Source organism: Haliotis asinina, chromosome 7 (genome assembly GCF_037392515.1).
Source record: "Haliotis asinina isolate JCU_RB_2024 chromosome 7, JCU_Hal_asi_v2, whole genome shotgun sequence".
In the NCBI taxonomy this organism is placed as follows: domain Eukaryota; kingdom Metazoa; phylum Mollusca; class Gastropoda; order Lepetellida; family Haliotidae; genus Haliotis; species Haliotis asinina.
In genome coordinates this window covers 44624371-44912728 of record NC_090286.1, presented here as the reverse complement: position 1 = coordinate 44912728, position 288358 = coordinate 44624371, and the positions used below count along the sequence as shown (strand labels likewise).

Genomic DNA, 288358 nt, shown 5'->3' with positions numbered 1-288358 from the left:
AGTTAGTGATGCAGTTCAGGGGTGGTTCAGGGGTGAGAGTTAGTGATGTAGTTAAGGGACGAGAGTTATTAATGTAGTTAAGGGGTGAGAGTTAGTGATGTAGTTATGGGGTGAGAGTTAGTGATGCAGTTCAGGGGTGGTTCAGGGGTGAGAGTTAGTGATGTAGTTAAGGGGTGAGAGTTAGTGATGTAGTTAAGGGGTGAGAGTTAGTGATGTAGTTAAGGGGTGAGAGTTAGTGATGTAGTTAAGGGGTGAGAGTTAGTGATGTAGTTAAGGGGTGAGAGTTAGTGATGTAGTTAAGGGGTGAGAGTTAGTGATGCAGTTCAGGGGTGGTTCAGGGGTGAGAGTTAGTGATGTAGTTAAGGGGTGAGAGCTATTAATGTAGTTATGGGGTGAGAGTTAGTGATGTAGTTAAGGGGTGAGAGTTAGTGATGTAGTTATGGGGTGAGAGTTAGTGATGTAGTTAAGGGGTGAGAGTTAGTGATGCAGTTCAGGGGTGGTTCAGGGGTGAGAGTTAGTGATGTAGTTAAGGGGTGAGAGTTAGTGATGTAGTTAAGGGGTGGTTCAGGGGTGAGAGTTAGTGATGTAGTTAAGGGGTGAGAGTTAGTGATGTAGTTAAGGGGTGAGAGTTAGTGATGCAGTTCAGGGGTGGTTCAGGGGTGAGAGTTAGTGATGTAGTTAAGGGGTGAGAGTTAGTGATGTAGTTAAGGGGTGGTTCAGGGGTGAGAGTTAGTGATGTAGTTAAGGGGTGAGAGTTAGTGATGTAGTTAAGGGGTGAGAGTTAGTGATTTAGTTAAGGGGTGAGAGTTAGTGATGTAGTTAAGGGGTGAGAGTTAGTGATGTAGTTAAGGGGTGAGGGTTAGTGATGCAGTTCAGGGGTGGTTCAGGGGTGAGAGTTAGTGATGTAGTTAAGGGGTGAGAGTTAGTGATGTAGTTAAGGGGTGAAAGTTAGTGATGTAGTTAAGGGACGAGAGTTATTAATGTAGTTAAGGGGTGAGAGTTAGTGATGTAGTTAAGGGGTGAGAGTTAGTGATGTAGTCAAGGGGTGAGAGTTAGTGATGTAGTTAAGGGGTTAGAGTTATTAATATAGTTCAGGGGTGAGAGTTAGTGATGTAGTTAAGGGGTGAGAGTTAGTGATGTAGTTAAGGGGTGAGAGTTAGTGATTTAGTTAAGGGGTGAGAGTTAGTGATGTAGTTAAGGGGTGAGAGTTAGTGATGTAGTTAAGGGGTGAGGGTTAGTGATGCAGTTCAGGGGTGGTTCAGGGGTGAGAGTTAGTGATGTAGTTAAGGGGTGAGAGTTAGTGATGTCGTTAAGGGGTGAAAGTTAGTGATGTAGTTAAGGGACGAGAGTTATTAATGTAGTTAAGGGGTGAGAGTTAGTGATGTAGTTAAGGGGTGAGAGTTAGTGATGTAGTCAAGGGGTGAGAGTTAGTGATGTAGTTAAGGGGTTAGAGTTATTAATATAGTTCAGGGGTGAGAGTTAGTGATGTAGTTAAGGGGTGAGAGTTAGTGATGTAGTTATGGGGTGAGAGTTAGTGATGTAGTTAAGGGACGAGAGTTATTAATGTAGTTAAGGGGTGAGAGTTAGTGATGTAGTTATGGGGTGAGAGTTAGTGATGTAGTTAAGGGGTGAGAGTTAGTGATGTAGTTAAGGGGTTAGAGTTATTAATATAGTTCAGGGGTGAGAGTTAGTGATGTAGTTAAGGGGTGAGAGTTAGTGATGTAGTTAAGGGGTTAGAGTTATTAATGTAAATCAGGGGTGAGAGATAGTGATGTAGTTAAGGGGTGAGAGTTAGTGATGTAGTTAAGGGGTGAGAGTTAGTGATGTAGTTATGGGGTGAGAGTTAGTGATGTAGTTAAGGGATGAGAGTTAGTGATGTAGTTAAGGGGTGAGAGTTAGTGATGTAGTTAAGGGGTGAGAGTTAGTGATGTAGTTAAGGGGTGAGAGTTATTAATGTAGTTATGGGGTGAGAGTTAGTGATGTAGTTAAGGGGTGAGAGTTAGTGATGTAGTTAAGGGGTGAGAGTTAGTGATGTAGTTAAGGGGTGAGAGTTAGTGATGTAGTTAAGGGGTGAGAGTTATTAATATAGTTCAGGGGTGAGAGTTAGTGATGTAGTTATGGGGTGAGAGTTAGTGATGTAGTTATGGGGTGAGAGTTAGTGATGTAGTTAAGGGATGAGAGTTATTAATGTAGTTATGGGGTGAGAGTTAGTGATATAATTAAGGGGTGAGAGTTAGTGATGCAGTTCAGGGGTGGTTCAGGGGTGAGAGTTAGTGATGTAGTTAAGGGGTGAGAGTTAGTGATGTAGTTCAGGGGTGAGAGTTAGTGATGCAGTTCAGGGGTGGTTCAGGGGTGAGAGTTAGTGATGTAGTTAAGGGGTGAGAGTTCGTGATGTAGTTAAGGGGTGAGAGTTAGTGATGTAGTTAAGGGATGAGAGTTATTAATGTAGTTAAGGGGTGAGAGTTAGTGATGTAGTTATGGGGTGAGAGTTAGTGATGCAGTTCAGGGGTGGTTCAGGGGTGAGAGTTAGTGATGTAGTTAAGGGACGAGAGTTATTAATGTAGTTAAGGGGTGAGAGTTAGTGATGTAGTTATGGGGTGAGAGTTAGTGATGCAGTTCAGGGGTGGTTCAGGGGTGGTTCAGGGGTGAGAGTTAGTGATGTAGTTAAGGGGTGAGAGTTAGTGATGTAGTTAAGGGGTGAGAGTTATTAATATAGTTCAGGGGTGAGAGTTAGTGATGTAGTTATGGGGTGAGAGTTAGTGATGTAGTTATGGGGTGAGAGTTAGTGATGTAGTTAAGGGATGAGAGTTATTAATGTAGTTATGGGGTGAGAGTTAGTGATATAATTAAGGGGTGAGAGTTAGTGATGCAGTTCAGGGGTGGTTCAGGGGTGAGAGTTAGTGATGTAGTTAAGGGGTGAGAGTTAGTGATGTAGTTCAGGGGTGAGAGTTAGTGATGCAGTTCAGGGGTGGTTCAGGGGTGAGAGTTAGTGATGTAGTTAAGGGGTGAGAGTTAGTGATGTAGTTAAGGGGTGAGAGTTAGTGATGTAGTTAAGGGATGAGAGTTATTAATGTAGTTAAGGGGTGAGAGTTAGTGATGTAGTTATGGGGTGAGAGTTAGTGATGCAGTTCAGGGGTGGTTCAGGGGTGAGAGTTAGTGATGTAGTTAAGGGACGAGAGTTATTAATGTAGTTAAGGGGTGAGAGTTAGTGATGTAGTTATGGGGTGAGAGTTAGTGATGCAGTTCAGGGGTGGTTCAGGGGTGGTTCAGGGGTGAGAGTTAGTGATGTAGTTAAGGGGTGAGAGTTAGTGATGTAGTTAAGGGGTGAGTGTTAGTGATGTAGTTAAGGGGTGAGAGTTAGTGATGTAGTTAAGGGGTGAGAGTTAGTGATGTAGTTAAGGGGTGAGAGTTAGTGATGTAGTTAAGGGGTGAGAATTAGTGATGCAGTTAAGGGGTGAGAGTTAGTGATGCAGTTAAGGGGTGAGAGTTAGTGATGTAGTTAATGGATGAGAGTTATTAATGTAGTTATGGGGTGAGAGATAGTGATGTAGTTAAGGGGTGAGAGTTAGTGATGCAGTTAAGGGGTGAGAGTTAGTGGTGTAGTTAAGGGATGAGAGTTAGTGATGTAGTTAAGGGGTGAGAGATAGTGATGTAGTTAAGGGGTGAGAGTTAGTGATGCAGTTCAGGGGTGGTTCAGGGGTGAGAGTTAGTGATGTAGTTAAGGGGTGAGAGTTATTAATGTAGTTATGGGGTGAGAGTTAGTGATGTAGTTAAGGGGTGAGAGTTAGTGATGTAGTTAAGGGGTGAGAGTTAGTGATGTAGTTAAGGGGTGAGAGTTAGTGATGTAGTTAAGGGGTGAGAGTTATTAATATAGTTCAGGGGTGAGAGTTAGTGATGTAGTTAAGGGGTGAGAGTTAGTGATGTAGTTATGGGGTGAGAGTTAGTGATGTAGTTAAGGGGTGAGAGTTATTAATGTAGTTATGGGGTGAGAGTTAGTGATATAGTTAAGGGGTGAGAGTTAGTGATGCAGTTCAGGGGTGGTTCAGGGGTGAGAGTTAGTGATGTAGTTAAGGGGTGAGAGTTAGTGATGTAGTTCAGGGGTGAGAGTTAGTGATGCAGTTCAGGGGTGAGAGTTAGTGATGTAGTTAAGGGATGAGAGTTATTAATGTAGTTAAGGGGTGAGAGTTAGTGATGTAGTTAAGGGGTGAGAGTTAGTGATGCAGTTCAGGGGTGGTTCAGGGGTGAGAGTTAGTGATGTAGTTAAGGGACGAGAGTTATTAATGTAGTTAAGGGGTGAGAGTTAGTGATGTAGTTATGGGGTGAGAGTTAGTGATGCAGTTCAGGGGTGGTTCAGGGGTGAGAGTTAGTGATGTAGTTAAGGGGTGAGAGTTAGTGATGTAGTTAAGGGGTGAGAGTTAGTGATGTAGTTAAGGGGTGAGAGTTAGTGATGTAGTTAAGGGGTGACAGTTACTGATGTAGTTAAGGGGTTAGAGTTATTAATATAGTTCAGGGGTGAGAGTTAGTGATGTAGTTAAGGGGTGAGAGTTAGTGATGTAGTTAAGGGATGAGAGTTAGTGATGTAGTTAAGGGGTGAGAGTTAGTGATGTAGTTAAGGGATGAGAGTTAGTGATGTAGTTAAGGGGTGAGAGTTAGTGATGTAGTTAAGGGGTGAGAGTTAGTGATGTAGTTAAGGGGTGAGAGTTATTAATGTAGTTATGGGGTGAGAGTTAGTGATGTAGTTAAGGGGTGAGAGTTAGTGATGTAGTTAAGGGGTGAGAGTTAGTGATGTAGTTAAGGGGTGAGAGTTAGTGATGTAGTTAAGGGATGAGAGTTATTAATGTAGTTAAGGGGTGAGAGTTAGTGATGTAGTTAAGGGGTGAGAGTTAGTGATGTAGTTATGGGGTGAGAGTTAGTGATGTAGTTAAGGGATGAGAGTTATTAATGTAGTTAAGGGGTGAGAGTTAGTGATGTAGTTAAGGGGTGAGAGTTAGTGATGTAGTTAAGGGGTGAGAGTTAGTGATGTAGTTAAGGGGTGAGAGTTATTAATGTAGTTATGGGGTGAGAGTTAGTGATGTAGTTAAGGGGTGAGAGTTAGTGATGTAGTTAAGGGGTGAGAGTTAGTGATGTAGTTATGGGGTGAGAGTTAGTGATGTAGTTAAGGGGTGAGAGTTATTAATATAGTTCAGGGGTGAGAGTTAGTGATGTAGTTAAGGGGTGAGAGTTAGTGATGTAGTTATGGGGTGAGAGTTAGTGATGTAGTTAAGGGATGAGAGTTATTAATGTAGTTATGGGGTGAGAGTTAGTGATATAGTTAAGGGGTGAGAGTTAGTGATGCAGTTCAGGGGTGGTTCAGGGGTGAGAGTTATTTATGTTGTTAAGGGGTGAGAGTTAGTGATGTAGTTAAGGGGTGAGAGTTAGTGATGTAGTTAAGGGGTGAGAGTTAGTGATGTAGTTAAGGGGTGAGAGTTAGTGATGTAGTTAAGGGGTGAGAGTTAGTGATGTAGTTAAGGGGTGAGAGTTAGTGATGTAGTTAAGGGGTGAGAGTTAGTGATGTAGTTAAGGGGTAAGAGTTAGTGATGTAGTTCAGGGGTGAGAGTTAGTGATGTAGTTCAGGGGTGAGAGTTAGTGATGTAGTTAAGGGGTGAGGGTTAGTGATGTGTTTAGGGGTGAGAGTTAGTGATGTGTTAAGGGGTGAGAGTTAGTGATGTAGTTAAGGGGTGAGAGTTAGTGATATAGTGAAGGGATGAGAGCTATTGACATAGTTAGGGGGTGAGAATTATTGACATAATTAAAGGATCAGAGTTCAGTTAGTTGTATTAGTTAAGGGGTGAGAAATGAGTTGAGAATTGAGTAATTCTCTCAATACCATAGGCATGTTTACAGAAATTAACACTTAAATGGGGAAAATATTTTGTTAATGTTCATGCAACCAAGATTACTATTTGAACCTTAGAGATGATGATGAGGATAAATCACGTAGTCAGGTGATGAGAGTTGATGGATACAGTTACCCTCAGTAAACTGCTGAAAACTAGTCACCTCTGGCCTTTGGGATTCTCTGTGTTATACTTGTATGTATGTCTCATTTAAAATACCTTCTAAAATCAAATGTATGACCATGGATAACATAATTAGTAAACATACAATTAGCAAGACCATCTTTTCTTATACATATAGCAGGAATAGCACAAAGCAAAACTCATTTCTTTGGCATGGTCAATAAATTTGCTCTGAGATGAAGCTGTTTCAGTGTTTTATGATATATCATTTAATAAACATTAAAGGAGTTCGATAGAGATTCTAGTAATTTTATCTTGGACTAAAATGAAAACGTTCAAACGACGATACATAAACACAACTGTCACTGATTGTATTGTCGATTTCATATATATTGTTTTCGGCTCAATACCAAACCACCATGCAGGCGAAATAATATCGGTACTGCTTATTTTAGTACATTACTGCTGTAGCATGCCTTAATATCTTGATGAAGACGTATAAAGCAATCAGTCACATCAGCTGTGTATATTTCATCGTCAGTATCAACTCGGTCGAGACAGTAAATGTGAATCTGTCTCGCATGATTGAATTTTCTAAATGCTATTGATGACTACTTTGGTGTCTTATGCTAAGCCAATTACTCGTTAAGCTTGGTTTATGCTGAGGCCAGCTGTCTGGTTTACTTACAAAGCACCGGGACATTGATCTTGGACCCAGGGTAAAAATGCAGGCACACTTATGAGATAAATAGAGTTTTGGTGACAGGGGTCGTATAACAATATTTTGAGGCTTTTATTTGTATGGTTTTATCAATTCTGCCTGGACTGAATCTGGATGATTCAGAAATTGGAGTGAGTGAGTGAGTGAGTGAGTGAGTGAGTGAGTGAGTGAGTGAGTGAGTGAGTGAGAGTGAGTGAGTGAGTGAGTGAGTGAGTGAGTGAGTGAGTGAGTGAGTGAGTGAGTGAGTGAGTGAGTGAGTGAGTGAGAGTTCTTTTCACCACTCATAGATATATTCTGACAGGGCACAGTAGAAATGGGCTCCACACATTATACTCATTTACAGTATTAAACCCATGTCTTTGTTGCATATTACATATGACATTCATAAATTATGCTCTTGGAATATTTCTCATTATTCTTCATCAGTATGTTATATGTGTTACTTCATTATATCAAATTATGATCACCGCGCTACATACTTAATTACAAAAAAATAGTAATCCAAATAACATGTCCCAAATGAAATTGTGAGCCTATTTCGACTGTGATTTTTAAAGAAATTAATGAAACTGTAACAAGAATTAAAAGAGAACATGATCATATGAAATGAGAAATAAACATCAAAATGACATGTTTATGAGTCTTTCTCATGAAAGAATATGCATGTCAAAAAACAAGTAATAAGACTGTCTAATTATATCATGATAAATTCCAGTAAATCATGTATCACTGAGGACAAGTTATTACAATGCTTTCAAGGGACTGAAAAGCATTTGCTGGAATTCAAAATCTGTTCGTTGAGTTTTTGGTTGAAAATTCATTCTAGGTAATTTCATGTGAATATTTGGGTTGGTGTGGCTCACTCGCTCACTCACTCACTCTTGGTACTGAGTGAGAGCCTGAGAAGGGGGTGGGGGTTTGGGGGTTGTAAGGTGAGGCTGAGGTTGATGGGTAGAGATTATGGTGAGGTGAGGAATCAGGAAAGAGGATGAGATGGAGATTTGGGTAATGAGGGTGAGGGTGGGAGTGACAGAGTCGGTAGGTTTTTACTGAGTCTTACTTTCCATTCTTGCCATTGTTAGGGGGGGGGTCAGGGTTGGGGTCATGTGAGGAGTTAGTTTATGGTTTGAGATTCATGATGTGTTGGTGGACACTTAGTAGAGTTTTGGCTTTGGTGTGTGTAGTTGGGGTTGACAGTAGGGATGTGTGGTAGAGGTTTTCTGTGGAACTTGTGTACAGGTTGAGGTTGAAGAGAGGATATCGGAAGGCTCAGGTGATTGCTGGAGTTTTAGTAAGTCAAATGTAGTTAGGGTTGAGGTTGTGTATGTGTGTAAGTGTTTTAATGCATGAATGCATCTCTGTGTGTGCATGCGTGCGTGCGTGCGTGCGTGCGTGCGTGCGTGCGTGCGTGCGTGCGTGCGTGCGTGCGTGCGTGCGTGCGTGCGTGTCTGAGCACATGCATGTATTAGTCTGTCTCACAGTCCCTGACCCAGATTATTTTCCCTACTGGCAAGCCCTACAAACAGTGCTAAAGTCCTGAAAGGAAGAAGTCTAGATTTCCCCAGGTTGTGTCTCTCCCACCTCGTAGGCGCTCCTTTTCTATCTAAATGGGTTTATTTGTTAATATAAAAATTATATATATTTAGAGACTAAGCGTTGTATAATGCATGTATATGTGTCTGTTGGTAGTTGGTTGTTGGACAATGAGTAATGAGTTATGTGTGTGTATATGTATTGTGAGGATAGTCCTGGTGCTATGTATGGTGTGGTGTGACACAGATATGAGATTGATGGAGAGAAGGTTTAGACAGTGGTATAAAAAGTGATGGAGTAAGGAAAGAAAGTATAAAAATTGTTCTCAAAGCATAGAAGCCAAGTTACATGACAGCCCTTTAAATTCAAGATCAAAACATATATCAATATGGCAGTCTTAGCTTAGAAACTAGAATTAAAACAATAACCCAAAATCATTCACATTCAAATCTAAATATACTTGTAGTATACTATACTCATAGCTCAAAAACAACAATAAAAATTACTGCCCATTATCATTCAAATTTAAATTTGAAATCTATCCCTCATATTCTACTCTTAACTCAGAAACTACAATACTTTGATGGTCCATTATCATTCAAATTTAAATTTGAAATCTATCCCTCATATTCTACTCTTAACTCAGAAACTACAATACTTTGATGGTCCATTATCATTCAAATTTAAATTTGAAATCTATCCCTCATATTCTACTCTTAACTCAGAAACTACAATACTTTGATGGTCCATTATCATTCAAATTTAAATTTGAAATCTATCCCTCATATTCTACTCTTAACTCAGAAACTACAATACTTTGATGGTCCATTATCATTCAAATTTAAATTTGAAATCTATCCCTCATATTCTACTCTTAACTCAGAAACTACAATACTTTGATGGTCCATTATCATTCAAATTTAAATTTGAAATCTATCCCTCATATTCTACTCTTAACTCAGAAACTACAATACTTTGATGGTCCATTATCATTCAAATTTAAATTTGAAATCTATCCCTCATATTCTACTCTTAACTCAGAAACTACAATACTTTGATGGTCCATTATCATTCAAATTTAAATTTGAAATCTATCCCTCATATTCTACTCTTAACTCAGAAACTACAATACTTTGATGGTCCATTATCATTCAAATTTAAATTTGAAATCTATCCCTCATATTCTACTCTTAACTCAGAAACTACAATACTTTGATGGTCCATTATCATTCAAATTTAAATTTGAAATCTATCCCTCATATTCTACTCTTAACTCAGAAACTACAATACTTTGATGGTCCATTATCATTCAAATTTAAATTTGAAATCTATCCCTCATATTCTACTCTTAACTCAGAAACTACAATACTTTGATGGTCCATTATCATTCAAATTTAAATTTGAAATCTATCCCTCATATTCTACTCTTAACTCAGAAACTACAATACTTTGATGGTCCATTATCATTCAAATTTAAATTTGAAATCTATCCCTCATATTCTACTCTTAACTCAGAAACTACAATACTTTGATGGTCCATTATCATTCAAATTTAAATTTGAAATCTATCCCTCATATTCTACTCTCAACTCAGAAACTACAATACTTTGATGGTCCATTATCATTCAAATTTAAATTTGAAATCTATCCCTCATATTCTACTCTTAACTCAGAAACTACAATACTTTGATGGTCCATTATCATTCAAATTCAAGTTTTGAAAAACCTTAAGTGTTGAATTCTTACAAAAAATAAACAAACATTCAGCTTTTGAGATGGGCCTTTCATGAACAGGTGAGAGGTCGTGTGCCCAGCTGCAGCTTGTATTGTCACAGACAATGGGACTTCAGGCGTGTGCTACCCATTTCATTGACTACAACGCCACTGTTCATCCGCATCAAATAATCTAGCTCATTATAGATCCGGCCATCCAGAGCTACGAGGGATTTAAGACACATCAAAGTTTGGGTCTCGTGTCTAAATGTCAGTCATTAGATAGATGGCACAATTATTGGCTAGATGAAAAATGATGTGAAATTTATGCTGGTTTTGGTGAGGGAGATTTGTGTGTGAGCTGGGTATGTGGTTAAGGATGGGTTTAACTCAATGCTGGCTTGACCATTCCTGAGAGAGAATATAAGGTTTAAAAAATGACCAAAGATACTTTATTGGTCATTCTTTGCATGTTAATTTGAATCCATGAATAGCATATTTTTTTCACTTTATAGAAATTAGAGTTTTCTGTAAGAAAATAGCTATTCATAAAATTGAATATCATAAATATTTGTAAATTATATGTAATCTGTAAAAAATTAACATGACATTGTTTGTACTGAATCATAAAAATTGAAAATGAAGTTTTTTCATAACTTCATATGCATGCATGTATGCGTGTGTGTGTAAACTTTTCAAACACATTTTCACTTTTACAGTCATTATTTCTGAATAAACCTTTTCAGTAAGTTGTATTTGTTTTTCTGTTTATTTTGTACAGTGTACATATATCACTTGTCAGTATGTAATATATCTAACACACATTTCTCATCCAAATTTCATGACTTTGAGTTGCCTGGCAAAACGACTAATTAACATTCAAATTTGATGAGGTCATGGCTCTGACCTTCAGCATATCGTGGGTCATGTACCATATTGAATAACAGGTCACACAGAAGATAATATAAAATGTCAAACAGTAAAAACTGGTCTTACTTTATCGTGAAACTGAAGACAAAAGTAGATATGTGTAGTGTCATTAAGATAATATATATTTCATTGACATTTCACAAACGATAAGTTTTCTCATGAACGTGTCCTGATAAGTGTGTATAAGTATATTCATAAAATTACTATTCCTATTTTATTTTAAACTTGTTTTTCAAAAGTGTTCCATACCTATTCATACAGTGATTAACTAGTTGTAAATATTAAAATATTAAAATGATATGAACACTTGTAGTAGGATAAATTTTTTACGCTTTTTTTTCAAATTAAGTTAATTACACCTATTTTTACTACAACATACTGTTCTTTCATCAGCCTTAAAGGTTATAAAGATTTATATACTGAAAGCATGTCATGGCGTGACATGTTAAAGTTAAAGTTAATTGAGATTTCCGTTTATTTCCACATGAGTTTTCTGAGTAAATTAATTGTGTTCTTGTGAGTGATTTATGGATATGGCGGTATCTCAGCAGGTGGTGTGTGCATTGATTGACATAGAAATATGTTCCTTCCCATAAAATTTACAGTAATTTTAAGTAAAGAAGCATGCTGCAGAGATACATACTGCTTGCACAAGCTTTTGAAAAAAATTCTTTTTTATGAAATTCTTCATTGAATAACTAGGTACTACACATGACCTTTACTTGTAATGTTGTAATTGGCTTGTTACTCAAACCTGCCTGAAGGCATCTCATCCTATTATTTATACATGTTAATCAGCCAGAGTCATCCTGTGACTGTTTCACACTTACATCGTATCCACCAAATGTTGTCACAGGGCTGCAAGCTGTCTCTGTCGGGAACATCCATCATAGCTTGACATGGTGGGGAAGAAATCTGAGGCCAGGGGTCCCACTACAGTTATTTCGGAGCCCTGTCTGCCATTTAGTTGTCACAGAACTGAAATAAACAAGCCTGCACTGCGATCACCTGGTGTTGTGCAGAGTAACTGACATATCCATCATGTATCATCTGCTAGGGTGTACCCTGCTACTGGCTGCATCCTGGTGCTGTGAGATGCTGCAAGGTGCAGTGACAGGATTAACTAGAACCTGAGTGTATAGCACATCACAGATGGAGATTGAGGATGTGGATCTTAAAAAAAAATCAGAAAGTCTGTCAAGGATTGGTTGGTTGGTTGGTTTCTTGCTTGCTTTCTTGCTTTATTTTTTAATGCCACGCTCAGCAATATTCAAGCTTTATGGCGGTGGTTTGTAAATAATAGAGCCTGAACCAGACAATCCAGTGATCAACAGTATGAGCATCAATCTACACAACGGGGATACAATGACATGTATTAAGCCAGTCAGCAAGTCTGATGACTTGATCCTGATGGTTACCTCCTACAACAAGCATTCTGTCAAGGAGAATAAAGGGGTTTTGTCAATTTGTATTCTGCTTGATTGTAATTATTTGATACATTTCTGTAAACTTAAGTTGAGAACGTGAAGGCTACCACCACTGCAACACAATTTCAGCTCAGGATTTTAAACTTTAGCATCAGGAAGTGACTGTACGCACCACTGCAACACAATTTCAGCTCATGATTTTAAACTTTAGCATCAGGAAGTGAAGGTCCAGACCACTGCAGCATAATTTTAGCTCATGATTACATACTAACTTTCGCATGCCGACATCAGGCTCAGCTGCTTAAAGGCATTTTGTTTTTCCCTCAATCACTTGATGTCAATCTCAATAGCATGTTGTATTATCAAACTCAACGCCCTGGGGAATATACAATATATTTAAACTTTAAATGTTGAATGTGAAGGTGAAGGTAAGTGAAGGTATACAGCACTGCAGCATATTTTCAGCTCATGATTGTAGATTGTAACACCAAGAAAAAGCTATTATCACTCCAGCATTACTTTAGCATGTAATGGGTAACAATTGGGTTGAGCACAAAGTTATCCCTTTCATTAACACAATTCTGTATCAGAACTTTGAAGTATCCCCAGAAAACAATACCATCATGGATCTTCCACATATTACTGTTATATGTATGAATAAATCAAAGACCACTGCATCAATTCAGCATGCTGAAACAATTTAATACATGCAATAAATCAATAAAGCACAAGGGATTATTCATCTTTTCAAAGTAACACAAACAAAAGGCATTTCTAGATTGCCATTTCCGACCTAAGATCATGGTCAAATAGTCACACCTGCCTATCTGAACAACTGCCACTTCAGCTAATCAGGAGTATTTCCCTACAGTCCCCTAAAACCCACATGCCCTTCAACAATCAATAAGGATAAAACAGCCTTACAAAGGGTCAGAACAAAGCTAACCTTTCCATCCAAACAGTAAAAATGTTCATAAGAAATATTGGAAACATCAAAGTGTCTTAATGGGTATTGTAACATATGTATGACAATAGCTGCAAAAATATCTTTTTAATACATTCAGAAATATATTACAATGCCCTCATCACAAAACTAAGGGAAAGGGACTCATTTCATGCCTGTTGGTCTATGTATTAAGTGTATTATTTATCATCAAATACAATGCTGGAGGACACATCAACTTATCCTTTAAGCAAGTATCCTGCTTTTATTCTTGTATTGGTGGCCTCTGTACCAGGGCCAGAAGCAGCTGTCGCATGATAAGGTATAAAGTTGCCCTCAACCCAGCAGATGCTGACGTGGTCTACATGATAGGTAATACACCACGCTTGACAGCCCACCTTACACCAGGCAGGTGAGACGGGCACACTTCAAAGGAGATTATCTGGCAGATGTCAACTGGAACACACCTGTGCTACAGAGGAGTGGGTGGTGGTGCTGCTGCCGTCTACACCGCTGATTGTTGTCACAGATAATGATATATGTTGTGGTAGATATTTGGGGTTGTTAAGCCAGGAGGCAGCTTGTTAGGGAGAGCGTTGGTTGGTTCCTGTGTAGTTCATCAGAATAAATTGCTGTGTAAAATGGAAATGTTCTTGCTGTTTATTACTTGCAAGTCATTTAACACACGCTTTTATTTACTGAAACAGAATAAATAACTAATACATGAAGTTTGAAGTTGTACAAAACAAAAAGGTTAAAGATTATGAATATTCATTTTTTGTGAAAACTGATTCAAGATCTCCCAATTCTTTCAGTATTTTCAACCATATTGAAATAAAATCACTCACTGAAAATACAATCCAATTCCTGGACATATCATGTACAGTGGACATCTGTCAATCTGGACACTGCTATTCTGGACATACACTTTGAACGGCATTTTTATTTGTTAAATGTGTATGCAACAATATATATATAGAAGAAAGGATGAAATTTACTTTTGCTGTAACAATGATCAGGTAAGTCTGTGAAATATGTCTGCACCAATTTGTCACTAATCTGCATTTCCCTTTTTTGTTTATTGTTTAAAGCCACGTTCAGCTGTGTGTCAGCTATATAGTGACATCTGAAAATAATCAAGTCTAGAGCAAAGTGATCAAGTGATCAACAGCATGATCATTATGCTACACAATTGTGATATGACGACATGTGAACCAAGTTAGCAAGCCTAATGCATCTATGTCATTACTGAACATATATACATTTCAAATTACAAATGTTAAGTTTGAAGTCCACTAACAAGGAGCACTGTCTATACTGGATTAATTTTTTTATCCCCCAGATAAAAAAAAGAAATTAAAGCAAAATATGTCATATGGAGGTGATACAAACATTAGTAAGCACAAACGTATCCATTTTTTTATAGAAAGCTGAGTCTGATCTTTGCCCAGGTATGTATGCTATAATTTTGGTGGGGAAATTGTCTTCTTGACTCATGACTCACAGTTTTAAAAAACGTAAATAAGACTTACTTCCTTCACTTTTAAACAATGACTGAATGGTTTTCTGCAGCTGATTGTGATACTAGAGCTATGATAATCTCCTTTGATAACCTTAATCAGAATCTCACTGTTGATAAACCCAGATAAACAATAACACATAACACAATCCACACAAACAGCACTATGATAATTATTTCATTTTTCTACCGGCAGTTACTCGCCTTTATCTGTAATATACATAGAGCACTTTTCAGGACTGAAACAACACTACTGACAATTAGTACTACTTATCCAAGATGGGGCTATAGCTGTTTAGTGTAATGCAGGAGAACTGATGGAACAATGTTCTTGCTGATCTTATGGGATCAATATTGATCTCTTCACCTGTAATCAATTGCTTGTCCCCTGGACTATAGAAGGAGCATTGTTGACGGATGAGTGTGGAGTTGGTGTAGACATGGTGATAGATGTTAACAGATTGTATCTTGATAAAATAGATGCTTAAATTGATTGTTAATAGTTGTTACACAACACATTCATTAGTTAAATGGTGGTGGAAATTGATCGAGGTGGACACGGTTGGTGAGAAAGATAACATGGGAAAATATGAGTGAGATTAGTTTTACGCAGGACTCAGCAATATTCCTGTATGTCAGCGGTCTGTAAATAACTGACCATCAACCAGACAATCAAGTGATCAACACCATGAACATCAATCTTCACAACTGGGAACCAATGATTTGTCACCTAGCACGACCCTCAATCCAAGCTCTTATGACACATATGGGCTACTGAAGATCAATGCCAGCCCAGATCTTCACGGGGCAAATGAATTAAAAGGAGACTAGGTGAGATGGATGAAAATGGTCTGGATTTATGAGTGAGTCAGTGGAAATGTCAGTGAGTGAGCTTGATGATAACATTGGGATGTATAATGGAGGGAATGACACATGAAGTGAGACTGATTGGATAAATGTGAAGGGATGAGTGAGTGAGTGAGTGAGAGGAATGACTCGAGGTGAGACTGATGTATAAATGGAAAGGAATGAGTGAGTGGAAAGGACACAAGAGGTGAGACTGATGGATAAATGGAAAGGAAAGGATGAGACTGATGTATAAATGGGAAGGAATGGGTGAGTGAGCGAGAGGAATGACACAAGAGGTGAGACTGATGGATAAATGGATAGGAAAGGAAGAGACTGATGGATAAACGTTAAGGAATGGGTGAGTGCGTGAGAGGAATGACACAAGAGGTGAGACTGATGGATAAATGGGAAGGAATGGGTGAGTGAGAGGAATGACACAAGATGTGAGACTGATGGATAGATGGAAAGGAAAGGATGAGTGAGTGAGAAGAATGACACAAGAGGTGAGACTGACATATAAATGGGAAGGAAGGAGTGAGTGAGAGAGGAATGACACAAGAGGTGAGACTGACATATAAATGGGAAGGAAGGAGTGAGTGAGAGAGGAATGACACAAGAGGTGAGACTGATGTATAAATGGGAAGGAAGGAGTGGGTGAGAGAGGAATGACACAAGAGGTGAGACTGACATAGAAATGGGAAGGATGGAGTGAGTGAGAGAGGAATGACACAAGAGGTGAAACTTACATAGAAATGGGAAGGAAGGAGTGAGTGAGAGAGGAATGACACAAGAGGTGAGACTGATGTATAAATGGGAAGGAAGGAGTGAGTGAGAGAGGAATGACACAAGAGGTGAGACTGACATAGAAATGGGAAGGAAGGAGTGAGTGAGAGAGGAATGACACAAGAGGTGAAACTTACATAGAAATGGGAAGGATGGAGTGAGTGAGAGAGGAATGACACAAGAGGTGAAACTTACATATAAATGGGAAGGAAGGAGTGAGTGAGAGAGGAATGACACAAGAGGTGAGACTGACATAAATGGGAAGGAAGGAGTGAGTGAGAGAGGAATATCACAAGAGGTGAGACTGACATATAAATGGGAAGGAAGGAGTGAGTGAGAGAGGAATGACACAAGAGGTGAGACTGACATATAAATGGGAAGGAAGGAGTGAGTGAGAGAGGAATGACACAAGAGGTGAGACTGACATATAAATGGGAAGGAAGGAGTGAGTGAGAGAGGAATGACACAAGAGGTGAAACTTACATATAAATGGGAAGGAAGGAGTGAGTGAGAGAGGAATATCACAAGAGGTGAGACTGACATAGAAATGGGAAGGATGGAGTGAGTGAGAGAGGAATGACACAAGAGGTGAAACTTACATAGAAATGGGAAGGAAGGAGTGAGTGAGAGAGGAATGACACAAGAGGTGAGACTGATGTATAAATGGGAAGGAAGGAGTGAGTGAGAGAGGAATGACACAAGAGGTGAGACTGACATATAAATGGGAAGGAAGGAGTGAGTGAGAGAGGAATGACACAAGAGGTGAAACTTACATATAAATGGGAAGGAAGGAGTGAGTGAGAGAGGAATGACACAAGAGGTGAAACTTACATAGAAATGGGAAGGAAGGAGTGAGTGAGAGAGGAATGACACAAGAGGTGAGACTGACATAAATGGGAAGGAAGGAGTGAGTGAGAGAGGAATGACACAAGAGGTGAGACTGACATATAAATGGGAAGGAAGGAGTGAGTGAGAGAGGAATGACACAAGAGGTGAGACTGACATATAAATGGGAAGGAAGGAGTGGGTGAGAGAGGAATGACACAAGAGGTGAGACTGACATATAAATGGGAAGGAAGGAGTGAGTGAGAGAGGAATGACACAAGAGGTGAGACTGACATAAATGGGAAGGAAGGAGTGAGTGTAAGTGTTAGTGGGTAAGATGAACAAATAGACATATGAAATATGTTCCAGCATGAAAAAGTTGTCTAACAATAAGCATCCAGCTCTACATCTGATCACGTTGTCATAGCGATGTTTATCAAATGTCACTAAGGTATGTCGGTCACCAATCAATACCACATACCCATAAAATTGCCCCAGACAATAGTTTAGGTTTGTCCATCCTCAGTTAATGAACACTGTAATTATCCTGTGTGCCCACACAACTCCTGTGTCATCACTGTATATAACATGATGTAATCCTACACTAATGTTGAAAAAATATGATGACATGTCATGCAGGCTTCTTGTCTCAGGTACAGAATGAAGTTTCTGCATTCTATCAAACATTTCCTGATTTTATCGGTATGTTGCAGCAAACATTATTACAAAAGGGTATTAGGAAATGTTACTTTCTTGTTCTAAGTGATAACTGATGCATAGAGACTTGTATTATCACTTTAATTTTGTTAAGGGTGCCTAAAACAACTAAAGATAATATAAATTAAACTGACATTGAAATATTAATTTGTGCGTAATTTGTGAAAGGAAACATGAAACAATTCAAGTCGAAACTGAAATAGAAAATCCATAAAATGGCTACACTCAGATAGAGACAATTTGAGTTAAAGGTTAACTCAAGACTGAATGCTATAAACAAAGGTTGAGATAACGCTTCTTTTGAGATGATGTACTGAAAATATTTTTATTTTTCTTGTTAAGCAACCTGTTTGCAATATGATGAGGGAGGTGGGGCAGGGGGGATGAAATGACTATCTCATGTCAGGAGATGAGATGAGATTTCCTGTCGGAAAACATTTCTCATAAAGTAAATGACAAAGTTCATATTTTCACAAACATGTTGGTTTGATAGCTGTTTTTGTACAGTAATAACAGTTCTGTCCCAGCAAACCCAGAACTGATGCTGGTATTAGAAGATTATAATACCTTTGGGTGGCATTTGGGAAGCCACCCAGGAACAAGTTTTGTTGATAGGCAACTTCTTTAATGCAATGAATGTGACATTTCAGTGTGGATGCTAACACCATTATCAAGGAAGAGGTCACTGGATAATGTTAAGATTTTCACTGAACCTTGTATTGTCTATCCATAAAAATTGTTACTGTTTATAACCATTTTTCAGGTCAGAAAATGAAATAAACATCAGAAAATAAGACAAATATGCTTTTACCATGTTTTTCTTAATGAGATCCATTATCTTGATATCTTTTCTGTTTCCAGGTTGTCAGCACTATACATATGCTTGTAGACAGCAAATGTGGTAAAAAACATCTATCACCCCTATCAGTCTCCACGTCAAGCTAATAATTCTGCTCTTAGCAACATTAAACCGAACTCACTATTCTCAAATCAATATTGTGGCAAGGAAAGAAGGTAATTGAAATTACATGTTATAAAATATGGTATAAAGACATAGAAGACAATATCTAATCCCCATTGGGTACAATAAAGGCTATTTCTGGTGTTTCCCACCATAATATTGTAGGAATATTGCTAAAAGCACCGTAACACCATACTCACTCATTCACTCACTCATTCACTCACTCAAATAATTTTCACAGCTAGTTTATATTTCACCCCAAGTGGAACCTTTCCATGCAGCAGAGATTGAATATTCTGTTGTGATGATCTTATATATAGTTAGTTTCTGACAGTGAAGAGATTCACTTGGAAATTTGGAATTGATTTTGCTTCAGAACTAAAGACTAGTGTACATGTGATTATCATTTTTATCTATACAGATGTATTTATTGAATGTTATTGTTATTATTGTTGTATGTTACATTGTACTCATTTGATTGTTATGGTAATTAGATATCCCAGAATGTTTCTTTACAGGTGTACTGAGGTAGCCAAATGGTTAAAGTATCCACTTGTCATGCAGAAGACCTGGTTCAAATCCCCACATGGGTACAATGTGTGTGATGCCCATTTTGTGGTGTCCGACAAAGTGATATTTCTGGAATATTGCCAAAAATGGCATAAAGCCAGATTCACTATTTACAGTGCTTATCTCCAGATTGGAAAACATCTAGTTATGTCATGTTGCTAGTCTGTTCTTTAAAACATACTCAGCAGTATTCAGGTTATATGACAGCTGTCTGTAAAAACTCTTTTCCAAATAATCCAGTGATTGACATCACAAGCACTGATCAATACAGTTATGATAGATGAAGAGCATCAACTGAGTTTGCGAATCTGACAAACTGAGACTCTTAATTTCCTTCTTAGATAAGAACTGGATGCTGAGGACAAATTTGAACTAGTTTTTCATAATCTAATACAGCAAAGAATATATACTTTTTCAATTTAAAATTAATTTATTGCACTTTCATTAGGAGGAATGTGAATGTAAATCAGGCATAATCTATTGCCATTCCAGATGGTAGCACATTACATGCATAATTTGTCAGTTTCATATGTCAGTGAACAATACGTCACATGACTAACACCTAAACTGACATTCATAACTAATGTCATTTGTATTACATGATATACTTGGTGTACATCTATCTCACCATGACAAAAGATATATAAGTATAGGGTGATATGTGTCATCAAAGATAATGACCACCTTTAATTTTTTTCTTTAAAGTTGATAATGAAATCAGGTGTGTGACGATTTCATTTGAAGATGAAATTGAAAAAATATAATGATGGTGCAGCCCTTTTGATGTGTTAGAGTGCCCTGGGGCATGTAGCCCTGTAATCAAGTTTAGAAGTCTCTTACAAATTGATTTTTTGTTGTTTTTATGTGAAACTGATAATTGTATAACGCAAGGTGTAAACACATGAATGCCATCAGGTAATTGCAGTATCAGTACTAAGTACTATTATTTAATGATGGTGGTCTGAATCAGTGCATCATGAAGTTATACACTTTTATCCGTGGAAATCATCAACCATTGTCTTTAATAGTCACTTAAATATACTACACATCAAAGGTTTAGACTCTCTGGCGTAAATGTAGCCACTTACTTCAGCCAGCTGTTCTAAATTAGATTTTGTAAAATATTCCATAAGTACTGTTTACACATTAATTGATGTAATGCAGGGCAATTTCGTAACGTTGAAAAGGTTACTGTTATGAGTTCAATATGTGATGAAACTTGGTGAAATGTAGCAAAAATTGGCAAATTCTTAATAAAACTTTACACCAAAACAATGCTGTTTATATACATGATAATTACACATACACAAAATTTGATGAATGATCTTTGTGCCGTTCATCGCCATTTTAAAGGTTTGCAGTTGTTTTCCCAAGCTAGTGGAGAAATTCATCTTTTATGTAACCATATATGCATATACATGACATACAGTGAGTGCTTTTAGTGAGTCTAAACGTTTTGTGGGTAGTATACATACTAATTTCATAATAATATTTCATAATGATAAATGATCTTCCAAGATAAATATGTTCATATGAATTAATGATATATCTTGTCAGTTATGAAAATACAAAGACTTTAACAGTTTCTTCCTGTCTTTTAATCTTTGTTTCTAAAATATACTTTTGTCTTATTGCCTATAATCTTATTGTAAACATGTTATGATATATCATACACTGTAATCTGTAGACGTATGATGGGCTATTAGACCATTACATACGGAATAAACTGTCTGAAATACATGCTTATTATCTAATGATGAAAATAGGGAATGTTGATATACGTTTTGTTTATTTAAAATTTACATGATAGAATCATGTACATCAGTTTGTGTACGCATTATTGATAAGTGCCTGAGAAAATATTCACACATGATTAGAAACATATATTTTCTAAAAATTGAAATCGGCACCACAACAGGTGACATATACGCTTGTCATTTTCACACAATCACTGACAGGCATGCATAACAAAACCAAGAACCTGATAAGTACCTGTAGTATGTGACAGCGCAGGCTTGCAGTGGGATACCTTACATATTATGAATGGTTCACTTACGACAGGTTGGTTCAATGTAATACAAAACCTCATTTGCATACGAAACTGGAATTTTAATTGCTGTTACTCATAAATGGTTTAACACTTTTGCTGCAGTGTCACTTGACCCTTCGGCCATAATTCAGGAAGATTTTCAGGTTCAAAGAGTGCTTTTGCCATTAAAATTTTAAAAAGTATTTTGCAAGGATCATATGGCTAAACTTAAATAGGTACCACAAGTTTATCAGGAGATCTTTAAAGGACCTGGCATGAATTATAGACTGGTTGAAATGATCCATGAACTATACATTGGTGTAATAGATGGTTGAGTCAAATGTCAGCAGTGTTTTTTGAAGCTAATTAACAGGAAGCCAAAAATATTTTTAGTTTTCTTTAAGGTATGTTTGAATACATTGCATAAAAATAAATGTAAATTCACCAAACTGGAGATTGGAAAATTATACGTAAGCTTATCCAATTTTCAAGAAAAATATATGATTCTTTTTGAGAAATTAGCATGTTCATGCCTTTTATACATTTATACATACAATTTGTAATTTAAAGTAACAAAACACTTTCCAGTTCATGAGAAATCTCTGCTCAAGGCAACGTCAACTGCATTATTTCAACAACAGATGATTATATGTTTATGAAATATCATACAATTGTGATTATTCCTGCTTTAAAAAAAATATAAAAAATTCAGCAATCATAAAAGTTACATACAATGATGTTTTTGAAGTGTTTTTCAGTGACTCCTTTTGGTGATTATAGATAGATTTTGTTGGTCAATATGCCAGCAGACAGATTGAAAATTAATAGACTGGTAGTGAGGGAGGGGGTGGGGGAGAAGGTGTGGTGGGGGTTGGATGGAATGAAGCAGTGATGCAGAAAGCCAGAAGCCAAGAGGCAGAGAGCTGATTACATTAGCATTCATTAGACCTTAATGCACTCTAGAAACAAGTGCATACTTCACAATATGTTGACATGTTGGATTGCCAGTCTAAAGGACATTTGACAGGTAAATGCTATGCATTAACGGACTACAATATTGACCATTAAACTCTGGGGCAAAGTCTAATGCACTCTCAAGCTCACTTTAAATTTGAAACGTCCAGAATGACTTTTTTAATTAAACACACCATTTTTCAAACAATAATTAAGCAAGTGTGATCAATCAGCTGGTGCTACGCCTTCTCAACACATGAGGAGCTAATGTTTCAATAATGACCAAGATCAGCCATGTGAATTAGTAAAGACTTCTGTTATAAATGAACTTAGCCTTAGAGTGTAAGTGTCCAGTATTTCTTACCCCAGTAAATAGAAAATATTAACAATAACCTTTTGTGAAGGTGACTAACAGAATATTTTCATCATACTACCAAAGAAATATCAAATGCTAAATTTATTAAAATAATGCTAAATATTTTTTATTGACGATAGTTTTAAAAAGTATGTGGCGATTATTTAGTATGACTGTGGACTGAGGACTACATGTGAGTGCCATGTTTGAATCCCAGTCTTGGTATCTCAAGTGAGATATGCTGGGATATTTGTACAGCTCAGTTTTGATATTTGCACTCAAAACATTTCAACACATAAATATGTATTAGTAGTAAATACATCATAGCATAAAAGAGAGAGAATTCTGCAAAGTTTGGCACAATACATTCACTTGTCATCATGATGCTATTACATAAGGCATAAATGCCTCAAGATGAATGCTCATGCTGTTGACCACTGGATTGTCTGGTCCAGACTCGATTATTTGCTAATTGGTGACACATAGCTGGAAAATTGCTGAGTGCTGCATTAAACAAACTGAGTGGTCAGCAATGACCCTGTCCTCTACAATTACTGTTCAAAACAAGAGACATTCTGATGTCTTTTTAGCGTTTTTTAGAATTTGTTATATATGTGCAAGATCTTGTATGGAACTTTGTCATCTATAAGGATCTGAAATGACCCCCAAATGTTGTGTGTAATAGATTAAAGGAAGCATTATCCATAAAAGATCTTGGTGAAGAAACTTTCTGCCAAATGGGGTTCTTATATACATTGTATGCTTACCACATTAAAAGAGTTTTAAGCCCTCATCGTGGAGGCCTCAACATTGAAGTGTCAGTGTTTGACCCTTGACACATCTGGACATAAGACTGACCATGCCACTGACCATTACAACCAAGTACTAATGCACCAAATATGAATTAGCTAACATTTGACTTCTGATTATGCAAACATATATTGACAACGTACAACCCTGTTCATGGTTTTACCCAGTTTAAGTTTCAGTGAAAATAAAAAAAATTATCTCTCCTCTGATGCAGGAAGTAATTTGACATTAAATACATATAAAACATTTATCATCATAATGTTATGTGAGTATTGTTAAGGCTGGCTGATACAGTGGTGTACTTCACTTTTCATCAGATTCATAGGAATTTGTGTTTTTTGGGTGAATAATAAATCCTGTCTCAAATTTCTCGAGTTAATTTTCTAGATTTTTATAACCAGAACAAAATTGTTTACAAAACACTGTTTGCAAATGTACATCTTTCACACACATGCACACAATTACACGACCATGCACACACACACATATATATAGATAGAGATAGATAGGTAGATGTTCAAAATAAAGTTAAATATTAATTCAGAATGAAACTTTAATGCCAGGATAACTGATTTTTGTAGTTAAAAGCATCAGTAATAAAACTGGAAGGCTTGATGTGAGCTGAAACTCCTAAAACTAAATTCTCTAGAGTTATAACTGTAGAGAGGAGAGGAAAGTCATATTCTGCATTTTTATTTTAGGATAGTATTGAAGCAACAAAACCCTTTCCCTATCCATAAGAAATCTCTGCTAAATGTAGAGTTGAATTATACAACCATGACCTTATCATGAGTATGTATTTGCTTCGGCAAAATGCAGCTGTACAATGTTGCTTGCAAACAAATCAAGTCTGGACCAGACAATTGTGATGAATGACAATCATCATCATTACAATTAAAAAGAAATCAATTCCACATTAAAATGAATAAAATCTCTTTATCTAGAATGGTATATGATATTTAGCTAAATTTAATTGTTTATTTTCTTCAGAGATCGCTAAATCAGTCTTCTGGTCACTTAGTTGAATTATCAGTGTGATACAAGCCTGTGGGCCCTGAGAAGTAAAGTATGTTAAGAGCTAAAACAAGATGACTGTGCTCCAGTGTGTGTCCACTTCAGTGCTTCACCGCTTTACTGTCAAGGTTATTTGTGTCTCCCCAAATATCTACATGACTGGCAGTGAAATCAACTATTTAAGTCTGACACTATTTCCCTCAGAGCAAACCATACCTATGGTTGAACCCCAGGCTGAACAAACTCACATTGAGATGTACAAACACATAGTCCCCTTCACTCAAGTTCAAGGCCGTGTCAGCTTGACATTCCATCATGGTAATCAGTTAACGATGTCAGTTTTGTAATCAGCAGTCTTTCAAAAAACACGGCCACAAAGATGATACTCTCTTGTGACTTCTCTGTGTTTATCTTCTGAATTGTCTCCCTGTTGTTTTGAAATTGACATTGCCCCGTCATCGTTCATTTCCTCGTCACAACAAGTTGTGAAAAAAACGACTAATTAGCAAAAGCATGAGAGTACATCTCATGAAATGGGCTCTGTAAACCAACAGAAAATTAAAGATGCATTGTGTAACATGTCATCCTCAAGCTAGACTCATGTATATGTATGGATTAAGAACGTCAACTATTCAAGAATATATTTGAACAATTATTGTTTTAAACTGTATTAACAACATTTACATTGATCCATTTATCATTAAGGTGCACAGTTTAAACCCTGATGGATATACTCACCAGCAAATACTTAGTGTAATTGGGTAATATTGTTATGATTTAAGTCTTTTTTTTCTAATAATATTTTGTCACATTGCTTCTGTTAATATCAGAAACATGTTTTAGGGAACTGAATATACACATGCAACATATGTCATATTTGGGATTTCACTTTCTTAGTAAAGTACAAATTCTAGTACTTTTTTTTTTTTTTTCGTTTGAGTCCCATCCGGGATTCGAACCCGCACCCTCAGAGTCAGGCACCTAATCGCCAGCACACAAAGTCAGCCGCCTAGTCCGCTCAGCCACCGCGACTTCCACAAAATGAAAGTCGGACAACTGGTAGTCTAGACTGCGTACTTTGTGTACCCCTCTGATGAGTGTAAATTGGCACGGCTCCCACGGCCGAAAGCTATGATTACACGATGCCATTTAGAAAGTGGTCAAATGCAACATATGTCATATTTGGGATTTCACTTTCTTAGTAAAGTACAAATTCTAGTACTTTTTTTTTTTTTTTTTTCGTTTGAGTCCCATCCGGGATTCGAACCCGCACCCTCAGAGTCAGGCACCTGATTAGGTGCCTGACTCTGAGGGTGCGGGTTCGAATCCCGGATGGGACTCAAACGAAAAAAAAAAAAAAAAAAAAAAAAGTACTAGAATTTGTACTTTACTAAGAAAGTGAAATCCCAAATATGACATATGTTGCATTTGACCACTTTCTAAATGGCATCGTGTAATCATGAATATACACATTTTTAAACTGAAAAAGGAATTATGAATTCTCACTTGTGCTTTCTAAAATTTGAATTTGAAGGTAATGGTGTATTTTCTGTTTAAAGCTAAACTGTTTCATAACTGATGTGGATTGGTAACAGGAACAACCCAAGTAAGAATTATCCAGAAATTTAAATACTGAAAAAAAAAATATAGATTTCATTAAATGTTTGCAAATTATTTTTTTTATTATCTGTATTCATAAATATGTATATTCTCCAAAACACCCATCCCATCTGTCACTGTCACACTTATATAACTGAAGACAGCAATGTTATGTATTTTATTATTTTCACTAATTTTGGAATAGTAACACAATAAAATGTTTTAACAATTATGCCTGCAGTAATGATACATGTGAAACTGTGTACAAGCCACATGCTGTCTTTATCAACATGTTTTCCTGTCACAAGTTTAGGCTGTACTGAGTAACACTGAGAATTGATATTTTAACAGTATTTCTGTTCATGCCATTGAACATGGTCACTGAGCCATGGACACCACCACAAGGAACTGGTGAACACAACTTGCTGCATCGAGCAGAGTCATTGTTCAGTTCATGTATTTAAAAACACAGCAAATATATTCACTTTTTCAATTATGAAAGTGAATAAATTATTCATGAAAAAAATTGACACAATTTTTTTTGGATTTTATCAGATTATTTTTTTATCACATGCATCAATGTGTTTGATACAGTTTATAATTAACAGGTTTAAAAAATATCTCATTTAGCAGTACTTGTGAATACATTATTCCAGTGTGAAGTTATTAAATACGAATCACTTTGAAAATATTCTGCCATCTGCTAGAAGAATAAGTGTGTGCATGCATCTGATGAAATAAGGCATTAATTTGAATGAGTTTAGAAGTGTTGAATGTTTGTATAACGTAGAATTATCATATTCAGTATCATTTCTTTCTGTTTGAGTTAAAGGTTTTAAAAGAAGAATTTCATTCTGAAGGATGTGTTTGAAAGATTAGAACTTTAGTATGAATTGAAATGAGCAATAACATAAAATGTCTGTTTGATTATGTAACAGTGTGTTTGGGTACTCGTTAGTTGTGAGCTTAGAATAATACTTATGATAATTAGTCTTCTAGGAGCGATTGGAGAGAAGATTTTAATTACTGTATTTGTTTCAGTTATATATTCAATGTCAGCTCATAAACAAATCCAGCCTCTCTCTCAGACAAACTGATGGTTGACAGAATGAGCATCAGTCTACTCCATCAAGTTATAACATTCTTCTTAAGACTGGCACCAAATATATATGTATAAAAACAACCAATTCTCATGTCAAGCATACCCTGAAACAAACATATCCAAGAAAGCTCATGCAAGTCTAGATTTCCACAGCTTCTGAAAATGAAGAAAGCATTGGGGTTCCTTTTCATTATATTTTTTAAATTATGAACTGGTTTTTTTTTGTCTGTAAAATATGTTCATCTCAGAGATAGCTGTTAGTATATTAACAACCCAGTCCATAAAACTGCTATGTACAACACACATAGGCTACTTGCAATCTGTGCAAATAAAGACTCTCTCAGAATGACGTCTTCCTTACTTGCAGAATGAATCATTCTCTCATATACATGTATTACCTTTAAATGTTTCTCTGATGCTGGGTCTTTACCGATATTTTCATAACTCAAGGCTGAGTTTTGTAAAAGATCACTTTTCAAACTTACTTACTGAGTTTGAAATTTGAGTGAAAAATTTATTTTTTTTAAGAAATCAGGGCAATGTGTTTGTGAAATGATGAGCCTATCCTGCCCTACTGGTGGCACTTGTTTTGAAATTTACTGATGTTATTTAATATCTAAGGAAGTAGTAGTAGTGTACTGGTTTTCCAGGTGTCTGTGTAGAGTTACATCCCTTAGATGCTAGCATCCACTCAATGTGAGTTTGAATCCAAGATGCACCTTATTCCTTGGTGTGTATGTATCTGATTATGATTTCCTCCAATGATGTTTTCATCCACATAAAAACATATTGGTCAATTTTGACTTGAATCCCTAACACTGATTCATTGAATAACGTTTCTCCAAGTCATTAGGCCTTGCTGTTATGGTCACCAACAGTCTGAGCTGGCCAAAATGGTGACCCAATGAATTGGTTGTTGGGTTCATTGACTCCGATGACTGCTTGTCTTCTCCTATGACAAGGCTTGTTCAATGCAATATTAATCACTGGATTGTCTAATTAGGCCACAGCCATGTAGCTGGAATGTGTCTCAGTGCTGACCCACCATGACATCATGACCAACTAATACACACTTTGTTCATCATAGACGGTGTCTTTCCAAAGCTGGCATAACTTAAATAGACACACTTTCTATAAAAATATAGCATGTGTTGCTCTTGGGATTGCTCCAAGTTGCAAATGTCGAGACCTGCATCACTCCGTTTGTTGGCTTGTTGTTTGGCGCTACACTCAGCAATGTTTCAACTATATGGTTTGTAAATAATGATATCTGGACCAGAAAATCCAGTGATAAACAGTGTAAGCATCGATCTACACAATTGGGATCCAATGACATGTGTCAAGTCAGTAATCTTGATCACTCGATCCTGCAAGTTGCTTCTTATGACAAGAATGGTTGGCTGAAGGTCATTCTAACCCAAATCTATCCAGCTTGAGCTATTAAGCCTAGATAAGTGAAACCAGGAGGTGATAGCATCAGCACTTATTATCATAGGTTTGCCTACTGATTGTACATTATTCCATGCAGTACTCACTGTGCATAGGCCTCATGACATACAGCAGGTGATAATTGCCTGTCCTGTAAGTCTGTCAGTAAGACTGTATACCCTATTTGGTCATTGATATCACTTTGTAAACGAAGAACAAGTAAACTGAAGCAGAGTCATATTTGACATGATGAAGAGTATATACAGTCTTGCTACTAAGATATCTTACTCAAAAAGTCTCTCTTTCACCATCAACAACTTCTTAATGCCTAATCAATCAGTCACGCAGGCAAATGACTGTTCAGTTAGTATGCCAAAGAGCATACTTAGAGAACTGAATCAATCTAATATGTCAAAATTAACAAAATACCATCAATTCTATTCCTCCTGAAAAACATTTAAAAGTCTCATCTTTGATGACCAAAACTAAACTTAAAAGTATGTTTTTTTGTCTCACTGTTTCAAAGTTCTGTTTTGCAGGACCAATTTTACTTTGTGTTTAGTGAACATATTTGTAGTATGCTTACATTTCAATTATTTGTTTTTATGGAATTCACAGCAAATCAGCTGTGACTATATGGTACTTTCAACTTCATTTCAGCTCCCTTCCAAAGCAAGAACATCTGTAAAACTAACAAATATCTACAGCCTTAATGCAATAATTCCACATTTCAAAGAAATCCAATTTAATCATAGAATCTTGTTAAAGTTTGTCAAACTTATACTAGTAGTTGAGTCATGTTTGAATCTTGTTATCTGTATGAAATCAAACACTGTTCATTGCATTTGCATAACACGTGACAGATGGGCTGAAATCAATAACCTTTGTAATACATAATGCTTTTCATGTAATGCTATTACACCCAGCCAACCAAGAAATTCCAAATTTCATTAATATAGTATCATAAAAGCAGTAAAATGATCAAAATAGTAAATTAATGCAAAGAAAATATTGAACTTCATATCTATATTGCAATATTCATTAAAGAAAGTTAATGACTGAAAAGGTTTACTTTTTGAAAATGTAACATGTGGACATGATAATGTTTATTGATCGTGTCACAATAAACCTACTCTAGTGTTCACAGACATCCTTGAAATAACACACAGATATTGTTTGTGATGCTAACGTCTAAGTGACCAGATGCTGCCTTCCATTGCTGACATTATTGTAAGACATTTTTGTAGGTATTGTTTGTATGATGTTATGACCTAGATTGATTGTAACAAAGAATCTATACTGTTGATTATGATACACTGAACAGGTTGTGCCTGCAAATACACTGAAGACAGAATGTGATTCAGAATGACTGTTAATGAACACCTACGAACAAACTGAACACTGGTGAACACGAGTGAGTGAGTGAGTAAGTGGGTGGGTGGGTAAGAAAGTGAGTGAGTGAGCAGGCGGGTGGGCAGGCAGTTGGGCGAGTGAGTGAGTGAGTGAGTGAGTGGGTGGGTAAGAAAGTGAGTGAGTGAGCAGGTGGGTGGGCAGGCAGTTGAGTGAGTGAGTGAGTGAGTGAGTGGTTGGGTGGATGAGTGAGTGTGTGAGGCTTTATGGACACTTTTAGCAACGTTCCAACTATATCACAATTGGGAACACCAATAATGGGCTTCACACACTGTAACTATATGGGAAATCGAACCTGGGCCTTCAGCATGCTTTAACCACTAGGCTGCCTCACTGCCCCAGGTAAACATGCAAATAATTAAAGATCTTAGCTTGCAAATGGTACATTAATTATCACAAATTCTGAATGAACAAAATGACTGAACAGACACAAGGGTCATAGGGGAGAGAACAATCTGCTGATATATGATGGATGAACATGGTAGTGACCAAGGATTTATGTCCGCCATGAATTAATACCTTGTGACATGAATACACCTTCACACTGACAGACTGAATATGAAAGTAATTTAGAGCGAAAATAAGTATACAATAAACATATTTAACACTATGCTGTCAAAAAGTTGAATTAGAAAAGATAAACAGTGAAGAATTTACAAGGAAAAAGAGGGAATATTCAGTTAATAAAAAACAAAAAAGTACAGAAGGATTTACTATGAACAATAACAAATAGTCAGTGAACAAGAAAAGAATGAGCAATGAAGAATTTTCAGGGAACAAGAATGAATATTCTGTGAACAAGAAACAGTAAATAGTAAAGGAGAATTTACAGGGAACAAGAATGAATATTCTGTGAACAAGAAATAGTAAATAGTAAGGAAAAATGTACAGGGAACAAGAATTAATGTTCTATGAACAAGAATCAGTAAACAGTAAAGAAGAATTTAGAGGGAACAAGAATGAATATTTTGTGAACAAGAATTAATAAACAGTGAAGAATAGAACATGAGCAAGATAAACAGACAGTACAAAAGAATTTACAGTAAGAATAAATATTCAGCGAGTAAGAAGAATAAAATGTGAACAGTAATGACAGGCAGGAAGGAAAGTGTGTGTTGGAAAGATTGGTAAGCAACTGGCACCACATTTAATGCAGTTATCATGCAAAATACATGACCACAGATACAGACACATTGTCAGGGCTTTCAATGAGCTGAGTCTCTATGTCACAGTGACACTTGTTTGGATGCAGGCTCCCTGAAGGTACTTGTCAAAGGAGAATCAACAGAACAATTTGATAAGATGCAAGGAAAGAAAATACAAACAGATGTGACATGATCTTAGATTGCTTTTCTTCCATTTGTGTCACTGACAGTTGATGCAGTTCGATACAACTCAACTATGTGATGTAAAGTATTAACTTCAAAGCTGAAACCTTAAACTCCATATTTCAATGTCATTTAATTAACTATGAAAGAATATAGTTTAATTCATTTCTTGTATGTGAATTATGCTGAACAGTAAACTTTTGAAAAGTTTAAAAATTGTGTAAAAATCTCTAATGGCAAAATTTGACTTTCTTTTTGAATGGTTACGGTTTTTAAGCATGAAGAGAGATAATGTAAGTTTAATTATTGTGAGATAGAATAAATAGTTGTCTTGTTTTCCTTCTTACAGAGAAGGAAGACAATTAGAAATTGTAAATTATCTTAATGAATAACACATTATTCAAAAACACACCACTATTTACATATCTCATCTCATCCCACTATAAGAGAGACTCTGTTTATCTGGAACAACTCTGTCCTGATTGGGAAATCACAAACATAATTGATTTTACGTTAGTTCCAATGTCAAGGTCGTGTTAAAGCAACGTCTGGCCACGCACCGACACGGTACCTCCTCAGAAATGCATTTAGGCGAATTAATGGCCTTATTGATTTCTTTATAACTGACATTGGAAAAATTTTATACATCTTGTTTGCAGTGTACCATTGACATCAGGCCTCACCGTTGTGACATGATCAAACACTGGAACATTGTCTTGTGACATGTTTGTTGCAAATATCAACATTGACATTAAGGCTTGTACATTTCAGCATTGATCAGGCTTCAAAAGTGCACACTGTGTAGTATCAGACCATTAGCAACTGAAATATATGTTATTGTGTCGGAAGCTATGTTTAAGGGTGGTAATTATTTTGTTCTGTTCATATTCTGTTATGGTGGATATCTGAAATTTATAATATTTAGTTGTTAAGCCTGTAAGGATTATGATTTTGAGAAGAATTGTCACAGTTTAAAATTTTTTTAATCCCAAGTAATAAACTTAACATTAAATTAATATTTGGGTATTTCCAGTCAGAAAGCTTGAATACGTCTGTATTTTCCTATGTACTAAATGATGTGATACTCCAGACTCTCCATAGAGTCAAAAACTGTACAACACAAATGAAATAATGATAATTATACTAGCAGTTGTACACTTGGTGAGAGATGTTGTTCTAAACATGGAGATTAATTCTTGAGACCTGTTCTACCCACTGCTCTTAGCACCATAACTATATCTTAAAGCTCATATCCTAACACCCATTCATCATAGTCAGAGCACTAAGATTAGTGTACAGAGCAAGGTCCTGCTAAGTTAAAAACACAAACATTGAACATTGAACAGTTCTCAGCTTCCTAGGGGCATGAACCCAAGCTGATGTTAGGTTTTGAGAAGGTTTTGCATTAACATCACCAATCTAACAGGTGAACAGAGGCCATTATTTAGCAAATACTAAGGGAACAATCATCAAGACTTACCTACTGCTTCCATGTTTTTCAGTGAAAGTTTGAGAAAGTTTCAGGAGTGTGGCCAATGTGTTCAGATTTAATTTTTGGTCATCAACCATGCAAATTGAATAAAGAGGTCCATATTGTACACCCGGTCGGCAGTTATAGTCAGTCATAGTTAGTGACTGTTTTGTTAACAATATAAATTAAAAACAAATATAATATTATATAATATATATTTGTTATATTTGTTGGAATGGTACCAAGGTGACACTAATAATACTTTATTCTCTTCATTCAAATTTCTGTGAAAATAATTGTGAAAAAAATCCCATTAATATTATTAATATGCAAGCATTAAATTTATGTTTTTGTTGGATATCTTTCTTTCATGATCATTATAAAATGATATGTACCATGTAAGTGATAGCATGAAATGATTTTTCAGAGATTGAGTGTAATGCTTTCATCTCTGTAAGGCCACAAAATTAATCTCATTAAATCTGAATTTTACAGCCAAAGCCCTCAGGGCCCCCCTCGAAGAAAACACTTGTATGGGGCACACACATTAAAAGCAGTCGAATGCGGACACACTCCGATTAATAAACATCTCCCATCTGCAAGCTTCCTAATTGTCCAAGCACTCAAGCTGTGAGGGATGCTAGCTTGATAAGTATCTCAAATTTGGGATGAAATTCATAATTGGTGGCATTCTTCATCTGATTATTCAGTTGCCATGGTAACCATTGTTATTGTAGTATTTTCAATTTCCTTTCTAAAGACGGGCGCATGATTAAGTTTCCCATCGTTGGGCACCTAGGGATGATCATTACTAAGCTAATACAAGTTCAAACAATGAGTCAGTCATTTTCTAATAAAAAAACGCACAACTTGAGAAGTGAAGCCTTATTTGCTAGCCGTGCGTGACAGCACACTTAGTAATTTTGATCAATATTCAGTTGACAGGGTTTTGTATACACAATTATCCAAAGATTGCACTGCCATATGAAAAGTCAGAGTTTGTTGTTGAATGTTACTTTTCATTTAAAAACGGTTCTCTAGACTCAATAACCTTTCAGCTCAGTGAACATTTATTATAAATGCTGTTGAAAAATATTGAAAGTTTTAATTTTTTTGAGTAATTAAGGAAATGTGATTTGAATGATTCTTATGAACTATGACATCATGATGATATTGATTATGATGATGGTGATGACAATGATGATGATGAAGGTGGTATTGATGATGATGATGATGATGATGGTGATGGTGTTGTTGGTGGTGGTGGTGGAGGTGATGACAATGATGATCATGAAGGTGGTATTGATGATGATGATGATGATGATGATGATGATGATGATGTTGTTGTTGGTGGTGGTGGAGGTGATGACAGTGATGATGATGAAGGTGGTATTGATGATGATGATGATGATGATGATGATGATGATGATGGTGATGATGATGATGGTGATGATGATGGTGGTGGTGGTGGAGGTGATGACAGTGATGATGATGGTAGTGGTGGTGGTGATAAAGTGGATTAAAGTACATATATCTGATAATGTAAGTCATACTATTTCTATAACCATGTCTGTAGAAAAGAAAAAGCTGAATCTGTTTCCTCTTCACTGAATGAGATAATCATAGTTAAAAACTTGCTTTGTAAGTATCATATATATACAACAGCTTATTGAATAGTTTTCAGTAAAATTTCACATGATGCTGACTTTTAAGCATCAACATCCCTTCCAAACTGCATTCACATTTTATGTCATTTAAAAAACAAACAATACTTAAGAACCACCACATGCCAGTTTATAATGCGAGGAAATGCAGATGAACAGATGCACACAACATCCTTTTATTGACAAATAACACGCATTGAGAAAGTCTCAATACATTTTGGCTGTTCATCATGTTAGACATAGACATCACCTGTCAACGTGTCCTAATGATATATGTTTCACTTGTCAGATTTTGAAAGAGGTACATTTCACCTTATCAAGGTTGTCTGTTTTATGTTTCCTGAAGCTATGGGAACAGGTTGTTTCTATTATACTGTGTCTGGTTGTCTTGAATGGTTCATGTGAATAGCTGTATTTGTTGGTTGTATATCGTTGCATCACCACCTGTTAAAGATTTCCTGTCACTGTGTGGCGGAGAGAAAACTGTCAAAGGTAAAACGGTGAAATGTCAGTGAGCTGGAACTGGGTGGGTACAGTCTGGAGCAAACAAAGCTTTCTTGGATACTCAAGAAGTGCAGTTGGTGAGTTTTGGTGACATTGTCAACTTGGTCTTCATAGCAGTATTGGTCACATTGTCAACTTGTCACCTTATTCATATCGATCACATTGTCATTTGGTCACCTGAGCCATATTGGTCACACTGTCTTGTTACATCAGCCATACCAGTCACATGATCCATATTGGTCACATTGGATTGTCACATTGTCAACATGTCACAAATTAGCAATACTGGTCATCTTTTCATCTGGTCAAATTAGCCATACTGGTCATCTTTTCATCCTGTCACCTTCATCATATCAGTCACATTGACATATTGTCACCTTAGTGATATTGGTCACATTGTCAACTTAGCCGTATTGGTCACATTGTCATGTTATGACAGTATGCATATTGGTCACATTAGCCGTATTGGTCACATTTTCATTTTATCGCTGTATGCATATTGGTCACATTAGCCACTGACAGAGATACTTAAGAAGTGCAGTTAGTAGTTAACAGCTCTTTAGGTGTATATACAAAAAATGAATAGGAAGATGTGATGATGACAGACAACGTGGAACTTATGTGATAACTTGCCATCAGGGTGACATTGTCAACTAGGTGATAATTGTATCAGGGTGACATTGCCATCTTGGTGACACTGATCATCTTGGTCACATTGTCAAGTTGGTGATATTGTCATCAGGGTGGCGTTGTCATCTTGGTGAACTTGACTATCTTAGTCACATTGTCAACTTGGTGATATTTGCATCAGGGTGATGTCATCTTGATGACACTGGTCATCTTGGTCACATTGTCAACTTTGTGACATTGTCATCGGGGTAACATTGTCATCTTGGTGACACTGACCATTTTGGTCACTTTGTCAACTTGGTGATATTATCATCTTGTGACATTGTCATGTTGGTAACACTTGATAACACTTGTTACATTAGCTATATTGGTCACATTGTCATCTTGTTAACTTAGCCATATTAGCATCTTTCTCTCCTGGCTATATTGGCCTCTTCAGAAATTTCTGTCAAAATCAGCACTCGGCATATACTAGTAGTAGTATACACACATACGCAGCTGTGTCCTGTTTTTAAACTGTTAAGATATCAAAAAATTAATATTAAAATAATAGAAAACAGCTAATAGATATTGATGCATATCTATTATTGATATCATACTATTTTAGGACAGTATCTCAGTATCTTTAAACATGAATCCTTAGAGTACAAAAATAACTAAACAATGTTGGGACATCGTGTTTGGACTGGTCATTTGTATTGCAAAAATGTCAAATCTTTTCCTTGTCATAGGAAGCAGATATTCATCCATGCTTGACGTGTGACATTACATTAAAGAACTGATGCAATGTGTGTTCAGTTGTGTTGATGTTCTTAACAGAAAAAAACATTCCTTCATAATAACTATTGTTTTCAATAAGAACAGTTCTTAAACCCTCTCCAATTCTGATAAAATCCATACCCAAGAAACATTAGAGATTTCATGAAACCAGTGTGTCAAGAAATTTCTGATATATACTGATAATGATTATTTAATATCTTTGATTATATTATGCATGATTTTGTTCAAGTCATGTATTTGCAAATGATATCAGGTATGACCTTTAGAAACAGTCAATACCAATCATAAAAGAATCATGTAGTTATCAACACCCAAAAAATGCTATCATTACATTTTAATCAAGATAGCATTAATGAATTTTATGAAAATTTAAAGGTGCATATTACTAGTCATTATGGTACTTATTTTTGCCCTGTATGATACACTTCTGAATCAAAGGACAGTGCGAGAAACAGAAATTTGTTGAGTAAGCAATTCTTCGTGGAGGGGCTTAGTAAAGGGAGTGTTGGTGTTATGTATCTTTTCTGACAGAGAAAGGAGCAAAATTATGTTTAGAACCAGACAACCCATCCTTTTGATGCATCAACTATTCTTCAACTGCAGTTTCCCTCATGTGTTAAGATTCCTCTATCACCCTTCCTTTCGTTAACAATCTCCACAATAAATCTCCACACACAAAGCTGCTGATAACTTTGAATAATTATCATTGATAAAATCTATAAATTTATTGACTCAAAGAACAGTTTATGTTTTAATTTTATTTGTGAAGCAATTTAATTTTTTAAATATGAGGATTATGGAAAGATAAGGTTTTTAACTTTGGAATTATCTTGTGCTGAAAATTAAGAAATAATATCATTTAGGTTTAAAATGGGGTGCAGATTATTTATTCAAACTTCCCCAGACAAGTTTTGAAAAAGTGAATAGAATCATGTTCTCTTTAGAAAGTATCCGTTTCTTTTTGGTTACAAGAATATGACTGCTAAATATGATCAAAATAATACGAAAATGCAGAAATGTAACACTTCAGGCAAATATTCATGTATAAATAATAAACAGTAATAAACAGTACCAACATATGGAAATTAAAAGATATCATTAAACTCTTTTGCTGATGGACAAGAGATTGAGGAATTTAAAAGCATATTTTTTAAATACCAACCAAATGTTTGTGATTACATAACAGATTACTTCTCGGATAAATTGATTACTTAATTTCAGTCATAATTCTGAAAACAACGTCAATGTCATTAGCATGATGCAACCTTTTCCTCAATGACACTACATAATTACAGAGCACAGAAATAATCAGAGAAAATTCAAATCAATACTGACCCTCTGACAGGCATTGGCTAAATGTGTATTGTGATCTCTCATGCAGGAGAAAAGTACCACAAGCATCACAACTTCAGCAAAGAGAGGACTATTGTAGAGTTAATAGCAGGAACTATGCCATGGTAAATCTACAATCCATTAATGGCATACATGTCATGAACTCTGGATCTGATCAAAAGTTTCAGCACAATTTCTTCCTTTTTCATTTTCCAAAATGCAATATGTACAGACATCAAAATTGATTAATACTTCATTACTCAAATATTAATTTTAAAAACTTCAGTTTGGAAAGGTCAAATATGAAAGAAAACAATATCAGTGACATAATAATTTTAAATGCAAATTGTATTCAGTCGTCCTCCCAGCAAAGAAAATACTTAATAAAACTTATTTTGGAACTTTGGAACAGCATTTATTAAAAATACAGTTAAGAATATAAAAGTGATACAAATTTGTGGTTCGTAATTTCATTCAAGATGTGACAAAATTGACAAAGTGTGACATATTAGCTACAAAACCATTAATTTTTCTTAATAACAATAAAAGAAAAGAGGTTGAAAAACCCAAACCTTCGTAATGCCACCCGTCTCTTAAGGGTTATTGCATTGCAATGCCGCTTCAGAATGATTACAAAGTTAATAAAGCTTAAGCCAGAAACACAGGTGCATAAAAGCGTTTGAAATCTTCCCAACCAGGAAATAATTGCAAATCGGGGGAAATTTCTCGTCTCTATTTTCTCGAGCCGTCAGAAGATTAAAAAACATCATAACCCATAGTACCCAATAGCTAATAGGGCTTATAGGTCCTAATTAATTTAGCTCGATGGAGGACGCGCTATCCTTCGAATGTCCCCAGGGTATAAGAAATCTGAGGGCCTAATAACACTGCTGTCTGACATTGAAATGCGAGGATGGATTCTGTTGAAGATTAATGTAAATGGAGCATTATCGACTGGCCAAATCAATACCCACATTTAAATGCGGGTTTGGATGAGCGACAACTTCCTACCGAGAAGCTCTTAGCAAAACATTACAATTTCGCGCATTTTGGCTGCAAGATGAGTCATAACGTGATGTCATTTTTTCCTAAAGTGACGCGGACCACGACACTGAGGTCTCAGCAGGGAGGACACAAATCTATCGATCGTGATGTAATTAGACACCAGTTAAGATTTATCAAAAGCGTATGAAACATGACCAAACTACAGTGAAAGAAAGAGTCAAGCTATTTGTTTCTGCTAGTTTGTCTGATAAACCTGTCCAGACATTCCCAGTGTGTTGTCGATCATACAACATCCATATTTTATGGGCAAATTCTAGCCATGGTGTAAGATCAATAGCCCTTTTTCTGTGTGATAGTGTTAAGTGTGAGTAGAGGAAAGGATTATTTGATAATGTGATAGTTCATACATGCTTGGCTTTATACTGAAAACACTCGGTACCAACTCTGGGCAGATGAAATGGGAACCTTTCCCTTCCTGATGAAATGTCCCTTATTCTCACGATCGGAAGCTCAATTGTATGTGATACTGGTGTTTTGGAGCAAGCCCTTTCGGGGATCTTTCACTCGCCTGACACTGAGTTGATGGCTCTGCTTAGTGATTGTGATTAATCTAGTTCATAATATGCTCTCTCACAACTGTAATAACATTGAAAGCGATTGATTTGGTTTCCAACTTGCTAAAAACGTTCAAATGCATTTTTATATCAAAGGATTATTTTTATTGATAAAAGAATATTTACTTTTTTGGAACATATGTCAATATTTTAGTTTCATTTTCTTTGAAAAATATTTGAAAAGAAAATAATGTTTGAAACAATCTGAATTTCATACTGCAAATGAATGAATACATGCACTTTTCTTTTAAGTTTTAAAAAAGAGTGTGTGAATGACATAAATGTTTTGGCAAGAGAGTGAGAAGGATCATGTGGGTGGGTGGGTGGGTGGGTGAGTGAGTGAGTGAGTGAGTGAGTGAGTGAGTGAGTGAGTGAGTGAGTGAGTGAGTGAGTGAGTGAGTGAGTGAGTGAGCATGATGACTCTTTATGTTATGCTGCTAGCCTTCTAGAAAGACAACCAGGAAGAAAAAATATTGTGGACAGAGGTCGGCAAGAGTTCCATTGATAGAAGGTTTATTTTAAATCACTGTCATTTTAATTTGTCACACTGCTAATGCAAAAGATGTTTTTAACTTGTTAGAGCTACATGTTTTTATGCATAAATGACAAAGTGATATGTCCTTATGCAAAGTAGCAGGAGAGTGTGTTATTCCCGCACTGCCTATTAATCTCTGTTATCAAACCTTATCAATATTCAAGAGCTATGTTGACTGTCCCCGGAATGCTTGATATCTGCAGTTTCAAAAGTCCATTTACATTCTTGTATTTGATGGCTTGATAATAGGCCTCTACAGATGACCAAAACTTGATAAAACCATCAAAGGGATTTTGACCATGGATATTTAGCCATCTGCTAGTAAAGGGAGACAACTGAAAAAAAATCAAAATTTTAAGATATCCAAGATACCCCAGATGGTTAAGTGCATGGGTGTTGAATATATTAGGTGATGATTTCATTTAGTGCTTGTTAATTAGCAGTGGTTGCGTAAGAGGGTTGAACGATTATAATAATTAAGAAATTGGTGACAACTGTGGTTTTCAAGAATCGTGACCGGGGTTGCGGTTGGATTTGGGTTGAAGGTCAAGGTGACACTAGAGGTGTGTCACGTGTGCTTGTCAATGTCTGTCAAAGACGATATTGATTCTGGGAATGCAGGTGTAGTTATCAGGCATTCGAACCTGGGGACATAATCAGACATCAGACACCCCACCCTTACCATCAATTACATGGAAATCCTCCCACCTGAGGTTTAATTATTTTATTTGAAAGCCTCCTGCATAGAATCCTAGCTATAGCTCTTAAAGCCTGAATTAGGATAAGTCTTACCACCACTTATTTCACTTTTGTAATTAGTGATTCAATTAACATGAAATAGATCCAACTGTTAAGATATTTAATATTTTTGATGAGAGAGTTCACAGCAGGATCTCTGATTATCTTTCCATTTAGTCATTAATTTGGGAACTTTTTTTGATAATTATTAAGCAATTCCTTCCATCGAAGAAAACACAAAAATCACTAATACCATTAATTTTTGAAACAAATCCTTAAAAAGAGATTTTTAAGATAATGTTTGAAAATTAGATTTCACCCCAAAATTATAATCTGTAATGAAAATTGTTGCTGAAACATTGCCTGCAAACTTAAAGTCAAAGGCATAAGTAGCCATATCAATATGACACTTCTGGATAGACCCATGAAGGTCCGGGGTAGAATAGGCCTTCAGCAGTTCATGCTTGCCATGAAAGGTGACTCTGCTTGTCGTAAGAGGCAACTAATAGCTGGAATATTGCTGAGTGTGGCACAAATCTAAACTCACTCACTACCAGATAACCATTTTTTTTTCATTTTTAGCTACTATTTGATCCAGTTGTGTTCTATTTTCCACCTGGCAAAGAAGTATTTAGTTCTATGTCCTCCATGTACATTTGGCTGTAAGAAGTGTATTGTATTCATATTTTATAGTCTACAACCTTCAGCACTTATTTATTTTTACTTTTGTACACTGGCTGTTAAATGTTTGACCTTTTACAGGATTGCCCATTGGTTGAATGTGTAAGTTTATCATGTTACCACAGCTACCAGACTAGAAATACCAAATAAACAAAAGGGACACCAGACTCAAACACCTTACTACATGTTTGGTCGTATCTCACATGACTTACTATGTGTTTTGCCCTATGTCACATGACTTAAGCTTGCTATGTGTTTGGCCCTGTGTCACATGGCTTACTACATGTTTGGTATGTCACATGACATACTACAGGTTGGGTCCTATGTCATACTGCTTAGTACACATTGATATTAGTACACTGATATTTGGTCCTATGTCACATGGTTTACTACATGTTTGGTCCTATGTCACATGACTTCCTACATTTTAGGTCCTATGTCACATGGCTTACTACATGTTTAATACTAAGTCACATGACTTACTACATGTTTGGTCACTGCTTGCTGTATATCTGAATATTGCAAAAAGTGGTGTAAAACAACGCTCACTCACTCACTACTACATAAATGGTCTTATGGCAGAGTCCTTACTACAAGTCTTAGTTTTTGTCCTTTCCCTTGAACCTTGTAGCATGTGCATGCACATCTGTCTGTAGCATCTTGTGGTGAAATCTACCTTAATCAGTTCCATCAAACACTCCACATTCAACTGACACACCCAACCAATCAGGCTTTAATGTCATTTGGTTCACAAAGCAACAATGCTGTGAAAGAGAAAAAACTTATCTGACTGGTATTACCAATTCACACTTTCGTGTGGAAAGTTATTTCCAAACCACTTCAGCAACGCCCTGCAAATTGTGCCACAATGTGTCTAACTATTACACAATACCCAAGCTGTAGCTGCATGCGTAAGTATCTGATCACATTGATTTTTGCCAATAACACTATCATTTGAACATGTATATGTCAAATCTGCCACCCTTGATTGATATATTCCATGTGATATTGATAGCATTGCACAAGTTATTGAGTGCAGTGAACTCCATTGCTTCAAAGACATTGGTGGACAAAACTGATAAAAAGATCATTCAAATTTTGAAAATTAGATTAGTAATCACTGATAGCAACATTGAAAAGATATAAATTAGGAAACGATCACTAAAATCAACATTCAACTAGTTCACCAGTGGTGCTAGAGTTTCTGGTAATTGTACAAGAGTCTTAGAGTTTGATTCCCCAAATCCATACTTTGAGTCACCAGTCATGGTGTTTCTTACCATATTTCAGAAAAAACCCATTCAAGTTATTATATGCTAAATGCATGAACTGTTTTGCACTAGACATAAGCAACACACAAGCTCTGGGCTACGTATGAAAGTACCACCCATGATTAAGTGAAGTGGCAAGGGTGGGTGGGTGGGTGAGTTGAATGGAGTGAGTTTAGTTTTACTCCACTTTTAGAAATATTCCTGCAATATCCAGAAATGGGCTTCACACATTATACCCATGTATCGAATCATACCTGGGTCTTTGCCGTGACAATCAAGTGCAATAACCACGAGTAACAGTCTTCCAGTTACAAATGTTATGACAGTTAGACGCTGAAGGAAAGCCCAAAGTGATGCAGGTCCGAGAATTTTGATGAACCCTATGAGCATGACATGGTACCGACAACTCAAGAAACATGACCATCTGGGATATGAAATAACAATCATAGTTTTGTTTCATACCCAAGGGAATTAACTGTACACAGCAAAGTTGTCTGCCATTGACATCCTACATCTCCTAATTGTATAGGAGCTTGGTGGGATTGAGAAGAGAAGGGTGTTTATTGTACTGATTACAGTATTCCTAATATTCAATCAGTGCATTAATGTGTTTTTCTGCTGTACACACTCTTTCCCAAAGGGCATTTATGTTGCCTGTAATGTCTACAAGATAGCTTAGATGTACAAGCTTTGTAAAATCTGTTTTGTTGTTTACTGATGTACACAACCTAAATGTATAATGATAAAAACTCAAAATATGAAAATCAATTTGCAAAGTGATAAAACCACATAAATGCACTCATTGCCATTATACTGCATTACCATGGCTGAACTATCTACTGATTGACTGATCAATTCACTGATTGGAAACATGACTGGTTAAGTTACACACCCTGTGATCAATTTCACCACTGATTAGGCAGTTCAGTGATCAGAAAGTATAGTTTTCTGATTGATTAGATGGCCCAGTGATCAGAAACAGATCTCAATCTAATCTCAACTCAAAGACTGACTTTACTTTGTACATAGACAAGTAGATTTATTCCTACAAAAGGATGTTCGTTTCAAACATGGGGATCTATTTCCTTGTCAATTGCATGTCAGTACCTCTTTCATATAAAGACGTGTAGGTAAGTGTAACTGTGTTATCTATTGATAGATCAAAGTAGGAAATGTACAGCAAATCCATTTACTGAGATACAGCGATCACATTCTTTCATCTCACATTGGCTTTGGCTTTGCATCAGCAATCAGCTGGAAGTGAATCTTTGCCCAGGTAAATCAAACTGTCAGTGTTCAGTCAGAGGATGCTACACATGCAACATAGCTTAGATTGAAATTGACAAAGAGAATTGCATGGAAACATGATCTTGGCTGTGTCAGTTCAGATGGCCTCTACCGATACCAAGCCTCTTACCCTATTGAAGACTGTAAGTATTATTACCTATACATAGAATGACTGATTGATTGATTGAATGAGAGAGAAAGAGAGAGAGAGAAAAAGAGAGAGTGAGAGAGAGAGAGCAAATCATGTTTCTTATTATGATATATTGTAAGATTGATTGAGAGACAGTCAGGATAGAGAGACCAAGTCATGTATTTTATGATTTATTGAAAGTTGGATTGAGAAAAAGACAGAGAGAGAGAGAGAGCAAGTCATGTATCTTATTATGAGAAAGCCTGAGAATCAGAGAGTGGGGGTGAGTTTTAATCTTTGGATTTTCTGCCACCTTTCATCAATATTCAAAAAGCGTAATGCCAGCATGTTTTGTATTCACACAAATCTTAGATGTATACCATTTGGTGCAACCATGAGCACAGATGTGACCAGAGCTTTCTCTGTTTCAAGCAAACACTTAAACCATGAGGCCACCTCACTATCCCTCGTTTATATTGCCACACTCAGCAATATTCCAGCCATATGGATGTGGTTTGTAAATAATCAAGTCTGGACCAGACAATCTACTAATCAACAGCAGGAGCATCCATCTATCTGACTGTATGTCAAGACTGTGCTGTATCCTACTGGTTAAAGACTTTACTTGTCACACCAAAGGCGTGGGTTTGATTCCACACATGGGTACAACGTGTGAAGCCCATTTCTGGTGTCCCACTGTGACATTGCTGGAATATTGCTAACAGCAGCAGCAATCCATACTCACAAGCTGTATGCCAACACAGAGATGCCCATAAGGAACATAATGCCCTCTGATTTGACAAACAAATGGTTTAACCACAGGGTATTGTTGTCAGCAATTTTATCTAATCTGTGCAGAAGCCCTGCTAAAACCCATGTACCAGTGATACAAACCTATCACATGGCAGTGGAAAGGCTTTTATTGCCACATATAAAGACATTCATTTGTTTCAACATAAAATCCTTTGGTGCTAAGAAAGAAAAAAAACTGACATATCAGTGTAAAATTAGTCAACACGATGCCATAAAGTTCAGCCAAATTCTTCCAAATCAATTACATTGTCCTGTGTAGATAATCTGCCCTGTTGCTATATAATGCATGATTAAATTAGCATGTTGTTCCTCTGAGATTAGTGTAATTGTCAGGTGACCATACTGTGACAGGTGATTGACATGTGTAAATATTGATTGATGTGATCAATTGCGCTCCCATGCTGACCCTCTGCTGGCAGCAAACTTTGAAATGCTCTTAATGCTGTTCTCAGATGAAATGAACACAAGATAAGAAACTATGTTTATCTGCATGTGGGCAGCTTCGGCTTGGATGGCAGTGGCAAATGGAAAGGGCAATTTGTGATTATCTTGGTAAGGGAATTGTGATAACGGTATTTAGGACGTATGGAATTTGTTCAATGAAATATTTCATCCATGGTTTGTGAAGTATTTGCATAATGTTTCAGGACTGAAAACAAAATCATTTGGTTTGAAACTGGCATTCATCAGATGAATGAATGAATGAGTATTTTTTATACCACTTAAAATCTTCAAAGAAGACATCCACCAAAGATACCAAGAATAGGCTTTACATATTGAACCCATAAAGGGAATTGAAATCAAGTTTTGGGTAGTCAACTAAACACTTTAACCTGGAGACCACCTCACCATCCCTCACTTGTCCAATAAAAAAAACACATGTAGTTTGTAACATTGGCCAAGGATGCACAGCATGCCTTGTATGCTGAGTGTGCCAAGTATATGCTCAGTATGTCAAGAATGTTCAGTGTGCCAAGTATGCTCAGTGGACCTGGTATGCTCAACATGCCAAGTATGCTCAGTGTGCCAAGGATGCACAGCATGAAAAGTATGCTTAGGATGCCAATTATGCACAGTATGCCAAGTATGTTCAATATGTCAATTATGCACTGTATGCCAAGTATGTTCAATATGTCAATTATGCACTGTATGCCAAGTATGTTCAATATGTCAATTATACACAGTATGCCAAGTATGTTCAATATGTCAATTATGCACTGTATGCGAAGTATACACAGTATGCCAAGTATGCTCAGTGGGCCAGGTGTGCTTAGCATGTCAGGTATGCTATGCTCAGTACACCAAGTATGCTCAAACAGTCTGCTCAGTGTGCCAAGTCTGCTCAGTGTACCAAGTATGCTCAATATGGTTAGTGGGCCAAGTATGCTCAATATGCTCAGTGTGCCAAGTATGCTCAATATACTCAGTGTGCCAAGTATGCTCAGTGTGCCAAGTTTGCTCAATATACTCAGTGTGCCAAGTATGCTCAATATACTCAGTGTGCCAAGTATGCTCAATATACTCAGTGTGCCAAGTATGCTCAATATACTCAGTGTGCCAAGTATGCTCAATATACTCAGTGTGCCAAGTATGCTCAATATGCTCCGTGTGCCAAGTTTGCTCAATATACTCAGTGTGCCAAGTATGCTCAATATGCTCAGTGTGCCAAGTTTGCTCAATATACTCAGTGTGCCAAGTATGCTCAATATGCTCCGTGTGCCAAGTTTGCTCAATATACTCAGTGTGCCAAGTATGCTCAATATGCTCCGTGTGCCAAGTTTGCTCAATATACTCAGTGTGCCAAGTATGCTCAATATGCTCAGTGTGCCAAGTTTGCTCAGAGTGCTATGAATGATCTTTGTGCCAAGTATGCTGAGAGTACCAAACATGCTCAGTATGCGGATTATGCCATGTATTCTCTGTGTAACGCACTAACCAGTGGTTCTTAGCATGACCCGTCCCACCAGTGGCCACCCCACCCCACCCCACCCCACCCACACACACTGTCGCTAATTCCAGTGAGCCACATTTAAATCAGTTCTTCTGAAGAAACAAATTAACATTAATGCCTGAGCATCAGTCTCGATTAATGTAATTATCAAATCTTTTCCTGCTACTGCTTTTTGTATTAACCTAAATTACATAATCATTTTGTCCTTTACATTTGCTGAACAATCAAACCTCTCAACTGTATCATAAGGGCCTGGAATATGTATCTACATATCTATTTGGACTTAATTTCTGGCTTTAAAATCCAATCGCAGAAACATTTTCACTAAAGACATTTATGTCAATTCTTTATTCATACCAATGTTGACATATGACATATCATGGAAATTGTTCTAATTTACTGAATTGTCTTGTGTAGTAATAACTTAATAGATGAAACAAACTGAATATCATTTCATCTCAGACTTACCCAGTTTACACTTAGTTGAAAGCCAAACTGATGATTTCATAAAGAAACAAGAAACATGTTGACATGCGAGTTTATAATACAGAACAAAAATACATTACTAATAACGTTTGAAACAAAAAATATGTTGGAAACTGATCTAATTTACTAAACTGTCTGGTGTTTTGGAATAATTAGTAAACCTCCAAAATGGAATATCATTTCATCTTAGAATCACCCAGTTTACACCATGTCAATTTATGGTTAGATGCAAGCCAAACTGATCCTTTGATAAAAATCGTGCAAAGTTTGACAAGAAGAAACTTATACAGCATCAACAGCAAGACACATCAAACAGGAATAACTTGGCAAAAAATTCTTCACCCCAAGATGCTGTCTTGAGCACCCTGGTTCTGTTGCAGCTCTTGGAGAATTCCCTGAGTCCCCATCCAATCAAGTCTGTCTCAACCCTTCCGGCTACGTGGGAATTGATCATTTTCAATTTTGTGCTAAGTGAGAGTACACCCGACTACGTCTACCATTTCACTTTTTGTAATATTTTTTCAAGAAGTCAACATTAAAACATCAATATTAACCAATTCCACAACGTTCTCCTAAAAGTGGTTTCTCAAATCAACATCTTACAAGCATTTAGAAAATGCAATAAAAAATAGCATTCTCAAAACATACACCTCAAAGTCCTGATATCTAGTGCAAGGGTATGAAATGAGTGCTCGCCATTCTTAACAGACTTTGAAAAAAAAACTCCTTTTAAGTGCTGTTAGCCAGCACGTAAAGTATGGTAAATAAAATAATGAAGAGTACACATTAACTCCCTGGAGTCTGACCTGTATAATTGACACAACTTTGATGTCATCTTACATTGCCAAGAAGCAGCGATCTCGGGGAGCGAGGCATCTCTCTAGGGGGTGGGGCATGGTGGCAACATGGTCCTTCCTGGAGCCCTGAAACACATGTGGGAAGAGTTAGGTTTGCTTCCAGTGATGAAATTAAAGGTCTAATATCCTAAATCCATTATTTCAAAAAGGTGCATATTTGAAAACAATTTCACTAATAAACTAAACATTTTCCAATTTTAACTCAAGCAAAATGTTTTAAACATGTATAAAAGTATTTTCATAAATGAATTCTAAAAATGTTCACTGCTCTGAATGCCAAATGTCATGGAACATTGTTTGGTGAGATGGGTGAGTGTGTGAATGGTATAACACTGTATCAAGGACAATCAAGAACCAAAGCCCAAAGTGCTGCAGTTCATGGATGCCCAACATGCTGCAGTTCATGGATGCCGGAAGTGCTGCAGTTCATGGATTCCCAAAGTGGTGCAGCTGGTGAATGCCCAAAGGGTTGTGGTTAATGGGTGCCCAAAGTACTGTAACTGGTAGATGCCAAAAGTGCTGTAGTTCATAGATGCCCAACATACTGTAGTTCATGAACGCCCAAAGTGCCATAGTTCATGGCTGCCCAACAATCTGCAATTTTTGGATGCCCAAAGTGCTGCAGTTCATGGATGCCCAACAATATGCAATTCATGGATGCCCAACATGCTGCAGTTCACGGATGCCCAAAGTGCCATAGTTCATGGCTGCCCAACAATCTGCAATTCATGGATGCCCAAAGTGGTGAAGTTCATGGATGCCCAAAATGCTGTAGCTGATGGCTGTTCAAAATGCTACAGTTCATGGATGCCCAACAATCTGCAATTCACGGATGCCTGAAGTGCTACAGTTCATGGATTCCCAAAGTGGTGCAGTTCATGGATGCCCAAAGTGGTGCAGTTCATGGATGCCCAAAATGGTGCAGTTCATGGATGCCAAAAGTGCTGTAGTTCATGGATGCCCTAAATGCTGAAGCTGATGGGTCCCCAAATTGCTGCTGTGTTGAAGTTTATGGCTGCATAAAAGTTCTTAGATATCGATGTAGAAAGTATCAACTAGGGAATACTATCAGACAGAATATAGGATCCGAACCGTGAATGCAACATTCTTGCTGCTAATGGATGCAGCTCAAGATGTGAGGGTTGTGGTGTCTTGATCCACGTAGCCAGTGGATCCCACTATGATACAGCATGATTCAGTTAAGTGTGTCTAAGATCAGTTCATTCAGAGATAACCTTTAGCTGTCATAAGCACCACATTCAAATGATTTGTCATCAATACAACCACTAGAATTCCATGGTTTTGTCCTCTACAATATCATACCATCACTGTGGGAGATTCAATCCTATGACTTACATCACTATTTTGCCATACACAATGGAATCTGTTTTGACAGAAGAACATGTGAAATAAAATGTATTATAATCTCTTTCTTAAGTACAACCATGCTAAAAATGAAATAACTTCACAAATTATTGATAAACATGTACAATTTGGTATTTGAAAGTTAGTGAAGATGCGTGAGTTTAGTCTTAACCCACTTTTAGCAATATTCTAGAAATACCATGGCAGGTGACACCATGATTTTTTTTCACACATTGTACCCATGTGGAGAATTGAACCCCTGCTTTTGGCCTGATGAGCGAACGCCTTAACTACTAGGCTACCCACTTCTATCCCTTCTGGCAAGATGTGGTTCCATGTTCATGGCTGTCCTGCAGCAAATTCAATAGAGGCACCAAGATGGCCCCCAAAATAACAGTACTCACTCAAATTGTAAAAGTAAACATTTGACTCTATACACACATCATAAAATCATATCCTTTGTTCTGATTTTCACATTCCCATTTAAGATTCACATGCAAACCATGAATGAACAACAAACAAATGAGTTTCACATGAAATAAACTGCACAAACTATTTCTTACATTCTCCTAAAAACATTGCCCTTTCAGAAGAAAAATAATCCCCAGATAAAAACAGTGCCCTTTAAGAAGAAACATCCTCCTTGATCTCTTTCCCATTGACTCATATCCATTAGAAAATAGTCTGTTTGCCAACACACAAGATATATATAACACATAGACTGTACAGGAAAAACACCATGTTATATTATCCTACTCATGTAATTGCATTTTTTCTCGAGGGGGATTGTTGGAACAGCCAAAAGAAATACCCATGCATCAGTGAGGAATGATGTCAGGGAGTAAGTACATATGGTCTGATCGTTAGCTTTGCCACGTTTGACTTTTCACCTAGGTAGGGGATTATGAAATAATGTTTTATGACTATTGAGAGGTATGTCTTGTGAGAAATTCACCCATAAAATGGGTGAGTTGAAAATGTCAGAAAGGCATGAATGCTGCCTTGTTGATGGATGAGATGTAGTTTCATTCATTCCCGTGCCTCAGTGGTTGTGTTCAGGATGAATTGTTCAATCATTTCTCTAGTTACCCCTTCATCTATGTTTCCAGACATCATTTTGTCCATTCATCATTCAGTCCTTAAAAGTGTATCCATCATCCATTCATGTGTATGTCCATTTGTTTGTTGAAGTCCTCACGGATACTCCATCTATCAATAATTCATGAACACATCCATCCATCCATCCGTCCGTCCATCCATCTGTCCGTCCATCCATCCATCCATCCATCCATGTATTTGATCCTTATAGTATGTCCTATAGTATACCCATTCCTGTGTTTGTCCTTCGAGTTCTCTGTCCACATATATTCACATGTGTCAATTCTTTGATTAATTCCATTTTTGATTCATCACCCATGTATATATCTGTTCATCTGTTGATTCATGCATATATCCATATATTCACTATTCATGTTTGAATCTATCTTTCATTTTGTGATCACTCCACCTGTTCAATTACTTCCATTTTGGCTTTTCTTCTTTCTGAGATTCTGTTCTGTCATATAGTTGCCTATTCATTAGTTTGTGTGTTTTGTCATTTCCATGTTTTTCCTTCTGTAGCCTAGTGTAAGAGCATTCGTCTGTTTCACTGAGCACCCATGTTCAATTCCCCAGAAGGGTACGATGTGTAAAGCCCATGTCTGGTGTCCCATGCCTTGATATTGCTGGAGTATTTCTAAAAGCGGCACAGAATGAAACTCACTCACTCACTCACTCACTCTTCAGTTCTAGGTTGTAGTTGTTTTCAAACTGTTAACATATATATACTTCTATACGTGCCTTTGACACAAGAATTCAAACAGAATCAAAAACAAAGAAACATCTGATATGGCTTTATCACATTACATTAGTAGCACTCTCTTCTACAGTCTCAAAGAATGCCTTCTAAAGATGTTTCAAAATTAATGAACTGTTATTCCAAGATCATGTTCACCAGCAACAATAAATTCCTTTATAAAGGATCCAAAATGCATATTTAATTTGACAAATTCAAGAATTCAGCAGCCGTGTAAAATATGTGACTGCTAGTTTCATCCTCATCTTGTCTGAAATAACATCATTATAAAAACGAACTGGTCTAGGCATTGTCAGAACCGATTATCAATGAGGCACTGAAAGATGTAATGAGTAAAAAGCCTGCATCACTCTGAGATCAATTACATGATTCATGACTATAGACATGGTTTCTGCCTTAACGACAAGCATGGTATAGCATCACTTTCCCTGTCACATTGTCTGGACAACCTGTCCTCAGGTTGATAACACGGTCTGGCCTATTGTGTTTCACTGGCCACTTTGATCCATTGTGGAAAGGGGCTTCATATCCTGTCAAAATGCTGGCAATCAATCATAGTGTGATAAAATCTTATAATGTTTCCCATTTCAATCCATAAACAAATATTGATTTTGAGTTTTCATTTCTTAACAGGTATAGGGATGCTGTAGACTTTGACTAATGTTGTTCTTGGAATTGTGTAATTGATCTGGGAACAGGCACATGTGACAGGAACATGCGGTCTCAGGATATGGTATTTTAAATGATGTCATGGTTTATTACTGGAGTGAGTGAGTTTGATTTTATGCCACTTTTAGCAATATTCCGGCAATATCATGGCATGGGACACCAGAAATGGGTTCACTCATTGTGCTCATGTTGGGAATTAATTGACATGTATATCATTCCGTGTTACATTTTTAACATGCATAATGCAGTGTTATGAATATATCATACATGAATGGCCATATATATCATACAGTATTACACCTTTATCCTACATAATGCAGTGTTATGCATATATCATGCCTTTAGAGTCATATTATCATGCAGTATTGAGCATATATCTTTGTCACACAATGCAGTTTATGCACACAACTTGCAGTAATGCCCACATATATCATGCAGTATCATGTCTTTATCACACATGTACCTTTCAGTATCACACATACAGTAATGCTGTGTATATGTCATGAATTAGTGCACCTAAATCATGCAGCATTATAGCTTTCAGACACATGTCGTGCAGATATATTCTGTTGGTTTACTTACATACATAGCTATCAGTTAAACAGGACACGGTGCCAACTTCTTCTGTAATACTTTCCACCACTATTTTGCCCTATGGAATCTGTCTCATCAGATATTCAAAACTGGCGTTATTGCTGCATAATATATATCATGAACATGGGGCACCTCAGGCCATATCACATGTCTAGCATTCAGAACAGGGCTCATAAAACATGTTTATTAATCTGTAACATATAAACATGCAGCATCAGATATGCTTATGCATTATTGAGGCATATACCTTGAACATTGCAAGTGTATCATATCTAACATATACAATGAAGCAATCATGTGAGTATATATACAGCATCAAATTCCTGTCATTTTCAGATCAAGTCACATAACTTCAGGCATATCTTTCAGATATGCACTGAATTCCTAGGTTACTATTCTGTTTTGTTCAAAACCGACAGTCACACACTACTCTGTTTTGTTCAAAACCGACAGTCACACCCTCGAAAATTTGATGAAATGTTTGATGATGAGGATGTTGTTCACAGAAGTTCCCTCCCTTTAAAAAAGGCTTATGATGAACTAAATAGAAACAATTTAACTAACAGTAATTACTAAAGACCTATACCTTTGCTATGTGCTTATTAACCATCTGTGATAATTTAATCTACCAGGCTTAGAAAGATTTGGGCTGAAGTAATTCATGGGCACATTTTTTTCTCATTGAGTATATAAGCCTTGAAATACAAATCAAGTCAACTGTGAATAATGATGAAGAAATACTTTCATCACTAATTTGGTAGGTAATTTGTTTGTTTTTATTTGCAGAGTAGCTTGTAGGAGTGCCAATCATTTCTCCTGGGTCATCAAGTGTGGAAGTGCAAGTTCTGATTCAACACATTTTCCGTTTGATGGGAAGAGCAATGTGGAAAACTGTATTCTGAGCTGTTTGGGATTTCTGGAATTTATAATTATTTGGGCACAGATGGTGGTGATCTGAGAGATGCTGCGACATTAGGGTTAGAACACACTGATAATGACTATCATGATAGATTACTTCATTTCTTCAAAATGTTTTGTGTAATATTACAAGAACTTCATTGAGTTTCTATTCGTAGATAATGGGAATATTCGTGGTATTGCAATATCAGGTTTCTGTTATTGTTGAACAATATATTGTATCAGTTGCTGCACGTTATCACAGGTATTATTACTACTATAAAGTGGGTTTTTTTTACATATGTTGCCCTGCTTGTTACAAACATGTTGTAAAGTTTGTAGAGAGAGATTATTTGAGAAAATAAATTTAACTTGGTTTGAACTTCATCTTATGTCTTATTTTTGTCATTTTTTTTTAGCTTTTGGGATTTGTCCAGGACTGGTCACTTTTTTGGACAGCCAGTCCTTGGACAGGCCATATTTCAAAACTATTTTATATAATGCCATATCAGTGAATTACTCAAACTATTCATCTTGCAAATAACAATGTTCAAAGCACATAGTAGCTGACTCCTCATAATCAAGTCTTTACTAGACAGTCTAGTGATTGATATCATGAGCATATTATCACACAGTCAAGTAAATCACCAGTGCTATCCATAAAATCAGTTTAGTCTTCTTTTCCACCAAAGCTGGTGAGAGTTATTTAAAGCTGGAACCCCCAAAATTGGTTGTTGAGTGGATTTGTGAATATCAGTTGTTTTTTGTTTTTTTCAAAATATTTGCTATTTAATGTCTGGGCCAGACAATCCAGTGACTGACATAGGTTCCCCCAGTTGGGGTAGGATGACATCAGCCAAATCAGCCTGACCATCCATTCCTGTTAGCCATTTCTTACAACAAGCATGGGTTACTGAAGACCTGTTCTAACCAACCACCCAGGGGTGTTGTTGGTGAATGAATAGTGGACATTGACACACAGTCAGCCTTGCCACACTTTGAGACTACCCAGTCAACATTACATTCTGGCTTTACATCATCCTCTATGAAAAATAATTTACTACCTAATGAAAATCTGCATTTCCTCACCTATTTTGCAAAGTTGTTGTCCAAAAACAAGGATTCCTTTCACATTCAAGCTTTAACTTAAAAGGTTTGTGTATTATTGAGCTATTTGTACATTTACCAACAAACAGTTCTTTGATTCACTGAAACAAATTTATCATCCAAAACGTATATATTATTGCATGAGATCAAACAATATCTCCTAGGATATCATGTTGGCAGTAGATTTTGTATAATGCCCTGATGTCATCAATTACATGACTACAATGCTATGATATCCAAAACCTGATGACATTACAATGCTCTGATGTAATAAACTTTATGACATCACAATGCTATTGCATCACTGCAAGTTTAAAGGCAGTACCTTGTTAACAGATGCACATTTTTCATTGGAAGAGTGATTTTTTATGTAGAAGTAGAATCTTACCCAGGTGTCTTCTGATATATCAAAACCTGTTGATAAAACTTGTGGTGATATATCTCTACATATACATATATTATACTTTACATTTAGATATAGTTTCGAAAGTGCAAAACTACATTAAAATTAATCTTGTGTCCAGAATTTCAAATACGAATACATTTCACTTCTAAAAAGTACAAATACAAAGAATTACAAGTAACTCTCTGGATGAAATGTTTGAAAAATATTGCTTTCTCTCTTCACTTAAATATAAATACCTTTAAAGGTCATCTTTTGCTATTGTGTTTTGGTACAATATCTGTAAACTCACTCCAATTACCATCAGCATCGATACCCAAGATCTGGAGACAATGTCCTGTAGTAATTAATCCTGGGTTCTAATGGAATATACAGCCCCACGTCTATCAAACTTCTGACAGTCCTGCCCAACACTAATGAAATAATGGCCAAGAAGAGCTGTTTCTCCCTCCCATAAATACAGAACAGAACCAAGAACTGAAACCTGATATCCCAAAAATACATCTATACAGCTTCTCTCCTCCCCCATGCCTCATACCCCTCCCTTCCCAACTCCCCCCACCCCACCCGTCTCTCCCATATCATGACAATGTCAAGCCAGGTATAAATCTTCACGTTTCGAAAATCATTTTCACTACCTCCGACCCAAGCTGGTAGTATAAACTTCTAGATGATAGATGCTTCCTTCAGGATAATTACAGGATCAGGTTTGTGGAGAAGAATGATTCACAATGTCGTTTATATTCTACAGTTGTGATGGGTTTGGTCTAAAGCAGAATTATTCAACTAATTAAAACATGAGACTGCTCTGACCATATCTCCCAGGAAATTGATATTTTTTTCCAAATTCAAGATCTTATATTCTGTCGTTCTGTCTCATGACTTCCTATGGAATTGTTTTCATTTTAATATTTTTTTCATGAGATTTTATGAGGTTTTGTCTAAATGTTAAATGTCAATCTTCTTTGAATATCAGAAGGGTCAGCTTGAACAAATTACTTGATTTTTGGAGCCAAAAGTGAAGTTAATCACTCAACATTATTCAGTCTCTCTCATAGCATGTATCATGTTACCCAGTCCAAATGATATTGGAAAAAGAATTATTGTCTTCAAATCAAAATATTATCCAAAGGAATAAAAATTGGTACAATGAAAATATCAGTTTATATTCTTGTGAGTATAAAACACATTTACATTGTTTTTCATGAGTAAATATAAATATGATTTTTACACTTTATAACTAACATTTTTAAACAATATGTTAATATGACATTTGGATATTTGTCATTTTGTGTCCAGATTTCAGATTTCAGTTCAAATATATTGAAAATACTTTGCCAAAACTACAAACTTGATACTTGGGATGTTAAACAAATTTCAAATGGTATGGCTTTTTTCAAAATAAATAATCAGACCAAAATATCATTTTGAAAGATGAGAACTTTTCACCTCAGCTGCGAGTGTCACTTTGGACAATACAGCATATCAATGCAACTGGATTATCACAGCGCCTTGTGCTCAGTTTCAGAGTAAATCCATTTATCCTTTGTCTACGAGAGCCTTAGGGCAACGAGGTCCATTCCAAATATTATCTCAGTTGGGTGCCCGTGCCTATCTACTAAGAATTACTATAGGCCCTAATTTGCACTTAAGCTCTACCAAACTGATTGCGAGCCCAAAGCCTCATGCAATATTAATTATGAAGGGATAATCAATCAAGTTAAATATTTCATCCCTGACTGGCATTATGATGTTGTACAATTACCTATTGACAACTCCCGGAAGTAATTGCCAATTGTACCTTGAGCGGTCACATGATGAGGCGGTGATATTGTCGCTCTTGACTCAGATGCCAAGTCAGCCAAGCGAATCGTGCTCCGGTGGAGTTAAAGTATCCCTCATGAGTCATGAACATCCAGCTATGGTTGATAGCCTGAAATCCTGTCATTCTGCAAAATTAATGACCAAAAAGGATAAATGAAAAAACGGTCTCTTTTATTTCATGGCTGGCGGTTGTCATTGACCTAATTTTGCCCAGAGTGTCAATTTTGTCTTGATATTAATAACATTAGTTTCAATCAGTTCTGGCCTCTCGTCTATGTGGTTATAACAGTTTGAAATTGACCACTTCCTTTATTGTAGTCTCCTCCATTTCAGGTTAATTATAATTATTAATACCATCTATTGACTATTGTGAGCTGGCAATTCCTTGAGCATTCATAATACTTGTTGTTTCAAAATATTAACAAAGTTTGATCAGTTTATTATGTTAATTACTTACGTTAATGAAATATGTTTTATTTTGTGGACACACACATACATTTCATATTCTACTGAGTAAATACATATGAAACTATTATTCCATACAAAAAGTTCCGTGAGATCAGATAAAATCTAGTTATTGCAAATCGTCTATATTAAACTTCCCGACAGACAATAAATCTTGTAACAGCCTGGCAGCTGATTAATTCTGTGTATTTGCATGTGTCCATGAACATGATAATGATGAGGCATGAGTTGAAATGTACGTGCATTATGGATGTTATCGCACATCTGGGATGAAATTTACATATTATCTACACTTTAGATTGCATTTACATTGAACTGACAATAGAGTATATCTGGTTCATATGAAATGTGCAGAGGAAGCTTGGATGAAGTTAGTGCTGCACCTTGATCAAATGACTCATGAATGACACATTGTATATTACAGTTCTAGTTAGTCATTTATCATACCTGCTGCATACTATGCAATATTTGATGAAGTAAGTGTGAGTTTGTATCAGCTGGTGATGAGGTGCCAGACTGAGGGTGTGGGGTCAAATCCCTAGAATCTGTACTTAACTGAGAAAGTGTAACCCCAGTTATGAACCAAAAGTCAGTGTGTACTTAAATCTGATTGGTTGAAAAACGCTATCAAATGGTATGCCTTCAACAGCACCTCAAAATTTGGACTTACCATATTTTAAATGATTGGCACTATTGAAGATGTTTTCAGAGAACTAGTAATAATACTATTACGGATAATATCTTAGAATTACTAATGCAGGATGATTGTGAGTTTCTAAATTAAAGAAATCAATAGATCAAGAAATAGTAGGTGTTATTTTTGGAAGAACTAATGCAGTATAATTGCCAGTTTTTAAATGAAAAGATGTAATACAGTTGTTGACACAGTTGGCAGTTGTGTCAACACCTGACTGTTTTCAGTGCTTAGAATCGTTATTAATATATCATCTGTATTGAGTTAGTTTTGATGAATTATCATACCTCATATGAACCTCTTGCTGCTAACTGTCTTATCAGTCACTAGTGACTAATAACATGAAAACATGCTGTCATCATGACTAACAACTTATGACATTGAGTGCTGACAGCTCAGGGTAGCCTAGTGGTTGAAGGGTTCACTTGTCACAAAAGATGCATGTTTGATTCCCTACATGGGTGTAGTGTGTGAAGTCCATTTCTGGTGTCCCCTGCCGTGACATTGCTGGAAGATAGCTAAAAGCGACAGAAAACTAAACCTTCTCACTATAAGTAGTATGTATGCTGCTAAAAGAGACATTTTAGAGAACTGACCGTTTAGCATGTGACTACAGTAATGTGTCACTTCTAGAGACATATGAAAATATAAGGTGTTCCATTACTTCTCATCACTCCTGGGGTGGTGGGGTAACCAAGTAGTTACAGCGTTCGCTCGTCATGCCGAAGACCCGGGTTCGATTCCACACATGGGTACAATGTGTGAGGCCCATTTTCTGGTTTCCCCCGCCGTGATATCGCTGGAATATTGCTAAAAGCGGCGTAAAACCAAACTCACTCACTCACTCTCATTAGTCTTAGGGTTTCCTCTGAACAAACTGTTTCAGAACAAGGTCAAGGAATATTAAGATTTCCTTTAAATGGTATATATAAAGAACGATAAAAACATTCACACATTGTGTTGTCAACATTTACATCTGTAATGTGTTGTACTTATATTCCTGAGGGTCTGATACTACAGGATGGTGCTGCAGCATATTGAAAGAGCTGTATTCATATTCCACTGATTCTGTGATTCCAATTTGGCAAATGTGGTACTGACATCTATAGTGTGCCAGACAAACATTCAGGGAATACTGTGACTACAGAAAAAAAATCTTTAGTGGTAACTTATGTGCTAAGAGATAAATGTAGGACATGCCACAGGCATTTTGAATTACTGTTACAAAAAAATTTTCAACATAGTTATGTAGTTTCAGGAAACTGATACTGCCTGTATCTGTATGTGTAAATACACTAGCACCATTGCTCTTAAATCACCAACTAGGCTGATTGATTGGTAGGCCAGTAGGTAAAGTGTTCAGCTGCCTAACATACATCCTGGTTGAGTCCTTTCATGGGTGCAGTATGAAAATGTAGTGGCCATAGTGATGCTGTAGCCAATATTTATACCAAAAAATATATATAGAATGAATAATGTATGTTTCTACTGTAAACTATCAGATTTGTGGTCATGCCTCACTAATGGCTTCTGAGGTATCAGTGAGAGTGAGTGAATGAGTTTTGTTTTACGCCGCACTCAGCAATATTCCAGCTGTATGGTAGTATCTATGAGACACTGGTGAGAAAGCACTGAGGTAATTAAAGAATACTGCTGAGATATCCAAGAATTTGCCAAGAGCCACAAAATTTGTTGTTTGTTATTCTTCAGAAATGTCAGAATTATTACTTTGAAGGCAATGATATTCTGTCTTGATACTTCTGGGGTGCTGTGAAACTGCATTATTACCTATATTGATGACTATGGATCATATTTTTTGAGTAGTTGTACTGGTACCAAATCATATGATTATTTCAAGAACTTTTGGTACCATTCACAAAAAACATTGTTGTTGAATAGCAACACATTCTATCACGCATGAATAATCTAAAGGCAATCAGTTTTCAATCGTGTGTTCCATTCCTCGATTCATGGAATCAAATTACTTGGCCAAGTTATTGCTTGAAGGGGAATAACTCTAGTTTGTGATTAGGCGCCAATGGCAACAATCAATAAACTGCGAAACAATTTCCCTCTACAAAACTGTAACAGAAGAGAAACTGATTGTTTGTTGTTTACCGGAATCAATGTCATGGTGATTGAATGCCATGATATGCATGATTTCACCTGACACGCCTTTAGCAGACTCGGTACCGCTGACTCAGGTGACAACTAATTATTGGTAATGCCAATGGCAAATTGATGAGCATACATGTCACAGTTGTAATTTATGCAGCACAAGAATGAATTCAGGGGTTAGTCATTGAGTGTGTCATAACTGCACTAGAATTACCAATTTTGGTCAAAGTCTTTTACGAGAGAAATTGGTGATTAATACTGCCCAGAGATATCAGATTAGAATCAATATTGGACGATGACTGTTTGTAGTATTGATCTCTAATATTCAGAAATGTCCAAAACTATGTGAATAATGGGTTATTACAATAAAATACAAATAAAATAATCTTTGTTTTGGAAATAAGAAAGTTTAAGATGGAAGAGTAACGTAAACAATTATTCATCTTTGAAATATTAACATCACTTTTAAATTTTTATCTGCCTTATCCACTCATTTCTGTTTGTCAACTATTATAATCTTAATAATCAACACAAAAATCAGTAGTGATTGATTAGTTGTCTACATATGCAATCTACCTACAAATATATTTAGCATGTGGCAACACAGCAGTTGACTTGTTCAACTCTACATTAACCTCCAATAATAAATGACTTACATGGCTAGATATACACTGATCTAACTATTTTCTGACCCTGACCCTCATTCAATTACTTATTCATCTTCTAGTCTGACTATTCATCTGATTCCAATTTCCTTATACAAACATTCATCCACTAATATGACCATCTGCTATTCCTAGCATCCATATCTTGACCAACAAAACCCAAACTCTCTAGTATATACCAGGCTATCAGTACTCATACAATCATCTGTTGATTCAGTCACCCCTACATCCACTAATCTATTGTCTACAAAGCTAAATATGTATATATGCACAAATCTGTCAATCTAAAATCAACTGAAAATGCAATAGAAGAATGCATACATCTGAAAATCTACCTGACCAATATCTAGTCTCTATATTTCCATTACAAGGTGTGTGCGTGTGTGCGTGCGTGTGCAAATGGTTTTAGTGTTTACTCATTTCCTATACTGTGATATTGCCAACGTAAACCTCTCAGTCCTTATTGTTGCACTGTTATCTATCCATTGACAGATGTACAATTATTAAACTGAAATATGAAATAGATGTATATGAGTTTCTGTCAATTTACATTTAACCCAAAATATAAATTTGTTATGTCTGACTGCATTTTACACTCAATTAACATCAAAGTGAAACTGATGTGGTTTACATTCTTCATAATTTTGGCCATTTGCATAAATACTTTATCAACAACTCTACAGTAATCAGATATCAGGATGTAATTATTATGGTAATGTCGGCTGGAATTTAATATATATATGGAAATAATATGATTTTGAGAACAATTCTTTAAATTTGTTTATTACACAATGGTTTAACTCTGACGAAATCAATTAAGTAATTTAGCCAGCTGTTCATAGACATATTCTGACTTGTGATGACAAAACTTTAAGCATGATCAACTTTATTTTGACATTGGTGACATTTCAGTATTGATTCTTATACCATTTTTAAGCAAATGGGTAACGGCATAACAATCCATGTCAAAACATTGTTGTTATAAAGTTAAGAAGTTGATTGTCCATAAAGTTTTGTCATCTAAATACCACAAACTTCTAGAATGCTACTCAAACCAAAATATTTTGCAATGAATTATTGCCTGTATCTTGTGCAATGTTCACTCAAATGAATGAAGGATTTTGCTAATCTCTATTTCCAAAATTGTTTATGTGAAAAGTATTTTCTTTGTGTGTAATATTACTTTTAAAATAACAGTATGACAAGATGGAACTGATAATGAAACCATTCCTGGATCAATGTGCTGCATATATTTTACATTCAAATGACATAGTGACAAAATACATGCATTGAAAATATATCGTGTTTTTGAAATAAGATGACATAATTATATTCGAATCCCAGACTTCAACATTGTGTAAATAAATTCTACAATTTGAAACACTTCCAATGATTTTCATGTCGATTTCCCTTATGATGTTAACCATGTTGATTTCATGTTGATTGACAACACCAGGGTTTTCATTGCATCACAGATGCTGCTGCACATTCCTCTTGGTTGATATCATTGATTACATTTGCATATCACACCATGCCACTGACATCTGTTATTGACAACATTTTGATATACGGTATTGTGGTGCCACATCCTATTAGTGTTGTGTCAAGTTTAGTGTAACATGAGCCTAAAGCCACTCATGCCATAAGTAAAATTTAAAATGTGTTCTATTTGCATACACTGCTGTATTGATAACACCAATATGATACACATAATCAAATTACACATTTAATTAAATGAAAACTTTACATTTGCATGACAGTAAATGTAAAGAAAAATTTGAAAAGTTATTGAATCTACTTACTAATTTTGTTAACAGATCATCGGATCATAAGTGTACCCAGGGGACCATTCATAACTTATGGCTGTTGGGGGCTGGGTGGGTAGGGGGTGTGATGATTATTTTTTATGGAGAAGCATGAACAATGTGAATGACACCCCCTAAAATTTATGTCTGAATCCCTCCCCACCCCCCATGTCAGGTACAAAATCAAATCAATGCTCCCCCCGCACCCCCTTCCATAATTTAAAAAAAATAATTTAGATGTTCAAAACTGCTGACCCCCATAGTACATGTGTACAAAATTGATGACATACCATCCTATCCTCTACCCCTTCTTCCCCAGATTAAAATGCATGCTACCTGTTTCTTTTTACTAGTGAACGAGTGATAGTTTCTACCCGGATTTAATTTCACACAATGAGTGTATCCCTTTTCTGGTGTACCCTACTGTGATATTGCTGGAATATTGATAAAATCAATGTAAAACCCAAACTCACTCACTCACTCACTCCAGTAACAGTTGGGGTCCAAATAAAGCATTTCCTCATATTCCCATCACTAGTCTCAGATTTGACTTCGTTTTTTCCTAAGCTTGAGCATTCACAAACGTATCTGAGTGAGTTGGTTTTTAATTTTGATGCAGCTCTGGGCAGTCGTGGGAGGAAATCCGAGATGAGCTGAATAACACACTTAGTACACCCATGAGCATGGATATGGTGCAGACAAACTGGGATTCAAACCCATAATGATAAGTTACTGGTGTGCCAAAGATAGGCAACTCTGCACAGAAAACAAAAGTGCCTTAAACAACTGTGCCTGCAAAGTAAACTGCAGTGCCTTAGACAACTGTGACTGCACAGTAAACTGCAGTGCCTTAGACAACTGCGAACTGTGAACCAAATGAAATGAGAGACTACTGTTATCTTACTGACAAATTAATTTAGACAACAATAATTTTTTTCATATCTTAGAATTGGGACAAAAATATACTCAATGCTTCATAGGAGCAGGCATCAACAGCATTTAGTTTTAAATCAAGAACAATGATTTTATATCTGACACACATTTTATTGTTGTTACAGGCAGAGTTGTGCTAACAAAGATTGATAAATATTAAAAGAAATATTTAAAACATTTAACAGCAGAGCTCAGTTTCATCTCCAGACTGGGTTCAGTTTTGCCTTAAAAAATAAAAGTAGTTTAACTTAAACACATGACATAATTCTTTACTTTGGAGATACATCGCAGAGAGTGACAAGATGAAACAGCTGTAGGGAAAGCTCCCAAGAACCGCTTCAAAAATGGTAATTACACTGTGCATCCAAAAGCTGTGTGAAAATTATAATAGTTAAGTGTAATTACCGACTTGCTCAAAGATGGCAATTCATTCATTAGCAAACCTTAACGATAGCATTGGGAAAAAAGTTTGAGCTTTGTACTGAAATTTTACAACCTAGGGAATTTTCCCGTTATGGTGTCGCCATCTGATTGTCACATATTGCAGGAAGATGATTCTGCACTCTATCACACATGACATCAATTGAATTTCTTGCTGAAATTTGCATAATTGTTCTCAACTCTGGCCATGTAATATTTGAATTATTTTGCCATTTTTTTAGATGAACTTGGACAATCAAAAATATAATGACACATTCTGCCACTTGCATATTTTCAGTTACATAATTGAACATTGAATTTATTGCATATAAGATCTGATCTGATTGGGGGGAAAACTATACCCTAGTAGTTCATTGTGAGTGTTGAGTCAACTCTAACATATATTATGCAGTCATGATTTACAGTTTACTAGAAACACTGTCAAAAAACAACATAACAAATTTTACAAATACATCTGAGAATTCACCTGATGAAGTAGCAAAACGCTGTTCTGAAATGTCATGACAAATAATAAAGGGAGCTGTTATCCATATATATAAAGTGTTGTGTATTCATATTCTTCCAACCTGCAAAAGCTTATCAAAGGGTATGTCTCTGGAGTTAAACACATTGTGTTTTCAATGCAGAACAAGGTTACCTGTGGCTTAAACCATGCAAAATTGCATTGTTGAATTTAAGTTGAAATTTGGTGCCATTGTAAGTATCATATGACAGGATTACCACATCAGGACTGGGGTGTCAGGCTAACTGACATGATAGGGAGGTCAGGCTAAGTGACAGGATTGGGAGGTCAGGCTAAGTGACACTGACAGGATTGTGAGATCAGGCTAAGTGACAGGATTGGAAGGTCAGACTAAGTGACACTGACAGGATTGGGAGGTCAGGCTAAGTAACAGGATTGGGAGGTCAGACTAAGTGACACTGACAGGATTGGGCGGTCAGGCTAAGTGACAGGATTGGGAGGTCTGGCTAACTGTCAGGACTGGGAGGTCAGGCTAAGTGACAAGATTGGGAGGTCTGGCTAATTGATTTTATTCAGGAATGTCATCACTTTTGATTTCTGTGGATTGGTGCTCATGATATCAATCACTACTTTGTCTGGTCCAGATTTAATTCATTATAGAAAGACATCCACCTGGAAGATTGCTGAATGCAGCATTAAAAGCAAAAAAGCATGGACAATAAACTTGCGCGACCTTCCTGAGTAAAACCTAGGAGTACAACAAATACTCTCTGATCTTGCAATCGAGAGAAAACATTTGCTTATAAAAAAAACGTAAAATCTCATATTGATTATTCAAGGAAAAAGATTTTTATGATATGACATTGTGCTATCTTTAACTTGCGTCAAAACAAAGTTCATCAGCACAAACCATATTTACTCTTCACTACCACAGTCTTTCCTGTACATATTGAGACGACCAAACAGACAGAAGTCCTATGTAAATCTATGATTTCACCTTCGATATTTTGAGTCGCCATTCTAAGTCGCTGATGTGAGACCCATGTATTTATTTTTGGCAGCAGTCACAGAAAACATCACATGTCAACCTCACGCTGTGTTTGTTTTATTTCAGAACAGCAGACTTTCCAATGAGACTTCCCGAACTTACTGAAATGTCACCTTCACTGGGTGTCCGCTCATCATGCTGATGACCTGGGTTCGACTCCTCACATGGGTACAATGTGTCGATTCTCCAAATTGTAATGAGTGAAGCCCATTTCTGGTGTCCCCCTCCGTGATATTGCTGGAGTATTGCTAAAGCGGCGTAAAACTAATCTCACTCTCTCCCACCTTCACTAATGAGTCCATTCTTAGAGTGATTATGGTTTTACACTCACTCACTCGCTCATATGGTCCATACAGTTACTAGAACATCTGTTTCAGTGTACAATACACACTGACAAGAGAAGAAAATGCTTGTTTTGATATGTATGTAATGATAAATATTAGCTTTTAATACACTCCATATGCTATATCAGTCTAAGACTCCTGGAATCAAATATATGTAAATATATCACATTACTCATTTAACCATAAGGTAGGCTTATGGCATCTGTCAGACATATTTTGTTGAAAAATGTTTATTTTTTAACAATTCCTTTACAGGAGGAGCCTGTCATAAATTTGAATTCAAAGAAAAGAGGTGTCATGTATTTACATGAATTACATCTTCAACAAAGACAAGTTATTCCTTTTTTCCTTGTCACTTCAATGAGTGACATTGATGTCATTCACTAGCTGTTGAATGACTGATGTTAGCTTCCATATTGTCCTGAGTCTTTATTTTCGTTAGCTCCATCAAAGAAGCTTTGTACACACTCTCGAATAAACATCTTCATATTTGGCACAAACAAAATCCAAATATGTTTTCTCTGAAGTTCTTGGAATTGAATTTGAAATGGATTCCTTACACAGGCTCCTAAACAATCGGAGAACAGATTCCAAAACAATCAGAAAATATTTCTTGCCTTAAAAAATGTACAGAATATGATGTATTGTCTAGGCGTTGAAAACAGACAATGATGTTTTTGCTATTGGTGTGAGGAGCCATATACCTAACTGACCTTGTGAGCTTGTGCGTAAGCTTATTCGTTTGAGAGTTCGTTCAGGTTATTCGTTTGTGAGCTAGCTTTTGGGTGAATGAGTGAGTGAATGATATTGCTCTCTTTGACCACAATACGCTTTTCAAACAATACTCGTAATATTCTTTCTGAAAACTGGTATATTGGGTGAAAAACAGACATGAAGTTTTGAGGTAATCTTTATCATTTAAATTTCAAAACCACACAGACTTTCATTCACATCAAATTATTATTCGTCAAGGTACCTGAGTCACATTATATTGCAGGACAGTTTATTTGCCAAGACACAGCCATAGTGTGGTAAATGGTAAAGAAAGATCTGCTATCTACAGCACCATAAATATCTATAATTGAAGATAACCAGAAATTTATCCGCTGAAGCATTAAATATAAAACAATTCATATGCAAATCTCCTTATGAGCTCAATACAGCAGCCAAATCACATTCAACAGTATTTTCCAACTGCTGGATATTTTTTGCAAGTTTCCAATGATGCTTGTTGAAAAACAATCAGCACATAGAAACTGGAATAGCACTGTTAAAGGACCATTTGTCCCTAACATCATCTTTAACAACTAGCAGCCCTGTCTGTCATGCAGCGACACTGTCACCGCAGACAGTGAAAAGTCTTAGCTCAATACGCCTTGGCATCCTGCCAACAAGACAGTGTTTGACAATGTTACATAATGGATCTAAGAAAGCCCCAGTGTCGCCTGCCTGCCAAAACAAACCCACATGAATCTGCAGGGGTTACGCAAAGATCTATCGGGGCTACGTGTGTCAATGTCAGGTCTTCGCCAGACAAGACGTTTATAGACGCAAGGTCATTATCATCATGAATGAAATTTGCTGCTGGGTTTTTATTGATCAGTTTTTTTAATGACAGCATCAGTTGTATAGAGTTGTGCTTCTGGTATTAGGGCATGCATTTTATATCTGCTTTGTAAATATGTCTTTTTCTGACATTATTTATTCCCTGCAGTCAAGCTTGGGTCTTGTGGTGATGCCATTTTGAAATAAAGAAATGTGTATTAAATATTTCAGAGATATGAAATTGAAAATTTTAAAATGTTTTTGTTGTCATTTGCTAATTACAAATGCTTCAATACTTAGAGATTGGGGGTTTGTCATGAACATTTTTCTGATATAGCAAAGTTCAGATTTCATAAGCATTATCGGTCGCATTCAATAAGGTTATCAAATGCAAGATATGTATATGACAGATACTTTATTGTATTATATTATTTATTGTAGAGAGATAGCATGAGAAGGGTTAAGAATTATATCAGCAACATGGCATGCTGCAAATGGAGAGGCCTCTATGACCATTGATGCTCTCCATAATAGGAAATGTTCTTGACATCTTGAAAAAATCTTATAAAAAATAAGTGTTGAGAAAGGGAGGCAGCCATTTGATGCATCCAGGAAAGTCAGTATTTTTTTCACATGACAATGTCCTTATTTCCCCATGTAAAAGGGATATGAAGTCCCTAATGAGAATGTGTTGTTTCGATCATTCTTAAGTATGTGCCTCATGCACATATGAGTTTAAAGTTATGTTTGATGTGTGATTGATAATACTTGTCACAGCACTCCTGTTTCCCGAAACCAGGGAGCACTTCCGTGTAGCCCAGTGGTTTAAGCATTTGCTCATCACACCAAAGACATGGGTTCGATTCCCCACATGGATACAGTTTTTTAAGCACATTTCACTCACTTTTTCTAAACCAGGATGGGTGTAAGGTGTTTTGGGTGGAGGGAGAGGATGGCAGTCCGCTGTGAAGGGTAAAGATGACTGTAAGCGCAGGGTGGTTCCTGACATATGTACATATCAGATGTTCCATTTAGAAGTGAAGCATGTATCACAGTACAGACATAAACATCACAACTGTGTCACACAGGTAGGTCACCATGGAGATAACAGCCCACACACAGATACAAGCTCTCTGGATGATTAAATAAGAAAACTCTCACCCGAAAGTTCATATTGACAATCCAGGTACTATTACGCTGCAAACATTGTGACTGCCGAATGCCCAATTCACATATTATTTCAAGTATCAGTAGTAGCTATAATGGATTCACTGCAAATTTTCAAGAGATAAAACATATGCATTGATTAGACCTGAATGTATAGGAGTCAAGGGGTTGTGATTAAAATGTTTGCTCATTGCAACGAAGAGCTGGATTTATTTCCCCACAGAGCTACCTCTTGTATCTGTTACTGTGATCTTGCTGCAATACTGCAAACAGTGGCATAAAACAAAACCCACTCACTAGGGAGTCACAAGAGAGGAGTCACACATATAGGAGTTTTTATCATGAGAGCATGTGGTGAGGCTGAATGGGTGAGTGAGTCTAGTTTTACGCCGCACTCAGCAATATTCCAGCTGTATGGATGCGGTCTGTAAATAATCGTGTCTGGACCAGACAATCCAGTGATCAACAGCATGAGCATAGATCAGTTTGGAACTGATGACATGTGTCAGCCAAGTCAGTGTTTGACCACCCGATCCCACTAGTTACCTATTATGACATGCATAGTCGCCTTTCATAGGTCACTGAAGGCCTGTTCTACCCCGCACCTTCATGGGTGTGAGACTGAATGGGGTATAATCTTGTATTTAATATTGTTGCATTTGCAGTCTTATGGTGGAATCACATCATAAAGGATTTAAACATGGACAGAGTTCACTCACAGTACTGACTCTAAGACCTCTTCCTCCTCTTTATACCAGACACGAGGCGGGTTAACAAGTACAAATACCATCTTTTAACTTTTGGGTGTATTAGAGTAGCAGAGTAGACAAGTGGACACAACATTCTCTCATCACACCAAAGACTGGGCCTATATTTTCTAAGCTCTCTTTGCTTAAAGATAGTCATAAGTGCCATACATTAACATTAACTTACGACTATCTTAGCACTAAGACAGCTTCAAAAATCAAGGCCCTGGAATTGATTCTCCTTGGGTACAGTGTGTATAGTTCATCTGTGGTGTCCCCCATTGTAATAAGGCTGAAATACAGCTGACAGTAAGTTAAACCTGTCTCATAAACTCACTTTTAATATAACACAGCTAAGAAATTAAACACTTTGCGGTTTGCTCTCAAGGCAGATTCTTTATCAACTACACCATCAAAGTGGTTGATAGTCAACAGAGTGAGTGAGTAAGTTAAGGTTTACGCTGCTTTTAGTAATATCCCAGCAATATTGAGACAGGCGATGCCAGAAATGGGCTTCATGCATTATATCCATGTGAAGAATAGAACCCAGACCCCCAGTGTGATGAGCAGATGCTTTAACCATTAGGCTACCTACCCCAATGGACATTAAAAGTAAAGAAGCACATGCACAGGGGTAGGGTGTTGAGTGATTAGGGGTGGGATATTTAACAGGTGTAATGTTGACTTTTTTCACTTATCAGCTGTACAAAGTGAGTGTCATGTACTGGGTGGATGGGAGTGCAGGATGTGTATATAAGCTGTGTTGACACATATTGTCATGTATATATGTCAAGGGTGACTAGGGTTGGTACATTTCACGATAAGAACATCCGGTGGACTTATCTTTGTCAACAACACTAAATAACTCAATATCCTTGATAAGAAAAGTAAATCTTGCTTACAGGGTCTAGTCAACTTATATTGAAGTTCCTAAGTGGGGGCTGTCATTAAGGTATTCAATTAAATGGAACAGTATGAACCTGAAAACTGTTGTAGAATGGTAAAGCCTTGTATAATGATATAAATGAGTGAACAGGGAGTTCACCATCCAATGAAGTTATCATATTAAAATTCAAAGATAAGATTTATCCTTTATCATTGGAAAGCCCTGATAAAAGCAGAATCATTCTGTCCATTATGACCCTACCATGAGCTTGTATTTATGAATCAAGTATAAATGATACCAAGTGTCCAAGAGAGATGCAAGAGCATGTTAACTGTTCAAAAATATGAAAATCAAGCTACAGAAGAAATTGAATTAATTGTTTTTACTGACGCATGCCTTCCATTAAAATTTGTTAATGGTTTACTGAGGTCTTTAATGCTTTTAATGCATAATTATAGTACACATTATATAGCATTTGGTTGTTCAATTTGAAATTGAAAATAGGAAACTGTTGTTTTGTATAAACTGAAAAATAGTATTATAAATTCATTTAGTATACATGACATACCAGTTTGTCCTACAGCCCAGACAGACAACTGCACTTGAAGGCCAGAAAGAGTAAGTGAGTGAGTATGGTTTTACACCACATATTCCAGCACTGTCACTGCAAGGGACACCAGAAATGGGCTTCACACATTGTACTAATGGGGGGAATCGAACTCAAGTCTTCACTGTGACAAACAAAGGCTTTAACCATGGGGCTACCCCACAACCCAGAGTGCTGAGACCTGCATCATTCAGATACCCCTCCATTGCTTGGTCTCAGTATAATGCCCTCACTCACTCACCCCCAACTTATTATTAAAGACAATGATTACTTTTGCTGCAAGGTCAAAATGTATTTATGGGTTTATATGTATGGATGATAATTTAATAGATGTTAATGAATTAATTTTCTGTAATTGCCCTTCCACCAAAACAATTACACAATTGACAAATGTTAATGGTGATAATGATTAGTGACATCTAAGAAAGAGGTATAACCCTTAGTTCAATGTATGCATTTATCTCTGCTGGTGGTCGCTGATTACATCATAAAATAAACAAGTACATAACCTCTTAATCACCTCTGCCAATGACTTTCTGATCACGTTATGAAATCAACAAGGACAGCACTTCCTCCAATGTGTTTTCACCCCTCTTTTCTTCAGTTGTCAACTATTACATAACAACACAGGCTGGCCCCACGACATCAAAGGCTGAAATTGACATTGTCATCAAACATGAAGTTGTTGCTTATAGCAGGTGCCCCAGGTGCTTGTAAACAGCTTTGGTGGTAAGCCAAGCAGTATTTCTCCTTGTTCATTTCAACCAGTGATGTGAATCACTGACTCCTGTGTGTCAGATTGTTTGGTTGATGTTGATGTGAAAAACACACTTCATGTTGTTGATTTCACTCGAAGCATGTTTTTGAACTTTAGCAAATGCCTAATTGATGATGGTTTTTGCTCGCATCCATTTTGGCTCATTTGAGATGAAGGGATCATTTTTGCATTAGAATCAATTACAATAATCAGTGGTATGGGTGCAAATTCAAACAGTTTCTACAGCACTGAATTTGTTTCATTAATTTTGTACACGACTTGTTAATTAATGTCAGATATACAAATGAACCTGAAAAAGTAATAAATCCAAATGTGCAACACATTTATTGGAAAACATACATAAAAAATATATATCTTGTCAGTGTTATGCTTATGATAATTGATGACTAGCTAAGCAAATTGTACTGTATGACATACACATACACTTCAAACATCTCCTTCAAATAATAAACATATCAAAGAAAGCATATGAATCTAAATTGACACTGCAGCGACTATATCATTGCAATCTGATTTGGATCTGTAAATCTTTTTTTGGTATGGAGGAATAACTTTGTTTCATCTCTGATTTGTAAAGTTGGATGTCAATGAATAAGTGGAAATAGATATGCTTGACAAAAATGATATAGTTTCACTGTTTCCTGGTGCAGAACATTCCTACTCTCATTTACCTTGGCTCATTTGAGATGAAGAGCTAATGAACTGATGAAATTGATCAAAATGTTGGGGAGTACATGTTCCTGTTTTCCCACTACTTCATGTGTAATTCAGGGCAGTGGAATAGCCTAGTAGCTAAAGCATTTGCTCATCACATTAATGACCTGGGTTTGATTCCTCACATGGGCACAAAGTGTGAATCCCATTTCTGGTGTCCCTGGATGTGATACTGCTGGAACATTGCTAAGCAGGATAACGCCATGCTCACTTACTCACTCACTTTCATTTCAAAATACATTTCACTCCCTGAAATATTTAATTCTCACATTTATTCACAAGAACAAACACGAAACATAACCACTCACTCACTCCATTTATATATTAGGGCATTAATTTTGAATACATCTTAAACCCCATTTAACCTCTTCTCACTGAAGAATGAGTCTACCCTAAATTTTTACCCTCACTATAAAAACAGCTGACAAATTACTCAGAACAGCCTCCTCTCACTGTCTACAGTCCCTCTCTTTATCACTACATGTATAGCACTATCTCCCTGGGGGTATATACTGGTACAGGCCTACATCACAATCTATAATGAATTCTTTTCTAAACTTTACTTATACCAACTGAATAGAATATAAGCTTTAAATTGAAAAAAAAATGTTATCTGTCAATATGCGAAAAGGTTTTCATACATTTTAAAAAGTAGCCCCACCTCTAATGTATCCAAATATATCATACATATGTTACATAAACTTTAAATAACATTTTTGCTCAGTCATGCTGTGAAAAACGCAATAAATGAATCTACTACTTTGAAGTAAAAACTCTGTGACCTCAATAACCTTTAAACTAAATGTAGATATAAGCTTGAGATTATTGTCTGTTGTAAGATCTCAAATACATCTTACCATCGTAAATTAAACTTATATTTTGGGTCAAATTCTTTATGGTCTGGGTCATATGAAATAATGCATGTAGTGTTAAAAGGGTTGCCCCGGTCTGTGTATGTACACACGCCCTCTCCGTGGAAGCGTGTTTTATGCTTCCATTTGTTGAAGATTGTTTGGAAACACATGCTGGGTTTCACTATCAAGAATATCAATATTCATAGTGAAAGATACCTCACAGAATGTTTTACCAGTATAATATCATTCTCATACAACAGCTCCATCTGTCTGGAAATGTTGAATACATCTTGGACAATTTCACATTTCAGTGTGTCTGTCAACACAACAGGTATTGCCCCATGGAGATTCCATATGAAATAGGTCCAGTGACCTCCAATATTGGTCATAACAGGTGAAAACAGATCTGGTAGTCAGGTTCACTGACTTTTTTGATAACGTCATTATCACATCCAAGTATCTTGGGCTTTGTTCATTGTATCAACCACTGGTTTGCCTTGTCGTGGCAGGAATACCATGATTTTCTCACGTCATAAAGGTGGCAACATCACGATACAATAGACTGTATATAATCACATTTCTTCAGTGTCAGTGAGAGTCAAACCAATCAGCATGTTTTAGATTTATTATGAAATTATATAATCGTCGGTGCAAGTGAATTTGTTGGTTGTGATGTTGCCTTGGACAGATTCCTGCAGTGTCTGCATTAAATCATTACAAGCTCAATGTAACAAATTGTTTTTGGCCTCAAGTAATGTGGAACTATGAGAACAGACTGTGATGGTGTTAGACCATGATATATCAGATGGTATGATTGATGGTATGACTTGTGGTGTATGACTGATTGTGTAACAAGTGGTGTGAATGCTGGTGCATGACTAGTGGTATATGACTGTTTATTATGTAACTGGTGTTATGACTGTTGGTGTATTATTGTTAGTGTATGACTGGTGGTGTATGATTGTTGGTGTGTAACTGGTGACATGATTGTTGGTGTGTAACTGGTGGTATGACTGCTGGTGGTATGACTGCTGGTGTATAATTGTTGGTGAATAACTAGTAGTATCACTGGTGGTGTATGATTGTTGATGTATAAATAGTGGTATGACTGGTGGTGTATGATTGTTGGTGTGTAACTGGTGACATGATTGTTGGTGTATAACTGGTAGTATGACTGTTGGTGTATGACTGTTGGTGTATGATTGTTGGTGTATGACTAGTAGTATGACTGGTGGTGTATGATTGTTGGTGTATAACTAGTGGTATGACTGGTGGTGTATGATTGTTGGTGTATAATTAGTGGTATGACTGGTGGTGTATGATTGTTGGTGTATAACTAGTGGTATGACTGGTGGTGTATGATTGTTGGTGTATAATTAGTGGTATGACTGGTGGTGTATGATTGTTGATGTATAACTAGTGGTATGACTGGTGGTGTATGATTGTTGGTGTATCACTAGTGGTATGACTGGTGGTGTATAACTGGTGGTATGACTGGTGATGTATGATTGTAGGTGTATAACTGGTGGTATGTTCGTTGGTGTATAACTTATGTTATGACCAATCACCAATCGACATTGGATGTAAACCTAGATCAGACAAATTGGTGTCAGGGAATATACATTAAAGCCTTCCAGGCAGGCAGTCAGTCATACAGATCCATCATAAAGAATGAAGCACTGGACACCTTTCCAACAGAAACTCTTTATGTTGTATAAATATTAGGAGTGAGTAAGTGAGTGATTATTGCTTAAAACCAAATCAGCAATCAGAGTCTATATCAACATGTCAGTAACTTCAAGCCTTGTTGATGAAGAGCGAACACCCCATCTGCTAGGTCACACTACTGAATATTTTGTGAATGCCACAACAGATTCAGATTACATATAATTAGGGAACATACTTTTGCAATTTGACATAAGTTTTTGATACAATTGCAACACAATAGAGTAAGTTGACAAAATCTAATGCATCTATAAAGCAGCACTGATACCTTGACTAAGACTTAGCAATCTCACACATAAACAGACCAGTGATAAGGCTATCTATCATATTTGATTCACACCTCTATCAATGTCTATGTTGTAAGGCAACATATATTTCAAATTTCAATGTATCTATCCACAAGTATTTGATATATGACAGGACTCAAATAATGGCTGATTTAGAGTAATTCTGAATCTCTTTGAAAACACTTCAGACTTTTATTGGTACAATTTACTACATGTCAGTTTGGGTGAAGATTGGCCCTATTATTTCTCTCTATTTCCCTTTGGAGGTAGTTATCCTTTCAGAATCCACTATCTAAATCTCCTTCTTAGGAGATCTTACAGGTGACTGTGTCATATTTCATATGATTACCTGACTTTAGGGCCATGATTGAAATATATGACATAGATGTCCCTGTCAGTTTTAGTGTACATATCATTTGACCTTAAGGGACAAGAGTCCTGGATAAACTTCCTACTGAAATGAACATGTAAGGTAATTTCAAGAAAGCTTGACCCTCCCCAGAGGTGTTAAACAGTTTGGGGGGTAGCATCGAGTCAATGGCATTTCCTTTTACTGACCGGATTAAACAGTGTAGTGTACCCATAACCCAGTTGCCAGTTTTATTTATTGTCCCACGTATATACCAAACTGCTACCTGTGTAAACCTTGTTTCTTTTATCTGAAGAAGATTATCGCCTTGTGATTGTAAATATAGACCCCCGGTGTGATAAATGACTCAGACAAAAGAGGCTTTGGTCCTGAATTTCCGCTGTTATTCGGCAATGGCAGACCTGGTATTAAGTTATGCAACATTTGCTTTTACAAGCACATAATCACCACTATCCAATTTATTTCAAGTGTTTAATAGAACTTGTTACTGTATATTCATGGTGAGAGTCTTGGTACAGACAACTCTCAGGTTGGGGTCTAATCACTGTCTTAGACAGGTCATTAACATAATCCTATGTAATATTTATCATCAAAGTCCAAATGTGTTAGAATGAAAACTATTATAGAAAGACTACAGCAGACCAAATTGGGCCCCTTATTCTATCAACACTTTCCCTATTCCAGTTTCAAAAACGTGCTGTCATTGAGTCCTATGAACATCAAGTTGGATTGCAGGTTAGAAAGGGTCCTCAACAAACTCAGATCATCTCTGTACGTGTAAAGCACATTTGATCAATATTAACATTCATCTTTTTACAGTCTTACTGATTTCTTGGACCAAATTCTAAAAATGTCTCTTTTTGATGATTAGATCAGCACAGTCTGTGATGAAAAGAGGACATTTGATTCCATCTTCGAGTCTTATGATGAAAGTAATTGATTGCAATTGCAAAAAAAAAAGAATTTCTTTTCACTTCTGACTAAATTGCAGCAAAGAAAAATGATACATGAACATTATAATTTTGGATCTAACCCATGACACTTTGCCAGCTTCCTTGGTGATAAGGTGCTCCATCTTGACACAAATCTGAAGCGTTCACAGTAAACAACCACATGCTTGGTAATAACATTGAGGTATCTAGAAGAAACATGTGCAGGAAAGAAACAGGTCATTCCAAGGAGTGAGTGAGTGAGTGAGTGAGTGAGTCTGTCTGTCTGTCTGTCTGTCTGGTTGGTTAAATATGACTATGTCAAAGGTACACAGATCATATACATGTCTTTACTGATAGTGTGACATATGCCTTTTTGAGAAGTCCAAGCCTGTAGTGCCTACCTGGCCACGTCTGTATATCTGTATGTCTTATTTATAACTGTGTAGGCCAAATACATGGTTAACATAAATGACCCTTGTATAGACAAACATCCTTCATAGCATACTTGTCTCAGCTTTAAGGATTCCAGCAACCCTCCAGCAAAATGACTTCTCTCTGAACCAATTCGTCCTGAAGATAATGTTCAAAACTTTCAGCTATCCTGCAAATATGATCTCAGTTTGAACCAATGCACTGTCACAACTTTGAACCCTCCAGCACTAGCAGCCTTTATATTAACATGCTTCTGTGTCACATACAATTACAGACTTCAGCACTCTGACAATAATAATGGTGATATGAACCAGTTCCACCCTTTCATACATGCCCCAACTTCAAGCACTTCAGCTATAATGACCTCTATATGAATTAGGGGTGAAACAAAACACTAATGTCAAGATACAATTCGTCATGGTGCACAAGCCACGATATGATATGCATTGCAATACACAAAACCACCTTTTAGCAATTTTAGAGCAATATCATGGCTGGGAAACCAGAAATGGGCTCTACACACGGTACCCATGTGAGGAATCAAACCAGGTCTTCAGCATGAGAAGTAGACGCTTTAACCACTAGGCTCAAATAAAAATATATTTATTCTTAATGCTTTCAAGGATGTTCTACAAGAAAAACTGTTGTTGAAGTTTGCCTTTCATTGCTATTTCCAGTAGTTAACCGAAGAAATTATTAAAATTAATTTTGTGATGTCTGTCATGTCATGGGACAAGGATTGTGTTTAAACAACTAGTACGTATTTTAGCAAGTGTATAGTCTTGCATCAGTGCAGGAAACAATGCATGCATTGTATCATTGCAAGAAAACTTGTATCATCCTCCAACTTCAGCAGCCCAGTATTCATTTCTTCAGTTTCTCCCCTGAGTGCCAGTTCAAACTTTCACCACTTTTGCTGTAATGACTTGTATTTGAACCAAGTCCTATCTCAAGTACCCGTCACAGCTTTTAGCACTCCAGCTCTAATGATGTCAGTATGAACTCACACCCTCTGGACTGCACTAGAAACAGTGGGAATTCTGTTCTAAATCCTCCCTAACACCATGTTATGCCAGAACTCTTGCTTCCATGACTATCTTGGGATCAGTTAGCATAATTATCACTGGAAATGCTTCTCTTTATCTCACAGGAAGAACCAAGTTGGCATTATACTTCCAGGATGTGAAAATAGAAGAAAGTCAATCAGTCCCTTTGGGCTGCAAGTGATAATGATTACTGGGTTTGAAAACAACCTGATTGAAGATGAAAGTTGAACTGCTCTAGGTGTTTTATCCCATGTATCTGTCTCATAGCATTTACATTGGTTGGCTGGTTTGCTGTTTAATGCCACTCTCAGCAATATTCTAGCTATATGGTGGCAGTCTGTACATAATCAAGTCTGGACCAGACAATCCAGTGATTAACAGAATGAGCAATATTATATCCAACTGGGATATGATGACATGTGTCAACAAGTCAATGAGCCTGTCATAACATTACAAAACATTTAGGAATGTGACTTGTTAGTATCGCCAGGATATGGACTTGGTATGGATTCAGTGAAATATTACATGGAAACTGTGTTTCAGTTTGTAAGGTTAAGTCATTACTACTTAGCCTGTATTTGTGTACTCATCATGACATAAATGTTTTGCACAATGTTTGGATTTTTTTTCTCCAAAGGTGTTAAGCTGGACATGTAGAGGACTTTCAAATTTGAAACATCCAGGACAGTGATATCTGATTTAATTACCGATCTTGACCTGTACTATTTCATCCTGTATTTTTTCTCCTGGTAAACCACTGACTTTCCTTTCATGTGTTTTACGGGTACCAGCTAAGGGACAGTGTACACCGGATGTTACATAAACACCTAGTGTCATCACTGTTTGATTTTGGGTCTTTAAATGGCATTTAGAAAGGATACAAATACCGGTAAGGAATGCATCTTATGAGTGTCTGCTTCTTTATTATGAGGAGCACAATGTTTTGGGGGAAAAAATACAAGCATAGTTTCTGCCAGTACAAGAGTATATATCATTATAGGTTGTGTATCTTACAATAGCAGAGTTTGTATGAAACAAAGACTTGTTTCATATTGAATTGTACATAAAGTCAGGACATTTTGATCAGTATGTCCAAAACATACATGCCATGATAATTTAAAATGTCAAGTAAACTTTCCTAAATAAAGGATTTTCTTACAAATAAATGTACTGACTGACCATTATTAAAATGTCTAAAAATCTTCCAAGTCAGCTGATATTGGCCACCGCTGTAACTTAAAAGTTTGGTATGACAGTTAAACTTTAACACTAGGGGTAGATGAACCTATCAAGAAACACTTCCTTTTGATGAGGATTAAAGACCACATACCACACAGTTGCTATAGTGTAACTGACACATAAAATAAGATCTGAAACCCACCACTGACTTTATGTACCCATGAAGAGTTCCTAACAGTTTCTCTGCAAAAACAAATGACACCCTACATGGTTTAACAACCACAGGAAGTCTAACTCTGTCTGGCCAGTGTGTGACCATAACAATGGAGCCCTTCCCAGGGTATGTTTATGCCCACCTAACTGTCCAGGTTGTCCAAGAGGGTCCATCCCACCCACATTGGCTGATTCTCAATTGGTCAGTCTGCATGTCTGCTGATGGAAACTGGCTTGGACAATGAAATGTTGACAAAATCTGTTTTCAATGGAAGGATTAAACCAAGGTTGATCTGACAATGGGAAGGCAACTACCACCGGAATATTATTTTACCGTTAATCAGTGTCACCACTGACAGATCATACCTGGATTAACCCCTCATATACACCTGTTTAACCTTCCCCTTTTCAAATAAATTGTTGAAAAGCCATCCTCAACCTGTTTGCTGAATCAGCACTTCTCCTATCTCAGTGACAGTGAAATTCTGACATGCTTAACATGAAATATCTATTTAAAGGTTTAGTTGTCATCAAATTGGGCCTTCAATACATCATATGCTTCATAAATAGCTAATGCCTATATATATGGAAAGGCTACTTTTTTAAAGAACTCATGAAATTATTCATCAGTTTCCAATTTTACTAAAGATATACTGTGTTGATCTGAAGCACCTTCAGTCATTGTATTAAGCATTATTCATCAATATTTCAAGCACCCCTTTCACCTTCCAAATCTGGAAATTGATATTCAGTGTGGGACAACCAAGACCAAGGTAGTTATGAAGTAGTCTTGTCATGTTTAATTGGTATTAAGGTGAGTCTGTCAGTCAGTTTACACTGAAATTATGTCAACATCTGTTGATAATTGTAGTTTATCACAAATTTGATTACTCTACATAGTAATGTTGTGCAAGCAGAATATGAAGCAATGTTTTTTAAGCATTGCTTTAAATTCATTAACATTTATCAAGTTAATTGAAACAGCATACACTTTGAGACAAAATGAAAAAAACCACATTTAATTAACAAATGCTTCCAATTCCTACAATATATGCATAATGATGACAATCTACATCTACACCGAGTAAATATGTTTTTATATGTGTTGTACTATACATCATGTATGTATCTGTATTTCTATATGTTTGTAGCCACTGTGTTTATATTTGTAGTTTACAGAATATTGCTACTGTTCCTTCATGGAATGCTAGGCAATAAATATCTTATCTATGTAGCAGACAGGTATAGAATATACAACTCAATGCAAATTCAAGCATATACTAACTTAAACATGATATTCATATGAAATATTATTCAGGCAAATTGTTCATTGAAGCAGAAAAAAAGGTCATTTTTAAAATGAATTCCCCTTGGTTATGTTGGAATTGTATCTACAGAATCGAATGTCTGTTGTACACAAGTCACAGAGCAATAACAGAATGTACAGAGCAACAGCTGGAAAGCAGAGGGATTTAGTGCCATGCCCTGTCTAACCCCTCTGTCACTCTGGATTAGGGGACTCTCAAAAGTTGGGAGTAAGTAGGGGGGTGAGTTCGGGTTCAGCATGCATTTAGAGGTTCATTTTGAGAGTCTATATAACATGTGACAGATGTCTGAGAGCAAATATTCATCAGAGCACAAAATATGTGATGACATACTTCTTGTCATCAGGTGTTGACCGAGAGTATTGAAAGGGATATTTATTATGTGGAAATATCTGCAAGCATTGCTATTAGACACGAAACTGATAAAATATTTAATAAAGCCCCAGAAAGAAAATAAAATTATAATCTTGACATTTTGCCAAATGTAATGTGTTATCCTGAGATACCGTTTGAAGTACTTCTCCAAATCCCATGCTTTTAAAATATTGAAATGACACTTCATGACAATTAAGCTGGTTTTAGAGACACTACAGAACTGAATGACACTGCGTATAAAATCACTACCCATGAAAATACCTCCTAATCATAGGCTCGAGACACAAGTAAGTGCAACAGCTCAACAGCCAGGTCCTTGTGGAAACTACTTTTTAAAATTTTTAATGTACCCATCACATTTCTTACAGACTGTAAATGACATCACCCATTCAGTCATTACTTCTGTGTTGTATAGAACATTTTGTAGCACCCCAAATTGTTAAGTGGTTTCTATTAATCTTACTACACAGGGGGGCCTGACAACGAAATATACAACATCAAATTCGTCAAAGGGCTATATTGTACTTAGCCTCAGCCCCTGAAATTGACAGCTTTTAGAAATATTTGGATAAATATTGTCAACAATGTGGTTCAAAATGATAGCTAATGTTCATTATCTGTGGTCTTTTTTGTCTCCTAAGTGTCACAAATGCAACAAATCTCTTCTCATTCCCCCACATACCCTTTCCGATGTATGATATAAGAACATGAAGTTGTTGAAAATTGACTGACTTTGCAGATTGACCCTGGCAAGGTAAGTATTCACATTTACATAATAAAGACATGAGTGAGACATGGTGAAATTGACAGCCCGACAACATGGGGCATCCCAAACTATTACCATGGGCCATTAACCTTCAGTAATTGGCAAATTGACACAGGGCATAATAATGAGTGTCTTCACATTCAAAAGATGTCTTCACTGAGTGGGTTTTATCTAAGGTATATGGCTCATATGTTTTAGCGACTCCCCAAAGTTTGGAACCCCTATGAGGGATTTGGAAATAAAATTGAAAAGGATTTCCTAAGTGATATAAATTATATATTGTGAGGCAACTAGGGTGAAATCCTGCCTGATCTTTTCAGGTCTTGAATGGCAGTGATAATGCAGAAAACAGCGCATCTCAATATAGTTTCATTATTTTCCTGATATACATTAAAAAAGTAGTAATAAATGCATTAACATAACAGCACCATACAACCTCATGGACCATCTCAAAATCTTAGAGAAAAGTGTGCAGGAAGACCTTTGGGTGATAAGTTAGCAGCCATAACATGCATGCTCTGGCTTATGTTACATACCAATTCTTGTCAGTTTCTTTACTTGTGTTAACTTATTTTGACAAAACAAATGCTAGGCCATGTCATCTTATCCTACCCCATGTCACCTTATCCTACCTAATATCATCTTATTCTACCCTATGTCATCTTATCCTACCCCATGTCATCTTATCCAACCCATGTAATGTTATCCTACCCCATGTCATCTTATCCTACCCCATGTCACCTTATCCTACCCCATGTCATCTTATCCTACCCCATGTCATCTTCTTCTACCCCACGTCATCTTATACTACCCATGTCATCTTATCCTACCAAATGTCATCTTATCCTACCCCATGTCATCTTATCCAACCCATGTCACCTTATCCTACCCATGTCATCTTATCCTACCCCATGTCACCTTATTCAACCCATGTCATCTTATCCAACCCATGTCATCTTATCCTACCCCATGTCATCTTATCCAACCCATGTCATCTTATCCTACCCCATGTCACCTTATCCTACCCCATGTCATCTTTTTCTACCCCATGTCATCTTCTTCTACCCCCTGTCATCTTATACTACCCATGTTATCTTATCCTACCCCATGTCACCTTATCCAACCCATGTCATCTTCTTCTACCCCATGTCATCTTATACTACCCATGTTATCTTATCCAACCCCATGTCACCTTATCCAACCCATGTCATCTTCTTCTACCCCATGTCATCTTCTACTACCCATGTCATCTTATCCTACCCCATGTCACCTTATCCTACCCCATGTCATCTTATTCTACCCCATGTCATCTTATCCTACCCCATGTCATCTTATCCAACCCATGTAATGTTATCCTACCCCATGTCATCTTATCCTACCCCATGTCATCTTCTTCTACCCCATGTCATCTTATCCTACCCCATGTCACATTATCCTACCCCATGTCATCTTATCCTACCCCATGTCATCTTATCCAACCCATGTAATGTTATCCTACCCCATGTCATCTTATCCTACCCCATGTCATCTTATTCTACCCCATGTCATCTTATCCAACCCATGTCACCTTATCCTACCCCATGTCATCTTATCCAACCCATGTCACCTGATCCTACCCCATGTCATCTTATCCAACCCATGTCACCTGATCCTACCCCATGTCACCTTATACTACCCATGTCATCTTATCCTACCCCATGTCACCTTATTCAACCCATGTCATCTTATCCAACCCATGTCATCTTATCCTACCCCATGTCATCTTATCCAACCCATGTCATCTTATCCTACCCCATGTCACCTTATCCTACCCCATTTCATCTTATTCTACCCCAAGTCATCTTATCCAACCCATGTCACCTGATCCTACCCCATGTCACCTTATACTACCCATGTCATCTTATCCTACCCCATGTCACCTTATTCAACCCATGTCATCTTATCCAACCCATGTCATCTTATCCTACCCCATGTCATCTTATCCAACCCATGTCATCTTATCCTACCCCATGTCACCTTATCCTACCCCATTTCATCTTATTCTACCCCAAGTCATCTTATCCAACCTATGTCACCTTATCCTACCCCATGTCACCTTATCCTACCCCATGTCATCTTATTCTACCCCATGTCATCTTATCCAACCCACATCATCTTATCCTACCCCATGTCACCTTATCCTACCCCATGTCATCTTATTCTAACCCATTTCATCTTATCCTACCCCATGTCATCTTATCCTACCCCATGTCATCTTATCCAACCCATGTAATGTTATCCTACCCCATGTCACCTTATCCTACCCCATGTCATCTTATCCAACCCATGTCACCTGATCCTACCCCATGTCACCTTATACTACCCATGTCATCTTATCCTACCCCATGTCACCTTATTCAACCCATGTCATCTTATCCAACCCATGTCATCTTATCCTACCCCATGTCATCTTATCCAACCCATGTCATCTTATCCTACCCCATGTCACCTTATCCTACCCCATGTCATCTTATTCTACCCCATTCCATCTTATCCTACCCCATGTCATCTTATCCTACCCCATGTCATCTTATCCAACCCATGTAATGTTATCCTACCCCATGTCACCTTATCCTACCCCATGTCACCTTATCCAACCCATGTCATCTTCTTCTACCCCATGTCATCTTATACTACCCATGTCATCTTATCCTACCCCATGTCATCTTATCCAACCCATGTCACCTTATCCTACCCCATGTCACCTTATCCTACCCATGTTATCTTATCCTCCCCATGTAAGCTTTCCAACCCACATCATCTTATCTTACCCCATGTGAGCTTATCCTACCCATGTCATCTTATCCTGTCCCATGTGAGCTTTTCCTACCTAATATCATCTTATCCTACCTGATGCAATCTCATTCTACCAAATGTTATCTTGTTCTTACCCATGTTATCTCATCCTACTCCATGTCATCTTATCAAACCTCATATCATCTTATCCTACCACAAATCATTCTATCCCATGTTATCTAACCTAGTTCTTGTCATATTACATAGAATTACATGTCATGTAAATGTACTATTTTAATCATAGTATTCCATCTGTTGCCAATATATACTGAACCACAATAACTGAGTGCACGTGACTGATGTCGTTATATTTTCGTATGTTATCTTACCCTACCTACCTTATCCTAACCAGTATGAGGGGTACAAGTGGCCCAGTCATGTATTTGCATTCAAATACAAGAAACCTTGCACCATAACCCTTCCTGCCAAAGTACCATATATTTTCATCACCATGTGCTTTTCTCTATCATCATGATGACATGCCTTGATATGAACCCCTGTACAGGAGACACTGAATTATCCGACACTGTATAATCCAACATTTCCTCCCCCGTCCCAGTGAGCATTGGATTATAAAGAGTCCACTGTATTGTCAAAGCTGTACCACACCAAAGCCCACACTCCTACTCAACGTCCAATAGTCCAAACCTCTTGTCGCCACACCCCACCCCAGTCTGATCCCACTCTCTCCCCTCACTAATATCCACCTACAGATGGCCCCTCATTACCTACCATACTACACATCATTTAATAACTCAGTGAGCTTTGATATTTCCCCCTTACCTCACCCTATGAATAACTAAAAGGTCATTTCACATCATATACTCTAGTGTTCACCAAAATCTCATCACAGCAGGTCACTCCTGACAAGACAAGCCTCAGTACTTAACACACATTGCACTGTGTAACCCCACTAATATTAGTCTTTCCCTTGCAGACTGATGACTGAAAGAAAATATGGATATCCATACATGATATCATCACATAACATGGCATCAGTTTCTGGAGTGATCAACTATTGATGAAGAGTGGTTGTGGTGATTGGCAATCTGATTACATAATTCATGTGAGTGGTGTGCATTAGCCATGTACTGCCAGGTTTCAAGCCACTGATATACATGGAATATTGTACTAGATGAACCCTGGTCAAACTGACATCAGCTGTGTCATATGAGATTCAGGAAGTTGCATAGATATAAACACACAAGTACCAAGGTAATACTTTTGATACAGAAAAATATTACATTTTTGTCTACACAATAATGATAAGATAAGATGTGTCAACAAATTCAGTGAGTGTGACCATCCTTGATTGCCTTGCACATTAGCATCAGGCAGTGAATGCCATTTTTAATCCAAATCTTCATAGGGTTAATATATGTACATAATAGATCGACAACATATTAAGAAATAGAGTTGTCAGGATGTGTCTACTCATGAATGTACAGTAATTAAATAGAATGACTCCAAAGATAATAAAATATAAAATGGTCAATATTATGTAACCCTCTGTGCATTTGTCAATGTTGTTTTATGCAACAGTCACCAATATTCAAAGCTGACAATATTCAAAGCTGATATAGTGCATAACATAAGTTATGAGCCATATAATTGGTGTATAATAAAACAAAATCACCTTCACAACTTTTATGAGGTAGTGTACGGGTTCAAGCGTTTGCTTGTCACCCTGAAAGCCTGGGTTCGATTCCCCACAGTGCATGAAGCCTATTTCTGATGTTCCTCACCATGATATTGCTGAAATAAATTTTGTTACAAAAAGCGATGTAAAATCAAACTCCCTCATTATAACTATTATGATGGCATCTGCTATTGTTGTTGCTGCTGATTCTGAGAAAGGAATTTGCTGTCCATTTTCAACATGTATTTTGGAACTTCTATAAATATAGACACTATGTCAAATTATACAAAAATTTTATATTTGCCATAACAAGGTTTAGGTCAGAGAAATCACTACAGATTCACATGTTTTCATCAGTACAAAACTATGTACATCATTTTGTTCTGGTTCAGACAGCCATGTTAAGCTTGGGACTATTCTACTCTGTCTATCATAATACACTGGAGCCATTGTCACAGACATAACATTAGGTATGATGTTAACAAGTCTTTTAAGAAATTGTTATACACATCATGAAATTAAAAATACACACTGCAAATTATCATTGTACATTTTAGTGGAAAAGTAAATATATCTCTTTTTTTTTTATTACATGATCACTGAGAAAAAGAAAATTAATCATTTATCAAATTTATCAAATTTGTCCCAAATGTTCAAAATTTATGAGCAGGCCTATCTATATCAAAGCCAGCGTCTACAGTATATTCTGTCAGATTAAATACATCACAGGGTTGGAGACACATCATATGGTACATACACCCTGCAGTTTCCTCTAATACTGTCTGGGAGTGATGAATTGGATATTCTCTTATCTGTTATGCTTGGTCCTCTATTTCATCATAGGTATCATGTCGCTTCTTGTCGAGGATGAAAGGTGTCTTTGAAACAGAAGATGCTTGTGGAAGAAACAGGGGTTGATGAGGATAATGGTGATGTTGATGTAACTGATGGTGAGAATAAAGAAGCAAGTGGTGATGGTGAGAATGGTTAAGGCAATGTAACAGTTGGTGAGAATGGTGATGTTGATGTAACTGTTGGTGGGAATGGTGATGTAACTGATGAGGATAACGGTGATGTTGATGTAACAGTTGGTGAGAATGGTGATGTTGATGTAACTGTTGATGAGAATGGTGATGTAACTGATGAGGATAACGGTGATGTTGATATAACTGGGAATGGTGATGTTGATGTAACTGTTGGTGAGAATGGTGATGTTACTCATGAGGATAACGGTGATGTTGATGTAACTGGGAATGGTGATGTTGATGTAACTGTTGGTGGGAATGGTGATGTTGATGTAACTGTTGGTAAGGAGAGACACTTGAGAGTATCATCTCACTGGGTCATGCATCATGTAAAGTATCTTTGACCTTTCATTACAGTTTACAGTATCAATATTTTAATATATTACATTTATGTACACCATGTCCTATGTCTATAGTATCTCATAGGTCAATGATGACAGGGCACCTTTATGAAGTGGATGGCACTTAAAGGAATAATTTTCTTCTTCCTCTATGATTGTTGGTGAAAATACAGTTGGAAGTGGTGATAATGTTGTGAATGATGATGATGAGAATGCTGAAGTATGAAATGAAGTTGGAATCATGAAGAAAGTCTTGATCTGGGAACAATGAAGTAACTCATGAATGACGTGTGAATGAAGTAAGTATCAATGTGAGAACGTGGAAAGAAGTAATGTGAAAATGATGAAGTAAGCCATGTTGTGAAAATACTGAAGTAAGTCATGTTCAAATGATGAAGTAAGTCTTGGTGTGAGACTAATGAAGTAATAGGAGACAACAGTCTGCTATAAGCACTTAACATCCACCAGTCAATAAATTTGTTCCACATTATAAACAGACAAAACACGAAACCATGTGACCACTGTAGTGTATACATGTTTAGGAGTACTCTGTCATGAGCATATAATTACATAACAAAGCTCCTCTTTCAAGAGGTTTGTTCGACTCTATTCAAATCTGCAGTGAACCATGCAAGCAATACAAAATAAATTTCAAAGCATGTCCTAAGTAAACCTATTTCAGGAGGTTTATAGCAGTTTATTGTTACATCATCAATATCATATCTAAACATACATACATATCTAAGTAAATATCTGTTGTACCAAATGACCCAAGGTAAGTACTTCCTCTATGAAATAAACAAGTTATCCTGTGCCACTCCATAATGATGTTGATTGCATAAATGACTCAAAAACCTTCCCTTTAAGCCCAGTGTCAAATGACGATTGTTTATGCTATCAACATGACTTGTCTCTTGCTAATAGGAAGGTGTGAGGACTGCCATGTGCATATGTTATAACAGTGAGTCACAGACTGCTGCCAATAGTCAAACAACAACATCTGTATTTGTCCAACGTTATACACCCACGGGTGACGCTGACTCTACTACCCGAGCAGAGATAATTGGCATTTGTCATGGACTGTAGACAATAACTACAAATACATCAATGACTATGTTTACATTATGGATACGTACTCACTGACATGGTACTGAATGGTTATGAAACATTGTACTCTAATGCTGTAGTAATTTTACGTTGTAGGAAGAACTGTATATAGCACTAGCCTTTCCATTTACTTGGGTGCTATTTACTGGACGTTAAATGCATGTTGATTTCTAACCATTTATTGTCAGCTGGGAGAGTGAGTGAGTGAGTGAGTGAGTGAGTGAGTGAGTGAGTGAGTGAGTGAGTGAGTGAGTGAGTGAGTGAGTGAGTGAGTGAGTGAGTGAGTGAGTTTAGTTTTACACCACTCATAGCAAATACTTCAGGAATATCATGGCAGGCAGACAGCAAAAATGGGCTTCAGACATTTACCCACCAAAACATGTACATGTCAATAATATTGCACTTGGACAACTCTCAAGTTAAAAATTGCAGAATTTTGAACCTTGTACACTTGTTTTCTTACACTCTTTATGACAGACAGTCCATAGGATTGCATGAAGCTCATAAAGACAACCAGATTTATTCTGGAAATGTCTTTCAAAATTAAAAGTGATGTTAATGATACAATTTGACCACTGTCATTGAATGAAATAGTTTTGCAAGTGAACATATCCTCAAAGAATGGACTGTACTAAATCCTTTATACATCACTTCAGATATTTTGCAGATATATGAGAAACTGATATTAAATGAATTATTTTACTGCAAGTAAAAATTATTGAGGACACAATGGTGAGAAACAAGGCTGAATCTACTTGGTTAAATATTATATCAAATGAAAGGGAATGAGTATGGTTTTATGTTGCTCTTAGCAATACTCCAACAATATCACGAAAGGGGACACCAGAAAAAGGCTTCACACACTGTACCCATCAAAAGCAAGAGAAGCCCATCAATGACTGAAAGGGAATCCTTCGGGGGTGAGTATTTCTGTATGGTTTCACTATGCATTTGACAATATTACAGCAATATCACAGCAAGGGAGAGGATATGCCTCATACATCTTATCTATGTGGGGAATCAAACCGGTCCCCAGCATGACAAGCTAATACACTGTCTGAATTAGTCTGGAAGTGGTCAGTGGGGTGACCAAGTGGTGAAGTGTTCATTCATCATGGCAAAGTCTCAGGTTCAACTCCCCTCAAGCGTACAATGTGTAAAGCCCATTTCTGGTGTTTTTGCTAAAAGTGACGTAAAATCAAACTCACTCAGAATTCTGAAAGTGCTGAGAATATTGTTTGGTGAATGCTAATATGAACCATTTTTATATAATATTATGCATTTTGAGTGAGTTGTTGGGATCAGCATTGATATTCACCATACTCCAAATACTTATCTTGTATTTGCTTAAAGCCATCAAAAAGCTATAAGTAATGCAGGTCTCTGATGTGTAGAACTTTGGTGAAACCCACGATCACTGTCTGGTACACACAAACCATGTAACATAATATGAGTGAAGCAGGATTCAAATAATTGTGGCATGCTCAAAGAAAGCATCACTGCATGATAAGCTTTGGCATAGCCTACTGGGCCACCTGACCACCATTTGGCATCTGAAATACATGAGTAATGAGTTGCTGCTTCGACAAACACCCCGCATATTCATGATTAAGAGAAGACACAACTTTCTGTTAGAAACAGTATAAAATACATGTATGACTAATGAGTCATACCTTAATTCATAATTTGAGAGAATAAAACTTGTAACTAATACAAACAAATGAGTCAAATAATTTATGCCAAGAAATAATATTGTACTGGTTGAATCATTAATGATTCAGATTCCACTAACCCATTCTTGCAATGATTCATACACAGAATGACAAAAGATTTGACTATAATGTAAATATAACTATTGGCAAACTGAGAGATGCATAGAATATTCAACATAGAATTCCGTGATGCAAGAAATCAATCATTACTTTTACAAAATGTGCAGGACATATTGTCGCAACTGATTACTTATTGATCAGGAAGGGAAAAAATCGACAGACGTAAATACTTGATGTAATATTCATCATTCCTTTCTATATTCTTAAGCTTTCACAAAATGAACACTTTTTCTAATTATTACCACAGCCTGTCCTACATCATGTTTGACAATTTGGAAAAAAAATGTTAAGTTCAACCTTCTTTGTAAGGCGAATCTATTTCATTGTGAATGAAATGGATTACTTGACAGACACACGACATAAACATGAGTCAAACCTACTCTGTATTCTGTAATCAATGAAGCATATCACATACGCCTACTCTTCCAAGGTGAAATACGCAATGAAATAAGCGTGTGACATTGTAGAAACAAATTATATGGACTGTAAGTAGTAAGGGGTCACGATTGTCCTACATTCAACACTCAATTGCAGGGCTGGTTCAACCAAAATGTGCACTTAATGAACTTCATGTGAGACAGTGAAGTCTCATCAAGTCTTATAATTATGGCCACCCAGGACATAGGGAATGAAATGGTACAACGTACATACATATTTCCTATTGTTGAAATTACATAGATGTTTTGTCTGTTTAAAAAGCAATGCTTGTAATTGCCATGCTGAAATACTGTTCCCGTTTAGGGAGACATGCACTGACACTTATCTGTTGAATATGTCTCGACATTTTTACACGTTTAAGTGAGAATGATGTCTAGACTAACAGCAATGAATGACTATGAAATGTGTCACTTTGACAAGTATACATTTTAATGGTCAGATAATAACAGTCACTGCAGTGCTAATTTAAGATCACGTCACTGTAAATCTAAAAATGCATGCATGAACTTCAGACAGCGATGTCAGCGATATTACAGCGTGGAAAGCTTCCATGTGGGGACTCAGCACATTATGAATGCCCATCTGTAGCAGTAGTAGCAGCAGCAGTAGTAGTAGCAGCAGTAGTAGTAGTAGTAGCAGCAGCAGTAGTAGTAGCAGCAGCAGTAGTAGTAGCAGCAGTAGTAGTAGTAGCAGCAGCAGCAGCAGTAGTAGTAGTAGTAGCAGCAGCAGTAGTAGTAGTAGTAGCAGCAGCAGCAGCAGCAGCAGCAGCAGTAGCAGCAGCAGTAGTAGTAGCAGCAGCAGCAGCAGCAGTAGTAGTAGCAGTAGTAGTAGTTGCAGCAGCAGCAGCAGTAGTAGTAGTAGCAGCAGCAGCAGCAGCAGTAGTAGTAGTAGCAGTAGTAGTAGCAGCAGCAGCAGCAGTAGTAGCAGCAGTAGTAGTAGTAGCAGCAGCAGTAGTAGTAGCAGCAGCAGCAGTAGTAGTAGTAGCAGCAGCAATAGTAATAGTAGTAGCAGCAGCAGCAGTAGTAGGTAAGAGATTGATGTTTATGCCACTTTTAGCAATATTCCATTAAGATCACTGCAGGAACACCAGAAATGGGCTTCACACGTTATACCCATGTTGGGAATTGAAGCCAGGTCTTTTACATGATGAGAAAATGTTTTAACCACTAGCCTACCCCACCACCATAGTAGTAGCAGCAGCAGCAGTAGTAGTAGTAGCAGCAGTAGTAGTAGTAGCAGCAGTAGTAGTAGCAGCAGCAGCAGCAGCAGTAGTAGTAGTAGCAGCAGCAGTAGTAGCAGCAGCAGTAGTAGCAGCAGTAGTAGTAGTAGCAGCAGCAGTAGTAGTAGCAGCAGCAGCAGTAGTAGTAGTAGCAGCAGCAATAGTAATAGTAGTAGCAGCAGCAGCAGTAGTAGGTAAGAGATTGATGTTTATGCCACTTTTAGCAATATTCCATTAAGATCACTGCAGGAACACCAGAAATGGGCTTCACACGTTATACCCATGTTGGGAATTGAAGCCAGGTCTTTTACATGATGAGAAAATGTTTTAACCACTAGCCTACCCCACCACCATAGTAGTAGCAGCAGCAGCAGCAGTAGTAGTAGTAGTAGTAGCAGCAGCAGTAGTAGTAGCAGCAGCAGCAGCAGTAGTAGCAGCAGCAGCAGCAGCAAGAGGAGGAGGAGAACTATAAGTACAAGATGACAAAATTATGTCAACAACTTAAAGCAGACTGAGTTCCATCAAAGTCTGATGAACTTGATTGATAACACTAACAGTTCCTCGCTGTTTAAACCTGAGATGGAGCTCTGAACTGAGGGGTGTAATGGGCATTAATTCTGCCGGACTCATAAGATGATAAGAAGAAAAACACACATAATAGCATTATCAATAATAATACAATATGTTACAGTTATACCATTTCACTTATGGCCTCAGGATGCAGAAATGCATTTTCAAAGTTCAATCAATGTTCTCCTCTATACCTGTATACCTCTATTAGACAGTATTAAACTATTTACAACAATATTTTTATTATGCTTTATTTCATTTCTCATCTTACTTAGATATCCATGGAAGTCATTAAAGAAACCCCAAAATGCATCTAAATCCAAATCAGTTTCAAGCGTTAGTCATTGTAGATGAACGAAAACAGGAAATCATCATTTATCCGTTAATAAATAGAACATGCTTCAAAAAGCAGGATAGAGTATTATCCTGAGGTGTGAGTTGTACCAAACACCTGACACACACGACACTATTCTTCCTCTCCCATGTAGGTAGATTAAAGATCTACAACAGCACAAGGAGGATAGGCTCAGCCTATCAGAGAATAGGTACTTCAAACCCTGTGATGAAACCTTAGAGGTTAATGGTCCTAGCCTTGGGTATATTCAAGACAGCCATCTGTTGTACTGGGATAAGACATCAGACTTAGTAAGCAGTTTTCTTCCTTTGAAATACAGACAGATGGGCTTGTGTCGCTGTCATAAATTTGTGAAACTTTATGGAAGGATATTTATCTTATTGAATGATTTTGCAATAAAATTGGTTTATTAAATTGGATAAAGATGATAAAAAGTAGATTCTATCATCCTCATCATGGAGCTGATGTCAATTTAAGTCACATTTCTTATGGGTGAAAGAGGCAGTTAAATATGTAATATAAGATGACATTGTGATAAAGACATTTTAGTCATGGAAATAGTGTTGATGTAGATGTGGTAGTTAGTGACTATGCTCCCCTAAACAGGGGCTGACAAGGGTGAGGTCACAACCCTTATGTCACATCAAAGGGACCTGATATACCTGTAGTGTTGGTAAATGAGGAATGGAAGGTGCAGCGTGTTTGTGTGCAGGTGTCAGTCTGCCTCCCTGTATGTGTGACAGACAGACGACACACCCGCCTGACGTCAAGCATCCATCTCTTCAGCCATATTATCAGGCGGTGGGGTAGCCTAGCGGTTATAGCATTTGCTTGTCACGCAAAGGTTTGGGTTCGATTCCCCACATGGGTACAATGTGTGATGAGCATTCTGCTGTCTCCTGCAGAGATGTTGCTGGAATATTATTAAAATCAGTGTAAATCCCAACTCACTCACTCAAACTCCTAATTATCAAACTCTTCGCCAACTGTTGACACAAACCATCTATTTGATACAATCCCTAACCAGTAGAGATTTCTAGGAAGGAGTACCCCAAAAGTTTTTTGATGGACTGATAAGTCATATGTAATGTTCATGATAAAACACTATATTCTGGTCTGGACTGGTCTATTATTGGTCATAAGTTACGACAAACAAATACACTAACATAAACAATATATTTTCAAACAATATCATTTTAGACCTAAAATAGCAGCAAATATAATACACTTGTGTCATCATTTTCTGCTCTTATTATTGAATAATCATACATAGATGCTGTTTCTGATGGTCAGCAATCTGAGCACTGACAATGTATTCCTAATGTTTATCTTTAATTATTTCTTGACTGATATACAACTAACAGAATGCCTATTTGATGGAGTGTGCATGCATGCGTACATGTGTTTTTCTTGGCCCAGTGAGCAAAATGTACTTCTTTTTATGTCGTTGTTTACTTACTTGCAACAATAAAAGCGACAGTGAACAATGTTTCCCCATGAAACTAAATAAAGATATGATAAGACGGTGTGTCCTGTAACAGTCCACCCTCAGTAGATGACTCCCCTCCCCAGATGACACACTCAGTATCAGATTGTAGCCTTAAGAGATGTCAGACCTTATGAAAATATCCTACACAATCACCATCCCTGATCTTACAGCTACACAAACTTACAACATCATTCTGTGATAGAAAGCCTGTCACAAAATGAGGGACACTTTAGAGGGGGCATACTCCCAGCTATGAACCCTGGATTCTTGACAAATACGTACAAATCCACAGTATCCTGAGCCAACCGTCACTGCCCCAGGTGTTACCTCAAAGTTAATCGGGTGCAACTGGCTGAAAAGCATGACCTCATACGAGACACCCACTTCAGTTACAACCGTTGTCCCTACCAGGCACTGACTGAAACATACATGAAATAAATGTAAAATACACCTCCTGATTTTCTCCAAGATTTCACTGATAACAGAGGGCATGTGAGTCAACAGAACTTGATAATAGACTCACACGTAGGTGTAATTAGCGAAAGATCACCTTGCTCTGATTGCTGTAGCTGATAGTCAAGTAGCTGTCATTCAAGGGGGATTTTTTATCAACAGAACAGTAGTAATCTGTATGATTATCATGATGGAAATCAGTGTCATTCTACACACGAATCAAGAGGAAACTTTCATTCTTATCTGTGAGAATTGGTTTTTGTGACTTGATGAGTATATTTGATATCTTAGTTCAAACTGACAGGGAATGAGAAAAATGTTTCAAAATGAGTGTTATTTCAAATATCATCTTCAAGACTGCCTGTTTCGTATGCTAACATTCTTAGCTTGTGGGAAATGTTTTGACGTAAGGGCACATTCCAACCAATTTTGTCTCAGTTAGTTATGCATTGCAACATTTAAAAATTGGTTGACATATACAGTTAGCAGAATGTAACATGCGAATGAAATGTTCCATTTTAGGCTGACAGAAAACCTTGTGAAACAATGAAAATATATATCGCAACATTTATAAATTAGCTCTTATCTTATCCCAATACAGTTTAAATTATGTTGATGATAACGTGTGAATGTAATGTAGACTGTTACAATACAAAACGTTTGAAATGATGGAAATATAAATGTCACATAACAGGTTTTAGTTGTTTAACGTTGTTGTGAGGTGAGAAATAATGTGGCCTGATAAAAACCTGAGCTCCTAATTTTTACTTCTAACAACTGAGAACAAACCACATCCATGTTTTCGTATCTTGGAAATCTGCCATTAAAACTATCAAAATACAATGCTGCCATTAGATGAGAAAGAAGACAAAGTCTCCAAGGATATGTCTACTAGTTATGATGGAAGGAGAGTAGTGAAAATATCATATTCAGAATTTCAAAACTTCCGAAAGCACACCACCAGACCAAACTATGTGCCAAGTTTGGTGAAGAAATATTAAGACATTTTACAGTTCTGCTCCCGAAAAGAACACTAACACCAAATTCAGTCAAAGTCAAACGTTTTGCCATGGGAATGCAGATATATATCTTATTCAGAATTCAAAAAGTACCAAAAGGCACTAGTACATCACCAGACCAATCCATGTGACAAGTTTGGTGAGGAAATATTGAAAACATATGTCATATTTGGGATTTCACTTTCTTAGTAAAGTACAAATTCTAGTACTTTTTTTCGGTTGAGTCCCATCCGGGATTCGAACCCGCACCCTCAGAGTCAGGCACCTAATCGCCAGCACACAAAGTCAGCCGCCTAGGCCGCTCAGCCACCGCGACTTCCACAAAAATGAAAGTCGGACAACTGGTAGTCTAGACTGCGTACTTTGTGTACCCCTCTGATGATTGTATATTGGCACGGCTCCCACGGCCGAAAGCTATGATTACACGATGCCATTTAGAAAGTGGTCAAATGCAACATATGTCATATTTGGGATTTCACTTTCTTAGTAAAGTACAAATTCTAGTACTTTTTTTCGGTTGAGTCCCATCCGGGATTCGAACCCGCACCCTCAGAGTCAGGCACCTAATCGCCAGCACACAAAGGCGGCTGACTTTGTGTGCTGGCGATTAGGTGCCTGACTCTGAGGGTGCGGGTTCGAATCCCGGATGGGACTCAACCGAAAAAAAGTACTAGAATTTGTACTTTACTAAGAAAGTGAAATCCCAAATATGACATATGTTGCATTTGACCACTTTCTAAATGGCATCGTGTAATCAAATATTGAAAAGTTTTACAGTTAGGTTCCGGAAAAGACCACTGCCATCAAATTCAAAGTCAAACTTGTTGAAATGGAAATGCAGAAATATATTTTGTTAAAAAAAACCAGGACTACCAAAAAGCACAAGTACATAAGATCTATTCATGTTTCAAGTTTGGAGAAGAAATAGTGAAAAGTTTTGAGTTCTGGTCTGGAAAAGAGCAAACCCACCAAATTCAGTCAAAGTCGAGCTTGTTGCCATGGAAACGCAAAAAAATATTCTATTCAGAATTCCAAAACTACAAAAAGATACCAGTACACCACCAGATCTACCTATGTGGCAAGTTTGGTGAAGAAATAGTGAACGGTTTTGAAGGTCTGCTCTGGAAGAAACAAATATGAACAGATGCATGGATGGATGGAGTAATTTTTATTAAAGCATTGTGGGGGATAAAAATTCACTTTGTCAGATGAGAACAATTTAAGTAAATTATTAAACATACATCTTAATCATACACTTTAGACTGTATGTTCCTGTATGGGGAAACAAGATGAACCATGGAGTGTATGAAGCATGTAATGTTACAATAATAAATGATAAACAATGTATACTAGTATACAAATCTGTACAAAGTCAAAAGCTGCTTAAAAATGATGACATGAGTTTATTCAGCACCTGTCAGGTTACAAAGGTTTTCTATTTCTTTAACAGCACTGACTCCCATTACTACATTTATTACAACTAACCCTTGTCACTGACAAGGTATGCAACAAACAATTTTGGGTCTTGTGCAGCAAATGAGATTGCTCCTGGAGATTGCACCTGGCGTGTGCAAGGCTACACTTACTGCCTGTACACTGGCAAACTTTTCGTCTCCACTCATGTGTGGGAAAGTTTTTTCAGCAATTACAATATCGCGGTATGCACTGAAGGAACCTGCGTTATGGAGATCTAAGCTTCTGCAGCCCAAGTGCGGACAGTTTCTACTGATGCACACTTCAACACCAGGGATCATGTGGTTTACCATCAAGTGTTTCAATTTTTAGTTTCTTTACTATATTTTAAGTATTTTGTTATCAAGATGTTTGAGCATTACTCATCCACAGCAAGGTCTTGGCAAAGTTTTCCTTTCTAAACTATCTATCATCAAATGTGAGATAGGATTGCAAGGCTGAGAACTGTACGATGAAGCTATTACTGTATTTACCATTCTAAATGTCCTGACTTCCTCCATCTACATCAAACTCATTATGATCTGGGTTGTAAAAGGTCTTCAGCAACCCCTGGATTTTGCAAGAGCTGACTAAGGACATCAGGTAGTCAGGCTTGCTGATTTGGTTGCATGTCATCATATCCAAACTGCACTGATTGATTCTCATGCAGCTGATCACTGGATTGTCTGATCCAAACCAGGGCATCGTTCCTCAGAGTGATCATAGAGCTATGACTGTTGTAAGTGTATGTTAAAGTATGGGAATCACGATCATCTAAGGGTTATGATCGCTTTGAGAAACTGTACCCAGATTGTTTACATATCACCATACAGCTTGAAATCTGGGGAATTAAACAATAAATAAATTAGGTGGAACAGTTTGCAGCATGTCAATCACAGGTTTATTTGAAAGAGACCTGAACTTCTACAGATTTCTATCACATAGCTTAAGTAAAATAAGTTCAACAACAAAGACATAGAAAATAATAATTGTAAGGGTATTTATTGAGAAAATGGCTTTTTGTAACTGATGACTAGGAATGTCTAACTGACTGCTGGACATGGACCAGTGCTCGTGCTATCAACCACTGGACATATCTTCCCCCGGACTCATCATTGTGGAGATTACAGCATCATATATAAAATCACTGGTTGCAGCATTCAACAACTTCGGTCCCCAACAGCAGATAGCAATATTGTTTTCATACAGGGTTCGTAGGGTGGCTGAGTGGTAAATCATTTGTAGTCACACCAAAGACCTGGGTTCGAGTCCCCACTGGGTACACTGAGTGAATCTCATATGATCCCCGCTGTCATATTACTGGAATAATGCTTGAAATGGAATAAAACCATTCTCACTCACTCACTGAAACTGTTGAAATATCATTCAAAGATAATTCAACAAAATTCATTCACTTTCTCAATCTAACATGATTAATATGCAATATTAACCACCACAGTCCAAAATATAAAATAAGTAACATGCAACAATAACTTGGGAATGCATGATTTTTTTTCAGGAGGGACCCTTTAAATAAGACTCGCCACAAGAATGCAATGAATTGATAGCAATGTTCCCTTTTGCTAAGAGTGAATCACCAGTTACCAGGATAGTCATATTAACTACATACATGCAGCCTTCACATGTGGAGGGGGATAGGTAAAGGGGGATTCTGCTTCACGACTGTGGGAACCACACCACAGTGAATCATCAACACCACAGAAATTCTTCCAGATACTGTGTAAATTTCTATATTTACTGTATTGAACAGATGCTAAGTGCCAAGGAAGGCAATACCGGTTTCAAAATGGTTGGTGCCTGATGTTAAAGTATACTGTCAGTTTGGTAAATAATACAGGGTACTATATTTGATAGGGATATGAAATACAACTGAAATGATGAGTTTGTTATGCTGATTATGTGAAAGATATAGGTTTAATTAATCCCTAATTCATTTAGAGAAACAAAATAACTGTTGTTTCATCTTTAAATGGAAAAAAAGATATAAATTTGATAAAATATAAGAATTATTTGCAAAACAAACCCTAAGCAATAAACCAAGTGTATAGTGTATACTAAACAGTCATGTCACACATCAAAGAAAAGCACATTCTAGCAATTACTTTTAAAAGGGAATTTTGTAGGGTATGGAAACAAAACGTAAACTGTGCACAATTGTGGTAATGCTGTAAATTCAAGAACTTGTATGGGAATTTATAGGCATGATAACAGATTTTTAAAGATTTTTACAGTTGTTTGTTCCTTATTGTTTCATGCCACAAAGTGTACTTAATTCTTTACGATGAATAAGGATTATTTGGAAGATTTCTCTCTTGATTACAAGACATTACATTGAGGTGCTCTTATAACTCTATAGTACTGACATTATGAAGGTGTTTACCTTGACGGGACTGTGAAAACTTTAAATATGAACATTATGTTTGCAAATGCTCCAAGGCCAGGTTGTAATTTGATAAAGATGGCCTGTGGTGAAAGATAGACTTCCCAATGCTTCTCTGGCAAGAATCTACCCTATCGCACAGGTCACATAGTGCACAACTGCATCTTCTTTAGAGAAGGTTGAAGAAAGTACCATACTTCATCTATTTTTGCATTTATCACTACAGGTGACCAGTAATGCTCATGAAAACATATTTTGATAATCATTAGGATCCAGAAATACCATACAATATCAAATATTTGGACTTGACTGAACAAAATAAGTAGACATGGTTTTCAAAAAATGTTTTTGTGATCAGAAAGATTCAAGAATACATGTGAGTCTTATCTATATGTATCATCATGTTATTAAAGAAGAACAAACCAACTGTCTGCAGTAGACTAACAAAAAAAACAGTACTCTCTGAAATGAACATATTTTATAGAATAAAGTTCAAAGTAAAAAAATAAGTAAGCAAAATATAATGAAAAGGAGGATTGAGGCTTTCTTCATTCCTGAAGCTGTGGAAATCTAGACTTGCCACATTTTCTATTGGGAAATTTTTATTTGCGTGGGATTTCTTGGATATATTTTCTTCAGGGTCTGTATGACAGGCCATGTCTGCAGTTGAGTGTCAAGAAATGTCTGATGTTGATTCAACCATTTATTTCAACATGCTCCTATACTGATCAGTCAAAGTGATAATGAAGACTTTAATGATAGCATTCTACTGAATCGGAGTACAACTGCCCTTAAATACTGGCTAAATAAGCAATATGTGTTTTCTTGGATTCAAAGTCACAACCTACAGTTTATACCAGACTGAGATTTAACCTGAGAAGTAGTGTTACCCAACTTTTTAGTGATACTGGAAGCTGCAGATTTGTTTGATGTCAGTTCGCAGACACAAATGTTGTTATTCACTACTCAAGCTGTCACTATATCAGTCATAAGAGTTATATCACAACAATCATGCAGGATACTGCTTTTACTCCAGAAAATAGACACATGTCATTGAGCTGAATGGTTTTAACTTTGAAATGAACTGAAGCCTGGCTTGTGATCAACAGAATGATGGTGGCATATTCAACATTAGGATAATGTAATGGTAATTTACACTCCAATTCACCTCATTACTGCAAATAGAACCTGTGAGGGTTAGGATGATCCGGTCATAATGACCCAGTAAATATGCTTTATGGATTGAAAATATCATAACTGACATCAATATCTGAATTGATGTTAGCATTACTTTTTTCAACTGAATTTCTGAAAGTGTCCATATGTATAAAAGGTTTAAATTGATTTATGAAGTTTGTGTTGAGTGAACTGATTATGTGACAATACAAACAGTTGGCTCCCCAGGATGAGTATACCTTATCCATTATCATCAATATTCATGAAATGAAACTGGAGAGAGTAAAATGAATGTTTCTTGACAATAATTGATAAATAATTCATGCAGCTTTTCTTGAAAACTGCAAGTAAATTGATTATATTTGTTCAGACAGGAAGTGGTTCTAGAACATGGCCACTTCAATTTGGGTTTTCTTTATTTCAAATCAAGAGGAATTAATGGGCTGGGTTCAAGAGTTTGTTGGCCCCATTGGACTTTCGGGTAGGTTTTAAACCAGCATAAAGCTATGTCTCAGTCTGGACTAAGAGGCCTTCACAATGCGTGTTTATGAAAATATAACTTGTATTTATGTGAATAGTAATTCACAAAATAGAGTCCTGGAACAACCCTGATCAGTGAACAATGACCTCAGTAGAGGGTCAGCCATAGACTAACGCTTAGTCTCTGAATATATAATTTTGATAACAACAAATAAACCCTTATAAACTGAAAAGGAGCCCAAGGGACACCAGGGAGAAATCTATACTTGCTTCATCTATGGCTTTAGCACTGCAGAGAGGGCTCGGCTGTAGGAATTTAAATGATGGTTATGGGACTGTGAGACAGACTAGGTAAGCCATATTAACTAGAACGCTCCATTAAAATCAGTGCTAGAATCCTCAGCAGTCCCCAGAACTAATGGTGATGATGCTAGATAATGCTCAGGTTTGATGACTTGGTTGATGAAATGTTGTCATATCCCTTTTTAAAGATCAGTGCTCAAGATGTCCACCACTGGATTGTCTGACCCGGTCTCTATTATTCACTGGACAATGTCATATTGTTAGAATACTGCTTGGTAACAAACCACGATCACAGGCAGGCAAAATACTGCTGGATCATCCCCAAAGGAGCTGAGTGATGACAATGATGATTTTAAAGACAAAGTCAGCACTGTCGGTAAGAGTGATAAATATCAAGAAAAAAATGTTCCAATTTTCAAGATAATGATGATAGATATCATGATTAGAACGACATTGTGATTCATGAAGTGAGAGTTAGATTCGCAAAGATAACAGTAGTGACAAGATCTGTGATGAAAGTAAAGATGACTAAAAGAGTGATGGCTGAACTGATACACTTGTGATAACAGTGGTGAAACAACCCAAATGGTTTTGAACAACCCCATGCCCTCCCTAGTATTGACTGTAATGATGACCTGATAATGACAACACCGATGCATGTTCTTCTGGTGCATGTAATCATAATGATATGGATTATGTTGAAAACAACTGCTGTCACTAATACATCAGTGACTTCACTAACTCCATCACTTCCATCTTCATCATTACTGACATAAAATTAAAGGACCTCCTTTCCCTATTTGTCATCCATAAACCTTAAAATTTCCATAAATCCTCATCTAAGGGCCTTCTCTCAAGAGACAAGAGTTATTGCAGTGCTAATCCCAGTATCGATCAGTCATCACAACACACTGAAAGCCTGTTAATCCTTGGGGTTGCGTTCAACATGAAATGGACGTGTCTCAGGTGTGTCTGGCATTCATTACTACAAGCTACTCAGGTGTAAATATCAAAATGAATTACTTTGCAGACGGATCAGTTTCCATTCTAATGATGTGGAACTCTGGAGCTAATGGAGAATAATGCACTAGATTTCTGTCTATGGCTTTAAATACTCCTATTATTGCTAATTATTGTCCATACAGTGACTTTTTAGGAGCAGATTACAAGAAAGACATACAATGTTACATGATATTGAAGTAAAGGGATGTGTTACAAAAGGTTTTGCATAGAACATCTTTGTTTCAAATTATTTGCAAAGGCAAAAAAGTAAATAACTTAAAATTATATCCATTCATGTCTTTTGTCTTGCCAATATGTCTTAATTAAGTGCCATATTTCTTGTAGTTAATTCTTTGGTGACATGTTGACACCACCAAAGTTCAATACAAAGAGGAAGTTATTCACTGATCTCAAGATGCTTGAATGAAAATATTTTGTATGTCTTTACTAAAACCTTTTCAAGGTATTTATTGAATTGTCTATCCAGATATCCTTTCAATATTTCTTTTCACCAATAACACATTTCATTTACCTGACTGAATGTTCCCATAGTCATTTCATGTGTATTCAAGCATTGACTTTAAGCCATCTAAATTCAAATGCTTTAGTGGACCTGCTAACTTCTAATTCAAGGAAGCATTCTAGGTGAAGAATAGTTACCCCAGAATGCATGATTTGACTACACAAGCAAAAACACATAGCATGTCAGCATTGTGCCAGTTACTGCGTGAGTGAGTGAGTGAGTGAGTGAGTGAGTGAGTGTGTCTGTGTAATAAAATGTTTGAAAATGAATGTGACAAATATCACAAATTTGAAACAAGCATTGTGAAGTCCTTTAAAGGACTTTTCCAAATGTGAGTACATTCTGTTTTATCTGGAAACCAGATTATTAGCTATTTTTTTCTGATCTGTTAAACTACAACTTCCACGATTGCTGATGTGTCATTAGACAATATTCACTCACTCTGACATGTACATATTTACTTCTGGACAGATAATCTTCATTATTAGGGTATGTTTATATACTATCAACCAGGTTCGACACAATAACAAATGATCTTCATTAACAGGATATGGTGACATAACAACCCGAATCCACACCATAACAAATGATCTTCACTATCAGGGTATGGTGACATACCACCAACCAAATTCCACAGCATGACAAATGATCTTCATTATCAGGGTATGGTGACATACCACAAAACAGATTCCACCCCATAACAAATGATCTTCAGCATCAAAGTATGGTGATATACCATCAACCAGGTTCCACCTCATGACAAATCATCTTCATTAACATCATGTGGTGACACACCAACATCCAGGTTGCAATCCATGACAAATGATCTTCATTAACATTGTATGGTGACATACCATCAACCAGGTTCCACATCACGACATGATCTTCATTATCAGGGTATGACAACATACCATCAGCCAGGTTGCACTCCATGTCAAATGATCTTCATTACTTGGGTATGTTGACATACCGTCAACCAGGTTCAACACCATAACAAGTGACTTCATTATCATTGTGACAATATAACACAAAAACACTGTGAGCGTAGATAAAAGTTTCTGCAGAAAGATTATGATTTTGACACATATAAGTGATTTGAAGTTGTTTGTTCTTACCTGTTTCAATTATATAATGTCCCACAACACAAGAACAATAATTACTGAACCAAAACTGACTTCATGGATTTCTGTAATTTGCAGGAATTGAATTTGAATAAATGTATTATATCAATTCATATCATGTGACTTGTTTTGAACATACAAATAGTTTCAATATTTCAATCCTTTTAATTAATGAATTTCTTTAAAAGCACATGAACACATGTTATAGATTTCCAAGCTGTCCAGCTGTATATAACTGTGATTGTTAAGATGTCCTTCAATCAACTCTGTCTTCTGATGGGAAGATAAGCAGCTGAGTCCACGAATCATGCTTTTCAGGTATCAAAATCGAGCTAAATAATCACTTCAGCAAACTCATAAAAGACGATCACTCACATGTTATGATACTTAACACATTCTCTAACATCATAAGCTCCCATTTACTGTGTCTGACGAATACAAGTGCATATGAGAGGTTATTTACCATTCCAAGGCTTATACCATGGTAATCATTATGTAAGCAGAATTGTATTTATGATGGTTATTAAACAATAGGACATCCTGGTAGAGAAACAGGTGTTATTCACTGGCAACAGCTGCTTAAGATGTTTGCAAATTCTTAATCTTTCTGCGTGACAAGATTACAGTAAAACCCATTCACTGCAGCTGATAGGAACAGATTGCAAGCATGTGTGTCAATGAGTACATAAATGGTGTTAATGACATTGTCATTCTACCATTATAAACAAACAGGATGTTCACAAGAATCAAACATTCTTGTCACGCTTCTTGAAATCTGACCACAAGTGACATGAGGATTTACCATTGCAAGTGTTTTTGACAGGTGCCCATGAATATGCTGGCTTAATTGAGAATGCATAAGATCATTACTAACTGATAATGATTCATAAACAAATGTTCATGACAATTAAAATCACAAAATAGACTCTACTGTAGGAAAAGATGTCTTTATGGTTACAGAATGCATCATTACGCATCCTGAAATCCTATCTTTTTCATCCTTCTCTTCAGTAACACTTTATTTCAAACACAATTTCCTCCCTCTCAAAATATACTTTGAAAAGTGTTCAACATGAATGTTATTTAACTGATGACATTTTTTAAAGACAGAAATATGTTGACAACTCAGATCAAATTATTTAAAGTCTTTCCCCCTAAACTAAAAATTCGGAGTGAAACAGACTGGGAATTAACTGTGATTTCAGATATAAATGTTGATGATACAAAGTCTAGGTGTAAATATTTCAGTGTGCCTTTATGATGTATATAAGTTATAACCAACCTACCACCTATTCCACAGCTGTTGCAGGGTGTAGCTTTATTCAATACTAGCTTTATTCAATTTTAGTGTGAAGCAAACATCCTCAAAGCTGCTGCGTATCCTTGAAGAGTGTGTATCTCCACATTTATTCCACCTGAGAGTTATTTTATCTTACACATGTGTCTACAAAACTACAAAAGTATGTGACAGCCCCCCCCCCCCCGAAAGGCTGTTGCCAATTTCAGTGGACACTTAACATTTATAACTTTATCTGATGGAATGGATTTTGTTTGATTTACAGCTGTATTCTGTCAGGTATTAATTGCTGGCATTACAATGTAACATATATGGTACAGTATCATGGGTTTCCATGTGATATTTAAATAATGACATATATAATAAATGGTATATATAAGTATTATCTCAGATTTCACTTATACTCTTCATGAGAGAAGTATTTAACTTTAAAGTAAACACTTGAAAATTTCATTTGACAATAGAAGTTACACAATTATCAAAATATTACCAAGTTAGAAATTTAAAAAGAGTTGAAGAAACACCACAAATATAAATCCATGATGACACCATCAAATACCCATTTCTTGGGGTGGGGAGTGTGTGTTTTCATCTTATCAAAAAATTGGCATATATACCGATACTTTTGGTCTGTCATATAGACCCTGAAGCAAATATATCCAAGAAAACCAACGTAAGTCTACAAAATCTAGCAAGTCCACAGCTTCTGAAAATAAAGAACGTCTTAGGGCTTTCTTTTCCTTATTTCTTATTTTGTTTACTATATTAGAAATTTAAAAATTGTTCATTTGAGAGACTAGCTGTGTGTCTACAATACTTTCTTCCACCAAACAAAGCATATTTGTGATATCATTAGTATTATGCAGATATAAACTAAGTTAATGAATATTCTTAAGTGTCAAATATTCCAGCAATATCTCAGTGCCTTGTATGACATATACTGTCGATCAGGAAACCAGAGCATGAGAGCATGAGCACCAGTTCAGGATACATCATGTTACGTCACACACTGAAACCACCTGTTCCACAGGTGCATTCATGTCACATTATTGCAATAATCTTGAGCACGAGACTTAACACTATTTCACCCCAAGACTGAAGACAATTCTGGATAGCATGAGTATCGAATGTGAGGATGTTTCCCCTTGCTTCAAACAAAGGTCTACTGCCAATAAAAATGTATTGGAAAACATACAACTGGCTGATCAATAATGGAACTCCATATGCTAAACCATATATTCCATCACAGTATTACAATGGATGTTGATGACATGAACAGTGGGAGAGCATAGACTGGATCATGTGGCATCTAGCGATATCTTCAGCCACTTTTATTGAACACACCCCTAATCAATCAAAGACAGAAATATTTTTAAGGAAACTTTGATTTTTAACATTGAGGCACCTGAATAGACATATAATCTAAATGACACAAAACACCCATTTTCATAGCTCATTTTATGAAAACAGGAAATATTGGCCATATAAAGTTTGGAACGTACCTGCAAAGATGTATCTTGTTTGCGTAATTTTAAAGCAATGGAAGCATTAGTGTGTTGATTTAAGCAAAACAGAATTCAAAAAGGCCTGGGACACTCCAATAAGGATTAATTGGAAGCGCCAAATTCTATAAAGATATAAAAAATATTAATTCAGCTTTAATTCAAATGAACACAACATCAAGTGTCCAAGCACATAAAATATTTGCTATTTTTTCATGTCTATGAACCCTTTTCAAATATTTGGACTGGTGTCTATTGTTAAGCAAAAAGGGCATGCCTCGTTTTCCTCTATACATGGCCACCTCTTAAAAAGTCATAAATAACATTTGTCCAACTGATCAAATTCAAACACATCTGCGGCTCTCCAGGCAACGAAATATGAACCAATATCTCACAGACAACACACCTGAACAGGTGATGGGATAAGGGAGGTAACTCTTCCAGAGCACCTGTATGCAGACATACGCGTGGGTCTGATGGGGGCAAAGCGGCACGCGCCACCTGTCTGGAAGGAATGCACAGGTGACAGGGCTTTTGAAAGACACACTGAGAACTTAAGTGTTGCATGATATTTGAATAGGATCTTAAAGTGACGCTGCCTTATCTCGTATGATTTTGTCGATAGCTTGTTCATGATTTGATACATATCAAAATTTTCAGATAGTTTTAGTATTTATGTTTTGGCTGTTTAAGTCCAGGATATAATGGGTAACATATTTAACCCAGATCATTTCACATGCAGGTTAATTACTTGTGACTCCTTTTTATAGAAACCTATTAGCATTGTACTGTGTCCACAAAACTTGATGCTTCACTAAGGGTCAAAGGAAAGTATCCAGTGGTGCTTTTTTTTGTAAAACTGAAAACTGTTATATTTGTTCAGTTAACTGTCACTAATTCAAGCAACAGTTTCAATAAAGGTACTCAGTAGCTGAATATTTTTTTCACAAAATAATTACTCGTTCGATGAATACTCATGCAGGAAATAAACGTACAGCCTTACCTTATGAGAAATGCTGTAAATGTGTTTGAAAAAAAGACAGATTGATTTTCAAAGATCCCATTTCTTAGGTACCTATCATCAGTTGTGAAATACTAGATATTATATACTTATGGAAATGAATACGGGAACACAAGAAAGTACAAGTGTTCCTCCATTTTATTTCTGGAAATTTACCCACAGTGCAATACATACCTTGTGAAGAAACCTGGAAAAGAATGTTAGAACACTTGTACTTTCGTGTCTTTTCCATTTCATGAGTGTAAATTTAAAATGGAAAATGCTGTAGAAGAATGTTTGGAGTGCTAAGTGCCAGTATTGTTCATTTTTTTGGGGTATGATATAACTCACAATTGACATATTAAATTGACAATAAACATATGACAAAATAAAATGCGCATAGTTCCTCTGCCCTCATATTATTCATCTGCTTACCAAATAATTACAATAATGATACAGTCTTTAGTAACTAAGAATTATGTGCTTGCTAAATTTCAGATATGTAATTTAAAAAAAACAACTGTTAATTAATTCTTTTTCACATGTTGGATCAATGCTAACTTCACAGACATAAAGTATGAAACAAATGAATATTCAGTTACATCCATGGAATATCAACAAGTGAAGTCTTAAGGGGCATATGATCATACTCAACAATCCTATCTCACATGTAAATTATGATGAAAGAGAAACTGAAATACATTGATGCTTTTCTGTGACAAAACATGTTTTTGATCCATTGTACACTGTTATTGACCAAAACCTGATACCCTATATTGGGTAAATAATATCATCTGACTGTTAAGCTCAGCAACTGCAAGCTCAAGACCTTGACCTTGACCTTGACCAAAACATGTCCATTACAATAATGAGAGATAATTTACGATTATGCCTGACCAATGTTTACACTATTGATTCTTCCAGACCAATCAACAGATTGACCGCTGTACGACACCAGTGTGGCCAGCACGACCTGATGCATGAATGTTAACTGAAAACAACTCACCTATTCACTACCATTTAATAACAGCCTGAGTTCAATGTAACTTACTGGCTCACGTCCTGCCTTCCAGATAATATTAGTTCATGCTCAAATTGCATATTTCAAGGTCACTGCATTTGGCGACGTGAACAATCACTAGAAATTCCATGACCTTGAATTATATGGTTAATCTATGATAATTATTGGAACACTGATATGGTCTTTGGTGAGCGTCTGGGTGCAGCTGGTCTAAAAACACTGATCACCAGAACATACAGCATTTCAATAAACAGAATGAAGTAATCTAACATGAACTTCAGTAGGTTTATATTTGTGATATTATTACTATATTTATGTTCAAATCTCACATGACAACTTTTCAAAGCAAAGCAGTTTTTAAAGATTTTTATTCTGTATCTATTTTGTTTTTCTTGAAAACATCAGAACATTTTCATTCTTTCAAAAGAGAAAACATCTGAATATTATACATGGTGTGAGTAGAGAACATAAATATGAAATAAATACATTGAAACTGCAGACTAGAATCAAGAAAAACACTATGAACTGGTGACATTTTCCTTCCTCAAAACTGATGTGAACAATTGCCATTGTTCAAGAGCTTGAATGAGGTCATTAAACTTGATTTACATGACTAACAACTATTTATTCTATTTAATGTCGATGACAGCATCATACCAATGTGCTCATCCTCATATTTATGTAGCATGCAGTAAATTCCTCTGAGTTTCTCTTGGCATGTTTATGTAAGCAGTTATTATCTTTAGCAAATTACTGATTGGTTAACAAACTGTGCAGTAATTGCTTTTACCAGTTTGTCAGTCTGTAATGATGAATACTCAATCAACTCCCTGGAGGGACTGTCCTTGATGGTCAGACCAGAACGCCATGAGACCAGATACATATGTACAGTAAACAACACCGTGTCTTGGTTTAGAAACAATAGTTTCCATATAGAATATGACTGGGTGCTATCATTGATCTGTTCTTATTATCTTACATTGCTGTTTTGATGTTTACTTCCAATGGAATTTGAGTAATTTCGTTGAGTAAATGAGTTTGGCTGTTTTCATAGGTGTTCATATTTTGTATTTATTGCTTAGCATGAATGAAGACAATGATTTATGATCATTTATCTTGTTGTTAAAGGAAAGAGTAATGGTAAAGAGCAAACATGGTTCATATTTTGTTAATACAGAACAATCAGATCATAGTATCAAACAATACCTACCACAACATTCCATAGGACATGAAAGCCAAAAAAACTGATACAAAGTATACATGAATAAATCACCAAAAATACATACATAAGGAATATTTTCTAAAACCATAAGATAAAAATAAAAAACAGTTTTAAAACACTTAATTTTCATGTAATACCTCTAAATATTGTTATTGGCTTATTTTGTATGACATTTATTTGTTCCTTGCATTGAAACAGTTAGAATTCAGGGGAAAATTGGTATTGAGAAGGTTAGGTTTGCAGATGTAAAGCAGTTCGGGAAAAAAAATTAGAATTTAAAAGACGGTGAGTGTGGTTCCTTCAAACAAGGCTTCTATGTGACCCTACATGACAAGACTGACATCTAACATTGACTGATTGACTTACTGGAGATTTAAAGAGTGCTTCCAGCTAATGATTTTTTGACACTTAACAAATGGTGAGTAGTTGATGGTGTCGCACTGCAAATATTGTTAAACACTTTGACACTCAACTACTGACAATGTTCTTTTAAGCAACTGACAGTGAAATTAATTGAAACTGAAGCAAAATTCACACAATGGTGTTATGGGAGTGGCTATCAGCAGTAATTATAGCCATACATCTAATGGCATAGCTGGCATGTGAATGACATTTGTCTTACACCTTGCTTAGTCAGTTTGTACACACTTCCCAAGTCGTCACTGTTATTTCAAAGTGTAGCAATATTCCAGCAATATCACAATGGGGGCACCACGCATGAGCTTCACGCATTGTATCCACAAGGGGAATTGAACTTGATCTTTGGTAGGACAACCCGAAGCTTTAACCACCTGACTACACCACTGACCCTTCATGTAGTTAATTTTTCAGTTATATTGTATATGAGGCAGGAATGATAGATACTACAACATAGTGACAGTTTTTGTAAAGGTTTTGTCTCTTCACTGGGTACTTGGTGCTAAATTGGTTCAACCAGAAGCACTTGTAAAATCTTCAAACATCACCACAACAATCTGCTTTGTCTTTTTTTTCAGATATAATGTTGATAGCCTTCTAGTCAGTACCAGATTGTCAAACACTGTTAGGTAAGTGATAGACTATCTTTAAGTCTAGTAAATTATTCTGTATAATACACAACTTCGCCATTCTTCCTTGACAACGGCATGAGAGGCTATGTCGAAACGCCACTTATACGGAATAAAGATGTTGTATATCCATGAAAATTGTCCTCATCCTTCAGTCAGCTTGTACTTGTAAGTATTAATGCCATCTTTATATACAAAATGACGTACACTATCATGGATACCATACACAAAGTATATAGACTCCAAGGTGACCAATCATTGTTTTATGCTTTTATGCAATCATCAGGCAAAGTAACAGCAAGTACCAGTCTTCTTGTAAGACATTTCCATGAATCAGACTGCCCTTCTTGTAGAAGATGAGCCATCCACTACATTACGCAACTGGTGACCTCTAGTATAAATTTTTTGAAACAATACTACTCTACATCTTTCATTTATATTCATAACAATAATCCACTATTTTAGGTATAGCATATCCTGTAAACAGTCACATAACCTCAAAACATTTGCTGCTCCACTGAAATGACTAACTGGAATTTGTTTCTCCTAGTATCTCTGCTAAACGAGATGATATAAAAAGACACCCAGCAGTTTATCACCTGATGTACTAAACACCTTACATTGATGGGTCAGCATAGAAAAAAAGATTCTGCTGAAAACTTGTGATGAGCTTTCTGTGAAATTGATTGTCGATTCTCTACAGACATGATGACTACAAACTCAAATCATTAATTTTCGATTTTCTTCATCTGTCATTAACATGCTCTATGTGTTATTACTCTTATCAGCGAACATGCCCAATCTGGTAATCAGACCACAGCAGTTATCAAGCAAACCTGAAAGGGTTAACACAGTCTCCATGACAGATATAGAGTTAATTCTCTAAAGTTGCATGAAAACAAATTTTCTCAGAATTACTGGACATGATACAGTCAACAAGCTCTAAATGTCTTGGCTATTCCACAATGAATAGTAAATGCTTGTCAGTTTGTCACTTTTGGTTGTGTAGTGGGCATAAAGTATTGCAAATAAGGCCTATGTACATTTTAGATGTCCTGGTGTTTACCCTGTGAACTGTCCAAACTGGGAGTTTCAGACAGCTGCTGCAGGCCTTTCAACCCCATCGCATAATGGCCGTCTATTCAGGGCCAAGATAGTGCGATTTTTTGACAGTCAAATAATTTACCTTGGTGACAATTGGTGTATTTGCTCCAAGCTCTCAGTCGCGTGACTGGGTCGGTCTGCGGCACGCTTTCAATGAAAAAGTGGAAAGCATGAAGCGAGACACTGCTAACATCTGGTTAAGTTCACACAGCTAACTAGGAGAACTTCAACTCAGCTTTGGTCATATTTCAAGCAGCATGATTTCAGTATCAGTATCAATGTTCATGCTGCTTACTAACAGCACCTTATGAAAATACAGGTAACTGCTTAGGATACAGTTGTAATTTATAATCTGTTAAATGTTAAACTAAAAATGGACACCAAATGGAGTGAAATTTGTTCATATGTCTACATAAAAACCCAATATGATCTTCTAAATAAAAATACAATATTATTATTTTTTTTAAAATTTGTTTTGTGCAATGGACCATTAGTTGAAGTGGCATGCGGAGGTAGTGTAGTTCATATATGTTTACTGGTGAAATGTGGTTTAACATACTTAAGAATATTTCACTCATTTGACGATGTGCATGTGTGTGTATGCATGGCTGCTTGTACTAGCCCAGACTTAAGCTGGTTTTATAGTGCTAGCTCACTGAGATACCATGCCGCAGTTAAGCCTGAATACCCCACTCAGAAACATACTGACTCCCGGGCCGATCAGTCCTTGTAACCATTTATGCTGAGCGTGAAGCAAAGAACAACAAGTACCATATTTTAACATCTTTAGGTGTGACATAGCTGGGAATCGAACCCTTGACCTTCCACTCACCAAGCTGATGCCCTAATCACTACACCAACTGTGTAAACAAGCTAGAGGATGTTTGGTTACAGCTTATTGAAGAATACAATGCAATATGGATTAGTGGGTTGGCTTTAACACTAGTTTGAAAAATATTTCTGTTATAATACTTATGCAAGCTGATTCAGGAAGTAAGGGGATGGCATTAAAACATTAATTCCATGCATCACAATAGCTTCAATTTACATGAAAGAAAGAAAATATCGGTTCAAGTTCAATACAACCTTCAAACACTATATTTGTATGTTTCATATCTAAATTTCAAACTTCATTTCAAACTATAGCAGATGTTTATGAGCCCTCCCGAGATACATTCAGTGGCAAGCCATTTCACAAATGCAGGTTTCAAATTTCTATAAAGCCTTTCAACAATAAGCAGTGTATCTTTCAGAAAACTGAAATTATTTTCAAATTAGCAGTCCAGCTCACATAGTAAGGAAAGCCTAGCGTCATACAGAGACTAAATTTGTTAGTTGCCGAGGGCTAACAATAGAAGCGACTGAGTATTATAATAGAAAGCGTCACTTCTATAAATAGGGCCCTGCTTCAATAGTCACTGTATGCATAAAGAACTTTCAAAGCCCCACTTTATTTGAAATTGACATAAAAGCAAATCAATAACGCCCTTATCAATTTTGGGATGAAATTCAAAAGACTATTTTCTATAGATTATTCTTTTGTAAAGTTGCAAGGATAAAATCTTCACTCTAGGAATATTTACTCATATTGATTGACAGCTTTCAGTCTTGTACTAGTTTACAGTGTTATGTCTTCATGCAAGTGGTTTAGCATAAGAATAGGCCAGAATGATTTATGAGATCTCAAATCTGTTAGTTTTGAACAAAAATGCACATAATGCCAATAAATGGTTTCATGGACAATATTTGTTTCATGACATTGATTATAAAATTTACTTGAGTTGACAGGTTTATGTGATCATACATCTACAATTTATTTGTGTTTGTCTACCAAAAGATAATGCAAAATCTATTACATGTCACAGATAATCAATTTCATACCATTAGTGTGATTGCACAACAGATGGTGCAGCAAGTATTGAAAGGTACATTTGCAAATAGATTAATATTTATTGATCAGACCAGTAAATTAAATAAATTCACTCCAATTTCTATACCAAAGAATGTGTCAGATTAGTTAAATCAAAACATACCATTATAAAGATTAGTGCAAGAACATCATGTTTTCAGAATCAGACAGTTTGTTGCAAGTTATGTAATCAATATCTCACAAGATTACATTTTGTTTATGAAATACAGACGTTTCATCCTGGTTCATATTTTCCAAGATGAAAAAGTAGTGTAAACCTGGTGTCATACAAGAAACATATTCTTCAACACTGCTAATGACATTGCACTCATGATACAAAATTCACAACAGAAAATGTTATTTGCTAACATCTGAGATTAATTTATTTTTATTAAGATATTTTGCATTTTTGGGGGGGAGTTCATACCTAAATAGGAATTGAAAGCAATATTTGTAGAAGAGATATTGATTTTAATTCCCATTTGTGCAGAAATTATTGATGTCAATTCACAATTGTATATTATTTATTGATCTCAAATTCACAGACAACCTACAAAACATAGCTTCAAGCACTCAAGTGACAAATGAGTAAGCTAACAGATGGGAGTTTTCCACTGAACGTGCCAAAATAAAACCACTCTCATAAACGCACTGGCCTTCATGGGAAGGAACCCTACCCAAACTAATAGCACGTGGCAGATGGGACGAGAATTTAAATAATTGATAGTGGGGAAGAAAAGCCAGTATGACCTCAAACAGTTTGGTAAAGCCTGATAGCATTTAATCAATACTAGGAGGACGTGACGTGCAATTTTAATGAAAAATATCTAATTTCCAACAGAAGGATATGTGCAATAAACTAGCTTTTTCTGATATTTGTATTTTTTTCAGTTTGTTTTAAAGTACTTGTTTCACATATTGATTTTGTAAGCAGCAGAAGTAATTGGTGTAACAACTCCCTCAAAGTCAGTAACAGTCTGTCTTCTGCTACTACAATTAGGACCATGGCATGATAGTTATTGCAGAATGATTATTGTCTCATATTCAATCCAGATAATTCATTGACTGACTTTTTATATGGTTCCTTTGTTATTTTATTCTACCCTATATATCTGCAGACAAATGACACAGCCAGACAATCAGGTGACTGACTTAATGAGCACTGATCTACACAACATGATATGCTGAAATGAATCTCTCATGTCAGTGAACCTGACAATGGATTTCTGCAAGGCACATCTTCAAACAAGAATGTTTTGTTGAATACCAATTTCTAAACTGCATCTTCATGGGTCAAGCTTGACTTGTACCAAAACAAAGGAGGACATTGGTGAACATGAAAACATGGTCAGTTGAAGTCACTTGCCTGCCTAAAATGTTTTCAAAAGGCCAAATGAAAGGAAAATGAGGAAAGTGACATTTACAGTTATGACAAGTCCCCTTTTAATTTCATCTTAATCTACAACAGGTCTTATCTTACCTCACACATGAATGTCGCTTTCTGATTGACTGAGCGCTATTCTATTATTTTCAATGTACCCCGCTTAAAGGCAATGTATTATTTTCAATGTACACCACTGGGAATTCCGAACTCTTCTGGTGCTTCATGGTAGTACGTCTTAGTCTCGAAATAACATTGAATCACACATGAAGCACAGAAATCACTGATGTTTTGCGATTGAAAATCGATGGAAGGGAGATAACTCTAAATCTGTTTACCTTGTGTCGTCTGCAAAATGGCGATTCGCCTGGCATTCAACAGAAGTGCTTCAAACAGTTCAAAATTAAAATTCAGGTGTTCGGTAAGCTAAATACATTGGTCACTGGTCCCTCGGGTTGGTGTGCATGGGCTCATGAACCCTGGTTTGTTTATGTTCCCCTGGCCCTGTGGGCTCGAGGAACATAAACAAACCTCCCAGTACAGGAGCCCATGGCCCCCTCCTGACCAGTGAACAACTTATAATATCTGACCTACCTGAAACACCACCCCCAACCCCTTCCCCTGCCACCAAACACAGACTTTCAATATTTCTAATAACAAAATTAACAAATCATTCAATTACATTCATTTGTACCACTTGAAAACCATAGAATAATTTGAATACCTGACATTATTATTCAGTTTAAATACAAAATGACTGTGGCATTTTGTTATCACCCATACAGTTCAAAGGCAAGTTTACAGAAGCATGAAAGTCATGGTTGAATAAATTTAATTAATATTAATGATTTCAAGTGTAGCTTTCAGCTGTCAAGGATATTTTGTGTTATAGAATGTGCTGAAAAAAGACATGTGGTTGGTATATTTATCCATGTACATATCGGTCACACTTCGTAATAGCCATCTGAAATATCTTATCAGTGTGTCAATCTTCTGTAATTAGTGAATTATTAATTTAAGTAACAGTCCAGCTATGTAAAGAGGATTAAGTCTGACAGGTGTCAGGAAATGTTTAGATTTACATGGATGGTATGCATGTTGTTGACAGTAACCAATATTTAAATATTCATGAGGAAAATGGAGTGTACATCAACCTTGTGACAGGTAATTTGTTTATCAAACAAACAACAATGAAAGACAAACACAATCCTAAGTACATCAGTGTCATAACAATGTTCAGGGATTTACATGATGCAAATTGCTGTGTCCTATGCGCATAAAAATTGACAATGGATGCAACAAAATAGATTACAGCATCCACACGAATGCAGAAAAAGTCCATGTACTTTTCTGTTAAATGTTGATCAAGTAACAATAAGTTATCACTGAGTCTGTTACTAGCTGGATTATGATATCATTTGCAGTATGATACACAATACAATAACAATAGCTCAATTACAACAGTATCATAACATAGTATTAATAGTAATATTTCATTGTCTGGGACTCCCATTTTGTAGTCCAGGAACACAGAAAATTAAGAATATGAGTGCCAGACACCCTTAAATACAGGACTCAAGGTAAATCCCTGAATGTTGACACCTAGACTGAGTGACTGAATTTGGTTTTACTCTGCTTTTAACAATATTCTAGGAAATATTTCCCCCACAGTGGGGGACACCAGAAATAGGCTTCACACATTGTGCCCATGTGGGGATTCGAACCTGGGTCTTCCATGAGCCATTGCTTTAACCAGTAGGCTACCCCACCGTCCTTACGTCGACTGATCTTAAAGCTGAGATCACTTCGTGAAAAAGACCAAGGTGAATGTTTTATTGTCTTTTTGTTTCAGGTACAAGTCTTTGTAAAAATATGAAACATAGTTCTAAAGTAAACTAAAGCTGTAGAATAAATGTCCCGTTATGTTTTTACACGAAGGTCTCAAACCAGCATGAAAAGAAGAAAGAAATATTCAGGTTATATCCTTTTCCCTAGAAAGGAACCACCACTTAAATTGCTCAACATTAAGAAACTTGTTTGTCACATTTCATAAACCGACCATTGGCCATATGTACACTGTTGTGACTGACAAAAATGTTAAAAGACCCTTGCTTCTTGTTTCCTTGTTTTAATAAAACATTTTTAAGAATATCACAGCACATTTTCAGACAATAAAGTGAACTTGTAAAAATTCTCCCACAGCACTCGGCTGTAAGACTCGCTGTCTTGACCAGGTCATCAGAAAAGATGTGAATTTCCGTGAGAACTAACAACATGTGTGACATAGTGTCATCTAACCACCATCCCTTTTGATCCTACCACCTAATCTGACACATTATCCAAACTCTTCAAATTTGCATCATGTGTGCGCATCAATAATTAACGATGGGAACAGTGGACGTGGAGGCTCCCAGACTGCAGGGGAAACAATATTCCAACACAATCGATCACGAACGACACGAAAGGAATTTTTAATAAGGAATATCTGATTTTATTCTTGTAAATCATTGTCCAGATTATTTGCTGAAGGGAATAAGGCATTGGTTTGATTATAGGGCTCCTTGGCACTTCTGAGTAGGCAAAATTAGGGGATCAATAATTCAGCAGCATAGGTTCCATTCGACTCGTGACATTTTAATTGCACTGGATGTCAAAAGAAATCAACACATAAAACTGCAAATAGATGTCCGTGTCTTCCACAACCCAGACCGAAAAATCTGTAATTTCAATTGAACTCATATGTGGGTGAATGAGTGAGTGAGACTGCCCATTTAAACAGTATTCCTGCCTTATTATGACATGAGTTCAAACTGGGAAGAGAGCCTGAATGTAAATTGTAATGCATGGTTCAGGTGTTATTAACACTGGTGAAGTCCATCACCATATATCTGTATAGATGTAAACCCAAAAGTGTTGCAATTAGTAGTTCTAAGGATCAACATTAGTAGTTCCACCATAAAATTTGTACTGTAGTCAACTAAATACTTACGATCATGATGGACTCTGATAATGTGACACTAATCAAGAGTGAAGCTCACAGACCTCCAACAACAGATTTCAATATTTTCAGCAATATATTTCTTCTTTCTTTTTGACGAAAATATATTTATTCAATGAAAATATGTTTTTGACTGTATATCTGCATTTTAATTAATTTTCTTCAAAATTTCATAGAATTTCTAGTGCAATTGTATTGACATAAATCTGAAACAAAAATTTGTAGCGACTACCATAAAATTGTATGGGCTGGCGTATCTGCATTTGGTGTTGACAAATCTGTGTTCATAATCAGGGTGACATTGGATTAGAACCCACAATCAGATGTTTCCAGCGTAACTAATGTATACAAGTTATCCCCCTTAGAAGACCTAGCCACACAGGTCCCAGCTTTGAAGAATACCAAAGTTTCTGAGGTTGATGATGATAGTACTGAAATTTATCACACTATATTGATAGAATATCATGGTTAAGGTATAAAAAATACAGATTTTCACGAAAATGTATGTTGAAACAAAGAATTATGTTACAGATTCTTGTCATTGAATTTTTCAAACTAATGCAACAAGGGATAACATATAAATGAATGCATGTTTCTAAACAATAAAGCTGACTGAGTTCCTAATGCAAGTCCATGGATCCCCACTTGACAAATGTAATTTCTCACATTTCCCTCAATCCATACTGAATACATATAACATATGTGACATGAATCCTAATGAATGTTTGGATTCGGTCATGACAACCTTCCTAACCCTGTCTTTGTGCTATGGTATTTTCATGATGAATTATGCATTTTCTAAACAAAACCCATCACTCATGTTTATAATAAACAATAATAGGCACATAAATTTTCCATGTAGTTTTGAATTCTAGTCTGCATTTAATGAACAAGGATAAAATGTATTAAAGAATTTATTGCTGGCTTTTAAACAGTGAAACAATATCTGATGTTTAAATGGTTCCATAAAATATTCAGAGTCACTATTTCATCATGTAAATATATAGCACACAAAATTATACCTTTTCAAAATAAAAAGTATATTTTATTTTATCATATATTTAACAACATATGCAGAATGGTTATAACAACTGCCCAGATTCCTGGTTTAAAATGTAACAAGAGATTTGCATTAAAATATTTGTTGCAGAGTTCAGTATATTTAATAGTTTTTCAAAATTAAGAACCTAATAATCATTCTCATACATTTTATTGAAGAAAGTAACAGAGTTTTTCAAGAATGATTGATAAAATGAAAAACTGATTTTTACATATCAATGTAACTGATGGTTTTACAGTCAATGATCAACATAATGCTTTTGAAATGAGAGCTTTGAGTTCCATAAATACTACATATTTCCCCCCATGATTTGTTTGATTGGCATTATTAGAAGCTGGTGAGAAATAAGAGAGTAAGATTTTTTATGGATAACAACTTCTTTGTTAAATATGATGGGAAGTTTTGGTATGGAATGCACTCTTGCTTGACAACGGTATAAGGATCCATACCGAAACATCGCATCATATGTAATAAAGAAGTTGTTATCCATAAAGAATCTTACTTTCTTATTTTTCCCCCATGTACAAGAATACACAAGTAAATCTTCAAATATGGTTTCTCCAAATGTTTTTGGGATTTCAAAATGATGCAGGGTTCAGACCCAAGAATTATTCTTAGTCAATCACAAAGAAATGAAAAAGTAGTCATGTTATAGTCGTGATATTTCATGATGATGAAGAACATATATCCAACCCACACTGAATTGCTTGGATAATATCCAGGTAAAGGAACGCTGAAAAACATTTTTCAGCTCATTGGCACAATTTGCTCTTTGGCAAGAGTAACTATTTACTGGATGACATCAATTCCTGAAGAGCCACTCCCAGTTGGATCTCACATTTGTCTGTGATACTTTGGATGAACACAACAATCTCCATTGCCTGTACTCCTTTGGATAACTTAATAAAGAATACATCTTTCCAATTTGGCAGGGCAAAACGTACAGCATTGTTCTTTCCCTTCCATCATGATAATATGGACACAATGCAACTGAGGAACATTCTGTGCTATGTTGACAGGGAACTTTCCATTCGTTTTTCGTTTTCAACTATGAACATTACAACACACTGAACTTGAGCACATGAAAACGCCAATATAATTAGTTTTAACTTGTTTCCTACCAACCATACACAGTAGAAATCTCAGTTCCTTGTTAAGCATTTGGAATGAACTTTCACATCAGATCCAGTGATTGCTAAAATGCTACACTCGATGAGATGAGAACACATTATCTTGATATGATAGGGCTTCTCCAAATTATTTTTTAATTCTACAGCAGTTGGTAAGCATCATCTTGCATGAGCAGCGATCATATAGGGACAAACACAATCTCTTTAACAACACAAAGACAGCTGCTGCCTTGAAATCAATGGCATCAAGAACAACACCATATAAACTACACATCAAATGTGCTTGAATGAGGAAAACATGCATTTGTACAGCTACTCCATTTTCTGCACTTAATCCTCTTGTGACCTGTTCTTCAGGTGTCTGATTCCTCATTTGAAATCTCTGTTTATTGGATTCATGTTTCATTTCATCTCTGCTTCTGGATCATCAAGCAAGCATGTTTTGCCCAATTACAACATGGATTCATCCATCTTGTCTTTGATTTTGTCAGGAAATAAAATATCTTAAATTGAAATACAAATTGTCCATGATGATGATGAAATGATCCTTCAAGGTGACAATAGAACTGCTCTCACACCATGTACTTTACATAAGAATTCGAATCAATAGCACATCCAGTAGGATATTACCTGTGATTATTCTGGCTGTTTCCAACAAACTGTACAGATATCCTGGAAAAGGAACTGACAACAAAATTTTGGATTACATCACAATCCAAAAATTCCATTTGCATTTACAACACAGGTTCCTGCAAAGTATATAGCACCTCCAAATGTGCAATACATGCTCCGTAGATGGTGAAACCGCCGCTCTTGCACAACGAAATCTGCATTTGTGCTGAAATTTCCTCTGTCAGCGCTTTCTGTTGAAATCAATATGTGCGTTGTCGTTCAATGTTTGTAGGTGAGTATATCATACTACATACATGCACACAGTCAATGCAAGTACTCAGCTTGTCAAAATGAATGACTACATTCTGTGCAGTACGTGTCTTATTACCATCTGTGCAATATGTGTCAGTCTGTCCTGCATTGATATCATATTCCATGGCATATACTGCTGATATCCTGCGACACAAATATCCAGTGGTCATTTGCACGCATATGTGCAGACACATATGTTGCTTTGAAGTGTTATTTTATCAATGGTAGCAATGCTAGCATTCCATCCTTATTTATCCATTTAGTGTTCCACAAGACCACTTTCTTCCACTTCAGGGTACACCAGCAGGTGCATCATCTGTGACTGCTTGACATGCACCAAAGAGTAACTATTTTGTATTTGTAACATGGTATTCCTTACACATCGTCTGACACCGCTACTCTTTGGGGAGAGTCCTAATCACTAAACAGCAGTACTGATGATCTTTCCTTTTTAAGTTATGATAAACTTGCCACACATGACAGGTTGTCTCTGTCCACTTCTTCACCATCCAATCCTTTGTCAAATATCGGTCCTGAAAGAGAGACCAACAGTTTTATAATTCATCATTGTATTGGTTATAATAAGGAAGTAGAAATCAGAATGGATATACTAAGACAAGAGATCAGAAGGTCTTGTCATACTGCCTGGACAGTATCACAATCATTAAAGTAACCATACTTGTGATACTTTGTTGATGGTTGTCACAGCAGAGAGTGAAATTATGAAAACTCTTTAGATGATTTCATTTACTTGCTAAAACTGAACCACCATATTCTCAATTCTGAGTGTCTCGATGTATTATCATATAGTTCCAGTCAAACGAAATAGCTTCCAGATCTTGACTGTCATCAAACAACTTCTTAAGATAATCTTTACCAAAGTCTCAAAGTTCAACTGTAACTGGCAAAATAACCTCTGTGCCATATGATACAACACAACAGAAATTTTCAGCTATCTGTCACATCAACAAATTTGACATTTGATATTGCAGGACTAAAAAAAAAAAATAACATGAGGTTTCATAGAGGTAACCATGATCTAGTAACTGACCATGCCAATGTCAGATCTGGAGAATACAGTCAAGTGACTGATATTCTGAGCAGTTATCCACACCACTGGGATTAGATTGGATGACCAAGTCACCAAGACCTACTAACTATTCCATTGTGTCAACTTCCACTAATAGCATACGCTGCAGGAGACCGATTCTAGTCATGGAAAAACTTCTATGTTTGAGGTTTGTGGTTCACTGTTGTCCTTTGCTTGCAGTAAAAACCATGATAAGATTTTCAGGAGGAATAACAACAATCAGCTTTGAACTAGTTGATTGTACATGATGAACCTTTATAACATTTGCCACTGTTTGCACTGGTCATACCTGACTACTTGGAAGTCTGATCCTCATTTTTTACTTCAATATCATCACTTATACAAACACTTTAAATCTTGACAATTGTCTGGATTAACAAGAGGGCATATAATGGCAATACCGCAAGAAAGAGGGCATATAATGGAAATACCATCATCACGGAATCTGGAAGGTGGGTTCTACCTATCCTGTAATCCTAGATCATTTTGTGAGCTTCAAGTGATATTACTGATAAAGACTTTCCTGTACACCAAAGGGAGGCTGTTCTGTTAAGAGAGTTCCAGACAAATAGATCACCCATGCCTTCTGCATTATACAGTATCAGATACAAGAAACTGATAATACATATTGAAACTAATTTTATCATTGAAACATGCAAAGGATGATTTGGTCAACTTTCTTAAAAGTCTTCCAAATGAAATCAGCCTGTTTCTATCGAATAATAATGTAAATGACATAAATATCATAAATTTTAGTCATGGCTTCTTGAACAATAATTTTATTTTGCCATGATCAAAGATTCTATTTCATGAAAAAAGTATATAAAGAAATAAAACCAGTTCTATCAAAACAAATTTCATTATCCTACAATAATATTTTACATTCATATTTCACATTTAATGAAGAGTAATAATGTGATATTTCTGTTCTTCCATAGAATATATTGATAGTCACTTGAGTTATTCCTCAATTCTATATATTCTATCATGTATATGTCAGGGTAGAGAATGCGATCTGGTAGAGATAACGATCAGAGTCTGTACCAGTAAAGGTAGCAATTGGAGTCTCCACTGGTAGAATCTCCGATCCTACTAGTACAGTTTGAGTTTAGTTTAGTTTTACGCCGCACTCAGCAATATTCCAGCTATGTGGCGGGGGTCTGTAAATAATCGAGTCTGGACCAGACAATCCAGTGATCAACAAAACGAGCATCGATCTGCGCAATTGGGAAGCGATGACATGTGTCAACCAAGTCAGCGAGTCTGACCACCCGATCCCGTTAGTCGCCTCTTACGACAAGCATAGTTGCCTTTTATGGCAAGCATGGGTTGCTGAAGGCCTATTCTACCCCGGGACCTTCACGGGTCTCCTACTAGTACAGATTGCAATCGGAGTTTCTATTGGTAGAAACTCTGACTATATAAAATAACCTATACAATCACAATCACAATCCCTACCAGTAGAAATTCAAATCTGTCAGGGTAGAGATTGCAATTCTACACTTATGCAAGCCAGTGAATATTTTGAAAAAGCAAAATCTCTGATTCTACCAAATTGCAGTCTCTACCTTGACATATACATGTTACTTTACTTATATTTGCCTACTTTTTTGGTAAATGATTGCATGTAATTCACCACCATAGATGCATTTTCCCTACATATCACAGTTAATCCTTAGAAAGTTCAATTTCAACCTAATTCTGTATTAATATATGCCTGCCAGTGGATTCTGAAACACTAAACCTACACCATCTGATTAGATTGACACTTGGGAAAACACCATAATTATTAATATTTTATCTGTTGATTTGATACCACCTTGTATTTTTCTATCGGTACTGCAGGGAACAGAATGCTGGAGGGTAAAACAAAACTTAACAGTCCTTGAAATGAACAATGTATTTGTACTACACATTCCACATGTACAGAGACATGAAAACATGTCAGCATCAATATTTGATAATATCTTCCAACAATGCATTTTCATCATACAGGGGGATATATTCTTTTATTACACAGTTCAATGCAAGCTGTTACAACCAACAGCTGTTTACTGCTGAAAATAACTACCAGATATTGTTTCCTGCATATCCCCTGTTGGTGACATGAAATATAATATCAATATTTTATTGCTACTTATTACACAGGATGTATTCCATGCCATGCCATTGGATGCAATAAAGTTTTTCATTGAGTAATGGTTTTATTATGCTAATGTTCCAATCACATTTCCTAAAACTTCTCTCTCTGTTCTACAGCTGAATAACTGCAAAAGGTTTCATCTACATATTGCAAGGACTAGCATAATGTGTATAGATTATTTATGTAGAAACCCTGTAAAATATATTATAAGAGATAGCAAACTCTAGAAATATAGGTTATCTTGTAATTTATTCTGCAAAACTTTCATGCATGACAAGGAATTTTGTGAGAGTGATGATAAAGGTAAGGTTTCAATTGCTATTTCAGATGTGGGATATCAACTGTGAATAATTCACACATGGTCACTCAATACTTCAGTGAGTGTGAGTGAGTGAGTTGGCTTTTATGCTACTTTTAGCAATATTCCAGCATCATCACAGTGGTGGACAACAGAAATTGGTGTCACACATAGTACCCATGTGGGGAATCAGATTAACCAGGCCTTTTATGTGACCAATTTATGCCTTAACCACTAGGCCGCCTCACCATCCCACTTAGTACTGGAAGTTCAAGATTGGTCACATGTTAGTATAATTTCCATGGATGATAAACTAATGCCTGACCAATAGTGAATATAGAAAAGAATACATTTATAGCATTCAGGTTCCCATGGGTAAATAATCACAGATAAAATGCAAAATTTTCAGTGCCATTTCAGTCAGCTGTGGAGCATCTTGAAGCATTTCTGGTGGACTGCATTCAGAGCACTGAATCTGTCAAAAAGAGGAAGTAATTCCAGCTTTTTTATATTTATAATGCCCAATTTTGGATGATTCTTACCTACATTTCCTTAAATATAAAAATATGCATTGAATGGACTCCTGATACATGAAGAGCACCAACAAATACCAGAAAACATCCAACTCATAGAATAATTGCTAGATGACTCTCATTCCAGTGAAGTTTTACATTAAATTTGACGAACCCATAGACATATTATATGCAGACATTTAAAATCAGTACAAATTGGACTGGATTTCAAACCTTGATACTCTGATAAACAATGATGACCTGATGATTTTGATGTTGGTGATGCTTACACTATCAACCACTTGACATGCTCTTGAATGGTGTCTCTCAGATCCAACATCAGAAATAAAAAAAGGAATACATGCCCATCTAAGAATGATTTTAGTAATACCTGAAAGTAAACATTTTCTAGATGTAACTTTTCAATACGATAAGTTTTGACTCAATTTTCAAAGCAGTCTTGATGCTCTAAGAAAACTGTTTAGTACTAAAAAATGCTTTTACTAAAAAAGAGATAACTAATTTATGATGACCAGACCAGATCGTACAGTTTCCTATACCAGAAACAAATATATTTTTGTTAGCCTTGCAATTTCCCATAAAACCATTTGAAAAATATTTCTGCAAGCTGTTCCATGAATTAAATTTGTTCAGACAGACATATATCCCTTTCTTGCAACCAGATATTTCATTTGAAAGTATACCCCAGGAAGCTAACAAAGCTCAAAGTTTACAACATATGGCCCCGTTGCAATAGAGAGTGGAAACGTTCTTTCCAATTTTTCAGCTTTCCTCAACAGCTGGTGTTATCAATGCACAACCGGGTAGATTTTGAATTTCATGGGCTTATTGAACAGATACAGGTCAGCCGTCTTACTACAGGGACATTTGTGTTGTAATGCTTCATGTTGACAGCATTCAGAATTATTTCACTCACTTCATAATTCTAAACTTTTTACAAATTTATACGTAAACTTGAGTAGATTGAACAATAGATTTTCACATTATTTCAAGTTCCTATCACATTCTATAGCCAGTAGTGCTTATTAATCACCCAAAAAGTCTTGAAACAAATGTTCACCCAAAGTTGCACAACTTGCAAGATGTTTACAAGGAAACCTATTAATGAAATGATGCTATCTTAAATGCTGCAAAAAAGAAGTTTAGTAAAATATACTTGTGATACAACTAGGCTTCTCGATAAACAACTTCTCTGTTTTTCCTGTTACAGCTATTAGCTCTTCCAGACATATGTAATTCAAATTGATCCAGTTTGACATAACTTTTGATGAGTGAAATTTAAAACCCTTGCCAAAGCACCACTAATGATTTTTCTGGTTGACAAAAAAAACAAGCAAGCAGCATAAATATGGGTAAATGCCCTAAAAAGCTTCCTGGCAAAAAAGTATATAATTTTGCCCTCATTTTCAATGTTCGCCCAGCTGAGTGTTTTAGCTTAGTATCAATTACAGCCCAGACTTTGGTAAATTTGACAAGCTGCTTTAGAAGCTGTCTCGGCAGATGGCCTTGTAAATTGCTGTGTTTTCAATGAATGGTCCCTGTAGGGGCTCGAGAATTCAACCAATCAGGGTTCAGTGCAAAGCTGGAAGCTACCAGGACAAATTCAGCTGTTCTAACACATACACTCTTGTCAATTTTCAAATTATCCCCTTTTTTTCTTAAAGGAAAAAAATCCATTCAACAAAATTTGGGTTACATCATGCCAGGATGTTATTTTTCCATGAAAAGGGTCCACATGCAGTACTTTTGAAAGTTTACTTTGTGAAATGTTATATTTTGTTTGCATAAAATGTGGAAGAAGAAGAAGAAGAAGAAGAAGAAGAAGAAGAAGAAGAAGAAGACAACGAAGAAGAAGACAACGAAGAAGAAGACAACGAAGAAGAAGACAACGAAGAAGAAGACAACGAAGAAGAAGAAGAAGAAGAAGAAGAAGAAATTTAGCATAAATGCATCAAATGAGAAACATAAAACTATTCCCCATGCTAATTCCATTCTCGAATTATACCACACAACACATACAGTAAAATGCAGTTTTAAACAATAACTTTGATCATAGTATTTTCACAATTTACTAAGATAAATATATTTTCTGTAAATAATTTTGTGATTAACATTCAAAAACTGTAACGGAAACTGAAAAACCCCAGATTTCAAGTCCCAAAAAAAGAGATCAATAGGCTATTCAGCTTTCATTTGTCATGACAAAATTTTATCTCTGTTCGACAAAAAATATCAAAACTGTTGAAAAAGAATAACTGTGTGTCACACACTGTAATGCAAACGAGCTGAACTCTCTGAAAATGATGAGATTATGTTTCCCATTCATTTTCCTCAAATGACAGGGCCCAATCTTCAGTGTTCTAATTTTCTATGGAGCCTAACCACTTTTCTTCCCTTCCAATAATTACGCATCAATCAATTAAAGGATGAAACGTGAAAAACAATGTGAATCATGCTACAGTACTGTTAAAGGCTTTGGCATATAATAAACATCATTGGCCAGCTATGCAACTATGATCTTTAGAAATATGGAGATGAAAAAATATTTGGGAGGGGCTTATACGATTATAACCAGCAGATGAAGTCATTACCAGATTACCCACATTGATTGAGGACAGGGCCTCTATCAGATGAAAGAAATTCAACATTGAAATGACCAGTCTCAAATAAAACAAACCGTTTTTGTAAGAAGAAAGGTTCTTTGAAAATATTTCACAAGATTCAAAAATTAATTTGCATTATTTTACTAGAAAAATATGGTAATATCTATTTTAAAGATATTACATGACAAATGAGTGGTGGATAATTTTATCTCAAATGAGCTGTTACAAAAAATATGGAATATACTCATGGAAACAAATATGGGAACACATCAACGTACAAGTGTTTGTTTCTTTATTTCATCCACAGTGCAATACATACCTTGTGGCGGGGTGGGGGGTGGGGGGTGGGGGGTAGCCTAGTGGTTAAAGCGTTCACTCGTCATTCCAAAGACATGGGTTCGATTCCCCACATGGGTACAATGTGTGAAGCCCATTTTCTGGTGTCCCCAGCCATGATATTGCTGGATATTGCTAAACGCAGCGTAAAACTAAACTCACTCACTCATACCTTGTGAAGAAGCCTGGGAAAGAATACAGGAACACTTGTACTCTTATGTGTTCCCTTACTTGCTTCCATTAGTATACTTTTCAAGAGACAGAAAACTATTAATTTTCAGCTGCCTCATCAAACTCATCTTAAACATCTGACAAATTTATAACATTACTCTGAGTTAAATATACATATATGTACACAATTGTGAACTGACACACTGCACAACAATTGGAAACACCGAAGGATGAGATGTCAGATAAACTACTCAAAAGCAGTTAAAGAACAGCTGAATACCCATTGTTTTATGAAAGAATTTGGTGTGAATTTCCTTTGAGTAGTACATAAGTATCACCTGTGATACAAATGGGCATCCTATCTGATTCACTGTATGGAAAGAAGCAAGAACTATACAACATTAATTCATGAACTATTCCCTTCATTTTCTTACCACAAAACACTCACGTACAAACATTTATAGTGGATGAATGATCTATATGCCCATAAATCTTAACTACGCCTACAGTTTTCATGATGCTAACTGTTCCAACACGATGAGGACACTAATATTTGAAACTGGCAAATGGAAATAGAACTAGACGAACAACATTCATGCAATAAGGACAGTGAACATTGTTATTTGGTAGATATGGAGTACTGCTGTCTGTTTATGTGGCAATGATGGGGAGACTGATGGCTTGTTTGGTTTGTGTTACTTCCCATTCATTGTATGTGCACAATGGGAGGTAACTCCTGCTTCTACTTAAGTTCATTCGCATCAATTCCAAATGGTTTGTTTGAGTTGAGTTTTAAGTCGCAACTAGCATTGAGACCAAAGTCAGCATTCATAAACATTTTTTTAATTACAAAGCTTAAATGAACTTTATGTTTATGCTTTAAACATTTATTCATTACATTATCAATTAAATACAGAAAAAGTCATAGCACCAAAGCACATTGCATAGCTACAACTTGTGGTAAAGGTCAACTTTCTCAAGTATGGTTTATCTGAAACCAATAGAAGATTGATACCATGAACAAAGAGGAAAATAGTCCACAATATTACAGATTAATTGTTTATGTAGTAGCACAGACACAAAACTAGCATGAAAATATGACTGTATCTGGAGGCAACATTTGCAAAACATTTCTCTTCAATATTTAGAAAGTAACATTTAGGATCAATTTACAATAACATGTTATTACCCACGTGGTACTTCGTAAAGGTGTTTCATAACAAAGTGTTATGACACATATGTGTAGCACTGTGCATATGTGTATGTGTCATAACACCTTCGAGTCATTTGATTGGCTACAATAACATAATATTAAAGACCTCTGATGCCCCACAATTCAGCCAAGTTGTAAGGATAGAAAGAGATATGAACTGTTTTTAACTCGGAATAGCATGAAGTGCAAGGTAAACTGTTAATACAAATTTACCTAATATGATCCTTCTTCTATGCTTCATTCCAAATCGATTCCTGTGTCATGGCTTTGTCATACAGCAAAAAGATATGTATATTTAAGTAATTACACATTCCTGGAGTGTAAAACAATCATTTGAGAGCCCATTTGCTTAGAAGGGAGATTAGGCTTACATTAACAGAATGCGATGGCAGGCCATAATTCACTTTTATCATGGCAATCATTTCCAGTTGTTTGAAATACCTTTTTGCAATAGTCATGACTTATAGATGTAAAGCTAATCTTATCTGCATATACTCACTTACAACAGACATGATGGCTCATATTTGGTACTCCCATAAAATCAAGAAAAGATATAAATGTATTCATTGACTTTACAGGGGAATAATCTATGTCAAATAAAGTTGATATGTCTATCATGAATACTGGTAGTCAGAGGTTATTATGAGACAGTGCTACTCTGCGAGATATATATATGAACTTTAAACATTACTGAAAGGCATTGTTAAATCTGATTGTGCAGTGAGCAGATGGTTCAACACTTCATGTACCAAGTTCAGCTCTGAGCCAACACTTAATGTACCAAGTTCAGCTTTGAGCCAGCACATCTTGAGGCAATGTAAACTAAAACAGCATTTCAAGGCATGCCATTGCAAATATGATTTAATGCATCAAAATATAAAGTTATAAATGCACTTAGCATGGTTTGTTTTTGTAGTTATTATTTATGACATGCCCTCCTGTATCAGTCAACATGTGATAACAACCACTGAGAAGATGTCTAATTCCAGCTGACCTTGTCATAGGGAACATGTCAATATAATAGAATAGCAGAACATATGAAATGCCAATTAAGTCTGTGCAAACTTTAAGTAAAACAAAACTTGGAATATAGTACACCTTGCCAGGTGAATCATAGAAGAACAAACCTCTTAAGATAAATGAACACTTGAAAACACTGCCAATTATTTAATCTTCTGAGATGTCCCCCAAAATCTTATACACATGTACCGGAATATTGCATAAATAGTAACTGCAGTGTACATGCTTCCGCTGAAAACATCAGGGGATGAGATTGTAAGCACATGCTTAAGAAACATCCATTAGATGCAGCTAATATTCAATGCAAAGGACATACACAAATTTCAATTACAACTCAGAAGTACCTCTTACATGAACAGGAAATATGAGGATTTGACAATTAATTTTTCATAATTTTTATTATTTTTTATCAAACTAAATTAACACCATTCATTAAGGACATGCCAGTAAGTTTTGTTTCATGAATGATCTCTCTGAAGTTTTGTAATAATATCAAAAGAAACATTATTCACAGAACTCGTGGCATAGTGATATGTATATCGCCAGTCATACCTGTTTGTTGTTTGCTGAAAAGTATACATCACATAATTATATAGAAAAATTATTCAACTTCTTCTAGCCTTTATAACCATCTTTACTGTTTATTTTCCTCTTGTAATCAATTCCATATTCAGATTCCTTTCACTGCCTTCACATTGAAGGAGGTGGCGCAGCCTTGTGGTTGAAGGATTCACTCATCACCTAAAGGTCCATGTTCGATTCCTCACATGGTTACTATGTAAGGTCCATATCTGGTGTCCCCCCGTTTGGTTTGGTGGTGTTGGTGTTGGTGTTTGGAGTTGGTTTGGAGTAGGTTTGGTGGTTTGGTGGTTTGGTGGTTTGGTTTGGTTTGGTTTGGTTTGGTTTGGTTTGGTTTGGTTTGGTGAGGTGAGGTGAGGTGAGGTGAGGTGAGGTGAGGTGAGGTGAGGTGAGGTGAGGTGAGGTATCATAGCAGTCTCTGTTCAAATTACAGAAAGTAATTTTGAAAATATGAAAAATACTTTTCTCCGCTACTCAAAACAGGCTTTACAGGAATTCAACCTCAGTTGCTAGTGTGCATGTACTTATGTACTTGTTCCATCTGTAAATGTAATGTTTTTCACGATAATTCTTAAAGTAGTTTGACATGTCTCATAAAAATAACATACTCTAGACTGGCACTGAGCCATGGCTACATCTTACAATCAAATTACACTGTCTGATAATAACACTCATTTACATTTTTTACATAACTTCTGTCTATCCAACTGGAATTCTTCTTGAGACTGTATAAGTGGCACAAATATTGATTGCACAGGCACTAAAGATTAGGAAGGCTGTTCTCTTAACCACCCCTAGTACATGCCTTGCTTTTCCATTCTACCAGCATGACTTACTGATTTGTGCATAATAGTCATTTTTTCTTTCAGTGGCATAAAGACATGACCAGAATTCAGCAAAAGATGTAATAGTTACATGACTATTAGTCTCTGTGACATAGTGAAGAATGGGTAACTAAAAATGTTGGGATGACATTTTGTTTGGTATTTTAGAAAAGGTCAACTGATGTTTTATTTCTGTACTCTACAATACTAAAAGCAATAAGAGCTGCTTCATTTGTCTGGTTTGACTGAAACCATGAAATATTTCCAATTCAGAACTTGACTGGTTAATTAATATGTAAGCATACAAAACAGATGCTTGTGTTGTATTTAGTGGTGATCTTTAAGTGTAACATATTATAATCATGCTGAGTCCCTTGTAAAACTTCTTCTGTTATATCACAAACATTTCTTTCTAACAAACCTATTCAAGTTGTCTCAAATAAGTAATCCTGTTTATGCCAGTTCTAGAAAATGGTGATAACAAAGCTTGTTATCAAAGCTGTGACATAAAAGAAAAATGATGCACAGCTATCATCACATTACTCTCAAAGTGACACCTACCGGCAAACATATTCAGTTACAATTACTTCCAAGTAATTTCATATTCACAGTTCTACAATTCAAGAAGTCATCACAAAAGAAGGTTACAGAGACATTTAAAAAAATAGGTGCACTAGTTATCATTTTAACCTTTTTATTTGTGAAAAGTAGAGCACTCCAGCCATGGTGCCAAGCTTGGAATCCCTTCCAGGGAATGTTATGAATGAAGGTGACTTCCCAGCTGAACAAATCATCAACATCTACATTCTTGCACTGTCAAAGAAATGGAGACTGGTCTGGTTGACAGTTAGCATCTCAGCCAGACTTCCTTGTCTCTGAAACATATACCCCTTGGTTCCTCCAGCAGTACCCCTCCTGTCTACAGCTGGCCTATATCTACAGCTAATTCAAAACACACTCCTCCCCACTTATCCTCTTACTTACACCAGAGCCTGTAACTACATACAAACTTTGAGGCTAGATAGGAGAGGTGAACATGGAGGGTTTTTTTTAAATTTAAAATTTTAAAATTGGGCTGCTATAAATGAATGAAAGATTTTCATTTTGCATTAACCATATTCACATGTTCCAATTTGATGAACTGCCAACAGCTATGATGTATGGATATCATGCAAAATAATTTTGACATTAAAATATAAATCTGTGCATATTGCTGATGTACATTTGCAAGGAAAAGAAAACTGTCTTTTCAACTGTAATTCATCTTGCTAAATATTCACGTACCACTAGAGAGAGTGGATTGAGTGAGTTAGTGAGTGGAGTGATTGGAGTGAGAGTGAGCAAAATGAGTGAATGAAGATTTATAACCACATTTGCAATATTTTAGCCATATCATGACTTTACAAAGAGCACAGTATCAACAAAGCACAGAAAAATAACTAGATTAACACACAGAGAATTAAAACTGTAAAATTAGACATTTTTTTAATGAACAATAACATATCAAAGACAGTATTACAAAACAAGTTCAGTTTAATTAAAATTCCACAAACATCCTCAAATCCAAGCTAATCTAATACATGACTAGTCCATCAATGCAACACTGTGACTGATCTGACATGAAACATCCAGGTTCCTATGACGCTCCAAACTACAGTGTCTGTTCAGACTTTTGGAAACAGAACATATTGCTACTACAATCACTGAATTCTGGGTTGTACTTCTGTGTTTTTGGCTAAAACCCGTCCTTTAGAGTGAGTGAGTTTAGTTTTATGCCACTTTTAGCAATGTTGCAGCAATACCTCAGCAAGGAATATCAGAAATGGGTTTCACACTTTGTACCCATGTGGGAAATTGAACCTGGGTATTTGGCATGACGAGTGAACACTTTAACCACAAGGCTACCCCACCGCCCCCATGCGGCTGTATATCCAATCCTGTACAGTTAGCCATACTGAGAATTATATGTATTGGTTAGAAACCAGATTCATCAAGATCAGTATCTGTCAATTATTTTCCTTTTTCAAAATATGAAGTGGACTTTCTTTCCCCAGCTTGCATATACTGTGCTAAAGAATTTGATGAACACCCAGGTTTTTCAAACTACCAGTGTTAATCTGCCAAGAATGAAAGAGATTCTTTCATTTTATTACAGTTAATTGACTGCACCATTAATTGGGAGACCTTTAATTTCTTTGAGTGGTACACATAGCATCAGTAAGCATCATACAGACCCCAAAGCAAATGTATCCAAAAAGCCAACATAAGTATATTTCCATAGCTTCAGAAAATAAATGAAAGTAGCAGGACTCCTTTTCATTAGATTTTGTTTTATTTTACTATGATTTGTTTTTCTGTAAAGTATGATTTCTGAGACAAGCTGTTAGTTAAAGCAACAGTGAAGGAGATATTTATAGCACAGCATTCCATCAAGAAACAGTAGCAATATTCTATAAACTACAAATATGAACGCAGTAGTTACAAACATGTAGAAAGATATATGAGTATACAATGAGATTCTAGCTCAATCCTTGGACACATTACGCCATCTCAAATGCTGAAGGAATTCAACTGCCACAATCGCCATGTTCAATTATGTAACAGAGCATGTTACCTTACACTCCTTATCTGTTACCAATTAATGATCAGCACAGCACATGTGCCTGACAGAGAATCAGGAAGTCAGGGGTCACCATGCAGGTCAGAGTTCACAGGTCAAACCTCTCCAGACAAGATTGGTATACAAACAGGGCAGAATCTGGCACCCAAAAGCAAGCTGGGGAAACATCTGTCAAACTTGGTCTCATCAGCATTTGAATTTTGAAGGAAATTCTCAAGTTTGGGACTTTGGTGGTGGATATAACATCAAACATATCTTTCAGCACGTTGTAACATTCCAGTCCCTGGCTCTGCGGAAACTGTCAAACTTCACATATATGTTGCGAGCATGCACGCTTTGATGGGACAGATAAGACACAGGAACATTGCTTTTTATTTATACCAAGGTTTACTTTAGGCTCACTTTTTATAAGATGAGGCGGAAATATAACTTTAACTGCTTATCCCTAAGTAATGGGTTTATTCCTTTAAAACGTTTTTCATTCTCTTATGTGTTTAAACTGGAGATGCAGGTGAGCTCATTCATTCTCAGGCTGTTACTGCTGGTAATATATTTCTAAACCAGAGTAAGGCTTCTGATGTGACATGAAATATAAGAAAAAGATATCGACCATTTAAATAGCTAAGGAATGAGCTGATTGGGATGTTATTACAGAATAACAGTCTATCCCCTGACAGAACTTATGATCTGTGCTGTATCATTTGGTAATGACTTTTGAAATATTATTGTTGGCTTTTAAAATTAACAAGAAAAACACCATGCAATTAGAATTCATTGTGTACTCCTTCAAAACATTTTGAGAAGCAGATTACCAAAATTGTCATTACTTTGCACATTGGGTTTTTAAATAAAAATAGCAGTGGAGATGTCTCAAAAGACAAGCTTTTTCCTCCTTCAGAAAGTGCTAATGTAACAGCTGACAATGGGGAAAAACACACCAGCATGTAACTCGATATGTTGAAAACTTCCTAGTTTGATGTCTGGAACAAATTAGGAAGAGACTAGTCCTTTGACATACATTAGACAGCCAAATAGGAAGAGAGTTCAATCCTCTTGAGACTCTTGAGTGTATCGGAAGAGAATGTGAACTATTTAACAGTCTTTTCTGATTGTGAAATGCAAGATGATACGATATTACATACATTTATAAAGTGCAACTTAATATTTAACACGAAACTTTCCTCTTCATTAACTGCACCATCATGGAATATAAGGATTAAAAGTTCCTGTAATCAGATACCATATGAGTTCTGTGGGTATGGCACAGAGATAGCATTAGACTAACAACTGTCTCTGAAATGAACATATTTTCTAGATAAAAAAGGAACGACAAGAAGCCATGAGCCTGAAGCTGTGGAAATCTAGACTTGCCACATTTTCTAGACTAAGATGGTATCTGATTTTTAGCTGAACAGAAAATTTGAACACAACATGGCTAATGCTTGCAACTGATGTATTCCACAGGACTAATGCTTGCAACTGACAAATTGCACAAGACTAATGCTATATTTCATACGGCTAATGCTTAAATCTCTATTGACACACAAAACTACTGCTGACAACTAAGCTTACCCCTGCAGATTACACTAAAATAAATGTAATTCACAATCAAAAATAAAAACAAGGTTGCATTCTTGTCATATGGTGAATGAGTAAATCTGGCATCAGTGCTGCCTTAAACAGCATTTGAGTTGTCTTGCAATATGTATCTTTAATGTGTGACCGAAAGATGACAGCCATGCAGTTCTTTGACATTAATATCTTTGGTAAACAAGCATGGGTTTAGTGCTGACACGAAACATTACCAGGGTGAAAAGGGGATTCACCTTCTAAAGGCCATGCACACCAAGAGTGTACAACTCATCTAATATCCCCATAAAGCCTCATGCACTCTCGATATGAAGGAACTACATATAGTGTTTACCAGCGAAACAGGAACATCTTGACCACAAGCAATACACATAAGGAGAATTCTTTACTGTCAATAGGCAGAACTCTACTACTGAGAGTGCTTGTAGTCCTAACTGCATTATCAGCAGCTAACAGCTTGGGAGCTGAGAGCACATGTCCCACAGCGCTGATGAGGTGGTCTGCAGGCGTGTGCTGGAAGGCTTGATATGGGGCACTGCCTGTGCAGTGATAACTGCAATTATACAACATGTCTGGGACACACACTTGCACTATTGGAGTAGGTCTACAGTATTAAGAGAGCCTAGTCATGAGAACAACAGCTTTACTTATATTGATTGGCAATTCACAACTGTGAATATTATATTAATATGAGATCCCTGTCAGCAGTACAAGAGGTTTACTTTCTTTCTACTTAAAGCCTTTACACCCTAAGGAGTACCTAGCTTTACCAAAACAATTTTTTAAAAATACTGACCCACATGGCCTCTTAGTCCTTGTGGCATAGAAAGGTCAATAAACTTGTAGGATATTTGTTTTATAGAGTAAACTACTAAGGACTAAAGATGTGGCATTTTCATCGTTTATCTTACATTTCAAGAACTATCGGCACTGATTTCAATTTGCACTGCTTCATTTGAACATCAATAAACTAAATGAGAATTAGTTTCGACAACAGCTGCAGCCTAGAAAAGATTCTTAGTGCCCCAATGATAATAAGATTTAATTTTTATGAAAATCAAACAACAGCATTCTCTAATTTCTGGATGTAATATTTAACAAAGCTGCAAAAGGAGTGAACACCCAAGCATTAGGGTTGTTGGTATTGATGCATGGCTCAAATACACGCTGTCACTCAAGTAATGATGTAATTATGCAATCAGTGATCACAGTGCTATCAAAGTTACAGACAGTAATGTAATTACTCGAGCTGGGATGCAAGAAGGGAGCTGCATTCATGCATTACATTGCATTAGCCATGGAAAATTCTCACAGTTAAGTCTAGCTGTGATATTTCCCACTTGGGCTGACACACTCATAATGCACTATCAAGAGCTTAAAACATTTCATGTCCGAATTAATTTACTAACATCTTCAGAGAATACTAATCTCTTAAGATGAAAATCCTTAAAATGTGGAACCATCATTTTATTTTCCTTTCACAGTCCTGTCAACAGTGAAGAGATGCATGCTTTATCGGACAAACAGATGAGCAGGGTTTTGATTTAGCAAATCAATGTGCGTAAACAAATACAGTTTTGGTTAAGGATTTTATCAATAACGCCACAGAGACTGCATTGAGTCACAGACAGAGGAAGGATAATCCAAGCATGTTGATTATCTCCTCGGACAGCAGAATAGCAGGAGTCTTTGAACTACGATGTGCCTCAGGCAAATGTGTTATAATTGGAGATAAATTCTATCTGGGTTGTTTGTAGTCATCTCCCGGGCAGCTGGAGTCACTCAGAAAGAGAGGAGGTCAACCCATTGTTGTAACTATTGATTAACAGGATCGCAGATGTGAAATCATATTGCCAAAGAAAAACAGAAAGTTTGATGTCATGTAGATGCATTGATTGAATTGAATGCAATTTTTCATAGCTATTACATCTTGCATTATTGACACAGTGACAATGCAGTCTAATGAATTTGATGACTAATTTTGATTTGATTATTTCCTGAGCACCGAGCTTGCACTATTAAACCAAAATTGGTTATAGGCTTTGAAAAGAATGTGTTGTTGAAATCTAAATCTGATGTTACTCACTTTTGGCAAGAAACTGTTCATGAAAAAAACTGATGATCCAAAATCCTGAGTTGTTATCACTAATATTCATCTTGAGAATATGGGAAAACCATAGTCAATGACAACTAAGTCATGAATGAAAATGTAAGTTCTGACATGGCTGCATTAATGGATTTCGTAACAATAGCGATTTGAGAAAGATGTGATCAGTCAAAGGGAGATAACTCATCACATTCCACTTGCTTTCAATGCCTGACGCATCAACAGCTGAGGCACTAGTTCAAATCCCAATACACAGCTTTGTAAATATTTTTACTCGCACTCAGTTACTAAAGTTCCTAAAAAAACAAACTTAGAATTTTAGAAAAATGCACACACACACATCTGGGATTTATCTAAGCTTCTACGCTAACTGACATTTGGCTGACATATTGAGTAAAAAGCAAGTAGCATATTGTTCAAAAATGACTTTTTATTTTATATAATTTCACAAATTTTGATGAAATTGACCATTTTGTATTAAAACATTTCTGCACTTGTTTTGGTAAATATTTCCAAGGAAGAAACAGCCTAATTTCACCAAACTGGAAATATATCAGGAGATGTATCCTATTCAAAGAATTAAATGTAGTTCCATATTGTTTTTAAAATGAAAGATCAATGCAGTAAAATATCTGCATGCAAAGAATTTGAAAAATATCAGGAATATAAATTACATATTTAGCGCGGAGAGATTCTGTTATAAAGCCAGAATAGGTGCACTTGTGTACATTTTATGTACGCTTCATCCTATACCCACTGACACTGCAAGTACAGTTCTATGTAGTCATGTAGAGGAGTTTCAAAAGGTGTGAAAATGTAACAGTACATATATTACTGCACACAGATATCATGTCGAATGGCTTTTAGATATATTTATCAGGTGACTGTGACAAAGCACTACAGTGAACCTTCAAAATCAGGCATAGCATTAACAAGACTAAAGGAGTTACCTCCCTTACACCACAGTGCATGTTAACAGGCTTTTCATCACGACTTATTGCTGTCATATATATGCTGCAGAAAATGATGTTGATGTGTAATATTCTTACTTTATTGCTTTAATTACAATTGCAGTGTTCCCCCACACATACACACTACCTGCAATGTCAAACTCTTATGTATCTAAATTCTGGATTTTGTTTATTTGAGTGAAGGCCTGAATCTTCATCTTAGAAGAAACGAGTACAGTAACCTTTAAAGATGACTAATGTCCACACAAATGGAAAATTGAAAGTATGTTTAAATAACTGATGCTACCAATTAAAGTTGTTAATCTTCAATGACATACATTGGTCAAACGAGATTTGGAAAATTAAAATGTTTCAAACTGGTGTTGTGTATACCTATTGTGGAACTAACCAGTAAGTAAGTCTGCATCAGCTGACAAGAAACATGAAGCGTTTGTGCCATGTTCCACTGAAACAAGCAAGGATTAAAAAACCTCAAAGTTAGGAAGGTCTTTTGGAACTGGTACAGGTTCATTAAATATTTAATCAAACCTGTTAATATGACTTTCTACTTCTTCTCCTGTTTACAAATGTATCTGAGAAGCCTGAACAAGTTTCAGTGTATTACCAAGCACTTACATAGATGTATAAAGTGTAAAAATAATTCAGGTTCAACAGCAAAAATAACTTTTACAATACAGGAATGAAAATATCACATATCTGTTAGTTAACAAAGACAATATAATATTATGATATGTTCTCTGTCTGCTGTTAACTGCTAGAATTTTGAAAATGACTTCATGTATATTCAGGTAACCCCAAAACAAATGTTGCAAATGTTAGACATTATCAGCAGGTAAAACACAAGACAAAAATGTTCATCATATTCACAGCTAAGTGATGAAACCTGTGTCTTCATTCAGCTTTCGATGTAGTGAATTATTTGTTGGGCTAGTAACTTACAGCCATAGCTAGCCAGACTGGCAAGCAAAATGTGGAAAGTATTTCGCACACTGCACAAGACTTAATGATTAGATCTACATCATTGTTGGTGCTATTATTTTTCTACAAAGATGCCTTGTAAATTCAGCTCCGCAGTTTTAACTAGGTCCGCAGCAAAAGTTGCCAAATTGGAAAGAAAACTGTTTCAAGTCATGTTATTGTGTAACAGTGCTAGTCCGTGTCTAGTAATAGTTCTGTCTGGACAGTAAATATCCACTGTCACTGGCTCAACTGACTAGTGAATTTTCATGGGTTAATTTTGTAAATATATCACTCTCTCCTACTTGTAAAGTTATCACTCACACTTAATCATGCAAGATTATGGCCTGATAAAAAAGACAACTTTGGAAACTATTTCAACACTAATACTGATGCAGTGATGATTAAAATTAGACCTCTTGTATGTCACAAATAATTAGACCAAAAAAGAAAAGTCTTTAATACTTGGTTTTACATTTGCGCAATAGAATGCTGAAAACTACAGTGTTAATCTACCACTGAATTGATGACAATAGTCCCTTTTGAACAAAAGAGTTTTCCAGTTTACCTGCCAGGGGCAAAGAGCATGAAACAAGTGAGGCACTCACAAACCTTTAACTGCCAATACAAAGTCTACTGAGTGACAAGAGTCAATGAAGCAGTCGTAAAATACTTTTGAACTAGCTGCTGAAGCTGCATGTGAAGTACTGACATTGTATCTGAGAACTAATTACTCATGTCCACAACTCACATGCTTATCACTTATGATGATATGACAACCCTGAAAGACATGTCATTATATGTAATGACAGCAGTTATAAATGAGCTGGCATGTAGTGCTGAACATATGTACATTTTAAAAAACTAAGCTATATCATGTCCGATTTTGTATAGTTTTGTGAACTGAATGCCATATCTTCTTGGATAGAACAGTTTCCCTTGTGTACATTACATATGTAGTTTTCTGAATGAAGAAGGAAATATTATCAGTTTTGGTGTCTTTAATGCTTAGTTTCGCTAACCTGACCTACATGCCATACTTTAACATGAATATCCAACACTGATATGTAGTCACTTCCCTTGAAGTTATATCACGCTCCAGGCAATATAAAAATATATACCACCTTTCATGTCTTTTGATACAACAAGGATATAACCCCTACTTTTTGCTTTACAGGCTGATACTCTATCCAGCTGACCACCGAGGCAGGTGGTAAGAACTACTAACAATCACCCCAGACAAATAATGACAAAGTGGGAAGACAATAAGATGCAGATCAATAGAAACCCATGGTTTACTCAAGCTATAAAATGTGAACCCAACACCTCATGGTAATCCACAGTCCCTTTATGGGCTGACAAAGGTTTGTGTTAAAGGTGAGTTGAAATGTGGCTTTCAAATCACTATTCAACAATGTATTACACATCAAACAGCATGATGAATTTACACTAGGGGTGAATAATGAACCCTTTTAAAGTTCCTTGATCTTTCCACTGGAGGTTATCACATGATAAATCCTACAGCAGTTTGAACCCACAGGTTGCCAGTTGTCTCATGTGCTTGTAATTGTTATCTTAAGTCTAAATAATTGTATTTACTCTATTCATTATGCTATAATCCCTGTATTCATGGGCTTCTCTAAAAAAAAACCAAAATTTGTGATTACAGTAAAAATATATATACATGTATATAATTGGTCACCACAAGTCCTTTGATATTCAATAGTGGATTTGGTTTCTGATTCCCAACACTAGTTTGTGTTTATTTAACTATCTGATATTGTTCATATTTTAATGATAACCATAAACATGACTCTTACCCTCATGTCATAAATAGAAAAAGTCATTAAGTAACAAATATTTGTTCTCCCAAATCAGCACTAACAAAGTCCATGTTACCAATCAACACAAAGTTTGCCATTACAAGTTTAGTATGTCAGTTTGATAAAACCTAAAACTGAAACAGGTTCTTTGCTTCCTTGTCTTCTGTTAATGCTAAGTTTTCGTTCTTTCATTAACTGACTGCTTGTCTTTAATATCACAGTGAAACAAAACTGAAAACCTTACACATTGATTGTTTCAAGACCATTATTTTCCTCATTCAGTTATAATAATTCAGTAATAATATCTGAGTGAACAGATTACAAACAACAAGTAACACAGAACATAGTGCATACTATAAATTAAAAAATGACTTCACATATTTTACATTAATGGAGGTAAAAATGTTAGCAAAATAGTGTGCACCCGATGAAATCCTTGTTGCAAAGAGTACACACTGTTTTGTACATGATTAATTCCACTAACACAAAACATAAAATCATCCAATAATCCTAACATGATGAACTTAAATTTCAAACAAGTAGTATATCCAATAGTGGTATTGTACATTCTACTAAACAGCATTGATTATATCTACTTTTCATATCAAAGACATAAAAACTTATGCTAGTTAAGAACTATGTAAAAAATAGATCACTTGTCCTATTCAAACAAGTTACTTTTGTGGAACACTTGTGGGCAGTCAAGTAAGTTGCGATGATCTTTCTGTGTATGATAATATATTGGTGTATAAATCTACCACAAAAATACACAACATTAACAATAAAAGACCTAACCAATATCATGAAGATGTTTCTCTTCTGTTTGTACTTCATCAATTAACAAACAAAACTGATCTTATCATTAACAGAAAAGGTTTATAACCATCTGAATTAATCATATGCTGATTATTGTTCTTGGTATATAATCAGATCAATCAAACTTTAGCTTCTTTTAGCTCTGTATATACCATTTAGCATGCACTCATTCTTAATAAATGCGTGCATTTGACCATAGCACAAGCCACAAAATAAAGTTAATGTATGTACATTAACTATAAGTTTATTTCAGAGTGGAGTATTAGGTACATAATACAATAAAAGTTGTGAAGCAACCTTTGATTTAAATATATTATTTTGACTCAAAATGCTTCAAGTTTCCAAAAGTGTAGCTAAGAAATGCATGTTACGGTGAAAACGATTATTCAATACATGGATTAGTATTAAACAGAAGGCATTCAAGATACATTTTCTTCGTCTTCTTTACCATAATGGAGAATATTCTGTTGATAAAAAATAATAGTAATTATAATTATATATAATAATAACTGTCATGACTATACAAAAATGGTTGCAGGCGAGATCTTCAAAGGACACTTATCATTTAGTTTGTGTGGCATGCACTATATACAAATGTTTAGAGACAAAAACATTTTTAGAAGTCCACACTTAAACTATAATCTACACAATTATTTCAGATGAAGCATTCAAATGAATTTGCTTTTCAGATGGATTCCATGAACATATATACATGAAATGTAATGTACATTACTGCTTTGTGTCACAGAATTCTCAAAAAATATTACCTATTTCACTTCAACAGACAGATCACATTAAGACGAGGTACATGCAACACAAATCATTTCAAGCAACTCTAATTATATTTTCAAATCGCTGAATTCATAACGTACATTTCTCACATCCATGTTTGACTCTACATTATCCAACCATGACTCTCATTCGTACTGGACATTTTAAAACATGACTATGGCTGAATGAATTATTAAACTCCATACAATTGATAAGGTTTGACTGAGAAGCAAGCAAAGACTTTTATAATTATTTGAAACCTCTAACTACAAACAAACCTAACACTCTCTCCTTTTCAACAGTATCTAATTTGAGCATTCTTTGAAATTTAACTACAGGTTCTTCTATCTTGCACAAGACATCAAAATAATCTTGTTTAGGCCAATGAAAAATCGGCTTCTTCTTTGCCAAAAAGGGGTGGTAGGGTCTACCAGTGGATAAAGCATTAACGTGTCATTCCAAAGGTCTGGGTTTGATCCTCTTCCTGGGCACAACACCCATTTCTGGTGTGCCCAGCCATGATACTAGTATTGCTGAAATATTCCAAAAAGTTGGGAAAAACCAAACTCATTCACTTCCTCACTTCTCATGTTTGACCCCAAATGCTTTCTCGGTATCTGGAGTTACATTTATGAGCTACATACAAACAATTATCCCAACAACATGGTACGATTATGCAAGTGTCAGTGGCTATGGTGAGCGATTTCCAAAATTAAAACAGCCTAAAAATCAACAACTTTCATTAAAATTGTTTTCATTTGAATTCAAGACGTAAAATGATAAATGCATGGACACATCTGCTTAAGTCACCTGGCATACAAGTTAAATGTCGAAATAATTTCTTAATATTAAAGATCATGAAAAGGATGTTTTCCCTAAATGTCCATGAATAACTGGTGAAATATATGTTACCAAGTATAACATAAATTTCTGATAGAGAAATGTATGGTTGACGAACTATGATTGACAAATTATTCATGTAAACTGATAGATTTTACATGAATAGTTGGTCAACCATAGTTCACACACAGCCACAACCAAGATACAATTGTACATTAACTCTAGAGGAATGGATTACATGAACAAAAACGTTTCTATGTTTCCTTTACATCCTGAAATATCACGGTTTCACACATTATTTGTTCATATTTTGAGCAATACTGAAGATGTTCATTCATAGTTCTGTCGCCTAAGGACTCTATGGCACTTGATGGGTCAAAATAGTGACGTATGGAGAATTTTTTATTGAGTTGAACAGTGTTGAAATACGAAATCAGAATGAACTGGTATCGTACATTTCAGTAATGTTCATCTATTTCTTTCAACAGTTTCCCCATACCCGTTCAAATTTGTAATGGATTGATCACAAAATGTTGATATTGTGATAAGACGATAATGTTAAAATCATCATGCAAGTAAAATTTGGATCTATCTTGTTTACTCTTTGACATTATAATAGTCACGTACATTATATCCTTAACTGTATGCATTTGACAGGTCTAGCTCAAACAGGGACAGGGCAGAAACATACAAACTTTGAGCATCCATCTGACCAATTTTCACAGCCCTTTCACATGCCTACCTCAAAACTGATATATTATACTTGCATACAAGTTAAACAGTGTCCCAAAACAAATTATTAACTAAAGAAAGCAGACACAAATTGTCGTAAATTACAAACTGGCGATAGACAGTTAAATTCTGACAGTAGAGTTATTAAGTTTAACTACCTGTTTAGTTTCTTTGATTGGCAAATGAAATGTCTGTCATAGCTTAATACATGCAAAAGGATCCACTAAATTGGAAAAACAGGAAAACACTGAGTGCGGCAACACAAATGTGCCCTTTTTTTAAAGTGAGTGTATAGAGTTAACCAAAACCTAATATAGGCAAAAAAGTACATGCTGATTCACAGTGAAAGGGAAAAAATGTGACAATCATGTTAAAATGCAGGTTTGTTACATCTTATGTTTCCATTTCCAGGATATTTAAAATATTTCTCTTGGTTTTTGCACAAAGATACATGATAATGATTTCTATTTCTAACAGATTCACCTAAGATTTACAGCCACTTACGGCTGGACATAAGTGTAAATTGTATATTTACACTGACATATTTACAAGAAAGAAATTGTGCAAAATATAAACTTTCGTATCTCCCAATAAAAACAATGAGAGAATTCTAGTTTTTCAAACCTTTTAGGAGCAACACACAGCAATATATTTGAGTCTATTATTGCACTTCACATTACATGATAAATGTGTTTTATTAATTTGAAGCACAAGCTTTGTCATTCATTTCCAAAGGTTGTCTTTCACAATAGCTAAAAAGTAAGTATGATACTACATATTAAAAGAGACAACCAAACATCCTTATTTCCATTTTTCTTTACCAGTCATCTGTTAAATGGTATTAAGGTACATCAGGCAAGTGGCATATTCAAACTGTTCTAAAAACGGTTCCAAATATACAAAGTTGTTTTCATAATTGTTGTGTAATATCCAAGATATCTTGAAAAAGTTATAGACTCAGGATTAAATCAAGTGATGCTCTCAGTATGAAAGCAGGGAATTATTGTTTTACAATCCCTCTTCAGTTCACTATTTGTATTTATAATATGAGCTGGTGTTCTAATCATAGAAATAAAGTGATCTGAACTAATCTGTCTTCAGAACATACAGAATGTTCACATTGTACACAGCAATAAACACTCACAGAGACTATAAATACAACAAATCATTACAATCTGAAGGTGATCTTTGTGAAATGCCAGCTGTAAATGCGAAACCCCTCAGTAAGATGATAAATAACACTTTGTAAATGTGTTATAAAGATAGATATCAGCGAGTGAGTTGCTCTCAGCAACATTCCAGCCACATCATGATGGGGGACACCAAAATGGGCTTCACACTTTGCACCCATCTGAGGAATTGAACCTGGCTGGGTCTTTGGGGTTTTAACCACTATGCTATAGGAAACCCACCACCTCTAAGGTAGACATTAAATAATAATAATAATTCTCTGTGACCTTGTATATACAAAACAAAAAATAATTTTGATGTGCTTTGAGGATTGTGATCCTTCAATTTAGAAGTAGAGCAACGTCTTCTAAAGGAAATGTACCTGAATAGCTGCTTAAACAACATGATACATATATATCAATGTACACAGGGACTTGAGGTCTGACTGAACATACATATCTGTAGTACTGACTTTATCTGTGAAAATGATATGATTTAGCAGCAACGGAATGTTAGAAAAGCCACAATTAGAGTGCATTCACATAAACCACCGTTTTTTACAGATTTTCCATTTTCATAAATCTGTTGTCTTTAGAAATACAGTTTGGATTTCCCCTTAATAAAACATTCCTAATATACCTTGATAATAATAATATGCAAATAAATAAACTACATATATTTTCTCCTGTGCATCAACAAATCAATTAATTTGTTATCTGCTTTTCTATTGTCCTTCCTCATACTGGAGTGCAACTTCTGAGAAATGAATGTCCAAACTTTACATGTGATACAAACATGAGGAAAGGTATATAAACAGACTAGCTGGTACAGAAATGTGGTGTAAAAATAAAATGCTTTCAAATTCAAATTATAATTGAAGCACAATGATAGAAGCTTCATTTGTAAACTTTACTGAGTTCACACTGATATGGTATTGAATGGTTTCTCTATTACACAGCCTTGTTTTTCTGATCATATTTACGAGTACAAATATATCATTCATACAATGATACATGGTTCTTTTGCAAAGGTTTAGTGGAGTAAAGCTATAAATCATGTTCAGATTATTTTTACTGTCCTTCACTGGTTTACCAAAAAAGTAAACATACAAGATGTTTTTTAAATACATGTTTAAACACAGATTGTTATTTTTGCTGTTTTGTTTTGTTTATGTGAGGCAATAACCTTGCATTGTCAGCTTATATGTTAAACATAGATTCAACAAATGATTTTAAAGTAAGACCTCAAGTACCATTTTCATTCCAGAAATTTCAAAAAGATTAAATATTCCCTGGAATATCATTTAGTGTTTTGGTTAAAAAATAAATCAGCTGTTGTCTTTATTGAGTCTAAATGTATGTGGGATAAGCAAAGAAAACCTAAACAAGAAATGTAGTGACTAGACCTTCTCCACAGACATAAAAAAGCATTAATCCACCCCTAGCTTTAGCTGAAATAATTGGCTAGTGTTGAAAAACTGTAATAAAAATGTACACAGTAAAAACTTCCAAAGGTACAAAGCACAGGGGATGGAAACTTATGTGATATCAACTTGAGGGATCTTAAGCCCTATGTTTCGATGTCAAAGGCCTAGAAAGAGCTTCTCTGCTAACCACAGTCCTCGTCTTTGTTGTTGCTAAGAGGTCTCCTATCTTTGACACGTTCATAATATGTTGCTACACCTACAGTATTCTTAACATAATACAATGATTCCACTGATCCACTTCTGACAAGAAATGCTTTCATGTAGAAGGGATGGCTAACTAAATGTGTCATGAATAAATAATGCCCAGCATAAAAGGTCAGAAACTTGTATATCATCTAGGCTTCAGTGAACACAAGCAACAGCACATCACATTGTTTGTTCTGTATAGCAGGAACACAGGGTACTGTTACCTTGTAATTACTGGGGAAAGGTGAGGACTCTCTGCTTATTACTGCATTCCAAGGGTTGAAGAACCTTTTGTTGCCTATTGTAGCAGAGATAACAGGGTGATATTTAATACACTTCCCCTTGAGGTTGCATACTTACATGCTATACACCACTTGTCATTAATTGCTACCTACAGGTAAGAGGCATTTGCAACTGATAGGGGTTGTGTAGTAGTTCATTAGTGATTTATGCAATTGGTTGTGAAATACAAGGGCTGTAAATGCCCCTTGCATTTAAAGAGTAATTGGACACATGTGGAGACTACCTGGATTGTTAACACACCATTGATTGGTTCTGGATTGAATAATGTTAGGGTTTTAAATGTCTCTATTATAAAGAATGCTTCCACACCAAAACGTTATTACAGTTATGTGGCAGTTATGTTTCATGTATTGAGAAATATCTAACTTTTCAAAATGTAATTTTGTCTATGTAAAGTGACCCACTGCCTGTTTCATTAAATTCTGCAAACTGAAAAAGATGTAGCGTGTACATATGATAAAGTATATTCTGTACTGCTTGGTAAATATGAACAATACAAAACGATATTATTCTTTTTATGTGAAATAAAAACACTTACAGAGAGAGGTTCTCTGGTATACAGTTAAAATTTCAAAGAATTACAGACAAGAAATGACACATCATTAAAGATCATCTGTGAGTGTGGTATTTTCAGAAGGATATAAGGGAACATATATAATCTTTCATCTTTACTTCTTTCCCTTACACATGTTCTGTGTAAATGTCCAAATCATAAACACATGGAATGTTAATATTTTTCCCTATGAACTGTACACATACTAAATAATTTTCTTCCATAAAATCTATATAACTTCCTAAAAGAATACATATTCTCATATTTATTCTTTGCAACACTGTATGAAAATGGAGAAGCACCAAAGGAAGTTATGACAATATATGTTTTTCCTTACTTTACTTGTGAACTATTGATATTTCACACAAATGCCAGTTCTAACAATTTGCTTGAAAGAATCCAGACTGCTTGTATTATGTAATCTATTCACCAGCGATTCCTTTGTTTAATACATTTTTTCCTAGCATCAAATCAAATGCACTGTTAAAGGTAAAAGAATCCTACTTTACTTCAATTATATACACACACAAATCTCAATTAAATACACTCACTGTCATTTCCACAAAGAGCTTTGTTTCATTCGGAGCCAAAATTCCCAGACAAAAACCAAGTTTCCCGCCCAAAGCACACGCGACTTTTTTGTTTCCATTGATAGAAACCGAGAAAGAAAACAATTAAATCGATATTCACAGCGTATTTTTAAAAAACCGGGCGATAAACGTATATTCGACAACCATCGGAATTATTTCCCATTCATAAGAATTAGATTAAACTTGATTTAAGGATAATACTGCATATATTATTCTGGATCAGGGGGAACGAAGACAATGGGCGGTGCCTTCACCGTGTACAATAATGCCTAATCGTGGCGAAAAGGGGTGCAATATACCCCATAAAAGGACATGTAAACCCACTGGCCCTCCTGACAAATGCATGCGTTCTGTGAACTTGATATACTTACCAGAAAATGCGAATATCCTCCTAATTATACCGGTAATCCAGAGGCGGTATTATGCACATGTTGCTCCATTTTGTCGTCTGCTGTTGTAAACAATGGTCATTGTCAAGCGCGCGCAGCACGTGCGTTGGCGCTGCATGTGTAATTGACAGGGCATCTCTTGTCAATAAGTAATCCGTATTAAGTTCGTTTCTTGAGGTAAAAAGACTCGAATACACATATATATCCACGGAAGTAAAACATTACATCACATTAGCTCACATGATCTCATAATATGGCACAAATTCCGATACATCACCGTAACGCCCATCAACACCCGGAAGTGAAAACTTTTCTTGGGCTTCATCACTGAAACTGCGTACATTTCATTGTAAAACTTTTTGAAAAGTTTTAACCGATCCCTTTTTGATGCCTAGAGCATACCTGGTGTGTATATATGCTAATTATGAAAGCAAACAATACACTTTTAAGTAAACAAACTCCATATCGACCAGTGTCCAAAACCATGGTTCCTCTTGAAACAAGGTAAAATCCAATACTTCAATGAAATCCTTAGAAAGATCCACTCCAAAGGTGAAAAGGTTCCTCAAACTGTGATAATTAACACCTGAGAAGAAATCTAATCACGTTTACCTGTAGTCCATGCGTGGAGTGTCCCACGTGCAAGGCCACGGTGAATGACAGGAATCTAGTAGTAAAGTCGTAGTAAGGTGAACAAAGGGAACTCCAAATATAGACACACAACTCTCTCCCGCCATTCCTTTGTCCTCCCACGACTAGGTCACTTCAAGTTAACGGAACGTTTTGATTGGCTGTCCTTTAAACGGAAACAACCCCTGACATTACGGGAAGTTAAAGTGCGACACGTCTGCATCAGGGATTTGCTGTTGTGTGCAGTCACACCTGCTTGTGTATTTCGTCTTGATAATCAAGTTTAGGGAACATCAAATTTACGAACAGGTACAGTATATGTCGTGCGAATAGTTAACAGAAGTAAACTGCACTGATTGGTTAGACTTGCAGTACGAAATCAAAGGAGTAGGTGGCACCCTTGTTTCTACCTGCACCGGTATAATTGTAACTTATGTGTAAGCAAAAGTTTAATATTAATTTCAGGGAAATAAGATGATATTCGCTCAGGGTTTAGTGATTCAACTAGTAACTCCATAACCAAGAATGAATTTACGGGATATGCGCGTTTCCTTGCAATGGAAAGTCAATATGGTAACCGCAAAACGGAGTTCCCATTTTGAACTTTAAATTGAAGGGATATTTGAGGGTGGATTTTGCAGAGATGCGGTCTCATTTTAGGGTCTTACACCATGTAAAAGGTCAAGGATGAGAGATAATACTCTGCATCAGAACTCGTCCAGTATATAAGTAGACGACTTCGCACTATACCAAGGTGATGTAGACCTTGGCTGGAATACGAGTTTATTCATATGAACTACATCAGAACAAATGTTCATCGCAGTAACACTCTCTTCTCTCTCTGTCTTAGCAACTACTTGATTTACACATGTATGGGATCTGCATATATGGTTTGTGCAAATATCACTATTAACTTTCTACAGAAACCCAAGGACCTTTTGTCTTTACTTTTGTATGAAGAGTTTAGTGGGCACTGATACATTGAGTGTTTTGAACCCATGCTTGCCATAAAAGGTGACTATGCTTGTCGTAAGAGGCGACTAACGGGATCGGGTGGTCAGACTAGCTGACTTGGTTGACACATGTCATCGGTTCCCAATTGCGCAGATCGATGCTCATGTTGTTGATCACTGGATTGTCTGGTCCAGACTCGATTATTTACAGACCGTCGCCATATAGCTGGAATATTGCTAAGTGCGACGTAAAACTAAACTCACTCACTCACTCACATTGAGTGTTTTGAGTACATTAATGGGATACCATTGGACATGTGACGCACATGGCAAATACCCATTGGACATGAGCTTAATTTTGATAGTGACAAACTAACCCATTTAAACTGAAAAGGTGAAACAGGTGGACTAAATCTCAGCTTGATCCACTGCTTTAGCAGTGGGGGCTTAGTGGTAGGGAAAATAATGTGGTTCAAGGAAAGTGTGACAGACTGCTCACATATCAGCTGGTCCTGTCACCTTTGGTATCATGATTCACCAACCAACTAACTTACATTACATGTCATTCAAGTTGTTTCTTCAATTAGCTAAATGAAAAGCTAAACTAAATGAGCTAATGAAACATATAAACAAGAATATGAGCATTAGTTCAAATTGAGCTGCCGCATGATTGGCCAATGGTGTCAACCACAGATAAGAAATGCAGAACAATATATTGTTGGATTCTTCTGTAGGATGATCACTGACGTCCAGCTGGCCATCTTTGCCAATGCCCTAGGAGTGTCTCTGTTTCTCCTGGTGGTTCTCTACCACTATGTGTCAGTCAACAACACAAAGAAATCAGAGTAATTAACACATGAGGTAAGTTGGTAAAGTCTAACAATTATAAGGCAGCAGGATGTGGCTAGTGGTGAAATCCCCAGTTTAAAACCGGTGACTGTTTGTAATAAGCACACATTACGGATTATCCCTTTTCAAACAATGTTGATGAGTACAATGTGTAGTTGTGATATTGCCAGAATAGTGCTTAAATGCGTGTAAAACCATACTCGCTCATGAACAAGGGTGTCTAAATCCAAATACGTTACTAAAAATCAGTCAGTTAATATGTCACAGCCAGATTATTATTATTATTGATATAGGATGTTTACGAAGTGCACATATCCCAGGGATTGGGAAAAAGAACTTTTGACAATAGGCCATTTTCAGGATTATTTGCCATTTTCTGAATTTAGAATGGGCCACTGCCCTTGTATCAAAAGAAAACTTCCAAATTTTAATGGACCATTTTTTATTCAATATGCAACATGGCCCATGGCCCCTGCCTCTCCCAATCCCTGATATCCACACAACTAGTGCTAGCTCAAGGTGCTGGTATGGTTTTCCTCGTTCATAGGCTGTCAGTCTCAAGGGCGCATCATATTATCAATGAAGATAGATTGCATATTAATAATACGATTCAGTCAGGTAGGCATTAACTTGTTTTGAATAGTACATTTACTATCATTGTTGCTGTGGATATTTCCAGTGTTTTATGACTTTTGGTTACTTTTCATCCAGATCCTGAAATCAACACATCGGTTGTCAATCATGTCTCATCTGATGTCATCCAGTCATTCCTGAATATGCAAACGAAATTGATCTACAAGTTATGGAGAGCATCAAGATGGCGGGCACTCTCGCAACATCACTTCATTTGATGTCATACTTTGTTCTGAGAGGATTTATTGTATATAATATGTAAATCTATTTCTTTTGTGTGAAGATGTGTTACTGTATTAAATCATCTTTGCCTTAGGCTTAAGTTGTTTTTCTATGCTGTTGTATGTGGAAGACTTAAGGAAGGATAAATGAATGGATGAATAAGGAGGTTGATGTAGGAATTGTGTTGAGTGTCAGAATTGTGCTGAGCATTTGTTTGGAAGGGCTGATGTTTTGTCACGGAACCACCTATGAAGGTCCTGTACTGTTAATGTGTAAGTTGGTGGTAGTGATTGAAGATCTTCTCTGTATTCTTGATCTGCATTGCAGTGTCCAAGGTTAACCTTAAAATTTAATGCCCTGCAGTGAAGAAGTGTGATATGAAGTATTCACTTTGCCTTATCCTGTATTCTCACAGCTGTTCCTTCATGTCTACCACTCATTCTTTAACATACTAACTTCTGTTGATATTTATTTTAGGACTGAGTGAGACCCATGAAGGTCCAGGATAGAATAGGCCTTCAGCAAACCATGCTTGCCATAAAAGCCAACTATGTTTGTCGCAAGAGGCGACCAACGGGATTGGGTGGTCAGGCTTGCTGACTTGGTTGGCGCATGTCATCGCTTTACAGTTGCACAGATTAGTGCTCAAGTTGTTGATCACTGGATTGTCTGGTCCAGACTTGGTTATTCACAGACTGCAGCCATATAGCTGGAATATTGCTGAGTGCGCTGTAAAACTAAACTCACTCACTAGGACTGAGTGACATCAGAAAATAAATATTTAGCTCCACATAGAGTCGAGACAAACTGTCTCTGAACCTCAAAAATATATGCAAGAAGTATACCTACTTCCTTCAAATGAATGCAACATCTGGATTACACGCTTCCTCCATAAGTAGTGAAGGTCCAAATCCTGGATGGGATGGCTCCTACGACAAGTACTAGAATCTGTACTTTTAGGATTAAGTGTAATCAAAATATAAGGGGTCCGGTCCGGACATCCATTTTGTGGAAAATACAATGGTTGAGATTGCTGTTTTGTGTGCTGGAGATTGGGTGCTTGACTAAAACAGTGAGATTTCAATTCCTTGGTGGGACCCAACCATACAAAAGTACTGGAAGTACTTTATGGAGAATGTGTAATCCCAATATACCATTAAAAAAGTGTGGATATTGGATTTAGAAGATTGATAAAATGCCTATGATGAAGCCAAGGGGGAAACAGATGATGAAGAGAAGTTAAGGGAAAATATGACAATTTATTCCAGTTCTTTGGAAATGTTTCATCTGTGTGGACTTATATTACTTTTTCTCAAATGCTTTGACATTGACTAGTGGTATGATCACAAAATGGAATACCCCCTACTGTTTTTTGAATAGGATAAAACCTGTTTCATCTGACCACTTTATAAATGGTATTGTTTATGCACATTGGACATGCAGAATCTGTTCTCAGTTTTAGTGTTGGGAATAGGTTGAAATCTCACAACTGATCATTGTTTCATTACCAACGACCAATCATTGAAAAAGTTAATTTTCAGACTTACTGCAGATATGTATAGCATGATGAACATACACTTCTTGGGAATCTTCAAGAAATATTCAGTCAGTGAATTTTGAAAGAATCAAACAAATCTTCTGGCTCTGACAATTGTGAAGGTACATTCCATCACTAAGTGGTCCAGAGATGCTTAACAGCAGTTCCAAAATAGTTTCGGATTGATTATGAGAAAATGAGACTGACTGCTTGGTCCTTTGGTCACTGTGACCAGTCTTTGATTATTTCAATGAATTGGAACACTACTCAGTGTACACCATCTAATTTCCACATCTCTCAATAACAACAAGACGCAGTTACAATGGGCATGTAATTTATTTACAAATATATCAGGGATTGTACAAGCACTTCACAGTAATGTACACTTCATGATAGAATGCACATCTCCACAAGATCCATAATGGAACTGACAATATACATGCACTCATTTCACATAATGTTGTTCAACAAAGCCAACACATTCACAGTGTCTGTCAAAGTTCTCTAACATTGTAAAGTGAAGCCTTTTAATGTTCTCAAAGTGAAACAGATTTCTCATAATTTCTGTCAGGACAATATCCATGTACCAGCAAACAAGTTCAACATCTTGGAACCATCATTGTTTATCAGAGTTGATATCAGCATGAAGCCAATGGGTATGGCTAACGTTGCTTTGCGTGGAGTTCCTGATCTCTCTCAAGCATTGTGGATTATACTGAAGTGAAACTGACCAAATCTGCATCCACTGATGGTGAGAGCTCCAGAGCTCAATAAATCAACAAGAAACCATACACACGTTTGTTGACAGGAAATACTTGTATGGTTTGTTTGGTATTAAGTGCTCAAAGATGATGCCTGTCGACATCTACCAGGAAAGAGTCCCTTGTTACACATCCCCGTGAGAGTGATTCCTAAGCTGACAGTCTGTGGTTCTGTGAAAGACGTACACCTCAGGCTAGTGACACTCCTGCAGCCTGGAGGTACTGCTGAAGAAACTTCTGGGCTTCAGTCTGAAGACCACTGCTGATCATGTTAGGTATCTGTAACAGTGATAGAACACTGAAGATAGACAGGTTCACACAGGGAATGGTAACAGTCAAGACGTTCTTATTTGCGTACTTAGCCAAGCATAAGTCAGCCATGCATTTTAATACTTTTATGAATGGATAGAAGTTGAAGGCATTTTAAGATAGTTTGGTGATTTTCAAGGGTTATGAAGGTAGGCACAGGAAGCAAGCAGGGATTGAGAAAGGCAGGAGCCATGGGCCATTTTGCACATAAGAATAAAAAATAGCCCAATAAAATTTGAAGTTTACCATTAATACAAGGGCAGTGACCCATTTCAGTTTCAGAAAATGGCTAATAATCCTGAAAATGGCCCATTTCCAAAGTTCTCTATCCCAATCCCTGAGTAAGGCACTTCAGAATGGCTTAAGAGTCAAGCCCTTTCAAGTCTCTATGAACTCTGGTACAGTCTGTATATGTAGACAGCTCAATTCTCCTGTTTGGGACACTTCAGACAGAAAGTCTAAAAGCCTTTGAGTATGTTAAAAAATAGTGGTCACATGAACTTCGAATTTCACTAAATCATTTTGGGTTGAGAAGACACTGTCGACTGTAAGAGTGAGTGAGTGAGTGAGTTTGGTTTTACGCCGCTTGTAGCAATATTCCAGCGATATGGCGGGGGCCACCAGAAAATGGGCCTCACACATTGTACCCATGTAGGGAATCGAACCCGGGTCTCTGGCGTGACGAGCAAACGCTTTAACCACTAGGCTACCCCTCCAATGTAAGAAAACTATGAAACTATGAGTCCAAGGCCTACAGCTTCAATGACCTCAAACATTCTTTAAGGGAAAACACTAAAGTCACTCTCTACACACTTGGTTTAGTTTCCTAAATATAAAGACCTGAATGCTTAATCACATCAAATTTCTACCTTACGCTTCATCTTTGCACAGTTAAGGTGTACAAAACCCTTTCATTCGATGTGACCTAGTACCTCATGGTCTTTGGAGTGAGTGAGATTGGTTTTACGTCCCTTTAAGCAATATACCAGCAATATCATGCCGCCAAACATCAGATACAGACTTCACACATTGTACCGTTTTGTGGAATTGAACCCTGGTCTTCAGCGTGACGAGTGAACACTTAAACCACTAGGCTTCCAAACCTCCTGCATGGTCTTTTGAAAAACAGGGTGGTGGTCAAATTGTGACATGACTATAAAGCCTCCCATTTTACAAGGGGATGCCCCTACCAGACCCAAAAAGGAAAGAAAAAGCAAACAAATACTGCTTCATCAATCCTCTCTGCATTGTCAAACCAACATCATATTATTCAAGTGATATGGATCATGCAGCTAGTCACACCCCTTTTACAGCCCTCGATCAGATTGGTAAAACTGAAGTCCTTATTACAGTATGGGAAGTAGGATTGTTATAGCACTAAGATCTCATCATGCAAGGGGTCTTCTGTTGTGCACCTACCACGCCAGGGTGAGATGCACTGAGCTGCTGCAGGTGCTGGGCCAGGAACTTCTTGGGGTCGGGGATGCTGTCCCCCAGGGGGTCATGTTCCTTCTTACCGGCAAATGCCAGTTGAGAGTATGCTGTCTGGTAACCTGCAAACACCAATTGTTATTTTGACCAGGTAAAACATTAAAGCCCCTCTAAATCTATTGAATGAATTAGCTCTAAACCCAATCCCAAATAAAAATGAAATAATATCGATTCCATATTCCAATATTTGAAATGGCCTAAATGAGCTTTCTCGAGATGAAAAATACAGAATGCTGAAATTAGTTTCTTTGGTTCTAAAAGTATACTACTCACAAAAAGAATATGAACACCCTAAAATTTGATAATCAGGTAAACTTACACATGGTGATGTCATTGATACTCTAAGGTAAATGCAACTTGAGTGTACTTAATGGGCACTTCACATGACATGATAAATTATGTAGTGAAGCAACTGATTCAATACTTGTTGAGTAAAATGAAAAAAAAGACTCAAAAACAGCAAAAAACAAGGGTGCTGAAACACACCAGCACCGGGCTGGATCCAAACACCTATGCATAATGCATGTGGAAGTCTGTTTGTAGTATATTTCACCAGGTTTAATTACAAGTATGTTCAGAGCATTAGACGACAAGGGGACCCAAGAGACTTTACCTGCAACATCCTCAATTTCGATGAAGTGTTCATCATCTGGGACAGAGTCATCTTCCGGCAACTCGAACAGGCCAACCAGAGCTTGCAACAACTTGGGCCTGTGATATGAACAAAGTAATTAATACCCATACTTTTCTTGGACTTGATGAGTTGAGTTTAATGCCTCACTGAATACTTTCACTATTATAGCTTAATGTAGGAGGAATGAGTGAATCAGTTTGTTTTCGGCTACTATCAGCAATATTCCAGCAATATCACAGGAGGGACACCAGAAATGGGCCTCACACACTGTACCCAAGTGGAGAATCAAACCCTGGTCTTCAGTGTGACAAGCGGACACTTTAACCAGTAGGATACCCCACTGTCCCTTAAGTGGAAGAAAGCCTGAAGTTTCATTTCAGCAGTTTCAAGCAACGCTTGAATACTATTCCACAAACACAATACTGAACGCTGCACTACTCACCACAATGCGAGGTACTCTCCTAGGAGCATGGATGGAACCTCGCACAAGATCTTGGTGACCCCTACTGCACAGATCCTCTTTTCTGTGTGCCCAGAGATCTTTTGGAGATCCTGAAGGAAGAGCTTCTCCAAAACCATTCCAAACATCCTTAAATAGAAATGATGCTTGTGTAAAGACAGACTAGTATTAAGTCACTGCATGACAATGACCTTATTACATTCTACTGAACTTCATTTTCTTGATTACAGCAGAGAGTTTGTTAACAGCCGACATGATATACCCCATTAAATGTTTAATCTTGTCTGTTTGTGTAAATATCCTTGCTCTGGTTGTTACTTGTAAGTAGGAAGGAAATGGTATAGCAGAATTTTGGTATTTTGCCTTCTTTCAGTATACCATAATGCATTAGAAAAGTTGGTATTATGATCATATTACACACACCGAACCGAAGGCTTTGTACCACAATACGTACCATACCATGGTTAGGGTGTACCGTTTCACACCTAGGCTATACAGGTGTGTACGGAGGACATACAACATTAGTACCCTATTAAGCTAAGAAACTAAAGCAAACTATGTTGACAATAACAATTTGGGTTCCTGGTCCCTTGCTGAGTCCAAACGTGGATAACCAACTCCGACTATAACGAACTAAAATTAGAGGGCCTTTTGAGTTTATTATAACATTAGTTTACTGGATATTGTTTTGCATGTCAGCTCATCACAATAGGCTTCACAATGTCTTCGAGATGCGATGTATTAAACAGGTAAAAATAAACTTTTTTCCATGTCAGATCAGCTTATGCACAGAGGACTTCCTACTTACTTTGCTTGAATGCTGTCCACCAACTCAACTAATGACTGGGCAGAGAATTTGAAAGAGTAAAGGGAGAAGAACACGAGGAGACCTGCAAGAGACAACATCTCTACATCAACTACATACAAGCACCATAAGTGTAACACTGATGTTCAGGGTATTATCATTTGCAGAAGCATGAGGTCTTTCATTAACTGCCTGATGGAGGACGCCAGTTGAAAAGACCAAGTGGTCTCATGCAAGTGTGAGTTCTAGTTGGAAAGGAAGAATATTGAGACTTTTTCTTACTTTTAATATACTTGGTCGTCTTGGAGCTTGTGAGTCTCTGAAACAGCAGGATGAACACCTGCTTGATGTACTCATTCACCAGGTTTCTGGAATCAAAATTGTTGCTACATTTACAAAAAGTTCTCAAAGAAGTTTAGGGGAATATCTTCCAGGCTCCCGGATTAAGGGTAAACTTTAAAGATGAAGAGTTATGACACAGACCTTCACTTGGATTACACTCCCTCACGGGTACTTTAATATCTGATGGATATATGTAATGTATGCGTAATGATACGGTGGGGTTGTAACATGAATAAAGTGGAATATAATTCATATCGTGATACAGCTCTTACATCAAGACAACTCCCGTGATGGATCAGTCAGTTCACACTCTATGTTGTGCCCACAATTTAGCAACATTATTGGATGACTATGATTATGTCCTGCTAAAATGAAGTCACTTAATTCGCAGATTTTTCTTTTTCACAACAAATAAAAGAAACTGAAAATATATGAGAAGCAAATACTTACGACGGCATAAACTCTATGATTGCATTCACAAGGTAAAATCCCTGGTGGTCATTTGTCTTGGATGCAATTAGTTTCTGGAATATACCTAAAAGACCATTCTGGAAGATAACAAGAAGACAGAGTCATCAATATCCCCAGCAACGGCAAAATGCTCTTCATGAATATGTCTACTAATTATGATTACAGTATGTCAATGTTTTGGGTGGCAGAGTGGAAGGAGAGCATTTTAAAGTTTTACAGTTCTGTCTCGGGAAAGAACACTACCACCAAATTCAGTTGAGGTTGAACTTGTTATCATGGAAACACAAACAATATCTTATTCCGAGATCCAAACCTACCAAAATCCACCACTATACCACCAGACGAAGAAACAGGTAAGGGTTTTAAAGTTTTGCCACTGAAAAGAGCACAGCCACCAATTTCAGTCAATGTCAAAATTGTTGTCATGGAAACCACAAACAATAAAATTCACATACTGGTGTAATACCAAAAAGGCACATCTATGGACCATGGTGAACATGGTGAACACATGTACCAAGTTTGATCAAACTAAGGTTTGGAAGATCTCCGGACAAGATGATACCCTCATAGCCACAGCCGAACTCATGTTTCCAAGAAAACCGCAAAAAATAAAATTCATATCTGAGTCTAATCCAGAAAAAGGCACATCTGGAGATTGTGTCTGACATATGTACTAAGTTTCCTGAATCTAGCATGTACAGATTGGAAGATTTGCTTCAGACAAGATGACATCCTCATCAGTCACAATCACAACTTAGTCATGTTTCCATGGTAACCATAAAAAATAATATTAATATCTGGGCCTAACCTGCAAAAAGGTACATCAACGGATCATGCTTAAATATGTACTAAGTTTTGTCAAGTTATCACAAATAGTTTAGGAGATGTGCTTCAGATAAAGTTTTGCAGATGCCTGGAACTCCTTTCTGCAACTTCATTGTGGCGGGTGATAATAAGGTACATTAAAGCAACTTAACATAACAGAAATGTGCTGAAATCAACATTACTCAGTAAAATGCATTTAACCCCACCGCCATCTCCCCCCAAAAAACCCATTACTGCATGTATCTCTGAAGGTTAATTGCAAATGATGACCACTGGAAAGTTTAAGTTTAATGAATTACATACAACTGACTGAGAAATATATTTTTCTGATCATTTATTCACGACAATCCAAACCTAACCTCATATATCTTGTCATGTAAGATGAGATCAATCAATCAATCATTAACTAATTCTACATTAACAGACTCATCAGTCTAATGCATTCAGTATGGTTAGGTGACTGTCCTGACATTTTTTTACAGTGTGCTGGGAAAGCTAAGCAGTATTTGCAAATGTGGATAAACAATGACTAGTCTCATGGAACAAATAATATCAAGGGTGGCCCAGTGGTCTAAGGCATAGCCTCCTGCTGTTCAAAGCTCAGGCAATCCAGAAACCAATAGTCATAGTTGTCATAGTCATAGTCATGGTTTAAACCGGCTAGTCTGTAACATCTCTAAGGTAGTGGGTTTTGTCCCACAGTAAGTTGACATCATTACTGTTCTTATAAGTAGTGTGCTTCACTCTAGCTATGAACAACAGATGACACATGACATTCAAAATCTTGTACTTACTACTACATCCTTGATAATCTCATTCGTTACGTTCTCATAACTCTCCACTATACCCTACATGCATCTACGGCCCAGCACCATTTTATTACCTCCCTTGGATTGCTTTTTATTTAATCAGGTGTCAATGCTGAGAGGTTGAGTGTACAAATCATAACTCACTTTTGCTTCATAAACTATCTACCCAATTAAACTTGGCCACACAAATGATGCAGAAGTACCTGAAACAGGTCAGAGTTTTTGCATCTATTTTTGAAACTTTCAAACCTGCCAATTTGTTTGCAGGATTTCTCCCAAAATTTTGAGACTCACTGCTAACAAACCTTGGCGGGTGCGACTGTTATCTTTGTTGACACCAGTAAGCTCGGCAGCTTAGCTGATTGGCTACTGTGGGAATGCAGCATCAGCAAAGGGAGGTAATAAAATTATCAAGCCATTATCAAGCCATAGATGTATCCAGGGTATAGTGGAAAGTTATTGGAACATACCAAGAACAAGCACATTACTGTGTGACCATCAAGAAGCCTTATGTTGACAAGATGGGCAGAACAATACCTGATACTTACAACTATCTCGATTTCCCTCATCAATTGTTAGTTAACTAAGACCAACATTCAACATATTCAAAGTGTCGAAAGAACTACATACCAGTTTTTCTGGTTCAATCTGATTGGCTGCCTTCTCAATGAACACCTGGAGGAGACGGACAAGAGGAGGGATGTTACCAGGACGTTCCCAAAGGACGGGTGTGAGAAGGAAGGGAAACAGCTGCATGTAGGTGTCAGGAACACCATCATGGTGCAGGTCGATCAAAAGTGACAGGATTTGGAACACATAAGGCATGAATTCTGCAATGAAAAGGAAATGTCCCTGAAGTCATCATTGAGAATGGACTTAAATTTCCTATAACAGTATTCCAAAAATATCCCTTCAATGGATACCACATTTGTATCAATACTACTTCTATCCTGTCAATTACTGAACAGGAGTCATCTGAAGATAATTCCCCCCACACCACATATTTGAAAGAACAAATCATCTAAGTGTCCACCTTAATTTTTCTAGAATAAAATTGTTCCCATAAACCAAGAAAAATATAAATGCCCCAAATCTGCAAATAGCAAAAGGTACCACTTTAGGTTCTGTTTGATATATCTGCCAAGTCTTGGAGACTATGTCCGAGTCGTTTCCGTCAAAACCGAGAAACAAAAATGCAAAAAAATCTGAAAATAGCAAACGGCCCACTCTAGGTTCCTTTTTATTTTGTTGAAAAATATTGAATATTTTTGGGGGTTATTTTTTCAGCTATGCTCCAGAAACAAAGTGATTACTGAAGGATGAGGCGACGGCTATATCTACCTGTGTTATATGCCAAATGGATAAAAATCCATTTATGGTTGTATTCATTGTCTAGAAACATTTCTTAGACATAATTCTGAAGCAACTGTGCTTGCTTCAAAATTGTCAAAAACTGACAGAAAACATATACTAATGATAGGCAGTGTTCCACAAGTAAGATTCAAGTAACGTATTTTAAATAATGTCCTCAACAAAATCTGTCTGTGACTGATGATCTCACCTTGAATATCTTGCTGCAGTATCTCGGTGAAATGAGGAAACAGAGAGTCCTCGAAACTGTTGATGGCTGTTGGCTGATGCTTACATGTGGTCTTGATGGCCACACACAGGGACTCAAACAGGTAATGGTTGAAGTGGGGCTTACTGGGATTCTGGGGATCAAGGATTTCAGATCAATACCAATGTAGGAGTGACAACAGATTGGGATCTATATACATTACAATTGTCCACATCCATGTAAGCTAGTTTTCTGCCACAGTCAGCAACATTCAAGCTATATGGCTGCTGTCCGTAAATAGTGGAGTCAGGACCAGACAATCCAGTGATAAACAGCCTAAATGCTCTAGGAATACAATGTATGTCAGCAAGCCTGACCACCTGATACCTTGAGTCATCTCTTACCACAAGCATGGGTTCCCTGCAGATCAATTCTAACCTTCATGACTTCACTGATAATAGTAGTGAATGAGTGAGTTTAGTTTCACGCCGCTTTTAGCAACATTCCAGCAATATCATGGCAGGGGACACCAGAAAATGGACTTCACACATTGTATCCATGTGGGGAATCGAACCCGGGTCTTCGGCGTGACGAGCGAACGCTTTAACCACAAGGCTACCCCACCGCCCCTGATAATAGTAGATACCAGATTGAGTATTTCAGGTTGCAAACATACAAGGTCTGCTCACCTGTTATCAGAAAAAGCATTTGTTTAGAGTTACCTTGCAGACGAGGGTTAGTTTATTCTTCAGGCTCTTCAGCACATCTTGTATAATAGGGATAATATGTTCTTGCAGCAGAGACATTGTCCTCATGATCGCTGTACAACAAGGGAACCAAATACTTAGATATTATTACAAGTTGGAGTGCTATGCAAGGATAATATACATAGATGAACATGTTCTTCATTACGTGTCAAGAGAAATGTTTCGGTATAGATTGTAACACCATGATCATTTGCTACACCATGTTGGTCGTTATTTCTTTGTTGAGGTCTCGTATGCTTACTTAAATCGTCAGAATAATTCAGTGAGTGTGAGTGAGTTTTGCTTTACACTGCACTCAGCAATATTCCAGATATATGGCGGCTGTAAAGATTGATTGATTGATTGACTGATTGATTGATTGATGGCATGATGAGTCAACGCTTAAACCACTATACTACCCAATTGCCCCTGGCTGTAAATAATGGTGACAGGACCTAACAATCCAGTGATCAACAGCATGAGTACCATTCTACGCAAATGGGATATGACGTCATGTGTCAACTAAGTGAGCGAGCCTGACCATTCCTGATCCATTCAGTCGCCTCTTGCAACAAGCATGGATTGCTGCAGATCAATTCTAACCTGTATCTTCACACGTTCAGAATAATTCATGTCAGTGTGTTCACACAGATTTTACAAAAACTACCCTTTACCCCTTCAGTCATACGTCGAAGGTACATATGTCACATGTAATCAAGAGAGATCAGACCAGAAAATCCAGTGAATGACATATCCTTGCAGACTATGCTGCATGCTGTTGAAACAAGTCACTGTCTCTGTAACCCATGAAGGTCCTGGGGTAGAATAGGCCTTCAGCAACCCATGCTTGCTTTTATGGCAACTACGCTTGTCGTAAGAGGCGACTAACGGGATTGGGGGGAACAGGATTTGGGGGCATGCTCGCTGATTTGGTTGACACAAGTCATCATTTCCCAATTGTGCAGATCGATGTTCATGCTGTTGATCACTGGATTGTCTGGTCCAGACTCGATTATTTACAGACCGCCACTATATAGCTGGAATACTGTTGAGTGTGGTGTAAAACTACACTCACTCACTGTCTACGTCAGTAACGACTCTTATACAAATTGTATGGAGCAACTCATGGATCAGTCCTGTACACGCAGCTATGATAAACAAGACTCAGTTTTCTTGTTTCCATCTTCTTGGAGAACACAGCACAACAAGTTTCCACTACAGTGTGAGAGAATGAAGAAAGAAGATATCTTTGCCCGCACTGTGTTACCTTTCATGATGTATTCGTTCTCCACAGATCCTGGCATCTCCATGGCAGCAAACAGACCAGGGAGCATGTTACTTGCCTGGGTCTGAACATCAGCCACTGTGATACTGTGATGAGAGTACATTATTCATTGGCTCCTTTATCACCAGCATTAACCAGACAAAACAAACTGACTAGATACTTCATATATCCTGAATCATTTGCGGTATAACATTTGACCTGAAAATATTTGGTCTGTATAATTATTCTTGAGAGTTTGATCTGATGCTATCTTCAATAATATTTAACCATAATTAATATTTAACGTAGGTCTGAGAATCGTGCATAATGGATGCAGGTAAGCATTCACTAGCTGGGATTTCTACAATTAGCAGTTGCTGAGTGACTCACGCTGCAGCTCCGCCAGCGACCCGAACCATCAACAGCCTCTCTATAGTGTGAGCTGCGTAGGTGTGGACGACGACACTGGAAGCCTGCAGGTAGCGGGTCAGGTGGGACAGACTGGACACCAGGGCTTCCCTTGGCAGCTGGGGGAGGGAGACAGTGTGTCAGATAAACACCATAGCACTGATCAAAGTCCTTGGTAGATGCTTATTAAGATGGGCATATCATAACAACTGGCATGCTCAAAGTATAAAAGTAGTGAGTAGTAACATTTCACCAATATAATGGTGGGATCACCAGAAATGGGCTTCACACACTGTTCCCATGTGGAGTAACGAACCTGGATCTTAAACGTGATGAGCTGACACTTCAACCATTAGGCTACCCCACTGTCCCATAAAAGTAGAGTTATAATTAATTGTAAAGCAAAGATGGCCAATTAAGCCCAAATGCTTCACCCTTAAAAAGGAACCATATGGATGAAATGGCATGTTTAGGTGATATCAGCAAGATTTTAAATTAAGGGGATATTGGGTCTGGAGCCTTAAATTTTGAACGACACTGGTCAATGACTTGACAGAAACTTTCACTCACCTGACTACGAAAAACCATTAAATATTTGATTGCGTCAGCTTTTAGAATTGGCATTTCATTCACTGAAAGAAATGACATTCCTTGATTAGAAAATTTTGCTCTGGACAATTTCATACAAGACAGATCCCCTACCACAGCCATTAGGATATGTAAGCTTGCAGCCATATCTAATTCTATAATTAAGTAAACAAGTATTCTGGAATATGGAGAATCTCATGTGACTGCCTTTTGACAAATATATCAATAAAAATCCAAAGATATGTTACATTAGGATCAAGCGTATGGACTCAAACTGCTGAAAGTCTAAGACTACTTGCAAAGTTTTTTCACTTTCATTGTTGAGGTTTGATATACAGTATATACAATGTTTAAAAGCACCAGGCTGGATTCTATTTATCAATCAAAATCATTTCAAAATACCACTTAATCTGTGCCAATCTTCACTCACTAGACTACCTATTGCTGATGCACATAAAGACATTAAGCGGGAAGCTATGTGGAGATTGTACATGCTCGATCCACGTAAAGGCATGAGAGGAAGCTACATGGAGATTGTACATGCTCGTTCCACATAAAGGCATGAGAGAGGAAGCTATGTGGAGATTGTACATGCTCATTCCGTGTAAAGGCATGAGAAAGGTAGCTATGTGGAGATTGTACGTGCTCATTCCATGTAAAGACATGAGAGAGGAAGCTATGTGGAGATTGTATGTGCTCGTTCCATGTAAAGACATGAGAGAGGAAGCTATGTGGAGATTGTACATGTTCATTCCATGTAAAGACATGAGAGAGGAAGCTATGTGGAGATTGTACATGCTCGTTCCATGTAAAGACTTGACAGAGGAAGCTATGTGGAGATTGTACATGCTCGTTGCATGTAAAGGCATAAGAGAGGAAGCTATGTGGAGATTGTACGTGCTCATTCCATGTAAAGACATGAGAGAGGAAGCTCATTCCATGTAAAGACATTAGAGAGGAAGCTATGTGGAGATTGTATGTGCTTGTTGCATGTAAAGGCATGAGAGAGGAAACTATGTGGAGATTGTACATGCTCATTCCATGTAAAGGCATGAGAGAGGAAGCTATGTGGAGATTGTACATGCTTGTTCCATGTAAAGACTTGACAGAGGAAGCTATGTGGAGATTGTACATGCTCGTTGCATGTAAAGGCATGAGAGAGGAAGCTATGTGGAGATTGTACATGCTCGTTCCACGTAAAGACATGAGAGAGGAAGCTATGTGGAGATTGTAAGTGCTCGCTCCATAAAGCTATGGCACTCTTTCAACGCATTGCAGGATTACTCACGACAACTTACAATTTTCAGAATGGATGTCAGGGAGTATTTGGTTTTGAAAGAACTCTGTCATGTTAACCAGACCACTTGTCTGTGTTACTCCTTGCTGAAAAGAGGAAAAAATGTGTTTAAGTATGTCCCCATTCAACCCTCATAGAATGTCATTGCTTAACCTTTGAGTTCACTAAGAGTGAGTAAGTGAGTGAGTGAGTAAGTGAGCGAGTAAGTGAGCGAGTGAGTGACAAGTTTTAGGTCACTTTTAACAATATTCCAGCATTATCACAGTCTACACACTGTAGCCATGTGGAGAATTTGACATGGGTCTTTGTCATGACCAGCGAATGCTTTAAGCCTAATTTACTACACTTCCCTAGTATATCTTAGAGACAGTGGGCAGGCACTGCTGATGCCACTGTGAATGTGAGAGGACAGTCCAAGTGGAGTAGGTTTGGTAAAACCAACAAGCATGGGCATAGAAAACTAGGATTTAAACCATGATCAGGATCCATACATTTAGAAAAAAAAACTAAGAAAAACAAACAGGATTTTTTCAGACATAACAATATACATGTGCTAGGGTATTTTCATACCTTTAAACATATAATACTGTTTTGTTTGAGTGGCATTCTAGAAGCCACTGGTATACAGACGACAAAACTCTATGGATGATCAACTTCTTTATTTTAACATGGGCGATGTTTCAGTTCAGATTCTTATACCGTTTTTCATGTTTGTAAACGGCATAAGAATCTGCACCAAAACATCTCCATTGTTACGATAAAGAGGCTGATCATCCATAAAGTTTCGTCATGTCTATATATTACTGTGTCTTAAATAAAATAGCATCTTCATTTGGCAACAACCTGTCTATGTTGTATGTTTTTGCTGTCATTTTAAACTATCTTTGAAATTGAATGAAGTTCTGATTGCCACCTGCCAGCATACAACAGGTTCATTCATATTCATATATCAAAATTTGGTACATGCATATGAGAAACCCTTAACTGCAAAAGGTGCAGTTCTTCTGGCTCTGGAGGCAATGGATGCTAAATCCTTTCAGCCATCAAACATTGAATACATCATAGTGTTCTGATTTTTGTACCACATGTATTTATTCAAGTATTAACCTATGTGCAAACTCATCCTGACACACGTTGGTGGCTGCCACAGCCCTTTTTGTACTGTCAAGACATACAGTTGTGTTAGATAAAATTTAAACAAACACAAAAACAATGAAAATGATGGGTGGTTTTGTCGGAACCCTGATGCTCACAGGTTAGCCAAGCACACAACTCTGCATAGTGCAGGTTCTGAGGAGACCCATTCTACCCCAGGTCACTAAAGAACATCAAGTGACAGTCCATAGCTCCACACAGAAATCAAACTTTGTCAACATCTTAACTAACTCACTATCAAGCATTGAAATGTGTATGTAAGTACTATAAACTTTGCAATTCAGTTCAGCATAACTTATAGAGTTCAAGGAGATATGTACATTCATGAGTTCAACGTACCTTTTGTGTTTGCCCTTTAGAGGCTAGAGACGTGACTAGATAAATGGCAGCGTCTTTGTTCTTCCAATTGGCTGTTGGATTTTTTCTGTATTCCTGGAAAAGAGTGAATGTTGCAGCTGACATGACTTCCTGCAAATTAATCTCACATTTTGGTGACACTGCCACATTCCATCTGATGATGAACACGCAGTATGTTTCTCTCCATTGCAAAGACACATAAAATATACTTATGATTCAGTCCACCACAAAACAATAGTACTTAGATGTATGACAACGATACAGATTATCTTCCTAAACCTAAATTTTCACATCAATTTCTCACCTCTAGTAAACCACTGACGTAGGTAGAAAAGTTATGTATCACAGGACCTTCAAAGGATTTACTTAGGGCTTGGACTAAGTCACAGGCTGATCTCCTCCTAGTGTCAACATCTGAAACAGAGACAGTTGATCACACACTATACAGGGAGCAAGTATATTACTATGCCGCTTTTGTCCATGTTCCAGCACACCATTGGTCACTGGTGTGAAAAGCAAACACTTCAACAATTAGGTTACCTCACTTCCACCAGGATCATGGCAGAACACAATACTCTCACTCCCTTGTAGTCAGCCCTGGTGTTTTTGGTTGTGTTGGAGAGATCAATAATATGAGACTGGCCTTTGTTTACAGCCAACTAATATGGTGAGGATTGTGAAACAAATATTGAATTAAATATTTGCAAAAATCAATGCTGGTTTACAGTTCTAGCCAAATGGAATATGATACTGCAACTCAACAGAATGGACGACCCATTCAGACACAACATGGTGACTCGGAGCCAACCAGTTCTATGTTTCATCCCCTTAAAGTAGACCACAAGGTGTGGGGAAAAAAAGTCACTTTGAACTTTATTTTATAGTTTGACCACCAACTTTTGCTCTTGGGGCATAGGCTCTATCGACTGGACACACCTCATCTTAATAATAGCTCAAGTCGATCTGTTTTCATGCTCATAAATCCCCTTAATATATTACTCAACAGGAAGACAAAGTCATCAACATCCCCTCCCCAATGGCAAAATGTTCTTCATGATAATGCCTATGAGTTATGATTATGTAAAATGTTTTGGAGTGCATATGGCAAAGTGGAAGGACAGTACTGAAAGTTTTTCTGCTTCAGAAAGGAACACTACCCCCAAATTCAGTCGAAGCCAAAATTGTTGCTATGGAAACCAAAAAAAAAACCCAACATTTTATTCAGAAATCCCAAACTACCAAAAGGCACCAGCTCACCACCAGATCTATCTATTTGCCAAGTTTGGTGAAGAAATATGGACACGAGGAGGCCATTTTAATACCACCCCACAAAACGTGTTGCAGGGGAAAACAACTATTGTTATCATCAGTGTGACAACACACACTACTGTTACATATAAACACAACTCTTATACAACAAATATGATGTGAAACAGAGGAACTATCTAAAAAGCCTTCAAAAGCACTGCACTGATCATTATACTGTAAGGTTCTATTATTTACGTGCAAGATGTAGAAAAAGTTGAAGTTGAGGTCAGGTGTGGTGAGGTGAAATGGGGTTTAGCGTCCTACTTAAGAATATTTTGATCATGTGGCAACATGTATGAAGGCTGCATGTAATAGCCCAGATTGAAGCTGGTTTGACAGTGCTAGCTCACTGAAACACCATGACACAGTTAAGCATCAATACCCCACTCAAACACATACTGACCTTGAGCCGACCAGTCCTTGTACCCATTAATGCTGAGTGCCAGACAGGGACCAACAAGGACCATATTTTTATTATTATGTCTTTTGTTATGACCTGGATGGAGATCAAACCCATGACCTTTCACTCTCTGGATGGATGCTCTATCCACGACATCACAGAGGCAGTGAGAAAAGTTAAAAGCAATAGTGTTGTGGGCCTCAGAAATCAGCAACCATTTCAACACTATTTAGACAAATAACCATCATAAACATACCTGAACCCTCAATATCTCGTCTGATGTACTCTTCTGGGTTGTCTTCAAATAGTTCTTCATCAGCAGCTATAAAAGGAATGGTAAGTGATCAGTTTGGCAAACTGATGTACATTCTTCAAACAATATAACCAATAAGGAAGGGAAGTTTAAATTATGAGGAGCACAAAGTTTTGGAGTATATATTTAGTCCTTCATCAGGTGAATGCAGGGAGTGAGCCCTGAGTTCAGATTTACATTACAGTCAGCAACATTCCAGCTATACAGTGGCGGACTGTAAATAATTGGGTCTGGCCAAGACAATGTAGTGATCAACAGCATGAGTAGTGATCTGTGCAACTGGGAACCGATGATATGCGTCAACCAAGTCACCCGATCTCCTTCGTCGCCTCTTATGACAAGCATAGTCACCTGTTGTGGCAAGCAAGGGTTGCTGGGGACCTATTCTACTCTACCCATCTTCACAGGTCACATGAATGCAATGAGGCAGAGAGCATATTATTTACATGTAACAACATGAGTGAGCAACTTAGTGTGTGAGTTTAGTTTTATGTCACACTTGGCAATATTCCAGCTATATGGCAGCGGTCTGAAAATAATCCACCAGACAATCCAGTTATCAAAAGAAAGAGCATCCTTCCATTGGATACAATGACATATGAACATCCGATCCCATTAGTCACCTCTTATGACAAGCATAATATTGATATTGGTGCACCAATCGATCTAATAATTAATTTATTGAAAGCTTGACAATCAAACTTTGATAATCCATTGAAAAAAATCGACATCATTGTATACTATCTTCAAGAAAAACATACACAATATGCGTTCATGCAAGATAGTTAAATTGGTCATGGTAGGCTCACGATTGCAGCTGTAATACAGGAAGATAAGTTTTATTTTGTTTAGTGTTTGTGTAGCAGCTGTCTCATCAGCTTGTCTTGTGTTAAAAAAAATCCATACTTTTAGTCAATCACTTATTGATAACGGATCAACAGACGGCATCAGTGATCAGCTGTGGTTTTAGAGGTCAATTCCTTACACTAGTTGACTGAACATCAATTCAGCCCAGATCTTCAAAGATATAACAACATAAGTGAAAGACAACACAGGTGGAGGCTTAACAAGAAGTCAACGGTTAACCAATAGATATTTGGCAGCACAAAGAACTAATTAACTGAGGTCAGTAAGACTATAGACTACTATTATCAAAAGAAACAGACATACCTCGTAGTTGGATGTTGGGTACAATGACCTTCTCACAGATTTGTGCCAGTGTGTCGGGATTCTCAAACAAACTCTTGTAGGAAGGTCTCTCGGCCACTGACGCCAAGAACTGAATGGCATTGCTCACCAGCTGAAACATAGGAAGTAAACACAATACTATTTCTTAATGCTACACTACATTTTGATGTACTGGATTGGATCGCACTGAAACATATGAGGACATTGAATGTGGTTTAGTGACCCTTCTGGTAAAACTTCTGTATAAAGAGATGAATCATAATCATGATAATGACAAATTTCCCCCCAGTATTTCAGCCACTTTTGATCACATCTGGCAATGAACCAATGGCTGAAATTTCAAGGAATGCTTCATCAACACCTATGGACAATTATAATATTGCAGCTATATGATGAAGGTCTATAAATAATCCAGTCATGAACATAAATGTTTTTCAACAACCACAATCAGCTTGGGACATAATGCAATTTTGTATAAGTTTAGTGTTGGGATACTGACCAGATCATACTTGACCTGCTGACCAGTTGTGACCAGCAGTCCCCATGTGGAGGTGACGAACTGTGGAAGATGGGGGGAGAACTCCTCATCGTACTTCTGGGCGTACAGCGCCACATTGTCACACACCTGGGATTTTACCTGCTCCAAGAGACCAGCCTCCTCTTCATCCTGCGGTCACAGGATTGTTCGAGTGTCATTACACATGGTATAGAAGCATGTTACAGCTCATTGTTAGTGGTTTCACGTATCACTTTACGCTGCCGTAGATTTTGTGTACAGCCATATTACATATGTAGACTGGCTATAGCTCGTAGTTATGCTTTGTTACAGTGTTACATATCTTTGTTACACAGCAGATACCACTGTTACAGCCTATTTACACAATGCATACAGCCTTGTTACAGCTCATTGTTAGCATCGTTTCACATCAGCCTTACATATTGTATACAGCCTCACATACTGTACACAGCCTGGTTACAGCTCATTATACTTCACTGTTACAGGTTTTCTAGTGCGATAACAAATATTTGTTACACACTTGTAACACCAAATATTGCATGTTACAGGTCATTGTTATGCTTTATTGTTAGTGTAGTTACACAATGTTGGCGCTGTCACATTACACTCAGTGTACTCAGTGCTACAGCACTGGTAAATACTGCAGACCACTTCTATAGCTTTGGTCAAAATTCTTTGTCAAGTTCTATAACATCTTTGTTAATGTGTTTCTTTACTGCACAAATGATCATGTTTTGTGTTGGTTAAATGATAATCTTGTCTTGAATGAAGGAGACGGATGCTCACCTCAGTCTGCAACAGCTTGTTGTCTGCACTCAAGAGGGTCAAGAAGTGGGTCATCCATGGGCCCATGTTGTCCTCAAAGTGCTCCGGCAAGTCCTACAGCACCCATATCACTGAACATTCACTCTTAAAAAACTGATTCACTGATTACCCAAAATTATATTCTAAAGAAAATATTTAGGACTTAAACCTCCATGAAAACCCTGCTCTACGCGAACTCTTTTTTCTTCATCTGTTTCCTGTCTCAGAAGGAAAATTGGGACAGAAATCCAAAACAAAAATCTCTTCTTTCAATAGGAAAACCATCCAGTGATTGACATCAGCATCAATCCAATTAACTGGGACACAATGACATGAATTAATGAAACCATTGACTCTGATGATGCAACCCTAATCATTGTCTCTCATGTAAAGCATGAACAGTTTTCCCTTGTGGAGTTACCCTGATAACTCACCTGGAAGTTCAGACTGTAGAAGATCTTGCAAATCAGGAGGATGGAGCTGAAGATCACTTTGAGAGCAGATGGGTCGGAGGCATGTGTCTTAGCAAGCTCCATGGTTACCTGAGGAGTGAGTGAATTTAGTTTTAACCTGCTATTAATCATATTCCAGCTGATCAAGGAATAAGGCTAATTCAATATCAAGGCAGGGGCCACCAGAAATGGGCTTTACACATGGTGCCCATATAGGGAATCGAACCTGGGTCTTCAGCATGACGTATGAACGATTCAACCACTAGCCTACCCCACCACTCACCCTGAGTAAGAACAAATGGGAGACTTTACTCCTTTTCTGAAACATGTAGGGCTGAAACATTACTCGTTGTTGATATCTCAATAATAAGAGTTGTAATACCATAGTTGTCTTTAAAATCAAGAATTACACCATTTTATATATTTACTATCCATTCCCATATCCTTTGGGGAGCCAGTTCCAGGGAATTATGAGTCTATCGTGTCAGCTATCAGTTTTCACTTACATTAAACAGATCTGTAAATGGGGCTGCAAAGTTCTCCAACACAAATTTGATCTCTGTCCAGAGTTCCTGTGATTTGAATTCATGGCGATATCTGAAAAGTGGGATATAAATACCATAATAACACAACAACAAGTGTTAACACGTTCATCCATCCAATTGTTATAAATCAGGTCAGTGAAGCTGATAGTATGTGTTTTAGCACCAACAAGTAGCGTTTGGATCCAGACACTGTTATGACACCTGACTGGTTATCAAAAACCTGAACTAATTACATTACTGGGCATTGAGCAGGTTACAAGACAACATCCAGTTTCACCTTTTGAAGAGAGAATGTGCAGTTCGGAGGACGCCGTTGATGACATGGAAGTCCCCAGTCTGGAACTTGCTCACCATCTCCGTGATGAGGTCCGGCCACTTGTCAGGGAAGTCCTCTCTCCCAATGATACTGATGGCATCACTCAGCTGAAAGTTGTCAAAACAAAATACTGACAAACAAAAATGCAATACACGGACACAAGTGTAGTATGCAACCTTCTTCACTGTTATCTCAAACAATAGGGATTTCTAGCCCACACAATGACTCCAAGTAATTAACTGTCCATATTTCCTTATGTATATTCAAATGTTTGTAAATGACAAAAGCAGTGTAGAAGGGTAAAACAATTGCCTAGGAACTATTATTGTTTCCTATGCTTTTATTGATACCTGACGTAAACTTATTCCCGAGAGCTTGGTCTTATGAAAACAATATAAGTTGCATACAATTTTGATTAGCACTACCTCACGGAGGCTTGTTACGTATAGTAAACACAGATACTACATGGCTCAAGAATGTTCAGAGTGAAATTTTAGTCAATCAAACCTGATTTACAACATGTCCATGAAGAAGTCTGTGCAGATTTAAAAGAATACATGGCATAAATTTATCTGTTAAGCCAATAGTATCACTGAATAATAATCGTTTTTACTAAAGTCCCTATGTGGCAGGTTCTATGTTTAAAATCACAGCAAACAGCTTTGGTCTATCGTCCACATTTCAGCATCAGATCTGTTGCAGTTAAAGATGATCTCTCACCTGTTTTTGGATCTGTTCCGGGCTCTTCAGCATGAGGCCGACAATATGCTGCTTGATGGCACTTCTATCACCAGTGTGGACCTTATCACCAGCCTCATCAGTCTGACAACACATGACAGAAATAGTACTGCTATATTCATCAAGTGAAAGAGTGAGTTTTATGTCGCTTTTAGCAATAGTCCAGGAATATCATGGCCAGGGGCACTAGAAATGGACTTCCCACATTGTACCCCTCTGGGGACTCAAACCTGGATCTTTAGCCTGACGAGAGAATGCTTTAACCATAAGTCTACCTAACTGCCTCACTATAATCAGATAGCAGGTGAGTTATACATGGGGATGCATGGATAAACTTGGCACAGAAAAGATATCACATTAAATTTCACATGGAACCAAAACATGAGATTTGTTCTAGGTAGAAAGCAACAGGAACACCTTTTACAGAACAAAATAATGACACTGCCTTTCTCAGTAAAACGGGTATAAACACTTTGTTATTTCTAATCGTACAGGTGAGCAGGATGCGATTTCAAATCACTGCAGATAGATTTGAGTGCAATTTTTCTAGCAATTGATGTGACAAAAGTCAATCCCTTGGGGTAGGGAGAAGGGAGTGTTGGTTGGGTGTTTGTGAATGAGAGTGAGTGTATGAACAAGGGATAAGTGAGAGTGTATGAATCTGAGTGAGTGAGGTTTCACACCACTTTTAGAAAAAACCCAGCAATATCATGGTGGGGACACCAGAAATGAGCATCACACATTGTACCATGTGGGAAATCAAACCTAGGTCTTCCGCGTCTGTGAGTGAATAAGTGAAAGCGAGTGAGCTTTGTTCACACTCTGACCCAATACACTCAGCAGATTCAATACTTACAATTCTCCAGTTCCTCTTGATGTAGTTTTTGAAGGTGACTGCTGAGCTGACTCTGACAACAGGCTCGACTTCAGCCTTGTCCATGAGATGAAGCAGCAATAGTGGGTAGTTCTCGTTCACCTCCACTGACTCCAGAAACTTCTCAGCTGTCACAGAGAGAGAAGATACACTTCTTTGATTACTACCTTTTAACAACCTTTAGAATACCCATCTGTGTAGAAGGCAAATTTTGGCATAAGTTTAATAAGTTGAAATTTTCAACATATGATAAACTTGTGATTCACACTGTTATTTAGTGTACATTGAAACATAAAAACTAACCTAATTGCTAGGGAGACTGAATCTAAAAAACAGCATATATGAGACCACTTATGAATGTACTGTAATTCTAAAACATCACCGATAAACCTGGATTGACCGTGTTTAGTCTTGCACTGCTTTTAGCAATATTCCAGTAATATCATGGCATGGGATACCAGAAATGGGCTTCATACATTACACAGATGTGGGGAATTGAACAGGGGTCTTCAGCATGGAGAGCAGACATTTTAACCACTAGGCTACCCTGCCAACCAAGATAAACGTGGAATCAGTTGGGGCATTTGGGAAAAAACACAAACATGAACGTTGAAATGAGCTTTCTGCTACAGCACATGTCTACAGAACTACATTTCTCAAGGGTATGTTAAAAGGCACCTACTAAATCACATGTACATAACCTTCAGCTGTGACAGTCAAACATTTTAGAATAAAATAAAAAGCACTCTTTCTCACCAATATTGGGTATCCAAATGAAATGCAACAAAATATATTAAAATATGCAAAATGAACTGTGTGCTCAGAAAAATTGTTTGAGTTGAGATGATGTTTAACGTCGTAGTTAAGATATTTAGCTCAACTGACAATGTGCATGCATGTGTATCTGTGGCTGTTGGTACTAACAAGTCATTGTACCAATTAATGCTGAGCACCAGGCAAGGACCAACATGTATCAATTTAACATCTTGCAACTGGGGACCAAATCTGTGACCTTCCGTTCTCAAGAATTGTATGAAACCTAAACACAGACGAAAAAAATGATTTGTAGCATTTACTCAAAACTACAAAATCGCTTGTGTACTCAGGTACAGTGGCGCATAAAAACACTTGCCCTGATAATTCTTCCACTATACCTGTCAATTTTCTGTTTGATTCTTTAAAAGAAAAAACACAACTGACACTGATAAGTTAACTGGGCATCGGTAACGTGACATACAAATTTGCTTGCCCGACAAAAAAAATCACTGGATTGGAACATCGGGCAATAGGTTATTTCCACTCCTGGTTCAGAAGTGTGGGGCTATGGGATAAGCAAGACTTTAAATGACGTTTCATACAACCATCTCAAGGTGATACCTTGTTTCCTGGTATCCATCTCTGGTGACAGGGTTTGCTGGAGGTACCCAGCCAGGGCCAACATGTTACTGTCAGTGATCTCCATACTGCAACAACAGGAACAAGTATCAATATAAATGCCTTTTTTCAAAAGCAAAAGGGGGTTTAATCTATCACTGAAAACATTTCCCTGATCGAGGTGTTAGTGAGACTGTATTGTCAAACAAGTGAAAGTAAACAGCCTGTCAAATATCAAGATGCTTAGTATTGAAGGAAAGAACTGATACCCTTTAATAGCCATCTTCAAAGAGTAGTCGAGAGGACTAGATGGTCTGCAGAAGTCCTCTGGGCACGTCTTAAAACAATCATGTGGCTAATCCTGTATGATAATGAAAAAGAACTTCACTTTCTATACACTCTGTCCTATTCAGATCCTGTTTGTAGAAAAACTGAAGCACTGAGGCTAGAGAACAAGCTACAATTATAGCTCTAACAATTAACCAAATGTTGCCAGTCAGCAAGGGCTAATTGATAAGATTTTTACATGTTTTCAGCACAGATAAGTACTCTTGGGCTAGTAGATCAGTGTAAAGGTTAGAGTCATGCAGGTCAGAGGCACTGAACATGTCAGTTAAACCTGCAGGCACTGGTTATGTAGATCTACCCACAGACTTTGGTTCATATTCAAGATGAATCTTGGATCTGGATCTTGATGGGTCAAATAGAATCCTGACTCATCTGTCAACCACCGACGAAGGATACATTTTAACTTTGCATTTGGGTCACATAATGCAGTAGTACTACTGCAACTATGAAACCACTACACAAAAAGGTAAACTCAAGTGTACAATTATGCTGATTGAGCGTTTGTTGAATACAACCTTCACAGAAGCTTCCATACCCAACAACCTGGACATTGAAAACGCCAATATTAATAGAAATCAGTATTTGTTGGTAGTGTAAACTTACATATTGCACCCAAGTAGCACGATCTCTCAAACAAATTCACTTCGCTCCACACTATACGAGCGAGAACAGACTTTCGCTGTTTTTGCGTTTTTAACTAGTCTTTTTATTTCGTTTGCATGTTCAGAGTTGAAGGATAAAATACTTAACTAAGCCTTACATCACGATGGCAATAATTTTCCAAATCCTGGCTTAATTCGTTAAATGATCACCCAACCTCCAGCACACGACCATATAAATAAGAATATGAATACCAATCTAAAAATACATCATGATCTGAGCAACACAGACAGAAAAACCCGGTGCTTCAGTGGAAAATACAATAAAAAGCATACAGTAACGTTAAGCAGTTTTGCTATTATTTTTGAAGGTAAAGTCATTAAGTTCGATATAAAATCACGCGCATCCTTATCGAGGAACAAAGCAAATTCTTAAAGAGACAAAAATATCGAAAACTCACATGTTCCAAACAAATGGCGCCTGTTTTGAAAGATCAGGGGAAGACCACTCTCATTGTCCTTCCCAATATCGTGCCGCTAAATGTGATACTTGAAAGCTAATGCTGCAGAACGCAAGTTTCCATGAACTGAAATAGCGGTTCATGAGTCAAAATAATGCCATTAAACATTAGTTAAAACCAAGAACGCTTGGTCAAACCAGATATCACCATGTGGATATTTCACGGGGTGATATCTGTTTTGACCAAGCGATCTTGGTTTTATCATGTCACCGTATCAGTTATAACCCGAGAACACGAGGCCGGTTGAAGAAGTGTTTCATTTAATATGTACGTAATATTCATTCAGCATTCAGAACTTTACACGGACCTTTTATAGTCATCCAGATGCAGCATTTTTATATTTATTAAAACCTGTCTACTGACATGTATGTTCATGCAATTTATTACTTATGAATTTCAATTCGTTCCTTACAATTTGATTTTGCAGGTTGTTCAAAAGACCATTTGGGGCGGTGAGGTAGCCTAGTGGCTAAAGTGTTCGCTCGTCACGCCGAAGACTCGCGTTCGATTCCCCACATGGTTACAATGATTCACCGTTCGCAATATCTGCCAGCCCGACCGACCGCGTTTCCCACGCCATGATATTGCTAGCAGTGGCGTAAAACGACACTCACTCACTCACTCACTCACTCACTCACTCACGAAGAAGAAGAAGAAGAAGAAGAAGAAGAACATTTAGTAATCAATCCAGACTCAACAAGTTACATCAGAATGTGACCTGGTAAAACATACAGATTATATTGCCAGTGTGTCCCTGGCAACTTTTTCGGAGTTCTGTTGTGAATGAGGGCAAATCTGTAGTTTCATTAACGCTAGTACTGGCATACCTGAGCATTACAAACATCTATTGTGGGCTAGTTGATCAAGTTCAGAGGAAACAGTTGGACAGAGAAATAAAGCAGAAAGCTGTGAAAAACGAGAAGAAAATGATGGCGGAACATCAGCTCTTCACGAGAGAAGAGAAGAAGAGGTCGAATGAAGAACGAGCGGCCAGGAAGAAGAAGGAGAACAAATAATTGAACAAACAGATGAAGAGGTGTGCGGACTGACCTGGGGAGGTATGTTAGTTCGGGCTATGGATTGGCTAGATCGAGATGGTCGCCCATTATTAAATAACACAAAAATATTTTCAAAATGCGATGTTAGTGCAAAAAAGATAAATGATGTTTTACAATATATTTAAACATAACTGTTTTTAGATCCCTTATCATATGCAAGACAGCGATTGTCTTCATGTAACAAATATATATGCATTATCCAAGAAGATTATGTAAAAATGCTCGCATACATTGTAAATGCTTAAGAGATATTTATACCATATTTGTGAGCATAGCATTTTTATTAATTAATGCAACATTATGCATTTCCAGTATTCTGTACACAGTCTTATATCTCTGCCAAAGATTGTGTACTATGTCATGTAAACGCACAAACCATAAAAAATGCATTTTAAGTATTCTGAACAAAATATTCAGCAATATTCCAGCAACATCATAGTGTTTTTAACTGTGTTTCAAGTGAATCCATTTGAAGTAGACTCATCTAATAACGTTTTTGCATCGAATATATATCGAAATGTGCTCTTAATATGTAAGGAATTGTAAGATAGCATATGTGCAGTTGGTTAGCCTAGAAATTAAAGTGTTAGTTTGCAAACCAGTTTTATTCCGCTAGATGCATAACCGACGCCAGCCATGGCGGTACGTCTTCTCTTGTGTGTGCATTACATAATGGATGTACATCTTAGCTTCAGTCTCTTAGTAATGCAAGTCAGTGGAAACCGTTAAAGCTGCCAAGTTTGTAAAACGATCATAGTTCGACAAGTTGGCTAAAATCTTCGCATGTTGATTATGTAGACAACGAATATTTTTAACCCTGACATTATATTTTATTCGAAATACTTACGTACTTTGGTATCCGAAACGATGAGCCAAGAAGCCCCTGCATTGTATGTATAATCACATAGGAAGAACTGACGCTGTCAACTCAAATGAGATTGAAACTGTTATGTTAAAAAACATCATACCCCTAACAGTAAATATATCATTGAGTAAGACTGAGTGGGTATGATTTTACGCCGCTTTTAGCAATATTCCAGCAATATCACAACAGGGGGACACCAGAAATAGGCTTCAGACAGTGTTTCCATATGGGGAATGGAACCCGGGTCTTCGACGTGACGAGTCAACGCTTTAACCACTGGGCTACCCCACCGCCCCCACTGAGTAAGACTGAGAGCGTGCATGAGTGAGAAATATTGTAAGCCTAGGGTGAGTGAGTGAGTTTAGTTTTACGCCACACTCAGCAATATTTCAGCCATATGGCGGCGGTCTGTAAATAGTCGAGTCTGGACCAGACAATCCAGTGATCAACAACATGAGCATCGATCTGCGCAATTGGGAACCGATGACATGTGTCAACCAAGTCAGCGATCCTGACCACCTGATTCCGTTAGTCGCCTCTTACGACAAGCATAGTCGCCTTTTGTGGCAAGCATGGGTTGCTGAGGGCATATTCTACTCCGGGACCTTCACGGGTCGTAAGCCCAGGGAGATTCCTTGAAAATTCAGCATAAGCGCGTAAGAGGCGACTAACGTGATTGGGTGGTGAGGATCGCTGACTTGGTTGACACATGTCATCGGTTCCCAATTGCGCAGATCGATGCTCATGTTGTTGATCACAGGATTGTCTGGTCCAGACTCGATTATTTACAGACCACCGCCATATAGTTGGAATATTGCTGAGTGTGGCGTAAAACTAAACTCACTCACTCAGTATAAGCGAAATACCTATGTCTGCGACATTCTGAACTACAATGCCATTGCCCAATCAACTAGAAAGCTATAATTCCTACACCACATCGAACAGAATTCCAGACATAGCTTAAAGTGATGCAAATTTCAGACATTTGCAGTTTTTTGAAGAAAAAAAACAAACCAAAAAAGCCCCAAAAAACCAGCATGCACGGATACATATTTTACTGACGAACCTAGAAACATCATCGTGGATAACCTTGCATCAGCAGGGATACTACCAAATACATCATTTGTTAGTAGTTGTCTTGGTGTCTCGGAGCACCCATAGTACCCACGGTATGAACCCTAGCTATAAGCAATATTTCAGGGATTCTCGGAGCGTGGTTCACTTTCTCGGATGCTAACGGTAACATTATCAAAGTAGTTCAGGGTGTCTCAGAGTACCCATTGTATTAACACAAGCTAAATTAAGGGTGATATAATATTATAAAAACAGTTCAGGGTGTCTCGGAGCACCCATAGTATTAACACATGTTAAGCTAAGGGTAACATTATCAAAATAGTTCAGGGTGTCTCGGAGTACCCATAGTATTAATACATGTTAAGCTAAGGGGAACATTATCAAAATAGTTAAGGGTGTCTCGGAGCACCCATAGCATTAACACATGTTAAGCTAAGGATAACATTATCAAAATAGTTCAGGGTGCCTCGGAGTACCCATAGCATTAACACTAACTAAACTAAGGGTAAGACCAAGTCAGCGAAGGTCACCTGACACGGATGTTGTGAACAGTAGTGAAAGAGGTGACTCAGTTGCACGACTCGTTTTTGTTGATGATGTTTCATGATGCACAATACATGAGGACTTACAGTGGAGATTAGCGTCCTTTAAGGACGTGCATTTCAGTGATTCGACACGCAAACATGTCGCAACAATATTGTAAACAGCCTTTGAAATTCAATGTTCATTCGGACAGTGTGAGTTCTATAACTTGGTCGCTGAAACAAATACTGGAACACGAACATTAAAAGAGATATGCAGTTGATTATAGTGTTCCAGGTGCTCCACCTGTATATATCACGCCTCACTGACATACAGAAATATGATGATAGTAGTGGGTGAGTGAGTGAGTGAGTGCAGGCGTAGATGAATGTGTTGCCTTGTGAAAAAATAGCTATCTTAATACATATATATTTGTACTTCGAATGTACGCCTCATAAACAAGACTCTTTAAAAATCATGAATATACTGGAATTCCTGAAGTGTTTTCTCATGTTGACACCGTGCAGGTGGAATTCAGAGAATTACACGCGAGCACGGACATCTCGTGCCGATAGTGAGTGTCAACGCGTCTTGTGTTATATTGCACACGAACCTCATGATGGACAATTTCCTTCGATATTATTAGGTTATCTGATATATCTTTAAGTGCTGTAATAACTACTGCCAACATTATTTATTACAGAAAATAAGCTTAAACCCCTGAATTAAGCAAAATGAATCAATAACATAGCGCTCGTTTGAAAATTGATCACGTCCGCGGGAATGTCTCGCAACTTAGTACAAGGGAGACAACTCCATATTTATCTCGCTGACCTAGATAGAAGCCAGCGAGAACAGGGTTGTTGATAGTGAGATACAACTGAGACATCGACCCGTCGATACCGCTGTTTGTTATTTGACTGCTTCATGTGAAACACCGATTCTGACCAAACAAATGTAGGTAAGTTTTGAACAGTTTATACTAAGTCTCTCGTGGATATTGTTCCTATATAAATTACGGCGGCACTGAAATTTGGCGATGTTGAAACAATCGATTTCTCAGCGAACGTGTCTCAAATATGGCCGCCGCTATAATTACAGTGAGACTAGGTGTGGCAGCTTGCAGTTCGCCGTGTACGACAAATATGGTGAATGTTTATGGTTCTAAACATGTCAGTCTTGCTTTGAATGTATGTTCAGACTCTCTTGTCTGTTGCCGACGATACAGGGAATAGCAAGAACTGATTATTGTTATCGTATCAGAGATAACCATTGTATAACAGTATTAACACTAGTTATATGTTATGACAGAGATCTATTCAATAGGTCTAGTAATACACTGGGATGTAGTTAGTGAGTTAAAATTTATCGTCACATCGGTAATCTTTCAGTCATATCGTGACGACCATCGGGATATAGATATAATGACACCAAACTAACTGTAATTATTGTTTTATTATTATGTCCCCGTAAATATATCACAATGGGGAATAGAAAATGACGCCCAACTGTTGGTAAAACATACTACCCATCAAAAGTTTAGATTCACTAGTATAATTGTAGCCACTTCCTTCAGTCAGCTTTTCTAAACTATACTTTTCAAAAGATTCCACACTGTTTAAAAACACTGTTTACACATGAACTGATGTACAGTAAAACAAATTCATAACGTTGAAAAGATTATTGTCAAGAGTTTAACAAATGATGAAAATCGGGTGGTCAGACTCGCTTACTTGGTTGACTCATGTCATCGGTTCCCAATTGCGCAGATCGATGCTCATGTTGTTGATCACTGGATTGTCTGGTCCAGACTCGATTATTTACAGACCGCCGCCATATAGCTGGAATATTGCTGAGTGCGGCGTAAAACTAAACTCACTCACTCACCATGACGTGTCCCACCTGTCTATAACTAATGACGTATCCCACATGTGTGTATATCTTATCGTGTCCCACCAGTCTGTATACCATGACGTGTCCCACCTGTCTATAACTGATGACGTGTCTCACCAGTCTGTATACCATGACGTGTCCCACCTGTGTTTATATCATAACGTGTCCCACCAGTCTGTATACCATGACGTGTCCCACCAGTCTGTATATCATGACGTGTCCCACCTGTGTTTATATCATATCGTGTCTCACCATTCTGTATATCACGACGTGTACCACCTATATGTGTACCATGACGTGTCCCACCAGTCTGTATATCATGACGTGTCCCACCTGTGTTTATATCATATCGTGTCTCACCATTCTGTATATCGTGACGTGTACCACCTATCTGTATACCATGACGTGTCCCACCTGTCTATAACTAATGACGTGTCCCACATGTGTGTATATCTTATCGTGTCCCACCAGTCTGTATACCATGACGTGTCCCACCTGTCTATAACTGATGACGTGTCTCACCAGTCTGTATACCATGACGTGTCCCACCTGTGTTTATATCATAACGTGTCCCACCAGTCTGTATACCATGACGTGTCCCACCAGTCTGTATATCATGACGTGTCCCACCTGAGTTTATATCATATCGTGTCTCACCATTCTGTATATCATGACGTGTACCACCTATCTGTATACCATGACGTGTCCCACCAGTCTATAACTTATGACGTGTCCCACCTGTGTTTATATCATATCGTGTCCCACCAGTCTGTATATCACGACGTGTACCACCTATATGTGTACCATGACGTGTCCCACCAGTCTGTATATCATGACGTGTCCCACCTGTGTTTATATCATATCGTGTCTCACCATTCTGTATATCGTGACGTGTACCACCTATCTGTATACCATGACGTGTCCCACCTGTCTATAACTAATGACGTGTCCCACATGTGTGTATATCTTATCGTGTCCCACCAGTCTGTATACCATGACGTGTCCCACCTGTCTATAACTGATGACGTGTCTCACCAGTCTGTATACCATGACGTGTCCCACCTGTGTTTATATCATGACGTGTCCCACCAGCCTGTATATCATGACATGTACCACCTATATGTGTACCATGACGTGTCCCACCAGTCTGTATATCATGACGTGTCCCACCTGTGTTTATATCATATCGTGTCCCACCATTCTGTATATCATGACGTGTACCACCTGTCTATAACTAATGACGTGTCTAACCAGTCTGTATACCATGACGTGTCCCAACTATCTGTGTATCATGGCGTGGCCCACCAGTCTGTATATTATGGCATGTCCCACCAGTCTGTATGTCACGATGTGTCCTCTCTGTCCGCATTGCATGCTGTGTTTACCATACTATATTTTGCTAGTTGGCCGTTAGGGCCTGCTGCTTCGTGCTGGCTTTAAAATCTACAGGCCCTGAATGAAATCTGTAGACCCATTTTGTTAATGTCAAACCAATAATATAAAACAGACTTCATTGTACACAGTTTTATATTATTTCTACAAAAAATCAATCGGTGAAGCCTGTGACGTAGAATGAAGTTTGTGTTCATTAAAGACCGGTGTTGACTTTCCCGTGCGGAAAACACTACCAGGAAGTGAAACTTTAAGTTATCGTAACATGAAGGACGATTCATGCACGTTAATAAAGAAAAAATATGGTAAACATTCTGCTTAAACACAATGACAGGTAATTTACTGAAGGCCATAAGAGCCCGCAAATATTTGAAACTGCCGGTCCGATACTGTAGCAACCGGTGCTGGACCTACGAGCAGGCGATTAATTCGAACGCTGATTTCACGACCTGTCCCACCTGTCTATTTATCAATATGTGTTTAAGCTATCTGCATTTCATGACCTGCCCCACCTGTGTGTATAACATGACGTGTCCCAGTTGTCTGTATATCACGACGTATCCCACCTGTCTATATAATATGCAAGCTATTCATGAAATGTAGCGTGTCCATCCATGTATTACAAACAAACATGGAAATTTCACCGCCTCACATTATGTGCATGCTTTCAATGTTCATATTAGACCCGGGTTCGAGTCCCCTCATGAGTACAATGTGTGAAGCCCATTTCTGGTGTCCCCCACCGTGATATTGCTGGAATTAATCTAAAAGCGATATAAAATACAGCTCACCCACTCACTTTTTAGAGTAATTTTCTACTCATCTTTCAGGAAATGGCAATGGACCGACAATACTCCAAGGAATTTTTCCATTCCTTCATTGATTCCATGCAGAAGCTGTGCCGCCAGTACCTTCAGTTTGACCAGGCTGTTGAGCTGTGTGGCTATTTATCTCTTGAAATTGACAACAGCAAGAAGGAGAGATATGTTCTCAGTGAACTAGTTCAGAACTCGGGGGATGTCATCAGCGAGAGCTACTGCACCAAGGCATTCAGAACAGTCAGGAGAAGCAGTAAGAGTCCGCAGAGGACCGAAGACAGTGGTCCTCCGTGGAAGGCGAGGATTCTACGCGAGGACAATGGGCAAATATCCAGGGACTCAGGTAAACTGACCCAGCGAGAGAGAAGCCAACCAGGTCCAGGAACTGTAGGATCTTTTAACAGACCGGGTGAACAGAGTGCAAGCTTGGATAACTCTCTTCCCTCTAAGTCCGTTTCGGGATCTAGAGTTGCGAGCTATAGTCAAAGATACAGCCCAGTGGAATCGTTGTCAGTTGCTCAACGGAGACAGAAACATATTCCACATCCTCAAGCACCCCCAGAAGCTGTTCCCGTCCAAATGTTTACTTCCAAATTTGTACGTGATGGAGCACATGGTCCACACGGTCCATGGCAACAGGTGATTCCCCCAATAACAGATAGCGAGGGTTTGGAAGGCTGTGCTGGATCTGGCGGTGGCCCAGGATCTGGGAAGAGGAAACCCACACCCGAGAGCCATGTGATGACAGGGAGCAAGAAACTTAAAGGTATGTGTTCTGTCACTGGCCGCTCTGTCCTGTCATCCGTCCATTCAGCGTGTCACGACCCTTGATTCGCCCGGGTTATGATGTTTAGTACATGAACAATTTCACACTGCCCACCGTCCTACAGACATCCCACATTACTGGTGGGTGAATTCGGTATACACGATACTGAGTGGCATGTCAGTTAAATGATGGTATGTCAGCTTCATGTTGACGGTTCAAGATGATATGGGGGAGAGACCAACGTATCTTTTTGTCTTTGTATAACACCGCACTCAGCAATATATCGGCTGTGTGGCGGCGGTGTGTAAATAGTCCTGTCCAGATCAGGCACTGTAGCATAAACTGCATGAGTATGGATCTATGCAGCAGAAAATGACCGAAGTGGTACAGGATTAGGCGTTTGCCATTTGTATACAACCCATGATCACATAAATCTGGAAGTCGACGATCATAGCTTCCAGCCACACACAAGGGACGCGATTCTGTGTAATAACTTGCGGTGCTCTATGATGCTCAGTTCACTTTACACTTTTGTCTTTCAGAGTCACCAGGGCCTTCTCTGACTCCTGCATCTGGCTCCCATACCTCCTTCCCTGTCTCTACGTTGTCAAGTTCCCGACTCCCCTCCTCACAATCCGACTACAGTGACACGTCCCCCGTCATTACAGAAGACATGCCAATCATTGTGAAGGAGGAAGGCGTCCCATTCCTTGTGATCAACAACCAGGAAGAGGGCCTCGAAACAAGCGGTGAAGGAGACTTGGAAGTCGAGAAACTTATTCAGGAAGGAGGGGTAGATAACTCTTGTCTTTTGGACGGAGATGCTGTCGGACAGTTGCTAGAGACTTCAATGACCGAAGACATGAATAAACACACTTCAAGGAAAACCCGGGGGCATGTTAAACTGTTTCAGGTTGGTTCGTTGTCAGTGTTTCCTATTGTCATGTGTGGGCGATTCAGATGTTCCCCCTACCTCCAAATACCAGACATGATCAAGAAAGTAGCATAAGCACGATCGGACCGTCTCCGTAGAAAAACAAATGCTGGGATATGTACCATGATGATGATATGAGATGGCGAAATGGACATCAACCTAGAATGTCATCTGAATGTAACAGTGACAAACCGGGTCAGGGTTAAAGGCTTAGTGCCAGCCCGATGCCAGTTCACCCGTTTTATTATACATACAGTTCTAATTGATCCATGTATGTTAGATGGTAGCAACGCTAGAAATTTGCTTGTCTGATTCACATGGCACGAACAAATCCATCCATCCATCCATCACAATGTGTCTATGGCACATCCTCATTTTCCCACGATGTCAGTTTATTCCAATTAACGTTACAAAGTGAAAATGTTTTTGTTTGTAGTTCCATCCAATTGTACACCCACTTATATGGGTAGAACTACAATGACATGAACGTTGTTCTTTCAGAAGTCAACAGACGGTTACATCCCATTATGCCTACAATCCCAATTTACCTACATTATTATTGTCATTTTCCCTGTATTGTCTACAATTACCTTTCGGCCATGCTCAGTTTAGTAAGGGTAGAAAAGGTCAGCAAATTAACCTTACTTCCTGTCCACTAGGCTGCATGATATTGTTTTAACGTGTTGAGAAGACAACCCATCAGACCTACACCCAATGCACGCATGTGTCTGTGAAAATACAGCAGTCGGATGAGGCATGTAGGAAACACAGCAGAAACACACCATTCCAAAACCGCAGCTTGAGTATCCATTTCCTTATGGCTTAAGCAACACCTGAACCTAACTCTGTTCTGTATATTTTTCAGGAGTATCTTGTATCCCAAGGCATCACTATCCCCATGCAGGGGCTGCCACCGGCAGACCTCGACAATGTTCTGGGAACGTTTTTCTGGGACATCAGAAAGGACAACGGGGAAGAGTACGAGCCCTCTTACTTGAAAAACATGCAGTCCAGCCTTGAACGACATCTCAAATTCTGCGGCTACAGCTTTTGTATCACCCGGGACAAGATATTCGAGAACAGCAGGACCAAACTGAAGGACAAACAGTCCTGGCTTATCCAGCAGGGGAAAGGAATGCTGCCTAACAAGACTGTATTCCTCACCGAACAGGACATAGACGTGTTGTTCCAAATCCAGAAACTGGGAGATTATAATCCTGATGTTCTATTAAATACGATTTGGTTGATGGTGAATATAAATTTTGGGAATGTTGTGAAGAATGTTCGAGACCACGGCGATCTCTTGTGGGGGGACATGGAACTGCAGGTGGACTCATCCGGTAGGGAATGTGTGATGTTGAATAAGTCCCCCTTTCCTGTGGTGCATCTGGACAACACGGTGCCTTCTAACAGGTGTCTTGTTAGGCTTTACAAGACCTTCAGAGACAGTAGAGGCAGATATGTTGAAGGCACTTGCCCTTTTTATCTGTGTCCCAATCCATCGACAGTGTCTGAATGGTTCAAACCATCCCCCGCTGGTGTTAACCGACTGAACAATATGGTTCGAAGGATCGTCGAAGGTTCTGGTCTTCCGCTTGAAAGGAAGTACACCAATTCTAGTATACAGATGTTGATTAGGGGGCCATTGAGATGTCTGGCCGACTAGATCCAAAGAATATGAGTGCTTGTGGACTCTGCTGCATTCGACGACCTGACTGCAGTATTGCTGAAAGCAAAATTAAACAAAAACCAACTTTCTGCCCTAATTCGACATTTGGTATCAGCGGCACCAATGTCTATAGATGGATGGCCATGGTTCTTTTTGATACTGAGCTGTAGTGTACATGTTGGAATAATGTTTAGACATATATGCATGTCTTTCAGGGAAATACTGTTTTGATGTTCATAATTTGAGTTGTGATTCCGTTTCTTGCTGCGGTTCTACAGATTTGTGTTTTATTTTGATGTTTTATTTATTTTCAACTTAATACGTGCCACTGGTACTGGTTTATCCAGGTTATAATTGTTGATTACTGTATGCCAATGACAGTATTTCTGTATGTACTTCTTCATATGAGCTTCGGGAAAGAAGTGATATCCTACCACATGACATTCATGATATGCAATAAAGCAGTAACAATAGCAATTTGGGAAATTTTCGTGTGTATATTTGGTTTATCAATATTCCAGTTACGTAGCGACGTCTGTAACTAATCGAGTCTGGACCAAACAATCCAATGATCAACAGCGCTGGCATCTATCTACGCACTTGGGATACGATCAACAAAGTCAGCGAGCCTGACTAACCGAACCCGTCAGTCGCCTCTTACGACAAGCATGGGTTGCTGAAGGTCACTAGGCTCTAAACAGGTCTATTTCACCTTGTTCTTTCCAATGTAACATGGTTATCGAACTCAAGTCTCCAGGTTACCCCATCACCTCATGTAGAAATTGGAGTTCGGAACTATTTGCAAAAACATTTAGGATCGATGTACAAAGCTTCAGGCCGTACCAAATACAGGCCGATGTCATATAACATTTATGCCATAATACAGTGAGACGTTAAACAAACTTCACGAAATCAGCTTGAAATGTGATGTTTTATTCATTCAATTATGATGTCCTGTTATGATACATAATCCGATGATCACTAGTTCGCTATTATTTCGTCACTTATTTTGGCACATACCCTGAACATATAAAGTGTCGCCATCTCTACGATTATGCTTAGAAATCAATTTCACGGGAATCAAGTCTTTGGAAAACTGCCCAGAAGGACCGTCATAACCAAATGTGACATGTTTGCCAAAGATACGAAAATGTTCAACCCCATGAATATTTTACCTGAGATTCTGACAATGCATGTTGGACAAACGCAGTTTCAGTACAACTCTGATGATGGCGGTATCCAGCCTGTCGTGTTGGCTGTATTCACCCTTTGTCTTCCAGTATTCCTGATATATGTGCAGTGGATATGATAGACAAAAACGACCTTACAAGGGTTAAGAACACGGAAACTCAGAATATTCTGGAACACCCATGTTATTACCAAGTCAATGCCCCACGCCATGGTATCCGTTGACAGAAACTTAATGGCGGATGGTGGAATATATCCATGCGGAACAAAAATATACGTGTCATGAGATCCAACAAATTTGATTCCTTCATCACAAAAGTCACCTGACATGTCACATGATTCTTCCAGTCTGCCATGACGAGTCAATGCATACATCAACCTCTCCGATTTCAATCTTTCGATGTCGATGAGGTCAAATCCTCGTTCTGGATAAACGTCTGCTTGAGTTACCATAACCAGTCGACCTTGAAGTTTCTCAAATGCAAATCGGAAAGTCGAAATCGCTTGCCTGGTGTTTTGTAGATAGTGAAAAAATAGTTTCCGATGGAAAGGAACATTGGAAAGTTTCTTTCTAACATAATCAGGAAGTAAGTCTTGGTCGTAAAGGAGGTGGACGTCTTGTATGTGCGGATGTAACAAGGTTCTGGTAAGGCCTGTTATGTATTCTTCCGCTCGAGCCTCTCTCTGACTGAGACTGAGAGCTGAATATCCAGGGCTATTCCAAGACGGGTCGAGCAAGTGTGGAAACGTAAGAATAACAGAAATCCGCTGCTTCCCATCGGCTTGCTTTGGTGCTGTAATCCTATAGTGTAGAAATGCCAGTGTACACGCTGTCGTTGTGATTAAACCAACTATGGCACATCCAGGCCTCCCTGCAACAAGAGTACGTCCATTTTACGACTGACGCTACAATGTGCGCGTCATATTTGCAGACTGTTAGATTGTTTGTTGCTTGTTTTACGCCGCACCCAGCAATATTCCGGCTATATTACGGCGGGCTGTAATTATAAATACGGTTTATTAATGCGACACAATAAGCATCGCATTTTTCGCATTAGTTTATCGCTCGCAAAATGTTCCTGGTTTACAGTATAATCTATAAACCAGTCAGTCTAGTGACTGACACTATGAGCGTCGATCTTCGCAAGTGGGTCATGATAACGTACAAACTAGATCATCGATCCTGACCATCTGATCGCATGTCTATCCTTTCACGATAAGCATGGGTCGTCGAATCCAAATCGAACGCGAACCTTTGTCGGAGGTTATTGTTACTAGAACCGTCACTGGACATGCTTTTCAGATATTTCCAAATATAGAATAATCAGATACCGATAAACATTGGAAAAAACAGAACTTGGCTCCATTGAATATCTATATTAAACAAACTAGAGATAAAAAGCCCAGAACAAGCAAAAACAAATAACAACAACAACAACAACATTACAGGTGTGAAATATAGCTCACGTCTCACGCAAATAGCAACAGATTACGAAACGTTAACTGAAAAATATGCACGATCTTGCGGTCTTACTCTGGTCAAATGATGAGTTGTCTCCCTTCACATGAGCAAAAAACTGTTTGTAATACGTATGTCATTCTCTTCCCACAAAGGTTACTTGTCATATCTTCCTACGAACCTCTGTTCTAATACGGCCATATTTCGCGGTTCTCATAAAAACCCCTAACGGCAAAAAATGGCAGCAGATTTATCTTCCTTTTTTTCTGTCCAATTAGACCACGTGTTACATCGACTTACACTGACAAATGCAAGCAATGTGAAGAAACAAAAATGACACGACTGAGTTCTGTCTAGAAGAAATATTTGAGTATCGCGCTCGGGAAGAGGTTCCAGTTTTCACGATGCATCGGGAAATTACCGAGGTCTTTCGAACGATCACTTTTGAAACAAGGTCGCTGATTGCACTACTAAATCTGATTGCCTCCAATCACGAGTCTTTAACACTCGCACCATGGAAGGGTCGTATTAGAACAGAGGTAAAGTATTAAGATGTGTCAAGTAACCACTGTGGGAAGATAATGTACGTATGTATGAATAAAAGCGCATTTACGACACACATTATATATACCCCCACCGCCATATTTAGATATAATCTTCAAAATAAAGTAGGGGATAATGAACTTTCAATTCGGATAGGAAGTGTAAACGTTAACAAACGTTTCAAGGACAGACATCTTATGAACACACCACCTTTTCCCTCTATTACCACCCCTAAACACAACGCACGATATGCACGTGCACAACGCAGTAGCCCCATACACGTGCATGTGGTCCCATTCTTGATTTTGACGTGTTTTCAAGAAGGTCCAGAAATCACTTAGAACATTAACACATTTGTTAGTGTTTGTTTCTAGTCGTTTGTTTTAAAATAGTATACATGCAAATTACATTCCATACACCAATCATCTTTCAAAAGCGACTACATTCCAAATACCTATGGTTGTAAGGAACAGTGTCAAAAACATTCAGTAATATCATATCAGTACTGATTGACTCCGATAAACTATTTTTAATCGTATATTTAAAAAAATGAAGAGTTTTTTTAAGAGTATATTTTGAAAAGGCCAATTTATTGAGTCATGTTAGGAGCAGAGGCCAACAAGAAACAATACAGAGATATACAATTTGTTAAGAAAGTGCATCTGTTGAGTTGAGGCAAGAAATAACATATAAATGGACGATGCAGTTCTGTCAATTCTGAAAATCCAAAATGATATACCTTTGGAAAGACGCATCTTTTATCTCCCCACTGTACAAGCTTCACGTGCCCCACGTGCATACAGCTGCGCACGTGCATACAGCTGCGCACGTGCAGCACTCGACCCCACAGTCAGTTCATGACAGTTCCTTTGTTGCGCGCAATGGACAACAATGAGATAAGTAACACAAACACCTTAAGGAGCATTTACTTACACGACTTATGCTTCCAACAGATGGAATGACACTTTATGGGGAGATCTTTCGATGTAGACGAAAACAGATCAGACATATGGTAAAACATTGAACTTGAATCCAGCGATTGGGCATACGTGGGTCCTGCTTTGGAGTTTTTTTTACACAATTAGTAGACTGTATATCCGTAAATATCTCTCCCTAAAGATCCAGATTAAAATTGATCTTGAGCAACCCATCCTTGTCGTAACTTGTCGTTTCCGGGATCGGATGGTCAGACTCGCTGATTTGGTTGACACATGTGATCATATCCCAAATGCATGAGGTTGACAGGTAACGTGTAGAACAATGAAACATCAAAATAGCCATTTCTTGGTGAGACTCACTACTTTCTGGTAGTCCCTCTTATCTAACCAGGTTACTAAAAATCTTTACTACTATATAACAGACTCGTGTATATTGAAGCTGAATCTTGTTTAATGTGTGAATTATTGACGATACACATGTAAATAGCGTAATGAATTGTCTTTAAGTTGATCTTATGGATGAATCCAGTCCAATGTATCTGCAAACGAAGAAAATAGTATTTTAGAAATCAAGGTATATTAAGAGGAAATATATACACCTCCTTACATTGAAAACTGTCGCAAATTTGCCCTAAATGAAAGTGAATTCATCCTCGGGTCGGGAAATTACAGATCTTTAATGTCAGAAACAGATGATTTTAGGCTACTTTCCCATGTATGTTCATCAGTTACAGTTCATCGACGGAGACCCTGAGTGTTGTGTTACATGGTCAATGTAGCATTGTCAAATATTTAAGTGACAATGACAAAGAAACCACTTGAGCCTGGCAATCATTTTCATTTTGTATATTACTCTTATCAGCTAATCCCCATTTACCAATATCTTTATCTTCTTTAAAATAATAAGATTTTAGTCATAACAACTTTGTTCATCGCCTATCAGCACCATATCTGTTCAGCCATAACAACAATATATCAATGTCTTCCACATCCCTTAGCCGGGATCAGGTTTTGTTTGTTGCTTAACGCCGCACTCAATAATATTTTGATAATATGGCGGCGGTCTGTAAAGTTGTCTGAAACCACCTGGCTTCGAATAATGGTCCTGTAGCATCCAATCAGCTTGTCGTGATTTATTGAAACATTGCTGACGGCTTAAAGGAACACTCACTCAGATCTCAAAAGACTGACTCACACGGGCATCGGATTCGTACCATGTCAGATGCTTTGTTCAGCACGTGTTGCAGGACTTCTTGCATTTCCTGTGCATATAGCGCGGGTTGGCCTGGCACTCCCCTCTGGCGGCCCATGCAGCACAACTGGTGTTCTCATCCCTACATGTAGAGTTACCTCCCCCTGAAACAAAATATAACGCGCACGTTGAAAATATAATAAAATTGTCCGAAAAGTAACATTTATTGAAAAGTCGTTACCATTTGCATTTTTTTAATTTATCAGTCTTCCCATGGAAAATCTATGGAAGTGGCATATCGAACAGAAAAAAGCAGAAGGTTCGATCCCCGGTACTCACATACGAAATGTTCACAATGCCTCTGCTCGTTTATTTCATAGAAGTGACAAACGTCTTTGACCTTGTTGTCAACACTTTTAGGTAAGTATGCGCTACGTTCCATTATCTATTTCTGCATTGATTTAACATGTGTGTTAATATGGACTTTCTTGACATAGATGAGAATGAGCCAAGACACTGTTCACATCGGCGTTAAATGACGTTTGCTCATAGCATACTATAAAATAGTTTGACTTTCGTCACTCTTTGTCCAAAGATATCAGGCATGAATTCGACGGGACTTGAAACTATTAATAAACCTTTGATAATGCTAAAATATTATCAATTTGTTGTTAAACGCCGCGCTCAGCTATTTTCTAGTTGTGTGGCGTGCTGTAGCTATGTCATCGGCCATGCAACAAGTGATTGACATTGTGAGCATCGTTCTACGCAATAGTGAACGATGGCATGAGTCAACCAAGCCAGCGAGTCCGATTCCCCCGATTCCGTGAGTCGCATCTTACGACAAGCGTGGCTTACTGATAACTAGTTCCAACCCGGAAACAACTTCAGTGAATACACTTACCTTTGGGACAACAACATATCATACATGACATTTCGTAATAGCGCTTATGTACACTTCGCAAAAGAGAATTAAGTCCAAGTGAGGTAAAGTTTCTGTGACAGTTGAAATAAGCCACTGAATTATGGAAAGAATAAGCAAGAAGAAAAATGATATCGCCAAAATATATATGTTAGCAGGCAAAGGTTGAAGCGGCCGCACCAGTGTATTTGGAAGGCTAGACTACAGGCAGATACCTGGTTGAGATGGTATGATGGCGTATACTGTATGTATGATGATATGTATGTGATGAGCTGGAGAGATAATTTTTCAGCTATGCCGTGACGAGAACAATATACATTAAAATGAATAATTATTTTTTTCTATTTCTATATTTTATTCATTTTAATGAATTCATTATATGAATATGGTGAACGAGTCACACCCAGCGTCATACGGATATGGTGATTGAGTCACACCCAGCGTCATACGGATATGGTGATTGAGTCACAACCAGTGTCATACGGATATGGTGATTGAGTCACAACCAGTGTCATACGGATATGGTGATTGAGTCACAACCAGCGTCATACGGATATGGTGAACGAGCCACATCCAGCGTCATACGGATATGGTGAACGAGCCACACCCAGCGTCATACGGATATGGTGAACGACCCACACCCAGCGTCATACGGATATGATGATTGAGTTACAACCAGTTTCATAGGAATATGGTGACTGAGCCACAATCAACGTCATACGAATATGGTGACAGAGCCACACCCAGTGTTATACGAGGATGGTGATTGAGCCACAATCAGTGTTGTATGGATATGGTGACCGGGCAACAATTAGTGTCACACGAATAATGTCAGTCACACGTATTAGAATATGGCAGTCCAAAAAAGTGGGTTTGTTAATATAATGGATAAACAATGGACCAATCCATCATTTGGTTGAAAATAGAGATGCTAAATTCGAGGTCACGTACCGCCACACATAAGACACTCAACATGGCATTCGGCTAGGCATTCGGCACATACCGCCACCAATAAGGCATTCGGCACATACCGCTACATTCACACGATTTGCGACAATGCATTCTCATCGATTCAGCATTGTATACACATTCTCCTCTGCTCGCCCACGATGGGCAACTGTCGTAATATTCTACACAATCTTCACCTGTTGATGGAATTCGCATATCAATAAAGAACTTTTACCAAAAAAAAAAAAATAATAATTCCTCCGACATCATACTTTCTCTTGTTACAACTCATGGATTTATCTATTATCATTAATTCAGTTCATGGCCATGTATTGTCAGAAATTCTTCGCTATGCAACAAGGACACACGGTTTGAATTAGAACTATTTCGACGTTACAACATTAACATACATATTTACTGACATAAACTAAGAAATTACATTTTAATACAACTGTGGTTGATACTGAAGAAATCAAAAAGGAATAAAAGATATAATACGTACTGTCCCCAGATGAAGTATCTACAAGAAAGATAACATTATCTATCACAGAATTATCCACAATATACACACAAGCTATCTGCATCAAGCACGGCAGTTCCACAAAGTCGGCGTTTCAAATGCTCATTTCAAGTTATTGTTAACAGTCATTTTAGTTACATAAATATAAACTGCAAAATTTGATTTGTATGCAAATACAATATTCGTCATTTACCTCATTAAGTTTTAGTTGTAGCTCACCTGCGCACTGTCCGCACGATCTCTGACAGTATTTGTGCATCCAGCCAGGATTTCGATCACATTCACCCTGTTCTGCCCACGAGCGGCAGTTACCGTGATTGTCATAACACGTAGTTTCATCTATAATGACGCGGATAGGTTAACTCAGCCGCTAAGCTTTACAATACGTTTACTTGTAACTTGGCAAGATGATTGGTTTAGATCATTAAAAACTTTCAAGTTACATATACATATTTTCTAATCTGATACAATAATTACACTTAAATATGAATATATTTGTAGTTATAGGTAAAAAATATAATTGGAAACTCGTGATCATGTGTAATTATTATGGCCAGTCTTCATAATGGCAGAACAATTTAACGTTATTTCATTTGGAAAGTGACGACATTTATGATACCACAATGTAATGTCAAAGGACAAAACACGATAGCCACCACCACAAACTCGAGCAATGCACACAGATAAACTCCAAACTCTACTGGCAACGTGTGTTAGATTCCATGAAAGGAACATTGGCACATACATTCCTTGACATATACCAGGACTAAAGCTAAAGTCATAACACAAACTAATGCACATCCCACGAACCAACAACTTTCAGAACACCTCCAAAGAACCAAGAAGACACTCGACTTATATACATACAATCTCCAGGCATCTAGAACACACATTTCATGAATTGTTACAGAATAGCAAACTTTACGACTGATAAATATGACGTTTATATTACATTTTGTATACTTTGAAACATGACTGTCGATCATGAGGCTTATATAGTGTTAGCCGTTACCACAGATGATGAATCGGGAGGATTTTTATATTAAATTGAACATTATCGTTGTTTATGCATGAGCATGATGTTTGTATCATTAAACATTACCATATATAGTGGATCGGTACGGCGTTTATATTAAATGAAACAATGCGGTGGTCGCTGCGTGAGTATGACCTGTATATTGCGTTACAAATTACATGACATGGTTGCAATATGAATATGGATGATCACATGCGTGACTATTACTACACATCATAATGCTATGCGTTATTACAGCAAATTAATAAAACGACCACACCTATTTCTGTTAACAATATGCACATTACGTTATATGTATATATTCATGAAAATGTGGTGCATAGTGATCCCAATCGCTTGTTTGTGACATTTATGAGATAGACGGTTTGATGGATTGGCTTGACCTAATCGAGCGTCTTCTCGTAGTTCATAGTAAACTTTCCGTGATATTCTCACACCTTTATGGACAACTTCTTCTGTGATGTCTGTACTGTTATCCAGCAGTAATTAAAAATCTGCACCGAAATTGTGTTCATAAACGTGTCAGTATTGCACTTCCAAACCGCCGCTTTAAGAAGTTGTTCCGTGATGAGAGTTAAAGAACGAGGTATGCACGGAGCTCATGCTTTTAGTACAGAAGCTTTAAACAGGGAAACGGTGAACTCATGCTTGACTTTGTAATTTGATGAAGCATGCATATACACAGCTAAAATACATCTGTACTATAAATTTGTACTATAATTTGAACTATAAATGAAATTGTTGAAGAATGTAAGTGAATAGAAAAGAATAGAATATCTTAGTTATTTAGCTGTTAAAATATATAATTAAAAGCATTTACGTGAATCAGGTGTGATATGGAAATACAATTAACAGGGCAATGAGGATATATGTAGCTTGCACGTCGTGAATGTACTTCATATATCTTGAGATATAAGCATGTGTTACTAGCCATGTGTTAAATACAGCATGCACAGCGCATATGAGCAAGGCAACCAGAATATGGCCATATTACCTGTACATAAAATCACTCCACACCATGCAGCGGCTACTGACTATAGATATGACCACAACGATTCAGCTCATGGAGAACAAAACACTTATGGTCATAATATCAGCTTCTTTAAGCGCGGACGAACCCCGTATTGGTAGAAGAACGCTGCGATGCCTTGTGCCCATATGTCGATTGGTATGATATTAGACGCGCTCAACATAACTAAACATTATCCCAATATTCTATTTTATACATAAACTAAGTCTTTCAATGTTTATGATAAAGAACCAGCACTCACCAGTATACCGAGGTATTACAACTATCTGGGTTGGCCGTGAATGCTAGTCGTACTAGTGGCGATTTATCGGAACGTATCGAGGATAGCACTCACGAAAGAGCTTGGAGCTTTACACTATGTGTGAAGTGGTGCCCTTGTTACCATTCAGTGCAGTTCAAAACGGTTTGATTCAGGGAAACCCATTATAAATGTTTATTGACCACTTCATGTCCTAAATACGGCGGATGGGGTGTGAGTCGTCCCATTATCTCATGCCGTGTTCTCGTTGTCTGTAACTGAAGCCGTTGTTCGCGAACACAGCGATCCATTGCTATAATTTTCTCTTTTTTCCCTGTACACAATCTAAATATATTTCTGAAGAAAAGACCTGATAGTATTTTTTAGCATTGACGTTCTGTCTTTCTCTTTAGACGTTTCCTTATCGGAGCGGCTATACCTACGAAGCCTCTGGTCTCTATGTCCAACTTTAAACCCTGCCATGAGAAGCTGCCTCGGGCGATGCATTACATGCGCTATGTCTATTGCAGTGCACCATACCACGACATAACTAGCTACTGTGAACAAGTGCAAGTGTACATATTGCATACCTACCATAGCAAGTATTGCAAGATTTGGGACACTTGAGCTTCATGTACCTAGGATTTCTGACACAATGGTTTTGTCTCGCCCATCGTTTGCAAGACCGGACCTTGTCCTGGCATCCGCCTGACTCCGGTTTCTTTGTGTTAGTTTTCTCCTCTGTTTGTGTTGGATGTTGACTTACAGTTAAAAGAACTTTTTTGATGCCCATATGTGTATTACATTACATACTTTATATAAATTAATCACATATGTCTTTGTATTTTGCTGGAGTAAAAACATCATGAAACTTGATTAAACAATGCCATTTAGAAAGTGGTCAAATGTAACATATGTTATATTTGGGATTACAAATTCTAGTACTTTTCTAAGTTGAGTCCCATCCGGGATTCGAACCAACACGAACCCACACCCTGACTCGATTAGGTGCCCGACTCTGAGGGTGTGGGATCGAATCTGGGGTGGGACTGAGCTAAACAAAAGTACTAGAATTTCTACTTTACATCATGAAACATATTCCTAAATAGATGTTGGAATTTTGAGAAAAGAAATTATTCGATTCGTATTCGTGTGTTTCCACCACATCTTTTTAGACCATCTAAAGATACATTCACAGCGCGTGTATTTGTTGTACATGTAAAAAAAACCCCAAAACAAACAAAAACAAAAAACAAAACAAAACAAAAGAAACAAAAAATCCCCCCCAAAACAAAACAAAAAACCCCACTCACCTTTCTTACCTCCTTTGGACGTACCTAAAGACCATGAAAAACATGATTTCGTTTTCCGCCCCAAATCATGGACCCTAAACTGGCTACTCACCCTCCTTAAGTCCCACATACTAAGAGAATACAAATAGGATAGGTGAAAACAAAACGGTATGGTTTAGAGAGCTCATGTGAACGATATAATTACTTTTACATGAAACACATGTGCGAGGTGCAATAATTGCTACAACTCATATGTGAAGCGAAGTGAAAACGAAATAATTAATTTCATAGCACTAATATGGGAGGCGAAATGAAATTATTTTTACATAATTATTTTTTACAGTGCTTATATATACTGAGAAACGAAAACTAAAAACTGTATAAACCTCACATACGTATGAAAGATTTCCTTGTGTTTATATCCATTATCAGTGCTTAATATAAAATGACTTTTTCAAGATATAAACAACGCACCTCCCCCACAAACGTTGCAAGACTTTTTACACGTAGATTTCATGTAACGTGCACTTCTGGTACAATGGCCCCTTTTGGCCCATGAGGGACACCGTCTGTCGGAGTCAACGCAGTCCTCATCTACTCAAACACAGGCCAATAAACACGTTGCAATCAATGTGTGATCATAGAACGCGCAGTACAGAAACACAAGCATTCATCGCAGCGACTGCGAACTCAGTATTAGCTTGAAGCGCTCGTAAAATATACTTAAAAATGATTGGCCGCAGCTTGCATCAATTTGGCAAATTGATTTCGTTATTCAAATCTAGAATATCCACATGCTTGGGTAGGCTTTCGTAGTGGCGTGTCGCCTCAAAAAGAGTATACTTAGGATGGCTCTTAGAGAACATTGGTTTAAAATTCACTTGCATAGTTTAAACAATTATAAAAAAATGTGTAAAAATCTATTATATGTTTATAAATCTATGTTAATCTGCCACGGTAAAAACATACCAACAACAATTATCTTACCTGTTGGTTTCTGCTTCGTGTTACCTGAGAAAAGGAATAAATGTAAAACAATACAAATGATGTCAGGACTTGAATGTTGTTTTACACCGCAGTCAGCAGTGAGTGACCAACACTTTGGTTTGGGCATATCACGCAGTTGAATAATGGAACTTGTGGATGGAATGAGATTTCGGAACGTTGTTTTACGATTACTCAGGTCAAAGTTCTTTACCCCTGATCATTCGTTTAGACAACAATAGCCTACTAATTCAAATGTGAGTGAGTGAGTGAGTCTAAGTCGACTCACTCGGGGGGGCAGAAATGGGCTTCACTCATAGTAAACATTAGCGGAACTAATTCCAAGGTAATAAGAGTATATAGAGCAATAGACCATGATATGTGTTTATCAAAGGCAAATATCAAATGAGTCGTATGACTAATGGGGTGCCACTAATTCCAATATGGAACGACTGAGTACCATCAAGCCCCATTAGTGTTATTGAACGCTGCTGAAGGCAACATTTCGTACCTGATTGTAGAAAATGTTCATAATTTTAATTCTTTAGCCTAACGTAATTAACTGAACGTTTTTTCACATTGTTTACAGATAGATATATACGTATGTCTGACCTTTACTTGGTTTGCGGCCGCCTGAAATGAAATGGTGAACCGATATTGTTGCTTGATTAAAGCAAATTCTAATGCGTGTAAACTAATGATTATAGAAAATAGTCATCTTTTAATTCTTAAACCCAACGTCATTAATTATATTACGTTTATCATGTTATTTACAGATGAATATGAACATATGCCTGACCTTTATTTGGTTTACGTCCGCCTGAAATGAAAAATCTGTTATGAAAATGTGTTCACCCATGCAACCAACCAATATCATTGCTTGATTACAGCATGCCTAATACATGTACATGTAAACTAATGATTATAGAAACTTGTCATCATTTTAATTCTTTAACCCAGTGTAATTAATTAAACATTTTCACGTATATTTACAGATGGATATAAACATATGCCTGACCTTTAGTTGGTTTACGTCCGCCTGAAATGAAGTATAACATATCTGTTAGAAAATGTTTTCACCAATGCGACCAATCAATATCGTCCATTACGTTTGCCCAAAAGAAACGATACCAAACATTTTTCAATACATTTTGTATTCAAGCATTACTGAATGAAAGCATGATTGAGTGATTTGTATGACTGCATACTTGAGGGCTTCAGATGTTCAAAACCAAACGTAATCGTCCGAACAATCAATTGAGAGAAAAAAGACCCCGAAAACTCGCACTGTGTCAAAATGAAATGCACGTGCAGTTGAACAATGTACATCTGCTGACTCGACACGTTGGGATCACAAAACCAAAATGCACACCAACGAAATGCGTCCATGGATGGTCCATCCAGGAGCAACGCACACCGACGTCATCAGAAGGTTAGCATGTGCGCGCTTAGCCGTCACCAGGTTAATGCAGCGGTTGCGTCAAACAGGTTGTACAAAAGACAGACCGAGAAGCGGCAGATCACAGGTGACCACACCTACTGGAAACTTGAATGCAAGGGATGATATTTTACAACTCGTTGTGAAGCCATTAATCCAACAAAAGCCCAGATGAATCAATTTCAAGCACGATAATGCGAGATCACATACTTCTTCAGAACATCTTAACATACAGGTTAAACATGGCCAGCATATTCACAGAATATGAACAGAATAGAACATTTATGGGACCATCGCCACTGCCATATCAGAAGTCTCCCTGTGCCTCCAGCCAACCTCATTCCCCTCCGTCATCCGCCGTTAGACGGATACTAGCTTGTATTGACATACCAAATATTAACGTGACCTTGAGACGTCTCTTGTTACATTTTCCTCACTTGCCTCGTCGTGCATGTATGAATGAAATTTTCTTTTTGTACCCCTCAGGTCTTTACAGGCCTGGCCTAATGATTGTAAAGAATTGATTGACATGTGAATGCTTGTACACATGTGGTTTTAAAAAGTCTCAAGGGAAACAGACTGTCAAACATTTCTGCATCGTTTTGTTTTTCTTGAACGTCCTTTCAAACGCGTAGTATCGTTTCTTTTGGACGTATGTTTATTATGCTAATGCTTTTATAAGGGTTTTCATTTTAATGTTAATTCTTTAACCCAATGTAATTAATTGAACATATTTCACGTATATTTACAGATGAAAGTAAACATATGCCTGACCTTTAGTTGGTTCACCGCTTCCTCCTCCTGAAATGAAATCCAACGCCTCCGTATATAAATATGTTTTTATCAATAAAACCGAATAATTTCGTTGTTCAATTGTATCATGCCTATTACACCGACTGTTAATGCTTTTATAAGTATTTCCGTATCGTAAAGAGCGTACTCGAGGAAAAAATACTAACCTTAATATTCTTCTGTGATATGTTACATTGTGTTAGAAGTTAATGTTTTACCTTTACAGAATTTGCAAGCTCTGGCACACGATTCCTTCATGAATGCTTTGTTCTTTGTGCACTGGTTCATGGTGTTGGCCCACATGTCGCAGTTCTCGTCCAGGTCCTCGCACGGGTCAGACCCACCTGCAGAAAGGTAGGACCTCAAACAATGGAGAGTTAGCTGGGAGGTGTGGTAATTATCATACTGTGCTACAACTGTAATCCACACAAGTGACCACTGTAATCCACACAAGTGACCACTGTAATCCACACAAGTGACCAGTGTAACTCAAACAACCGACCAATGTAACTGACACAATCAGTCATTGTAGCTCACAAAACCAACCGTTGTAGCTCACGAGACCAAACATTGTAGCTCACGAAACAAAAAATGTAATTCACAAAGCCGGCCAATGTAAGTCACCCATCCGGTCAATGTAATTCACACAACCAACCACTGTAGCTCACACAACCAACCAATGTAACTCACCACATCGGCCAATGTAACCCCACAATCAACCATTGCAGCTCACACAACGGACTAGTGTGTCTCACACAACAGGCCATTGTAACTCTCATTGCAGGATAAAGTAACTCACACAAACAACGATTGTAGCTCACACACCCAACCATCGTAGCTCACACAACCAACTAATGTAACTCACCCACCCGACCAATCTAGCTCACACCCAACCATTGTAGCTCACACAATCAACCAATGCACCTTACACAACGGCCAATATTACTCACACAACTAGTCAATGTAGCTTACACAACCAACTAATGTTAATCACTCAACCTGCAATTGTAGCTTACACATCCAACCGTTGTAGTTCGTACAACCAGCCATTGTAGCTCACACACTCAACCATTGTAGCTTACACTACCAACCATTGTAGATCACACAGTCAACCAATGTAACTCACACATCTGCTCACTGTAACACACAACACAATTATATGTTCTTGACACAAGCAACCTGCATACCTCTACAATTAACCAGCCTTTGTGTAGCTCACACAACCAACCATTGTAGCTCACACCGTTGGGAAATGTAACCCACACAACCGGCCAGTGTGGCTCACACAACTGACCACTATAGGATTCACACACCGTGATATTGATGGAATATTACTAAAAGCGGCATAGAACTAACCTCAGTCACCCAGGACCACATACCTGCACATAAGCGGTTGCTGCAAGTCTGATCGTCTCTACATTTGCTACACGAACTGCCCTTTTGATATGGTTTCTTGCCCATCTTGTTGCCTCTGTAACAAAGAACCCGCGTAGGTCCGGGTTAGAATATTGGCCTTTAGTAACCCATGCTTGTCGTAAGATTGTAGCGACTAACGGGATCAGGTGGTCAGGCACGCTGATTTGATTGACACGTGTCATCGGTTCTCAATTGTGCAGATCAATACTCATGCTGTTGTTCACTGGATTGTATGGTCCAGACACGATTATTTACAGACCGCCGCCATATAGATGAAATATTGCCGAGGCGTAAAACTAAACTCACTCACTCTAACAAAGACACGTTTGCCTTGAGGCTAGCTACAGAAACAGTGCAACATCACCTCACAGTGCACAAGTCTCATTTATCAACATGTTATCTGGAGGTGTTTTTATGGGGCACTGCAGTTAAGATCCCACAGAGTTTGGTACTCTTTGAAATAGAATGCTGACGACTACCCGTATTATTAGGTGATTATTTAAAGTCGTAAATTCTTCAATAAGAATGAAATTTGAAAAGTTATCTTGAACCATGTAGAGGTACTTACGCTGGGTCGTAGAAACAGACGAGGTACCATGCATTGGCGGTTGCCTGAGCTAGGTATTCACACCGCTTCATAGCACAACCAACCCGCCTTGTCGTAGCCCACACAAGCTGTAATAGACAGTAACATTCATTATGGTCTTGATATGAAATCATGCATCTAAGTGGTCAGAAAGACTTACGTGTTGAAGTGTAACGCTGAAATATGGATCAGTTCAAACAGTATTCGGCGTGGAAGGGTGAAGACCTTTATTTCACTAACCTATTCAAATTTATGCATATTAGTTTGAGTTCAGTTGGACACCTTGAATGTTAAGAGCAACAATATGAACATTAAAACTACCTCTATGTACAGAAGTAAGTGGCAGTGATTAGTGTCTTTGGAATCAAATGCGAGATCACAATCAACATTACGTTTTGCTCTGATAAAGACGTAATTCTTATGTTTTTACGTCAGGTTAAAGACTGTTTCAAGTCTTAAATGGGAACAATTATTTCTCACACTCTATGTATTTACTAAATATCTATTCAGTTTTCAACCCCTTGGGTACTTAGTAAACCCTGTGTACTTAGTAAATCCCAAAGTAATTATCAAACGTCACGTCCTTTCAAAATCATATGTACCTAGAACATCCTACCTGTTTCGTAAATTCCGATGTTGTTATCAAACCCTTACGTACTTAAGTTAAGTACCCCATTCGTACGTAGTGAACTCCTGTGTGCGTATTAAACCCATAGAAAAACTCCTATGTACTTCACAAACCCCTACGTAAATAGTACAACCCTACGTACATATATAGTATATCCATATATAGATATCAAACCATTATGTAAATAGCATGTCCCCTATGTAGTTACAAAACCCCTAAGTAAATAGTAAAACCCCATTATTTACTTATTATATACTTATGTATCTATCGAAACCCACGTAAACAGTAAAGCCCTGCGTACTTTGTACATCCATATGTTTATCACACCCTTATGTGAATAGTATGTAGCTACGTAACCCCTATGTAAATAGTAAAACCCTCCGTAATGTGTGCATCCTTGTGTTTATCAAACCCCTGTGTGAATAGTATGTCCCCAGTGTAGTTGTCAGACACCTATGTAAATTGTAAAGACCTACGTACTTTGTACGTCATCAAACCCCTGTGTGAATAGTACTTCCCTTTGTTGTTACCAAACCCGTATGTAAATAGTAAAGCCCCGCATACATAGTCTGCCTTCTATGAAGTTATCAAACCCTTACATTCCCAGTAAACCCCAACCTATTTAGTAAACCTTTAGGTGTAAAATATCCCTTAAATCCATTCGTACTTAAATACCGCCTACGTCTTCAAGTGTGACAATGCCAAACTTTGTCCCTTACCTGTGTGTAATGACAACTTGCCCCGCATGAGTACTGGCCGTACGAGTAAATGTTCTTTTCATCAAACCAACCCTTAAAGGCGATCTCGGTCAGTTCCGACTCGGGATACTTGTTTGTGTTAAAGGCAAGGTTCTCCCCTCTTCCTTTATACTGATGTGCAAATACACAACGGTTGGCCCAGGCACTTGCTTCCTGCTCCAGCTGGTCGTCCCACACCTTTATCCGTGAACATAACAAGATGTGTAGTAAGTGAGTGAGTTTGATTTTACGCAGCACTCATCAATATTTCCAAGATATGGCGGCGATCTGTAAATAGTCGAGTCTGGACCAGACAATGAAGTGATCAACAGCATGAGCATATATCTCCGCAATTGTGATACGATGACGTGTCAACCAATCAGCGAGCCTGACCACCCTAGTCGCCTCTTATGAGGTATACTTGTAACAGATGAGTCCGTGCGTGCGTGCGTGCGTGCGTGCGTGCGTGTTGTTTGTTTGTGTGTGTGTGTGAGTGTGAGTGTGAGTGAGTGAGTGAGAGAGAGAGAGAGAGAGAGAGAGAGAGAGAGAGTGAGTGTGTGTGTGCTTGCTTGACATTGAAAGGTAATGGCACCTATCTATATTTACATGAAATAGTTATTTTTCTTGACATGTATTCTGTTTACAATACAGTTGATGTAATTCGTAATTACTGCATATTGTGTGTGCGCGCGCGTGTGTATATATATATATATATATATGTGTGTGTGTGTGTGTGTGTGTGCGTGCACGCGCGTTCCCTATGTATAACAATGGTGAGTCTGAACATTATGAGGCATTTAGGTATGCAGTTGTCTGTGATGAAACAGTATACTTGTTTAACAGAAAACATGTCTCTATCGTTGCAACAAATTGCTCTTCTAGTTATCACTTCTCTTTAAACATACACTATGAATGTTGATGCTGACAAGTATCAACTTATATAGTCATGACAACGCTATTTGTGCTAAAAGGTCAAATACAAGTAGGACTCGTCACATCATTACATGTTTTGCGCAAACACGGCCTACGCATAAACTTTCTGTGGTGAGTAAAGATTTATTTGTCAACATTTCGATTCAGGTACAGTCGTATGATAAAGTGGCATACGTCTCAGTGTAAAGGACGAAAGTCGCACTGTTCAGCACTGTGCTTTGCCGTTAATGACTGAAACAGATGTGTCTAAGAGAGCCCATGCAAGTCTAGATTACCACAGTTTCTGATAATGACGAAAGACTGTGGGCTCCTTTTTATTGTATTTTATTTTGATTCAAAATGTAAACTAACTTCATTCCAGATACTACATGCTACTAAAGAAGTAGTGTATTCGACGGTTCTGGAGTGTGTATAGAGCAAAGATTAAGTGGTATTTCTGAAGAAAGCAAGAATTATTTTGTGGAGATGTAACTGTCAGGCATAGCTACCCCAACTATTTCACACGATGATTAACCTTAAGATATGCTATTAGTTCACAAAAATGAAATGTGCTGTCTTGTTTGATGTAAAAACAAATAATATAATTAAAACATTTATGAATTCAAAAGGTGTATTTTCACTCCCGACCAATTTCTCCATCACATACCCAAACACTACTGAAGTGGGAAGATCTCCTTACGCAGTAATTCATACTGACATTGAAATCTGTAGCGTTAATATCAAGACGATTGAACACAGTGTCACTAATGCCAGTAAGTGCTACTGAAACGACTCCGCAAAAGCAGCCCGGCAGTCTAGATCGGTGATTAGTCCTAGTGACATCTTACTTATGATTACTGTCTGAACCTTGTTTACTTACGTTAAGTTGCCATCATTATATGTCAAGCTTATAATTAACATATCAACAATAATTGCTGACGATGACAGATGATAGATGTGTCTATGATGCTATAAATACAATAAACTGTACCAGTCTCTGTCCATTTCAAACCACGACTAAGATCAAAGCTATCCATATAGCATTCATTATGAAACAATCAAATAATTACATTAATTAATTACGAGCGTACGCTGTCGTTTTTTCTGCACATTTTTTAGTACATGTGTGTCAATTTTCAGTTCTTTTGTGAAATAGAGAATTGTTGTGGCATTTCGGAGAGAAAGTTCAGGCATTACGAGTGAAATAATCGATTACGTCTCATGCAAATAGCATTATTTTGAAAACTATAGGCATAATAACTGAGCGTCAGAATATGCCATATGTATATAATTGAGTATGGATATTACATTGTTTACTTCTGTCAGTTTTTGTGTTAGTATTTTACAATCCGGGTAATAAGTTGTCGTTGTTTGCGTGTGTATATACTAAGAGAAAATCTTGTGATTTCGGGATTCTCAGTTATCTACGAATGTTGTTATAAGTGAAAGTATTGAGACTGATAGATTCCCAGTTGTTTGTCAATGTTTTTATTGAGTGAAAATGTTGAGATTGTGAGATTGTCATCTGTGTGCAAATGTTTTTGTTGAGTGACAATCTGGAGATTCCAGGATTTTGACCTGTTTGTGAATGTTTTAATTTAATGACACTCTGGAAATTTCGGAGCTTCTCATTTGTTTGTCAATGTGTTTATTGAGTGACAATCAGTATCGGGATTCGGGATTCTCTTTCGATTTGGAAGGACTATTACTTAATTTATGTTCATTTCTTTGAAAATGGCGACAGGTAGTGAGTGATTATGGGATAATGCTATGTTCCTGTAGCACAAGGCTTGGGGACACCAGGAAAGTGGGATTCAAACTCGGGCCTTTACAACACCAGGGCATAGATAGTCTAAGTTCCATCCATTAACTTACGACAATCTTAGCGCTAAGAGGGCTTCGAAATTCCAGGTCCCCCAACGAAATATTTCATTGTTATGGGGCAACGTCCTTTAAAAATGATTTTAATAAAAATATCCAGAAATCTTGTAGCAATATATAAATCGTAATAACCTACGCCTAAATCTAGCCGTGATCACGTAAACAACTTGTTTACAACATGTACGGGGTTCGAAAATATTTTCAAATTTTGAATACTTGCCTTACTGGCCAGGTTATTATTTAAGTTCATGTATTTCTCGATATTGTTTAAGAAAGTACAACTATCACCTCCGTGTGGCTGACAAATGGATACTTTATAAGACTTATATATTTAAATGATCCTCCTGCGTTTAAAAACCCAGGTTAGAAAACCTCATTAGAAACGTATGTACACCATACGCTCTCCCACCACGATAGGTCAGTCAGTAAGGAAGTTGTTAAACAATGTTTCGAAATACAAAGCGATGCAATGCTCGCATGATATGCAACTTGACGAAATATTACACCACTATGTAAGTACCGTTTTCAGTGACAGGCCAATGAAATAATTGTATAATTATGACAGGCTACTTTTTCACTTATCTAAATATAAGAACACTTGATGACATAATGTGTTGTAGGTTCTGTTTAACGGGTGTGACTGTATAATACAACCAAGTTAATTAAACCAATTGAATTGAAGTGAATTGACGTCTTTCGCTCTTGTCCTAGACAAGAAACGAAATGAGACTACATATACTACTATTTTTGTCACTCCACTTTGGAAGGCTGTGCGTTGCTATTTAGGCATAACAGAATTAAGATGAAGCTCGACTTCTAAACGTCCTAAAGAGATTCCCGTGCGCATGAAGCGATGTAAATCTAAAGTCATTCGAAAATTCTGTCATCATGTCATGATTCATTGACTGCCTGAGTTTAGTTTTATGTACACATTCAGCAACATTACAGGGCTATAGGGCGGCGGTCTGTAAATAATCGCAAAGACAATCAAGTGATCAACATCATGAACATCGATCTATGCAATTGGGTGACGATGACATGTGACAACCATGTACCGAGCCTGACCACCCGATCCAGTTAGTCGCCCTTTACGTCATGCATGCGTCAATGAAGACCTGCTCGAGGACAGTCAAGTGATCAGCGTCATGAACATCAATTTATTCAATTACGATACGATGACGTGTGTCAACCAAGTCTTTGAGTCAGCTATATGGCGGCGGTCTGGACCAGGCCAACAACAATCCAGTGACCAACAACATGAACATCGATCTGCGCAATTGGGAACCGATGACATGTTTGTGTCAGCCAAGTCAGCGAGCCTGGGCACCCGATCCCGTCAGTCGCCTCTTAAGACAAGCATAGTCGCCTTTTGTGGAAAGCATGGGTTGATGAAGGCCTATTCTACACCGGATCTTCACGGGTCAAAACTCCTTCTAATATCTACTGGTGATGTAAAATGGATTAGTGATGTAAAAGGACCTCGCCTGGAGTATAAGTGTTTGACTCTCACTCCATGAGAGAAAGAAAAGTTTTTTTCAACTTAGTGTTCACAGTATAGTTTATAAACTGAGTCAAGACACGTTCATGCAAGCACTTGAGTGAGTGAGTTGGTTTTGCGGCGCTTTGAACAGTTTCCGTTACCTCATGGCGTGTCGTGTTAGATGAGAGCCCTAGGAAGTGATGTTTATGGATGTTTACAACTTTCACGAAACCAGCAAGGACAAGTATGTCAATAAACCAAAAGCATAGTTTGGACGAAACGAGATCAGAGCCCACCTTCACTGATTGTGTTGTGCTCATGGGAGGTAACTGTCCCTTGAAACGACTGGGTCAACAAGGATACCTCAAATTCGTCATTTCAGTTCAACTCTTAACAATATGTACTGACCAGCTCATTCATGTCGGAGCCTCCTTCGTTTCCCCTGGCGTCATTGTGGAGTTTAAGAAGCAAAGTTTTATACTTCTCTTCTATAGACAGCGTCCCCTGCAGCAACACCGCCACCATCAACGCCACCCGCAACAACATGGTCGATTGTCTGAAACACAGAAATACATGTTTATAAACCTCTATAAACGTAGTCACTGACACCTAAATGCACAATAACAGGACCTCGGATAAGAACTGAGCGACAGTATCTGAGATGTTGATGAAGACAACATAATCCATGACATGGTGCTAAGTGAGTGTGGGCAAGATAAAATATATGTGAAATCAAAGCAAGACAGCGCTGTAAAGTGCAACTGCAGACTGTAAAGTCAGGGTAGGAAATGGAAAAAGAGTGAGTAAGGTTTTGTGCCACCTTTAGCACCATTCCAGCAATGTCACGGCAGAGGACGCCAGGAATAAGTTTCACACATTTCACCCATGTGGGGTATCGAACCAGGGTCTCCGGCGTGACGAGCGAACGCCTTAACCACTTGGCTGCTCCATCACCCCCCGTAAAATTGTGATATCAGGTACAGACGAAGGATGATGCTGTGAGAAGGGAGAGGTAGCGAGTGAAATCGAATATGATAAAATGAGAAAAGGAGCACGATATGGGGAAACATAGACAAGTAATAGCATCTGAAATGCGACAGGAGAGCTGGACAAATGACCACAGTACCAAGTAACTGGGAATAAGGTCAGTATGAAAAAACGTAACACGTCACGTCGATTTTTTTTTTTGTTTTCTGAAATACAGGATTACGTAAAACCACATGAAACCTTGGCTTACCTCCCTGAGAGTAACATATTCATGATCGTAGCCGATGGAGCCCTGTTAGATAGGTTCAGTTTCTTATACCTCTGCCATAGCCACAATGGTGTTGTGGACATTGTTCAGCGTGAAAGTTAATATTTGCAAATCAGCGTCAACCCATAGCACGAACATTTCCGTGAGTACACGGAAGAACCCTTGACAGTTGTTGCCAATGTTTCCGTCAGAAAATATATAATCAATAAGGTCCTCAGTGGAAAGGCCAAAAGATATATGAACTCGCTTTTGTCTGTGTGACACCATGTTTAAGGTATGATTAAACAGAACTTTATAAAGTAAAACGTCTGATTTAATAAAGTGATTGAAATTCGAGGAACAATAAATATCGTGTTTGTTTATATATAACAAAATGATCTCAAGTCTACCTTGGCGGTCGTAACATCGAATGATGACCGTTCAAACAACTGCATGTAAAGCTTCAACAAAACTTTCACAAAATAGCCAGTCTTGATTATATGACGAAACAAATTCTGTTGGGTGTAAAAGGCAAACTTGCTGAAGATCAAATAATATCAACGATTATGCCCTTCATTCTCACAGTTGTCATTAACAGTATGTGTTTCTTTATATATGCTCGGTTCATTTATTACGAAGAAATAAGCACAGCAAAACAAAATAAAAATAAAAATAAAAGAAGTAGAAACGCATGTACAAAATGGCAGCATTTGACTCGAGTAATGAGAAAATGATAATAATTGCTTATACATTCTACTATTTGTATTGTACGTATGATTAAATAATCTAGAGAGACCTTTCAGATCTCTTTATCCGTAAGTGGAACGGGGCCAAAATTGGGCTACTTGAGATAATATTTATTTGAGAAATCCTATCGTTGATGGAAAAAACCCTCACAACTAATAAGAAATACAAAAGTCATCCAACACAGCAGTAGGAAGTTCAACCAACAGCGGTAATAGACCTAAATTGTCTCAGTAACACAATGCCATTTAGAAACTGGTCAAATGTAACATATGTTATAGGTGGGATTACATTTTCTTAGTAAAGCAGAGATTCTAGAACTTGGGTTGAGTCCCATTCGTTGAACGGGTTAAGCGAGTACTCAACCCAACACATGCACTGAAGTCTGTAGTTTTCGAAGAAACAATAATCCCAAATATAACATGTCTTAATTGCCTTTACAAAATAATGTCTTGTTGGTGATATTTGTTACATAGAACTATTAACGACAAACATTTCATTCCTCTCTGAGTGAGTGAGTTTACTTTTACGCCGCGCTCAAACATATTCCAGCTGTGTGGCGGCGGTCTGTAAATAATCGAGTCTGGACCAGACAATCCAGTGATCAACAGCATGAATATCGATCTGCACATTTGGGAACAGAGGCCAAGTCAACGAGCCTGACCACCTGATGCCGTTAGTAGCCTTTTACGACAAGCGTAAAAAGCAAGCATGGGTTGCTGAAGGCTCATTCTACCCCGGACCATCATGGGTCCCATTCGTCTTTGAAGATGCTAGAACACTGATAAATTCCAATCCTACCTACTATAGACAGTAGAGAGTAAATGGTTTTAGCTCTAATCACCCAGCTGGTAGAATTAATACACTGTAAAGTCTGTTACAAAACCACAAAATAATTACAATGTTAAGCAATGCAAACACAAAATAATTTATATAATCAATGCAAATTATTGTTTGAAAGATGTTCCGAAATTAGTCTCAGATATAACGAGAAATGGAGTACTGAAAGTCATAACACTACAAGAACTGACCACATAACACTGCAAGAACTGACCACATAACACTACAAGAACTGACCACATAACACTACAAGAACTGACCACATAACACTACAAGAACTGACCACATAACACCACAAGAACTGACCACATAACACTACAAGAACTGACCACATAACACTACAAGAACTGACCACATAACACTGCAAGAACTGACCACATAACACTACAAGAACTGACCACATAACACTACAAGAACTGACCACATAACACTGCAAGAACTGACCACATAACACTACAAGAACTGACCACATAACACCACAAGAACTGACCACATAACACTACAAGAACTGACCACATAACACTACAAGAACTGACCACATAACACTACAAGAACTGACCACATAACACTACAAGAACTGACCACATAACACTGCAAGAACTGACCACATAACACTCCAAGAACTGACCACATAACACCACAAGAACTGACCACATAACACTACAAGAACTGACCACATAACACTACAAGAACTGACCACATAACACTACAAGAACTGACCACATAACACTGCAAGAACTCACCACATAACACTGCAAGATTTCAAAACACGTCCAATGTTAGTGTCGAAGTTAGATATTATTATATGGAAAATATTTACAATATCCTACCTTAATGGTTGACGAACTTTGGAAGTCTCCTCAAATAATGACAAGAAGCAGTAGCTGTTTATATACAAGCGGATAATTATGATATGGTAATATGGGTTATGACCTCTGTGTAGGAATTAGTGAATGAGTGGTTAACGTGTGTAATGGTGGTCCTGGTCAACTGTTGCAGTTGCTGCGTTGCGTGTGAAAACCTTTCAGATGGTGTTGAACAAATAAATACTTTTGATATTTAATTATACGCTATTAGAAGTGCGAAGAACCGCCACAGATTATGGCAATTATAGTTATATGATATTTGAAGTACTTAATAGTTATAAAGAATGTTGGAGAGATAGGACAAGCTGAGACATATTGTAATGAGTATATCCGTTGTTCACTGTGTACTGTAGGTCTGAATATCAGACTGACAACCATATGGTCCGCTTTGTATTTGTGAGAGATGTATCATTTTCTGGTTGTTTCTTGTTACAATATTACGTGAAACAGACTTATTAAATTTTGCAAATCTGTACAGGAATTTATGTCAATATGCTCAATAAAAGACCATCAAGAAGGCAATAACTGTCGGTAACCATGGAGAATATTCCTTAATTACCTTTCTCATTGCCAATTTACATGTAGGTTTTATCAACGACAAAACATTCCATGTATTGTTTTACAGAAAACATAAAAAATGTCATACTTTTATGACTGAATGTTTGGGGATTTGGATTTAGTTAATTCCATGACTACAAGTATCAAATAGTGTCTGATTTAGTGAGTGTTTCCTTCATGCATAAGTCGAATAGGAAGTCAAGCACAGTTTTGTTGAAGGCACCTGGTTAAAAAATTGTGCTATCATGGACAAGTAATATTTCCTTCATGAACACGAAGTCAAGCATCGATATGTCGAAGGTAACTGTGTACATATTTCGTGCTATCCGCGGTCTGACGAGTGAATGAGTGAGTGAATGAGTTCAGGTTTACGTCGCTTTTAGCAATGTTCCAGCAATACTACGGCGGCGGGTTTAGTTTTGTGTGATATGTATTACATACGTTCAGGCTCCACATGAACAAAGCGATTATTAGCGCTTAGAATGGGCTTAAAGTTTTCTTTGAGCAACTGGACCCTATTTCCCACAACGACCAGTTGGGGTGCCATCAGTGAGGGAGATTGGTAACCTGCCATACAGAGCCTGAAACTCGTACATCCAAGAAAGCCTGTGCAAGAGTCTAAATGTGGCAAGTCTAGATTAAAAAAAAAAGAAAAATAAAACAAAGAAACCCCCCAAACCAAAACACACACCCCAACAAAACAAACAAAACCGAAAAGTAAACAAACAAACAAACAAAAAACAAAACAAAAAACAAAACAAAAATAAAAAAAACCCCCACAACCCCCCAAACGCCAAACATACAAACAAACGAAAACAAAAAACAAATCAAAAACATAGCAAAATCAAAAAAAAAAAAAAAAACCAAAACAAAACAAAGAAACGAAGCAAAGAAACGAACATAAAACAACTATCAAATGCAACACCATAAACAAACCAAACAACACCAAACCAACATAAAATCAGTCCGTTATAACCGTCAGTTCCTTGTAAAAGGCAAGTCGTGTCTCAATATTCTAAAGCTTTTTGTTCTCTCACCACAGCGCCGCTTGATTTGTTTATAACAAGGGTACACACACGGTATTCAAATTCCAGATCTTGACATTTATTTTTCCACAAGCAAATGACCTCATGGTGCACAGAGGGTTCACGGATCAACTCGTTGCAGCTGGATGATGATCCTTAATAAAGGTCGCGGGTTTGGTCATTCTTGTCCTGCAGTCTACATGGGATCTGGACTTCTACCATCTGCATTGTAGGCATATCTAACAATCATCTACATATTCAAGTGAAGGAAATTCTGCCTATATATAACATGTGTAGCTTGAACAAGATGTAGAATGGTCTAAATAACATACTGAATCTGGAATTTCGTTTCTGTAACGCATATCCCTGAGAAATTCTACTGGAAACGCTTATCAAGAACAATCTGAAACTCTATATGATTGTTTACGTCAGTGGTCACGGATGTAACAGCTGTGACCGGGAGATGGTCATTGGGCGATAACCAACATTCATAGCGATGATTAATTCCAACTGATGACGGATAGTTATTGCTGACATACATATTACCTATCATATTACAGATTCATTCTGATATAGCGTGATGTGTCTCCAACAGATTGTGAAAAGTTCCGTTTTCTTTCAATCTACGCAACTTAAGTATATATTACAATATAATGACAACAGTCATAAAACACATGTGGCTGATAAATTACAATTACTGATCGTGCTGAGACCCATTTTAACTATGATCTCAACAAGGTAAAGTGTCATCAGAATATCCAAAAGCCGGAACAAACTACATAACGGGAGGTCCACTCAATGCTACGTACCCTGGCACACACTTTCTCCCCACTCCCCCAAACAAACAAAAACAACAACAAAAATAAAAACAAAGAAAACCAAACCAAAAACAAAATCTGATCGACATTAACCTTTATGGTTACCTAAACGCACTTTTCACCTTGGATAACCTTCAAGGCTTTCTGTTCCCCTCTGTAACTCCACTACCCACCTCCACTGAATCGCAAATGCAAGAACATACTCTGCCTGCCAATGAAGTCCTTGGCTGTTGGAGTTAAACCGTATTTAGGAATACACTTGATGAGAGCGCGTTAGACAGTTTTGTTTAATTCATCAACAGGAAAGTCCTTCATACTTTGATACCTGCGATGATATTCTTAGTGGGGTATATGCAGCTTGTTAGCATGGAAACACTGGCAAACTGAAGATTGTGTGAAATGGAATGAGACCTGATCAGCCACATCTAGCAGTAGACACAAAGAATGAGAGTGATTTTAAACATGCCACAAACAGTAATATTCCAGCTATATGACGGCGGTCTGTAAATAATCGGGTTCGGACGAGAAAATCCAGTGATCAGCAGCATTGGCATCAGTCTACGCAACTGAGATACGATTACATGTATCAACCAACTCGAGTCTGACCACCCGATCCCGTTAGACGCCTCTTACCCGGATCTTCACGGATCGTAGACACAAGGATGTTAACAAAGGGCCATGATAATACTTAAACCTGTTTATGCTAAATGGAACGTTATTCAGTATATGTATATATTTCGTTAATGAGTTGTTGATATTAGCGTGTTGACTTTCTTGGCTTCAGTGGTTGTCTCGTTTTGCTCTTAATCCAAAAGAATACTGCTCCGTGGAATTGTGAGTGAATGAGTGAGTCTGGATTTATGAAGCATTTTGCCATATCTGAAACTGGTTTCAAACATTGAACCCATTTTGGGAATCAAACTTGGGTCTTTGAAGCGTCTTGCAAACTTGTGCAATGTAGTTTGGACTGAATACAAGTTTCTGCTTGTATCGATTTTCTTGATCTGTAAGATATTGAGGAGTAGGCGAAAATGGGGTAACATGGCCTTCCTTGGGATTTGGATGAGGTTTACAGCTTGATCACAATGCTTGATTAAAGTAACAACAACTTTTGAAAAAACGTTTCCGTCAAGCACGACATTCCAGGATGATAGATTATAAGAAAATTATGTCTATTGGAGAATTCCCTCATATTTGTATAATGATTCTGCCAAGACATAATGATACCAATGTCCGCAATACACTTAATGTCATGGACTGTTGTTCGGTCAGGCCGGTGCGTGTGTACGCCAGCCTGCTGGGAAACAGTCACAGACAGACATTCGCATTTAACGACAGCGATTGTCGTATATAACCTGACACCATCTTGTTAAAGTACCGGCATCAAGGGGTCATTATCACTTCGTGGTCTATTCCTGTCTGAGTGAGTGAGATTAGTTGCACGCCGTTCTTTTCAATATTCCGACAATAGCACGACAAGAAATGGACTTCACGCACTGTACCCATGTGGGGAATCGAACCATGATTTCCAACATGACGAGCGAACACCTTAACCACTAGGCTACTCACTGGCCGAGACCACTGTTTAAGACATCAAGCCATGTTCGTGCCTTCTTGACCAACCTTAATTCATCGATGTTATAATCCACGAGGTATTTCATATCTCTGGAACCAATGCATATTTTAAAAACAACCATATGCACTCTTGAATATAAGTAACGCATATGTCATTTTAAATTATTGCGTTAGTTTAAGAGCAACTATTTCATGTATTTTCAAAGGTTGAAAAGTGAAAATTCGCCCGTACGTAGACAAAAAGTTCAGCAACACAACGGTAGCCTACATTGCCGTGTTTCTGTTTACTTGTGTCCACAAGATGGTGCCAAAGTCAGTACTTTGTATAGTCACCATTGGCAACAATTACTGCACGGCACAGTCTCGGCATAGACTGCATATGTCGTCGAAGTCCCTCTTGCGGAATTCTTCCCCACTCTCCCTGCAATGCTATGATCAGTTGTGGAAGTGTCTCAGGCGTGTTTTGATGTTGCCGAAAACGTCGATCGAGTTCATCCCATAGTTGTTCTGTGGGGATTAGATCTGGTTGTCGGGAAGGCCATGACAGGCGAGGTAGCCGATCGTGACGTATGCTGTATATGAAGTAGCGTTGCCATGCTGGAACAACTCCCTCGATCGCTACATAATCGGAAGCATGTGACATGCAAGGACTTCGTTGATGTACCGACTGTATGCCAAAGTCCCCCGAACCACCACTAAATCAGATCTGTGTTTGCTGGATATCTGACCCCACACCATGACACTGTCTTCACCGAATCTGTCGACCTGTCGAATTTCTCTGACGGTAAACACGTAAACACACCTCCAGATTCCAAGGTTCCAGTTCCGGACACTTGGACACTCCCACAAACCATTACGCCGATGGAAGTCTCTCAAAACAACTTGTCTGCTCGGTCGAACCCCAACTTCACGCAATCGATTCCTAACATATTGCTTGGAAATACTTCTCAAACCAGGGATGTCGTGTGCAGTCTCCACGGCTCTGGCATGATGACGACACAGATGAGTAAACCGGATGTAGCGTTCCTGGGCTTGAGTGGTAACTCTTAGACGACCACTTCTCGGGCGATCTTGTGCGAAATTTGTCAGCAGGAGAGATATGGTGCTTTGATGAGCGTTGAAATGTTAGGCAACTGCAGACTGCGACTCCCCAGCTTCCTATGACGATGTTTTCTTGGTGACATTTTGGCGATTATTTCTTCAAACGCTTCTAAAACAAAAAGAAGAAGTTAAAATTGCCACGTTTTTGCGCTGAAGCTGTTTACAATCAAACACAAATGGAATTTTGGAAATAAATACTGTGATTGTATTGTTTTTGCCGAAGCCACATGGGCTCTAAATTCTCAAAATAAAAACGAGTGTAACACTTGTCCATCACCCTTTCGTGATTCGTTGTCGATATCTTCTCACCCAATCACATCTTAGTATTTACTTTAAATTGTATAGTATTTGTGAAAGTTTTTCGGCAAATATCTACTACAAGTTATAGAAGTTTTACGTAAATGAATATGTTGAGCTATGACTTTCTTATCGTCTAAATGTCTTTTCAGTACTTTGTGAGACCTCCTTGCAGAAATTATTTCGGCAAATATGTAATACATGTATGTGGACTATAGAAGGTTTACTTTAATGAATATGTTGAGATGAGATTCTTCTACTGTCTAAGTATCTTACTGTGTGAGTCCTCCTTGTCCTGCAGTGCACGACTGAATACGCCTAGGTTCACTACCGATCAAAGTTTGCAGGCAATCGTGTGACAGCATATCCCATTATTCGACCACTTGCTTCTTCATATCCGCAATATTTCTAAGTCCTCCTTCGTTTATTCTGTCATTCATTAGTCCCAACATATTCTCATATGCTTAAAATCTTTGCTGTAGCTGGACCAGTCTAGCGTTTGAATATTTTCGTTCGACAACCACTGTGTAGCCCGCTGTGTGGTTTGGGTCGCTGAGTATTATGCTGGAAAATTCAGTTATCTTCGTACAGTTGCCGGGCATTTGGAAGGAGGTGACCATTTAAGATGTCAACACGATTCAGTCTTCACATTTCCAGTGAAAATACACAATTGCTTCACTACACTTGTGAAATTTTGGGTTATGTTTTGGGCGTTGGGAGATAGGTTTCACGGTATTCTTTCTCCACATTATTCACAGTTTGGGAGATATTTCATCAGAAAAGAAAAAAGCCCCTTGATTTTCGTGAACCCTACACAGGTTTAAACGTCTTTCGTTTTCTGCATCTTTCATCAATGATGAAGATATTCCGCGCCCAATAAGTCTTTGCAATTCTTGTCTAAGGGTTTAATTACATACTAGTACCTGAGTATTTCCTCTATTAATCATCCCATATCTGTCCATTTTGCCCTGCTCCTAATCTGACCATGTTGCCGAGATTCCTACGTGAGTTGCCTTCTGTGTTGTGTACCTACCTTACTACATACCCCCACTTTTCCTCATCCCACCCTACCAAGAAAACACACACACACTCACACAGAGAGAGAGAGAAAGAGAGAGAGAGAACGAAACAAACAACACACACACACACACATACAAATATAAATCCTACCCCCCAACCTCCCGTCAACAAAAAACCCAAAACAAAACAAACCCAAAACAACCCCTACTCCCCCACCCCCACCCCACCAAGCCATAACAAAAAAATGCAAACACACGAAAAATCAACACCAAAAACCAAAACAAGACTCACTATGAAACAGAAATGCTGCCAGCATCAGCATTTTACTACCACTTCTGTTAACGTGTACATGCCAGGAGATTGGACGATTACAACGTTGTATATACTACTAAGAACGTGTTTGTTGTATAGTTTATTGTATTTCGTTATAGATTCTTACACGTTTATAAAGTCATCACCTTCAGCTTGATAACGATGTAAGAATTTATGCAATGAAGTTCTCATGGTTTTTGAGAGAGTGAGTTTCGGTTAACGCCACTTTCAGCAATATTCCAGCAATATCACGGCGGGGAACACCTGGGATGGGCTTGAACTTCGTTATTGACTCACAGACTTCTAGAATGTCAATTAAATAATGTCCGGAAATACTTTGCAGGTGTAATAAATTGATTCTCATGTTTCAGCTGTTGTTCTCATTTCCGCAGCACGGACACGATCATAGTATACTCTAGTATGTATTTACACAGCTCAAAACACCTGACCCTTGACAAACATTTAGCAAAACAAAGAATAACTGGAAAGCTTGGACACTACCGGAAATTGTTGACCTTAAAATCCAATATTTGATTTATTTCTATTTGTAGAATACCGTAATCATCGCCCTATTCTAAACAGGATTAGAAATGAATACGTATCCCTTAGAATGTTTCAGAAATATTCTAGGCACATAAAGAAACTGTGCATACAAAATTTAAAATCTAAATTTATCAAACCTGTGTAGACACGAAGGATTTGAGCTCAGAGATTAGTGACATGCATCCAACATGCATGCACGTGCCATGTTCCGTGACGTCATTGATTTCGTCTTTGGTACGTGCAATACGTTGTTGCACGAGCATTCCGGGAAAGAGAAACAGAGCAAATGAATGCCACACAACACTGTCACGTTAGAAAACTCAACCCCTGCCGTTGCGATCGTTAAAAAAATTAAACGGCTATTGAAACGGATAGCATGCCAAGGCTAACGTCTGCACAAAGTCACGTGGCCAATGGGATGGTCCGTGAGGGAATGTCTCAACGACAAGTGGCTGCACATTTCCACTGCCACCGGAACACCATTTCTACACTGATGAGACGCTAAGTAAGTCGTTTTTGCCCACTTTACGTAACTTGAATTTGAAGGAGATTGCACATATCGATGTTAACATTAACTTTGATATAATGAACATATTGATATGATCCTAATTGCTTATGTTACCCTCATGATGGTTTATCTCAGCATTCAGTAAGCACAAGCGGGCTACTTATGTCCATTTCTCGTCTTAGTGAAATGCTTTCCTGTCAATCACAGTTGTCTCTCATGTCTCACACAACACGTCGGTGTAAGTCGACCGACTGAGAAGGACAGTGGGGTAGCCTAATTGTCAAAGCGTCGGCTCGTCACGCTGAAGATCCAGGTTCGATTTCCTACATGGGTACAATGTGTGAAGCCCATTTGCGGTGTCCCTCACCGTGCTATTTCTGGAATATTGCGTAAAGCGTAATAAGCTTAAAGTGTTACAGTGTTGATTGGTTGGGTCTTTGTGACAGATGTAAGTAGTTAGTGATCATTAAAATATTGCGTTTTGGAATACTAGTCTTTTTTTATGTTGAAAAGTAGAGTGGACAGTACCATGATGGCAACGACCAAATATTCGTTGATTTGAAGCTTACGATATCATATTGTCTGAAAACGCTTTACAAGTGGGGCGGTGGAGTAATCTTATGATTGTTCTGTGCGCTAGTTACCCTCCAAACCCGGGTTCGATTCCCCAAGTGGTTAAAATGTGTGAAGATCATTCTGGTGTCCCGTGATGTTGTTAAAATATTGCTGTAAGCGGTATATAACAATACTTACTCTCTCACGCTTTACAATTCCCGAAAGTGAAGGAACGTTGGCTTTTCTTCAGTCCGACGTGGTATGATTCATAAAGCATCGATTGTCTATCACAAGGCTACATACAAACTGTTCTACGATCATCGTTTGACTTTCATGTAGGTTACCTTATATATTATATCATCCACATCACTTCCTTTGCAAGATCGTCATAAGTATTAATAATATCACCCGATCTTGGAATACTCGCATCAGTATACAGCGCAAGGAAGTAAACCGTGAGGATCTGCGTTAGAACTGGTCTTCAGTAACCCATGCTTGTCGTTCGAGGCTACTAACGGGATCGGATGGTCAGATTCGCTGACTTGTTTGACACGTGTTATCGAATCCCGATAGATCGATGCTCATGTTGTTGGTCTCTGGATAGCCAGGCCCAGACACGATTATTTACAGACAGCCGGCATATTACTTTAATATTGCTGAGTGCGGCGTTAAACTAAACTCACTCACTCCAACAAAGTACTCTTAACGTTGAGAATCTGTATAATTGGTAAATGCTTGCCATGAGTCAATGAAGTAGTACTTGTTTCCGTTGCAAAACATTACTGATCAGCTGAAAATTACATCAACAATTAATCAAAATACAGGACCGAAACCATTTCAGCGATGCTTTAAAATTATTCACTACCACATCATATAAATCATTTCAGGGAACCGTCAACCATCTGTTTGCAAATAATTAAATGTTAAATTATCAACATTGACATTTTTCACGACACGAAGGCCGAAAATGTATTGGGGTTACTGCAAACAAGTTTATATAGTTTTATCACATGCGAACACTTTGGGGTTAAGACCTCCTTATTCAAAGTTCATCCGTATCGGAATGTAAATTATCAGCCACTGAAAAGTCTTCAGTGATTATATCGACGTAGCTGGGACGGACGGAGGTTGTAGAGGAGCATGGGGTGACATTTAAACGTATGTGGTAGAATAGTATAATACGGGCTATTATTTTCACATTGAGGATAATATGTGGCATGAGCGGAGTGGTGGTGTAGTGGTTACAGCATGAGAGCGGATCGGGTTCGATCCCCGTCAAACCAAAAGAACCTGAAATTATCAGTATTTGTTGGTTCCTGTCTGGTCGGGTCGGAGTGAGTATAATGTGTGTGAGTGGAGTATTCATGCTTAATTGCACCATGGTACTGGTTTGGACTGGTACAAACTGTCACACATACACACGCATGCACGTCGTCATGAGCGAAATAGTCTGAGGTGCGAGGAGTCGAGAGCAGGAATATTGCACTTGGATTGCGATGTGCATATATACTTCTGGAATAAAGTTACTGTGTATCATTTGTTGTTATGCCACGTTTTAAACGTCGGTTCACAAATTCAGTAACATGTCTGTCCACCATTGGATGCAGGCTTGACAACGACGTCACATTGGAGAAACTTGGGGAATGTCTGAACCAAAGCTTGTCCTAATGCAGCTAGCGTCAACTTCGCTCGATTTCTTCCCAAGCGTGCTCTGTAGTCTATGCGTCTGAAGAAACAGTTCCCCTTGCAGTACTCAGAGACCACAGAAAAATGAATCGTTCTTTAATTTCTAATGTCAGATGTGTAAGTTGCAGGTGTCAAAAAGTGAGTAAATTCATTGTACGTGCCACGTACAGAGCAGCAAATTTCACGCAAAGTGCTTTGATAATGTTTAGAATCATTTTTATTTCATTTTATGTAACTATGTAATTATACGCAGTTACATTTTTTAAATGTACACAGTTTCCACATTCATGTTACTGAAAGCACCACCTCAGTGGGTGTGCAGATAGTGAGCGTCTAGCTATATAGATATATCCTGAGCATGTGGATTCTTATCGGTGTCAAATAGTGATGTCTCTCTCTCTCTCTCTCTCTCTCTCTCTCACACACACACACACAACCACCACCACCAAACACAAGCAACACAAGAATATTTAGTACAAGTCTATATAGGGAATTGCACCCCATATACTTTCATCTCTGACGCGTCAAATGTGGAAACGTTCGCCACACGTCCATCATGAGGAACATCTCGGTGGTACTGAATGTTGTAACCTTGATCAAACATAACTTTCAGATAACTTCTGTGAGCCACAAAAATCGTTCAAGCAACCAAAACAATCGTCAAGCGACTAACAAAAAAGTATTTTGTGCTTCGTGTTTAGCCTGGATATATTTCCATGAAAACAGCATATGTTTTCTTCTTTTTCCTACCATTGCACTTACTAACAGGATTTTGTTGCCATTATTTATTGAGGAAACCAATGCATGGTGTATGTTATTTCTTGTTGATGTTTGCACTGCATGTGTGTAGTTTAATGATTTCTTTCCACGTTTCAATCATAAAGTATCTACGGAAAGGTAAGAATACAACCGTTAAATGAAGGATATTGTTTTGGTAAGATTGAGAATGTGATGAACTCAAGATTCAGGGAGACGCTAATGGGTAGTCCAGTGGTTAAAGCGCTTGCTCGTCACGCTGAAGATCCGGGTTCAATGTGTTAAGCCCATTTCTGATGTCCCCCATCCTTGATATTGTTAGCAACGGCACAAAACCACCCCACTCACTAGAAATAGAGTGAGTCCCTTTGGCACTGTTCCCGAATGACAGATTTTCGTGCTGTGTTATCGTGTGCCCAAACAACCCGGTTCTCCAGAAGTTTCACATGAACACTTCATTTGCGGAGTGCTGAGTGAGTGAGTTTGGTTCAACCCCACTTTGAACGCTATATTCCTGTTACATCAGCATAGTGTAATAGAAAAGTGAATCAGACTTTAGACATTTACCTCTTTGATGAAATCCATGATCACAGTTCGTTTCTGTGCTGACAAGGTTGGCATTCGAAGCAACCATTGGACAGTCATAGGCTGACCTAAGGGTGCAACTTGTTGGACTAGCCAAACGTACCCCGAGCGGATGAATGAGTTGAGTTTGAAAACGTTTCGGTGATATTAGCTAGGTGTGTGAGCGACAGCTGTGACGAGTAGTGGTATCACGGCCACAGATTCGGAGGGGCAGGAGGGGTGTAAGGTACAACTAGGTACAACTAAACTGAATTAGCACGACCTAAACGGACTTTGGCACGAGATAAACTGACCTTAGGGAGAACATCATGATGAGGAAAACACAACCCTGGCTATCACATGACCTTCAAATACGGGAGCAAATCTTGGCGCGAACTAACTTGACCTTGGCACAATCTCAATTCAACTCTGTTTCAGATAACATATAACAATGTCTGCATTGTTTGTGCTTGCTTCTTTTGCAACCACTTTGCTTTATTTAAACACTTCGAGCATACAGCATCCGGTTGAAAGTCGTCCATTAGTATCTATCCTGCGAAGCCTCTATTTCCCTGTAAATAAAACAAACAAACATTAAATGCCTGAATGACCTAATAAATAACGACGGATTCCTTACTTTTCGATAGCATCCTGAATATGCATATACACTCGCACGCCCACGCATATATTTTCATCTATCTATAAATCCATCTACCTGTCCATCTATATATAAGTATACCTTATATAAATTGTGAACATATGTGCTATTCCTTATGACCAAAAAGATAAACATGAAGTCGATACTATATTCTTTCTACTGTGCCAAATTTCCTCACTTTTGAACGAACAGATAATAAATGAGGAAAGTATTCAACCACCTTCTGTAGTCCAAATTTCGACCAGAAGTGAAATACATAATAACTGCAGTGACTTGTATCACAAAAGTAAAGACAACCCAGTAGTTGAATTTCAAAATGGTTACATTTACCTGGTTGGTAAGCATCCTCTCTCATCCAGTTACTCCTGAAACATGCCATAAGACTCATTACATGTATGTGTTAGAAAGGATGTTTTTGTTGTGATGGAATGTATCTTTGAAGGCCGTTATAACTGAAATACACCAAAGAGATGAAATGAAGAATACTAATGATATGAATATCGCTATTGTTGAGTAGCACATTAACAATACCATGGCGTTCAGTCAGAATGCAACATCTAACAGCTTATATCACACAACACAGTGCGTATTACACATGCAGATAGACTCCGAAGTGTGTGTACGTCCATCATCGAGGTCATTTCATCAGTTCCCCCTGAGTGTAGTACATGTATTCTGATTACCAGACATGGACTACTGTTTGTGAAACTATAATCTCGAATGACATGATCCACACAGTTTCTGGTTGTAAGCTGTGGCGTTAAACTCACTATTATGTTATATGAACAAGTAGCTGCATGCACAAACAACTGGAAATTGGAAAAAAAAAGGAATTTGTGGGCCGTGAATGTCCGCACACAGGCAGGGAAATTCAATTATAAATACTTACCAGGGCTGGTAGTAACACACCATGTACCATATGTCATTGTAACCTTGGAACTGAGACATGTAGGGGCAGTTATTCATTGCACAGCCAAATTCCCTGTACTCCTCCCAGTTCATCTATATGATGAATACAGAAAGGGATTGCAAGTATAAAAATGAAACCAATCTGAAATCTGTTTAATTTGATTTTGTTTAGGAGTCGATTAGGGCTGGTCCAACTTTTGTACCCAGGTATCCAACCCCCTATTACCCTAACCGGATACACTTTTATGTGAATTCGTTCAAATTTGCCACAAATGGTAAATTATATTCTTCATGCCGGACGCTACAACTTTATAGGTAATATATGTATATACACAAAAGAGGTGACCGTAATTATGTCTAAATCTGCTAAGACATTACAACCTTTTAATACTAAAAGAATAACATATTGCATTGTTTAATCTATTAGTCACATGCTCATAACGAGTCCGGGTACTGAGACGGGCACCGGGTACAGCTCATTACCTTATAGGCTACTAATTCCGGGTATACGGGTTACCAACCATAGAATCAACATCAGGCACAGTTCGCAAATCGCGTAAAGTCAGTTTTGCCCCACGTGTGACGTAAGAGAAATTTGTATGATATATTTGTATATGTACGTAAAAAGGAACCTTGGATTCCCAACATTACCTGTGAGTAATAGCAGCCCTCGTAAGGAGAGCATTCCCTGTCATTGAAGCGGTATGAGTCGACTCCGTTCCTCCAAGCTTGAAAGCCTCTTCTCATGATCTCTTCCTGTGATCGAGACGACTGCTCAACGTAGAAGTTCCAGCCGTATCCAGGTCTTGACGAGTATCTGTACTGACATCCGTTTGCATATCTCTGGGCTTCTCTTGCCAATTCGTCGTTCCATCTCTGCAACAAAGAGTATTTATGTTTACGAGGCTATTTTATTCATTTACAAGACCAGTACCAAAATGTCTAAACGCTTACTAGACTTTATTTGGGCCCACAGTTTCGTACACCAGTTTTCGATAATCGACTTGAAATGTCAGAAATGTGAAACGAATGCACAGGATGTATTATGTTCAAGTATTGACAAAATTCCAAAACGGTATTTTGTTTGACAGGATGACCCTAAATATGTTCGCTGTGTTAAAAATATAAATAAACAGTTCTTCTAATCCAAAAGAAACCTTCAAAGTAATATAGTGCAATCCACTTTTCTGAATTTCCTTTGGGGAATTTTATGGACATTCCATCTCATCGTTTAGTGCAGATATTCCGTGTGTGTCTTCTTAATAACATAACGGAAACACTATAACCTGTTATGATTAATTATCCGACCAACACTGTGTTCTTTCAAGCAGCATCCTTATTATTCCAATCCATTCACGTACACATATACCATTACCTACATGCACGCATATACTGCCCATCAAATGTTGAGACTCACTAGTGTAAATATAGCCACTTTCTTCAGGAACCTTTTCTAAGCTAAACTTTTCAAAATATTCCATACTGTATAAAGGTACTGTTTACACAAGAACTGATATATTGTACAACACATTTGTAACGTTGAATAGGACAAATTCGTAACGTTCAAAAGATTATTGTCATGAATTCAATAAATGACGAAAATCAATAAAAAATGGCGAAATCACAAGGAAACTCTACACCACAACGCAGTTGTTTACATGCACGATAATTGCACATGATTTTCAGCAATTTGATAGATGATCATCGTGCAATTGATCTGCATTAGTTAGGTTTGCAGTTGGTTCCTCACTGCTAGAGGAGAAATCAATCATCGATGTAACATAACATATAGTAATTGCGAATCGAAACTGTTGGGTAGTATGTATTCATCTTGAAAACGGCTTCAAAATCCATTACTCTTCACGTCAAATGTTTCAAGGATTCAGTGCTGCAGATTTTTGACAAGTGCGAGTGATGAGGAAATTAAACATATACGTAATCAAATTGGCATTATTGTGAAATGCTATGTGCAATGTCATGAAAAGGGACATGTTTTCAACTACTCACGAAAAAGGGATAGTTTCCATCTCCGTACTCATTGGGGAAATCTCCCTCGTACATCATTTGGCGTCCCTCGTTGTGTAGTCGAAGCATGTAGTTCTGATATTCTGGCATCATTACAAACGCCGTGGAGACGCCCAAGACGCCCAGAAAAACTACGGTCCACATCATCGTGATACTGGAAGATCTGTCAACGTCATGAAATCAGACTTCTTTATTTCCTGTATTATATTCGAATAACGGGGACAGTTTAGCCTACATCTGCAAGTACATTTTGAAAAATAGGAACCACACCTATCGAAACAACCACATATACTTGTAATTATAGCAACGTATGTTAAAGTGTTTGATCCTACAAACCCTTGTGTACATTTCACTAAGCTGTTATGACTCTATACCATAAACACTTCAACATAGAATGTTGTTAGATGCATATTAAGTGCAACGTATCTGTACAGATAATCATGTAATGTTGGAACATGTTTCAGAAATACCAGGAAACCCAGAACTCCAAGTTACAATTTCATTTGGAAAACGAAATGAGTGCAGGATGTACGGGGTAAATAAACAATATGCATACGAATGTATTTAGGAGATAAACATCATGTGTTTCAAATGAAATATTCCCGTGCTTCAAATACTCAATAACACCCGGAAATTGGCCAACACATGATGTTTATCGACATTGTGATCAAGAAAGTAAACCAAAGGGTTTTACTGTCTGCACTCGTTCACATCGAGTAGGGGTACAGCAGTTGACCAATCAGGTTACAGAACACAGTGACTTTTGGTTTACAATCATGAATAAACCTACACAAACTTTTACTCATTTCTAACATCGGAATGCTCCAATTATGGACGTATAATTCTCTATACCACAAAATACATATAGACTGAAGTAATCATACAAACGTTACATGAATGCACTATTATGAATTATGAGCAATGTTTCAGAACGAGAGAAAATGAATTGAGAAGGAACCATTGTCAAATGTAGAGACACTACAATGGTGCCAGCCTAAAGTGAGACGAAGAGGCCATGCTGCTATCAAGGTAGATACTACTAGTGTTGGTTACCTGGGTCTGTGTACATATATAGGTCATAAAAGAAAACTGTATAATATAGGAAATCAATATATATACTGGGACTGTATGTCGTAAACAGTAAACACTGGATTATACTGAATATTGAACTGTTCTGCGTCTGATATCACTCTGCACCTTTTAATGCTTAAATTGAATGTTTTGTCAGAAAGTCCTTTTCGAGATAAGTAACATTATATGTATAGAGGTACTTTTCCAAACATCCCTGAATATCTCGTTTGTATTTAGGGAAATGATCAATCTTTCATATCTCCAAAAATAACGTATTATATATCGACAGTATTATTTCACTGTATAAAAATCGTTAAAATATCAAACTTGTATTCATGCAAAGTCAGGGTTGTAATCTTTCCAGTTGTCCTGCCTAACTTGAACAAACAAGTAGACTATTGGAATTGATATTTTGGACCTGACAGTCTGCTTTGTCATTAAATCTCTTAGCCGCCACACATTCATGGAAACTGAATAAACTATAATATATCGAGAATTGGAAAGAGCGAGATATTGTATTCAGTAATGGTTTCTGTTTAAATATAATTTCTCAAATGACTTTACCCCGTAAATCAGGGAATCCAGAACATTAAGCTCATATGTTTACTTTCACTGTGGTTGAAGGACGTTCAGTATCCTGCTTACACATTTAGGCTACTATTGCAAGTAAATCGTGAATTATTTAGAGTCTTGACATTATATGAAATTGTAAAGTGAATTTTGAAGAAAGGAGGGTTGTCCCTGTTAAGTCAGTTGGAGCTCCCATCTCAAATGAACAAAATGTTCAGTTGTTACATTGTCCACAGGTAGGTGACTGTATAAATCATATTGGTCTAAAACCGATTGACAATAAGTTACCGGTTAGTTTGTACAGATTTCAGTTGTTATGTTCAATATTGTTAACACTGTTAATATTTCGTGAGAGGGCTACAAGTTCCAAATATGTGCCAAGTTCTCACAAACAATGTCAAAATGGAAGTCGGACATGACAGATGTTCTTACCTCAAGGGAGCCGATTCCACTGTTGGGAGACTTGGGTGGACCTGCCAGTTGAAGCTCGTCTTATATACTAGTATTTGTACCGTTAATTAAACTGTATGCATGTCCTTTAGTTATACAGATGTTACAGATACACACTTGATCGTACTGTAACATGCTTTGATCTTTAGGGTGCTGCTTATTGCTATATTACTAAGGCGTATTATTAAGTAGGTAGGTATCTTATCAGACAACATTACGACAAATCACTTTCAGTGTTTAAATCATTATAGTAATGTTCAGTTAGTACATTGATCGTTCCACTGTAATGTTAACATAATTGTATAATGAATTAATTTTATTGTATGTAGAGAAAAGAAGTGTATCAACGAGGATTTCATATGTTCCTTCCAAAATATGTACTGGTTTGCCTTGTCATCAACTTATATTAGCCCTGCAGAGAAGAAATTATAATTATTATTACATATGTTTAATTATAATAACAATGTGATTTATATTCTTGAGAGAGTGGGTACTTTTTCACAATGGAGCTGGACTGATCCTCCATGTAATCGCTTGTGACACAGAGTCACCTTATGATCTTATCCATTTAGTTGCCTTATAACAAGCGGATATTGCTTGTAAATAGGGGACAGAACCTGTGCAAACCGTTGGTGTGTATCAGACAGTTAGGAAATAAAAACGAGTGAAAGAGTTTAGTTTTACGCCGCACTCAGCAATGTTCCAGCTGAACAACAATCATGACCCAAAATATCCATTCAACAAAAGCAACTCCGTCATGAAATATTACAACTAGTACAACTAGTGGAATGGGACGGAGGGCTAGTTACGTGGTTACAGCGTACAATGTGTGAAACCCACTCCTGATGTCCTCTGCCATGATATTGCCATATTAGTGCTACAAGCAGCGTAAAACTCACTCAAGATATTTTACGATTCTGGACCTAGATTTTCGAGTAGCCGTAAGTTAATGGTAATGCATGACACTTACGACTGTCTGAGCTCTAAGAGAGCTTCGAAAATCTAGGCCCTGACTATTGTGTTTGTAAATGACGATTACATAGTGATTATGTAGTAACACACGCAAAGGCTAGGGAAAAGTATACCTTAAAAGACATGTTGAATAATATCCTGAATGTGAAAAAGCATCAGATATATGTTTTACCAGTACAATTGTGGCGTTGTAATCATACATGCAAAAGCAAGGAAATATATTACCTCGAAAAACTAAACCATCGATCGGAAATAATGTCTAGAATCTGTAAAAACTGATCGGTCCAAAATCTGACGAGTGATTTGTAAAACTGTGTTAACTGTTACGTTCATGTATGACGTGAAACGAATACTCTGACAACTCTTTGAGGCAGAACAAACCAAGATGTGTATTCCATTTCTTCATAAAAGGTGTCGACAAAATGAAAGGATGGAAGTCCCATGTGGACATCAACTTCAGTACATGTAAGTAATTGCAACTCTAAATAGGGGAGAATTTCTTGTCAAGTGGAAGTATGTATCTTGTTTAAATAAGCAGTAAACCTCTCCTTTCGAGAAGAGGTTATGATAGAAATGAATCTCCTTGTGTCCATTGACATTTTACGCGAATGTGCGTTCGCTGATCTGTTGCAAATGAATGAACTTTTCACTCAGAGTCTTATGAATCCTCGTTTGAAAATTATGTCTTATATTCGAGAAATATTAGTGAGTGGGTGATTGAGGTTTTACGCTTCCCTAGCAATATTTCAGTTATACGGAATTATTTATGCAAATGATCAAGCCCTGACCAGATAATCCAGTGATCAACAGCACTGATCTATGCGGTTGGTATACGATGACATGTGTTACCTAAGTCATCTAGCCTGACCGTCCAATCCCGTTAGTCACATTTTACGACAAGCATGGGTTACTGAAGGCCAATTCTTACCCGGAAAATCATGGATCGTCATCGCTCAAGACATATCTCTTCAACTGAAATAAACTTGACTAATGGAGAGGTGATTCCTAGATGTCGTTTGGGCAATATTTTATCACTATGAATCTTAATGTAAACATGGATATTTGGAGACCCATGAGGTTGTTTGCACGGTTGTGTCTGATGGGGCAATCTGTTGTCTCTGGTGGGTCAGTCAGTTGTCTCTGGTGGGTCAGTCAGTTGTCTCTGGGGTCAATCAATGGAAATCTCTACAATCATTGTAAATGACATTGTACGATTTCCCCTTACGACTACGGAGAACTGAAAAGACACACATCCTTCATGGTAACGTTACTGAGATATGAGCTTTTAATTCAATTCATGTGATGGAATTATGGTAAAATCACTGAAGAAAATCATTTAATCTGAAATCCTGTCAGTTGAAGAACGTATATCACGACCTTGTGTAACGGTGCTGTTGGGTGCTTAATGGTGCATAATTGTGAAGCCAGTATATGATTACACATCAGGATGATTATTAACCAACGTGAGTATCTCTTGCCAATTCCACCTACTTCCGTATAATATTATTACACTTCAGGGTCCCCTCAATCAAAGACATGAGTGACGTCCCTTGAGTGTATTCGTACCTTGTTTACCTGCGGTCATTTCTGGCTGATTAAAACCTACAAAGACCTTCTTCAAGGGAAGGAACATAGTTTTTGGTTACATAAGGTACTGTGGAACAGACATATTTCCATGGGGGTGTCCCTAGAAGTCTGGAGACAGGGAGTTGGAACATTTTCCCAACCAGTCAAGCGAGCCTCATGGCATTCCCCGTTATTACGTTACCGGGTGGGAGACGGTCAGCAGGCAGGCTGTGGTTTTGTTCTTAATGACGCTCTTGATGACATGTGGGGACATTGAAAGGAACCGTGGTCCGCCCAGACGATATCCACCATCTAGCCAATCAGCCAGACTAGATTGTCAAGCCAGAATGTTTCCTGTGAACTAGATAACCTGACAACAATGGCAGACCTCGGTGTATCGTTAAAGGCCACCAAAGACTCTATCAACACGCTTCATAGGAAATTTGATGATTTTACAAGTGAGTTTACAGAGAAACTTAATGTCTTGAAAAATGAAAACAATAACTTAACTGAGAGAACTGGGTTTTTGGAGAAAAAGGTTGTCACACTTGAAGCTCATTCAAGACGCAACAACTTGATGTTCTATGGATTGACAGAGAACAGGGGTGAAACGTGGGAACAAACAGTCTAAAGTGCGATCATTCTGTAAAGACAAAGAAATTATTGAAGATATTGACACAGTTCCAATCGAGAGGGCACATAGATTAAATACTAAAGGAAACAACAGACCAATTTTTGTTAAATTTAAAGACAAACAAAGAGTGGTAAAATTTTCCAGACAAATTCTCAAAGGTGACAAGCAATATCGTGTGTCCGAAGATCCCACTGTGAGGGTACGGTTGGTGAGGTCCCAACTTTTCCTAGTGATGGAGAAGGCCAGAAGTGAAGGAAAGTTTTCATTTCTCAGTTATGACAAACGTATCACTGAAGGGACAGTGTATGCCTACGATGATTCAAGCAGAGAAATCAAGCAAGTCGGCCAGAGAAAGCATTGGGAGAGACGAGGTCCCCTTGCAGACAGGCCTCGACACACCAAGAAAGCCAGTCGACATCAACCTACTAGGGGTTCGGTCGTGGCCTCGGGCTACCAGCTTCCAGACAAGACACAGATATTACACAGAATGAACAGATTAAGCTGAATAACCAAGCCTTTTACTAATTCTAGTAGTTGTGACACAACACAAACTGAGCAAATGATAAATGATAAAACGTATGGGCAGTCACATGATACGGACAACACACAAACTAGTCACAGTGACTCTGCTTTGATATCTTTTCTCTCTTGGAATATTCATGGTCTACGAGCAAAGATAGAAAACTATGACATCTGCAAATTTTGTGAAACATTTGATATATTTTGCTTTATAGAAACCATGTGTCAACACTCATTTGACTTATCAGTTAAACTTAATGATATATTCCAGCATTATGAATGCTTTATTTCAGATGCTAGCCGTGTGGGTGATCGTGGCAGATCTTCAGGAGGGATCAGTGTGTGTGTTAAACAAAATATTTCTTCTCACTTCCAGAGATTCTATGATCAATGGTCCAACATAATTGTTCTCTAAATAAGTCCATTTTGTGAAAATACATTTGTTTTTCTTTTGTATATACACCCAGAATATGCATATGAGTACGCAGACTCAAATGATGATGGTATTTCGTCTCTTGAGAAAAAGATACTACACATTATATCCGACTTCTTAGATGATGTTAAATGTATGATTATTGGTGATTTTAATGCACGGACTGATGAAAATCCAGATTTTATTTTAACATTTTATACTCAACATTTGCCACTCCAGGAAGACTATAGAGAAGACAGTTTTGACATGAAAAGAGTATCATGTGATAAACAAACAAATACTTTTGGTAGTCTCCTCAACTTGTGCAAAGTTTTCAGCCTTCATATTACCAATGGAAGGAACCCAGGTGATAGACTTCACATCACATGAGTGTAATACCGAGATCAGAGTTTGATCATCTCCCTATATCATGTCATCTTAGTGACGTCATTGAGCTTATGACAAGCCAAGCTGCGCCTAGGATACCCCTCTTGAAAGTGCCAAGATTCATTTATAGCAATAGTGATAGACAACATTTCACTGATGTGTTTACTTCTGACAAAGTGATGATCTCTGAGTTCCTGGAGTATTTAGATGGGGATATCAACCGTGCAGTCAAACTGTTTAATATTGTTGCTAGTTCTTCGGTAATCAACCTATCGAGGTTGTTACTTACTATAAATATCTTGGAATTGTGTTTTCATCAAGAATAACATGGACAAAAGCGTGTGAAACCCTTGCACAACAAGCAAACAAAGCCTGTATTTCATTGTTAAGAACAAATACCCCAGGAAGAATGAGGACTATGATTTATGGATATACAACTTCTATTATTCAGTGCGACGTTTCGACATAGATACTAATGTCGTTGTCGAACAAATGGTACAGGGTAATGAAATTGTGGAGGAATATATACATGACTTGTTACAATGAATGAGAAGACGATGAGTTGTTTATACAATTAATGGGGTTGATGTACACAAGCTGATGGGAAGCCAGAAGTTAATAAGGAGTAGGGTTTAGGAGATTGGAAGCCAGTAGAGTGTTGTTATAACAAAGTGGATTGAAGATATAGAATTATTTTATCGAGTGATGATTTGCGAGTGGGATTTGGTAGCCCCCATCTCTGTTGATCGCTGGTTCAATCTTCATGATGTGGAGTGCCTCTAGTAGCTTGCGTAATTTTCTAGTCTGATTGGTTCTTCTCTAAGATTTTGATGTTGTTCCAGTTGATGGAGTGGTTTGGGTGGTCTCTGATGTGGTTTGCACCTGATGGTGAAGGGAGCTGATTGTTGTCTGGGGCTCTGGGTGGTTGGATGGAGGGTGGTCTTGAGGGTCTGGTTGACAAAGGAGGGCGAGTATTCTCATCTTCACATGTATGGCTAAACCAAGGCGTTGGCGATGTAAAGCTATTCATCCTAACCTTTGAACAACGCATTAAAGATATAGCCTACCAGACTTGGCATAATATTTGTGCAGCTCAACATTTCTGAAACATTATTCACAATTCAAATATGACCCTCACTTGGAACCGTACATCACTGAATTGAAAAACGAATATCTAATACGAATTTCCCACAACAACAAATTTAGATGTAAGAAAGATGTCCCCATAACAGACTATTTGTGTACAGTATGTAATGCCTTGGAAATTGAAGATGAGGATCATGTCTTTTTCAAATGTAAACATTACGAATGTTGGCGTGAAAACTGTTTCTTACAACTTTGAAAAGTGTATAGGTCCATTAGCCTTATAATCAATCCTCAAATCAAGAAACAGTCAGGTAATATATTGTACTGCCTTGATATATTCCAAACAACATCTGGACCCAGTTGACCACTGTACATCGGTTAAATAGCTGTATAACTGTATTATAGACCACAAGGTTGATATTACGCAAATAGACTGTCTGTCTGTCTGTCTGTCTGTCTGTCTGTCTGTCTGTCTGTCTGTCTGTCTGTCTGTCTGTCTGTCTGTCTGTCTGTCTGTCTGTACATGTCTGTCAGTGTATGATCGATTTGATCTCACATAGTTATTCATTTGACTCTTATTTCACACCGGGGAACTGGTGATCATTGGGTTTCAGGGACTGGAGACCACATTGCAGAAATTCTCGAGATCTACCAATCGTAGGCTCGAACCCCAGTTTATGATTGCATCCACAAACACCATGCTAATGTTCATGTGTCGACAGTTTCCACAGTCGTGTTTCCAATTGGACCACCTGAAGTGATGGGGCTGCAGATAGCTCGCGTCCAGCTATATCCTGAGCATGTGGATTCATATCAGTATCAAATAGTGATCTCTCTCTCTCTCTCTGTCTCTCTCTCTCTGTCTCTCTCTCTCTCTCTCTCTCTCTCTCACACACACACATATGCTTCCTATATACATTTTGTCTCTGATACGTCAAATGTGGAGACGTTCTCCACATGTCCATCATAAAGAACATCTGGTTGCAACATGGATCAAGCAGCCAACATAATCGTCAAGCGACAAACAAAAAAAGTATTTTGTACTTCGTGTTTTTTTCCTGGATATATTTCCACGTACACATGGAAGCGTATGTTGGCTTCATTTTCCTACCATTGTACTTACTAACAGGATTTTGTCGCCATTATTTACTGAGGAAACAAAGTCATGGTGTTCTTATTGATTTTTGCACTGCTTGTGTGTAGTTTAATCATTCCATTTCTTGTTTCAGTGTTAAAGTATCCTCGGAAACGTAAGTAAACAAGTAATAAATGAAGGATATTGTTTTGGTAAGATTGAGGATGTGACGAGCTCAAGATTCAGGGAGACGCTATTGGGTAGTCCAGAGGTTAAAGCGCTTGCTCGTCACGCTGAAGATCTGGGTTCAATGTTTTAAGCCCATTTCTGATGTCCACCATCCCTGATATTGTTAAAAACAGCGCAAAACCACCCCACTCACTAGAAACAGAGTGAGTCCCTCTGGTGCTGTTCATGAACAACAGATTTTTGTGCTGCGGTATCGTGTGCTCAAACAACCAGAGTCTTCAGAAGTTTCATTTGAACCCTTCATTAGTCGATCTTGACGCGAACTAAACTGACCTTGGCACAATCCCAATTCCAACCTGGTTTAGATAACATAAAACAACGTGGGCATTGTTTGTGTTTGCTTCTTTTGCAATCACTTTGCTTTATTTAAACACTTCGAACATGCAGCATCCGGTCGAAAGTCGTCCATTAGTATCCATCCTACCAAGCCTCTATTTCCCTGTAAATAAGACAAACAAACAGTAAATGCCTGAGTGACCTTATAAATACAGTCGGATTCCTTACTTTTCGATAACATCCTGAATAAGCATATACACACGCACACCCACGCTTCTATTTCTATGTATCTATCAATCCATCTAACTGTCCATCTTTATCTAAATGTATCTTATATAAATTGTGAATACATGTGCTATTCCTAGTGATAAAAAATGAGGTACGGGACACTGTCGGTTTTCTACCAATTTCTACCAATTTCTACCAATTGCTACCAACCTCACTTTTGAGCGAACAGATAACAAACGAGAAAAGTATTCAACCACCGTCTGTAGTCCAAATTTCAACACGCCTTTCGACCAGAAGTAAAGTACACAATAATTGCAGCGACGACCTGTATCACAAACATACTTTAGTAAAGAAAAGCCAGTGCTTGAATGTAAACGTTTACATTTACCTGGTTCATAAGCATCCTCACCCATCTAGTAACTCCTGAAACATGGCATAAAATGCATTACATGTATGTCTTAGAAAGGATGTTTTTGTCGTGGTGGAATGTATCTTTGAAGGCCGTTATAACTGAATACACCAAAGAGATGAAATGGAGAGTACAAATGATATGAATATCATGAACATCTATAGGTTGCATCACATAACACAGTGCGTATTACTCATGCGGATAGAATCCGAAGTCTGTGTACTTCCACCATCGAGGTCATTTCATCAGTTCCCTCTGAGTGTAGTACATGTGTTCTGATTACCAGACATGGACTATTGTTTGTGAAAATATAATCTCGAATTACATGATCCACTCAGTTTCTGGTTGTAAGCTGTGGCGTTAAACTCACTATTTTCTTATATCAACGAGTCGGTGGTTGCAAAAGCAAACGCTCCACTTTGTGGGCCGTGAATGTCCACACACATGCAGGTAGATTCAATTATAAATACTTACCAGGGCTGGTAGTAACACACCATGTACCATATGTCATTGTAACCTTGGAACTGAGACATGTAGGGGCAGTTATGCATTGCACAGCCAAATTCCCTGTACTCCTCCCAGTTCATCTATATGACAAATACAGAAAAGGATTGCAAGTACAAAAATCAAATCAATCTGAAATCTGTTTAATTTGATTGTGTGTATGAATCAAAAAGGGTTGGGACTGGTCCACGTTTTGTACCCGAGTACCCAAACCCCTATTACCCTAACCGGATACACCGTTATGTTAATTCATGAATTCAAATTTGCCAGAAATGGTAGTATATTTTTCAGGTCGGACATTGCAACCTCTTAATACTGAAAGAATAACACATTGCATTGTTTAATCTATTAGCCACATGATCATAACGGGTCCGGGTACTGAGACGGGCACCGGGTACAACTCATTACCTACCCATTCCTGGTATACGGGTTACCCCTCCCAACCTTAGAATTAACATCAGGCACTGTTAACACCAAGTGTTCGAAAATCACTTAGAGTCACGTGCCCCGCGTGTGACGTAAGATAAATTTGTATTACATATTTGTATATATACGTAAGAAGGAACCATGGATTGCCAACATTACCTGTGAGTAATAGCAGCCCTCGTAAGGAGAGCATTCCCTGTCATTGAAGCGGTATGAGTCGACTCCGTTCCTCCAAGCTTGAAAGCCTCTTCTCATGATCTCTTCCTGTGATCGAGACGACTGCTCAACGTAGAAGTTCCAGCCGTACCCAGGTCTTGATGAGTATCTGTACTGACATCCGTTTGCATATCTCTGGGCTTCTCTTGCCAATTCGTCGTTCCATCTCTGCAACAAAGAGTATTTAGATTTACGAGGCTATTTTATTTAATTACAAGACCAGTGCCAAAATGTCTGAACGCTTACTAGACTTTATTTGGGCCCACAGTTTCGTACAACAGTTTTCGATAATCGACTTGAAATGTCAGAAATGTGAAACGAATGCACAGGATGTATTATGTTCAAATATTGACAGAATTCAGAAACGATATTTTGCTTGATAGGAAGTCTCTAAATGTATCAGTTGTATGAAAAAATGTGAATAAACAGTTCTTCTAATACAAATAATGCAATACAGTTTTCTGAATTTCCTTTGGGGAATTTTATGGAAATTCCATCTCATTGTTTAATGCAGATATTCCGTGCCGTAATTATGTAACACGAACGCTATAACCTCTTATCAACCCGACCAACACTCCGTTCGTCCAAGCAGCATCCACATGAATCAAATCCATACACGCTCATATACACACATACCTACAGGCATACATATACTACCCATCAGTTGTTTTGACTTACCGGTGTAGATATAGCCACTTACTTCAGGCTCCTTTTCTGAACTAAACTTTTCAAAATATACCATACTGTTTAAAGGTACTGTTTGCACATGACCTGATGTATTGTATAACAAATTTGTAACGTCGAGTAGGACAAATTCGTTGAAAAGGTTATTGTCATGAATTCAATAAATCACAAGGAAACTCTACACCAGAACGCAGTTGTTTACATGCACGATACTTGCACAAGATTTTCAGCAATTTGATAGATGATCACCGTGCAATTCATCTGTATTAGGTAGATTTGCATTTGGTTCCTCAAAGTTAGTGGCGAAATCACTCTTCGATGTAACCATATATATATATATATGTATATATACTTAACATATAGTGAGTGCAAATCCTTTTGATGAGGTAGTATATTTTCATCTAGAAAGAGGTTTCATAGTCCTTTACTTATCACGTGAAATATTTGAAGGATTTATTGTTGCAGATTGTTGACAAGTTAGAGTGATAATGGTTAATGTAAAAAGGAAATTGAACATATACGTAATCCAATTGGCATTATTGTGAAATGATATGTGCATTGTCATGAAAAGGGACATGTTTTCAACTACTCACGTAAAAGGGATAGTTTCCATCTCCGTACTCATTGGAAAAATCTCCCTCGTACATCATTTGGCGTCCCTCGTTGTGTAGTCGAAGCATGTAGTTCTGATATTCTGGCATCATTACAAACGCCGTGGAGACGCCCAAGACGCCCAGAAAAACTACGGTCCACATCATTGTGATACTGGAAGATATGTCAACGTCATGTAATCAGACTTCTTTATTTCCTGTATTATATTCGAATAATGGGGACAGTTTAACCTTCATCATCAAATACATTTTGAGAAATAGCAACTACACCTATCGAAACAAGCACATATGCTTGTAATTATAACAATGTAATTTAAAGTGTTTGATCCTACAAACCCTTGTCTACATTTCACTATGCCGTTATGATTCTATACCATAAACATTTCAACATACAATGTTGTTAGATGCGTATTAAGTGCAACGTGTCTGTACAGATAATCATGTAATGTTGGAACATGTTACAGATATACCAGGAAACCCAGACCTCCAAGTTACATTTGGAAACGAATTGGGTGCAGGATGTACTGGGTGAATAAAGAACTTGCATACAAAGGTATTCCTGAGTAAAACTGCACAAACCTTTATTCATTTTCTAACATCAGAATACTCCAAATATGTACGTATAATTCTTTACGTCACAACATAAAGAAGACTTAAGTAATCATGCAAACGTTAGATGAATATACTATCATAAATTATGAGCGATGCTTTAGAATGAGAGAGAATGAATAGGGAAGGAACCATTGTCAAATGTGGAGATACTACAATGGTGCCAGCCTAAAGTGAGACGAAGACATACAGCTATCAAGGTAGATCCTACTAGTGTTGGTGGCCTGGGTCTGTATACATATATAGGTCACACAAAACTGTATAACATAGGAAATCCAAATATATATTGGGACTGTATGTCTACTTAAATAGAATCGTGCAGAGCAAACACTTGATTAAATTGAATATTGAACTATTCTGCGTCTGATATCACTTTGCACCTTTTAAAGCTTAAACTGAATGTTTAGTCAGAAAGGCCTTTTCGACATAAGTAAAAAATATGTATAGTAGTAATTTTCAAATATTCCCGGAATATTCCCTTTGTATTTAGGGAAATGAACAATCTTTGATATCTCCATTAGTAATGCATTATAAATCGACAATAGAAGAATTATTTCAATGTATGAATATTGTTAAAATATCAAACTTGTATTCAGGCAAAAACAAGGTTGCAAACTTTCCCGTTGTAATGCCGAACCTGAACAAAGAAGGAGACTACTGGAATTGACACGTTGGGGCCTGGTAGTCTGTTTTGTCATTAAATCTCTTAGCCGCCACACATTCATGAAAACTGAATGAACTATAATATACTGAACATTGAAAAGACATTGTATTCAGTGATGTCTTCAGTAATCAGGGAATCCAGAACGCTAAGCTCATATGTTTACTTTTGCTGTGGTCGAAGGACGTTCAGTATTCTACTTACAAAATTAGAATACTATTGCAAGTTAAATCATGAATTATTTACGGAATATCAAGTTCTCTCAAACAAATGTCAAAATGGAAGTCGGACATCACAGATGTTCTTACCTCAAGGGAGCTGATTCCACTGTTGAGAGACTTTGGTGGACCTGCCTATTGGAGCCCGTCTTATATACTAGTACCGTTAATTAACTGTATGCATGTCCTTTAGCTATACAGATGTTACAGATAGACACTGTACACATATATCTTATCAGACAACATTACGGCAAATCACTTTCAGTGTTTAAATCATTATAGTGATGTTCAGTTAGTACATTGATCGTTCCACTGTAATGTTAACATAATTGTATAATGAATTAATTTTATTGTATGGAGAGAAAAGAATTGTATCAAAGAGTATTTCAGACATTCCTTGCACAGTCTGTACTGGCTTGCCTCATCATCAACTTATACTAGCCCATCAGAGAAGAAATTATAATTATTATTACAAATGTTTAATTACAATGACAGTGCAACTTATATTCTAGTACATTTTGCCTATTCTGTTTCGGAATAAATAAGGGACAGAAACTGTGCAAACTGTTGGTGTGTATTAGACAGTTAGGGAGTAAAGACGAGTGAAAGAGTTTAGATTTAAGCCGCACTGAGCAATATTTCAGCTGAACAGCAATCATGACCCAAAATATCTATTCAACAAACAATTAAAAACTACTAGTAGAATGGGACGGCGTGCTAGGCAAGTGGTGACAGCGTCTACTGGTCATGTTTAAGACCTAGTTCGATTCCCCACATGGGTACAATGTGTGAAGCCAACTCCTAATGTTCCCTGTCATGATATTACCGTAATAATGTTACATGCAGCGCAAAACTCACTCAGCACATTTTACGATTCTGGACCAAGATTTTCGAAGCTCTCTTAGCGCTAAGATAATCGTATGTTAATGTTAATGTATGGCACTTACGTCTGTTTCAGCTGTGAGCGAGCTCCGAAACTCACCTGGGCCCTGACTATTGTGTTAAACTTTTGTAAATGCCGATTACATAGTGATCATGTAGTAACACACGCTGGCAAAGGAAAGGAAATATTATACCTAAAAAAACAAAGACATGTTGAATAATATCATCAGTTTGACCAGTAAAATTGTGTTAACATTTAATGTATCATGTGAAACCAATACTGGCGCTGTAATCATACACGCAAAGGCAAGGAAATATATTACAACGGAAATAATGTCTAGAATCTGTAAAAACTGATCGGTCAAAAGTTTGACCAGTGATTCATAAAACTGTGTTAACTGTTACGTTCATGTATGACGTGAAACGAATACTGACAACTCTTTGAGGCAGAACAAACCAAGATTTGTATTATATTTGTTTAGAAAAGGTGTCGACAAAATGAAAGGATGGAAGTCGCATGTGGACATCAACGTCAGTACATGTAAGTAATTGCAACTCTAAATAGGGGAGCATTTCTTGTCACTGAAATGGAACGTAACCACCTTGCTTAAATAAGCAGTAAACATCTCCTTTCAAAGTTCCGATCGAGATGCGCCTACGATAGCAATATTGACTGTTGTCTTCTTGTGTCCAATGACATGTTACGCAAATGATTATGCTCAGATCGGTTGCAAATGAATGAGCTTTTCAGTGAAAGTCTTATGAATCCTCGTTTGAATAGTTGTCAACCATTAGTGAGTGGGTGAGTGAGGTTTTACGCCTCCCCCAGCAATATTCCAGTCATACGTAAATATTTATGTAAATGATGCTGTTGGGATACGATGACATGTGTTACCTAAGTCAGCTAGCCTGACCATCCAATCTTACGACAAACATGGGTTACTGAAGGCCAATTCTTACCCAGAAAGTCATGGATCGTCATCTCTCAAGACAGGTTTCTTAATTTGAAATAAACTTGACTAATGGAGAGGTGATACCAAGCTGTCGTTTGGGCAATGTTTTATCACTATGAATGTAAATATGGATATTTGGAGACCCATGAAGTTGTTTGAGTGGTTGTCTCCGGTGGGTCAATCTGTTGTCCTAGGGGTCTCAATCAGTGAAATCTGTACCATCATTGTAAATGACATTGCACGATTTCACCTAACGACTAAAGAGAAATGAAAAGCCCCAAACCGTTCATGAGAACGTTATTGAAATATGAGCTGTTCATTCAATTCATATGATGCAATACTGTTAAAATCACTGAAGAAAATCAATCACCTTGAAATCCTATCAGTTGTAGAACGTATCTCACAACCTTGTGTAAGGTTGGGTGCCTAATGGTGCATAACTTTGAAGCCAATATATGACTATCCATCTGGATGATGTTTAACCATCGTGAGCATCTCTTGCCATTTCCGCCTACTTCCGTGTAATATTATTACATTTCAGGGTCCCCTCTGCAAACCACACTGTAGGCATTCTCAAGATCTACCACTCGTGTCCTCGAACCCCAGTTTCAGAGTGTATCGACAAACAGCATGCTAATGTTCATGCATCAACACTTTCCATATTCATGTTACCGAATGGACCACCCCAGACAGGCTGCAGATAGCTAACGTTCAGCTATGTCCTGAGCATGTGTATACATATCAGTATAGAATAGAGAAGATCACACACACACACACACACACACACACACACACATACACACGCACGCACGCACGCACACATGCACACATGCACGGACGCACACACGCATGTCCATCCTACATACATTTTATCTCTGATGCGCCAAATGTGGAAACGTTCTCCACATGTCCATCATAATGAACATCTTGGTGGTACTGAATGTTGCAACCTTGATCAAGCATAACTTTCAGACTTGTGTTTCATGTTTATCCTGGATATTTTTCCATGTATACATCATATGTTAACTTCTTTGTCCTACCATTGTACTAAGTCTTACTAACATGACTTTGTAGCTATTATTTACTGAGGAAGCCAATGCATGGTGTATATTATCTCTTGTTGATTTTTGCACTGCATATGTGTAGTTTAATGATTTCTTGCCATGTTTCAATCATAAAGTATCTACGGAAACATAGGTACACAACAGTTAAATGAAGGATATTGTTTTGGTAAGATTCAGAATGTGATGAACTCAAGACGCAGGGAGACGCGGTTGGATTGCCCAGTGGTCAAAGCCCTTCCTCGTCACGCTGAAGATTCGGGTTCAGTTTGTTAAGCTCATTTCTGATGTCCCCCATCCTTGATATTGTTAAAAATGGCGCAAAACCATCCCACTCACCAGGTACAGAGTGAGTCCCTTTGGCACTGTTCCCGAACAACAGATTTTCGTGCTGCAGTTTCGTGTGCCCAAACAACCCGATTCTTCACATGTTTCATATGAACACCTCATTTGTGGAGTGCTGAGTGAGTGAGTTTGGTTCAACTCCACTTTGAGCGCTATATTCCTGTTACATCAGCATAGTGTAATAGAAAAGCGAATGAGACTTAAGAGATTTACCACTGTGATGAAACCCATGATCACAGTTCGTTTCTGGGATTCGAAGCAACCATTGGACAATCATAGAATGACTTCGGGATGCAACTTTTTTCATCAGCCAAACGTACCCACGAGGGGGTGAATGAGTTGGGTTTGAAACTGTTTCGGTGATATTAGCTGGGAGTGAGAGCGAATAGTGACGAGTAGTGGTATCACGACTGCAGATTCGCGGCAGCAGGAGAGCGTAAGGTACAGGTAGGTACAGCTAAAGTGATCTTAGCTCGAACTAAACGGACTTTGGCACGAACGAAACAGACCTTAGGGCTAACTGAATTGATCTTGGAGCGAACTAAAAAGACCTTGGCACAATCCCAATTCAGCACTGGTTCAGATAACATAAAACAATGTAGGCATTGTTTGTGTTTGCTTCTTTTGCAATCACTTTGTTTTATTTCAACACTTCAAACATGCCGCATCCGGTCGAAAGTCGTCCATTAGTATCCATCCTCCGAAGCCTCTATTTCACTGTAAATAATACAAACAAACATTAAATGCCTGGAAGACCTTACAAATAAAGTCGGATTCCTTACATTTCGATAACACCCTGAATGTGCATATACACACGGACGCCCTGTTCATTTATATCTAAATCTATCTTATATAAATTGTGAAGATTTGTGCTATTCGTTGTGATAAAAAATGAAAATGAGACGTGGCGCACTGTCAGCTTTCTACCAATTGCAGGAAGGCTGGATAAAAATCACCAACCACATCAAATAGAAAGAAACATGATCTCGATACAATATTCTTTGTACTGTGCCAAATTTCCTCACTTTTGAACGAACGGATGGATAATTAAGGAGAAAAGTATTAAACCACCTTCTGTAGTCCAAATTTCAACACGCCTTTCGACCAGAAGTGAAGTACATAATCATTGCAGTGACGACTTGAGTCACAAATGTATCAAATTTGTTGAATTTCATAACGATTACATTTACCTGGTTCATAAGCATCCTCTCCCATCTAGTAACGCCTGAAACATCGCATAAAATGCATTACATGTATGTCTTAGGAAAGATGTTTTTGTCGTGGTTGAAGGTATCATCGAAGGCCGCTATAACTTACATACATCAAAGAGATGAAATGAAGAATACTGATGATATGAATATCGCTATTGTTGAGTATCACATTAACAATACCATGGCGTTCAGTCAGAATGCAACATTTATAGTTTACATAACACAGTGCGTATTACACTTGCAGATAGAATCCGAAGTCTGTGTACTTCCACCATCGAGGTCAGTTCCCTCTGAGTGTAGTACATGTACTCTGATTACCAGACATGGACTATTGTTTGTGAAAATATAATCTTGAATTACATCTCGATCCACTCAGTTTCTGGTTGTAAGCTGTGGCTTTAAACTCACTATTTTCTTATATCGACGTGTAGCTGCTTGCAAAAGCAAATACTCAAATTTGTGGGCCGTGAATGTCCACACACATGCAGGTAGATTCAATTATAAATACTTACCAGGGCTGGTAGTAACACACCATGTACCATATGTCATTGTATCCTTGGAACTGAGACATGTAGGGGCAGTTATGCATTGCACAGCCAAATTCCCTGTACTCCTCCCAGTTCATCTATATGACAAATACAGAAAAGGATTGCAAGTACAAAAATCAAATCAGTTTGAAATCTGTTTAAACTGATTGTGTGTACGAATCAAAAAGGGTTGGGACTGGTCCACGTTTTGTACCCGAGTACCCAAACCCCTATTACCCTAACCGGATACACCGTTATGTTAATTCATGAGTTCAAATTTGCCAGAAATGGTAAATATATTTTTCAGGTCGGACATTGCAACCTCTTAATACTAAAAGAATAACACATTGCATTGTTTAATCTATTAGTCGCATGATCATAACGGGTCCGGGTACCGAGATGGGCACCGGGTACAGCTCATTACCTACTCATTCCGGGTATACGGGTTACCCCTCCCAACCTTAGAATTAACATCAGGCTCTGTTAACACCAAGTGTTCGAAAATCACGTAAAGTCAGGTGCCCCACGTGTGACGTAAGATAAATTTGTATTACATATTTGTATATATACGTAAGAAGGAACCTTGGATTGCCAACATTACCTGTGAGTAATAGCAGCCCTCGTAAGGAGAGCATTCCCTGTCATTGAAGCGGTATGAGTCGACTCCGTTCCTCCAAGCTTGAAAGCCTCTTCTCATGATCTCTTCCTGTGATCGAGACGACTGCTCAACGTAGAAGTTCCAGCCGTACCCAGGTCTTGATGAGTATCTGTACTGACATCCGTTTGCATATCTCTGGGCTTCTCTTGCTAATTCGTCGTTCCATCTCTGCAACAAAGAGTATTTATGTTTACGAGGCTATTTTATTTATTTACAAGACCAGTGTCAAAATGCCTGAACGCTTACTAGACTTTATTTGGGCCCACAGTTTTGTACAACAGTTTTCGATAATTGACTTGAAATATAACAAATGTGAAACGAATGGACAGGATGTATTATGTTCAAGTATTGACAAAATTCCAAAACGGTATTTTGTTTGACAGGCTGTCTCTAAATGTATCCGTTGTGTGAATAAACAGTTCTTCTAATACAAATAGTGCAATTAAGTTTTATGAATTTCCTTTCAGGAGTTTTCTGGACATTCCATCTCATTGTTTAATGCAGATATTCCGTATGTATGGTAATTATGTAACGCGAACGCTATAACCTCTTATCAACCCGACCAACACTCCGTTCGTCCAAGCAGCATCCACATGAATCAAATCCATACACGCTCATATACACACATAACTACAGGCATACATATACAGTATGGTTCAAAATTATTGAGAATAGCTAAAGCATTTCATATTATTAAACGAGAACAAATCAGATAAAATTGAATGTATTGTGAAAGTGAACTGACCTTTTCATGTTGTGTAGGTAACAATTTAATATTTTATCAAGTCTCCTTGAGCTTCACGGCACAGTCTAAGACGGGTAGGCATACTTCCTATCAGAGAGGTTAGTGTCTCGTGAGTTATGCTGTCCCAGTATCGGACCACTTCTCTCTTCATGTCTTCAATTTTTGTCAACCCCTTTTGATTCACACATTCCTTCATCATCCCCCAAATGTTCTCAATGGGATTTAAGTCAGGACTATATGCAGGAAATGGTAATGCAGTCACATTTTTTCTCCTGAAACCACTGCTTGGCATGTTTTGCGGTGTGTTTAGGATCATTATCTTGCTGCAAAATCCAGTCATTTCCATAAAACACATGTGCACTTGGAAGGAGAAAATTATCTAATATGTTAGTGTAGCGTTGACTTGTCAGATTTCCCTCAAACACACACAGCGGGGTCGTTCCTAATAAGGATATCCCTCCCCATACATGAAACTTTGGGCTGTATTTAGGTCGTCGATACAACGGTGCTGACGCAGACTTTGTCCATATTTTCACATTATTGGGATATACCCATATTGAGCTTTCATCAGTAAAAATCACATTTTCCCAGTCAAAGTTTTCATGTGCCAAACACCACTCAACACGCCTGTCTTTATGTTCTTGTTTCATGAGAGGAGAAGGAATTCCAGTCTTTTTCTCCCATCCAAGATCAATCAAATTTCTTCTAACTGTAGATTTTGATACAACTGTTGATCCCCTTTCTATCATTTCATACTTGATGTTGGAGATGCTTGCCCTTTGCTTTTCAGACGCTAAAATTCCCAGCCGGACGCGATCTGAGAAGTCCAATTTTCTGGGTCTCCCTGCTCCTTTCTGGTGCCCAAAATCCTTTCCCTCTTTAAAATCCTTCCTAATCCTATACACAGTAGAAAGAGGAGTTCTTGTTCTCTCTGCCAATGTATTTACATCATCAATTCCTTGATTACACAACTTAAAAATCAACCTTCTTTTATCTTCAGCAGACATTATTGACAGTGCTGAGGAAAATGACGTCTGCTACAAATTCAGGGGAGGTAACTCTAATTGTACTATACTCAGTAGGCCAAGATGAGTTACCTCCCTTATACCATTACTTAGTTTTAAGTATCAGTGAATCAGTTGAGGTGTTAGGATAGCTCAAAGTAATAAGAAAAATTCTCAATAATTATGAACCAGACTATACTACCCATCAGTTGTTTTGACTTACCGGTGTAGATATAGCCACTTACTTCAGGCTCCTTTTCTGAACTAAACTTTTCAAAATATACCATACTGTTTAAAGGTACTGTTTAAAGATGAACTGATGTATTGTACAACAAATTTGTAACATCGAGTGGGATAAATTCGTTGAAAAGGTTATTGTCATGAATTCAATAAATCACAAGAAAACCCTACACCAGAACGCAGTTGTTTACATGCACGATACTTGCACATGATTTTCAGCAATTTGATGGATGATCACCGTGCAATTCATCTGCATTAGTGAGGTTTGCATTTGGTTCCTCAAAGTTAGTGGAGAAATCACTCTTCGATGTAACCATATATATATATATATATATATATGTATATATACCTAACATATAGTGAGTGCGAATCCAAACTTGTGATGGGCAATATATATGCATCTTGAAATCGGCTTGAAACTCCATTACTCTTCACGTGAAATATTTGAAGGATTTATTGTTGCAGATTGTTGACAAGTTGGAGTGATGATGGTTAATGTAAAAAGGTAATTGAACATATACGTAATGCAACTAGCATTATTTTGAAGTGCCTTGTGCAATGTCATGAAAAGGGACATGTTTTCAACTACTCACGTAAAAGGGATAGTTTCCATCTCCGTAGTCATTGGGGAAATCTCCCTCGTACATCATTTGGCGTCCCTCGTTGTGTAGTCGAAGCATGAAGTTCTGATATTCTTGCCTCATTACAAACGCCGTGGAGACGCCCAAGACGCCCAGAAAAACTACGGTCCACATCATTGTGACACTGGAAGATCTGTCAACATCATGAAATCAGACTTCTTAAGTTCCTGTGTTTAAGTCGAATAATGAGGCGTCAGTTCAACCAAAGTCTCCACGTATATTTTGAGAAATATGAACTACATACATCGAAACAAGCACAAATACTTGTAATTATAGCAACGTATGTTAAAATGTTTGAGCCTACAAACCCGTGTCTACATTTCACTATGCCGTTATGATTCTGTACCATGACCATTTCAACATACAATGTTGTTAGATGTGTATTAGGTACAATGTATCTATACATATAATCATGTAATGTAGGAACATGTTACAGAAATACCAGGAAACCCAGACCTCCAAGTTACAATTTCATTTGGAAACGAAATACTGGCAGAATAAACAACATGCAGAGAAAGGTGTTCCTGAGTAAACCTACACAAACCTATATTCATTTTCTAACATCAAAATGCCCCAAGCAAGTACGCATAATTCTTTACGCCACAAAATAAGTATAGACTGAAGTAATCATACAAACGTTACATGAATGTACTGTTATAAATTATGAGCGATGTTTTAGGATGAGAGAGAATGAATAGGGAAGGAACCATTGTCAAATGTGGAGATGCTACAATGGTGCCAGCCTAAAGTGAGACGAAGTCACACAGTTATCAAGGTAGATGCTACTAGTGTTGGTGGCCTGGGTCTGTATACATATACAGGTCACAAAACAAAAATGTATAATATAGGAAATCCAAATATATATTGGGACTGTATGTCGTAAACAGTAAACTCTGGATTAAATTGAATATTGAACTGTTCTGCCTCTGATATCACTTTGCACATTTTAAAGCTTAAATTGAATGTTTTGTCAGAAGGTCCTTCTCGAGATAAGTAATACATGTATTATATGTATAGAGGTACTTTTCAAATATTTCCTGAAAACCCCCTTTGTATTTAGGGAAATTATCAATCTTTGATATCTCCAATAGTAATGTATTATAAATCGACAGTGAAAGGATTATTTCACTGTATAAAAATCGTTAAAATATCAAACTTGTATTCAGGCAAAAGTCAAGTTTGTAATCTTTCCAGCTGTCCTGGCTAACTTGAACAAACAAGGAAACTACTTGACACTTTGGAACCTGGCAGTCTGTTTTGTCATTAAATCTCTTAGGCGCCAGACATGCATGAAGACTGAATAAACTATAATATACCGAACATTCGAAGCAGTGAGATATTGTATTCAGTCATGTTTTCTGTTTAAATATAATTTCTTAAATGACTTTACCCTGTAAATCAGGGAATCAAGAACGATAAGCTCATATGTTTACTTTCACTGTGGTTGAAGGACGTTCAGTATCCTGCTTAGACAATTAGGCTACTATTGCAAGTAAATCATAAATTATTTAGTAAATATCCATTACATGAAACTGCAAAATGAATCTTGAGGAAAGGAGGATTGTCCCTGTCAAGTGAGTTGGAGCTCCCATCTCAAATGAACGAAAATGTTCAATTCTTACATTGTCCATATGTAGGTGTATAAATGATATTGGTCTAAAACCTATTTACATATATTGACAATAAATTACCTCTGGTGGTTAGTTTGTATAGATTTCAGTTGTTATGTTCAATATTGTTAACACTGTTAATATTTCGTGAGAGGGCTACACGTTCCAAATATGTGCCAAGTTCTCACAAACAATGTCAAAATGGAAGTCGGACATCACAGATGTTCTTACCTCAAGGGAGCTGATTCCACTGCTGGGAGACTTGGGTGGACCTGCCAATTGAAGCCTGTCTTATATACTAGTACCGTTAAATAACTGTATGCATGTACTTTAGCTATACAGATGTTAAAGATACACACTGTACACATATATCTTATCAGACAACATTACGGCAAATCACTTTCAGTGTTTAAATCATTATAGTGATGTTCAGTTAGTGCATTGATCGTTCCACTGTAATGTTAACATAATTGTATAATGAATTAATTTTATTGTATGGAGAGAAAAGAAGTGTATCAAAGAGTATTTCAGACATTCCTTGCACAATCTGTACTGGCTTGCCTCATCATCAACTTATATTAGCCCATCAGAGAAGAAATTATAATTATTATTACATATGTTTAATTATAATGACAATGCGACTTATATTGTAGTACATTTTGCCTATTCTGTTTCGGAATAAAAAAGGGACAGAAACTGTGCAATCTGTTGGTGTGTATCAGACAAACAGAGAGTAAAGACGAGTGAAAGAGTTTACTTTTATGCCGCACTCAGCAATATTCCAGCTGAACAACAATCATGACCCAAAATATCTATTCAAGAAAAAAATATAAATTCATTAAAAATTACAGCTACTAGTAGAATGGGGACGGCGGGCTAGCCAAGTGGTTACAACGTCTACTGCTGATGCTTAAGACCTAGTTCGATTCCCCACATGGGTACAATGTGTGAAGCCAACTCCTGATGTTCCCTGCCATGATATTGCCGTAATAATGCTACATGCAGCGTAAAACTCACTTTTTACGATTCTGGACCTAGATTTTCGAAGCTCTCTTAGCGCTAAGATAGTACTTAGTCGTATGTTAATGTTAATGTATGGCACTTATGACAGTCCTAGCGGTAAGAGAGCTTCTAAAATCTAGACCCTGACTATTGTGTTTGTAAATGCTTATGTAGTGACACACGGAAAGGAAAGGAAATATTATACCTAAAAAAAACAAAGACATGTTGAATAATATCCTGAATGTGAAAAAGCATCAGATATAAGTTTGACCTTGAAAATTGTGTTAACGTTTAATGTATCACGTGAAACCAATACTGGCGTTGTAATCACACATGCAAAGGCAAGGCAATATATTACCTCGAAAAACTAAATCATCGGATATAATGGATACAATATGTAAAAATTGATCGGTCGAAAGTTTGACCAGTGATTCATAAAACTGTGTTAACTGTTACGTTCATGTATGGCGTGATACGAATACTCTGACAACTCTTTGAGGCAGAACAAAACAAGATTTGTATTATATTTGTTTAGAAAAGGTGTCGACAAAATGAAAGGATGGAAGTCTCATGTGGACATCAACTTCAGTACATGTAAGTAATGGCAACTCTAAATAGGGGAGAATTTCTTGTCACTGAAATGGAACGTATCTACCTTGTTTTAACGAACAGCAAACCTCTCCTTTCAAAGTTCCGATCGAGAAGAGGTTACGATAGCAATGAAAACTGCTATCTCCTTGTGTCCAATGAGGTTTTACGTGAATGTGTATTCGCGGATCTGTTGCAAATGAATGAGCATTTCACTGAAAGTCCTAAGAGTCCTCGTTTCAAAATTATGTCATATATTTGAGAAATATTAGTGAGTGGGTGAGTGAGGTTTTACGTCGCAGCAAGGAATGTTCTATTCATATAGAATTATTCATGTCAATGATCAAGTCCTGACCAGATAGTCCAGTGATCGACAGCATGAGCATTGATCTCTGCGCTTGGGATACGATGACATGTGTTAACTAAGTCAGCTAGCCTGACCGTCCAATCCCCTTAGTCACATTTTATGACAAGCATGGGCTACTGAAGGCCAATTCTTACACGGAAAGTGTTGGATCGTCATCGCTCAAGACAGATCTCTTAATTTGAAATAAACTTGACTAATGGTGAGGTGTTACCGAACTGTCGTGTGGGCAATATTTTATCACTATGAATCTTAATGTGAATATGGATATTTGGAGACCCATGAGGTTGTCTAAGTGGTTGTCTCTGGTGGGTCAATCTGTTGTCTGGTGGGTCAATCAGTTGTGTCTGGTGGGTCAATCAGTTGTCGCTGGGGTCAATCAGTGGAAATCTCTACAATCATTGTAAATGACACTGTACGATTTCCCCTTACGACTATGGCGAACTGAAAAGCCCCAAACCCTTCATGGTAACGTTACTGAGATATGAGCTTTTAATTCAATTCATGTGATGGAATTATGGTAAAATCACTGAAGAAAATCAATTAATCTGAAATCCTGTCAGTTGAAGAACGTACATCACCACCTTGTGTAACGGTGCTGTTGGGTGCTTAATAGTGCATAATTGTGAAGCCATTATATGATTATACATCAGGATGATTATTAACCAACGTGAGTATCTCTTGCCAATTCCACCTACTTCCGTATAATATTATTACATTTCAGGGTCCCCTTAATCACAGATATATATGATCGATTTGATCTTACATAATTATTCACCTGACTTTTATTTCACACCCGGTGCAACTGGTGATCATTCAGGGACTGGAAAGCACATTGTGGACTCGAACCCCAGTTTCACAGTTTCAGACCGTATCCACAAACATGATGTCACCGTTCATGTGTCTACCAGCGTCGTCCCCAAATTTTAACTAGCATGCCATAATTAAGCACGGTTAAGCATTACACTGACATGGTGTTAAACCCTACGAAGCGAATTAATGAAATGTTTCTAATTGATGCTATTATTTGTTAGATACTGGTACGTGTACTGAGCTGATGGCGGTTGACTGAGTTTACTTAGTTTACAAGAAGCGCAAACTGGAGTAGAGACAACGAATATTAACCTGATGTATCCGTGCATGTGGAGCCCGTCATTATTATATGAATAGGGTTCTTTTTTGATTCAACACTGTTGAGAGAGGGAGAGACAGAGAGACAGAGAGAGAGAGAGAGAGAGAGAGAGAGAGAGTAAGAGAGAAAGAGACAGAGAGGGAGAGAGAGATTATTACGACATGGACTTCAAAATTAAATGGATTTGTGTTCGTATGACTGTATTCTCAATGCATTCACTTGAAGTCAACTTTTGTCGTCATCTTTATTCGACTGTACCTTATGAACTTAATTTAACTGAGGAATATTGACTTCAAGAAACCTCCAATAATATGTTTATAAGTTTCAATGGATTTATGTCCATATACCTGCATTATCAATACATTAACTGTAAGTCATCTTTCTCTTTGGTGTCAGCCTTTCTTAACTTGGGAGGTACAACTGGGCATGATCTTTCTTCGGCGATTTCAAACAGCCGCTTACAACATTGAAGGCTTTAGTGCAGCTTCTAAACACGTTAAGGTAAAACATTACAGAGGCCTTTGGAAACTGGACATGACAGACATAGTTCCCGATTCGTTTTCCATGTTTGACATTCACCATACATATTCAGTGTTTCATCAGGTGAACGATTGAGATGGGTTTCTTTCGCATTTTTTTCGGGTGAGTGCTGCTGATGCGAAAACTGCGAGAGTGAATTTGGTTTTACACCGCTTTTAGCAATATTATATTCCAGCAGTATCACGGCAGGTGTCACGCACTGTACCCATGTATTGAATTGAGCCCGGGTTTTCGGCGTGACGAGCGAACCCATTAACCACTAGGCTATCTCTCATCTTTAACTTAATGTAACTGGTGTACTGCTTTAGATGTAGTGTGGATTCTGCTGTTTATAAATATTTCAGATAATTATGGAAGTTTGTTATTGCCACATTTCATTTGTAATAACTGGAGCACGAGGTATACCGGTAGTTAATAGACGAGGTATCTGAGACAATGCCAGTTTAAGCTAACAGTGTTCCACACGACTCGACCGCCATAACAAGGGACTAATGGGGGCGAGTGGTCAGCCTGTCTGGTTTACTTGATCAGTTTTATCGTGTTCGTGTTATAGCTAGATCCTAGTCACAATTTTGTTTGTCCACATTCAATTATTTACTGAGTTATTCAACAAGAGTACAGTATTTCCGTTAACAAGTTAAGACAAGACTGTTACACAGACAATAGGATGACTATCAATAGGATGTTTTGATTCTTTTTCTCCTACCAATGTCTATAACCATGGATGTATTAATTGAACATTTCTGTTTATCATTCTGATCTTCAACATAACAATCATAATTCTGTACCAACGGATTTCCATGAATTGCGGTATATCTCTACCATGACCTAATTCAGTAAACACTACGCCAATGGTGCCATGTCTATTGTGAACGGATGCGCCGGCTCGATGTGGATCCTCGTCCGTGATTTCAGTTGTTGAAATCCGTAACCACAGGTTCATATATTTTCTGCTGAATCAACATCTTAGACCTGTTTCTCTTAGCACTTTTCTCGATCCAAGAAGATCTGGGTTTGAACAGACCTTCATGCTTGCCGTTAGAAGCGACCGTTAGATTGGGCGGAAAGGCTCGCTTACTTGGTTATCAAACAAATCCCATTCGCGTAGATAGATGTTACTTATTTCTATCACTAGATAGTCTGTTGGAGACTGTCATCATGAAGATGCAAAATTGCTGAATTTTCCTAAAAGGGGCATAAAACTAAACCGACTCACTCATTTACTCACGGTTAATGGTTGGTGATATCAACGTAAGCGCGTGTGGTGCTGATAAACCCCAAACGCATAACCAAGGCAAAGCACCTAGGGATGTAACCAGTACAATGTGTTTCTTTGTTATCGAAGGTTTCTGGCCTCGTGACGCCTCAATCGTCCTTAAGGGAGTATTGGGGCATTGTTTAAACTGACCAATAACAACTTTGGAGAGATGCAGAGAACACTTGGAGTAGTATCACTGGCCTCTGATCCACGGTTACAGGAGTGTTTTAAGCAACTTGAACTAAACTGACCTTAGCACGAACTAAACTCACCTTGCCATAATTCCAATTCATCCCTGGTTCAGATAACATAAAACAGTGTCGGCATTGTATGTGATTGCTTCTTTTGCAATCACATTGCTTTATTTAAACACTTCGTACAGGCATTAAAACAGTATCGGCATTGTATGTGCTTGCCTCTTTGCAATCACATTGCTTTATTTCAACACTACGCACAGTCAACATCCGGTTGAATGTCATCCATTAGTATCCTTCCAACGAAGACTTTATTTCTCTGTAAATAAAACAAACAAACATGAAGTGCCTGAAAGACCATGCAAATGAAGACAGATTCCTCAATGTTCGATAGCACCCTGAATAAACACACACACACACACACACACACACACACACACACACACACACACACACACACACACACACACATCAATACATCTGTATCTATTTATCCATCTATCTGTCTTTCTATCCATCTATATCTAAATCTATCCTATACGTTCTGTCAACATAACTATGTGTTATTCCTAAAGAATATACGTGAGGACCGTTTCTTTCCAACTTCAGGTAGGATGCAGAAAAAATCACATCAAGAGTTGGGGTTGAAGACACATAATATCAATACATTCTTCTTTTTGCTATGTGTTTCGGCTGCGCGAATTCCACCTCCCGCCCTTAATCACTTGACAGCCTAGTGGCTATCTTCAGTATAGTAAGTGCCGTGTTTGGTGTATGTAGAATTGCTGTCGATACGCTTAAAATTATATTTCAATATTATGTTATTTTACATCTTAATTATCTTAATTTCAAAAGCACACTTCTCGCTTGTAAAGGGTCAATACCAAAAGACCGAAGTCTCGCTAAGGCAGTTCCCCTCCTAGGTCCGCCAGCGGGTTTTACTTTAGCGGGTTTAGCAAGAGGTCAGTAACGGGGAAGGGGGACCGACCGGAACCGGCATTGGACGACTGAGGTGGCTAGCGATGGATGGACTCTCCGGGTGATATTTGCTAAGTCGGAGTTGGGGTTAGGATTTAGGATAATCCGGTGTTGTTGAGCTTAAGATAGCTTTTTGTGAGTACTGTTTGGTTGAAAACTCGCGCCCAAATCTCCGCAGCATTTATATTTTTGTTACCCTGGTATTCCTTCATACTTTAAGGTATACCCTATAGTCCTGTCCTTCCTTAAGTTACTGCTGGTCCTCATACTTTAGCCTATTAGAAAATAGGGTGCCATCTATGCTTGTTATCCATTGTAAGTAAAACTGTTTATCTATCTTAAGTATAATACAATTCTAAAACTTTTTTTTGTTGTGGTTCTTATTTTATCCTTCACTATTTCGTTTAACTGGAGGCAGGTTGCCGGTAAAACGGGTTGGTTTGCCTAAATGTATTATTATCCCCTAGACTTTAATTTGTTTCGAGCCGAGTCACAGTAGAGTGACTCTGTCAGTGCAGTTGTCATCGTAACACTGTGCCAAATGCAATGTTTTCCTCATTTGTGGACGAATAGATATCTAAGCATTCAAACACCTTGTCAAATCAAGAGGCGTTCCAGATTTCAACATGCCTTTAGACCAGCATCGCAATACAGACTAATTGCAGACTCGTATCAAAACTTTACTTTAGTAAACAAAAAAAAATACAATTATTGAATTAATCTTTAAAATGTTGGCAGTTACCTGAATCGTAAGTTTCATCTCCCATCCTGTTACCTCTGAAACATAAAGTAAAATACATTATGTTTTAGACGGGATTTTGTTGTTGTGATGGAATGTATCATTGAAGGTCGCTAGAAAATAAAATGCACCAAGAACTAAAGGAACGAATAATATAAGTTTAGCTATTGTTGAGGATCTGAATACAACATCTATCTAATGTTTCCTCACATATCACACTGCCTATCACACATGCAGAGTTAAAGTTAAAGCCGAAGAGTGTGGACATGCACTTCCACCTTGGAAATCATTCACCAGTTTCCTTCTGAGCGCAGTGTATGCATTCTAATTATAAGACATGGACCATTATCAATGAAACTATAATCTCGAATATATCATATAATCTTATATGAGCCAATCACTTGGTGACGTTAAACTCACTATTTTGTCATATCAACCCTGTGAGTCGATGCTTGCTGAAAAAGAAACACTGGAATTTGTGGGCCGTGAATGACCATACATGGGCAGGCAGATTAAAGTACAAACACTTACCTGGGCTGGTAGTAACACACCATGTACCATATGTCATTGTATCCTTGGAACTGAGACATGTAGGGACAGTTATTCATTGCACAGCCAAATTCCCTAGACTCCTCCCAGTTCATCTGTATGTTAAATACAGAAAGAGATTGTCAACACAAAAAATACATCTGTTTTAATTTGATTGCACTTCAGAATCAAAAAGGGCTGGGACGGGTCCAAACTTTGCTATTGGGATACCCAACCCTCTATTACCCTATCCTACCCGGATACCCGTAATGCTAATTCATGACATCATAATTGTAAGAAATGACAATATAATCTTCAGCTCGAATGATGAAACATTTTCAATATCTTAACCATATATTTCGAACATTACCTGTGAGTAATAGCAGCCCTCGTAAGGAGAGCATTCCCTGTCATTGAAGCGGTAGGAGTCGACTCCGTTCCTCCAAGCTTGAAAGCCCCTTCTCATGATCTCTTCCTCCGATCGAGAGGACTGCTCAATGTAGAAGTTCGAGCCGTACTCAGATCTTGATGAGTATCTGTACTGACATCCGTTTGCATATCTCTGGGCTTCTCTTGCTAAGTCCTCGTTCCATCTCTGCAACAAAGAGTACTTATACCTAAGAGGCTATTTTATTTAATTACAAGACCAGTGCCAAAATGTCTAAATGCTCGCTAGACTGCACTTGGGGCTACAGTTTTGTGCAACAACATAGATACTTGACTTGAAATATAATAAGTGTCAAACGAATGCACTGGAAGTAATATGCTGCTATACTGACCAAATTAAAAACCATCTCTCCAAATGTTTCAAGCGCGTGTTTCATGCGGAAATATATGAATAAACAGTTCTTTTAATCCAGTATAAACCTTCGCATTGGTATTGTGCAATCCAGTTTTATGAATTTCCTTTCAGAAATTTTATGGACATTCCATCTCATTGTTTAATGCAGATATTCCGTATGTGTCTTGTTGATAACATAACACGAACGCTATACTCTCTTTTCTGCCCGAACAACACGTTGTTCGTTCAAGCAGCATCCACATTAATCCAATCCATACACGCATACCTAAATACATGCATATACTGCCTATCATATGTTTAGATCTACTAGCGCAAATCTAGCCTTTACCTACTTACTTTCGATCCGCGAAAAGTAACACTGACCGAAAAGGAACTCAGAGGTCAATACTGCTTTTTCAGGGTCCGTTAAAACAGATATTGTCGAATTCATGAGATTACCGGAAAAAAGCTTCTAAAAACCGAAACATGTCCATTTAGTCAAGAAAAGTAATTATATTTTCACTACATCTTGAAGTCAACCTTAAACTCCATTATTTTTTATATGCAATGATTCAATTGTTGACAGGTGCGAGACAAAATGGGTAAAGAAAAAAGAAAGATATACATAAATCCAATCAGCATTATTTTGATATGCTTTGTGCAATGCCATGAAAAGGGACATGTTTTCAACTACTCACGAAAAAGGGATAGTTTCCATCTCCGTACCCATCGGGGAAATCTCCCTCGTTCATCATCTGGCGACCTTCGTTATGTAGTTGAAGCATGAAGTTCTGATATTCTGGCCTCATTACATACGCCATGGAGACGCCCAAGATGCCCAGGAAAACCACGGTCCACATCATTGTGATATTGGCAGATCTATCAATGTCATGAAATCAGATTTCTTAACTTTTACTCCTCTTGTTTGAAACTCATATAGGTGACGTAAACCAACAGTTATCACGTAAATTGAAACGATCGATGCTGTTCTCGACGAATAACTGGTTGAAACTGTATGAATTAAACCCGAGAAAACAAGTGTTTCTGTGTGAAGTCAGATTTACAATATGGGAACTTCCAACTCAACTGAATGAAAATGTAAAATTGGGTCACACTGTCCGTCGGTAGTTGTATCAGCCAGATTGATCTTAAACGATATTAATTCATCTAATATCAATAAACTCCCAAATGTTGCTTCTGTACATAATCCATTTGTTATGGTAAACAATGCTAATATTGTTAATATTTAGCAAAAGTTGCCAAATATGTGCACAGTCCCAATAAACAATGTCAAAATGGAAGTCGGGCATCACACAAGCTCTTACCTCAAGGGAGCTGATTCCACTGTTGGAAGACTTGGATGGACCTGCGTATTGAAGCCCTTCTTATATAAATGTACCATCAATTAAAATGTGTTCACGGGATGAAGGATACAGATGTTACTGATAAAAAGTTTATCATGTAATAACATGCTTTGATATTTAGTGTACTGCTTATTATGATATTACGTATTAGGTGCAGATGAATCTTATCAGAGACTATTAAATGCGATATGATTTTCGGTGTAAATCATAATAATGATGTTCAATTAGCACATTCACAGAAATGTGCAAGTTATGGTATAATCAATTAATTTTGTTGAATAAATGCATCAAAGAGAATTTCGGACAAGGCTTGCACAATCTGTACTAGACTGCCTCATCTTATCATCAGCTTATATTAACCCTCCAGGGAAGAAATTATAATAATTATTGGATATATTTAATTAGAATAACAATGTGATGGCGCTTTCTAGAGCAAACCTGCTTGAACACGATGTAAGCATGTACACTGAAACGTCGCTGATAAAGAAGAAAGATAGAGATAAAGAAGCTGATCAGCCATAAACATTTGTCATTCCTATTGCTTTATACTTCTGGAATGCCTATCAAATAGTACTGTTTGAGACTGAAGCACCATATCATACCCTGATTCCCCATGTGATGGCTTGTGACACAATCAAAGTCACCAAGTCTTATCGCGTTATCCATTTCGCAGCCTCACAAGTCAATAATGTCTATTCTGAGGTGGAATCGACCGAGGATATTCACAGAAACTACATACACTCAAGCCATTGCTCAAAACACGTTTAATCTAACACATTACACTCTGAGAATCATTTACGATACACCCGTGTCATTTTGGAGTCAAAATGAGTCCGGAAACCATTTTATGTGCAATTTGTTGCTGTACATCAAACTGTTAGGGAAAAAAGACTAGTGAGTGAGTATAGTTTTACGCCACACTCAGCAATAATGCAGCTATGCTGCTTAGGCCTGCAAATAATAGAGTCTGAATCAGGCAATCATGTGATCAACAACATGATTATCGATCTACGAAATTGGGATGCAATGACATGTGTCAACCAAGTCGCCCTTAGTCGCGTCTTATGACAAGTATGGGTTACTGAAGATCAGTTCTAACCGGGCTCTTCACGAATATTGACGCTTTACCGTACACTAATGTGCATTAAAGAACGATCATGACACAACAATCAAGTCATAAAGCACTTTGTGAGTTATATAAAATGGGTTGTAAACATTTTAGTATTCATCACAAATCACTACTACAAGCAGAATGAGGTGTAGTCTAGAGGTTCCAGCGTCCGCTCGTCAGGCCGAAGACAAGCAGTGTAAAACTCCCTGAACCCAGATTCAGAGTATTGTGTTTGTGAATCACGATCAAATAGTGATTATGCCGATGTCACTGTAGTAAACACACGCAAAGGACAGGAAATATGTTACTTTGAAAAACCAAGACATGAGAAAACAACATCCTGAATGTCAAAAACCATTAAATAGAAATTTGACCAATAAGATTGTGTGAATGTATCATGTGAAACGAATACTTGTGCTGTAATGACACATACCAACACACGGAACTATTCCACCTCGGAAGAAAAACATGTAAAAAAATATGTGATCTATAAAAAAGCACTGGACATAATTTTGACCTGTGATGCATAAAATTGTTTTAACCTTTATGTATTTTTACGACACGAATACTATGACATCCCTTTGAGACAGTATAAAACTGCTCTTGTATTATTTTTGTTTACAAAAGGTTTCAGTAAAATGAATGGACAGAAGTCACATGAGGAAATCAACTTCAGTACATGTAGGGAATGGCAAGTCTGCATAGGGAAAACATTTCTTGTCACTGAGGTGGAACGTATGTACCGTAGGTAACGAGGGCACTTATCTTTTGCTGGATGCTTTAACAGACTGCTTTCTCTGTGTATCCAATGGTATTTTATGCTTTACACGAAAGTGTATGTTCAGATCTGATTCAAATTCAGATTCAGATTTATTTGTGATGTCGGCCTAATAGCCCATAATACAGTTACATCAATTTCAAGTGTAGATGGACAGTGGTCATTCACATTACCTAGTTTTATTCTGTAAGAAAATATTTGGTGCATTCATAGGGCAGTATTATAATTATATATCAAATGTTTCCGATATCTGATTGTCCACTCCACCATGATTACATGATACATATAGTTCAGTTGCAAGTTCATTGATGGACAGGAGAAATAATAAGTGACTAAGAATACATCCTTGTCTAACCCCTTGCGAGATATCGAATGTTTCTGATCTCTGATTGTCCACTCTAACACACGCTTGTACTGATGTATACATACTCTTTAGTAGCATAAGTAACTCTCCATGGCATTCATTTCCGACTGATGTATACAATAAATTATTCCTATCAAGATAGTCGAAAGCTGTTATGAAGTGAGTGAGTGAGTGAGTGAGTTTAGTTTTACGCCGCACTCAGCAATATTCCAGCTATATGGCGGCGGTCTGTAAATAATCGAGTCTGGACCAGACAATCCAGTAATCAACAACATGAGCATCGATCTGCGCAATTGGGAACCGATGACATGTGTCAACCAAGTCAGGGAGCCTGACCACCCGATCCTGTTAGTCGCCTCTTACGACAAGCTGAGCCGCCTTTTATAGCAAGCATGGGTTGCTGAAGGCCTATTCTACCCCGGGACCTTCACGGGTCTGTTATGAAGTCGATAAATAAGAAGTAGAATCGACCTATGTTCAGATCTAATGGAAATGAATGAGCTTTTGAGTAATGATGACTCTTCGACTAAAATCAAGTCTCAGAGTTCTGAAATGTTAACTTTCCAAAGATCGAAACTCAAGGAATATCGCTCAGATTTACTTAAAATTGCCTAGTGGAAATTAGTGACACCACCCTCTTGTCGTTTGGGCCATATTGTTTGTCTGTGAAATCCACATGTAAAGATGTAAATTTTGAAACAGACGAGTCTGCTTCACTTGCTTCACAGATTGGCCAAATAATTGGAAATGACATTGTACGATTTCACCTACGACTTAAGAGCATAAGTGAGAAGACCCATGCCAAGCATGATAAAGTAATGTAAATGAGAGCATTTAATTGGAGTAATTTGATACACTGATAATAAAATCATTTTTAACTACTCTCAAAATATTAACTACTCTTGAATCCTGCCATTTGGAAAGAAAAACGTATATCCCAACCTTGCGCAATGGTTGGGTGTTGTTGGAAGGTTGTTAAATGTTATCGGATGATGATTAGCTAGCGTGATTATCACTTGTCAATTCCACCTGTTTCCGTCTAATAGTATTAATTTTCAGGGTTCTCTCGTTCAAAGTCACATATGATCGATTTGATTAACTGCAGGTCATAGGGTTTCTGGGACTGCAAAACCGCGTTGCAGAGATTCTAAGGATCTACTAATCGTGGGTTTGAACCCCAGATTTCGATTGTATCCACACGCTCCATGCCACTGCTTATGTATGGAACAAGGTGTATTCTATAATTTATCTACCATGCTGTAATTTTTAATCTAACGTGGTGTTAAACTCAACGTACTGAATTGATGAACTTTTCTTACTGATGCCATGATTTGTGTATTGTAATGGTACACGCTGGATAGAATTTCAGTGACGTATTAGATTACAAGACCTGCAGACTGGAGTAGAGATTAAGAATATTAACCTGATGGATCATCGGAAGTGGAGGTGAGCACCGTCATTATTATACAGATATCTCTTCTTAAATTGTTTCGAGGGATAGAAAAATATTCACGGGGCCACTACAATTTGTATTTAGTAGAGGAAAACGAACTTCAAGAAACCTCCAATAATGTGTTGGATAGTTTTGATAGATTTGTGTTCGGATGACTGAATTCTCAATGCATTCACTTTAAGTCACCTTTCTCTTGTGGTGTCAACCGTTCTCACCTTTTGAGCTCCAACTGGGCATGATCTTTCATTAGAGATTTCAAACAGTCACTTACAACGTTGAAGGTTATAGTACAGCTTCTAAACACGTTAACACTCCTAGGCCAAATGTAGAGATAGCATCAAAATAAGGTAATATGATACACCCAGCCTTATCACACCTGCTGCATATCTTGACTATGTAGGGCACCATTTCCTGTCACCGTCCAGTAGATCGGGTGGTTAATACTCATGAAGTTAGTCTGTGAACATGCGGACACTGTTTAACATTGGTCTGAACCCAGTTTGTTTTTAGTATTCCGATACATCCTGTGGTAAGTTCCACAGCAAGAATGCTGCTGAGAGATGCTGAAAGATAGTGACTTTTGTAGTATGTGGTCTAGGACTAATAAGGTAACGCATTACAAGGGCCTTTGTCATGACAGTCATCAAAATAGGCTCCGATTCCAGTTCCAAGTGTGATCTTCATCATACATATTCAATGTTTCATCGATGGACAAGTGACGTGTGGGAAGTGAGTGAGTGAGTACGGGTTTCCGCTTTTAGGAATATCAGCAATATCATGGCGGGGGACAACAGAAACGGGTTTCACACATTGTACCCGTGTGGGGAATCGAACTTATGCTTAGGGGGTGACGAACGGGCGCTTTGACATCTAGGCTACCCAACCCCCGGATGGGAAATGGAAAACTCACCTTTCACTTTACGACTGGTATCATGCAACAAAAGTAAACTTTTATGACTATTGTCCTGAGGATGAAGCAGTCCCTGTAAATGCTAGATTTACGAATTATGTTCGTGAAAACAGATTTGGGAAAGATTTGTTAAATCTATGTTACATTTTTAACTTGTATATTTTAATGGCCGAATGGAAGGAGACACTGAGGGGAAGTTTACTTATATTTCCGAACAGGGTTGTAGTTTGATTGATTACGTTATATCATCACCTGAGCTATTTAAGTATTTCACGAACTTTAATGTAGGAAATAGAATAGAGAGTAAACACGTGCCTTTGATTCTTAGAGTTACTGGTCCACGTGAAAAACTGGAAACTAAAGACGCACGTGCAAGTGCATTCAAGTACGGATGGAATAATGATACTGTTAGCACTTTCATTGAAAACATATCAAGCATAGGTTTGCATTTAGACACTTTCATAAATGTCTTAGAGAAGGATGTAGATTTAGCAATAGAGTCATTTGTAAGATATTTACTTGATGCTGCAGACTGTATGCAAAAGAGAGTGCCTGTCATTCCGAAAATATTCACATTTTATTGACCAGAGGGTCATAGGACAAAAGAGGAAGCTCAGTGCAGTCTACTGATATTTAGACGAAACAGAAATTCACTGTGCAAAGTCCAATATTGCAGACTTAGAAATAGGTATAAAGGTTTATGTAGACAGTGGAAACGTAAATAGCAACACCATAAAACAAGGCAACTATATCTGGCAAGGAACAATTCCACAGTATTTTGGAGGGAGCTGAGAAAGATTGCAAAGCTAAAATGCTCTACGAATAGTATAACTAAAGAAAGATGGTATGATCATTTTTTATGAACTTTTCAATAGGACAGATATAGCCGAACCAGATGCACTGCTCAATTTAGACCAATCTGTACAAATGGGTGAAGGAGATACTCGAATCCATCACAACCAAGGATGAAATCCACAAGGCTATACAGCAAATGAAAAATGGTAGATCTCCAGGAATTGATAACGTCCTAATAGAAACGAGTAAAACAAGTGAATCTAAAATAATGCCTTTCCTGTTAGCAGTGTTGAATAAAATATTTTCAAATGGTTGTTTTCCACAAGCGTGGATTAAGCAATCATAGTTCCTCTGCATAAAAAAGAAGATGTAAATATTCCCGATAATTACCGAGGAATATCTCTACTCAGCTCACTCGGGAAAATATATACTAGTATTCTGAACGAAAGACTAACAAAATGGGCAAATGTTATGGATAAACTTTCTGAAACGCAAGCTGGTTTTCGGAAGGGCTATTCAGTTGTTGACCACATCTTCACATTGTACGCTATCGTCGAGAAAGACCTATGTCGAAGAAGAAAAAAGATATACGTGGCTTTCATTGATTTTAAAAAAGCTTTTGATTTGGTAAATAGAGATAAATTATGGAAATTACTCTCATCATACGGCGTAAACGGCAAAATGTTGCAAGCTCTTAGGAACATATATAAAACAGTAAAATCGTGTGTCAGGGTACAATCCGAGCTAACGGAACATTTTACCCGTCCATTTGGATTACGGCAGGGTTGTATGCTGAGTCCAATGTTATTCTCATTATTTATAAACGAACATTCCGTAGAAATCACAAAATACGGAACGCGTGGGGTCCAACTGTTCCAAGATGTACTGGAAATTATAATGTTGTTGTTTGCAGACGATGTAAGTCTTGTGTCAGACACCACTGGTGGTCTTCAGTGTCAGCTAGATACTTTAAAATTCTTTGCAGATAAGTGGGGATTAACTGTAAATCTGGATAAATCTAAAGTCCTTGTTTTTAGGAGAGGTGGGAAATTAGCGGTTAAGGAAACTTGGCTTTATAATGGGAGAAGCATTGAAACGGTAAAAGGCTACAAATACCTAGGTTTTGTGTTCACATGTAATTGTAGTCTCAGGCAAGCGGTCTCAGAACTTGCATCCCGTAGTAAAAAGGCTATAATGGAATTAACTATAAACTTAAGGAAATTAAGAACAATACCCTTTGAAGTATTTTTAAAAATATTTGACAGCCAAATTCAGCCAGTATACTTGTATGGGTCAGAGGTATGGGGATTTAAAAGATACGACAGCATTGAAAAAGTTCACTTACAAGCATGTAAAATATTGTTAAATGTCGGTCCACAGACACCAAATGTGATAGTATATGGAGAATGTGGACCTTTCCCAGTTTATATTAATTCCTACGTTCGAACGATGAAATACTGGCTTAAGCATGATGGACGTATCCCGAAAACGGCACATAATAGGTTATACTACCTAGACACACCTGGGTACTACACGTGGGCGTCTGAGATACGCCATATACTTTGCTCGCACGGCTTTGGATTTGTCTGGTATTCACAAGCAGTCGGTGATCCGTGTGCTTTTATTCACATTTTTAGAGAACGCTTGATCAGTGTTTTATCAAAAATCTACACTTGAAAAAATCTCACGTTACAGGTTATATGCACAATATAAGAATCTTCTTGAGCCTGAGGGATATTTATCCTTAAATTTGTAATATAGATTCCGTAAAGTATTGGTCAAATTCAGACCTGGTGTATTACGTTTAAAGAATAACGTAGGTAGGTGGCAAAATATTGATGTATCTCAAAGAAATTGTCCCGCTTGTTAAGTAGAGATAGAAGATGAATATCACTTTTTGTTGAAATGTCCAGTTTATAGAGATCTTCGGTAAAGATTTTTGCCTCACAACTTGCAAGTAAATATGATATCGTTTAAAAATATCCTTAAACGAAACAAAACTGAAGACATACTTAATCTAGCTCGTTTTATCTATTTGCATACACAATAAGAGAAAGGTTAGAAAAATGGAAATTAGTATTAGAATTATATTTAAAAAATGCAGTACCGACACACGTGTACACATATGTGCTCTGATATTTCTCAGTGGGGATGTAACTAAAGGAAAAATTAACTCAGGCAGACAGGTAAATGCTTATTCCTTCAAGAACTGTCTCATGTTTTTATGCCTGTTTCGAAGATGTATATTACTAGGTATATTTGCCTGTGGCCTTCATACGTAATAACGACTTTGATGATGAGGGACTAAATAGGACTTTGCAATTTATGAATATTTCGGATGAGTATGGAAGTGTGGTATCGCTACATTTAGTAAAAACTGGAACAAAAGGTAAAAGAAGTCGAGATCTAGACGTGGTTAATGTGCATCTGAGACAATGACAGTTTTAATTAACAGCGTTCCACTGACGGTCATAAGAGGAAACTGATGGGGGCGGGTTACTACATAGACAATAGGAAGATAAGCAGTGACATGTTGGTAACTTGACATTTCTCTTCCAAGTTTTGACTGTTATTCTCCTACCAATGTGTATTACGTGGATGTATTAACCATGGTGGTATTATTTGCACTTTTCAGTTTATCATTCTGATCTTTACTATTACAGTCATAACTGTGACACAACGTATTTCCATGAACCATGGTGTACCTCTACCATGAACTAATTCGGTAAATATTACGCCAACGGTGCCATGTCTATTGTGAACGGATGCGTTGGCTCGATGTGGTTCCTCGTCCTGATGTCAGTTGTTGCTGCTTCTGCTTTGTCAGCATCAGTGATGTTGATGCCACCACAATATTGATGGAGAAACTGTGTCCGTAGCCATCAACAACCTTCACTCACTCACCCACACACTCACTCACTCACTCTTACAGTAATACATAATGTTCACTTCCATGTATAGCATAGGGTGTCAGAGTACGTCCTCTGTACGCTATTTACATTGTCAGGACATTTGTGTTCCCGTGTAGAGCAAACACAACAGGACAGGTTACCTGACCTATTAATGAACGTAAATATGCCAGTGGGATTCATTAGTTAATCCTGAAGTTTTCGTTTGTTCGGACAGGAAATTGTAAACAATTAACCGGCTCATGTGGGCAGGAAATGCTGCTGTCTTCCCTCACAGTCATCAGCTCTGTATCTTTAGTGCCTGCGGTGGCATTTGACGCTATTTCAGTCAACATTGGTAACAAGGTATTGCTCACCTTCAGATCGTCATATGTATTTCTAATACGGTCTATATGTATACACAATTCAACCCTGGTTTAGATAACATAAAACGTCTCGGCATTGTGCGTGCTTGCTTCTTTTGCAACCACATTGTTTTATTTAAACACTTCGTACAGTCAGCATCCGGTTGAATGTCATCCATTAGTATCCATCCTATTTCGCCTCTATTTCCCTGTAAATAAACAACAAACAAACATGAAGTGCCTTAAAGACCATGCAAATAAAGACGGATTCCTCAATGTACGATAGCACCCAAAATTAAGCAAACACACACGCACATGCTTCAATGTATCTATATCTATATAATTATCCATCCACCCAACCATCTATCTATCTATCTATCTATCTATCTATCTATCTATCTATCTATCTATCTCAAAAGCTATCTTATATGGACTGTCAACATAATTTATTCCTAAAGAATATACGTGACGTCCGTTTCTTTCCATCTTCAGGTAGGATGCAGAAAAATCACAGACTTGTTGTTGAAGACACAGAATATCTATACTTAATTTTCTCTGTGCCAAATGCAATGCTTTCCTCACTTGTGGACAAACATATCTAAGCATTCAAACATCTTGTCAAATCAAGAGGCGTTCCAGATTTCAACACGCCTTTAGACCAGCATCGCAATACAGAAACATTGAAGCGACGACTCGTATCAAAGCTTTACTTTAGTGAAAAAATCAGTTATTGAATTAATCTTCAAAATGTTGGCATTTACCTGCATCGTAAGTTTCCTCTCCCATCCAGTTACCTCTGAAACATGAAGTAAAATACATTAGGTTTTAGACCGGATTTTGTTGTTGTGATTGTTGTGATGGAATGTATCACTGAAGGGCGCCTGAGAAACAAAAATGCACCAAGAACTAAAGGAACTAATAACATAAATGTAGCTATTGTTGAGGATCTGAATGCAACATCTACTCGTATCTAATGATTCCTCACATATCACACTGCCTATCACACATGCAAAGAAGAAGCCGAAGAGTGTGTACATGCACTTCCACCTTGGAAATCATTCACAAGTTTCCTTCTGAGCGCAGTGTATGCATTGTGATTATAAGACATGGACTATTATTAATGAAACTATAATCTCGAATATATAACATAATATTATATGAGACTGTCACTTTCTGTAGACTGTGGCGTCAAACTCACTGCATGTATTTTGTCATATCAACCCTGTGAGTCGATGCTTGCAAAAATGGAAACACCTTAATTTGGGCATTGAATAACCACACACGGACAGGCAGATTAAAGTGCAAATACATACCTGGGTTGGTAGTAACACACCATGTACCATATGTCATTGTATCCTTGGAACTGAGACATGTAGGGACAGTTATTCATTGCACAGCCAAATTCCCTGTACTCCTCCCAGTTCATCTGTATGTTAAATACAGAAAGAGATTGTGTCAACATAAAAAAATACATCTGTTTAATTTGATTGCAAATAAGAATAAAAAGGGGCTGGGAAGGGTTCAAATTTTGTTACCCGGATACCCAACCCTCTATTATTCTACCCTACCCGGATACCCGTAATGTTAATTCATGACATCATATTCTTAAGAAATGACAATATAATCTTCAGCTCGAAGGATGAAACATTTTCAATATCTTAACCATACATTTCGAACAGTACCTGTGAGTAATAGCAGCCCTCGTAAGGAGAGCATTCCCTGTCATTGAAGCGATAAGAGTCGACTCCGTTCCTCCAAGCTTGAAAGCCTCTTCTCATGATGTCTTCCTCCGATCGAGAGGACTGCTCAATGTAGAAGTTCGAGCCGTACTCAGATCTTGATGAGTATCTGAACTGACATCCGTTTGCATATCTCTGGGCTTCTCTTGCTAAGTCCTCGTTCCATCTCTGCAACAAAGAGTACTTATGCCTAGGAGGCTATTTTATTTATTTACAAGACCAGTGCCAAAATGTCTAAATACTCGCTAGACTGTACATGGGGCTACAATTTGTACAACATTATACATTAGATACTTGACTTGAAATATAACAAATGTGAAACGAATGCATTGGAAGTAATATGCTCCTATACTGACCAAATTAAGAAACACCTCTCCAAATGTTTCAAGCGCGTGTTTCATGCGGAAACATATGAATAAACAGTTCTTCTAATAGTAATATGTTCTTGTATTGACAAAATTAAAAACTTGTTAGTTTCTTTGACAACATGAGCCCTCATATAGAATTATAGACTTTTGATGAGGTCAATACCTGTTTTGTGGACCCGCGAAAAGTAACATTGACTGAAGAAGAAGTCAGAGGATGATATTGCTTTTTCAGGGTTCATTAAAATAGATATTGTCGAATACTTTATTATGAGATGACCGGAAAAACCTTCTAGAAACCAAAACATGTCCATTTAGTCAAGAAAAGTAATTATATTTTTCACTACATCTTGAAGTCAACCTTAAACTCCATTATTCTTTATATGCAATGAGTCAATGCTGCAGATTGTTGACATGTGCGAGTCAAAATGGTTAAAGAAAAAAGAAAGATATACATAAATCCAATCATTATTTTGAAATGCTTTTGTAATGTCATGAAAAGGGACATGTTTTCAACTACTCACGAAAAAGGGATAGCTTCGGTCTCCGTACCCACTGGGGAAATTTCCGTTACCTTCGTTATGTAGTTGAAGCATGAAGTTCTGATATTCTGGCCTCATTACATACGCCATGGAGACGCCCAAGACGCCCAGAAAAACCACTGTCCACATCATTGTGATATTGGTAGATCTATCAATGTCATGAAATCAGATTTCTTAACTGTTGCTCCACTTGTTTTAAAGTCATATAGATGACTTAATTAAACCAACAGTTATCACGTAAATTGAAACGATCGATGCTGTTCTCGACGAATAGTTTTGAGTGAGTTTAGTTTTACGCCGCACCCAGCAATATTACGTTCTCGACGAATAACTGGTTGAAACTGTATGAATTAAACCCTAGAAAACAAGTGTGTCTGTATGAAGTCAGATTTACAATATGGGAGCTTCCAACTCATCTGAATGATCATGTAAAATTGGGTCACACTGTCCGTCGGTAGTTGTATCAGCCAGGTTGATCTTAAACGATTTGAATTCATCTAATAAACTCCCAAATGGTGCTTTAGTAAAAGTTGCCAAATATGTGCACAGTCCCAAAAAACAATGTCAAAATGGAAGTCGGACATCACAGATGTTCTTACCTCAAGGGAGCTGATTCCACTGTTGGTAGACTTGGGTGGACCTGCCTATTTAAGCCCTTTAATATAAATGTACCATCAATTAAAATGTATTCACGTGATCAATGATACATATGTTACTGATAAAAACTTTTCCATGTAATAACATGCTTTGATCTTTAGTGTATTGCTTATTATGATATTACGTATTAGGTGCTGATGAATCTTATCAGAGACTATCAAATGCAATGTGTTTAAATCATTATAATGATGTTCAATTAGTACATTCACAGAAATGTAAAAGTTATGGTATAATGAATTGATTTTGTTGAATAAAGGCATGAAAAAAAACTTTTTTGGACAAGGCTTGCACACTCTGTACTAGATTGCCTCATCTTATCATTAGGTTATATTAACCCTCCAGGGAAGAAATTATAATAATTATTGGATATATTTAATTAGAATAACGTGATGGTACTTTCTAGGCAAAAATGATTGAAAACAAGATATAAGCATCTCCCGAAACGTCGCAATTGTACAATAAATAAGCTAAATAAGCTAATCAGCCATAAACATTTGTCATTCCTATTGCTTGATACATCTAGAAGGCCTGTCAAACTGTACTGTTTGAGACTGAAGCACCATATCATACCGTGATTTTCCATGTGATGACACAATCAAAGTCACCAAATCTTATTGCCTTATCCATTTAGCAACCTCACAAGAAGTCCACATTGGCAATTATGAGGTGGAATCGACTGAGGATATGTCCATGAGGTACATACACTTAAGCCATTGCTCAGAACACGTTATAGTCAAGAACATTACTCTCAATCATTTAATATACACCCATGTCATTTTGAGGGGCAAATGAGACAGAAAACCATTTATGTGTTGCCCCGTTGCTGTATATCAAACTGTTAGGGCAAAAAAGACTAGTGAGTGAGTTTAGTTTTACACCACACTCAGCAATAATCGAGCAATATACCTGTGAATAATAGAGTCTGGACCGGACAACCCAGTGATCCACAACATGTGCATAGACCTAGGAAAGTGGGACACAGTGATATGTGTCAACCAAGTCAGCGAAGTGGACAGTAAATATTTATCAAACATCATTACTACAACCACAGTGGGGCGCTAGGGTAGCTTAGTGGTTCCAGAGTCCGGTCGTCACGTCGAAGACCGGGGTTCGATTCCTCACATGGGTACAATGTGTGAACTCCATTTTTTGTGTCACTGCCATGATATTGCTGTAATATTGCTACAAACGTCGTAAATTCCCTCAACCCATTTTACGATTTTGACTAATGTCTTTGTGAATAACGATCAAATAAAGATTATGCTGAAGTCACTATAGTAAAGACACGTGAAGACATAACTTTGACCTGTAAAATGATGCCTTCAATGTATCATGTGAAACGAACACTGGCGCTGGAATAACACATGCAAAGGCAAGAACATTTACCTCGAAAAACAAAAACATCGAAAAAAATGTGCTGTCTGTAAAAATTCATTGGTCATAATTCGGACTTGTAATGATAAAGTTATGTTAGCCTTTGTGTATTATGTGAAACAAATAGTTTGGCATCCATTTGAGGCATCATAAAACAAGATTTGTTTATTAAAGGTTTCAACTCTCTCTCTCTCTCTCTCTCTCTGTCTCTCTCTCTCTCTCTCGCTCTCTCTCATGTGGTTAATTGTAACTCTGTGTAGTGGGAGTATTTCTTATCACTGAGGTGAAACGTATCTTCCTTGTTTAAGTAAGCGGTAAAGCTCCTCTTTCAAACTTCTAAATTGAGTAGAGGAAACCACAACAACACAGATGTTCTTGGTGCACTTACATTTTGCAGAGTGCATTAACAGATAACACTTTTCGTGTGAAATGTGATGCAGATGGAACAACTACACTGCGAAAGTCTCTTGTAAAGGTCGGCGAAAGTCTCTTGTAAAGGTCGGCGAAAGACTCCATCCTCTAAAATCCATGTCACTGTTTTCTGAGGTTGGTGAATTAGTGGAAGGTTGTAAAATCATTGTAAATGACAATTTCACTTAACGACATATGAGCATGCGTGAAAATACGCATACCAGTCACGATAAAGTTATTGATATGAGAGCCTTTAATTACACCAATGTAATGCAATTATGGTACAATCACTGGGAAAAGGAAAACAAATGATTATTCAGAAATCCTGCCAGTTTGAAAGAAGACCAAATATCACATTTTTGGGTACATGCCGAGTCTGTTGGATGTTTCATGGTACATAATAATTCTGAAGTCAATGTATAATCACGCATTAGGATAACGATTAATTACCATGAATATGTAATGCTAATCTGCAATACTGTCTTGTAACATCATTTAATTTCAGGGCTCTCTCATTTAAGGACACATGCGATCTATTTGATCTGGCATAGTTACTCATCTGGACCTTATTTCATGCCTGATAAAACTGGTGATCATTGGTTGTCAGATCTGGAAAATCCATTGCAGAGATTCTAAGGGTATACTAACGATTTGGTCGAGCTCCCTTTTCCAATTGGCGCGGGACCACCAAGGTTGTTTCAAAAGTTAACAAACATGCCGCAATGAAACACTTTTATACTAACGTAGTGTTCAATAATGCATCTACTTCAGTCAATGAACTTTCTAACTGATGTCACTGTTGTCAGATAATGGTACGTATTTCTCACTGGATGGCAGTTCAGTAACGTATTAGATTACAAGAAGCGCAGATTGGAGTAGAGATAACGAATATTAACTTGATGGATCTTACTAAGTGAAGACAGACACCGTCATCTTTATAGAAATGAACCTTCTTAAATTCCAAATTGTTTTGAGAGAGAAAAAATAACACGGACGGGGTCATTTTTATTTAATTGAGGAAAGTGGACTTCAAGAAACCTGCAGTGATGTGTTTGAGCGTTTTGGTATGACTATTATCAGTGAATTCACTTTCAGTCAACTTTATGTCGAACGATTTGGGTTAATATTTCTCAGGTACCCTGAGGTACAATTGAGCATGCTCTTTCCACACAGATTTCAAACAGCGACGTCCAACATTGAAGGCTTCTGTACAACTTCTAAACGTGTTAAGGTTTGCCATTTTGTCAATTTGCAAAATAGTTTCCGACTCGAGTTCCATGGTGGACTTTCCCCATAGTCAGTGTTTCATCAGGGGACCAACTGACGTTTTAATGTTTATTTGCTCTTTTAGGGCGAGTGCTGCCGATGGGGAAAATACTCATTCATTCCTTAACGGCTGATGTCAAGCTTTAGATCTATAGTGGATTCTGCTGTTTATAGATATTTCAGATGATTATCTCAACAGAAATGACTTGTTTCCTGTCTGGAAACCATCCCTGTAGTAGGTATTTGGGGAAGCCAGCTATTTTCCATTCACTGAAACTGACTGAGTTTGCAACTAGATTCCATTTTGGATTCAGTGATCTGTGTATTTCTATAAATGGAAACGAACAAGAAACGAAGGTCTTTGGTTTCTTGTCTGTTTCCATAACTGGAATTTGCAGTTGAAGATTTCAGTAAAAGGAAACCAACATCAAACCAGAACCAGTACTGTTTTGAACTAAGTAAGTTAAAATTTGCATTTATTTGGCACATAGCTGATCATCCTGATATTCAGGTGGTATCCATTCAGTGAAACTGGGTGACCTAATTTCCAAACAGAATCCGAAATGGATACTTCAAACGTATAGTACCGGAAGCGGAAACCAACATAAAACTATGGTCATATGCTGTTGGTTTCCCTTCCTGAAACTTAGTCTCGAAGATTTACTGTAGAATGATTAGGTCAGGACATGGTTAGTGTGTGCCTCTGGCATTGCACATCCGCTGACTTCATGAGAGGGGACACATGATTCCGGGTTGTCCGCCTGGAAAAATAAATTAAGGTAAATTATCGACCGCGTGTTAGCTGATTTTGTAGGTAGCTGCTAGTCACAACAGTGTCTGGTCCAGACTGTATTATTTACGGAGTTGTTGAACAAAAGCAGAATATATTTGCTGAAAAGTATATATCGACAAGAGGAAAATTATCAATAATTTTCACTTCTAATCAAATTTGTAATTCGTATTTTTCCACTAATGTGCATGTATTTATGAATGCATTAATTCCCCTTATCAGTGTATCATTCCGATCTTCAATAACACAATTATAAATTGTGACACAGAACTTTCATCTCCACTTTTCTCAGTTAGAATTATGCCAGTGGGGCACCTTGGTGGAGCATGTCTGCCAATGTGCCATGTTTCTTGTGTTTATTATCAAGAAACGGATGCGTCTGACATCATGCCCTAACGACGATTCTTGTGCATGATTTCAGTTGCTGCTACGGCTTTGTGCGCATCAGTTACGTAGAGGTAGATGCTGCAGTAATATTGATGAAGAAACTGAGTCCGTAGTGTTCAGGGACCGTCAGTCACTCACTCTTACAGTAGTAAATAATGGTCACTCTCAGGTATAGCATGGGGAGTCAGATTACTCCTGTAAACTACTTGCACTCTCAGGACATTTGTATTCCCGACTAAAGTAAACACAAACAGGACAGGTTAACTGATCTAATAATGAACGTATGTATATCACTGGGATTCATGGGTGTAGCTACTGTATACAATATATAAAGTCTTTTCGAGGTTTTAATTTGATTGGACTGTTCTTGTAAACTATTACTCGTGTCACGTGTTCAGAGAATGCTGCATTCTTCATTCAGAGTTCATCTTAGTCTGTTTAGTGCTTGCCATATTATTTGACATATTCAAATCTATAAAGCCATTGACGATATTTCAGTCACCATGTCATTGGTGAAAGACATTGCTGTATGACAATCGGCATCCGGTCATACAATGTGCTCTACAGTTCAGTCAAAACGGTATAACGTTGTTTCAAATTTAAATCCTCATATGTACTTCTACACATTTTAAACTTACATTGTGAGAACCTATGTATGCCGGAACTACACAGGTATCTAATTCTCTAACGATCTCTTTGTATCCCTTAGCCTGCTGGTTCTGCAAACCTATAACCATAGGCTGACACATTTCTTGTTAAATTAGCATCTTAGACCTGGATCTTTCAGTAATTCTCTCCATCCGTGAAGGTCCGGGTTAGAATTGACCTTGATTCTTGTCAGGTTTGAACTGGCCTTAATTCTTCCCGTAAAAAGCGACTAATGGGAACACATGGTCGAGACTGCTTACTTGGTTGATGCAGACCATCGAATCTCATCTGCGTAGTTCAGAGGTCATTACTTCTATCACTAGATAGTCTCGAGGAGACAGATTATTTACAGACCGTCGTCATGTAGATGGACAACTGACGAATGAGGCATTCTGAATTGTACAAACTAACCAACAGAAAACGTGTGAGAGATCCAAAGAGTTCTTGCAGTGGTTCATCAGCTACCTCCGATTAACGGTAAGAGTAGTTGTAAGCAACTAACTAAAAATATGCTGACCTGGGCACGAACTAAACTGACCTTTGGACAAACCCAATTCAACCGTGGTGCAGATAACGTGAAATAAAACAGACTCGGCATTCTTTGTGTTTGCTACTTTTACAATCCCTTTGCTTTATTTAAACAGTTCAAACAAGAAACATCCGGTCGAAAGTCGTCCATTAGTATCCATCGTACTAAGCCTCTATTTGCCTGTCAATAAAAGAAACCTATATTAAGCCATGTATGACTTCAATCACATCAAGGGTTGGGGGTTAAAATAGAAATAGAAAGAAACATGATGCCGGTACATTATTCCTTTTGCTATGCCTATGTTTCCTCACATGAGGATGGAGAGATATTTGACGAAGAAAGTCTTCAAGGAGCTGGTACAGTCAAGACGCGTTCTAGATTTCAACACGCCTTACGACCAGCAGTGAAATACCTGATAATTACAGTGACAACTTGTATCACAAATTGGCCTAAGTAAAGACAACCCAGTTCATGAATTTCAGAATGGTGACATTTACCTGGTTCGTAAGCATCCTCACCCATCCAATTACCCCTGGAACATGAAGTAAAGTACGTTATGTCTTAGACGGGCATTTTTTTTGATTTGATGGAATGTATCATTGAAGGGTCCCTGAAGTGAAATAGATCAAAGGCATGAAACATAAAAAAGAACTAATGATATGAGTATCGCTTTTATTGAGTTGTATATGAAAAATGCCATGACATTCAATCTGAATGCAACATCTAATATTTTACATTGCATAACACAGTGCGTATTACAGATATACAGATAGAATCTGAAGTCTCTGTACTTCCAGCATCGAAATCATTTGATCAGTTCCCTTCTGATGCACCCTGAAAACATGACCTCTATTACATGAGCCAATCACTTTCTGTAGACTGTGGCGTTAAACTCACTATGTAGACAAATTATGGTAACCCAGTGAGTCGATGCATGCAAAAAAGAAACACTGAAACCGTGAGTGAGCACACACGGACACGCAGATAAAAGTACAATTACTTACCTGGGCTGGTAGTAACACACCATGTACCATATGTCATTGTATCCTTGGAATTGAGACATGTAAGGGCAGTTATTCATTGCACAGCCAAATTCCCTGTACTCCTCCCAGTTCATCTATATGGAAAATACAGAAAGGGATTGCAAGAACAAAAATTAAAACAATCTGAAATCTGTTTAATTTGATTGTGTTTATGAATGAACAAGGGCTGGGACGGGTCCAAATTTTGTACCCGGGTACCCAACCCTCCATTACTCTACTCTACCCTACCCGGATACCCGTAATGTTAATTCATGACATCATATTTGTAAGAAACGTCAACATAATCTTCAGCTCAGAGGCTAAACCATTTTCAACATCCTAACCATATATTTCGAAAATTACCTGTGAGTAATAGCAGCCCTCGTAAGGAGAGCATTCCCTGTCATTGAAGCGGTAGGAGTCGACTCCGTTTCTCCAAGCTTGAAAGCCTCTTCTCATGATCTCTTCCTCCGATCGGGACGACTGCTCAATGTAGAAGTTCCAACCGTACCCAGGTCTTGATGAGTATCTGTACTGACATCCGTTTGCATATCTCTGGGCTTCTCTTGCTAAATCTTCGTTCCATCTCTGCAAAAGAGAGCATTTATGCTTCAGAAGCAACTTGAAGTATCTGAGAGACTAGCACCAATATGTCTAAATGTTCACTAGACTGTACTTGGGTTACAGCTTCGTACAACGATATACATTTGAGTTTGACTTGAAATATAACAAATGTGAAGCCAATGCACTGGAATTAATATGTTTTTGTATTGACAAACTTAAAAAGAAACAGCCATTTTGTTTGACAACCACAAATGTTTCGGTTGTGTGTATAGGGCAAAATGCGAAAAAGGCATCAACACCAATCCATCCGTGCACGCACAAAAATACGCACGCAGTAGTACATCCATACAGTCATGCATGCATGCACGCACACACGCACGCACGCACGCACGCACACACACAGTGCAGTGACATGAAAAGGAACATGTTTTCAACTACTCACGAAAAAGGGATAGTTTCCATCTCCGTACTCATTGGAAAAATCTCCCTCGTACAACATCTGGCGTCCCTCGTTGTGTAGTCGAAGCATGAAGTTCTGATATTCTGGCCTCATTACAAACGCCATGGAGACGCCCAAGACGCCCAGAAACACTACGGTCCACATCATTGTGATACTGGAAGATCTGTCAACGTCATGAAACCAAATCATTTCTTAACCTTTACTGTTCCTGATTGACAGCCTTAATACATTAGTTGTCAGTATTTTAGCTCGGAAATTGAATCAGTCGATGCTGACCTAGAACAACTGGTTGAAACTGCACACATTATATTTGAGAAAACATGGGTTTCTCTGAGATGTCAGTTTTACAATATGGGACCTCCGAAATGACTACCAAACTGAACGACAATGTACATTTGTGGTACACTGTCCATAGGTAGGTGCATCAACCAGTTTGATCTAAAAGCGAATTATATATATTCAAAATAAATAAATTCACTTTTGTAGACAGTTCAGTTGTTATATTAAATAATGCGAATAAAGTTAATATTTCGTAAAAGCTCCAATTTGTGTCCAGTCCAAATAAGCAATGTCAAAATGAAAGTCGGACATCACACATGCTCTTACCTCAAGGGAGCTGATTTCACTGTTCAGATTTCAGTGGGTCTGCCTATTGAAGCCCCTCTAATATATTTGAATAATTAATTAAACAGTACAGATATTACTGATAAACACTTGATCATATTATGACATGCTTTAGTGCTTAGATTGCAGATTCCAATAGCATCACCTATTACGTGCAGAAGTATGATGTCTGAGAACATTACGGGCAATCACTGTCAGTGTTTAAATAATTAGAGCGATGTCCAGTTAGAACATTTTGTGACAGAACTGTAAACATAATTGTATAATGGATTAAGTTCATTGTATCTAGAAAAAAAGTACAAAATGCACCAAAGAGCCCTTGTTAGGAACGATCTTTGCACAATGTGTACTGGCTTCTATTAGTCCCTCATATGCATGGAAGAAAGTATAATATTCATTGCACAATGTTTGATTATAATAAAAATGTGATTTACATCCTAGAAAAGGTGGGTAGTATTTCAGAATGGAGCACCATATCATACCCGAGATAGAAACTCAAGAAATATAGCTCAGATTGAATTAAAATTAACTAAAAGAAGGTGACACCACCCCTCTTGTCGTTTGGGCCATATTATGTCTCTGTGAATCCGCATGTAAAGATGTAAATTTTGAAACAGACGAGGCTGCTTCAATTGCTTATCCGACTGGCCAAATCATTGGACATTGTGCGATTTCACCTACGACTTAAGAGCATAACCGAGAAGATTCATACCAGGCATGATAAAGTAATTGCCAAGAGAGCATCTAAATGCATTAATGTGATGCAGTTATGATAAAATAATTTGAAAAATATTTCTTCTCTTAAATCCTACCAGTTGGAAAGTTGGAAGGCAAAACGCACATCTCATCCTTGCGCAAGGGTTCGGTGCTGTTGGTAAGTCAGTATATGTTATAGATGAGGATGATGATGAACTATTGTGAGCATGTCTTGACAGTTCCAACTGTTGCCGTTTAACAGTATTCATGTTCATGGTTCTCTCAAACACATATATATGATCGATTTGATGAATCAATCACATGACGCTTATTTCATACCCGGGGAACTGTGGTCAGACGGTTTTAGGGACTACAAACTGCATTGCAAAATTTCCAAGGATCAACTAATCGTGGGTTCAAACTCCAGTTTTCGATTTGTCCACAAGCTCCATGCTTCTGCTCATGTATGGACCGAGGCGTATTTTATAATTTCGCTGAAGTGACGTAATTAATCACTTTTAAAGTGACGTGGTGTTAAACCTAACGTGCCGAATACATACACCTTTTCTAATTGACGCTATTATTTGTCAGATAATGGTACGCGCACTCACTGGATGGCAGTTCAGTGATGTATTAGATTACAAGAAGCACAGACTAGAGTAGAGATAAAGAATATTATAAGTTAAGACAAGCACCGTCATCATTATACAAATACCGCTACATAAATTCAACATTGGTTCGAGGGAGTTACAAATATTCACTATGACGATGTTTATTTAACTGATTAAACTTAACTTTAGGAAACCTCAAATAATGTGTTTGATAGTTTTGATAGATTTATGTCCATATACCTGCATTATCAATACATTAACTGTAAGTCATCTTTCTCTTTGGTGTCAGCCTTTCTTAACTTGGGAGGTACAACTGGGCATGATCTTTCTTCAGAGATTTCAAACAGCCATTTACAACATTCAAGGCTTCAGTACAGCTTCTAAACACGTTAAGGTAAAACATTACAAGAACCTTTGCAAATTAACAAAATGACAGGTTCCGATTCCAGTTCCATGTTTGATATTCACCACGCATATTCAATGTTTTAGAATTGAACAAGTGACGTGTGGGAAAAGTGAGTGAGTGAGTACGGGTTTATTCTTTTAGGAATATTCCAGCAATATCGTGGCGGGGCACACAAGAAATGGGCTTCTCACATTGTACCCATATATGGAATGGAACCTAGGGTTTCGGCGCGATGAACGGGCGCTTTAACACCTCTAGGCTACCCCAACGGTGCCATGTCTATTGTGAACGGATGCGTCGGCTCGATGTGGTTCTTCGTCCTGATGTCAGTTGTTGCTGCTGCTGCTGCTTGACGACGCCCTAATATTGATGGAGAAACTGTGTCTGTGTCTTCACTCACTCACCCACACACTTACTCACTCACACACTCACTCTTACAGTAATGTTAACTCTCATGTGTAGCATATCGTGTCAGAGTACTCTTCTCTTTACGGCATTTACATTGTCAGGACATTAGTGTTCCCGTGTAGAGCAAACACAACAGGACAGGCTACCTGACCTATCAGTGAACGTAAATATGTCACTGGGATTCATTAGTACAGGTACTGTGTACAATATATACGTTAATCTTGAGGTTGTTTCGACTGTTATTGTAACCAATTAATTGCCTCAAGTCGTCGGGGAATACGTCTAGCTTCACTCACAGTCATCAGCTCGGTCTCTTTTGGAAGTTCTTCCATTGGAGATGTTCACAGCTTCAAAATACTCACACCCATGAAGGTCCCGGGGTAGAATAGGCCTTCAGCAACCCATGCTTGCCATGAAAGGCGACTATGCTTGCCGTAAGAGGCGACTAACGGGATTGTGTGGTCAGACAAGCTGACTTGGTTTACACATGGCATCGGTTACCAAATAAGTGCGGCTTAAAAACAAAACTCACTCACTCACTCAAAATACTCACGCTATTTCAGTCATCACGAGGTGATGATATCATTACATATTCCCACTAATACAGGGCTTGAATTTGACCAGTGTATGATGGAATGTGCTCTACTATTCCGTTACTATTTACGTTATTGCAAGGTATATACATTGCTTATGACTACCTGTGTACATCGGAACTAAACTGTTCGTGAACAAGGCTCCTTTTGTATCCCTCAGATGGCTGGTTTGATTCTGCAAACCCGTAACTGCTGGGTTAATATATTTCGTGTGAAATGTGCAACTTTGACATGTAATTTGTCAACCCGTAGATCCGAGCAACAATAGGCCTTCATGTTTGGGAA

General features: G+C 37.6%; 10 protein-coding genes and 2 long non-coding RNA genes across 19 annotated transcripts; 2 read left to right on the top strand and 10 right to left on the bottom strand.

Annotated features, from left to right (window-relative positions):
- Window positions 1-120188: 120188 nt before the first annotated feature.
- On the bottom strand, window positions 120189-151651 carry LOC137292164 (uncharacterized). Its single transcript, XR_010957290.1, has 2 exons — window positions 150976-151651; window positions 120189-122812 (listed from the first exon to the last, which is right to left on the bottom strand). It is a non-coding gene; the product is annotated as an uncharacterized lncRNA (long non-coding RNA).
- Window positions 151652-151813: 162 nt separating this feature from the next.
- Window positions 151814-154373, top strand: LOC137290713 (uncharacterized). The gene is made up of 3 exons (XR_010957228.1): window positions 151814-151932; window positions 153311-153437; window positions 154137-154373. It is a non-coding gene; the product is annotated as an uncharacterized lncRNA (long non-coding RNA).
- Window positions 154374-156137: 1764 nt separating this feature from the next.
- On the bottom strand, window positions 156138-180418 carry LOC137292163 (exportin-2-like). The gene is made up of 27 exons (XM_067823717.1): window positions 180335-180418; window positions 178930-179015; window positions 177535-177680; window positions 176661-176762; window positions 175902-176047; window positions 175586-175676; window positions 175062-175169; window positions 174610-174702; window positions 173806-173973; window positions 173289-173418; window positions 172062-172127; window positions 170402-170511; window positions 170080-170172; window positions 168587-168671; window positions 167271-167332; window positions 166683-166819; window positions 166296-166399; window positions 165005-165102; window positions 164286-164436; window positions 163355-163554; window positions 161070-161167; window positions 160560-160645; window positions 160281-160362; window positions 159455-159601; window positions 158992-159089; window positions 158307-158440; window positions 156138-156857 (listed from the first exon to the last, which is right to left on the bottom strand). Exons 2-27 carry the CDS (start codon window positions 179012-179014, stop codon window positions 156768-156770), a joined length of 2910 nt encoding a protein of 969 aa, XP_067679818.1. The 5' UTR covers window position 179015; window positions 180335-180418; the 3' UTR covers window positions 156138-156767.
- Window positions 180419-184724: 4306 nt separating this feature from the next.
- LOC137290714 (uncharacterized) lies at window positions 184725-191871 on the top strand. Of its 2 annotated transcripts, none has more exons than XM_067821803.1 (4): window positions 184725-184874; window positions 188029-188782; window positions 189325-189695; window positions 190582-191871. In XM_067821803.1, exons 2-4 carry the CDS (start codon window positions 188032-188034, stop codon window positions 191380-191382), a joined length of 1923 nt encoding a protein of 640 aa, XP_067677904.1. In that variant the 5' UTR covers window positions 184725-184874; window positions 188029-188031; the 3' UTR covers window positions 191383-191871. The 2 variants fall into 2 exon arrangements, with proteins under 2 accessions (XP_067677904.1, XP_067677905.1); XM_067821804.1 differs by having other exon boundaries at window positions 184737-184870.
- A 726-nt stretch (window positions 191872-192597) lies between these two features.
- LOC137292022 (uncharacterized) lies at window positions 192598-193774 on the bottom strand. Its single transcript, XM_067823575.1, has 2 exons — window positions 193762-193774; window positions 192598-193445 (listed from the first exon to the last, which is right to left on the bottom strand). The coding sequence occupies exons 1-2, from the start codon at window positions 193772-193774 to the stop codon at window positions 192598-192600; spliced, it is 861 nt and encodes a 286-aa protein (XP_067679676.1).
- Window positions 193775-195946: 2172 nt separating this feature from the next.
- On the bottom strand, window positions 195947-217213 carry LOC137291689 (GLIPR1-like protein 1). 7 transcript variants are annotated; one of them, XM_067823120.1, is made up of 16 exons: window positions 217194-217213; window positions 213954-214101; window positions 209255-209470; window positions 207890-207996; window positions 207285-207376; window positions 206124-206249; window positions 205888-205914; window positions 204694-204714; window positions 204475-204495; window positions 204288-204308; window positions 203679-203702; window positions 203166-203285; window positions 202713-202736; window positions 201994-202140; window positions 196728-196869; window positions 195947-196052 (listed from the first exon to the last, which is right to left on the bottom strand). In XM_067823120.1, the coding sequence occupies exons 2-15, from the start codon at window positions 214089-214091 to the stop codon at window positions 196745-196747; spliced, it is 1209 nt and encodes a 402-aa protein (XP_067679221.1). In that variant the 5' UTR covers window positions 214092-214101; window positions 217194-217213; the 3' UTR covers window positions 195947-196052; window positions 196728-196744. The 7 variants fall into 7 exon arrangements, with proteins under 7 accessions (XP_067679221.1, XP_067679224.1, XP_067679225.1 ...); XM_067823123.1 differs by lacking the exon at window positions 201994-202140; XM_067823124.1 differs by lacking the exon at window positions 201994-202140 and having other exon boundaries at window positions 202722-202736.
- Window positions 217214-229003: 11790 nt separating this feature from the next.
- Window positions 229004-234260, bottom strand: LOC137291438 (peptidase inhibitor 15-A-like). Its single transcript, XM_067822788.1, has 6 exons — window positions 234213-234260; window positions 232122-232302; window positions 230766-230990; window positions 230095-230207; window positions 229536-229570; window positions 229004-229119 (listed from the first exon to the last, which is right to left on the bottom strand). The coding sequence occupies exons 2-6, from the start codon at window positions 232284-232286 to the stop codon at window positions 229112-229114; spliced, it is 546 nt and encodes a 181-aa protein (XP_067678889.1). The 5' UTR covers window positions 232287-232302; window positions 234213-234260; the 3' UTR covers window positions 229004-229111.
- Window positions 234261-241451: 7191 nt separating this feature from the next.
- Window positions 241452-246127, bottom strand: LOC137291459 (venom allergen 5-like). The gene is made up of 6 exons (XM_067822809.1): window positions 246063-246127; window positions 244467-244638; window positions 243133-243357; window positions 242518-242630; window positions 242023-242057; window positions 241452-241569 (listed from the first exon to the last, which is right to left on the bottom strand). Exons 2-5 carry the CDS (start codon window positions 244629-244631, stop codon window positions 242048-242050), a joined length of 513 nt encoding a protein of 170 aa, XP_067678910.1. The 5' UTR covers window positions 244632-244638; window positions 246063-246127; the 3' UTR covers window positions 241452-241569; window positions 242023-242047.
- A 3689-nt stretch (window positions 246128-249816) lies between these two features.
- On the bottom strand, window positions 249817-256152 carry LOC137291351 (venom allergen 5-like). Its single transcript, XM_067822663.1, has 6 exons — window positions 256081-256152; window positions 254192-254372; window positions 251553-251777; window positions 250937-251049; window positions 250404-250438; window positions 249817-249930 (listed from the first exon to the last, which is right to left on the bottom strand). The coding sequence occupies exons 2-5, from the start codon at window positions 254354-254356 to the stop codon at window positions 250429-250431; spliced, it is 513 nt and encodes a 170-aa protein (XP_067678764.1). The 5' UTR covers window positions 254357-254372; window positions 256081-256152; the 3' UTR covers window positions 249817-249930; window positions 250404-250428.
- Window positions 256153-261053: 4901 nt separating this feature from the next.
- LOC137291358 (peptidase inhibitor 15-A-like) lies at window positions 261054-265317 on the bottom strand. The gene is made up of 6 exons (XM_067822675.1): window positions 265279-265317; window positions 264652-264832; window positions 263543-263767; window positions 263176-263288; window positions 262648-262682; window positions 261054-261246 (listed from the first exon to the last, which is right to left on the bottom strand). Exons 2-6 carry the CDS (start codon window positions 264814-264816, stop codon window positions 261239-261241), a joined length of 546 nt encoding a protein of 181 aa, XP_067678776.1. The 5' UTR covers window positions 264817-264832; window positions 265279-265317; the 3' UTR covers window positions 261054-261238.
- Window positions 265318-274182: 8865 nt separating this feature from the next.
- On the bottom strand, window positions 274183-276717 carry LOC137292021 (cysteine-rich secretory protein LCCL domain-containing 2-like). Its single transcript, XM_067823574.1, has 5 exons — window positions 276610-276717; window positions 275664-275888; window positions 275295-275407; window positions 274743-274777; window positions 274183-274190 (listed from the first exon to the last, which is right to left on the bottom strand). Exons 1-5 carry the CDS (start codon window positions 276715-276717, stop codon window positions 274183-274185), a joined length of 489 nt encoding a protein of 162 aa, XP_067679675.1.
- Window positions 276718-282785: 6068 nt separating this feature from the next.
- On the bottom strand, window positions 282786-285351 carry LOC137291359 (cysteine-rich secretory protein LCCL domain-containing 2-like). The gene is made up of 6 exons (XM_067822676.1): window positions 285342-285351; window positions 284718-284889; window positions 284075-284299; window positions 283694-283806; window positions 283187-283221; window positions 282786-282869 (listed from the first exon to the last, which is right to left on the bottom strand). Exons 2-6 carry the CDS (start codon window positions 284880-284882, stop codon window positions 282862-282864), a joined length of 546 nt encoding a protein of 181 aa, XP_067678777.1. The 5' UTR covers window positions 284883-284889; window positions 285342-285351; the 3' UTR covers window positions 282786-282861.
- Window positions 285352-288358: the final 3007 nt, after the last annotated feature.

Coding starts and splice junctions, on each gene's coding strand:
- LOC137292163 (XM_067823717.1), bottom strand. CDS start 179,014: ATGGAGATCACTGACAGTAACATGTTGGCCCTGGCTGGGTACCTCCAG. Junction 176,763..177,534: donor TCAAGAGGAACTGGAGAATT/GTAAGTATTGAA, acceptor ATGTGTTGTCAG/ACTGATGAGGCTGGTGATAA. Junction 158,441..158,991: donor CGAAATTGAGGATGTTGCAG/GTAAAGTCTCTT, acceptor TGGTGTTTGCAG/GTTACCAGACAGCATACTCT.
- LOC137290714 (XM_067821803.1), top strand. CDS start 188,032: ATGGCAATGGACCGACAATACTCCAAGGAATTTTTCCATTCCTTCATT. Junction 188,783..189,324: donor AGGGAGCAAGAAACTTAAAG/GTATGTGTTCTG, acceptor TTTGTCTTTCAG/AGTCACCAGGGCCTTCTCTG. Junction 189,696..190,581: donor GGCATGTTAAACTGTTTCAG/GTTGGTTCGTTG, acceptor TATATTTTTCAG/GAGTATCTTGTATCCCAAGG.
- LOC137291689 (XM_067823120.1), bottom strand. CDS start 214,091: ATGTTGTTGCGGGTGGCGTTGATGGTGGCGGTGTTGCTGCAGGGGACG. Junction 209,471..213,953: donor GCTCCGACATGAATGAGCTG/GTCAGTACATAT, acceptor TCACGGATAAAG/GTGTGGGACGACCAGCTGGA. Junction 203,286..203,678: donor CACGAAGCAGAAACCAACAG/GTAAGATAATTG, acceptor GTGTTTGAGTAG/ATGAGGACTGCGTTGACTCC.
- LOC137291438 (XM_067822788.1), bottom strand. CDS start 232,286: ATGATGTGGACCGTAGTTTTTCTGGGCGTCTTGGGCGTCTCCACGGCG. Junction 230,991..232,121: donor ATGGAAACTATCCCTTTTTC/GTGAGTAGTTGA, acceptor TCTTTGTTGCAG/AGATGGAACGACGAATTGGC. Junction 230,208..230,765: donor AGGGCTGCTATTACTCACAG/GTAATGTTGGGA, acceptor TTCATCATATAG/ATGAACTGGGAGGAGTACAG.
- LOC137291459 (XM_067822809.1), bottom strand. CDS start 244,631: ATGATGTGGACCGTAGTTTTTCTGGGCGTCTTGGGCGTCTCCACGGCG. Junction 243,358..244,466: donor ATGGAAACTATCCCTTTTAC/GTGAGTAGTTGA, acceptor TCTTTGTTGCAG/AGATGGAACGACGAATTGGC. Junction 242,631..243,132: donor AGGGCTGCTATTACTCACAG/GTAATGTTGGCA, acceptor TTTGTCATATAG/ATGAACTGGGAGGAGTACAG.
- LOC137291351 (XM_067822663.1), bottom strand. CDS start 254,356: ATGATGTGGACCGTAGTTTTTCTGGGCGTCTTGGGCGTCTCCACGGCG. Junction 251,778..254,191: donor ATGGAAACTATCCCTTTTAC/GTGAGTAGTTGA, acceptor TCTTTGTTGCAG/AGATGGAACGACGAATTAGC. Junction 251,050..251,552: donor AGGGCTGCTATTACTCACAG/GTAATGTTGGCA, acceptor TTTGTCATATAG/ATGAACTGGGAGGAGTACAG.
- LOC137291358 (XM_067822675.1), bottom strand. CDS start 264,816: ATGATGTGGACCGTGGTTTTCCTGGGCATCTTGGGCGTCTCCATGGCG. Junction 263,289..263,542: donor AGGGCTGCTATTACTCACAG/GTAATGTTCGAA, acceptor TTTAACATACAG/ATGAACTGGGAGGAGTCTAG. Junction 262,683..263,175: donor GTGTGTTACTACCAGCCCAG/GTAAGTGTTTGT, acceptor TTTATGTTTCAG/AGGTAACAGGATGGGAGATG.
- LOC137292021 (XM_067823574.1), bottom strand. CDS start 276,717: ATGGCGTATGTAATGAGGCCAGAATATCAGAACTTCATGCTTCAACTA. Junction 275,889..276,609: donor ACCGAAGCTATCCCTTTTTC/GTGAGTAGTTGA, acceptor TCTTTGTTGCAG/AGATGGAACGAGGACTTAGC. Junction 274,778..275,294: donor GTGTGTTACTACCAACCCAG/GTATGTATTTGC, acceptor TTCATGTTTCAG/AGGTAACTGGATGGGAGAGG.
- LOC137291359 (XM_067822676.1), bottom strand. CDS start 284,882: ATGATGTGGACCGTAGTGTTTCTGGGCGTCTTGGGCGTCTCCATGGCG. Junction 283,807..284,074: donor AGGGCTGCTATTACTCACAG/GTAATTTTCGAA, acceptor TTTTCCATATAG/ATGAACTGGGAGGAGTACAG. Junction 283,222..283,693: donor GTGTGTTACTACCAGCCCAG/GTAAGTAATTGT, acceptor TTCATGTTCCAG/GGGTAATTGGATGGGTGAGG.